Source organism: Rattus norvegicus, chromosome 14, assembly GCF_036323735.1.
Source record: "Rattus norvegicus strain BN/NHsdMcwi chromosome 14, GRCr8, whole genome shotgun sequence".
NCBI classification, from domain to species: Eukaryota; Metazoa; Chordata; class Mammalia; order Rodentia; family Muridae; genus Rattus; species Rattus norvegicus.
Genome location: NC_086032.1, coordinates 61,018,012 through 61,294,174, shown reverse-complemented (window position 1 = coordinate 61,294,174; position 276,163 = coordinate 61,018,012). Strand labels below are relative to the sequence as shown.

Genomic DNA, 276,163 nt, shown 5'->3' with positions numbered 1-276,163 from the left:
ACACTACCCTATCTAGAACATTATACTTTTTCTCAAGAGCAAAACCTTTAATTTTGTTTTAAAATATTAGCATTTTAAGGAGTTTGTGTACTATCTATAAAATACTCGTGTAGCCCAAAGTTACACATACTTTCTCCATGTTTTTCTCTATGAACTTGATAAACTTAGCTCATTTATTTAGAGCTATGGTTTTTTTCTTAAGTTCCTTTAGGGCTAAGATTCATGTTTTCACTCTGGTACCCATTTGCTAAGCAGACCACCTTTCCCTTCTGCATCACACCTCTGTAAAGCCAGGAGGAGGCACTAGCTGGTATCTGGACTTGATTTTATTTCCTGTGGATTTGTGTCTGTCCTTACTGCAACAGCATAGCATCTTGATTTTTGTGGATTGAGAGCAAGTCTTGGGATTTACAGTGTAACTGTTCACTTATGTCAAAATTATTTAAGCTATTTCAGTATTGTTTTTCTAGATAACTTTTAGAATCAGCATTTCAGCTTTCTACAAAATAGTTTGTTAGGGTTTTTTCAATAGACAGCACTAGCTCTATGAATAGGCTTAGGGATAACTGATATAATATTGAGCTGTCCAATCCATGAACACAGGATATCTTTCCATTTACTTAGCTCTTTTAAATTTTCACTCAACAGTATATTGTAGTTTTGAGTGGACAGTTCTTACACACATTGTGTTTAAAATATCCCTAGTTATTTCACATTTATGTTATTGTAAATTATTATTTTTAACTTTTCAATTTTCAGTGTTTTGTTATTAATATATAGAAATATAACTAAACTTTTATACTGACCCTGTATCCTAAGACCTTGAAAGACTTAATACTTATGGTATCTTTTTTGTAGCTTCCCTAGGATTTTCTACATATATAATATACCAACTGCAAATAAAGGTACTATTACCTCTTTCAAATCTTTGTGCCTTGGCTTTCTTTTCTCTCTTTCCCCCTATCTCTTAGCCACTAAGTACAACCTGCAGTAATTTAAAGGAAGATTCTTCCTGAACAATTCAAATAATCTCTCTCCTTGCCATGATCAAATAGAAACGAGCAGGAAGAAGCCAAAAGAGGGAGAAGAGAACCAAATTCTCCAGGTGAGGAGAAATAACCAAGTTACCCAATTAGTACAGTGCTAGAGCAGAGAGGCACTGAAGCTCTGGCTATGTCAGAGAGCAGCTGATCATAGTCGTACCACACCAGGCTTCCCCTCTACAAACAGAGTACACTATAAAGCTCCCTTGAACTAGAAAGCATAGATTATCTCTAATATGCAAACTGCCCTGAACACACAGTCCACAAGCTTGCCACCATCGACATGGATGGGGGACCATCACATGGGGCAGAGAGAGGGAGAGGGGAAGAAAGAGAGGAGACAGATGGAAAAGCGCACACTTCTTTGTAGAGGCTCTTTTCCTCTAGAAATGAATGATATGTGGAAGAAATGTGGAAGAACCGAGTCTGTGTGCAAAGCATGCTCTGTGTGGATACAGCTAACAGGACTCCATACTAAGAATAGTCCCCAACTCTGTCAGAAGCCTGCATGATACAAGGCTGGAATTCAAGTACAGAAATGTAAGACAAGGAGGTAGATCTCCTGAACAGAAAACCAACCCAGAATTCAGCCCTAAAACAAAGCCAGTGAACTCAGAAAACCAAAACAAAAATGGCTAAAACACCCTTGATGGCATCCCAGATTCTGCTTACCAATATAAGTACTCGTTGTGTGAAGACCCCTCCCAGGATCCCTTAGGTCTCCCTTCTAAGGTAGTCCGAGTGAGGGGGGTAGAGAGGGAAGGGAACAACAGTTCCTGTACAAACAGTATTTGCAGAATCGTCACCCTTGAGCTGAAGCCAAGAAAGTCGACAATACAGTTGCAAACTTTCTCACATATACTTACAAATATTTTCCCAATTATTTTGCTGACACTCTGCCAAAAATGCACTTAAAGTTCTCCCTGCAGCGTTGCTGAGTGTGTTACCCAGCCTTATACGCTTTCCTTTCCTCATCGCAGTAAGCAAATGAATGTCTATTAAACAGGACTTGGTCTGCTCACCACTCCAGAGGCAGAATGAACTTGATAAATGGGTTAAAGTCACATGTAATAGCCAACTTTATTAAGAGCATAAGGCAATTTATATTCTGAGGGTTAAGAGAGTTCACATAAGTGTCCAATCACAAGGGCAAGCCACACGTAACACACAAGTAGCACACAGCAAAAACATGTTTTTCCATAGAGGCATAGAAACAAGTAACAATAGCCAGCTGTAGTGAATAATCTAAAGTACACTTGTCCCTATCTGCTACATCTAGGAGGGGCACAAAAACATTCCAAGGAAAATCCCATGTTTTGAAGAAATTGAGATTCAAGACTCTTGTCTGTTTTCTTGGAGTTTTCTCACAAGTACTAGGAATTCTCACATGCCTCCATTCTTGGACTCTGTTCCAACATTGGTCCTCTGAAGATGAAAGGAAAATGCCTCTACAACGTTTAACACTAGGAAGCTGAACTCCAAGGAAAAAAGACACCACTCACTACCTGGGTTATACAATTAAAAGATAAGTAGTTATGCAAAAACCAAAACTGAACAGCAGGTTCTATCAAAAATGCTTTGCCATTTTGAGTTTTCTAATAATAAATTTTGGAAGTGGTCCATACTATATATCCCTCATGGAAGTTTACACCGCACACAAGGATATTCGAGACTCTGAGAATGCTTACAGTGAAATAATCTAACGTTGCCTGAGTACCTCTCTGTTCGACATCTTGTAGGTTAGGCTTCCTCAAAACACAGTCTAAGAGGATTCCCACTTCAGAGTAAGAAGGAGATTAAAGACCAAATGTGCCTCTCAAATCATGTGATCCACTCCCACACCAGTGCAGTGAGATCAGAAGGCGGGCACCGTGAAGGTAACTGTGTTTTAGAGAGACCATAAGCTTAGATGGATTAATGTTCTTATAAGAAAAGAACAAGATTGATGCTTTCTTCCTAAGTGTCCAGTCCTCTAGAGGCCACTTAAACACATGGTGAGATGGTGGTCATCTACAAGCTAGCAGAAAGGCTCTCAAAGTAAAACCTACCTTGTTAGCACTCTGGACATTCTAGCCTCCAGAACTAGGAAAAATGAGTATCTGTTATTTAATCTACCCAATCTATAATATTTCAATATGGCACCACAAGCAGTCTGAGGAAACAGATATGGCAGAAATCAATTTAGCAAGAGAAACTGTTCTCAATTTCAAACTAAACATTAAGAGCTGTGAGCCCCCAACTCACTGCCTGTAGAAAGATTCCAGTGTGCAATCTAAGAAGGAGGCTCCAGAAAAAGTCAGTGATCTCCTGAGTTAGAGAAAACTAGGGGTACAGGAAGGACAGAGCAACCGGAGTCTGAAGAAAGGACAGAGGGACTAGGAAAGAGAAAAATGCACCAGGAGAGAAAACTAAGCATCCAATAGATCCTTCAACTGTGCAGCTGAGAGCTTCCTTCATGTAAGAAAAAACTACTCAGAGTCCAAAAAGAGCTACTCAAACAGAGTAAAGGGAACAAGCCTTGATGCTCACACAGGACTCAGAATAGAGCCTGTCCTCACCAGGCAGAGTGAAAAAAAATCCTAAGACCTGGAGCATTAGGTAGTATGCTCAGAAGGGGTTTGCCCCATCAAGGGAGAACATTAATTCTAGACTAAGTGCTATTCTGATCATTTCCTGCAAATATTTAAAAGACTCAAGAGGATTAAATGATTCCCAGGTAATTTATCCTAGAAACAAAATTCAAGATTATAAGAATACAAACATACCCAGCACCCAATAAGGTAAGATTTTTCAGTACTAGGCACTTTGTCTAAAATATTTGTCTCAATTAGAACAAAATTAATCAACTGAAGTTGACACTGATAATAGAATGGGCAAGAAGGTAGAGAAGAAGCTGGTTGCAGAAGTGGAGTTTTGGGAGACATTGTTCATTTAACTGTGCATATATGCCTGACGGTATATATACATATGTATGCATCCTATGCATGCAGGTACCTTTGGAGTGAGGGCTGGGAGTGGAGTTTCATGTGGTTGTGAGGCACCATGTGAATGCTGGGGATCAAACTCAGTCCTCTGCAAGAGCAACAAGTGCTCTTAACTGCTGAGGCAGCCTCCAGCTCCAGGGATGATTTGTTGTAAAGTTCCAAGACAGTGTTCTAGAGAAAACACAACATCTAGCATGCAGAGTAAGGGGATGCTTCAAAGGCAGGTTAGGCCTGTTGTAAAATTATAAAAAGGCTTTCTTTTACCCCCACTAGATCTGGCACTGCTGTGCCCCAAGATATCTGCTAGATGTCTTGCCAGAAACAAGCATCCCAACTCTATGGTGGCCCAGTGTCTCTGCCACCACACAATTCCCAAACTCCACAAGAAAGAACACACAACACAATAACCTTTGACCCAATTGATAAGATATATTATAATTGCCCACCTAAACATGCAAAGCCCTGTACACATCCATCCCTTAAGAACATTCATAACAACCTGTAACTACACAGAGTGGAATCTTAACGTCAGCCTCCATGTTTTCTTGGGCGGCTTCTCTTTCAGTCTCCTCCAGCCTCCAGTCCCTTCCGTTCCAGTCTCCTCCTCTTCCCTCAAACTTTTCTCCCGCCCATCCTTCCTTCTCATCCAATGACAGGTCTCTTTCTATCTTGTACCTGCCTGTGTGATGACATCATTCCACATAGGCCTCTTGGAAGAAAACACTGGAGTCCAATAGAAATGTAAATAAGAAATACCCAAGTTAATAAAGATGAAAAAAAAGAATAATAATAAAAAAAAGAAAACACTGGAGTCAATCCTGAGGACACTCACAACAGAAGCAACCCAAAATGAAACAGAAGAGATCATCAGTAAAATGTGAACTTTAAACAACCTGGAGTGTGTGTGTATGTTGGTAAAAATATGCAGAGATTGGAACTCTTATTATTATTTTTAATTTTATGTGCGTTGCTGATTTGCCTGTGTGTATATCTGTGTGAGGGTATTGGATTACCCTGGAACTAGAGTTACAGTTATGAGCTGCCATGTGGGTGTTGGGAATTGAACCCAGGACCTCTGAAAGAACAGCCAGTGCTCTAACCACTTAGCCATCTCCCTAGCCCCAAGACTGGAACTCTTATGCACAGTTCATAAGAACATAAAATTGTGCCACTACAGTGGAAAACAATATGAGGCTTTCTCAAAAAAGTTAAAAATAGAAATATAATAATATCCAACAATCTCTCATATTTATGCAGAAACATTAAAACTACAATCTCAAAGATTTGTTTGGGTCCCTGTTTGTTATAGCATTAATTGTAATAGCCAAGACATGGAAACAACACACTTAGCCAGTTGGTGAATAAATAAAGAAAACATGGTGTAAGCGTACCACATAAAAGAAGGAAATCCTGCACAGTGTAAAAACTTAGGAACATTATGCTAAGTGAACTGAGCTAGCTGCAAAGCTTATATATACATAAACAGTGTGTGTGAAACAGTCAAAACAGAGGCAGAGGGCAGGGCAGTGAGATAGGAGCTATACACATGGGGGGGATAACATTTCAGCTATTCAAGATAAACGGGTTCTGGAGATCTGCTGTACCAGCGTGTGCTGGTAGTAAACAGTGCTTCATTGTACACTGAAGATTTTGTTAACAGGGTCAGTTTTGTGTTCAGTGTTTTTTATGTATTTTAAATGAAATGTATGAAAAATAAACAGAAAAAAATAAACCAAGATTAAGTAGGACAAAGGAAATAATAAAGATCACAGCCAAAATGTATGACATAGACAAACCAGAAAATATAAAAATGAAAAGATGGTGTTCCTGGCTTCATGGTACTGGCTGGTTCTGTGTGTCAACTTGACACAAGCTGGAGTTATCACAGAGAAGGAAATGCCTTCATGAGATCCAGCTGTAAGGCATTTTCTCAACTAGTGATCAAGGGAGGAGGACCCAGGCCATTGTGGGTGGTGCCATTGCTGGGCTGGTGGGCTTGGGTTTTATAAGAGAGCAAACTGAGCAAGCCAGGGGAAGCAAGCCAATAAGTAACATCCCTCCATGGCCTCTGCATCGGCTCCTGCTTCCTGACCTGTGTGAGTTTCAGTCCTGACTTCTTTTGATGTTGAACAGCAATGTGAAATGTGTAAGCTGAATAAACCTTTTCCTCCCCAACTTGCTTCTTGGTCATGATGTTTGGGCAGGAATAGAAACCCTGACTAAGACAGATGACTCTTCAGTAAGGCCAATATAATTAATAAACCTCTATATGAGCCAACAGGGGCACAAAATCACTAGTATTTGAAACAACAGAGATGCTATACTCGTGGACACATGAAGAACTTCATGACTACACATCTGATGGCAGGCAGGGCCAGCCTTCTGACTTTGCTATTGCCTCACGTTGCTTTGCTTCTGGATTCTCTGGGAATGTGTGGTGTGGCCAGGAGCCAGACTTACTCAGACACAGGCTACCTTCTTTGCAATGCAAACAGGCTACCAGGCCCTTAAGTGTAACTTTTATGACCTACCACAGACTATCGCAAAGTCTCTACATGACAGGTCTCAAGGGAAAAAGCTGAAGCTGACATTCCTACACAGAAGAGGTGCCCGAGCTGGATGGTGCCTTGTCTGTAATCATGGGCCTTTTGTTCCCAACCCAGGGGCCTGCATTTGAGGCCTTCCTCAGCACCTCTATCTTCTTTCCCTGAGAAAGAACAGAGAACTCAGTGCCCAGCAGGTTCTCACGGCCCTTACTCTCTTCTCCAGGTCCCCAGGTCTGTTCTGTATCCTATTCTCCTCACTGGTTCTGAGCTACCTGACTTATGCCCAAACTGTTTCTTGTGGGGAATGAGCCGGCTGGAGGTCGGGCAGCCTTACTCTCTTCTTTTGAGGCCCTAGTCAAGAACTAACGCCATATCTGACACTTTCACCCAGGCTTCTTGCCTTAACCAACTAGCCACTCTGGTAGCAGGTGATTTTGACTCTTGACATTATGAATTACAGAATCACATATCAACTTCTCAAAAAGAAAAGACTTCTGGGATTTTGATTAAGATTTCGAATTGAATCCTTTGATCAGTTTGAGTAAAACTGACAATGAAACAGTCCTGCATCAATCACATGGCCCTTTTAAATTTCACCCAGGAATGTTGTCACAGTCTGTCTCTTCATTTGTTGTCAGGATACAAGACTTGCACAGACTTTGTCAGACATTTCTTCTCGAGAGCCTTACCATGTTGCCCAGACGGGTCCAGAACTCCTGAGCACAATTGTTCCACCTGTCCCAACCTCTCACCAAGCTAGGACTAAAGACCTGTGCCACCAGCTCAGCTGAGATTCGCATACAAGGAGTTGAGTCAGGGGCTTCCACATGGTAGGCCTATGCTCTGCCATTAAGCCACATCCCAAGCCTAATTCACATTTTTTAAATGCTGCTGTTTAATCCTGGTCTCTGACTGATTTCTGATATATAAAAACAATTGATTTTTGTATATTGATCTTCTATCCTCAATGTTGGTAGGGCCATTTATTTGTTTTGGCAGCTTTGTGGTAGACTGTACAACATTTCATATCTAAGTAGCAATGTGGTCTGTGAATAAAGACAGATTTATTTCCTTACTTGCAATATGAATGGCCTTTCTTTTTCTTAGTGTTTTTACATTGGCGAAACTTCCAATAACGTGTTGAGAAGTTGAGTAAACATCCTGTGTTCTCCGTATCTAAAGACAGAGGCACTCTCTGTTTGATAAAATTGTGTGGAAAGCCAGATTTTTACTGGGGGTAATGATGTGAGTTTTGTCACCATGCATTTCAGAATGGGCTGAAACTTCTTAAATAGAGACTGGCCTTAAACTCATTATCCCCCTGCACCAACTTCCGGAATACTAAGATTACCGTTTAAGCAGCCAATTTTTTATAAATACCTTTTGTCATATTCAAGAAATTACTTTTAATTTTACTGAGTTTAATTTTAACTAGAAGTCAATGTTGAATTTTGTAAAAATACCTTTTCTGTATGTACTGATATAAATACATGGTTTCTCTGTTTTAATGCATTAATGTGACAGATCAGTACATTGTCTTGATTGTCAGAGTGACAATAGATTGTCACTCTGATGCTGTGGTCTGGAATATGTTCTTTCCAAAATTCATGGTACCAATGTTAACAGCTTGCCTTGGGGGGGGTGGGCTTTTAATGCCTGATTAAGCCATGAGAGCTCCACCCTGGCAGGTGGGCCCACTCCTTCCACATCTGATGAAACAATGAGAAGCCCCTTTCCATGCAGATATTGTTACCTTTCTTTTGGACTTCCTAGCCTCCAGAAATGTGAGCCAATAATTTTTTCTTTATAACTTGTGGGTCCTATGTATTCTGTCATAATAACACAGATTGACTAGCATGAGAATATATTATAGGACTGTTAGAATATACTTGCTCCTTTCTCTTTATTTATTGATTATCAAGGTAATGAACTGCCTATCATCCTTAAGTGATGATTTTAAAAATCATAATGAAATCATTAATTTGAACACAATTATGAATTATTTAAAAAATTCAAGACATTGCAGCTTTTGTCCCGATGGATCTCAAATAGTCAATATTTGGTCAATTGCAGCCTCTCCATGGATCCTGCGGAACCCTTTTGACATTGCTTGCTCATCACTCAAAGTGTGCTTATGTCTGGCATGACAAGATGTCCCAGTTCATCTTGTACATTTTCTTCCCTAAACCAGAAATAAGTCAATTACCCAAAAAGTAATTGTATCTGTCAGTGCTATTCATTGTAACAAGATTGGTTGTTGTTACCAGGTATTTCCAGGTACTTGCTAGTAACTCTGGATTCCAATACAAACTTTTTTCACTTATTTGTATCTCTTCTCCCACCCTTACCCCTACAAATCTCAGGGATAATGGATAAAGTATTTATGCTCATTTATTTGCTTCTTCCTGCAACCCACATTTAATAGCTGCTAGGCAGTACTAAAGTTTTAACATGCTCCCCTGTTCTAGCATGACTACTTAAACCTGTAGCACACCTCCATTGTCAGGACATGCACATGTGTGCATTCATTCCTTAGTCTTGCTTTACATGACCCATCCACCATCCATACTTGCTGGTGGCTTGCATAGTCATTCAGGTTGTATGACCCTTGTTTTCTAGTGGAGTCCTTCAGAGGGCTGTATAAGAGCAGTCCTCTCTATGGTCTACATGTTGAACACAGCAGCTTAATGAATCTTGTCTACTCGGAAATAAGTTTAGTTGGGTATAAAATTCCTGGTTGTATTTTCCTTGAGAATCTTAAAGGTGTTGCTTTTATTTTCCTCTTGCCCTACTCTTTGTTTCCTTTAGAAGCCACTTATCGTTTTTGTATAGCCATCCTGAGATGTGTGTTTTCTTTCTTAAAACTAAGTAATAAACAAGAATGTCTTGGTGTTGGTTGGTTGTGTTCATATCCTGAGTTTCACAGTGGTCCCTTTCAATATATAATCTTAACCCCCTTTTTAAAGTTCAAGGAACTCTTCTTGAATGATATTTTATTTTCATCATTTATTCTCTTTGGTGATATTGGTTTTCCTCTGCCATAGCTCATAGCTGAGTCACTTTATGTCATCATCATCCTTTCCTTTGGAGGTTAAGAAGGCAGAGTTTGCTGCCTAGAGCTTGCATTGCTCCAGCTTACCTTCCCAAGTGCTGGGTGTTGGTATTATGTCTAAGCTACCTCCACAGCCAAGTATGCTCTGCCCCACAGATGCCTGACAACAGCCAGCTGTGCCTGACTATAAAGCGAACGGCTTGCCCCCTCCTCCCTCTTGCTCTCTGCTCTTCCCAGTCCCTTCTTTCCCCATCCCCCCCGCCCCTTTTCCTCCCTGCTTCTACTCTTCTTCTCAAATTAAACCTTTCCACATGGAACCATGTTGGCTTGGTGTGCTATGTCCCGGCGCAGGCTGAGATTTAAACCCCAACATTGGTCCTAACACTGGGAATACAGTCATGCGTGACCATGCTCTACATACCTTTTTTTGTAAACTGGGAGATCGGATAGTAATCTGAAAGATTACTTAAATCCTTCGAGGTCCCGCCACTAGTAAGAGTAGGACAGAACACAGCTCTACCGAACTTTGAATCCCCGAATCTTGGCTCCGCGACCTTTCCACTTTGTCCAAGTTTGGCACAGAATCCCCCATGCTTACAGCTCGTGTTCCCCCACACAGTTGCTTTCATGCCTGATGCCTTCCTTCTCCATGGACCAGTGGCCCTGGCATTACCTGGGGACACAAAGAAACACAGAGTGCCAAGTGAGTCCACAACGCCAACAAACTCTCTGCCTGCGAGGAGGTGCTAACAGGACAAGGTAGCTCACACTGTGGTTCTCACTCTACTTCATATTAGATTCCCCTGAAAGTATATAAAATCCCAGTTGCCAGACCAGAACCTCTACCAATTACCTCAGAGCGTCTGGGAGCGGCTTCAAGTGTTCCCAAGTACAGACAAGTTCACCAGCCCCTGTGTAAGGGCCTTGCTCCCTCCTAGTGCTGGTTCCTTAGAACCCAAGATTTGGCCTGGATAACAAGTCCCCCAGAGGCAGGGGTGTTTGCTGGCTGCTGGAGGAAGGTGCTTCTAAAGTGAAATGCTGCTGTGCCGGGCTTCCTTCAACACTGTGTATTAACTCTGAGCTAAAATAATGGAGGAGTGTTGCAGGTTCCTGAGAGGCCTTCAGGGATCCAGTATCCAGCCACTCCCTGGCGCCCCAGGGCAACAGCTACTGCAAGCACAGCTCCCTTTTCCAGTGCCCTCACCGTCCATCTATGGTTTCTTTCCCTCCCTATCCTTGTCCTGCTTCTCCTGGCTTCCCCTCTCTGGGCTTCCGTGGTACTCTGGTTACTTAGTTAAATTTGGACTAAATTAAAACTTCAGTTTTAGCCATAAAACTTAGGAACTTAAGCCAGGAGACGAAAGGGGCCATGGTGACGAATGCCTAAGAGAAGCAGCGTGACAGAACTTGATCAGCTTTGCACCCAGACTCCATCATGACAAGCAGCATTTGGTCTGGCGACTGCAGTGTGACAGGATTTAACATGCTCTACTCTCACTCCAGCTTATAATTTACATTCTTTTCTCTCTGGTAAGACCTGAGCAGCTACCATCAGCAAGTTGTGAGGGACTTACCGCAAATGAGGCAGGTCTGTGTCAGGTTCAGAGATAGCCAAGAGCTCCTCGTCACCTCCCCTGGCCTGTGGGGTAGAATAGAGATGCTTGTTTCTGAAGCAAAGACTGGGTCAGCCCTGTTCTGTGTACCTTGGACTTGGCACCCCCATTCCACCTCACTTTAGCTGACTGCACCTGAGATTGTGGGACACCTACCCAGAATTCCACAGGGTCAAAGATAACCTCTATCACAGAGAAAACCAATCTGTTTCTTCTAGGATTACCAGAAAGAAAAGCTGAGAGCTGAAACTGTCCAATGGGAAGGCAGCCAAGTAGGGGACCCCTTTGAACCATGGACTGATCCCATATTCTTCTCTGGCATTTTTAATGCACTGTTTATTTGGTATATGGTAAATGACTTGCTCAAACATAGACTATAACCCGTTTATGCTCCAAAGTTTCTGTGCCTAATAAACATACCCTACAGACTCTAGCTTGCTCCAAGCTTCAAATTATAGGCGCCTCAAGACCTGGAAATTTTCACACAGCCCAAAGGCTTCTCTACAGAGAATGTAAGGAATTAATCCTAATAATTCTCTAAAGGACACTGAGGAAGGCTTCATTTCCCAAAGGAGGTGTTTCAACAACTTCCCTGAGACTACTCTAGTCAGCAAATGATCAAGTGCCCACAAGCTGACCAGTCAGTCTCTGGGGAGAGGTCTCTGGTTGCCTGGGACTGATCAAAACAGGTTTGTGTTCTTCCTCCTCCGCCTGCCCCACCTCCCACCCCCTACTCCCACCCCATCCCCACCTACTTTCACCTCCCTTGTGGCTGCTATTTAATTGTTGGGTCTTGAAGATGAAATAACAGAAATGTCCTGGCATAAGTAAGTAATTAGCCTAATGAAAACTCACTTTAGGGGTAAACTAATTAGTCAATAGAGGACAAGCTGCTTTGGAGGGAAGTCCCTGAAGATTAAGAAACCCACTGGGGACAGACAAGCTGTCTATGACCCTGCTGCAGCAAGGCCAAAGAGTCCCTGCAGCTTTATGCATCCGATTAATTAAGTGAACTTATCTGAAACCTCTAGGATCCAGGCCTTAAACCAACGGCCTTATATGTCCCACGGCTAAGATCCTTGCTCTCACGCGCTGTTTCTCAGTGTGGGTCCAGGAAACCACATCAGCGTCACCTGGAAACCCCGGCTGCTGAGTCAGAAAGTCTGGTAGAGGATCGCACAGGCTGCGTTTAACAAGCTGTCCACGATTCTGGTAGAGGCTCATATTAGAAGGCCGCGACTTTACTGAGGTCATTCTTTTGCCCCCTTTAGGTGAGATTGAATGAGGACCCACCAGAGGCAAGGGGGCAAAGTCCACAAAGTGGGAATTAAACTCAGCTGATTATGGCCTTGGGACCGGAGAGTGATGCAACCCAGTTCGTAGGTTTCCTTGGCTCTAATCCGGGACAGGTACAGCCTCATCTTCAGGGGGTTTCGCGAGTGTCAGGCATTTCAAAATTTGTCTCACCAGGTCAGGTGTCACAGGTCTGGAAACTACAGCTACTTAAGGGGTTGAAGAGAATCACAAGCTCAAAACTTACCCCTAGGGCAAAAAATCTCAAGATAGCAGACGACCACATCCGTGCATACAATGCCGTGCTTAATGCGTTTTTAATTAACTTTTAAAAATGTTTCTGGGTCTGGGTAATTCAGCTTAGCCTCTGAGTCCTGAGGATAAGGATTTATTTTTTTTTAAGGCAGAAATATGTTTTCCAGTGCTGACTTTCATCCAAATAGTTTCAAAGATTAGATTAAAACTCTCTAAAATCGAAACTCAGCTTCATGCACTTAGGCTTGGAACTGGGTGTGGGGGGGTACATCTTATGTTTGTTTTCTTTCTTTTTTAAGAGAGGTTTTAAATGCTTTTGTTTTAAGTTTGTAATTCAGGATTAAATCTAACAAAAAGATCCAAAATTACTTGAGCGTTAACCTTGAAGTGGAGACCATTTTCACTCAATTTATCTGTTATAAAAATAGAAATCTTTAAAAAAATTTTTAGAAAACACCAGGAACTGTGAAGAAGAAAAATAAACCCTATCCCCTCACTCAAAGAAAACTGCTCCTTTAATTATTTCATTGTGCCATTTTTTTCTGCTCGTGCCTATAAGGTTAATATGTATGTAGATGTGAAAATTAATGGCCTTGCTGCTGTGATTCCCCAAATTTTATTTAGGTTCCCAAACTGGCAGTGCCACCGCGCAGATGTAGAGCGCTCACAAAAGGTATAAAGAGCTTTACCAATGCAACTCTGCCAAGGGCAGAGCAGGACCCAGAGACCATTCACAACTGCCTCGAGATTGCCAACAGTGCCGGGGTTTCACTTGTGGCCAGAGGTGGCGCTGGCCTGAGACATCCAGCTACACAGGCAGGCCTCTGCCTCAGGAACTAGGTGCACCTGTGACAAATGAACAGTCAGACATCAAAGCCAGAGTTCTCTCCCGTCATGGACAGGCACAGTTTTAAATCCATCTCTTCGATCTCTTTCACTGGCCCATTAGTGTAAGAGGAAAAGCTAAAACCAAAAGCTTCGTGGCAAAGCTAAATTTCTTTTGACACTGGTGCCTGGTGGCTGTGCCAGTGTTTCTAATAACTGAACATGTATTTACCTATATTCTGGAAGAAAAAAAGTGTGGATTAAGAATACCATAGAGGTTTTGGGTTATTTTTCTCATAAAACAACCAAGAAAGGTCAACGAAGCACGTCCTGAGAGCTAGCTTGCCCTGAGGAAGGAGAGTTCATGTTTATCGCCAAGTGATGTGCAAACGGAGCTGACGGTAGAACGTGTGAGCCACGTGGCCACTATGCTCTTACATAGCCATCCTAAAACTCACAGGTGCCTCTAACCCTACAGTTAGAGTCCCTGCCACGTGACAATAAAAGATGTCAGCCTCACACATGGCTCTGAAGTCACCACAGGGCTAGTTTTTCCATCCCTGGGCAAGAATGTTCCAACATCTTTAATGACCAAAGATAATCCTCTGTCATCATCTTGTGCATCTAGGTTATAAAAATATATACCCGCCTTTGAAGAAAGGTCTTGGTCCACTGATGTCAACTGCAGGTCAGGCTGTGGAAAACTGGCACGGAGGCAAGAAGGAATGAAGCCTGCTTATGTTATCACTTTGTATTTTGAACGGAGAACCTCACTATGCAATGTTCTATTTGGAGATCTAATTAAGGCATGAGGAGTGATTGATTCTAGATGCAGATCACTGTCAGTCACTACCAGGATTGAGGTAGGGGGAACACTTTCTAGTGAGCCACGCAAGGGAAAACCTTTGGTTTCAGAATGAAGCCCTGAGGAATGTTTTATGTCTGTAGGTAGGGAGGAGCCAAACAGCTTACCACATCTCACACCAAGGCAGAGGAGCACATTTAAAGAGCAGGGGCGTGCAGACCTGTCAACCTCATTTATTCCCTTTGTGGGACACTTGTCATCTCTGATAAATCAAGTGCGTACGCTTTCTAAACTAAAGTGTGGAGACTGAAAATACAGTGTCAAAGCTCCAATAAGTAGGGGATCAGCAGACAGGATGACCCCAACATGTGCTGGGATCTTCCCAGCTATCTTGCATAACAAGTTTGTGTTCATGTTTGTGAGAGGAGAGGAAGTCCTCTGCATTGGAAAAGACTGGGGAATTGTTTTTAGAGACTCGAAAATGGCTAGATGTAAAGTCAGGCGAGCTTGCTCAGAATAAACATCCACCTTGAAGATAATTAGAAGAATAGCCCGGAGCTCCTGAACACTACTCTAGGTCATAACCCTAACCCTAAACTTAACCCTAACCATAACCCTAACTCCCTAACCCTAACCCTAACTCTAACCTTCAGCCATCCCTAGCGTAATACTAACCCTAACTCTAACCCTTACCCTAACCCTAACCTAACCTAATCCTAATCCTAAACATAACCCTAACCCTAATCCTAACCCCAAACTTAACCCTAACCATAACCCTAACTCTAACCCTAACCTAACCCTCAGTCAACCCTAGCCTAACACCAACCCTAACCCTAGCCCCGTAACCCCCAATCCTAACCCTAACCATAACCCTAAACCTAACCCAAACTCCCTAACCCTAACCCCATAACCCTAAAACTAACACTAAACCCTAACCCTAACCCTAATTCCCTAACCCTAACTCTAAGGCTAACCTAACCCTAACCCTAACCTTAACACTAACCTAACCCCCCAGCCCCCTAACCCTAACCCTAATAACCCTAACCCTAACCCTCTCTCTCGCTCTAGTGGGGAGAGGGGAGGGGGAAGGGAAAGGGGGAAAGAGGGGAGGGGGAAGAGGGAGGGGGAGGGGAGAGAGGAGAGAGGAGAGAGGAGAGAGAGACAGAGACAGAGACAGAGATAGAGACAGAGACAGAGACAGAGACAGGAATTGTGGGTAGCACCAGAGAGAGAGAATGTCTAGACTCTGGCAGGGGTATGGTGGAGACAAAAGCGTTCCTGCACCAGACTTGGAGTGCGCATGTGCACACGTGACTTCTGGTACCACTGCCAATCTATTGGGCCAGCCACAGGCTTGGGTGCAGACTGCGCATGCTCTCCTCACTTCCTCTGTCAGTGCCTCACAGTACTGGGGTCTCCGGGGGCTTTCTAAAGATAACACTTAGGATGCTCCTACCCTTGTTTTGGATTTGCGTTCTAGGCGCCGGAGATCTCATTGTTTTACAACCAGGCAGCCGGCAGGATGGGAAGAAAACGAATTATGTCTACTTAGGAAGCAGAGCACTACATTTCCTGTGATTGCAATCTCAAGGGTAACTTTTCATGTTTATGTGGCAGGGTTTTTTGACAGAAGTCTTGAAAGTTTTAAGTTTTAAAAGTTAAACTGGGCTTCATTTGAGTCCAGAAAGTCAGCGGCTCAGGGCTCTGGCAAGGGACTTATCACTTCTTGATAACTCTTGAATGGCCTTCCCTGGGCCTGGTTGCCAGTGGCATTGCCTTCTGGACCCTAGGAGCATGACTATCCATGTACTGTAAGAACATTTATACCCAAAGAGTGGGTATTCAGTTGTCCTTCAGTTTTAAGTGTTCGTCTTATCTCCTCAAAGCACGAGAAGAGCTAGGCTTTGCAGACGATGCGTGGTTTGGGCTCCTAGGATAGTTCAAGGCTAATGCCTACTCCAGGAGTAGCGCCACACTGTGATGACAAAGCAGGGCCACAAACTCTGAATGACACAGGACTTTAGAGCATGGAAAATGCTATCTTGCTACATATAAGTATGGGAGCAGGGCACAGGGATGAGTGGATTGTCCGCGGAGTGGATGGTATGGTGGGCAGATGGGTAGAGAACTTCTAAGTTGTACGAATACAAGATAATGGCTTTGAGTCTAGCTAAGACTTGCTAGTCTTTTATTCCTTAGTGGTGTGACATCAGAAGATTTAAATACTGCTCCAAAACCAACTTGTCCACCTCTAAAATAGGTATGACCTTACTTGCCTTGCATGTTTGTTGACCTAATCGACTGTGAGGCCCGTAGAACACCAGGCAGGTAAGCCCTCAGCAAAGAGAACAGCTTTTTATTTGTATAAGTGGTGGCTAGAAAATCTTACAAGTATTCCTGGGATTCAACCCAGGCTCAAAGAAAGAGCGGACTGAGTTGGAAGGGGAGGAAGGAACAGGGTGGTTTGCGATGCCCCAGAACCTGTGCCTGGAGCTTTGGAAGCTTATGAGTCACTTGGGGCTGCTACAGAGTCATGGAGCTTGACAGGCAAATCAGAATTTGAACAGTAACCATGCCAAGGAGTTTCCCTGGATATCCGCAGAGATTTCTGGAAGGTTCTGAGGGAACTAGGAAGGCTCCCAGGAGCCCCTTTCTTCCGCAGCCTGACTTTGACAACATCCGGACTTCCTTTGCACTGGGAAGTTCTGGTTTTAACTATTTATAGTTCTCCTTACCTTTTATAAGCAACCATGACTTCCTGTGTCCACAACAGCTGCCGGATCCTGGCCATGAGCTCCCTTCCATCCCCAGGGAGCTGCCACAAGGCTGCAGCAGACAGAAGCTCTTAGATGGCAGGAAGTAAGTATAGTTGAAGGTTTTTGTTTTGTTTTGATTTCATTTATTTATTTTTTTAAAGAAAAGGTCTACTCTCATGACCCGGACTAGCCTAGATTTCCCCATGTGGTCTAAGGCTAACTCATGACCACCCTCATGCCTTAGCCTCCCAAGTGCTAGGATTATAGGCATTTGCCACCACACCTGGTGCCAGCGAGTTCTAAAGATTAGATGGTACCAAGGGAAGCAAAGCCTTAAACCTAATTTGAATCAAAAGAACATCCGCCTGTGTCCTGACTCACCCTCTCACACGGCTCCAGAGTACTGTGTGGCTGTAGGTCTGGGGGCACAGTTGCAGGTGCTTGGAGGCTCCTTAGGGCCAAGGATTCTGGGGACAGTGTCTGCAAGGAGGCTGGCACAAGAACCTAGAGCACTCCCAGAAGGTCCCTTCTGTAGGAGGCTGCAGAGTCTAAGTCTGATGATTGCCTTTGAGAAGCAAGCACCTTAGAATGAAGTGCTCACTGTTCACAATGGCCTCCGTGCACAGAGCGTGGGCACACGGCAGAGAATGGGAACTCTGTAGGTTTAGGCCAGTGAGTCCGTTTTGAAGGGAGAGGACCTGCCCTTCTTATTTTTTCTTCTTCTTCTTCCTCTTCCTCCTCTTCTTCCTCCCCCTCCTCCTCTTCCTCCCCCCCCCTTCAGTAGGGTTTCTCTGTGTAGCCCTGGCTGTCCTAGAACTCTCTCAGTAGACCAGGCTAGCCTTGAACTCAGCGATTCACCTGCCTCCACCTCTTCTGGGAATAAAGGCATGTACCACTATGCTCAGCCAGGTCCTGCCTTTTCAATCAGACATATTTGTTTTAAGAATCTTGAGTATCTGCTGACATAGTCTTACCTCCTCATCTTGCCCACAGCGTCCTCCCTGCAGTGATTTCTCCACACCAGAGGAGAGCCTTGGGCTGTTCTCCTCCCCTGACCCCACAAGAGCCTAAAATAAGCAGCCGTCTATGACATTCTGATTGTGACTTCTAAACAGAAACTAAACATGCAAAAGACTACTTAGAAAGCCTTCATGCCATCAGCCCCCCCCTTCCTAACTAGCCTCCCTCTGCATAGCCCGACCTACCTGTCAGGCTAGCTCCCAGTTAAGGGGACATGGACATGTCTTGGTGCTATGCATGATTGCTGAAGCTGGTTCTTAATTATCTGGCACTGTCAGTGTGGGGAGAGTTGGCAAGCCCTGGCCCAGGTGGCTGCCTACTGGCAAAAGAGCAGCAAAAAATTAAACTGGAACAAGAGTTTGGGGTTTCCATCTCATTCATTTGGATGGGCAGTTGTCATCTTTAAACGATTGGCTGAATTCTTACCCTAGCTATAACGACAGAAGGCCCATATGGAGATTGACAGCTTGGGCCAGGTCCCAGCTCTCTTTTGCATCACTGACGAACTTTCAGGCAAGTTTTCTCATCCTTCTGCACTTCGGTTTTTCTCTGTGTGAAGACTAAGAATCTGCCATTGGCAGAGACTGGCATGTGGCACTTACGACATTCTTGACACACCACCACCACACTGGTCCTCCCAGCCCAGCTTTCCTTGCAGTTAGGGCTGCTGTGTCCTCAGATTCTCTTTCAATGGAATGTGATCCTTTACTCTCTCTCTCTACCACCTGCTGGTCAAGGGTGTGTCAGATCCAGGGGCCTTGGAGAGTGATGGAGCTACTATAATGTAGGAGGAGCCTAGGGCCCCAAGTTGCCATGAGAAAAGCTAGCTGCCAAACATTTCCACTGAATGACTACTGAAAAACAAACAAAAACACAAGGCAAATTAATAAAATAAAAACAAAAATATATTAAGCTAAAAGGCTTAGACTTTAGGGTGAATTTTTATAAAGGGTATCCTGCCTCTTAAGGTTGTTGGTAGTCTAAAGTAAATTAACCTAGGAGTGCCTTTAGAGCAACTCCTGAGGCATTATATAAATGTTCTATATGCTTGTGTGTTATTGTGAAGTATTGATAGATAAATAAAATGAGAAAGGACAAAATAGGATTTGCAAAGGTATTCACCAACAGTCTTATTTCTTAAATTACTCTGTGTTTGTGTCTGTGTCTGTGTGTACACACATTTAATACATATATATTAAATATGTGTGTGGCTATAAACTTTACACTTTAGAGACAAAAGATGAAATTATAGAAAAGTATGTTGGGTCATTCATGAATTAGTATTATCCATTAATATATTTTCATGGTCCTTACAGAAAAGCAAGTTCCTTCAGAGAGATCGACTTTTAGATGAGGCAGGTAGAACATTCATTCTCAACCAAATATAGTGTTTATGCAGAAATAATCATCAACATACTTGCCTATATGGGGGAATGAGTGAGCGTGTGAAACCAGACCTGTGGTGATGCAGAAATGAAGCCGGACTTCTGGCGATGCTTCTGCAGCATATGTTGGTGTTCCCTTGTAGTGTCACCTTTATGTCCCCATGAACAAAGCATAGCACCCAAGTCATCTCTAGTCTTCTCTTTGTCACCAGGAAGTGTCCAACCTACTACCATGTCCTTCTTGCATCCCCAAGTCCCCCTTTACTGCCACCTTTCCTCTTGCCGCACACTGCCTCTTACAGAGAATCTCAGGCCTTTCTGGAGAAGGGTCCAAGTGGCAGAGCAGAACAAGCCAGTCACATTCATTCTTTAGTGATAGGCTTGGCTCCTTCGAGTAGCATGTTTTTTTGGGTACTTGCTATGAACTATGAAATAATGTAATGAACAAAGCTGGTAAAAGTCTCTCTGGATACATTTTGGTGAAAGAAAGTAGAGAATAAATAAGTGAAGTCATGGCATATTAGATGTGATAAATCTAAGTGGAGAGCAAGCTAGGGGAGTGTAGTGGTTTCAGAATGCATTTAGAAGAGGCCATTTTAAGCCAGGTGGTAAAGACTCATGGAAAAGTAGCATTTAGTTCAAGGCTAGAGAAAGTGATGGGGTGGGCACATGAGGAGTTAGGAGAAACACACGGGGGGTGGAGTGAGGTCTTTGAGCTTCATAGGGAGGTTATCTTTGATTTTGAGCAAGGAGAAAGTCATGGAGGGTTCTATGTAGAGAACCTGACATGTTTAATGAAAGGATCATATCAGTTGCTAGATGGAGGAAAGTCAAACACAGGCAAAGCACAAAGCTATGAGACTAGGACAGGAATCTTGGCAAGAGATGATAGAGTACGGTGACTTGAGCCAAGCTGAGGATGGCATGAGTGCAAATCCTGCAAATATTTGTGGATAGAGCCAGACAATTTTCTGGCTGATTAGAGATAGGAGTTTAAGAGTAAAGGAGGAATCAAAACTGACTCCATGGGTTGAGGTCCAAAAATATGAAAACCTCGTTGTGATTTGATGAGATAGGGCAGGAGCAGGCTTACCCAGGGAGGGCAAGTTTCCTTTCTGGGTAAGTTAAGTCTGAGATGCATGTTCCCCATCCAAATGGGGACATTGAAGACAAATATGTAACAAGAATTCAGGGGAAAGGTCCAGGCAGAGAAATACATTTAGAAGATGTCGGCATATAGATGGAATTTCAAGTTGGGAAGCTGGCTGGGATCATAGGTCAGAACACATGGATAGAGCAGACGTCAAAAAAGCAACCCTCCACCCATAGTAAGGGGTCTGGAAGCTGAGGAGAAACCACAAAAGAGACCAAGCAGAGAAGGGGTACCTGGCAGAATGCAGGGTTCTGAGAGCTGAGTAAAGAAAAGTACTTCCAGAAGACGTGAATAAACTGCCACAGAGGTCAACAAACAGGGCTGAAAATGGACCACTGAAATTAGCAACATGGAATCTTCTAGAGACTTAGCAAGAGCAAAATAGAAGCCAAACACTGACAGGAGTGGGCTGAAGAAAGATCAGGATAAGGACAAGTGGAGACAGAAAATTCAGACACAACCTGTTCCATACTATAACAGGAGCAACTCACCAAGGCATGGCTGGAGGGGAACACCGGGCCAATAGTTTTTTTTTTCCTTCAGGCAAGAAAAATTGCACCTTAGTCGTATATATTGACCAGAGCAGCCAGACATGATAGTAAGTTTCCTCTAAGTGTGTGTTCTCCCCTTTTTCCTAAGGATTGTTTTAATTTGTGAGTAATCTGATTTCTGCAGATCTTTTAATAAAATGAAGCTGCATGAAAAAATTCTGTTTGTCCCATTTCCCTGCAAATACTGAACAGGGCCTGTCGGCCCTTGTGTGAGAAGCTGCGTTTAGATCAAGCCTGCTGGTTTCCCTAGGTTTCCTGGCCTCCAGCCCACAGCACAGCTGTTCTGTGGATACTCCCTTCCCTCCACACAGGCCAGGCCTGACTACATTCATGTAGCCTCGTGCCTTTCCAGGAAAATAGACCCACTAAGAAGGTGATTCTGCAACAACAATCACGAATAAGCTTATCTTTCTCCTTTAGAAAGTTCAAACTAGCAAGTTTTCAGATAAAAATTACTTGGACTTTTTAAAACTTTTTTATTTTTTTATCCTTAATGCCAACATTAACCAGTCAAAAGACGCAGGCAAGCAAGTCATGTGGAAGATGGAGTGGTGATTGTGCGACTGAGTCAGGAACTGTGAGGATAAAAGTAGGGGGCCACATAGTGACACACAAACTGAGTAGGGTGACTTGACTCTCATTGACAGGTCATGTTTTCCTGATACCATGTGTGGCGCTTTGAAGGAAAATGGCCCCCATAGACCCATAGTGGGTGGCAGTGTTAGAAGGTGTGGCCTTGTTGGAGGAAGTGTATCACTGGGGATGGGCTTTGAGGTTTCATAAGTTCAGGCCAGACTCAGTGTCTCTTTTGTCCTGCAGTCCGAGGATCTGGATGTAGGACCCTTACTACCTCTCCAGCGCCATGTCCACTGCCATGCTTCCCATTGTGACGATACTAGACTAAACCTCTAAACTGTAAGGCAGCACCAAAGAATGTTTTCTTGTATAAGAGTTGGCATGGTCATGGCGTCTGTTCACAGTAATAGAAACCCTAACTGAGTCACTATGTTTTCTATGTTTGTCAGAATTCAGCTTATGATTTAGGGTAGACATTCAGGCCCACTTAACAAAAGTGAGCATTTACTCACATAGTAAGGATGCACAAACAGAATGAGTCGCCTCCAGGCATACTGGTCAATGGTACAACTGATGTCACTCAGAATCCAGCTCTTCTTTCTCCTTCTGGGCAGTGTATGGTTCGTAGATGCCTTTCTAGAAGCAATAAAGACTGGCAACCTCTGGCAGCTCTTGATAATCTTGCGTCATAGCAAATGAAATCCCAGGGCAGAAGCAGTCTCCTTCCTAATACTCTAATTAAGCCCTTGGAGAATGTTTGATTGGTCCATTTTGGGTCATCTCTGAGTTCCTGAGTCAATCACTGGCCAACGGGATAGAGAATGATGACTAGCTAAGCCTGAGTCACGGTCTGTACTTGGATGGAGATGAGATCACAGGGAAGCAGGTGTCCTAAAGGGAAATTAATACTCGCTTGCCAAAGAGAGAGGAGCTGCATGCTGCTGGAGCTACTGGAACATGGCGCGTGGCTCCACCCCTCAGGCCAATTTTCTTATAAAGGAAAGGTGCTCGTTTTTTATGAAGGGTTCTTACTGCTGTTAAAGATCACCCAGGGAGGGAGGGGGAGGGAAGAGACTGGCAGAGCACTGAAAGCTCTTTCTTGGTTACCGCTTTCAATTTTGAAATTGAACTTCTAAAAAGAAAATGAGCCAAAAGAAACCAGGAAGATTAAATTCATAAAGATAAAAAATTTAAAAGACAATATAATAAAAAGTAAAGCCATCCCAACTTCAACTACTTGAAAAGCTTACTAAATAGATTAGGAGACCTTCATAGAGGGTAAAAGAAATCATAGAGTTAAGGATAGAGCTCAATGGTTCATGTGACCTGAATGTGTGAGAACTAGATCAACTCCTAACACCAAAAAAAAAAAAAAAAAAAAAAAAGAGAGAGAGAGAGAGAGCGAAACACCTAGTTTAGAAAAAAAAGGCACAGTCACATATATGAAAGAAATCAAGAGGACACAAAGGTCTTAAATATCAAAATTTAAAATATTAAAATATGCATATTCTATAAGCAATATGTAAAATATCAAACTCTAGTGAGTATAAGCACAAGGTCTTCTAGAGGACCTGGAAGGGATGATGTCAACCCTGGAACGCTTTATGATCAGAGAGTTTCACAGGCAAGTGTCAACTGTCCAAAATAGATGGTTAAAATATAACGCGAATAACTCTGGGCCACAGAGAAACCTAAATTCTGTAATTCAATATTAGAATTATTAAAAATTACATGAAAAAAAATCACCCAATAAGAGTCCAGCAGTTAATCGAAAGTAGTAACTAAAGGATAAATAATAGTTACATAGTTGGGTTATCTCAGATCAGAAAAATCTGTCACCAGGGTTCATTATTACAACAATCTCCCAGGGATGTGTTCTTTGTTATAAATGACAAATCAACTAATTTAAATCAATGGTTCTCAACCTTCCTAATGTGGTGACCCTTTAATGAAGTTCCTCATGTTGTGGTGACCCCAACCACAAAATTATTTTCACTGCTAATCCATCACTGTAATTTTGCTACCGTTATGAATCATAATGTAAATATCTGATATGCAGGATAGCTGATATACAACCCCTATGAAAGGGTCATTGGACCCACAAAGGGGTCACAACTCACAGGTTGAGAATCACTGATTTAAGGTTACTCTGTGTGATTCTACGGCCTGGATGAATTCAAATGAGAAGATCTTATCCCTGTGCTATTACTGTGTGACTTACATAATGAATGGGACCAAGTGACTTTCCAGCATTTGTAGACTGGCCCATTCTTTCACACAGCACTGTACAGGATTCTGAGTGCGGACCTCTTCCAAGAGCACCAGTCCTATTGTGCAATTGCATATCCGGTTCTGATTGCATCATGCCTGCCCATGTCCAGTTGGCTAGAGTCAGATGCATGTGTCAAATCGATGTGGGAAAGAACAGCACGGAGGCAGGAAACACATGCAGGTACAGTTGTTCTAGTCACCACAATCAGCACACCATGCATTTGATACAGCATGCAAGCAATTTCAAATAAACACCTAAAATAGGTGTGGAAGAGAAGAATAGATACATTGAATCATAGGAAACGCCAGTGTTCAATTCTTCTAGACCTACAGAGCAACAACATCTCAGCATAATATTAACCTAAAAAATAATAACTAGACTTACTTCCATTGAAACCAGAAGCTTAAAATGAAGTTACAAGTATTATTAATACTTGTTCTTAGGATCTAACAATTTCATTTAAATAGAATATGAAACAATTGTTATAACCATTGAAATAAGATGTCTATGTTGAGAATGTGGTTATGTGCTTTAAAAGCAATCTGGTTCAGAGCCGCAGAGATGTTTTAATGGTTGTAAGCAATGACTACACTTCCAGAACAGCCAGGTTCAATCCCCAGCACTTACGCGGCAGTTCACAACCACCTGTATTACCAGTGTTGGGATCCAATGCCATATTATGGCTTCTGTGTATACTAAGCACACATGCAGTGCATAGTCATACATGCAGGTGAAATACCCATACAGAAAAAAATTTTAAATAAAAAATATAAATTTATCAGCATTATAGTATTTAAATAAGGAACTTGAAATGTTCTCTTTCTGGCAGTCAGCACCTAGAAAACAGAATGGGAAACATATTTCAATCACAATAAAGATGATATTTTTATTAGAAATGAATTTAACATGAAAGGCATGAAGTAGTAACATCTTATCAAACATCTAAGCCAAGACCTTAACAGATGGGGGGAATAATTCAGTCTTGGTTGTGAATATAATACAAGTCGGTCTCACCAAAATCAAGAAATAAATGTAATCAATTACCATTGGGGAAGATAGAAGTTAGATTAAATTGTCTCAAAATGTATGGAAAATGAGGGCCTAAGGGTAACTAGGAGCTAAATAGCTAATACACACACACACACACACACACACACACACACACACACACACACACATCAAAAAATTCAAAGACAGGATATAGTGAAAACTTTTCCCATCCGTGTCTCACATCTGCCCAGTTCTATCTCATGCCTTACCAGACAGATTCTTCCAGAAGTTTTGTATATAGTTAAGTATGTTGATTTCCCCCCTGTTGTGCTTTGCATAATCGGATGTTCACAAGCATGCTTCTGCATAAGTCTGTGAGAGCACAAAGACCTCTTTTGTCACCTACGATGTGTCCACCCCAGTTTCCAGTTGACCGAGAACCTGGCCCCCTGTTACTGAATATTGGGGTTACTTTTACCATTTGTCAATACAAGTTGCATCACAAAATATATACCTTTTCCACTGGCAAACACATTAGTAGAATCATTTCCCAAACATGAAACTGCTGGGAATGTGCATGTGGAGTTTAGCCAGATTGTCCTCCCTGAGGGTCATCTCAAGGGGTCATGGTCTTACCAGCAGTGAATCAGAATGTCTTTGCTCACAACTCCACCACTGCAGTGTATTACAAAGCTTTTGGATTTCTGCCAAGCCAAAAGGCACAGCGTCTTTTTCGAATACTTTTCATTTATATTTTTTTCTCATAAGGGAGGAGTAACAATGATGAACATCTTTTTTGATCTTTTAAATTGTGTTAAAACTTTATCATACAGAACCTGCCAATAAAAATCATCACACATCGAAATCAAGCACACCCAAAGTCTGTCCGTCTTACTGAACTTTCATACAATAGAATGGCCATTATGTGTGGTACATCTACACAATGGAATATTACTCAGCTATCAAAAACAATGACTTTAGGAAATTCATAGGCAAATGGAGGGAACTGGAAAATATCATGCTGAGTGAGGTAACCCAATCACAGAAAAACACACATGGTATGCACTCATTGATAAGTGGCTATTAGCCCAAATGCTTGAATTACCCTAGATGCACAGAACACATGAAATTCAAGACGGATGATCAAAATGTGAATGCTTCACTCCTTCTTTAAAAGGGGAACAAGAATAACCTTGGCAGGGAATAGGGAGGCAAAGATTAAAACAGACACAGAAGGAACACCCATTCAGAGCCTGCCCCACATGTGGCCCATACATATACAGCCACCCAATTAGACAAGATGGATGAAGCAAAGAAATGCAGGCCGACAGGAGCCGGATGTGGATCTCTCCCGAGAGACACAGCCAGAATACAGCAAACACAGAGGCGTATGCCAGCAGCACTGAATTGTGCACCACTGAATTGTGAATAGGACCCCCGTTGAAGGAATCAGAGAAAGAACTGGAAGAGCTTGAAGGGGCTCGAGACCCCTTATGAACAACAATGCCAAACAACCAGAGCTTCCAGGGACTAAGCCACTACCCAAAGACTATACATGGACTGACCCTGAACTCTGACCTCATAGGTAGCAATGAATATCCTAGTAAGAGCACCAGTGGAAGGGGAAGCCCTGGGTCCTGCTAAGACTGAACCCCCAGTGAACGTGATTGTTGGGGGGAGGGCGGCAATGGGGGGAGGATGGGGAGGGGAACACCGATAAAAAAGGGGAGGGGGGAGGGGGATGTTTGCCCGGAAACCGGGAAAGGGAATAACACTCGAAATGTAAATAAGAAATACTCAAGTTAATAAAAAAAAGGGGGGGGGGGGAAGAATGGCCATTATGAGGCTGTGAAGCTTCACACTGGAGTTTATACTTTCACTATCACATATATTTCTATGCATTTATGCATCACCGAAAATGCGAAGTCCATGTCAGAGTTAAAACTAGAAAAACAGTTAGCTTTATAACCTCTTTCATGGCTCCATTAAAGTGTCCGTTCCCTGCACCCAGCCCTTTCTCATCACTTCATAGTTACTCCTTCTTGTTCTCCTTCCTACATGCTATACTGTCTCCACATGTATACTTGTTTACATAGATTATATCCATGGAGAATATACATTGTTTCCACATGTATTATAGACTAGGATCTGCATGTGAGGGAGACCATGCAGGTTTCTTCTTTTTCAGATTGTGTAACCTTCTTAGATGTTCTAAGTTCTTTCATTTGAGCATCTTTTAAGAGTTTATTCCACAAAACAAACAAACAAACCAACAACAAAAAAAACCCAACCAATCAGGTGGAGGTGAGCTAAAGACAACCCTGTAGACATTTACACAACACCACCACTAGGACGCACATGCAAAGTCCAAGATTATCAAGAGCATTCTGATTTGGAAGCTATAGAAGGACAGGTGTGCATGGTGGGATCAATAAAAATGAAAAACGCTTTTTGGAAAATTAAGTCCTGTGCTTTGAATAGTTTCTTCTACCAAGTGCATATGTTAAAACCTCACTTTACCCAGGGAAATGGCATTAAGGGATGGGGCATTTAGAAAATAACCAAGTCATGAGGCTGAGGTCCTCACCACTGGGATTAATGTCTTTGTGAGAGGCCTTAGAGAGCCAAGGTTTACCTCCCACTTTGTACAAGTGCAGTAGTATCCGTGAAGTTCAGGCCCTCCCTCCACACTGAATCTGTTCTCGGCTTGACCTTGAACCTCTTGGCCTCCAATAAATTTTAGTTTTTTTTTATAAACTGCCAGTAGGGGCCCTTTTGTTACAGCATCTGGAAGACTAACACACTAAGTTAACACATAAGAAAAGAAGCCCAGAGATCACAAAGAGCAAATGACTCAAGCATGAGAAACTTGTACAGAACAAATAATCTGTGGATAGAGACCAGGAGGAAAGAAAGCCAAGGATCTAAAAACGAAATCCACGGTGTAACACATACAGGAAGACACTCGGTTCATGAATAATCAGAAGTTATCACCTAATGATACACCAACTCACTCTGATTTACTCTGGTGGAAAATATCAAAAAGACATGATTCCTGTTGCTGAAGGGGAAAAAAATGAAAAAAAGGGGGGGGGGACTTTTGAACATTTCCTTTTAGAAAGCAAGTTGGTTATATGTAATATGATCAAGACACATGAAGGTTTGACCCAGATGTCTCATTCCTTCCTCAAAGAAGTAAATGTATGTGTACTGTTTTCTAACAGTGGCAAAAACTGGAAACAGTGCCAACCTGGGGAAGGGTGACCATATCACAGTCCATGTTTAGTGACATGCGGTACTAAAAAGACTAATTTGGAAGTGAAGCAACTAAATTCAGAGCCCTTTAAGTCCTCCCCCACCCCAGTCTCTCTCAACTTATGAAACCATCTTTCTAGATGAGTGTTGATGTTGATATCCTTATGACTATGGAAGAAAACAGTGGTGGGACAGTGTTTCTGTCAGCTTGAGCTGCTAAACCACCCTAAACAGGGTGGCTTATTTCCCACAGAACTAAAGGCTGGAAGGCCAAGATCAAGGTTCTTCTTGGGTGGCAGAAGTCAGCCTTGTACCGTGTCCTAGAGTGGCAGACAGCAGCAGACCTGTGTCTCTTCCTCTCCATACAAGGGCACTCATCCTACTCACTGGGGCTCCAGTTTCATGAGCCAATGACCGAGCAAAGGAAGCAGTTTTGAAGATCAGCTCCCGGGGTATGTTGAATTTTGCGATCCTTTCTGAACACTCCTGTTGGATCCTGGGGCTTCAATTTGTGGGCTGGGAGGTGGATTTTTGAACATTTAGATTACAGTAGACTAAGTTCTTACCTGGTCCTGCCATGTCAAGGCTGTGTCGAGGGGGCTTCTACAGGAGAGAAGAAATAAATCGATGCTTATAACAGCAGATTAGCGGCTGACAAGCGGCTCTTGTATACAACGAAGATTCCTCTGTCTTCACAACACAGAAAGGCAGGCTCCTGAGCCTGGGCCCCACAGTGAGGCAATTACTGAACCATAAATATCATGCAAGCCTCTGGCTTTCCCATGGCTTGAATCTCAACCATTCCCAGATTAAATATAACTAAGTCACGGGCGTAAAATTGATGTGCGCAAGTGGATGGATGACAAAGGCCTGGCTGTGTGAACTGGGAATTTGGAACTGACCCTGTGACTAAAGGGTTCTTAAGTGTCACTCTACTGGTGGAATGGCGGTGGCTCCCTTGCTGCCCATGAGAAGGGACTAACACATGAGTGACTGGAGCTGGGCAACCCACCCTTTGGTCTCACCCCAGTTGTCTCCTGCCCATTTGTGGCAGACAGTGCACTTGGAGGATTAGTTTGGAGTGGGATGGGTGAACAGATGCGACAGATTAGAGAGGAAGTCTGTGCCGGGGTGGCTCTGGCAATCTGGTAGGCTCTAGCAGAAGATGGGGAAGAGAGAATGGTCCGGGAAAGGAGAGTGTTGAATTTCGTGATCTTTTCTGAGCGTTCCTGTTGGTGTACGAAGATCTCCCTACATTGTAAGCAAAGGCAGCGGGATAGGGAAACAAGATGGTGAAGTCAGATTTCTTTTTTGCAGCAAAGTGGGCAGGCTGACTCAGTGTTTTCAAGTCCCCGGTCTCTGAACCTGTCTCTGAGAGTCTAAGGATCTAACTCAATGGGGTGAAGGAGCAGAACAGTAGTCATTTCCTCGCAAAGCAAGTAGCTAGCAGCATTTTTTGTTGTTATTGTTATTATTAAAGGTCAGTTGCCTGTGATATCCTACACTGCTATCTGGAAGTCAATCAAGAAGGTGGTACGCACACCCTCTGACCTGAGGGAAGCAGGGAGACCTCAGCCAAGGGACACAGGCAGCAAGCAGCAGGTATCTGGTTTCTGTGCAGGTGCCCTAACTGTAACAAACCCAGAAAACCATGCAGAGCGAGGCTGCAGAGCTCAGGCAGGTGGTCCAGCAGTAGCGAAAGTGGTACCCAGGTTGAGGACCTTCCCTTCTTCCTCCACCAGACGTCAGTGATCTGTCAGCCCCACGGTGCCCACATCCATCCTAGGCACCTTACAAAGAGTTCTCAAAGGTGTGGGAAGCTGCAGACACAGTCCAGAAGACAAGGCCTATTTTTATTTAGAAAGGTTGAAGTGGGGGGGGGGGGTGGATGTAAAGTTGATTAAAATACTTAAACAAGGAGGAGATGGACTGGTGCTAAGACAAACGGAGGTCAGAGGCAGGCGGTGGCCTTCCTGAAGCCAGCCCTCCACAGTCAGGTGGAAAATGCAAGGTTGGAAGGAGTCAGGAGAGGTTGCTGCATGGCCCAGGGGCTTGGTGGCCTCCACTTATGGCTTCACACGGCAGGCTGTGGTCGTTTCTTGCCAAGGTCAGTACCAGATTCCAGCAGATCACTGGGCTCGTCTGAGTTTGTGTTTTTTACCTATAAATGTAGATGTGCCTACTTCACAGAATTTTTAAGAGATTTTTTTTTAAATTGAGGCAAAATGCTGGCATAGGAATTACTTTGGAGATGTGAGCTAACACTGCCTTGTAGAGGTCCATCCTATTAGAGCAATAGGTTAATGGACACTCTTGTATGAAAAAAATCAGGGTTCCTCCACAAAGCTGAGGACTGTGTACTTGGGAACAAGATGCCTAGGGCTTTCGGCTGAGCAGCCAGGTCTGGATCCTGTACCCCCATGTGACATCATGAACCAGAACTCTCTACCTAGGCTACTTCAGTAGGATTCAAACCGTGGCTCATGAAACCACTGGATGCCCAACAGGTAATGCTCCTCCCTTCTTCCTGCCACAGTCTACACACACACACACACACACACACACACACACACACACACACCCCTCTGACCAAACCCATTGCTATTCATTCTCCACCTCATCCTCGGTCCAGAGCAGAAGGGACCTTGGAAGGAATGCATCAAACCCCAGGTCCCATGATTACAAGACTGAGACGTTTAGAAGTAACAGCTTCCCATTCCTAGTGTGGGTCGAAGGGCCTCTGTCCCTGACCTTATCTGGCTCCCAGCAGCCCTCCCGGAGCTCAGCGATTTCACCGTTTGTACGCATGTGCAGCTTTTAGCTGACTCAGCATTTGGCGCAGGCCTTGCTTCTGCCTGGAACCCTGTCTTCACCCTGCATGGCCCCAGCCTCCGAACAGTTGCTCTCCTCTCCTCAGATGCCAACTCCTCAGAGAGGCAGGCACAACTTCTGCTGCCAAAGACAGAACTCTGGGACCATCCCTTCCCCAATGGTTACTTGTGCTCGCCGCTTCAGAGCAGTCTCCTCACCTGTGAAGTGGGGATAACAAGAGTGGCCTGGGTTGCTAAGAGGATTAAATGTACATTGCTTTAAATAGTGCCAGGCATTTGGTAAGGGCCAGATCAATGTATGATGTTAGCACATATTTATCTTGTGGAATCACAGCGGTTTGTGCATGTGTCCATCTCCCCTGGAGACGGAGACAGTAGGGGTCTTATTCGTCTTTGTATGCAGGCCAGCTGGCAGGGTGCCCGGCATAAAGAAGGCACCTGTAGAGTTCAGTGGCACCCCTCCCACCAAATGCATGTCCTCGGACACTCGGCATGTGTCCTTGGGAAGAGCTTCTGCAGATACAGCTAAGGCAAGGCCATGTGGAATCAGATCAGGTCTAAGACTTTAGAGAAGACTGTATTAGACACAATACAGACACAGTCACAAAGAAGCCTGTGATAGAAGAAGCAGAGACGGGATTGTGCAACTTTGAGCCAGAGAGGCACAGAGATTGCCTGTAAAGCCAGAAGCTAGGGAGACCGGTGGGAGAGTTGTTCTGGGAGCCTGCAGAGAGAGGTCAGCTCTCGAAACCATTGAATTTTGGTCTTTTAAAACTTTGAAAGAATGAGTTTCTGAGTTAGTGAGGGAGAATGAATAAAGAGTGATTAGATACCTCTCTGAGCATTCTAAACCCCAGGGCAGAGTGAACATCTTCATTCTCTGGGTTTTGCAAGACAGGGCTCTCTCAGGAGGGAGTCAGGACTCAGAGGTCTCCTCACCATCACCTTAGGAAGCAACCACCTTGCCACAGACCAACTCATGACCCAAGAGGAGAGAACCACCAAGACACTGTCCTTTGCCCCGGAGAAAGGATAGTCTTTCACAACCAAACTTACTTAAAGCCATCCATTGACTGGAAGATCCAGACTACCTAACTCCACTGCTGGGCTCACGCTGTGTGCCCCTGCCCCTGACCCACCCTCTCCTGGGAACTTACTTCACCTCTCAAACTTTGGAGAGAGGCTGGAGTGAGGGAGAGACAGAGAGAGACAGAGAGACAGAAAGAGAGCTCTACTTCTCAAGGGGGTCATTTGGCAAGGACAAAAATAGCTTAGAGAAACCACAGAGGAAATTGTGCTTTTGGCAAGAGTCTGCACCCTCAGTGTGCCACTTGCCTGGCCAGTTCATTTGGTCCTATCTACGTGCGGCATCATTCACCCAAGGCACGAAGCACCCAGCCACTGCAGCACCTTCCCCTTTCCCATCTCCTTCTCTCCTTCTGTTCTCTTCCCATGCTTTTTGACCTCTCCAGGTGAACGCTGTATTTGATGTGGCAAGCTATGGGCTAAAGGCATTTCTCTACAAAACTATCAGGTGGACGGGACAATGCTGACCCATACAAATGGTCCCATTTGGTTTTTATCAAGTTTCTACTCCATTCCTGGCACCATTTAGTGGCTATTATACCCTATGAATGGCCATTCACTTCAATTTGGTGATGGGGAAACTGAGTTACAGGGGATTGATCAACTTTCCCAAGGTTGTTCCGTGAACACGGGCTCACGAGACAGTCACAGGTGCCAGGCGATATGACCCGAGAGCCAGTTGGTGACGGTAGAGCAGAAGTCATGGCACTGCAAGAGGCGTCCTCACACTGTCACTGAAGGCTCTAAAATGAGCCCTCTGTGGAGCTTTATCATTTCTGCTGTGTCTCTAGAAATAAATAGAGTAACTTTCTGAGCATCTCTATCAGAAACCTATATCGAAACAGAAGACGGTGACATGGAGTCACTGTGGATGCCATTCCTGAATCCACCTAACTGTGTAAGCTTGCACAAAATAACCCTGATCTGTCTGACTGTGAAATGCTAGTATGTGTGTAGTTGGGACTCAACAGTCTGATTTCTGTCAGCCTCCTTCTCCCTGTGGAGATTCGTTCTGGCTAATGAGGTAGGGTATTCTCACCTTAGACTCATCTAAAGTCCCACATTAACTCAGGTCATTGTCAAATTAAGAAATATAAAGCTAAACATTATCTGTGGAAATCAAGCATTCGATTCTTGGCTGCAGAGGCCAACTATGGTGACTTGAATAAATTGCTCATTGCCAAGTAGCAATCCCTTCCTATTTGTTGGGAAGACAAGATGTACTGAGGTGAACACTTGATTTTGATTGCAAAGGCAGATAAGGTTCAGAACCTGGCTCGATAGAGAATGACTGTGATCACCTTCTCTGCCCAGATAGATCCAGTTATGTTGAGGCCAATGATGACTAAATGGTTAAAAAAAAACCCATAGACAGAAGGTGCTGTTGGGTAACTTGGTGCTTTCATGAAGTTGTGTTTTCTGACACATGTCTGGAGAGGGAAGGTTACCAAGGCACACTCCAGTGTGAAAGAAGGGCATTGCCAACTGTTCTCTCCGTATCTCTCCCTCCTCAGTGCCCCAGGAGACGCTGCTCTTGGACCAAGCATGTTTTGAGGCTTCCTTGTCCTCTGGCTCTCAGTACCCAAGGCTGAGGAACTGGACAAGAAAAGGCACAGAGTGTTTTTGCCTCTGCTTCCTGCCACCCAGGCTATAACTTGGCAGAGCTGCAGTTTTCTATCTAAGTGACACCCTTATTGAGCAACCTTTGTGCAACAAGCAGGTTGCCTGGGAGGCAAGTCTGGGAAGGATGGCGTAGAGGAGTGGGGAGGTGGGTCAGGAGGATGGAGAGGAGTATCACAAAGTGCACTGATGGGCTGGAATGTGCATAGATGAGTCGCACGGCTCAGAGCTCTGGAAAACAGCCTCAGAGTTCTCCCACTTGAGTAGGGCAGGATGTGGCAGCACAGCAGCAGCCAATGCCGACTGGCTTCCCACTGCGGTTAACTTAAGGGGCAGCCCCTGTTCCTTATGGCTCTGTCAGCCTACCCACACCTCCACTAGTCTTCCCTTCATCACATTCTCTCTGTTATCCCCTGAAGTGTACTACGTCTTTCCTTCCCTGACTCATTACAATAGTGAAGGTCCTAAGCCTTCCGTGATTTCCAGTCTGCAGAACCGGATGTAGCAGATGCTTGGGTCCCACCCACATCGCTATCACTAGCCAATGATTCTTCAAGTATCTCTGACGTCTGAGGGGTTTTCTCCTGAGTGCTTCACACAGGGCAGGCCCATAAGGACAGCTCTCAATGAAAAGCAGAGGGACCTGGTAAGTGATTCCTGAGCCTTCTTGATTCTGGGGTCGGATGAGTCCAGAGCACTTCTACAGTTCTCCAGAAGCCTGACTCGAGCTGCTCACAGCAACAAGCTACGTACTGGTGTATCTTGAGTTGCCAGTCCTCCTGGTCCTGAATCACTTCGTGACCTAGCCCTACCCCCATTCCACTAGCCATGTCTGTAGTAATAACAACAAATACCTAACACATACTACTTAGGAAGAAAAGAAGGCTTACTTAGCCCTGAGTTTTTGAGGCTCAAATCCAAGCTTGGGCAGCCCAATTATTTTGAACCTCTATTGAAGTTCCCAGACACCAATAGCAGGAGATCATGACGCAAGTCAGTGAGCCAGAGAGAGAAGAAAAGAATGAGGTTTCACAGCCCACACCTCCAATGGCTTAAGAACCTCCCACCAGACACTGCTTCTTAAAGGTCCACAGCACTTCCCGGGATATTGTATGCCTTTGCATATGGAAGACACACACCCAAACCTCAGCAGACACTGCTCTCACGACTCTTCACAGGATCACTTCGTAATGAAACCACCTACCCTGGAAACTCTGTCTAAGACCGTGCTGCATGAGAACTCAGCCCCATGCAAACAGGCAGGCATCATGAACTGACTGAAATCCTTAGCAAAGTTGGTAAAATCCTTGGTGATCAGGCCACTTCCCATCCCCTTCCCCAGAACTCTCCAGCCTCCCTTCTTTCTCTCCACCAGATACAATCAATTATAGGCAGTTCTTGAAACACTGTCTGCTCGTCAAGTTTCTGGCCCTCTGCCATGCTGTTCTCTGCCAGGAATAGCCTTCACCCACCGTACATTCCTCTGCCTCCCACTTGTCTTAAAGGTTTCTGTCTTCCCAAACAGACACCAAAACTGAGAGATGTGAACCGGTTTTGATGATGCCTGTTTTCTTCCACTCGATTGTGAACTCTCGATTACAGGAACTTCCTTATTTATCCACAAATCTCCAACACAGCATCGTACAGACACAGTAGGGTTTTTTAAAAGAAGTGCCTAATTAATGGATAAAACAATTTAGTAAGCAAATAAAATGTTTAATTCTGTAGAAGAACTAAAAGGGTCCCTCTTATGGAATAAAATACAGTGGATAGCCAGAGGAAATTGTAAACTACTTTGTGGGCTGGTGGAGTGGTAAGATGGCAGCAGTTACTTCCTAAGGAAGAGACAAGCATTGATTTTTTTTTTTTTGAAGGTCATGAAGGAGGTGAAAGCTAAGTAGAAAGACTGGAGGTGATGCGGAGCAGGGAGAGGAAGTCTCCAGAGACAAGGACCCTGAGGGCATTCCTAGGCCAACCTGGGAATGGAGTAAGCCAGGCCAGAGAGAGAGAGGATGCTGCACTGAGCTTCTAGAACAGTGGGACATACAAGTGGGATGTGTCCTTGACCGCATAGAGTCCCAAGGCTGTGAGTTCATTCATTGTTTAGTCTGCTACCCCTCCCCCAGCTCTGCCATCTTTCCTTCCTTCCTCAGCTTCCTCTGCTCCTGGGCGAGGCTTCCTGTTAAGTCATTCTGAGAACTGGAGTTTTCAGAGCTTTAGAGACTAAGAATGCTTGCCAGTGAAACTGCTACCAAAGGTTCTCGTTGGCTTCCAAGAAGCCATGACTGTCTCTGCCACACAGTATTTCAGAGAGGATCGACACTTCAGAGGGTGAAGACCCAGAGGTGCGCTCCCCACTCTCAGGGTGTGTTCTTTACAGAGTGTGCACAGCTACTCAGGAAAAGGGCAACTCCACCTTTCTGTTCACAAAGCCAAACTGTCACCACCAGGATGCTGGCTAGCTAAAAGAATCCTTGGTGACTCATTTCCAGGATAGGGTCCTTTTGTAAAGTGAATTTCTATCTTTTGACTCAAAATTTTTGAAAATGTTGAAAAGTAAATTCTCATTTTTATAGAATTCAGGAATGGATAAAATTCTATGTAAAAACTATTAGTAAAAGCAGTTTTTAGGACAACCAGCATTCAGAAAGATGGCCACAAACGGCTACACAGTTCTAGAAGGTGCTAATAATCCCTCATCCACAATCCCAACATCCTAACAGCTCCAAAGCCAATTTAAGGGAAAACTTTAACATTAAAGTTCATGTGGTAGCAGACACTGAAACTAATGGGACCTTATTCAAAGTCAGTATTTCTCTCCAAGTAATTGTTTTTACATATTTGTTGTAATCAAAATACCAGTGTGTTTTATTACAGGCTTCTGCCATATACCCTGATGCGAAGCATTATATAACGGAAAGTTTATTATTAGGTATTGTTTATTAGTTTATTGTTAGGTATTGTTTGTATCATTCTAGAATTCTAAAAAATATTCTGAAGTCTAGAATACATTGAACTCAAAGAGATACACAGCAGATTAATGGGCTCAGCCTATGTAAAGTATGTTCAAATTAATTTTAGCATTAGACATTTTTCATGATTGTTGCAATTTTATGAAAGCTGGAGGGTGGTTTGCCATGACCACTTCTGATTGTCCAGGGCCCCCCTGTACTCCCTTCAGCATCCGTACACTTTGCTTTCAGTAGAAGTTGATGAATCTGAGCTCAAGCCCTTAAAGTGCACTAGGCTCAGATCTAGAGACATGCCTTTAAAGACCGGCTGCTTTGGGGGAGTCACTTCCTGTTGTAGTCCGCAGTTTTCATGTGTGGAAGACGAGGCCAGTCTTAACTTTAGCAGAGCAAGCTGCACGACGAAGCCAATGTGTATATGTGAAAACGCCCTAGAAACTATAAAGCTATGCAAAAGCTCTAAAGGAAGCCCACTATGCAGTTATTCCAGATAGTCTACTCTGACTCTAACGGGGCGCAAGCTTTGTTTAAAGCCAAGGATACCAACACTCTGTGCTGAAACCCATGCAGTCAGGATGACTGGAACACCCAGGTGGGCTTTGCTCCTTTGTGCTTAATCTATTTTGGGATGCCGTGGCCCTTGGATGCCTGTATTAATCACTCCCATCCTCTTGGGTGTATCTGAGACAGAAGATTTTGTGCTTTAGCTTTTGCATCGCTCATGGCATGTTATCACCTGGCGCTGCTTCTCTTCCACACTTTGTGCTGTGTTTAGACTGCACTGTCTGCTTTCAAGTCACAGGCTTCCCAAGTTCATAAAACTGAACTTCCTAGTCAGCGCCAGGCCACTTTCAAGCATCTTTCACTCCCTGGGTCAACACTGGGTCTAAGCAGGTGTGCCCCACAGGCGGCTCCTACCAAGAAGCAACTGTCAAGTTGAGTTTAGAAAAATAGAGATCAACGTTCAAATGGCTAGAACTCACCAGACATTTAACACTCCCCTCTACTTGAATCACGTAAGTCTGGACCTCAAGTCCAAGCAGCGCATGGGTGTGTCTCACACCAGAGAACAATCAACAAGATTAAGTTACTTTTGAGTTCCTAATTGATTTTCCAGAACTCCCTCTTCCTATCACAAAATACTGCTTTCTGAGGAGCTCATTCAATGCAGTCTAATGCTGCAAGTGTGTGTGTGTGTGGGGGGGGGGGTGTGCTTTAGGAAAGCAGGCACATTCTGGAAATACAAAGGCTTTCACATGAAGATGAATAATTGATACAGTTAGCCTCCCAATAACACTTATTGTTTACATTCACCAAACCCAATGCCAAGACAGATTTTTGTGTTTATACTACAAAACTTGGAGAGTTGCTCAAATTCTTTTTATCCCTGGAGGTTTGTTGTATTTAATGTGATAGAACTAAAAAGGATGTTTTACAGTGTTTTGGCATTATTTTGAAATACACGTTTGGTAAGGCTAATTGCAGTAATTGTTTTTAATTATTATAACTTGGTATGATTTTCTTTATGTTTGATAATGTATAGTTATACCTTTTATTAAAGAATCCATCTCTTTCTTTGCATACTTGATGTAGTTTTCTTTGTTTGCTTTTCAGGCCAAAATTTTCCTAAATATCCCTGGTTGGCCTGGTATTTGCTATTGTAGCCCAGGTTATCCTTAAATTCAAGACAGTCTTTCTGCCTCATCTTTCCAAGGAGTTTATGGCCCTTAAGGAAGAGAGGATGTAACTTTCTTCTGTAGTGTATAACCTGTTGTTAGAATCTAGTACAATACTGTGGACTTGGTATTATCCCTTTTTCCAAAGGACTCTACATGTGAATTAAACAGAGCTAATCAGGAATTTTTCTATGGTACTTTTACCCAGGTTCAGCCCACGATTTTTGCAAAAGTTAAGGAGCAATTTATGTTAGGTCCTGTGGGTCATGTACTTCAGTTAAAACTTGCCAACCAACTCCACAGCAGGAAAGTAGTGAGTCACTGGCAGCAGGGAGGTGGGCACCTGGGCATGACTGTTCTGGTCAAACCTCGGCTACAGACAGGTGTGCTAGACTTGTCCAGAACCCCCCCACCCCCGCCCTGTAACTTGTTTTAATAAAGTACTCACTGCTATAATTAGCTTCAAGTTGCTGGTCTTCTCCATAAACTCTCGTGTTTCTTCGAGTGAAAAGACTCCTCTGTCAATTATTTTCAAAAACAAAAGTTCAACCACTGACTAATCCATCAGAAAAAATAACTGATTTAAGCAAAAGTCATTAGTTGATAGTGATAAAGGTGGGGGAGACGAATGAGAAGTGGGGTGTTTACAGAACCCCCCAATACTAATAACTCCCCATTACACACCTAATGACTGCAAAGAGGAAACTGACTTTGCAGGGGCCACTATAGGACCGAATCCCCTCAATCAAGTGATCAAAGTTATTTACCTGTTGGTGAGAAAAATTGACCCCAGTACATATGGGTCCACGATATCTCTGCTTAAGCTAAGTAGTCTGGATCCAATCATAAAGACCACCAAGCAACCACAGACTGAGAACACTGAAGACAATGTTAGACCCACACTCCCTGCAAGTACCAATGTTATGAAGAATAAGCATGGGAGGACTGGGCCGAAATGGAAAAGAGCAGGCTAGAAAACACAAGTGATGTAGCAAAGATCCTATGTTTATAAAGGACATAAAAAAGTAAAAAAAATGGCAAAATCTAAAACAGATCTACAGACTGAAAAATATTTTGTATCAAATTTAAAGTCCAGATTTTGACCATCATTCATATTTTGTTGTTTTCAGCACAGTGGTATTCCACTAATAATATAATTAGTAATAATAGTAATAATCACTAGTAATTAGTAAGGGACTAACCTTTTTAGCTTGCGGGGGACAGCGAAGCTTCCTGATATAGGACTTTGGAGGACTTGGCTACTTAATGACCAGAACCAAAAGGCTCAGAACCAAGATGTGTGATATGTATACACATATATACCACAGGAAAAGACAGAGTTAGTGTTAACACTTGATACATAGTAAAATAGCCATCCTACTTCAATAGCTTTTCCATATCTGCAATTGTACTAAAAGTAAAATCAGAAAGGAAAAGAGTTCAATATTATCTCAAGAAATGTCCTCCAAAGCCAATAAAAATATGCTCTTTGCATCATGGCCCTCAGCAGCTATAAAAAAAAAAAAAAGCCACATTGTACTTCATCCCTGCAAAGCAAAGCATTGCTCAAATACCACAGATCCTCCACCCCACAAACCACACCCTTGCATCATCCAAGCTCAAATGAGAGGGGCTGCTATCAGAATACCATATTTTTAGACCTCAAAGTAAGAGACTAGTCAGAGTACGATTGACAGTCAACTATTAGTTAACCACTAATTGCAAGTTGGTCACTTTTTCTTGGGAGAAATGCCTCAATTTTCACTACCACCACCATGTTGAGACTGCTAATAACCTTCTTGAAGAGAAGGGGGAAAATACATCATTAGGAAGTTACATCAGTTGGCCAAGGGTACACAGCTTCAGAGTAAGCAGGGTGAGATCTCAAACCAGCTCTAAACAATGAAGACAGCAACAAGTGGCTACCACTGGGGACAGCGAAACACCCTGTCCTTCCCTAGAGTTGCATATCAAGGAACTGTCTAGGAGGCAGAGGCAGGGTTATCAATGATACATTGTTGAGTCAGAACAGCCAAGCTCAGCTGGCTGTGCTCTTTGAATTCCTCTGTGCCTGAGTCATGTGTAATTTCCATAAATGTGTGTGCACAAGTAAATGCATACACAGAGTTTTGCATTAACAGAGAGAGACCAAGGACAAAGTCTCTTAAACTTTATGGTTCATAAGAACCACTTGGAAAATATTAATGATGATTAATAACAAGGACAATGATGATGATAAAAAGAAAATGTGGGCTGGAGAGATGGCTCAGTGCTTAAGAGCACTGGTTGCTCTTCCAGAGGTTCTGAGTTCAAATCCCAGCAACCGCATGGTGGCTCACAACCATCTGTAATGAAATCTGATGCCCTCTTCTGGTGTGTCTGAAGGCAGCTACAGTGTACTTATAGATAATAAATAAATTTTTTTTAAAAAAAGGAATCCATGATCATCTCAAAAAAATAAGGCTTATTTTTAAAAATGTATATTTACGATTGGGGCCCCTGAGCACTTAGAATCTTAAAATACTCATAAGTCACACTATATGAGCTGATTTCACCTTAGAGAACAGGAAGGTCCCCTTGAAAACATTTTAAGTTTAAAAAAAAAAATCATCTCTATTGTTTAGAAAAGCAAGTTAGAAGGTGAGTAAGCCACCTCAAGGCTAAGTCATGCAGGATGCTGGACACAGACAGGGAAGGTAAGGCTCCAGACTTTAGTTCATGTGCACACAATGCATCCAGGAAAGTGACTATGGTGTCTGGGAAGATGTGAACGGCAGGTAGACAGACTCTAGACCAGGCATGGTCTCCTCAGACAGCCACTGGCAACACGGCCATATAGATTGCAGTAACTAGCTGGCCCCTATGACAACAGAGAGCTACCACTTTGTCCTTGTGTTTGTGAGCAACTTGCTTTCTTCACTGTGTGCACACATATTCTCCCAACCCAGCAAGGCCTGGAGGCTGCAGGTACCAGGCATGGCCTAGGTGGGAGACAGAAGGTCTCCTCAAATGCTGCAAATGCTCCCTGTTGCTGCAGTCATAAGATCCTTCCTTGTCAACCTGGAAATCAGGTCCTGTCGCACCTTTGCCTCTGGTGGTGTCCCTCTCACAGAGTGCTCAGCTCCTTACAATGTCTCCTGGCTACACTGGTTTACCCAGTCTGCTTCCCAGACACCTCTAATTTTATCAGACCCAGCTCTCAGCCTTGATCACTCAGTTCCAACTCTGCTGTCCCGCCCTCTTGCCCCTCCTCGGACTTCCAAATATGTCATGACTCAGAGGTTCTGTGTCTTCCCTTCCCTCTACCTGGAATGCTTTCCCCAACCTCAGATACCTACATGACTTTACTCTGTAGTCAAATTTAAACTCTTGCACAAGGAAGATGCTATGGTCCTCTCTCCGCCTCTGTTCCCACATCCACAAATGGAAACAGCAACATCATTTCCACTTTCTCGGCTTCGCTGTCATCTCTGTTCTGACTCCACCTGGCCTGGTGAAAAGCAAGCTGGAAGGCAAGTGTGGAACCTACTTGGTGATGGTGTTTGCCCCATTGAACTGTACGCACCGTCAGTTCTGGGATCCATTTGTTTTTAGAGTTGTGCTTTCAGTGCCCAGAGGAACTCTCGGTATTTAGCAGACTGGTAAATCTCTGTTTACTGTACATGAACTGGGATCATTCTACTTAGGTTTCCATGAGTCCAGCCTCTGTATTGCATTTGTGTAAAACAGGCACCAAATCCCAGTTTGGTCCATGGAGAAAGGACTTTTGCCAAGAAGTGGAGCCATCCTAGATGCCCATCAAGAGATAAATGAATAAAGAAAATGAGGTACATGTATACAATGAAATTTTATTCAGCTGTAAGGAAAAAAATGACAGTGTGACACTTGCCAGAAAATAGACAAAACTAGCAAAATAAGACAGATTTAAAAAGAAAAATACTTCATGTTTTATGTTGTATAGGGAAATTATGTGCATGTGTTTAGATGTGTGTGTGTAGGTATGTGTAGATATGTGTGTGTATGTTCATGTGTATATGTAGGGTATTTTTAGGTGGGGATATGTGTGAGAGTTTACTTGTGAGTATTAATGGTTTTGTGTGTCAAGTTGACACAAGCTGGAGTTATCACAGAGGAAGGAGCCTCCCTTCAGGAAAGGCCTCCATGAGACCCAGCTGTAAGGATTTTCTCAATTAGTGATCAAGGTGGGAGGGCCCACTGTGGGTGGTGCCATCCCTGGGCTGGTGGTCCTGGGTTCTATAAGAGAGCAAGCTGAGCAAGCCAGGAGAAGCAAGCCAGTAAGCGGCACCCTCCATGGCCTCTGCATCAGCTCCTGCTTCCTGCCCTGTGTGAGCTCCTGGCCTGACTTCCTTTTGATGAACAGCGATGTGGAAGTGTAAGCTGAATAAACCCTTTCCTCCCCAACTTGCGTCTTGGTCATGATGTTTTGTTCAGGATTAGAAGCCCTGACTAAGACAATAACTAAAGCAGGGGTCCTGAAGGGTAAAGAAGAGACCTTAAAGAAGAGGGTGAGGACAGTGGGGTACATGTGACATGGCAGCAGAAGTGGAGGTTATATGGGGGAAAGAGCAGAACCAACTAGAAACACACAGGGAGTGTGTGTGCAGATTGGGTGAAGAAACACAACTAGTATGATATATAACGGCCTACATGTATGAAATGTCATCACGAAACCCATTAATCTATATGCTAACTTTAAAATTCATAATCTCAAGTCTGTGAGTTTAAAATTCCATATACTTAATATATACAACTAATTGTTCATTCAAATGTTTGAAAGCTTGCCTTGGGCCATGGTAAGCTTGAGGGCAAGGTCCCTGCTCCTCTAACCCCAAGTGCTATGGTGTGAGTGGCAGTGGCAGGAGGATCTCTCCGGCTTGCTGCCAGCCCAGCTCCAGGTCCAGTGAGAGACAGAAAAGTGATGCAGATCACCGATTTCCTCCTCTGGCCTCTGAGCATTGCACATACACCACACACACACACACACACACACACACACACACACACACACACATATGCATACACGTGTACATGCACATGCATGCACATACACAGATAAAAATGTTTTGAAAAGTACATATATGAAAATTTGAAATCATTTCATTTTAAAAAGATCAAGTCAGTAATTTCAGGCAGGGTAGATCTTTGGCCATGTGGCTCTTTTCTTTTCTTTTTAAAGGTCTCACCTCCTGTCTTAGCAAAGATACTTAAATGTTTTCCTTCCACATGAAACATAATTTTGGCTGAAGCCTATTTCAAAGAAACACCAGAGCTCCGCTTTGAAATCCCTTGGCAAGGTGCAGTGTGACTCATTTAATTTACATTGGCTCTGGCTCTCAGCACTCAATTGTTTTTAAGTGAACTAAAATCTAACCTAAAATTTGTTTCAAACACAGTTAAATCTTTATGATCAGTCATTTAATGTGTTCTATGGGTTCATCTAGTTAAGCACTTGTGAACTTGGATTTCACTGCCCCATAAGAAATTTAAAGCCACCATTGCCCTCTTGCAATCTGGCTGTGTTTGCCCACTGTTGCTTTTTCATTAGTACTGAACCCTACTAAATCTATTGGATTGGCTTTCCTGGTGGGAGTCAGAAAAATGAAGTCTCACATTATTGACTGTTAACACAGGCTCTGAACTTGTAGAGGAATTGCTCTGATGTTGACTGTGGAGGGAAGTCATAAAGTCAAGGCACAGCGCACCTCAGCGGTGCTGAAACCCACGTCCCTTCCCACTCCTCCTGCACTGCCTGCCTGAGTTCCTGGGTTTAGGTGGAGATACTTTTTGTGGCCAGGTGCACGGCTCCCCTTAGTGCACCTCCTCTCTCCACATGTACCACCACTGTCCCCTGGGCCCTGATGGCAGATATATGTTCCTGGCATTTTATGACACTTCGGTACCTTTCGGTTGACTCATGTGAGGGAAAGTGTTCTGTAGCAGAGCCACATGGGAAAACCCAATCAGTTAGTTGCATGCAATGCCAAGGCCCGCTGTTGACTGCAGATGGGGTTTTAATCATGCAACCTCAAAGCTGTCCCTCATTTGTAATGACATTAGCCTTGGTGGTTTGTCCTTCACTTAAGCTGTCAGTTGCTGGGGTTTGCTGGTTATGCTCCGGCACTGGCAGGTTCATTTATCACCAAGAAGGCTCACTTTGGACATATCTTGCCAAACCTTCTCCTCGATTCAAAAGGAACACATTTCATGCCTAGCTAGTACTATCTACAGAGAACCTTACAAAACCGAAAGCTAGTAACTGTCCTGAAGGACAGATGTCACCCAGAGCCACCGGATCATTTTGTTTGTTTTTCTGGCTAACCCAGCACGACTTTGAACCCACACTGTAAATAAAAGCAACAGGAGCATAAAACTCCACACTTCCGACTTCCTCCCACGGTGCTGACATTTCCAAGGCCCATATGTTTTCCCAAACAAAGTTTCAGGAAGATATATTTATTAAAAAAAAAAAAACAAAACCAAAAACCTCGTTTTAAGAGTTCAGCGTTGTGATATACTCCAATAACTCCATCGGTTCTCAACAGATGTAGGAGGGTTGAGAGAGTTTGAGGCCAGCTTGACCTGCAATGTGAGACACTCTCTAAAGAACAATCCAGCAGCCAAAACAGACAAACAACCCCACACAAACCTGTGGTCAGGTTATTAGAACCCCATAGAGGAGAGGCTGCCTGCAGGCTGAGGGAGGACCATTGCAGGAGGGTTATCTCCGTTCCGGGCAGCAGCAGCCTACTTGAGAGAAAAGAGAATTGAGAAATGGGTAGAATCCTTTATCTATGTCAATTGGCAAGAGTCTTCGACAAGCAGGCAGTCATTTTAATCAACATTTGCCACCGATAAAAGGAGCAGTTGATAAAATTTCAAACATGCCTTTCTTCTCTGGGGTTATGATCAAGATCTAATGTATTCCTTCCCCTCCCCCTCACCATCTCCCTTACATCCCCCATGTGGCTTTTCCTTAGGAAGGCAACCCTTGCATTCTCACTGGTGAACTGGATGGACTAGCTGCACTCGGAATAGGATTTACCCAGCTAAGGTCAGTCAGCACGTCTTCCTTAAGCTACATTGATTGGTCGGGGATGAGCAAGCCAAATTGGGCTAATAAGAGAGGTGGTGATTACAGGTTCTTGGTGACCAAACCTGGTAAAACCTGTGAGACTTTCCCCTGTGGATTCTCTGGGACAGTTGTATGATGAAAGTCCAGAACTGCCAATCACCACTTCAGAAATAAGAGATGCCAAATCCTCTATGGCTTGGGCTCAGGGAGGTAAGTTTTACCACTAGACTTTCAGTTCTTTGAGCAAATGGCCATCCCCTGTTTTCTATCACTGACAACTGCAAAAGACACAAGTGATTCAAAGCTGTGAATTCTCTTTCCAGCCAGGCCAACGTCTAAAGCAGCAGTTCTCAAACTTCCTGATGCTGAGACCCTTTACTACAGTTCCTCATGTCATGGTGACCCCCTCCCCCCATAAAAATATTTTCATTGCTACTTCATTACTATAATTTTGCTACTGTTCTGAATTGTAATGTGAATGCCTGTGTTTTAGGATAGCCTTAGGTAATCCCTGTGATGGGGTCATTTGACCTCAAAGGGTTGAGAACCCTGATCTAGAGAACCTCCTGTGGTCAGTGTTTTCATTTGCTGCCATTGTCCTCTCCCAGCATTGCTCCCTCTTACAGAACACCCAGGAAGCTTAGCTTGCCCTTTGGGCATCTCCTCACCATCCTAGTAGACCCCAACTCCTTGCTTCAATGATGGATCTATGGTCCAGACACAACCAGTTAGGGCAATCCCTTTAATGGGGCCATTTGACGAGAGCAGGAAAAGGTAAATGCTCTCATGATGGTCTGTGTTCTATGGGGTTTAGCTACAAAGTCAGTGGCCCTAATAGCACACCCAGTGAAGTGTGTCTCAGTGGTGTTTATACAATTTATACGATGACGTTTCCAAGTTTATAACCCTGTTGGTAGGCAGAGAAGGCTACTGCTTTTTCCTCATGAAAATGAGGGCCCCGTGCTGGATGGATAGATGTTTACAGTGCTTTTGGGTGTGGGCAGTGACGTAGATTGAGGGCATGGAGGAGAGTAAATTATAATTAGCAATAAAAGATAAACCCTTCCTGGGAAATAATAATCATTACAACACAGGAAGGAACCTTCCAGCCATGGAGCCCAGCCCCCCACTGAGAAGGAGGAGGTAGCAGGATCTCCTCTATATGGGTTACATGGTATTTTTTTTTTTCCTGATGAGGTTTCACAAGCTCTTTTTGTAAACTATTAATGTGCTCATTCATTCGTATCATGGGGAAAGGTAACTAATTTTTAACTTTTAACCACAACAGATTGGCATTCTCATGATGCTCCTGGTGCTTGGAAGCCAACCCGGATTTGTAGCCTGAGTTCTACTTCTCATCCCAGATTCAAGCGACAAGTTACTCACCAAGATAAGAAAATATTTACTTTCAGGGTAGAACTCTGAGAGTCATGCAGGATGCCTAGCAAATCTGTCTCTGAAGGTTGTGATTCTGAAGATGGAGTCTCCAAGATGGCGATGGACAGATGCGGTGATGGGGGAAATGGAAAGTGTTCATGTGGCAGGCCGGAATTCCCCAGTACCTATCCTGTCCCTTGCTCCCTTTAGGCACGTAGTCCCCAGGAGAGGCTTCAGCTACCCTGCGCCTCCGTTTCCTCCTTTATGAAACAGGCCTGGCAGAGGACCAAAGGGCTTTGTGTACATGAGTGCCGCCCATTCTCATTACCGCTCCTGGGTTGAGGACATTAATTTTGGCCTCCTGGAATCTATCCTCAGCCACCTTAAATGGAGGCCAACTGACCTCTGAACTCTAGCTTGGCCTGAAGCACTTTTGTGCTGAAAGATTATCAAATCTGAACCAGTTTGCCATTTTCAAATCATCTTTGGACTAGTCTCTTGCCTGGAGAGCAAATTCCTGATGAAATGATGTTTTAAAAAGTTTATTGTGATGTGGCTTCCCAAGTGTGTGCCTGACCAAGAACAATGCATTTTGTCCAAATCCTGTCTCTGTTCTTATTAATTAGAGGACCTTGGACAAGTGACTAAGTTTCTCTGTATGTCAGATAAGTAGAGATAATGAAAGTACCAGCCTTATAGGATTTGAGGGATACTTGATAAATTAACGAGTATAAATGACTTAGATAAGTGGTGGGGATGGGATGCATGCTCTCCTCAGCCTCAGCCTAGAGTAGTACAGACAATGGGAGGCCCTGAGTCAATAGCATTTCAACACAACTGTAACTGATGCAGGGGTCTGTGATGTAGGAGAAAGGGAAGAGTCTCAGAAGAGAAATAAAGACACATTCCTTGGTTTACATCCCTTTGTTACTCTGTCTATAATCTTTCTAAGGACAAGTAACTTTCTTGGGCCTGGAGAGATAGCCCAGCAGGCAAAGCCATCATGCAAACCTGGTGACCTGAGGTTCTGGTAACTACTACAAAAGCCAGCTAGAGTGTTGCTCATCTGTGGTCACAGCACTACAGATCTAAGATGTAAGGTGGGAAGAAGAGAGAGAGGAATCACCGTTTACAAGCCAGCTGGTCTGGTGACTACTCAGTAGAAACAGGAGACACCTGCTCAGCCCGGGGGAAGAAGAGAATTTCTGTTCTTCTGATCATATATGAAAGACACAATTATTTAGCAGAGGAAGACCAGGCTAAGCAAGCTATTACCAACTTTCAAAGGCAGAAGTTATTAGCAGCCTGGGAGAGTTATTTTTGTCGTTATTTTTATTTCATTAGGAATAAATCTCACTGATGTGCTGGGGCTTGGTATCACTTTGTGATACATGGAGACAGAACCCTGGTCACTGTCCTTTTAGAGGTGGGGTACGTATGGTGGGGGCAGGGGGTTCTAGAATGACTTTACTAAGTAATACAACAGCAGCCCAGCCCTTCCCCACAGAGACAGAGCTCTGGATTTCCCTTAACACCACACCCACACTTGCAGATTGGGTACCACCACCCAGAAATGAGATTCAAGGGATGGACTTCCACTCTGTCCTAGCTTACTGGCCTGCAGCAACCACGATCAGCAAGAAGGTTTCTAGATGGAGTCAAACCTCCAAAGAGCTGCACTGTGGGCCACATTTGAATTTGGAGGGAAAAATTACATAACTGCTTACTCAACCTGATAAATCTGTGCAAATCACCCCTGTTTCATCTTTGAGTAAACGAGCCCATTGGCAAACGCAAATGTCCTTGTTTGACCAGGACTTGGGGACAGTGCACTAGGCACCTCAGCAAAACTTTAACCAGCAATCCCCAGATCATATCAGTTTGTTTATCTATTTTTTTTATTTTAACAGTGTGGAGATTGATTCTAGGGGTTGAATAAGCATATTCAAGCACTCTACCAACAAGCTATGCTTACAGCCTTTATGGTAATTTAACTTAATTAACTTTATTTTAAACAGGGTCTTGTGAACATACTCAGGCTGGCCTAGAACTTGCTGCCTAACACAACTGACCTCGGGATCCTCCTACCTCAGCCTTCTCAGTGCAGAGAGTACAGTCCTGCACTGACAGTTGCCTCTGTCTTGAGTTTGATTCGTGATCTTTGCAGTGCATTAGTTGCTTTGAATGTGTATCACATCCAACTGCTGCAGACCAGACACTCCTCCCAAACCAACCTCCACCACACACCATATAGGCCACTAGGTTAGGTGTCCCAGAGAACTGTCACTTGTTCAATATTTGCATATGTCTGCATTATTATCCAATGGTGACATCTACCATCATCTACAATGGGCCATTCCTGAATTACCTGCTGCAGCTTCTTCGATTTACCAGGTCTCAAACATTTTCGTCTGGGGCCTAACATCATACAGAACTGGAACCCCCGAGTTACTTCATTCCTAAAACCATTTAAGATGTCAGATTTATAAAGCAGAGTGATCACTTCTGAAGTATCTTTGCACTGATGTTGGAGATAACCTGATCTAACTTTTGACTCCCACAATTCCCTTCTCAAATTGGCTTGTTTGACTGTCTTTGATTATGTTGTTTGTGGTGCTGGGATGAAACTCAGGGCTTCCTACATGCTAGAAAAGTATTCTACCACTGAGCTACCTTCTCAGCTTTTACTCAGGGCTTAGCCTTCGAAGACTCTTCCTTCACCAAGAGAGTAACCAACCTTCAAGGACAGGTTAGCCTACACCCTGTGAACTTGCTATGTGCATATGCCCATTTTTAGGCCCAAAGAAGAGATCATTTTGTCTGTGCAGGTGCCCAAAGGGTCTATAGGCCATGACAGTTTAAGGATAGCTTCTTTTATAGTTATTTTAATGATTTACTATTAGGACACATAGGCAAAAATGTTCTATGTCACAAAGAGAGTAATAGAACTTTTACCTTAGATTCTTTTGAGAACAAAAATAAATGCTGATAAGAGACTGTCACATCTTAGATGCTCTTTTTCCATTTTTGCCTTCAAAAATAAACACAGGCCTGATAGGGCATCTAATCAAACCCTCTGGGATAAGGATTAGATGACCAGGAGTTTCATCTTTGCAAGTCATGTTGTCTCTATTGAGACTACACAGGTCCTCCCTTGTAGTGAAAAGGTAGTTTTAGCTAGTATGTAGGCCCAGAGGCTTTTCAATAAAACTTGATCTACAAAAGCAGATGTAGAACACCCAATTTTGTCCTTGCATTAGATGCTGAACTGTGTCCTCAGAGTTTAAAGAAGTCATTGAGTAAGAACAATAAGGCTCACTATCTGCCACCGCTACACCATGGATGGATTTCAAGGGGCTTCAGAAACACAAAACGCCTGGTCCATATTGTTGGTGGCGGTTGCATTGAAATGAAGGCAGATTTCAACAAAGATTTCTACAAATTGGACAAGGTTGGTATGACGTTAACACTGAACAGTAGAAATCAGGAACTTCACAAGCTTGACTCTCTCAAGGCACAACATAAATATAACAGTGGGTTCTTTAAGCTGTGACTTATCTTTCTGTGCAACTCAAGGAAATCAGTTGTTGGCAGGTTGATGGTGGTAAGACTATCTCCTCACCCCAAGGCCTCATTCCAGTCGGGAAACTCCTCCCCTTTCCTCTACAGGTAGGGCTCTGCTCTTTTTAGAAACCTGATACCACAGGCTCAGGAACTGCAAGGGCAAGCAGGTGCTTGTCAAACTGGGGGGGGGGGGGGAGGGTGAGAAGAGATGGGTTGGGGGTAGAGTGAGCACCTTGAAGTCTACCATTGCTTTCCTTCTGGAAGCCAACCATTAAGGACCCAGCTCACCACCTCCCCACATATTTGAAATAGGTATTTTACCTCCCTGGCCAATAAACAATAATGGAGAGTCTTTTTAAAAATGTTTTAATATTTATTTGTATATTTACTTATTTCCTTCTGGAGGACAACCATTAAGGGCCCAGCTACACACACACACACACACACACACACACACACACACACACACACACACACACACACTCACATTTGAAGTAAGTAAATATTCATATTTTACCTCCCTGGCCAATAAACAATAGTGGAGGGTCTGATTGACTGATTGATTGATTGGTTGGTTGGTTGATTGATTGATTTGGAAATGGGGAAAAGAAAAAGGCCTGGCACCAGATAAGCCAAAAGTTAGGGAAAGTTAATCAAAACCAAAATGTTCTTCTGGATTGAAACACCCACCGTCCCCATCAAGATTAGTGAGTTCTGAGAGTTACCTGAGGAAAAACAACCAAATGTAGGGAAGAATGAGCTTCATCTTTCTGGGAGCCAGGACTATTCACATGAGCAGGAGTGATAGGATTAGGGGGATGAGGCCAAAGGAATTGGGGTGCTGTCACAGCATGAGTCAGCAGAAGGAAAGGAGTTTGATGGGCTTTTCCCCCCTCCTTTTATAGAGTCAGGTTCATCAATATGTTATTTCGGATGGAAAGCACCTGTTTTCAGTGTATAGCCATACAAGTTTTGACAGGGTTATTAAGTCATATTTCCCTCATGCCCCTTTACTGTTCTGACCACTCCCAGTCCCTGGCATCTGCTATTCTTCTGGGTTTGCCTTTTCCAGAATGCTTGATGATCATAATCATACCAAGGAGCAGAAGACATAAGAATCTAACCTCCAAGTGGAGCTTTCAGAGATCAAACAGCAATTTAAAGCAGATGGTGCAGTTGGCAAAGATCTATTTAAAAGTGCCATGGATAATGGAAGTGTGTAGGTGTGTAACTTTATACTAAATGCTGTCAATCATCCTGCTGTCTACTGGTGGCCAGGCAGACACTTTCCCAGACCCCTTTAGGCAGCAAGCCCCCATACCCTGCTTTCATTCACCGTTATCACTGGACATACTGTAGCCACCAGCTCTACACATGCAAACTGAACTCGTATTTGTGGCTTCATTCCCACATGTGACTGTTTATTGTGAGTAGCAAAAGGGACTTTGCAGATGTGAGCCAAGGATATTGAAATGAGAACGTGATCCTGGATTTTGTGTGTGGATCCAATATAATCATGGAGTCTCTGCAAGAGCTCAGAGGGAGGAATTTAACAGAGGAGGGTACCAGGAGCAAAGGGATTCTGGTGACCCGAAGAAGATGGAGAAGGCAAGAAAATGGGCTCTGTGCTAGAGGCTCCCAATAAACTGCAGCCTTTATGGTATAATAGTTCAACTCAGTGAGACCCACAGAGACTTCTGACATCAAGACCTATAAGGTTGTAAATTTGTATGATTATGAGTTCCAGAGTTTGTGACAATTTGTTATGACAATACACTTTCTAAATGTCATTCTCTTGTATGTTTCACTCATAGGGGGGTGGTATTTCTATCCAAGAAATTTTTCAAGACAAGGCTCCTGGGTGACCTGTCTTTGACTGCCTACATCCTACATACTCATCTCGAGTCTTATTCCCCAAACAGCTCATGAAGGATGCTCATTTATTCCCAGTGCTAGGTAGGACCTCTTTTCAGACCCTATTCTGGCTTTCGCTGACAGCCTCCTAGTTGCTCCCCTCACTCTCTTCAGCATATTCTCTGCCTCAGAGTCAACACAAATTTCCTAAAAATTGAGAATCAGATCATGTCACACCGCATCCTAACAATCTTCAATAACTCCCCATTGTCCTCAATGCCTTGTAAGCTAGACTTATATTCTAGGGCATCCCCTGCTTTCTCAAGTCCTCTTGCTCCTATTTGCCTGTTTCTCTTCTCCCTATACCATAGACATTCTCTTTCCTGAATAGAGGCATTCTCTCTGCCATGTGTGCCTTTCTTTCTATGGAAAGCATTTCCCCTGGCCTCTATGTAGTTGCCTCCTCTGGAAAGACTTCCCAACCTTTCTTGTGTGGAATCTGATGCTTTCACCTCTTTTATTCAATCGCTTAGCAAACTGTCCTGTGATCACACATCATATTGTATCTTCCCCAACCACACCTTCAAATACACGGAACTTTGGAGGAATGGAAGCCAAGCTTGCCCCACAGATATATTATTTTCAGCATAGATCCCAGAACTGGGAGTGGAGTAGTTTCTCGACAAATAAGACTTAAAATCCTGTCAAAGATGCCTAGGTTCACAATCCAGGAAAGAGAGAGGTTTCCTTTAGCTTGCAGTGTTGGAGGGAGCAGGAAGAGGTGAGGCGTCAGGAGACACTTTAGGAAGCATGTGCTATTTGTATTGGCCCTGTTCCCCCTTTCCTCCTGCTAGGTAGAGGTGGGGCTGGGTGTCTGAAAGCTCTAGTTCTTATACTCCATTGTCAGCTGTGTCCAGAGCAGAATCCGAGAGCTCAGGAAGAGCTTTGGCTTTGAGAGACTGTGCTGGCAGCTGTTTAGTCCGCTCAGGGGTGCGGCCTCGAGACTTGGGCAGCCCAGGCAGGGTGACAGACAGTACAGGCCCATTTCAGGCAGTACTCTGTTCCATTTAGAACTGACAAGCAGCAGGTGTGAATTCAAGGCCTTCAACCCATGCAAGCTCAAGGCCCAGCCTCTTTTTTTGTTTCTCAGCCCTCCTCCCTCTCCTTTCCTTCTTTCAACCATCCTGAAACCGATTGCCTACTGATATCAAATTTCCTTGGTTTGAAACTTGTACACCAGTTTCTGTGCTCCTGCCTAGACTCAGCCTGACACACCCATCAGAGACAGGGTAAGGGCAGAGAGAGAAAAGGCAGATTTCTAGTTATTAAGTGTTTGGAAGGGGGATTGGAAAACACGAAATCTTTCAATTTGGCCAGAGCATGGAGGCTGAAGAGAAGTATAACAAAAAGCTACAGAAGCAAAAATGGTCTGTGTTACAGAAAGAGTCAAACTACTGGTAGAAAAGTTTGTGCTGGTTTTGGTTAACACTGGAGATTCACTGGGGTCTTGAATTAAATGCTACGATTGGAAATGTGCATGAGAAGAGGTTTCTGATTGTGGTTAAATGTCAGGAAAGAAGAAAAGGGCTACAAAAGACTATCAGAAAGTGGTATGCAGAGGCCATGGCACTTTCTTGGGTGTGATAAGTAGAAGGAAAAAAGCCCAAGACGACACCACAATTCCCCCCATTTAACTGGAAGGTAGGGGTCATTCTGTGATGTCAGGAAGGCTGAATGGAAATGACTGGGAAGTTGTGGAAGGCAGAAAAGGCATCTATAGTCAGCACTTCAAGACTCTATTCATGTGATCTCATTTGATTTGAATTCCAATTTCTCAGCTCTTTCCACTAGTTGGCAAAGAGGTTAACTCTACATACCACAATCTGATAATCATGAGCAGAGAAGAAAGATCCAAGACGTAACCATCGATGAGATCACCAAGGGTGAGAAGAGAAAAGTCAGATCTACAAGGGGAGGGGAGACGATGGTGAGAGAAGATGTGTCAGAGGCAAGTAAAAGGCTGGTTAGCAGACAGTTTGCATAAAGGCCCACATAGCACTATGCTTTATAAAGAGAGAGAGAGAGAGAGAGAGATCATGAAACCAACAAATAAACAACCCCCCCACCAAAATTGCCAACTGTGTCATGTTCTATAAGATCTTAAGATCATTGATGTTTGGAACACACACACACACACACACACACACACACACACACGCACACATACACACACACAAGCACACATACACACACACAAGCACACATACACACACACAAGCACACATACACACACATATACACACACACACATACACACACACACACACACACTCACTCACTCACTCACTCACTGGTTTTGCACATAATTACTTCAGTCATTTAGTGGAGAAAGACTCCATATTTCTCAGGGCTCAAAAACAGCCAAGTAGGAAGGAAGCCAATAAGGATGGCCTCCCTTTTCCCTCGTTGGTTTCTTCCCTTGGCCCACCACAGGTTCCCTCGGAAGATTCACATACACATTACAAGATACCACCTGAATTAGGCCTAGGCCAAGCCAGCTGCTTGTCTTGCTTACATGGAGCTAACTTACTGACCTGTAAGCTTGAACTTCAGTGGACACAGAGTCCCTGTGGCTATTTCACTTGATTGGGTGTGCTAAAGTTATGAATTAACATGGGAGACTGGTGCTCTCAGTGCCAGACGCTGCCTCAGAGTCCTGAAGGAATTCTAGCATTTACCAAGTGAAGGTGGCGGCCTGACTTTATAACGTAAGAGAATACCAGAACAAAAGAGTATTACAGGTCTCTTCCCAATTTTCTCACTTAGCTTTGTGTTGCATATTTTTACATCCCCCTGAAGCTGTAGAATCTCACTGACAGGTATCACTTACAAGTACTGAACAACAAATATCTCAAAGATCCAGCGAACTCTGTAGACCGAAGTCCTCCGTTGGCCACAGAAGCAGGAGAGGGCTTCTTTCCTTTGACAAACTTGATGAAGCAGAGTTAAATTGGATGACTTTATAAGGATTCTAAAACCCAACCTAATTCACCTCTCAGGATCCTTTCACAGATCAGAGCCTTCCCGTAGCTTCTAGAAAGAAAGAAGCCCTCATATTTCAGTTAAGGTCCACTTAGGGTCTAGCTTCCACTTAATCAAGTTCAAACTTCATAAAATACAGAGCCTGCTAAATCCAAATCTAAATATGTTCATAATGAAATCTCAGCATTTCCAATTTCATTCTTACGAACAAACAAGCCTGTTAAACATCCAAACATCAGTGCAGTAGGTGGAAACAGATGTCACCGTTTATTTAAAGATTAGTTTATTCAACAATTGAAGGGGGGGTGAGAAGATGTTGCCCGTTCAACACAGTGTCTTAGGATTTCAGTAGTTTTATTTCAGAAAATAAAATTGGGCGGTCTCATTGTTTTCTGGGACTTTAGGGTATCTCCCAGATCATGTAACTCTGTTTTGTTTCTGTAGTGTAAGCAGGCCTGTCTTAAAAACTTTCCATAAAATAATGCGTTTTCAACGGATAAAATAAAATCGTCTGAATTTGTGTCATTCTTACTGGCACTTTCTAACCATCCACACCAGCGGCAATAAATACAGTCAGCCTTCTACGTCTTCTCATTATCATCCCAGCCAGAGACTCAGCTGAGGATGCGAAGCGCTTGGGAAAAACAAAGCTCGCACAGAGGACCAACTTCTGTTCACATTATTCCAGAAACAATATGGCACAGCCACTGATTTGCATAGCATTTGCATTGCATCCTATAGTACGAGTAAATTAAAGGTAATGTAAAGAATTTGGACAGATGAGAGTACATCAGGTGGGAACACTGCGGAGTTTTATGAAAGGGACTTGAATAGCCAAGAGGTTGGTATTTTTGTGTGTGACACTTCACAGGGACTAAAGATCCCAGTTAATTTCCACTTCCGGTCTAGAATTGATATTTTCCTGAAGTATAAGATTTCAGAGATTCTGCTTCATCTCATGGTGCTTTCCTTCTTTATTTAGTCAGAGAGGGTGTGTGGGAAGGAGCATGAGGGAGGAACAGGGATAGCTGGGTGGGTTCAATCTATGGTCTGTCCCCTTACTGTCTCATCTCACCACCTCCCATTCACTTCTTAGCCCACCACCATCTGGCTTCCAACCCCTTGTCCCATTGAGACTCTGGTCATGAAGATGGCTGCTGTCTTCCAACATGCCCAGTACACTGACCTATTTTTAGGTCCCCTTCTAGGTGAACTTTCTGCAGCATTCAATATGGGTTCCATATGCCGGTGCTGGATGGCTGCAACCCTCATAATGGAACTGCAGCCCTTGAACCTGTCCAGGCAGACACGGTGAGTCACACGCCGTCTAAGGCTGGAGTGCGCATGTGTGTAGCTGTCCCACGGAAGCAGCTGCTGTGCCTTTATGGTTCATGGTTTATGGTCACGGGGGAATGTGGACATTGCTACGCCTTTTGATTTATTTTTGTTGTTGTCATAAGAAGACTGCTTCTTATGGGAATGTTTCCAGTTTCTAAACTTGGGCTCCTTTTAAAAAAAAAAAAAAACTCTTCATGGGACAATACACGTATTTCTAGACCTCTGAGGAAATGCCTCTGGTGTTGATGGTTCCTGGCTTCTTGTGGTTTATGGGCCTGGTTCTCTCCCTTTTGCCTACTCATTTCAGGCTTTCCCAGCACTCCTCACTCTCGTGCTGTGGCTCCCCAGCATTTCTCCCTGGTCCTCTTTCATAGTCTAATCCTCTTGGGTCATGTCATAGAACAGCGCAAGCTTTCTGGGCTTTCAACCAGAGCAGTTGTCTAGGGCCCCACACGCAGAAGGCTCTGTGCCTGGCTTAATGCTCTGCAGCTGCTGTCATGAAATTCTTCTAATACTGTTTCGATCTGTGAGAGAGGTTCCGTGGGACAGCAGGACATGGGCGGCCACTTGGCATTTCAGCTTAAGTGCACTCCATCTCCTCCCTAGGAAGGGTTCTGCTCACCTGTTCCTCCTCCCTTTCCATCCCGGGCCCTGCCTGTCCCCTTCATCTACCTATCACCCCAAGACTGCTGTTTCTCCCCACCCAGTGATCTCAGTGTACTGACAAGAGGATTGGGGTGCTTGTGCCTATTCTCAGTGGAATCTCGGGGCAAGGCCTGGCAGCAATGTCAGTTCCACCTTAGCTGGAGTAACATTTTATCTGCTGGGGGTATCACCTTAACTCTCCAAGTCTAGTAGTGGGCGTATTCTGATGCAGATGTTCCAACAGCTTCAGGGGTCACACAACACACAACCATCTACCATCAGTTAGATTGACTCACGGAAGGGTCCTCTTTTGTCGTTTGTTGAGAGGGTGTGTGCAAGGGGCAAGGTATCATCTTCCAGGCCTGAGTTCATATAAACCTTTTGAGTCTCCAGACTGGTCCTTGAGCAACAGAGAGAGTTTAAAGTTGCCTTTAGAGTATCTTTAGATCCTTCAGGTCAACTCATGCCTGATGACCCTTTCCTGATTTCTCCTTGTCTATCTTGTGTTGATCATACTGATACACCTCCTGGTCAGGCCATGAGGGATGAATTGTATGATTTTAGTGGCTCTACACAAGAATAAAATGTTCTAGTATTTATGAAAGTGACATTAAATTAATGCCAATAATACCATTTCTGTACTTAGAACATTAAAAAACAGATTTAAAAAAACGCTATATGTTGAAAGTCAGACCAGCACAGAATGGAAATGTTTAAAGCTTAGCATTCCTGTTCTTTTGTGCCCTACCCACTGTGTAGCTGACTCTTCACAGGTCTACATGAGCAGGGGCTCCTATATCTATAGACTGGACCTAGTTTTTCCTCACCAGACCCATACTGAAGGTTGTGCTTGGCAAGGCTACCCGGAGGGAGGATTGTAGGTAATCTTCATATAGCCTGCTCATCGTATCTTACCTTTATGTGCTTCTTACCTTCTATTCCCTCCTTCTCTAATTAAATATCATCTAAGTACTCTTTTATAATAAACTAGATACTAAGTTGTTGAATGGATGGATGTATGGATGGATAAATGAATGGAATCATATCCCATATTCAAGTTGCCACCACATTCTAACTTTCTTTTTCTTTTTTTTTTTTTTTTTTGCTTCTTTTTTTTCGGAGCTGGGGACCGAACCCAGGGCCTTGTGCTTCCTAGGCAAGCACTCTACCACTGAGCTAAATCCCCAACCCCATATTCTAACTTTCTATGCTCTCTCATATTCCCAAGCTCAAAACGAGTCTGTTGCTAGCCAGACACAAGGCCTGCCTTTGACTTGCTCGTAGTCTTCTTGCAGAAGTCGATATATAAGTGAGGAATTACAATATAGCATGATAAATGTTCTAATAGCAGTCTATAAGATCACAGAATGTGACCTTCCTGGGCAGTCATGAAAAGGCTTCTGGGAAGGGGCAATGTATGCGTTGGCTTTGAACAATGAATGGCTATTTGAGGCACAGTATACAGTACAGTATAGTATATTATGGTACAGTATAGTATATCTCTAGGGCTTCCAAGAGGATTGGAAGTTCATTTTCAGCAAAGATACCAGGAAAAAGAAATAAGAAAGGGAAACTGGGATGGGGTGGGGAGGTTTTTGATGACAAAAACACAGTATAGAGAAAGTTGATGAGTGGTGAAATCATTCCTATAATTAAAATTTTTAGCCAGCCATGTTAACATGGTATTTCCTAAAGTTTCATAACTCTGTAGTAAAGATCCACTCAGACCTGTTTCTTAAGCTTTCTCATGCCAGACAAGCAGGCAAGATATCTCTGTGATGGTTAATTTCTCTTCTCCTCTCTTCTCTTCTCTTCTCTTCTCTTCTCTTCTCTTCTCTTCTCTTCTCTTCTCTTCTCTCCTCTTCTCTTCTCTTCTCTTCTCTCCTCCTTTCCTCCCCCCCTCCCTTCCTTCTTCCCTTCCTCCCTCCCTTCCTTTCTTTCTCCCTTCCTCCCCTCCTCCCTCCTTTCCTTCCTTCTCTTTTTTGGGAGGGTAGGCAGGGAGTGGTTGGAGACAGGGTTTTACTGTGTAGCCCTAGCTGTTCTAGAATTCACTTTGTAAACAGTGCTGGCCTCGAACTCACAGAGATCCTCCTGCCTCTACCTCTACCTCCCAAAGTGTTGGGATTGAAGATCTCCCCCAACCCCAAGCATGATGGTTAATTTCAATAGTCAGTTTAATTGGATTAAGGAACACTAAGAGTGTCAAGCAGGCCTACCTTTGGGTATGTTTGTATATGTTTTTCCAGAAAGGGATTATAAAGAAGAGAAGACATACTGCCTAGGGTAATAGATTGAATCAAAAGTGTGTGGGGATGATATAGACGCCAGCATTCCTTTTTGGTTTTTGGTTTGTTGACCCGATAAAGCTGCTTTATGCTTCCTCCACCAGCCACAAGCTGTTCCCCCTGCCATGTCTCCCCCACCAGGATAGACTATATCCTTAAACCATGAGTCCCTTCTCCCTGAAGTTGCTTCTCGACAGATGTTTGATTAGGATGGTAAGAAATGTCACCAAATACATACTTTATGTTTGCTTAGTGGTCTCCTAAGTGTCTTACAAATAACCGACCCTCCATTTAGCTGTCAGTTTAGGAATTCAACATCATGAAGAACCACAGAAAAGAGAGCTGGTATCAAAGCACCCAGCACTCTTAGAATGTCATACTGATACAAGGCACTACTAATGGCATATACTTTATTGCCTTTTAATCGGCATTAAATGAAAACCTGAGGTAGAGTTATTCACCCATATTTTTATTTTATTAATAAATATGAAAGAAGATTTTATATTTGAGCAAAGGGTCACAAAACCCTGCAAAGCCAGGGCTGACATGATCTTCAACTACTTTAGGACTCAGGAGGTTATTTGGGTATTAGTTATTAGGTTATTGGGTTTCCATTAACCCTTTCATGGGTAGAATGACAAGCATGGATGTGCTCTGAGCTTGAGGATTAGAAAAACACAGAAATCTCAAGCCATTTCTAAATGAAGTCTAGTCAATTCCACTGTTTCAGAACATCTAACTGTCCAGACACTCGGCATCTGCTGACCACAGCATCCCTAAGCTCCACCCCAGATCCATCAACATTTGAAGGGAGGTAGGCGGGACTTGCATTTCAAGTAAGCCCTCTGCTCCATCCCAGCACATCCACCGTGCATTCCAAAGTACAAAAATCCAGTTTTCAACATAAATTCAAGAATTTTAGATATTGCCAAATGAAATTGTGTATATGAATGTATGTATGTATGCATGCATATTATCTATCTCTATCTATCTATCTCTATCTATCTCTATCTCTATCTCTATCTATATCTATATCTATATCTATATATCTCACATGGTTTTAGCAACATTAGGAAAGGAGGAGCTCTAGTTGAGTGAAGTTACCAAACTTAAGCTTACCACTCTTAATGTTAAATATTTTAAACATTCTACCAAAAATCCTACGTCACATAAAGCACCATCTTCTCAAACAACAACAACAAAAATGCAGTACATCACATCATTATTGCAAAAATCTATCAATATAGGAATAGCTTTAAAAATTATTCACACTGTAAAGATCTGACCTTAAACTGTTGCACACGGCTGTGTTTTGTGCATTGATAATCCCCCCCCCCAACAATTTGCTATCAGGTAATTCTTACTAACAATCGCCACTCTGTTTGTTTGTTTAAACTTTCTGCTTTTCTCTTTAATAAGCTTTGGGAGGGCTTGAAGAGCTCTTTATGGCTGAAGTTCTTGTGTGAGTGGGAGGGTTAGCTAGGAAGCTTTCAGATGTCATAAGCCGCAACTCAAGATTGAACAATAAGGGAATTCATTATTTTGCTTAATGAGAACCCTTGTTTTACATAGCTGAAGTGAAACGACTCACAGGTTTTAGCTTGTGTTTTTCACATCCTGTTATCAAACCGTTTTCCTATGTCATTAAAGACCTTTAGAAGATCCGTGTGCCCAACCCTTCACCCTGTTAATTAGTGCAACCATGTCCGTTGAGTGTTTGATGTGCTCCACAGAGGAAGGAGGTGGAGATAAAATGCAGAGCAAGAAGAGACAAGGTCTCTGCTGTCCTGTGGCTGCCAGTTTAGTGGGAGCACTCTGTGATTATCTGAATACTTACTTTGTTTGCAAGAGGTGCTTTGCAATTACAAATCATATTTTTTGATAAAAATCTTGGATTAAATTCTAGTTCATTTCTACAGGAGTAACTCTAAAACTAGATTTCTGAGACATTTTCAAGATTTTATTGGCTGTCAAAATTTCTTTTTATTTTGCCGTAATAAAATCTAGATCATGTAACACTGCCCTTTTAGCTACGTTGAAGTCTATAACTAAATACATTGGTGCAGGTGTGGTCACAGGACTGTGCAGCCATCACCACTACCCAGGAGTTCTGAGATGTTCATGGCTGATGTTGAAGCTCTGCCCATCTGACAGGAACTCCCCATTCCTCCGTCTCCTGGACCATGAAGGCTAGCACTGCACTTTCTTCTTGTACAGATGTGAATGGCGTAGCTACCTGTACAGATGGAATATTACGGTGTTTGTCCTCTTGTGTCTGGGTTATCACCTTTATTATAATGTCAAGTTTGTCCATGTTGTAGCATCTTCAGAATCCCATTCTCAATAATAAGCTGCTGTGTGTAAAATGTCATATTTTGTCTATCCACTCATCTACTGATAGACGTTTGGATGGGTTCCACCATTTGGCTATCGCAAACTCATATTTTAATTATTTTCTAAAATGGGCTACAGTTGCTTAGGCATTGTGATGCCATACATGTAATCTCATCTCACAATTTAGTTGCCATAATTATATTTTTATAATTTTGTTAATGGGAGAAAAAAAATCTTACGACCTTAGATCACCCCTTCCATTGTTAGTCAGCTAGATCTATTGTTACCTGCCTCCAGTTCTCGTCTTCTGTATCACAATCTTCTTTCTTTTTCTCTTTGTTTTCTTGATCTTTCTTACTGCAGGTCTTTTATTTAAAATTTTCTCCCATTGTCAAGTTTATTACATATATTTTCCCAATTTACAGTTACTTCTATTTTTCTTGAATATCTTTCTGATAAAGATAGTGATTTTCATTTTAATGGAGTCAAATCTAGCAGGACATTTATATGTATAATTTAACATAGGACAATTCTCTCCCATATTAAAAATGTATTTCTTGGTTGGGGATTTAGCTCAGTGGTAGAGCTCTCGCCTAGCAAGTGCAAGGCCCTGAGTTCGGTCCCCAGCTCCAAAAAAAAAAAAAAAAAATGTATTTCTTTGCTGACTTTTTGGATGCAATATTTTATTCCTCTGGAGTTAGGATATATGATATAGAGTTATCTACACTTAAAACAACTGAGAGTTATCTCTGGACACTTGTGTTTTCTTTAACTGTATTGCTACACTTGATACTGCTAGCTATTCTGTTTCTAAGTATAGTTGTTCGTCATTATCCAAAGGGAATTGGTTCTAGCAGTCTTAGATACCAAAATTCGTCGATGCTGAAGTCTCTAATATAAAGTAGTGTAGCATCTGGACTTTGCTTATGCCCACCGTATGCTTTTACATCACCTCTGTCTACTAAGAATTACTGGATACAATGAAGATATTACGTAAATAGCTATTATTCTATATTGTTTAGGGAGTCATAGGAAAAATAAGTCTGTACATCTTCAGACCCTACTCAATGTTTTGCTGCATTTTCTGTAGTTTGAACCTGCGAATGTGTAACTCACAGACTCACGCCTCCCTTCTGTGCTTTTTCTCTTGGTTGGTTTTTGTTTAACTTTGTGTTTGCTAACTCTGTCCTGCTGCTTCCTCTCTCTACTCTTGTTTTCTGAATACTTTTTGTTTGCTTGCTCGTAAGATTGATTTCTTCCCATCTTTCATTCCTTCCTTTATAAGTCCTCTCTTAGTAAGCTCACCTGACCAAGACTCCTATATCCCCTCCTACGGGAATGACATTTTACAATGAGGCAAAATGATATCTGGTTTGTTCCAGAAGACTTGAGACTGACTGGTTCTAGCAACCGAATCAGCAGGAAAGCAATAGGAAATGAAGTCAGACTCGCAGGTAGGGCCAGACCATGGAGGATCCCATGAACCATTTCAGTGTAATTGAAGGGTTGGAGACATTTGTGGCTACTGTTTTGTCTTTGAGTTGTGTTGGGGTGGAGTATGTGTGTGTGTGTCGGGGAGTGGGTCTCACTACACTGCCTTGGTTAACCTGCCACTTGCATTGTAGACTAACCACAGAGTTACAGATCATTCTACCTCAGCTTCTTGAACACTGAGAGGTTAGGAAAATGTACCACAGTCAGCTTAGGTGGAGGGATCAAGACAGGAAGCAAGCAGGACAGGAACCTGGAGGCAGGACCTGATGCAGAGGTTGTGCAGGCTATGGAGTGCTGCTTACTGGCTTGGACACCATAACATGCTCATCCTACTTTATTATAGCATCCCGCACCACTAGCCCAGGGGATGGCACCACCCACCATGGGCTGGGCCTTCTGCTGTCAATCACTGATAAAGAAAAATGCCCCACAGCAGTAGTTCTCAACTCATGGATCTAGAGACCCACAGGCTAGCCTGCAGCCTGATCCTGCACAGGTAATTTTTGTTTTCAGTTGAGGCTCCCTCCTTTCTGATGACCCAGCTTGTGTTCAGTTGACATAAACCTTCCAGTACATAAGGATTTACACTCCTACGTGACTATTCAGCTTTGATCTCCCTGGTAGCACAGTGAATGATCCTTTTCAGATTCTGAGAAGCCTTGCTACCACTGAGGAGTCTTTGGTTTTACAAAGACTGCATTCTGCTCATTCTGCTCCTGTAAGTATACACTGCATGATCAAGAATGATCAATAGTATTACTTTGAACCCCTAGGCTTCATGCCTTCGAGAGCCCATGATTTTGTTCATGATTAAAATGCCTCCACTTCCTCTTGGCCTAGTTAACCTTTAACTTAGCAACAGCTTCCTCTGGTCATCTAAGTCTTCCTTAGAACCTCAGCTGGACTGTGGTTAGGTAGTGTACTATTTTATCACAATTGTAATTCTTTCTTAGGGGCCGTGTGTGTGTGTGTGTGTGTGTGTGTGTGTGTGTGTGTGTGTGTTGTGATCAGTCCCTTAAACAATGACTGTCCTTAGTAACCTGTGTGTATTAATGCCTCTCCTGAATGAAAGACTAACTATTCCTCAGCTAAAGGAAGGCTCCCTAGCTGCCAGCTAGACCTCTAAATTGATTTTATGTTACTTTAAAATATAAATTATTTTCCAGGTTAAATTTAGGGTCAGACAAAAACCTTTGGAGTTCACAACATTTAGTAGGTTTTAAGGAGAATGCTGGTTGGTTTCGCTGTTTTCATGGTTCATTAATGTCAGAGGGAGGTTTTCTCGGGATCGTGTATTGATTGCTATCTTAGCAGGCCTTGTTCTTTATCAGTCTTCAATTTGATTGCCTACTCTTTCCAGGTGCTACCAAGTGCGTAAATTTAAGTGTCCCTCCAGTCCCCAGACGGTGTTATGGGTTTATGTCTCCTTCAAATTCATATGTTAAAGTCCTAAACTTATCTCAGCATATAACCTTGTTGGATGGATGTTACTTTCCTTCCCATTCAACAACAAACAAACAAAAACAAGAGAGAAAGAAAGAAAGGAAGGAAGAAAGAAAGAAAGAAAAAGGCTGGCGGGCTGGAGAGATGGCTTAGTGGTTAAGAGCACTGACTGCTCTTCCTAGAGGTCCTGAGTTCAATTCCCAGTAACCACATGGTGGCTCACAACCATCTGTAATAAGATCTGATGCCCTCTTCTAGTATGTCTGAAGACAGCCACAGTAGTCACATATATAAAATAAATAAATCTTAAAAGAAAGAGGGAGGAAAGGGGAACAGGGGAGATGGCTCAGCAGGTAATGGGGCTTGCCCACCAAGACTGATGACCTGAGTTTAATCTTAGCATTTAATGGTTAAAGAAGCAAATTAACTACCAAAAGCTGCTCCCCCTTCCACCTCCCCCCCCCTCACACACACACACACACACACACACACACACACACATACACACACACACACATACACACACACATTTATGGCCTAATTGGAAAAAAGGTTGTTAGCTTGAAGTCATTAGATGTATCTGTACTTCAATATAATATGATGGTTTTAAATTCAGAGACATGCATGGAGGAAAAATGCAGGGGTTGGGGAAATGGCTTGATATCAGTGCCTTGCAAGCATCAAGATCTTCAGAACCCATGTCAAAAATCTAGGCATGATGGTGCATATTTGGCCTATAGGAAGGACACCTGAGGCTGTCCTCTGGCCTCTACACACACCTGCAAGACATGTACTTGCATACACAAACACATACACATTGAGAGAAAGAAAAATAGGGACAGTAATGTGAAGAGATATAGATAGAAGGAGTTCCTACACTCAGAGCACAGGTCTGGGACAGACCTTGCCCTCGGTCCTCAGAAGGAACCAATGATTCTGCCCTTTTGATTTTGGACTTATAGCCTCCACATTCTGAACCTGCGGCCCTAGTAGTGTAAGACAATGAATTTACTGTAGTCTGTGAAGGTAATTTGTAAGTGCCAGTTTGGCCGGAATAAGAGATGCCCAAGTAGCTGGTAAAATCTTAAGTTCCAGGTGTGCCTGTATGGCCGTTTCTGCGAGTTTGGCAGGTAACCCAGTGTCTTACTAGGATAGAGCCACCCAACAGAGGCACACACACCTAAAACATCAGAGAGGTGACTTGCTGAATCCTTCTCTGAATCTGGAACTTCCAGTATGAGAATTCTCGATTTTCCAGCTCTTAGACTCAGACTGGCTTGCACAGTCTCCAGGTTCTCATGCCTCAGGTTGAGATTTGTCATCAACTTGCCAGACTCACAGGCCCTCAGACTTGGACTGAGCCACATTGAAAGCTTCCTTCGGCCTCTAGTTTGCAGATGATCAGTCATTGAACTTTTTGGCCTCCATAATCATGAAAGCCAATTTTGTTAAGGTTGTCTGTCTGTCTGTCTGTCTGTCATCCATCTAGCTACCTACCTATAATCTACTTATTTTTTCACCAACTCTTTCCTCTCCTGACTAATAATTATAGTTGTAGAAGACTACTATAAAACGTTAATTTATGGTCAGTGGAAAATGGACTGATTCTAATGTTAACTTATACCAAACTTTTCTACTTATTGTTAGACATTCTCCTCAGTGTCTCACCTTTTAGTACAAGCTACTTGGTTTCTCTTAATAAACTTACTCTGGATCGTTTTAAGTTTACGAGGCTGCCTTTCCTGTTCCTTAAATATTTATTTAATGATACTTCTATGAATAATGAAGCCTATAAATTTGTTCCTTGTTGGGATAAAGTACTATTTGTTTCATGTGCACCTGTCCAGGGTACAGAGAACAAGACAGGAAGGGTATGTTTGGGACAAGTATGAATAATCTCGAGGCTTTAAATACAATCTGTATGCTAATGGAGTCCTAAATTTAAATCTCCAGCCTGGCCTTTTCCTCTGAACACCAGGCCTGGGTGTCTGAGTGACCATGTGGTTTCCTTTGGGCGTCTCAAACTGAGTGAGCAGTCTTCTTCCATTGCCTGCCCTGGTTCTCATCTTGCTCTTCTTGTCTTTCATGGCAGGTGACAACTTGGCTAGCCACTCATGACACAGGCTTACACTTATATTTTATTTTTCTCTGTCACACATCATAGTCACTTGGTCCCCATGTCGTATTGATTTCACCTTTAACACTTCCCAGGAATACCATTATGAAGTATTCCCAGGAATACTTCATTTTGCTGGTCATGAATCTAGACCCCAAGCTGTCCCCAATGGTAAATTAAGTAGCCTCTTTCTGCCTGCCCTATTTCCTGCTGTGGAGTAAGAATTTTGATTATGGAAAAACACCTGTCACGTTACTCTCCAAGCTACTTCACTGAGAAGCTAGAGTTCTTACCCTAGAGGACCTTGATTCTTGTGACCTCTATCCTGTCTCCTGGAGCGCTGGTTCTCCTTTCCCTCAAATGCTCTTCTGTGGTTCCTGAACACAGCTTCTGTATCTTTCTTTTAGGATTGTTTGTTTGTTGGGACCCTTTATCTCATTATGTAAGCACCCCCACCCCCCGTTTTTAAATCCATTTACCCAAACTATGGGTAGACCTTGGTATTGCCTATCCAATGCTGGTTTTACAGGCGAAAAAAAATTCAAGAATTATAGGGCTACAGAAGTGTCCATCAAACTTTCAAAGGAAAACCTGGCAGGCCAGACATTCCTGCAGGAAGTCTCTGAAAGGTAGTCCTTGAAGCCATGAGAATGAACTCTAAGAAAGAAGACTCCAGAAGACTGGAGATACCAAGAATATGAAATGTTTACCAAAGTAAGCTATGTACTTAGTACATAGTAGAGTTAATGCAAGCCGATGTAAGAGAGGAGTGGGAAAGCTGTGGGTGGGGGCATCCAACGCTGTAGGGGCTCACACTAGGCGACCACATGCCCTGGGTGTTGGATAGAGAGATAGTAGTTTTCAAGGTTTGTCCTAGGTTTGGATCATGCTCTGGTCCATCCTTTCTCTCTCTAATTCCTCCCCTTTGTAAAGGGAACATGTACCCTGTTCCACCATTGTATGTCTGAAGTACACTATGTTCCTTTGCATTTACAGAAACATTCCGAAAGAGTTTGCCTTAATTTTTAGAGCATATTTTCTTTTTTTAGAAAAATTATTTATTCATTCACTTTACAAATCAATTATCATCCCTTCCTCTCCTCCCAGTGCCTCCTCATGAAAATCTTCCCCCATTCTATTTTCCCCTAACTAGGCATATCCTTTCCCACTGAGACCAGACAGGGTGGTCCATTTAGGGGTGCAGGATCCACAAGCAGACAGGCAACAGGCTCAGGGAAAGCCCTTGCTCCAGATGTTGGGAAACCCCACGAAGACCAAACTGCTTATCTGCTACATATGTGTAGGGGTCCTAGGTCCAGCCTATGCTTGCTCTTGGGTTGATAATTCAGTCTCTGGGAGCCCTCCAAGATCCATGCATGTCCTTTTGAGTCTGAGTTACCTCATTCAGGATAATATTTTCTAGTTTCACCAATTTGCCTGCAAAATTCACAGTATCCTTGTTTTTAATGGCTGAGTAGCATTCCATTGTGTAAACGGAACACATTTTCTGTATCCAGTGTTCAGTTGAGTGACGTTTAGGATTGTTGGGGATTGGTTCTAATGCTTTGTCTTAATTTGGCTCCCAAATCCCAAGCTTCCAGACACTGAAGGTCCCTGCTGCCAGCTGACTTTTGATGGGTAATAAAGAATTGTCATGGGAGGGTGGTAATGGAGGGAGGATGGGGAGGGAAACACCCATATAGAAGGGGATGGGGAGGGGTTAGGGGGATGTTGGCACGGAAACTGGGAAAGGGAATAACATTTGAAATGTAAATAAGAAATACCCAATTTAATAAAGATGGGGGAAAAAGAAAAAAGAAAACAAAAATTTGGGATAAATACACTTAGATCCATTACCATCTGCTGTTACTGTGTTTACTGGTAGCTATAAAACCAAGAGTGCTTATTGGACCAAAGATAAATTTTGGGTACAAGAATCTTCTTTTGGGTCAGTACAACAAAGTGAATTATTAGCAGTAATTAATGTATTGCAGGATTTTACTCATGATATTATAGCTGATTCAGCTTATGTTGCAGGAGTAGTACAGAATAGTGCAACTGCTGTTGTTTCTACATCTAAGCCTATATTAAATATGTTATTCTCACATATTAAAGGACTATTGTTATTACGAAAAAAAAAAAAAGAATTGTCATACAGCCAATGGCTGGGCAGAGAGACAGAGGCAGGATTTTTAGATTGCCCAGGCAAGGGACCCAGGAGAGAGGGAGTAGGACAACTGCCATGACTTGAGGCAGAGGGATGAGATTTAAGAGCTGCAGGAGACAAAACATCCAGCAATATAGACCGAAAAGGAAAGTGTCCCTTATGGGGCGGGGCAGGGCAGGGCTGCCCAGAAAGTAAGGAAGTAAGGGCAACAAAAATAAAATATAGATTTAGAAAGTGATAAGCCAGAAATACTGGAGAGAGTGTGTGCAAGCCTCGGGAAGTTTAGAAGTGCCCGGCCATTGAGCTAGTCAAGGCATGTCAAATTTAGCTGGCGTGTGTGTGTGTGTGTGTGTGTGTGTGTGTGTGTGTGTGTGTGTGTGTGTCTTTCATTCAGGAATCCAGAGCTTTTGGGTGGGTGCAGCATGCTCTCAACCTGATGGGAGTCAAAGAGGATTAACTACTCACCACTACATAGGTTGTTCCCAGTTTCTGGGTATCATGAATAAAGTTGCTATGAACATAGTTGAGCAAGTGTCCTTGTGGGCTGATGGAGCACTTTTTTGGGTATATACTCGGGAGGGGCATAGCTGGGTCTTCAGGTGGAACTACTCAATCGTCTGATAAACTGCCAAATTGATTTCCAGAGTGGTTGTACAGTTTGCGTTCCCACCAGTGGTGGAGGAGTGTTCCCCTTGCTCAACATCCCCACCAGCACGTGCTGTCCCTTGAGCTTTTTATCTTAGCCATTCTGATGGGTATGAGGTGGAAACTCAAGAGTTGTTTTAACTTTCATTTCCCTGATGACTAACGGTGTTGAACATTTCTCAGCCATTTGCGATTCCTCTGTTGAGAATTCCCTGATTAGCTCTGAACCCCATTTTAAAACTTGGATTATTGTTGTTGTGGTGTTTTTTTGTTTTTTGTTTTTTGTTTTTTGTTTTTTGTTTTTTTTGACAAACGGTGGAACTTTTGAGACTCTGAAGCCTTGGAAGTAGATTAAATGCTTCGAGGGATTGTCTTAGTTAGGGCTACTATTGCTATAATGAAACACCATGACCAAAAGCAACTTGGAGAAGAAAGGGTTTGTTAGCCTCATCACTGCTCATCACTGAAGGCAGTCAGAACAGGAACTCAAACAACACAGGAACCTGGAGGCAGGAGCTGATGCAGAGGCCAAGGAGGGGTGCTGCTTATTGGCTTTCTTCTCATGGCTTGCTCAACCTAATTTCTTACAGAACCAGGGCCATCAGCCCAGGATGACACTACCCGCAACCGTCCTCCCACAGCAGCTGCCAATTAAGAAGTGCCCTATAGCTTGATTTCATGGAGTCATTTTTCAAATTGAGGTCCCCCTCTCAGATCTGACTCTAACTCACGTCAATTTATTAAAATTAACCTACGCAGGGATAGACATGTGTTTCCAAGGGCCAGGATTGAAATGTTTTGTTTTAAATATGAAATATCTCCAATTGTCTTTTGTGTTGAAGAGTGTTTTGTCCAGCTTTTGGCACCACTGGGGGATGGGATAGAAACTTGAAGAGGCAGGCTCTACCTAGAGGAAATAGGTCATGGCCTTGAAAGTTGTATCTTCGGTCTGACCATTCTCTCTGCTTTTGTGCTGCCGTGACCCGAACATGGCTTCCACATATCCTTACTATGAGCCCAGAAAACGTGGAGACAGCTTACCATCAACAGCGACTTCTGGAATCACGAACCAAACAGATTTTTCCCTCCTGTATGCTGTACGTTTAAGTTCATGGTTATCCTATCAGCGACATGTTGAATTACATTTCTGTGTCTCTCTTCGTTGTTCTCTATTTGATGCCACACAGAAATCAATACTTATGTTTGGAGCAAGGCTTATTGAACTCTAGGACCTCTTTGCTGGGCGTAACCAGAATGTTGTGACTCTCTACATGTTCCAGGTCCCACATGTTACTTTGGGACATGTCCTAATGTTGCCTTTCCTTATGTTTTTAGATTTCTAGTCATTTCCCCCTTCCTGTTACCAAAGTGGGAGGCTCTGCTGGAAGCTGTAGGCTGCAGGTGGACAGCTGGGGAGGAGTGTTGGCTCCCATGCACTTGCTGGTTCAGCTCATGCACGGCTAATGTCACTATTGTTCTGGGATCTGGCTTCCCTGATGCCAAGAGAGAAAGGTGGAAGGAAATGAGGCGTTTGAGGGGTTCATGTCTCCTTTAGGAGCTTTTAGGTGATGGGCTCTGGGAACTTCATTTTTCTCCCAAGCTTTTGTGTTGTTCTAAAACACAGGGAGCTCCAAAATCCTCCCTGGAGACACTGTGAGAGGTACAGCAGCCAGTGGTCTCTGTACCACTGCCAACTGTGGCTAGCTCCTTACTTTTCTGTCTTTTTTCGGTCTTATGTCTCCATTACTTTCATTTTGAACCTTTTGTCCATTAAAGTTTTATTACTTGTATGTGTATGCGTGTATACTTGGATGAGTTCATGTATACCACATGTGTACAGTTGCCTGTGGAGGACAGAGAGGGCGATCTGATCCTCTGGAACTAGAGTTACACGGGATTACAAGCTGCTGCCTGGGTGCTGGGAACCAGATCCTAGAGCAGATTGTTAGCTACCAGCTGCCTTTGCAGCCTGGCTCTGCAGCAACTCACTTTGAGGTGAGTTTTATTCTGATCGGAGATAATGGGCTACTTTCATTCTTCTGCCTGTAAAATCCAGATGTTTCAACACCACTGATTAAGCAGATCATTCCCCTTATTTGTGTACTTGTTGACAATTCATTGACAATAATATGTCTGTTTTGATGGCAGTACCATGCATTTTGATTATGTAAGTTTTCAAATGTATATTAAAACCAGGGAAGGCTATGGTTTTTAGATTTGTTCTTCTTGTACAAGATTGCTTTAGCCATTTGGATCCTTCCTTGGTTCCATACAAAGTTTAGCTTTTTTGTTTGTTTGTTTGTTTGTTTGTTTCTGAGGAAAAAAACATACCGGAACAATTGCAGTAAGTCTGTAGATCTCTTTGGGGAGTGGCTATGTGTTAGCCTTTGCACTACCACACAGGCTGTCTTTCCACTTAACTGTGTCCTCACATGTTCTTCGAGAAGCATTACACAGCTTTCAGTGTAGAGGTCTTTCATATCCTTTGTTAGTAGTAAGTATTCTATTTAATTTTTGGTGCCATTAACATGGGGTTGTTTCCTTAATTTATTACACTTTGTTTTAATTTTGATATGTTTTGTAGCCTATGACTTTTTTGAACAATTTTCAGTGGGTTATAAACTCAGTGCATAGGTATGTATGTTGTGGGGACTGAACCCAGAGCCTGTGTGTGAGAAACACACATTCTACCACTCAGTTACTTTTCCAGTCCTCACGTTAGGAACTGACGTGGTGACTGGTACTCTAGACCCACAGAAGGATACTTTGCCTAATATTTACATTTTACCTCTCCAATCTTCTCTGCCTTTTTGTGCAAACTAAGAATCAGTTAGAAGGCATGTGAATTAGTTGCTTGGTCTCTCTGTGTGTCTCTGTCTCTCATCTTTGTTTCTCTCTGTTTCTGTCTGTCTCTCTGACTTTCCTGTAGCTTACATTGACCTTGAATTTCTCAATCTTCACTCTCTACCACTCCATTCCTGTATTATTGGTGTGCACCGCTTCTAGCATTTTACATAAATATTTTTGCACCTTATCAGTTACTCTTTTCCGGTCTCACTTGCTATCAGATACACTTACCAGAGTGCAAGCTATGTGTTATCTCGTGCATAATTGCCCCACCCACCGTCTGAAGCGCTGGTATTATAGCTTGCCCCATTATTTGAATCTCTGGTATGATTCATGACATTTTTACTTTTCTCTTCATCTAATTTCACTCGTACAGACAACGCCAATACCGTTCCTACCACAGGCACTACCACTTATCAGAGATATCAACACCTCTCACGTACCACTTCAAGTTTACCAGTCACAGAGAAAACTCATTTTGATTAGCAATAAATCACGTCACGAAACACCGATCCACTTGGCTTTGGTGGGTAAATTTGACATTCTTTTGTGGAGTGGCTTTAGGAAAGCTTCCTTCCTTCACTCCCAAAGATGCTAAGGTTTTCCACCCCCAGTAAGCCGGGTGAGGCATAACTTGTTCATTGTGGATTGAGGTAGCAAGTGGTTTACTAGTGATCAACTTTCACTACTCTCCCCTCCCACCCCCTTTTAGTGCTTTAATGAACTCCACGACTTGAAGACTATACTCATACTCGGTAACTTTCATTGCTTCTATCTTGAAACCCTACTAGCTGTAATCACTTTTAGTTTTTCAAAGTTCTCAGGACCTTAATTTCCTAGGAAGCTATGAAAGTGGCCCAGTTCATAACCGGGTTTCCACTAAAGAGGACTCTTTCCTTTCCCCAGGAGCTATCTAAGAAGGGTGATCAAAGAGCACTTGCCCATCGTGCTCCTCTACCCTGATGTGGCAGGAACCCCCCCCACTCCTTGGGGTCACAGTCAGGCCGGGGAAGCTGTGGGCAGGCCGGACCTCAGCCGGAATTCCCCTGGGTGATACTTCCATCCCGCCCCACGCCCACGGAGCTCCCTTCCAGAGCCACTGCGTCCGCCCACGCGGTGATGTCATCGCCCGGGTGTCGGGCGCGCGCGGACGGTCCGCCCACGGAACTCGGGAGCGCTCTGTGCCAGCCAGAGTCGCGCACCTGTGGCGGCCGCCAGAGTCCGTGGGCATGCGCGTTGCTGCGGGGAGGCTCCTGAGCTCGCCAGCGGAGATCTGGTTCTCCTAGTTGGAGCCGAGGCAGGCTGTGTAGGCTGTGGGGCTGTAAGGGAAGAGGATGAGGAGGGTTTGTTCAGGGATGGGGAGGAACCAGTGCAATGCTTCTTCTTTGGGCGTGCACTGAGAGTTGGGCTCATCTGCAGAATCGAACAGCATAGGCAAAGTGTGATGCGTTTAATCCTAACGTTTAGCATACACGCCCAGAGCCTGAGGCCAGAGTCACTAAGTACAAAGCACCTAGGTGCCAGGCACCCAGGGAAGGCTTTCTTTGTTACTATTTTTTCCACTCCACTGCAACCACCAATAATTCTGTTGTGTAGGTATAATTGGGTTCCTAATTAACTTGCCTACGCGTCACACTGAAAAGAGTTGAGTGAAAAGAGTTGAGATTTCTACGAGGTTGGTCAGATAACAAAGTTCAAGGCTGCCCATCAGACGCTTGAAGTCAAGGCTTTGTTAGAACAAGGGCATGAACACATTTTGCAAACAAATGACAAGTTGTGAGGTTTAGACTTTAAAAGGAGGAGGCTGGACTGTAGGAGTAGGGTGGCCACCAAGGGAGAGGGGTTTCAGGAAGATTTTGATGGGATTTGGCTAGAGAAGGGCAGGCAGGAAGCTCTAGGTTGTTAGGGAAAGAGAATGTGATTATCACCCCTCAAGCCCTGTGTTCATGTGTGGCTTGCAGGTAAAATTCTGTATCTGTAATTCTACGGATGGGATATTTTTTTTCTTCAATGTAATGGACTTGCCTGTTAGTTAGGCCTACGTTATGATGCAGTGGGGCAGCATACTCCTCTGAGTAACAGTGTGCACCATGGCTGCTCAGTTTAATAGTCAGAAACTTCGGTACCCATAAAATAGATATATATGATAGTTTCTAGCCCGCGTCCTTCTGAGAGAGGCCTCTATAGTGAATGGTGGTTCCCACCACTAGAGAGACATAAACGTTTATGACTCTGAATCCAATACTGTGCTTCAGTGCCTGTGCCCTATCTTTGAAATCGTATGTTATCTTTGTTTAAAGAACCCCAGGCCAGTGGATTGCTAACTTTTCCTGGCTTTATATTGTTATTGCTGTACACAGTTTGTACCACTCACTTTGGTAATTGATTCCTTGTCATAACCTTGTAAGAACCTATAGTTATTTAATAGACAAATTTTATCTCCCATCCAAGATGGTAAAGTTCTCTAGGAAAGGACTGTTAGTAATCTTCTAGCTTCTAGTTTTGACTTATTTGACATTTTCAAGTGCTTCCTTGTCTACTGAATATAATACTCCACCGTATAATACTTTGCTTGGCATACATTAGGTGTTCAGTAAATATTGATGAATTAAGTGATGCCTCCTGTAGAGTAGGAAAAGAACTTGTTTACTTCCTGGTTTTCCGGTGCCTAGCAGTACTGTCTACTCAGCAAACACATGACTTCACTGCCTTTCAGCAAGCAAAATAGAATCTTACTGTTGCCCTGTAAGGAACTGCCTCACCCTCCAACATGATGCTCCAGTGAAGAATGCCAAGAAATAATTGTGGTCGATTAGCCTCATTATTATTCCTGATTCTTTTCTGCAGTGTGTATCTGCCTCTTCTGCTATGAGTGATATCTGAAGTTCTTTTGGTCAAGTTTCCTAAAGAATTGTTTTGGAGGCTAATTTGACTTCTGGAACAAAATAATCTAAACTTCAAGCCGACAGTGAAATCCAACAGTAGCCAGACCTATGTTCTTAACAATCCTAGCTACAAGATCCTAAATATGTATGTGTGTTTAACACCTCCTATTACATTTCAAAAGTTTTCTGAAGAAATGCTTTGATATGGGTTTCTGAGGTATGTAGCTCCAGTCTGAGTGCCATTCACATGGGTCATATCCTAGGCACTCCCACCACAATTAAAAAAAAACTAAAAAATAAAACAAACAACAATAACAACAACATAGTCCTAATGGCAATTACTTGGACAAAACATATTCTGTTATTTCCTCCCTTTGGACCAATTAAACCTGTCTGGAGCAGAATTTGTAAGAATGCACAAAACTTTGCTTCATTGCGGATAAGCGAAATGGTCAGGTCTATGTTGTAGTTGGGGCAACCTGTTCAGCTGGCATCGTTTACAGAAGGCGTGGGATGTGAGGAAAATGGCGATGACTGCCCGCAATATCAGCAAGAAGAATAGTAAAAAGCTAGAGCAAATTATTTGAACATTTCCATCCAGTAGTTGATAAATCGGGCCATGTCCACTTACTAGCTATGGGTCAGTGGGTTAAGCTATCTTAACATTTCAGGGCTTGGATTTTGTCACTTGTAAAATGGCGATGAGAAGGATGAGTTACACTATGCCACTGTAAATTGCTTAGAGAAATTCCTAGCACGCTGGCACAAGGTAAGCGCTTTGCCAAATGTTTGTAAAGTAAATACAAGGATAGGCTGGGTAACCCTTCCCTTCTACAAAGCTGGCAACTGGTAAGCCCCACCAACATCCAAGTCTGGGGGGCCGCTGTTTCCTACTGCAAGGTTTTTTCTGTCCCACCGGGTAAAGCACTCAGAGTATCAGCGACGTCGACTGGCTTTATCCAGGTCCCCAGGCTGCCCATCATCGGATCACTGCGTGGGCGAGACACAGGCCTTCCTCCAGCTCTGGTTCTTTGGCTCCTAAAGCTCCGCCTGGGCCGCTGTCCCGCACCCCGCCCACCAGTCTGGAAACGCCCCTAGGGGCGGGGTCTAGAACCGCGCACGCGCAGTACCACCGCATCGCGCCTGCGCAGTGGCGGCGCTGAGGGAGGCGGGGGATTGGTATGAGAGCTAGTGTGTGAGGGGAGGGAGGTGTCCCGGCCGAGCGTGGTACTACGGCGGGCGCCGGCCGGAGGGGGCGGGGGGATGCGCCGCGGCGGCGGCGCGGGCGCTGGGCTGGGGCTTGGCCGCGCCAGAGCAGCGGATCCCGGTGTCGCCGCGGCAGCTGCGCGGGTGTCGCGCCGGGTCGGAAGACGCCGTACCACTGCGCTCCCCCACTTTTTTTTTTTTTTAAATAACCGGAACCAATGAACGCGGCGGGGTGCCGAGCTCCGCGGGCCGCCGGTGAAGGGAGCGGGCTAGCACCCGGCGGGAGTCTGCTTCCGAGGCGACGGGGCCCCGGACAGCTGGCGGCGAGCGAGTGCCCGGCGGCTCCTGTGAGCGCTCCTCCCGCCGCGGCACCCGGCCGGGCCTTGGGCCGCCCTTCCCGACGGCGCTGGGCAGCAATGCTGCTCTTCGGGCTGTTGGTGGCCGGCGTGGCGGACGGATGCGACCTGGTGCCCCGGCACCTCCGCGGGCGGCGCGCGTCGGGGTCGGCCGGAGCGGCTGCGTCTCCTTCGGCTGCGGCTGCCGGCGAGCGCCAGGCGCTGCTGACAGGTGAGGCCGGCGCGGCGACGAGCAGGCTTGGCGGGACTCCCGGCAGGACCCCATCTCCGAGGGGGCGCCTCGCGGTTGCCTTGGCGCCGGTCGTCGCACTTCGGACGCCTTCCTAGTCCACCGACTGGCGCCTCCACTGTGGCTTCTTCGCCTTTTAGTGGGCTCCTGCGAGCTTCCCAGCTGAGCAATGCAGTGGTTTCTCTTTCGTGTTGCCGAAGGGGCCATTGGGGTCTGTAGGGGACTGGGCTCATTTCCCCTCTTCCCAAAGCAGTCGGATAAAGTAGGCGGCAGCAGCAGCCGTAGCAGCAATGCGGTATGGAGTTGGCCTCTGCTGCCTTTGCAAAGGCAGCTGGCAGCTTCTTACCGATTGAGAGCCCGGCGAGCGCCCTGTCCCAGGGGAAGCTGCTGAAGAGATTCTTTGAGAGCCTCAGCACCTAGTGGCACTGGTGGTTCCGTGTTAGTATGAAGAAACGTCAAAGTCTGGTGTGTTTTTGTGGGGGTACGAGGCCGTTTTAAGGGATGGGAAGTATATGCTGTTTGAGAGCATCACTGGGTGACAGCGGGTGCAGAAAGCGCAGCAGGTAACCAGAAACACACCTAAAATTTACCAAGTGCAGGATATTTGTGACGTGGATTTGTGCAGCACAGTTCTGATGGAGTGCACCAGTATCTTTTCAAACACAGAACGTTCTAGCACTTACTGAAAACTTGCAAATACGTTTGGTAAGATTAAGTAGAAAATTGTATGCTTTTAAAGCCTTCATTGTCTTATATAACTGATCTGGTGTGGCTTAAGCAATGATGTAAAGGTCTTGAAATGATTTCCTGGGGCAAAGTGGTGGAGCTAGAGTAACTTATTTTTCTTCCTGCTGTGTTTATTTTTAAGGTAGATCTCCAGGTTTTCTGGAAGAATAGCATTAAAGAGAAACGAGGCGATTCACTGTTAATTTAGCTGCAGTGGTAGCCCAACAGGCGTCTAGTAGTCACTAACAGCTGCTCTGGGAAGTGTTCAGGAGTCTTCAGAGATCTAAGCAGCTTTCCTCTAGAGTTCTGTGACAGGCTATTTCCTGTTGCAGAGAGAAGGACGTTGGTAAGCATTGTCAGGCACTTTGGAAGTCGGAGGGTATAGAACATAATGGTCAGCTTACTTAAGGTACTCAAAAAACTTACCAAATCCTGTTCAGTTGAAACAGGCAAGTCATCACTGACTGCCTTGGATAAAGGATTCTGGAATCATCTTTAGGGACATAGTACTGTATGGAGGGATATATTGGATGGTTTCATGCTCAAAATACGGCAAGTGTAGAAGAAGGGAACAGTGATAAACTGGTTAAGTAGGAGGGTAGGTTGAGGGCTTATTGTCTCCCTTAGGAGTGGAAAAGAATTACTTTGGCTTCTAAGAGGTATAGTAGTGTAGGGTTTTTTTGTTTGTTTGTTTGTTTGTTTTGGTAGAAATGTTTAATTAGTAGACAATTACGTAATGCCTTAACAAATGTGATTGGCAGAAAGTCGTGATTTAGAACTTGGTGTTTATTGACTATTCTCACAAGTATGTTATACTGAGAACATCAAGAAATAAGCGCAGATGGAATTTTAATAAGCTGTAACCCTTTTAATTTTCTCTGTAGTTATTTATGGCACAGTTGAAAAGACAGGGTGATTCTTAGTGGGAAAAGTCATCACACAAAGTGAAGTTGTGCTGCAGTGCTTTTAAGTAAAGTTGCTGAAATGTTGGCCTCAGAATTATTTCTGTTCATCTCAAGTTTTTTCCCCTTATGTTCGAATAGTAATTTTACAAAGTTAAACATTTCCACTTAAAGTTTCAGATTATAATACTGCACAGTATCTAAGTTGAGTAATAGAATTTTAATAAGTTTATGAAAATACAGTCAGTAGGGCTGGTGTTTAGGGAAATGTAGATTGAAAAATCACTGGTGAAATTAGAATATGTTGAAAATTGCTTTGAGTTGTACGACCTCTGTAGGGCCCATTTTCGTTTAATAGTTTTTGTGAGTAATTTTCTTTTATGGTTCCATTTGTTTTATTTGTTAAACCTGGGACATAAAGGATGGTGACACCTCACACTTGAGGGAGTGGAGCCACAGACAAACCCTGTTACATTCCAGACTGTGTTAATGGATGGATAGAGACATGGGCATAGGAGAGAGCTACATTTTATGTGGATTTTGAAATTTGAAAACTTGTGAAAGAACCGGGATACAGTATTTCTCGGTGCTTCCCTGTGAAAGTGGCTGTTCCATTGTTGGCACGTTTAGTAGTTTCGTAAATTGACGGCCACCCCGCTCTCTGTTTTCCTCTCCAGATTAGTATTTTTAATACTTAGCTGTTAGGAACTTCTGAGGAACTTGCCTCAGTCTAGAACACACCTTTTCACTGAAGCTTACCTCCCAAGGGTTTTATGTTCGTGTATTTTAAAAACAAATTGTCTTTAAGTCTGGCTTGTTCTTAGTTTTGAACAAAAAAAAGTATTCTTGCAGAGATAGGCAATGATACCATCAAAATCAATAGGTCCATTGTCTTAAATGTTTTAGTAATGTAGAACCAGTATTACATAGTAAAACATTTAAATTGTATGTGTGTATATGCATGTATATATTTTTAGTTAAAAAAGTAATTCCCATGATTGAAACCTAATTCAGATTAAGGATTGATGACTGGAAGCAGACAGATTATATTCTAAATCAGCACTTTATGTTTAACATATACAGCATCAATGGTTTGACACAGTGGGGAATGGTTGAGCTCAGCAAAATATTGAAATAATGGTTTCTGAGAAATCATGGAAGGGCAAAAAGTACACAAGCTCTCTCTCTGCCTCATTCTCTGTCTCTGAATGTGTGTGTGTGTGTGTGTGTGTGTGTGTGTGTGTGTGTGTGCGTGTGTGTGTGTGCGTGTGTGCAGAAAGCTCAGTGCTCAGTTTGGAAAAATATGTAGAGTAACTGAATAGTATTTTTTTTTTACACATATGCAGACAGCTAATTGTTTCAGATTTTTTACGCAACCAATATTAGCTTTAAAATACTCTATAATTTTAATCAATTACAATAACATTCTTTAGTGCTTATATAACTATTTTATCACTTCATCTATTTGATATATTATAGGAGTATGATATGAAAAATTTTAGGTGTGTCTTTTAGATGTATTAAAATCTCAACAAAACCCACTATTCTTAGTTCAAAGTGTACTACCATTTTGAAGGGCTACTTTATCCAGAAGTGTTAAAAACGCTTACGCTGTGGGGCTTTGACTAATTTAGCTGGGAATTTTTCAGATTATCTTTGGAAAAATATTAATCCAATCCTTTAATTGTCCCTCGTCTCGCATTCCTAGGACTTATCCCATAGACACTGCCTTGTGAATGTCATTTTTGAGTGGTTGGCTGGGGTGTGCTGTACACATGCCGCCTTGAGTCATGCCTGTGTTGCTGCTTACATTGTGACAGCAGACTGTTTTCCAGAATCTTCTTTTGATGCCTTCCTGCTGTTCTGTTTCCTTTGGCTGTTGCTGCATTTATGTTGAATAGTCAGCCACAGGACTAAAAAACCTGCTTCTGTCTATTTGAGCTTCATCTATTCTGCATGTTTAACATTATCTGTAAGTTTGTTTAGAAACAGCCCATTTCTTGCTAGTCTTTATAAGACTTTCAGGAGTCCCACGGGTCGCTGTTGATGATCTTATAGCCCAGGAGAACTCAGAAGTGCCAATTGGAAATGAGGGATTAAGATTTAGCGGTCTTTGAAACAAAAAGGATAAATGTAGAGATGATTTGCTGATGGTTTAATTTGTGTTTGGATTAATGCTAATGTTTTTAGGTCAATTCAGACTTATAAGTAACTACCAACCATTTGGATATTGGGTAGTCATTTTAATATGAGGTGAATACTTTCAGAATTATGCTTGCAGTTCTGTATTTATGCATATAGTAATGAAATTATACAGTGGCTGAATGAATGTTAAAATAGCAACTAGTAATAATTAGCAAACCACCTTTGATGTTCATTAGTTTGGACCAAGTTAGGAACTAACTAGGTGGTTATTTTTAATTTGATAAGTTTTATCAACCAAGCAATTATTAAATACTTTGCAGAGATAGCAAACTAGGAATGTGAACAAAGAAGAGTCTGCCTGTGGGGAACTCAGACTTGCACAGGCCCGGGAATAACAGTTACATTAACTAAACCTATTACTAGGTTCCATACTGTGCTAACTGCTTCCGGTGAATCCGTGTTTTTAGGAGGTTAACCCTGTCAAGCAATACTTTCATAGAAGACATGAGAAAATGGAAGCCTTATGATCTCAGGCTCTTACCCACAATTTCATGTTATGTGTTGAACTGGGTTTCTTTGATTACAAAGCTTTGCTTTTTTTTAGCTTACATGTTGTATATGCTTATACATATGAACAAGGTGACCCCAAGGTTGGTTAGCATAATGGAGTGCAAACTTTGGGGGAAGAAGGAAGCTTTTGTAGAATTTGAGGTAGGCCTTGGTATGTATACTTCATATAGAGGTAAATGAAAGTCTTCCAGGAGAGGCAAATATAAGAATAAGGAGGAAGGTAATTGTTTTCAGAGGTATGCCTAGTGTGTGTGTAGAGAAAATCAGCATCTAAAATTGGATTTCTCAGCCCATGTGCTAAGTAATATGGAAAAGTTTCGTAAAAATTTCTTGACACATTGATTTTGCTGGTTAACTAGGAAAACAAAACAAAAAAATTATAATTGAAAACACATAAAATGCTGTGTGTACATACTGTGCAGAATGTAAATTTACTTCAGTGTTTAGGGCAAATCAGAAGACATTTTGAATAACTTGAGAGTTTTGTTTATAAACTCTGAGTCGTCTATTCTGTCATTAAGAGGGAGAGGAGCTGTGATATTTGAGCATCAGAATGACCTGTGTTTGAGAAAGGGAGTCTGGGTAGGTGGAAGTAAGCAGATGAAGGTGGGAAGGAGGCAGTTAGCAAGCAATACAGGAGGAGAAGACTTGAAGGCTTAAGTTGTTCCGTGGCTCTGAAAGCCAGTTTTAGAAAGTTGGTTCTTTCTTGGGTTAGATAGGAGCCTGGCTGCTATCTTTTAATCTCACTTAGAATGACTTAGATTAGTACAAGCCTTTAAAACTCCCAGAAGAAACATGGCATCTTTTTTTTCTCTTCAAGTATGCCTATTTATTACTTCAAAATTAATACTTGTATGATTTAGCTTCTATGATGATTAACAAAGTAATTAACAAGAAAATACCACAAATACACTTGCTAACTGTCTGATGAACCAAAACCCTGATAGCTAAAGGTAACATATTATGTTTATATAAATCTTTTCATTCTATGTTTCAGTCTGCATGTTTCTTCTGTATTAAAGAGTGACTGTCCAGATTGAGCTGGAGGTATCCAGGATCCTCTGTGAGCAATAGTCTTTAAGTACTGGCCCATTATTTGTCTCAAAAACACCCATTGAATTTCCTGTGTGAGGTTCAAGCCTGGTTTTAGATGATGATCTCTAACACCAAATTTGCTGTCTTCGTCCTGATCTCAGGATCTGTAGGATGTGTGTGACACACACACACACACACACACACACACACACACACACACACACGCTCAGTCTTTCTTGACACTTTCTAGTCTGACTTCCAGTAAACGTTTCCATTGACTGGTTTCTTTGTTGCTGATTTTAAGGATGGTTCTCTCCTAAATCTCAGTTCTCAATATTGTGTTCTTCAAGCTGAACATTTCCTCCTCAGAGAACTTCATTACTAGGAAAGTTCTACTGGGGTAGGGAACCCCAGGCCAATGATTGATTTAACTTTTGGCTTTATTTCATTTGGCCCTTGCAGTGCAGCTGCACAGCCATCATGGCCACTATCCTCAGAATACTTTTCTTCCAGCTAGGCTTTGTCAATCATGTAATTTTCAGAGAACTAACTTAGATTACACGGAAAGGCGGGGGGTGGGGTGGAGAATGTTAATAGTGAGGATTGAGTGTTCTTAAAACAGTGGTAATCACCTCTCCCCAGTCCAGCTTTTCCCATAGGCCCGGGGAGCCTCCAAGCCTGACCAGAAGTTTACTGGGATGGGCCTTCTCTGAGTGCTGCTTGCATGTGAGCTGGTCTCTGTGTGCGATGCAGATCTTGCACATGAGCTGGTCTCTGTGTGCGCTGCAGGTCTTGCACGTGAGCTGGCGTTTATGTGCACTGCAGATCTTGCATGTGAACTGGTCTCTGTGTGCGCTGCAGATCTTGCACATGAACTGGTCTCTGTGTGCGCTGCAGATCTTGCACGTGAGCTGGTCTTTATGTGCGCTGCAGATCTTGCATGTGCGCTAGTCTTTATGTGTGTTGCACATCTTGGCCTCTGTGCAACTGTTTAGCCTCCAGTTATTTTCACTTTCTCTGCCTCTCTCTGATCTTCTTGAACTTCCCATTATGTAAATGAAACACTTCAGAAACTCTTACTGAGTTAAGTGCTGGGTTTTTAGTTTAAAAATTTCTTGCAGTGTATCTCCTATTTACATGATTTCTGAGTATTAAACAATCTCATTAAAGAATCTTTGGAGTAAGGACGGTCAATGATTTGTGTTTGTCAAGTGATTTTCAGTGCTTGAATTTTGTTCTTTCTTTGACAGGGTCTTTTTGCAGCTTAATTGAGTCTTTTTTCATTAGGCTAGTCTTGGGGTCCAGATGCTCTCCTAATCCTCCTGCTTTTACCTCCCAAGTGGGGTTACAGGCATGTGGCACAACTGCCCACCCCTTTTGTTAAGTTTCATCTGCTAGTCAACATATTTTACACTTTGCAGACCCATGTTTTCCTTCCTCCACTGTTTCTCTTTCCCTTTAAAACCACCCGATGCTGGGTCCCAAGATGATCTTGACCCACCCCTTTACTATTATTCTCTACCAGTAAACAGCTGACCTTTTCCATTAAAGGAGGGTGTTCTCACTTGTGTCATCTCTGAGGTCTTCTGCTTTGCCACATGTATTCATTGTATTAATCCTTGCTACTTTCTTCTTGGTTCTAATTAAAATTTATATATATATTTAAATTGCAGTGATAGATGCCTTATGTAATTTGCATTTGCGAATTTGTTGTCTGATGTGCATTCAGACCATAGGTTTGTAAGGATAGGTCTGAGGAAGAACTAAGGGAGATTAAAGGGAAAAGCCAGATGGACATGTGCATATAATTTTAAACACTATTTAACTACTGTTGTGTGGTAGCCATGACTTGAGGAACTAGTTACATAAAGATGCTGTGGTTTGCTTTAAAAAAATTATTGTAGGAACAATAAACCAGAAACTTGGCCAGGAATTTTTTACACAATATAAGAAGTGTTAATTCGGGGTTGTGGATTTAGCTCAGTGGTAGAGTGCTTGCCTAGGAAGCGCAAGGCCCTGGGTTCGGTCCCCAGCTCGGGGGGGGGGGGGGGGGGGGGAAGAAGTGTTAATTTTGTAGTTTACCTGTTTACATCGCTATGCTTACCAGAAATACATTTTAGCGATATCTGTGCTTTCATGTTCTTTTTCAGCATTTTTCAGAGTAGCCAAGATGTAGAAACAACTTAAAACTTCATCTGTTGATGAAGAATGGGTAAAGAAGATATGACATATGTGCATATATACATAGACAGTGGGGTTTGTTCAGCCATTGAAGGAACAATTCTGCTATTTGTGGAAGTATTCATGAACCTGGAAAGCATTCTGGTAAATAAAACAATCCAGACACAGAAAGGCAAATACTCCATGGTCTCTAAAAATGTCAACCATAGTAGAATGGAGGTTACTAAATCACTTGAGGTTTCATGAGTAGTCTCATTTCATACCAGAACTGAAGGTACAGATGTGAGATAATTGATACATTGACCAGCCTGATTACCCTTATCAAACCGAGTAGTGCACCTAAAAGAGCCATGAATCCTTCGGTTGTCAAGCGTACCTCATTAAAGTTTTAAAGAGTGTAGTATTTAATAGGATTATTTTTATTTTTTGGTGCTGTACATTTCCACCCCAATTTCGGCAGCTGGGATGTAGCCAGGATCTTGCCAGTGCTAGGCGAGCTCATTACCAAGGAGCTATACTTGCAGCCCCTTCAGGAATACGATGGGATGTAAGCAAACACAAACTTCAGTGGTTTACCAGGCATCAGGTTTCAGTGAGAAGTTTTGCCTTTCAAGATCAGGAAGATACCCTGCCCTGAAGTCTGTTAGAGCTGTACCTACTTAAAGACTGATGATACAATGTGATAAAGGTATGAGGAGATGCTGTTTCCTGAGGTAAATAGATGTTTTGTTTCTTAGAGTGGAACAGAGCATGTGAGTTGGGTGGATAGGAGAGGGAGGGTACGTAGTTTGAGAGGAGGAAGCTCTGAAGAAGGGATACATTGGCTCATGAGAATGCAGGACGTGACTGTATGGCAGATATCCTGATGACTGACAGTCAGTGCTGAGCCTGCGGACAGTGTACCAACATTCACATTTAGACGTGGAGCTCAGATTTTTGGCAGCAATTTTGCAAGTCTTATCTCATTTAACACTCACAGAATCCTTACTGAGCATAGTAAATGTTACATATAATGGGAATCTAGCTACCTTGAAATCTTCCAGTACCAAGTATAATTGAAGTTAAATCAGGGAATGAGGCTGGAGAAACAACAGAATTAGATATTCTAAGTAGTGCAAAAGAAGGTCTTTATTGTCCACTGGCCTTTGAATTATATCTTCATTTTATTAATAATCAGAATTTTTTTTTTGTGAAGTATTCTGAAGTTTAAAAGGTTTAAAAACCCAGTGAGATATCTGCAATGTGCTGTAAAAAGTCAGTATCCTCAGAAGATGGGAGTTTCTGTTTGGGTTTTGTTTTTGTGAATATTCTTATGGGATGGAATGTGGTTTTAAGAATAATAGTTTTATATGGGGTATCAGTTTGTTCTCCTTTTGTAGAATGTGATTTGTCTGTAGACCATAGCCTGTTTTTATAAGTTTGAATCACAGTCTGATAGTGATTATAATTATAGGTATGGGACTTAACTTGTTGGTGACTGAATTTTCATTTATTTAGAATATAGTTTGAAGAACAAATGGGTTATTGATCTGCAAAAAGTGTTTAATGTAGCGCCTGGCAAGTGTACGTTATTCAGTTGTTAATGCCATTTCGCCTTTTGTCTATAGATGCAGATGCAGGATCATTGTAGAAATGTGCCGAAGTGTTAGTAATGTGCTTTTTGTTATTTTTATGTATCTACCTGTGCAGTCCTGGGAGGAGACACCTGCCCTTGCATGCTACTACTCTACTGCATTCCCAGCCCTTTTGTGGCATTAAAAATAAATAAATATGAGGCTGGGATAATAGCTCAATCTATAAGGAAGTTACTTGCAAGCAGGCGTTCCATCATTGGAACTGGTGTAAATCTATTGTTGTGGCATGTACTTGTAATCCCAGCACTGGGAGGGAGAGACTGGTGAGGATCCCCGGGGTAGCTGGCCTACCAGCCTAGGCTACTTAGTAAGCGCTAGTTTATTGAAAGACACTATCTCAAAAAAGTAGGTAGACAGAGCCTGTGGTTTAACCTCTGACTTACAGGGATGTACACACCTGAGTGTAACACACACACACACACACACACACACACAAACACACACACACACACACACACACACACACACACACACACACACACACACACGGAGGGATGGTCAGAAGGAGGGAGGGAGCGGTGGAGGGGGAGGGAGGGGGAGGGGAGGGAGGGGGGAGGGAGGGAGAGAGGAAAAATGACAGTATCATTGAAGACACTTCTGTGATCTAAATAACCAGATCATTAATGGTCTGGGACTGCCAGAGCCTGGGTAGTGTTAAGGAATTCACAATTACAGCATGGATCAGGGAAGAGCTTTTGGCAGATAGTAGCTGGGAGGGATTACATTTTTCATTGAGGTGACTACTTGTAGGATGCCCTGTGAGAATGCAGGCCACACTAATTGGATGGTGTGGGATATTAAAAATAACTATAGTGAAAGCATGAAGTTGGGAGAAGTCTGGGGGAAGCTGGAGAAGATGATTGTATACATGTGTGAAATTATCAAAAAAGTTACAAGATTACAGAAAAGTGAAACTAATTATAGCTAGGGAAATCACAAGGTACTGGAATATTTTCTAAGAAATTAGTTGACTCTTTTGCTAAGTTATTTTGTGTCTATTTTATTTTATTGTTTGTGGTGTTAGACCTTGCACACTGAGCTACTCCCCAGTTTATCTTTGTCCTTTAATCTAACCAAAAGACTTTCCAGTATTTTGTAGTTGGAAGGAATGTCAGCAACACAACCTTTAATTTCTGAGCTTAGAAGTTTATTATAGAAAATTTAAAAAATAGGGAAAATAAACTAAAAAACACATTCATTTTAACCACTGGTAGTCGCTCTAAAGGCAATTTTTTAACACTTAAAATGTGTATTTTTGTATGTATTTAGTAATAACCTTAGAGAATGATTTAGAAAAAAAATTTCTTGGAGTTGGAGATTGATCCCCAGGGCCTTCCCAGACTGTGCGTGTCCTCAGGAGTGATTTTAAGTGTGAAATCAGTGAGTACTGTCAGATATATTGTAGGCTTATGGAAGTGTTGGGAGCACTGATGAATAAGATTGTAAGGCTCATGTGCTCTTAGAACTTACATTACTATTTAAATTGGGAAGATAACTAATATCTTACAATTATGAGATGTACCTGTTAAGAGTAAAAGAGAATACATGAAATAGAAAATAGATGGCTGAGATGTTATGGCGGACACCTGTTACTTTAGGTGAGTGTGCTAAGCGTCTAAGAAATTCATATTAAGAACATTTATATATACCCCCTCCTGCATGTTTGTGGTTGTTTCCTCTCACCTCCAATTGTAGGGATTGAACTGAGTTGACAGTCTTGGTAGCATGCAATCTCACTGGTTGGATAGTTATATTTTTAGTACAATATATTTGCATTTATTTTTTTAATATTTTTTGGTGTGTGTGCGTGTTTGCACTTGTCATCTGCCCAGTGAGGGAATGTCATCTGCCACAAGCTCTTTGCAGTTTGTGCTCTTAGATGCTGATTTGCCTTTACAGCTCTCTGAAGATCATATGTATTCATTTTGTTTTGTTTTGTTTTGATTTTTAGAGACAGGTTCTAACAATGTACTCTGGCCATCCTGTAACTCACTTTATAGACCAGGCTGGCTTCAAACTCATGGTGACTCCCTAGATCTGGAATACAGGGCTTAAAGACCTGTACCACTATGCATGGTTTAAGGTCTTCTTGTTTGTTTTTTCAAGACAGGGTCTCACTATTAACTCTGTAAACTCTGTAAAGCAGGTTGGCCTCAAACTCACAGAGATCCACCTGCCTCTGCAACTCGAGTGCTGGGATGAGTTGAGCACCACCAAGTCTCCTAAGGTCATATTGTTAGTGATGGTAGTTGAAGGGCAAGTTGGCGGGAGTGGGAGAGAGTATTCCACAGGGAGGTAATGATAGAGATTAGACATCCCAAGGTGAGGAAGGATGTGAATTACATGATTTAAATGTCTCATAGGTTGGAGAGATGGTTTAGTCAGTAAAGAGCACACATGTAAAAGCTGGGCATGGAATCATGTTGTGATTCAGGTCTGTGGAGGTGGAGACAGGCAGATCATTGTAGTTCATTGACCAGCTAGACTAGCTGAACCCATGGATGGGCTCCTGGTTCAGTGAGAGACCCTGTCTCAAAAAATAAGGTAGAAAAGCAATCAAGGAAGGCACCAGTGTCAGCCTCTGGACTCCATATGTCAGGGCGCACAGCATAGCCTCAACCCCATGGGCATGTACATGTCTGCATGTGCACCCCTCCCTCCCTCCCTCCCTCCCTCCCTCCCTCCTTCTCTCCCTCCCTCCCTCCTAGTGTGTGTATGTGTGAAAGAGAGAGAGCATGGGCATGTACATATTTCTGCATGTGCACTCACTCTCTCTCTTTCTGTGTGTGTGTGTGTGTGTGTGTGTGTGAGAGAGAGAGAGAGAGAGAGAGAGAGAGAGAGAGAGAGAGAACTGTCTGCTGTCTGCTTTCAGCATATTTAGAGGGGGAAGATCAGCATGAGATCTGGCTGCTGCAGAGAGTAGGGCCAGATGGTACAGAACCTTCTAGATCTTTCCCTGTGTTGAGCTTTTTCAGAGGATAATGGGAAAGATTGAAGCATTTTAAGGAGGGAAATGAAATGATAGGACTCATTTTTGTTGTTGTCTGGCCTGCATAATTTTTTCAGGCCATGATAGAAAATAATAAAATAAAACTGTTTTTAAGTGTATGTTTTTAGTACTGTTAGATCTTTTAAAATTGTTGATTATTACAACTATTTTTGTCCTATAAAACTGAAACTATAGCTGTTAATTCTGTTTCTCCAACTGCTGGTAATTGCCATTTTAATTTTTCGTTTCTGTGAATTTGATACTTAAGGTACTTGATACAAGTAGAATCCTACAGTATCTGCCAACTTGTTACTAACTTACTTGTTACTTGGCTGAGTGTTTTCAAGGTTTAGTTGTACTATAACATGGATAACAGAATTTGAAGGCAGACACTTTATTTTATATGCAGACCACGTTTTCTCCCTCCCTCCCTCCCTCCCTCCCTCCCTCCCTCCCTCCCTCCCTCCCTCCCTCCCTCCCTCCCTCCCTCCATGGACATCTTTTACCTGGTGTAAGTAATGTTGACAACATGACTGTACTGGTTTCTCTGACACCCTGCTTTCAGTTCTTTTTGCTAGTTATCTAGAAGTGGGATTGCTGGATATATATTTTCACTTTTGATGCTCTTCATGCTAATCCATAAGTGGTAGCACCGTTTTACAACCTGACTGTGACAGGTGTGCAGGGTTTCATTTTTTGCATGATTTGAGATCTGTTGGAATGCTGCTGTTTGGAATGCTGGTAGGAAGAATGGTCACAGGGAGATTGTCTAGGCAGGTGATACTCTGTCCCTTTGAGAGTGGTGGTAGACTTAGAGAAGAGGCACTGTTTAGATAGTCTGGAGTTAGGGTTGATTTGGCTTGTGTATGGATTGGGACATTGCTGTGGCAGTAACAGAGGAAATAAAGACCTCTTAGAGTGTGCTGCTTAACATGCCTGAAGACTTGCATGGTGCTCACCATGCTGGCACAACATTTTCCTAGGAGACCCTGGCATATTTCTTCTTATGCCTCATTGGGCAGGCCTGGGTTATCACCGAAGGGAATTAGATACCTTGTTTAGGACAGACATTCACCCTCCTCCAGCTGGGAGGACGGGCTCACTTTAGCAGCATAGTGTTGCCTCCTATGCGAACAAAGTGGAGAGTCTTTGAGGGAATGACACAGACATAATTTGCTTTATGAGCTTAGGAAAAGTATTGTGACTGTTTTGGGGTGGGTGGACTACTATTTAAAGTATCTTAGCTACCTTGAAGGGTTTTGTTGTGAAGATTATATAAAAGAGTGTAAAGTTATCAAGGAATGCTCAGTAAACATCATTTTTTACTTGACTCTTTCCACTTCAACCATATTATGGTTTGTTTGTTTGTGTGTGTGTGTGTGTGTGTGTGTGTGTGTGTGTGTGTGTGTGTGTGAGAGAGAGAGAGAGAGAGAGAGAGAGAGAGAGAGAGAGAGAGCGCGCCCTTATTTCTTTGTATAATACGGTTTATGGTTGTCTAAACAATCTAACACAATCAAACACGAATGCTGTCTTTTTTTTTTTAAGATTTACTTATTTTTATTTTATGTGTCTGAGTGTTTTGCCTGCATGTGTGTCTGCATTATGTGTGCCTGGTGCCTGTAGAGGTCAGAAGTGGGAGTCTGACCTGATGAACTGCAGTTACAGATGGTTGTCACCTACAGTTAGTGCTAAGAAGCCCTGCAATGCTGAATCCTCCGCAAGTCCCCTTCCTTCCTCAGCTCTTCTCCTCTTCTTTCCCACCATATTTGTTCTAAACTCAGTCATTTGGACTAGATGAGCCAGTAATCTTGGAATTGACACGGTTTTCTCTTACATGTCTTACTCGTTTAATTTTTCCAGATGTCGCTAGTTAGATCTAAACTTGGTGTGTGAGGTTCATAGTGGAGAAAAATTGTTGGAACTGCATATCTTGAGTATGCTTCTAGAAAACTGAACTCCTTTTTTTTCTCCTTCATTCTTTTGCTTTATGTTCCTTTTATCTCAGATTTCCTCTTTCTCAAAGTTTGTTCTAAATATCGTCACTCAGTTGGTGATTATTTATCAAAAATATTCAGTGTTCAGTGCACTGGTTTGAAAGATACAGTAGTGGGCAGCGTTTGATGTGGATCCGATTTATCCATGTGTTTCTGTTGTAAAGTCTTCCAAGTTCTCCTCGTGAGTGAGATGTGGCTTTTTGCCGTCTCAGGTATCTACAAAAGTTGTCCCATAATTTATACATACTTAACAATCTGAAGGTTTGTTTCTGGAGTCTGTTGTGGCTCTTGATACCTTTAATCTATATCATGATTAATGGTTTATCTGTTTCTTGGACACAGGGTTCAGTTTTTAGAAAACAGGTAGTCTGGAATGTAGTGTGATTTAATTATTGGTATCTGCTCTTACTTAATCTGTCTTTCATGGTACATGAAAGCTCTGCTGTGACTTTGAGGGAGAACTTTGAGGAAGGGCTGTGTAACTCGTCTTTATGGTGATTGCTAGCTGCTAGTAGGGAAATGTTATAAGATCGACTTTCAGTTTTCACTTATATAAACTGAGTGGCAATGACTAATGTATTACTCATTTGTCTTAAGTCAGGAACTTGGATAATCTCCTACCTCTTTATAAGAGTCTAGGGTAATTCCATTGAGGTGATTATTTAAAAGCCTGGAGTTTTATTCAGCTTGTAGTGTTACAGACTTTAAAAAAAATTGTTAAATGGTGGTTAAGGTGCTGGGGAGATGGCTCATCAGTTAAGAGCATTGAGGCTCTCACAGAGTACCCAGGGTTAGATTCCCAGCATCCGTGTCAGGTTGCCACAAATGCCTATAGCTCCATTTCCAAGGGATTTGATGCCCTCTGGCCTCCTCAGGAACATATAAGCACCAAGTGCTCATAAACTTACCCAGGAACATACACATGCACATAAAAATCAAAGAATATAATAGCACTTATGTAACCTATAAAAAGTGCTAGTTAATGTGAGTTTAAGAGTTATAAGCTCACTGTTAGGCATCAACTATAAAGTTACATTTTTGAGAGTGTACTGTGTGATAGCTTTTAAGTTTAGAAGAGTAGTGGAAAGCTAATGTCATAGTTGTTCTCATGGTTTGATCTTTAATATTTTGATTACTGTCATCAGAACAAATTAGCACTTTGCTCATTTATGATTGCTAGTGATCTCAGGATCCAGTGTCAAACTCCTTTAACTGAAGCCAAGCAGCATATTGCTTTTTATTTAGTGATAGTTTTTACTTATTTATAACATCAACTATATAAGTCAACAATGATTACCTCTTGAATTTTGTAAAAAGCATATACATGTGCTTTACATTAGGATCAACCTTAAGGTCCTACATAAACCAGAACCAGATCCCTGATCTATAAACTTTGACGCTTAGATCGTTCGCTATGTACTGTGCTATATTTATTTGAGATGGGATCTTGCTGGGTTGTCTAGGTTGTCCTTAGACTCCCGGGCTCAGATGATCCCCCTGCCTGTACATCCTGGGTGGCTGAGACTTTAGATGATGTGCCAGTCACTATACTGGCTGCTGCAATGTAGTTATTTATTTTTGAGACCTCTCTGTGGAGGCCAGGCTGGTGGCTCCTTTACCATCTGCTGCCGAGTGCTGAGGTAGCAACTGTATACCACTAAGTCTGTATGTAAGGACGCATTTAAAATCTCACAGAAGCATGCGGAGAAGCTGGCCCCTTCAATTGTATACATGCGGATATTCGTGTTTATAAAATCATCTGGAAGCGTCTGTAGTATACTAAAAGTTTGGCTTTACATTTTAAGTCTTTTAAAGTTGGTTTTAGGTAGGTAGCTGGTGGTTATGAGAGATTTATCATCACCTATTCTGAATGCTAAACTTCTGAAAAGCAGGATTATTTTTCTTCATGGCCTAAATTAGAAAAGGCATAAGATAGATATTAAAGTTATCCTAGGATATCTAATTTATAATATGACAGTTTGAAAGTGGACTCTCTTCAGGAAATAGCAGATAAGAAGTCTGCATTCAGTCTATCTCCAAGTTCTAGGTAAATGGCAGCTGGTTTTACTTAAAATTCCAAATTAGTATGTTTAGGGATAGTCTCTTCCTAGTCATAATGAAGAAACTTATTATAACAAAGTTTGAAATTAAATAACCAAGATTTTTTTTTTTTTTGGGTAAGTAGGCCTCAGAGTGAGGACATACAAACTATAGGGCCTCTCATTTTTGTATTTGTTAAATGAAAACACCGTTATAAAGAATAATTTGCATGTTATTAATTTGTAATTTAGAAGAGTTAATTTTCATTTACTATCCTTTGTTGTTGTTTGTTTCAAGACAGGGTTTCTCTGTGTAGTCCTGGCTGTTCTGGAACTTACTCTGTAGACCAAGCTGACTTTGAACCATCTGCCTCTGCCTCCTGAGTTCTGGCATTAAGGGAGTGTGCCACCACTGCCTGGTTTATTATCCTTCTATAACAAAGATGTGTTCAGAAATGTTATATTGTGTCCTATTAGAAATGAGTAAAAATCATTTAAGTTTTTTAAGTGTACATATTAGATGGTATGTTCACTAAATAATATATTATGGTACCACTCAGTATCTGATCTATTGAAAGGTTAGGAAACTTTTTTCTTACTTGGTGTTGTTGATTCCTACTTCTTAGGCCGAGCCTTTGGTAGGGCTGTTATTTTGACTGAAAAAATATTAAATATTAAATAAATTTGGGTAAATTCATTTAATATATCTTTAAATATCCTTGCTGGAATGGCTGATATGGTAGCTGTTTACTGAACATAAAGTATTGGTTGAGTTAGAATGCTTCCTATAGGGATCTTTTTTTCGGGTGACACGTATATTGGTCATTCTGACTTTATCTTATTTATACACTGAGTAATCTGGATTGAACCCAGAGCCGTGCACGAGCATTTCCTTACTCTGTGTGTCCCTAGCCATAGATTGCACTTCAGTCTTAGTTGATTCCGCTCTGCTTCACTCCTATGGATCTCTAGATCCTATTTCTCCCCATTCTCACATAAATGCTGATATTAGTGGGAATGGCTACAAAATACAGGGTTTCATAAACTAGAATTGTCATTCCCTAGGATATGCTGAATTTATGTATAGTAATTGTTTCATACAACTCATAACTATCTGCTTTTCCTTAATGTATTTTCTAAACAGTTTTTGGTCAAAGCAGTGTTGTCTGAGTATCTACTGCTCAAGCAATGAAGTCTGAGTATTTACGTTAGTAGCACATGGAAGGAAACCTCATTTGTGTTGCTTTGACTTTTTAAGAATCAAGAATATATTTTCACAAGATTTCCTTTTGTATACTTCCCTATAATATATCTTTAATATAACCTTAGTGTAGTTTGGGTCTTAAATGCCCCCTCAAAGGCTCATGTATTACAGTGTTGGTGCTCAGCCTGTGATATGATAGGTAGGTGGTGGGATCTTTCTGGGGCTAGATTGGTGAAGGGAAACCAGGTCCTTGGGCATGCTTTTTAAGGGGACTAAGATTCTGATTCTTTCCTTTGGCTTGCTGATGATCATGAGGTTGTCATCACTGTCTCACTGTGCGTTCCCTGCCAGGATATGCCATCCCTCCATAGACCCAAAAGCAACTAGGCACAGTGACACCAGACTGGACCCTCTGTAATGCCGAGCTGAAACAAACCTCCCCCTTAGAGCGTTGATTATCTCAGGTATCTTGTTACCTAATGGGAAGAACGGACTGTGGTGTGCAATATGAATGAATGTCGTAACTCAACTGTTCACCTAGGGATTGTGAACTTTCCTAGATCTGTGCTCGCTACTTTTGGAAAAGCTTAACCTACTTTTTCAGGTAATCTTTTTCTTGCTGGTATTCTTCTAAGTATTTGTTATGTTATTTTATATTGTCTCATAGTTGTGGGCCACAAATATTTCCTCCTTTTGATACTTCATTGTTCTTTTTGCGTGAATGATTTCTACCAAAATATCTCAAGTTCACTGATAGTCATGTAGAGGAAATACTCTATCTTTGAAACCATAATTTTCTTTTTTAAATTTTAGTATTATTATATGGCTTGTGCTTTCTATGTCTTCGTTAAAACCCATCTGTGTATGGATTCTAATATTAGAAGTTTCCACTTATCTGTTAACATTTAAATTGTAGTCGTCTTAGCTTTTGGTGTGCTAGTGCAAACATTTGGGTTATCTTTCTGTTTGATTTTGTTGTTTGTTTTGTATGTTGAAAATGGCCTATTTTCTTGCGTTCCTTTTTTGCTTCCCACGTTTTGGGATTAAATGATAAGGTGAGAGAGTGTGTAGAAATTCTACCACTGTGTAGAAATGGCTTTCTGATAGGTTAGGTCAGCTTGTCTTTAGTTAATGTCATGCAGCTTTCTTGTTACTGTTACTACTTCCTGTGCACTACTCTGTGGCTCCTTGCTGTGTTTTGATGCTCTGTGTGGCCTAGCATCTTCCTGCTGTGTCAGCAATGCTACATTGCACAGGGCTTCCAACAGTGTGGTGGGAGTGGAGGAGTTTTTCAGTTTCCTCACTGATGTTAGGTAAGGCTCTGAATCCATTCCCCCAGGTATACTATGCAAGACTTCACAGTGTAGTTGAGGGTCATGAAGGATGACTAGCTTTTATAGACTTCTTTTCTATACATGCCTATAATTGATTTCCTTAATTAACTTTTTATATGATGCATTCACTTACTAGCTTTCTTCTACATTTTCCTGTTACTCATTCATTCATTTGCTCATTCATTCATGATAATAAATTTTTAACACTGCAAATCATATTGAGCTATACTTCACTGATCTCTGCTATTTTAAATTAGCAGTATTAATTATATATATATGTATATATATCTTTACTGTGCTGTTTATGCAATTTATCCTTGTATTCCCAACTTTGGGCATATGTTATACATTTTTGTATATGTGTAAATTTGACTTCTATATTATTAAAATATTGACCTTTTTACAAGAATTACATGTGTACCTAAAAATGTTCATTCAATGAAGAGATGTCTTTTTTTGTACTTCTGTATGAAAGATGAAATTTCCTGGAATCTTGGCTCTGGCTCCTATTGTGCTGAGCTGTCCTTGTCTTATGAAAAGGCTCAGCCTAGTCATTGTGACATTTAGCGGTATACTAATTTGTGTTTATATTCTTTGGTTTTTGACTTTTTTAATAAATATAAACGTTTGCTTATAACTATTGCATCCGTACAACTCCTGTAGTATACTTGCTGCTTATGCTTGTAAAAGATAAGTATATTGTTGAAAGTAGCCTATGGGCTGTTCTCCCTCCCTCCCTCCCTCCCTCCCTCCCTCCCTCCCTCCCTCCCTCCCTCCCTCCCTCCAGGGGTATCTGTATGTAGCTCAGGCTGGCCTCTAATGTCTTAACTTCTCAAGTGTTAGGTTTACAGGTGTGCTCCATAACAGGGCCTCTCGTGCTATAAATCTATGTCTTGAAAATAACTTTTAAAAAATATTTTTCCTAGGGTTAAGTTTATGAGATTATAATCTTTGAATATTTTAGACTAGTGGTTTGATCTTTTGATTTCCATCATTTAAGAGCAGAAAGGGCCTCTTGGGTAAGGAAGAGGGTTGTCAGGAAAGGGATTGGGGGCGTGATGGGGAGAATCAACAAGAGGAAAGTGTGTATGAAAATGCCACAGTGAAACTCATTACTTTATGGGCCACCTAAAACTCCATATGAATAGATGTCAGTGTTTGTAGTTATGATGCTTGGAGTTGTGTCTTTTGGTCTTAAGATTATATCTCAAGAATTTCCTGCATATTTATCAGAGGTGCATGTCTACTCCTGGTAGTCTGTCCTCCTGTAGTCTGGTATTATCTTATTGTGTGTTTCTTCCAGGTTTAGATTCTGTTCTCTTTCCTGCCACTCACACTTGTTCACTGTCTAGGCTTTCGGTGGCTCTTTACTGCTTGTTCTCTGGTGGTTTAACTAGTTTCTAGGACGGGTGCTTTTTTCACATTGCATTCTGGCTGACTCATCAACCTAATAGGCCAGTAAGCTTTTCAATCATTTTATGGTTTAGGAATTATGTATTATTTTAGTTAATGGACTTAATTGTGTTGAATGCTGAACTCTCAAGACTTTGGATTGTGATACCTACTTGTACCCTAAAAGCCTGTTAATATTCCATAGTGTTCTTGGTTGATTTCATAATGTAAGGGCACTCACTGACTTACTCCCTGTCTAGAGAGGAGTGGATAATTTTGTGGAAGGATTATGTAATACACTCAGAAGACCTAAGCTATTTTATTATTTTATTTTATTTTTTTGTACTTCTGATTTATCCACAGAATATGTACTGAGGGCTTTTTCTGTTCTGAGTGCCAACACAGTACACTGTGACTTACAGTAGCTTTAATTTAGTTTTGAGCACACTGACTATATTTAGTAGTTTTTTTTTAAAGGATCATGTTTAATCTTCCCTAAGAACAGGAGATGTGAGGAGATGGGAAGCTGGAACCTTTAGTTTAGTATAATGCCCTCTATCTCATAGATAGTGACAAGGTAAACCCTGCATGGACGCACTACTACTTCACGTGGTAGGGACTTCCTGGTATTCTTGCCCTGTTTTCTGTCACTATAAGAACAGTTAAGGGTCAGCTTTGTGAACTGTGATTCAGGCAGGATCTCAAAAGCTGTGTGAGATTGTTTTAGTCCTCATGGCTCATATCCTGACCACTGTCTGTAAATACTATGGAGTCTAACACCTGTGTACACTTGGGCTTTTCCACTTTCCTTTGCTGTCCTCTAGTTTAGGCCACCATTACCTCCTTCTTCAGTGGCTCTTGTAGCAGCTTCCTCTTTGTCATGGCCGAGTCTCTCAGGATCCTGTAACACCACATAGAGATCTCTGTGCTCCTTCCTGCTTTTAGTGCCTGCTTTCCTAAGTGGAGAACAGAAACAGCAAACCCTATCATGTGGCTCACAGCACCGTCTGGCCTGTTTTTGCTTTTCTTTTTTTTTTTTTTTTGCTTTTAAAGGATTTTATTAGAAGCAGGAAACCATGCACTTCCATTGCAAGCCATTGTAAGCAGAAAAACAGATACACTTTAAGCAAGGTAGACTTTTATTACATTGGCTAATGCTCATGTTCAAGTGAGGCTCTGGTTCAGTCTGGGCTGCCACCTGCCATGCCTGTGATGTGGGACAGCCAGCACCCACGGCTTTGCGGCCTTTCACGCTCGGATAGCTGGCAACAAGGCAGTAGTAAAAAGGAGTCCAACTTGTCAGTTTTGAGTAGCAGCTAAGGCCTTCCCAGCACAGAGGACAAAGGGCTTGTTAGACAATGAGATGATCATGACATTCTAGTCACTTGTAGGAACTCCACCTTAGTCTGGGTCCTAGGTTAGCCCACATCTAGGTGAGGGGATGGGGCCCCTGGGCGGCCTTCAGACATCGCCCTGGAAGAGTTAATTAAGACAATCGATGAGAAGCAGGAACAGGGCATGTACCTCAATAGAGCCAGTGCTGGAACATGGTTCCATTGCTTTTCTTTATGTGCTTTGTCATGTTGGCTTCCTCTCTGCCTCTTGAACATGACAACCTGTTCACCCTTTTGAGCCTTGATGCTTCTCGGTTTCCAACTTGATTTTCCCTCCTTGACTTTCGGCATAGTTGGCTGTTACTTGAATTATGGTGTTTTATTTTTTTCAGGACTTTTTTGGGTGATTTCATATAGGAACAGCCTTCCATCTTGTTTGCTTCCATAATCACAGAGACCATTTCATTGCTTTATGAGGTTTTCCACCAGAAATTAAGTTAAAGAGTGCATGATGTCTCCCCATGGGTCTGTACCCACCCATGTGAATTTGAGCTGTGGAAGGAGCGGGCCCTTGCCATTCTTGATCATGTAGTGTGGAGATATATTATACTCTTCCCAAAAATTTTGCATAATAAAGTCTTATTTCAAACACTATAGGCATGAACTTTTTACTGTATTTTATTTTTTCTCTCTGAGTATCCATGAGTGTTGAAGTAGAATAAATAACATACTTTAACCACGCATGTTAAACATTTAAACTGATTTTAAACATACCTTATGGTTTTAAAATAAGTGATATGTTGTTTCAGTTTCCATTTTTTATCATATAGTCTTTCTTGCTGTGAACTTGGAAAGGAAAGTGTGGCAGACAGTAAGACAAGTTACGCTTAGCAGAATAACCATAGATGATCTCTGTGTGCAGCAGTGAGTGTTCTATGTGGATGTGCTGTGGTGTGGATGAACCCCTCTCCCCAGCTCACACAGACCGACTGTTACAAGGGTTGCTCCTTTGGGAGGGGATCGGGACCCAGCATCCTCTCATACATGGAGTAGGTACTTTATAAAAGCTGCTTCTGAGTGCTGATCAGACCCCTTTGCTCCTCTGCCCTGGGGGAGACATAACAAAAGAGTGCCGCACATCATGAGGATTTTGGCCTTTAGAATTGTGACCAGTAATTTCTATTGTGAAACAACTCAGTCTAAGGTATTTCTGTTAAAGGATCTGAATGGATGAAAACGAAATAAGAATTATCATCATTGTTCCTTTGCATCTTCCTTTCTAAAATTTAGCATATCTCGAGGTTTTTCTTAACCATTAAATGAAATGGAAGATATAAATTATTCATTTTTATTGGATAGATTCCTATTGGATACCTTTTTTTCTAGTCTCTCTTTTATGATATTGTTATGAGCAAATGTGTACTTTTTGGAGTTCTGGGCTTTAAGTTTATTTTTCTAGCTTTTGAGACTTTGAATCAGGAGTACACTGTATTTACATAATTTCCACCCTCTCACCTCCGATACCTCCTGTTTTCCCCAACCTCACTTTCTCTGTGATTCCTGACCTTTCCATATTGTTTGTGCCCCTCTCTCTCTCTTTCTCTCTCTCTCCTCTCTCTCTCCCTCTTTCCCTCCCTCTCTCTCTCTCTTTACCTCTCCTCCTCCCCCTTCCCTTCCCTCCTCCTCACCCTCCCTCTTCCTCCCCCTCCCTCTTACACACACACACACACACACACACACACACACACACACACTCTAACTAGTCCATTTAGTGCTGCTTCTTTGAACATGTGTTTAGCACCGACCACTTGTAATTGGCTAACCTATGAGGGGGTTTTGTGTGTAGAAAACTGATTTTTCTTTTCCGTTTACCAGTAACTGCTGTTCTTCATCTAGGAGTGGGGACTTGTGGAATTTTTGTCATCTCTGGTTTCCTGTCAACTGGTATGATTATTGTGTAGGTCTTGTTTAGCTGTTGAGATTTCCTGGGTGCAGCATCCCTGTCATGTCTAGAAGGTACTATCTTGCAACAGGTGTCCTCATCCTTTCAAGACTCTCCCACCCTTATCTGTGATGTTCCTTAAATCTTATGTGTAGGGGTCGCATAGTGTATAACATGTTGGGCACCGTATAGTCACCATTGTCTGGGTCTTGACCAGTTGTGGATCTCTTTCATAGCTCCCATCTGCTGCAGAGTGACGCTGCTTTGATGGAGGGTGAGAGTCACACTTACCCGTGGATATAGGGCTAGGTGTTTAGAGTACAGTTAGAAGGTGTATTGATTGAGGGAAATGGCAGTAATCTGTTTTTCTCTAGGGTTGAGATATATTCCCAGAAGTATACTATACAGTTAATAGTAATATTTTAAAGTTTAATATGTACAGTCGTAAATATTTATTGCTGACTTGGTTTTTTGGAAGAATTGTAGTTTTGGGGTATTCATTGATATTTTCTTAAAAAATTGCTTTTTGGAGTTGATTATTTTAGTTTAAAATTATTTCATTATTTTTCATGTGCATAAGTATTTTGTCTGAGTATATGCCTTTGTACTATTAGCATGCCTGGTGCCTGCAGAGGCCAGAAGAGTGTCAAATCCTTTGGAACTGTAGGTACAGTTTTGTGGGTACTGGGAATCGAACCTGGGTCCTCTAGATGAGCAACTAGTACTCTTGACTGCTGAGTCATCTCTCCATGAGTATGCCTTTATTTCTTTGTCCTTTGACTAGCAATGGTTGGAATATCTTTTTGTGTATCATTATTTTTGCTATTGTTATTTTGAAACCAGATCATACTATATTGCTCCGACTGGTCTGGTTCTTACTATGTGGCCCACCCAGGCTGGTCTTGAACTTGTGGCAGTCCTACTCTAAATCTGATTTTGAGTGTTGGAGTTAGAGATCTTCACTACATACCTGATTTCTCCTTCGAGTGTTACCTGATGGATTGGCCCTTGAAATGGAAGGAGGACCTGGGAAAAATTCTTGAGAATGGGAGACAGTCAGGACTGGTTCTTCTCTGACATTTCTGTTAATCCAGTGGCTCCTGTAACAATGAGTGCTGCTTACAAGAGTTCAGAGCCACTCATCTTCCCTCCCTTCCCCTCTCCTTCCGACCATGCTCAGCATGCACTCTACTACTCTAGCAGCATCACAGCCCTTGGATTTCTTAACAACTTGGATTTTGAAAGTTACCTGTTCCTTACCACAGTGTAACAATGTCATCCCTATTTCTTTTGTCAATTCCTCTTGTGTATGGCTCCCTTTTTGTATTTAGTTCATTTTAAATACTTGTATATTTGTTCTGTCATTAATATTTTAATGGCTTTAACCTTTATTTCTCTTTTACCATAGAAACTAGTGTTTATGTGCAGGGAGGAGTTGGGAGGGAAATATAGAAAGGAATAATGGAAAAAAATTATCTTTAAAGTGTCATAACCATCCATCCTTCCATCTATCCATCCATCCATCCATCCATCCATTAATTTTTAGTATTGAGGATTGAACGTAGGGTTAAGTACTCTGCCTCAGAGTCACACACTCAGCTCATAGCTCTGTATTTCAGTTATACATCATCTCCTTACTGAGGGCTCTAGTGCTTCAGGTTTTCCTTCGCAGAGCATAATTCCTGCCACAGTAAGGATTAAATTTTGTGTGTGTGTGTGTGTGTGTGTGTGTGTGTGTGTGTGTGTATTAGACATGTATGTTACACATATATGTATGTATACGCACATATATCTGCACTGCCTATAATTTCGTGTTCAGGAAATAACAACCTCCCTTTGGACAATGAGTTTGTGCCAATACTGAGGAAGACTGTTATGTAGGAGTGCAGTGAACTGGTATATCCTAGGACAATGTCTGAGGTACTGAAAATATACAATAAGTTATGTGGTGTGGGGCAAAGCTTCGTATATTCATTTTCTATAATGAAGCTACAGTTGGAAGTAGAATTGTACAGTGAAAACACAATGTGAAAAAGACTGGCAAATTTAAAACAAATGTTCTACATTATTTACTTGAAGGAGACAGTGATATGTTAAATAATTTTGTTTTACTAGTAGACAGGGAAAAGCATGTAAGGATCTTGGAATATGCTTCTGTGTTCCTAAGTGGCTCACACAAATCTTCAAGACTGTATGCTTTGGTATGACACTGATAATTTCATTATGTGGACTTCAAATGGATCTGGAGCAGCCTATTTTCTGAAAAGTTCCTGTTAACAATAGGCTTATCAAATTGTCACCCAGATTAACACCTGGCTAATGGATAAGCTTCTCAGTAAATCAGGAACATTATCTCCAGCAGGACTGAAATAATGGGATTAGATGCTTGAATTCTTCTTGTCCTCTGGCAGGGAAGATGCTGGCTATAAAGTGCCATGGAAGTTGGGCTGGAGAGCTTTCACCTCTTTGTTACGATCTGGATTCTGCAAACCTGCAAACCATCTGCAAACCCTTACTAACTGACGTGAAGGAATGAAGGACACAGGATGTACTTTCTGTAAAATGGATTTGTGCCTTTCTAGTCGGCATTGTAAATACATCTATTTAATAGGATTGTTGTGAACACAGCAAAAATGTTTACACAGCATTCAGCACGTAGGAACTTCTTCAAAGCCTGACATTGCTTTATGCTGATGCACAGTTATTGAATTTTTAAAAGCGCTTCAGGTCTTAGCTGTAATAAGGATTAAAAACCAGAATGAGACTGGAGTATGATTAATTGCTACTACAGCAACTGCTTTGACAAACTTAAACACAGAGGAAACTAACAATTAATGATCCTGCTTTGTATGTAGGGTAAGTACAAATATGTTAAGAGGGTGCCATGTTCTGTTTCAGTACTCATCCCTGCTGGCTAGCCTAGAAACACTATTTGTGTAGCAACACTAGCAGATTAGGTATCCCGCATGAGCAAAGCCAACATTTATCCAGTGCTCACTGTGCATTAGCACTGCTTTCAGTGCTTTGTGTGGAGTGACTCGTTTGGTCACACAGCACACTGAGGAGAGGAGTCGCATTTTATAGGAGAGGTGACAGAGACTTGGAGAAGCCAAGTGCAGTTCATGGGGCTGCCAGGTACAGTCCTCACACTAAACTACTGTCTTCTGTCTGCTATGAACACTTTTGAGTTATAAGACTTGTTTCATTTTAGAAATCAATAATTCCTGAAATGTGCTGTTTCCTTTCTTAAAGTTACTTTGTATTGTAAACAGGAATAGGTTACTGTTAGCATATATGCACAAGTACAGATATTCTTAGCGATGTGTGTTGATCTGCTCACTGTTCTCTTTCACAGACTTAAATTATGGGATATTTAATTTTCAAAGTGTTTTACACAGTCTTCAATACACAGCTGATCTCATTTTTTTCAAAGCACATACTTGCTAGTTAACACCTACATCAAGAAATCCATTATCATCACCATGATTGCTCTTCTGTAATCACTTGTCCTCTGTCCAGGGTAAACCACTGTCCTTGCATTTTACTTGTTTTTGATTATAGTTTCAATGGAATTATGAGCATGTAATTATGCCAGATTTATTTATTACAAAGCTGTATATTTTATGTTTTAGTAAGTGCTGAGGTGAAAGATAGCTATCATGGCTTGAGTTACAAATAAAATTCTCATCTGATTAATAGTATTGGGTTTTAGTGTATGATATGTGTGACAGAATTTGTGAGTTCTTTTTCTGTGTTTTGGTTCAGTAATGTCAGAAGGCAACTTTTGTCTGAATGGTGTTTATCACACTAAAGAGTCTAGGAGCAGTGAAACGTTATAACAAAGTCTAGTGTTATTTGCACTGTGAGAATGAAGTGAAATTAAATATCTAAGTCTACATGTAGGCAGTTTGTGCACATGTATGTGTGTTTACACATGTAGTATTGATTTATCTTCAGAAATACCGTGATGGCTGATTGAAAGTTATGTAAACATTGCCTCACATTTAAGTTTTAGAGAGTAGATTTCAGCAAGCTGATTACCATGACCAGTTCCTCATATTTGGCAAATGAGGAAGTTGGGGCTGTAGATCTCATCATCTGTGGTTAAATAGAAGAGAACAGAGCTGACAGGTAGGACATTGACTTTTTTTTTCATATTTACTATAGAAAAAAATGTGTGAGGAGAATGAAGACAGCAAAGGCAGCAGATGACAATTTCTTTCATACTCACAGAAAAACTGCTTAACATTTTATGTAAGGGCAGTATATTATTTCAATTTATGCCTGCTAGGGACATGTTCTGAGTGCTAGAGTAGTGAGTGAAGCAAGGCAGTGATTGTACACTGAAGTGGGAATGATAAACGGGGGCAAGTGTACATGCACATCCACAGGTGATAAATGTTACAGAAGAAATACAAAAGCAGGGGGAGGGGGAGGAGGGAGGGGAGAGGGGAAGGAGAGGGGAGGATGTGAATATCCGGGACTGTGAGTGTGTGTACATGAACATTTGTTGATCTTTATACAGTGATCAATGCAAGCGTCTTAGAAAACATTTGACAGGAAATACAAAGAGACAGATGCGATGCCTTTCCCTTTAAGTAGGAAGGGTGGCGTGGTTGTACTTTGGAGAGGGTGGTATGGTTGGACTTTGCAGAAACTCAGTAGACTCTAGGGCTGGCATGTAATAAGCATTGGCAAGCGTAGACTAGGCCAGAGACAAGTGTAGGAAGAATGCACAGGATCTTTTTTTACTGGTGTAAGGATAGTGGGGACATTTGTAATAAAAAAACATAAAATGTATATGGTTAAAAATATTGTAGAGTAGCATAAATACCAACTAGATACCAAAAACTTTGTTTCACCTTCTACTGTGTCTTTGATTCCTTAAAGCATAGAACTGATCTTAGTCTTTTTCTGCTTTCTCTTGTAATCTTCCTTTTACTTGCTTTGTTTAGATCTTCCTTCCTGCTTAATATTTTTAAAAGTCTCTGTTAGTAATTTTTCCCCTACAGAAATGTAAATCAGCATCCCTAGTATGTGCAAGGGTCTGGGTTTAATACCTAGCAAGGCAAACTAAATAAATTAATATAACTTAAAAATACCACATGTATTGGTTACTTTTCCGTTACTCTGATATAACTTTAAAGCCAAGGAAACTTAAAGAGTTTATTTGGGCTTATCATTCCAGAAGGGTAAGGATCCAGCACACTTGAAAGCAGGGAGGTATGGCAACTGAAGAGGGAGGCTGAAAGCTTCCAGCTTCAAACTCAAGCATGAAGCAGAGAGAGAGAAGACTAGAAATGGCAAAGAGTCTTTAAACTCTGAAAGTTTACCTTCAGTGACATGCTTTCTTTAGCAGGGCCATACCTCCTAATCCTCTCCAAAGAGCCCACCAACCAGAGAATGACAGTATATCGGCCGTTGCTACTTCAAGCATCTCCTGGATCATGTGGCTTAAGTTGCAGAAAATCTTGCATGGCACGCCAGCTTTTTGCAGAGCATATTGTTAACAACAGCATTTGGAACTTAGGCCAAGAGAGTTGTTGCAACTATGAAGTAAACAAACACTGGAAGTGTCTTTCACATATAAGTTGTTTACAGAAAACAAACTATACCTAATTATCTTCATTCACTGATTTTTTTTAATTAAAAGAGTATTATTTCAGATGAGTGTTTGCATGCCAGGTACCAAGAGATGGCTTAGTATGTAAGCAGAGACCACATCTGTACGGTGAACTTTACTGAAGGGTGTGACTCTTTGATCTGGTAATTCACAATGACTTTGGTTCACTTGATTTGACCCTTCTGGCTATCCAGATCAAATCAGAAAGTTTTCCTAAGTGCACTGTTAGTGTACCTGAATAGTATGATTACTGTTAGCATTTCGTGTCCGTTAGGTGACTGGTCCCCATGAGTTTGTTAAGTACTGCTAACTGTCCCTGCTTTCCTAGTATCCAATTATCCTCATTGCATTTAAGGACCCCATACCAGTGAGAGAGGTTCTCATGGTGATTTGTGACCCAGATGGCAGCTCTAGAGCTCTTTAACTATGCTGAAACTCTCCTCACAATTTATTTTTTGTATTTGTGGTAAAAGCTGTGTAATCCGGGTCCTCCTGAATTAGGTAAACAGCATTTATGGGATAAACAACTCTGCTATTCGGACTGAGCTCAGCCTTTGCACAGTATATGCTCTGGTTCTGGCCCTGCAACTTCAGTTGCTGTAGGTCTCATTTTGATTTATAGTGAGCACTAACCAACGAGAGGCCAGACCCTTTCAGTGTACTAACTTGGACTTTCTGGTTAATAGTTCATATCAATAAATTTGGCTTGGTCAAATTTGAACTTTTGTTTACTCTATCCTGTACTCTTAACGCCAGTTTCCACATATACTTCTTAGTTTTTTGTTCATGCAAACTGCATGCCTCTCCATGGGTTGTACTTTGATACTTGCTAGAACTGGAATTTGGTAATATTCAAAACCAGTGGCAAAGTAGGGTTAGTCTTGAGGAGAATCTCCCATTTCTGACAAAGTTGTTATCTCAGGAAGCCATTGTAGTCTTCATGAAAAGCAAGCATATTAGTCTGTTTTCTGTTAAGTTTAAGGTCATGGCGTTGATCCTGTTTCAGCTCTCATGAGCACTTCATGGTGGCTGGCTTCATGACAGTACATCTAAAAGGGATCATGCAGTGAGTCTGGAAGTCAGGAAGAAGGGGGCCTTCTTACAGTAGCTAAGGAACAACTGGAATTACACAAGAGCCATGTTAATCCCTTCCTAGTGCTGAATTCCCAGTGTCATTTTCCACCACGCTCTGCCTGTTGGAGGTGCCATCAGTTTTCACACTGTCACACTGAGGAACAAACTTTGACCATACAAACCCTTTGGGACTGTGTTCACATCAAAGCAGCAAAGGTCACCTCAGGTGGTAATGTTTGATGTACACAGCATCACAGAGTACATAGTGCCCATTCCAGTTCTCGGAATCTCATCACTTCCAAATCAGTGCTCTCAACTTAATACACAGTATTTACTCTGTGAGGTGAGAATTCAATTTGTTTTGTTGTAAAGCTACTCAGGATAACATTCTACTTGTGCTGTTCAGAAATTGGCTCTGGCTATAGTGGATAAAGTTTCTTTTAGGCTTGGACGTAGACTCTTATAGGTCATTTATGCAATTACTTGAATTAGGCATATGAAGCTTTGAGTTTTTACTTTTATTTTCCCACTATTTGTAGCAGTAAGGAGTCAGCCACCAGCTAATCTCATACTTGTTTGTAAGATTCTCTAAGCTATCAAATGCATGCATACAGAACTTTGGTTTAATAATATTTCATTAGGAATATTTAGTCATTATATTTTGTGTATTTTTATTGATATACTGTGATATGGGCTAGCTGTTCATCTTTAACAATAGAAATAGTCTATTGTTGCCTAAGTTTAATAAGAATAGAGAACAAATTCAGAAAATTGATTAAAAAATTTCTTCCCTCTAGAAACATTCTCAATACTCAAATCAACTTCTGTATAAACAGTAGAATGACTGGATGCAAACATGGAATAATTTAAGAAATGGGCTATGTGATTGTGAAGTTTGTAGGACAGATATCAAAGCTTTGGATTTTGTCTGAAATTGATTCTATATTTTTGGGACAGACTTTGCTTTCTCAGAGAAACCTCCGTTTCATTTTTAATGTCTTTCAGATGATTGGATCAGGCCTACCCACACAACCAAGATTGGATAAGGCCTACCCATACCACCAGATTTTGGTTGTTTTGTTCAAAGTAACCTTTTCAGTGACATTTGTGTTTGTGGCAGACTACTTAAGTACTGTGCCTAACCGAGTCGGTATATGACGTCACCATCGCAGACAGCAAGTGGCTCTTCAGTAACTTCTAGATGAGTCATTTGAAATGTATGTATGTATGTTTGTCCTTCATACTAAGCTTGCCAGTTAGTTCACTTCATTTTAGACAGCAGCTCCTTTAAATAATAAACAGTAAGTAGATTTTATTCACGACACATGTGCACCTGTGTTGTTTCAGAATGAAACTTTTTTTTTTTTTTTTTTTTTTTAGTATTTAGTTATTTTCATAGTTAGGTATATGTTCAAATGTCTGTGTGTGGGTATGTGCACATGAGTGCGATGCCCACAGAGGCCAAGGATGGCATCAGATCCTCCGTAGTAGAAGCCACAGGCAGTTGTGAGTCGCCTAAAATAGGAGCTGGGGACTAAGCTCAGCTCCTGCAAGAGCAGTATGTACTCTTGACCATCGACCCACCTCTCCACCCTCCAAAGTGAAGCCGTTTCCATGTGATATGGTCACAGACGGCTGTTGCCCACATTCAGGGTAGATCATCTTCCAACCAAATCCTACGGAAACACCTGCACAGCCTGAGGACCCACTCCTCGATGATCTTAAATTCTGTCGTGGGACTCAAGATAAACAGCTGTATTTGTCATATTTCACTTGGAAGTATATCACTGTTTGTTGCTGTTTTAAAAGGGAGGGTTGAGGTTCAGGATACATGAGACCAAATCTTTTAAAGGAAAAAAAAAAAACTTCAAAGGCAAAGAACAGAGGAGTCTAGGAAAGAAAGAAAAAAACTATAAAAACCAAATATGTCACTAAAAGTACTTTTGAAATATAACCTTGAGTGTGTCAGCATGAAATCTTTTTATTTTATTTTATTTATTTATTTATTTTTTTTTTTATTAACTTGAGTATTTCTTAAATACATTTCGAGTGTTATTCCCTTTCCCGGTTTCCGGGCAAACATCCCCCTCCCCCCTCCCCTTCCTTATAGGTGTTCCCCTCCCCATCCTCCCCCCATTGCCACCCTCCCCCCCATAGTCTAGTTCACTGGGGGTTCAGTCTTAGCAGGACCAAGGGCTTCCCCTTCCACTGGTGATCTTACTAGGCTATTCATTGCTACCTATGAGGTCAGAGTCCAGGGTCAGTCCATGTATAGTCTTTAGGTAGTGACTTAGTCCCTGGAAGCTCTGGTTGGTTGGCATTGTTGTTCATAAGGGGTCTCTAGCCCCTTCAAGCTCTTCCAGTTCTTTCTCTGGAAATCTTACGTGTACATTTTTATTTTTCCCAAAGATATGTTTTAAAAAATGGTTGCTCTGACATAACCATACAATGACGTACATAAGATCTGTTATATAGTTGTATCTGCACCTTTCCCGGCGTAGTAAGGACTGAGTCCAGGCACAGTGTGGTAGGCAGTGCTCTACCAGTGAGCTCTACATGGCTTCCCTGTGCCTGCTTCGTCTTATCTGTCTACCTTTCTTTGTTTCTTTCTTTTCGACAAACCCCTTCCCCCCATGGACAATTGAATTGTTAGAGAGACTGGGTCAGATGCCCTGTGACCTAATTTTGATTTGGCTGGTTTCCTTTGATATTATGTCATTTGCCTGGTTCTGATTGTTTCCTCCATACTGAAATTATTAACTTGGATAGATATGATTTACCTTAAATTTTTAGGTATGATGCTTCCTAGAGGTACCATGTGCTTCCAGGGCATCCATCATGAATCACTGCTGTCCCATGAGTTCCATGGTTAGCTGTTCCACTGCCTACTTTCTGCTTCTCAGTGGCTCAGTGCACTTACCTGTCTTAGCTCTCTATTTAAAGTCTTGACCTAACGGACATGGTTTACTGTTGTTCATCTTCCTAGTCCTAAGCACTGATGATTGTTGCCCGTAGCTGCTAACTGAGGCTACAAAGTGTCAGTTTAGTTAGCCTATCAATTATTTATCGGCTTGGCTGTCAAGAACTTTAGTTTTCCTAAAATATAGTCCTTACGGAGAAGGCAGGGAACATGCTTATTTTTCTCCTCCCAGGATTGGTAATTTACTGCTTGGTAGAGACTGCTGAGGTCTTTTTCCTTTTATTTTCTTTGTGTGTTAAATTGGATTTGTGAACTTTAGGAAACATTTGATGCTTAGGACATTTTCTTAAAAATTTGTCTTCTATCTTTCAGTACAATTAAATTTTGTTTTATTCTTATTTTCACCTTTGGAGGGAATATTTTCTTCTGGGGGACTTTAGAGTTGAGGCTGCTTCTCTTTTTCTTCATGGTGTAGTTCTAGACCCCCGCGGGGACTTGGCTTTCTCTTGCCCTTAGCACTAGAGAGAAGTGTTTTCTGAAGGTTCCCTGTCCTATCAGAATACTCCTCTGTCTTCCTGTACATTTTGCTGAAATACTTAGTTTTATGGGATACTTTTCTACATTTGTTTCCACAATCATATGAGTTTCCTACTTTTAATCTCTTATTGCTAAATTATCATGATATTTCACTTGGAAACACATCACTGTCTATTGCCGGTTTAGAAATGGGTTTGAAGTCCCTAGCTATTTGATTTTTTAGTGTTAGTGTTCAATTCCTGCAGTTAACTCAGCTTTGTCTTGAAGTAGAATTTTTTTTTGGTTAAATTTAATTTGCTAATAATTTTAGAGTTCTGTTTTTTTAATTTTTATTTATATATTTATTTTTATTTATTAGTGAGGCGATTTCTTCTTTCTGTTTGCTGGGAAAGTTTGCCTAGGTAGAATTCTTTTTCTCTTGATCATTGTTGGAACTCATGATTGAAATTATCTGTCCTCGAACAGTTCCCTATGGACTTATCAGGTACATTCTCAGGTGGTTTGTTAAATTTATCTTTTTTCTTTTATGAACCCAAGGTGATAGAATCATCCTGGGATAGCTAATTCTTTAATGTCATCTATGCACATTTTGAATTTATCTTTTTTTTCTTTCTCGCATGTAAAATTTTTAAAAATCTGGCTAGTCTGACATAACCATGCAGTGGTTCACGTAAGAGCTATTCATCTGGCTAATGCTTATTGTAGTATAGCTTATGTTCATCCACACCCACCCCTCCCCCATCTCTCTTAAAGGTGCATGCTACTTTTAAAGAAGTAGATACTGGGCTGGGGCTGAAGCTCAGTTTGTCTAACATGCAGGAACCTCAGAATTTGATCTTCAGCATTGCATAAAGCCAGACCTTGTTATGCGCTCCTGTATTCCCACAAGTGGCCAGTGAGGCAGGAAGATCAGAAGGTCAGGGTTATCCTCAGCTATATGATCAGGGTAAGGCCAGCCTGGCATATATGAACTCTGACTCAAAGGATTTCTTTTGGATAGAGTTACATTTAAAAGTAAGTTGTATAGTATACTGTTTTATTATTGCTGGTTTTGCTTCTATTTTAAACTTTAAATTTGTATGAATTCTGAATCATGAATCTTGGATCTTTGAGCAGGGTTCTTTCTACCTTTGGGTCTAACAGTGTTTCTTTCTGGACCTTGGTAGTTCATTTGTAATACGAATATCTACTTCATATAGTACCCAAGAGAGTAGATTGAGAAGTAGTTTTTTAATTATTAACTATATAAGTGAAGGTTTCAGAATTAATGAGGCTGGACAGAGTGTTTAAGTGAAATTAGAGAGAGACAGGATTGTTGAGCCTACATCTCCCGATTTGTAGAAGATGGAGGCCGAGGAAGCCAGAGAGCCGTCCAGGGTTCCCTGTGACCAGCGAGCGTGCAGAGCTGATAGCACACACCGGCAGGCTTTCTGCTGCCCAGGGCCGCGGACGCGCCTGTTTGCTTTCCTTCTCATGAAGTCCTGAAGGCTCTGGCTCTTTAGTTACCTGGTGGACTTTGTCTTTCTCAGAAGCTTAGACAGACAGAGTGCATGTGACTCAGAAGAGAAGGGACTCTTAAGACTTCGGTAGTTTCTTAAGTTACCAGTAATTAAAAGTGCAGTCAGTTACTGGATCTCCCCTCCCCATCCACACAAAGAAAGCCTTGTTACAGCATTTGGGGATTAAAATTCACATAATATACTGAAGAATAAGTCTTATGTGATTGCACCAAATGCACTTGGAATTTAGTTGAAAATTTTACTTGAAAAATCATCACGAGTATAGTTTTAGTAAAATCTTAATTTATTATTGTTATGCAAAATTCAAACTAATTGTGTTTGATTTTTCTAATTAAATCTTTAGCTTCCTAGATATATGTACCACAGATAATTTATTTTTCCTTCAAATTCTTCAAGTTGATACTAATTACGGAAAAGTTTTTTTTATTAGTTGAGCTTTTGAAAATATTATACAACGAAGACTTTTTAGCTAGGCAGAAACTCCTCCCCCATATTTCTCTTTCTGATTTCACACAACAATTTATTTTCCCTTTTTAAAACTTCTTCTGGTAAACTACTTATTGCTTATAAAAATCATAAGATTTCTAATTCTAAGGCCATATTAAAATATTTATGGAGGCAACTTTAAAATCATACTTTGTAGAAAATATAATATTTTAAAATATGTCTGAAAATTATCTTTAGTCCTATTGCTTACACATTCCTTTAATGTGATAAATAACATCAAATGCTGTTTGTGAAGAGTTTGAACAGTTTTTGTTTCAAGGGTTCAGTAAGTGCTTAACATTTTACTGATGCAGGTGTTAAGGGATGGTGGACGCTTGTTTAAGCTGTGTATGCTTCTGCAGTTTTTTCTGTGAAAATCAGAGCATTTTCTTTAAAAGACATTCATTACAGGTGTCAGTACAAAGGATAACTTGTGCTTCTGAAGAGAGAGCCAGTCCTTTTGTAATGAATGCTCCCTTTTAGGTGCTTTGGATGGTATTAGGTATTGTACAGTCTAACATGTGTTCTCTATGTATTATTATTTATATCCCTCTTGTTGTTGTCCATAGAAACCCCTTAGGGTAAATATGTGTTCTAACTTTGCATTTAGAGGATGCTAAAAATCCCTTAAGAGATTGGATGGAGATGACATTCTAGTAAACATTGAAGTTGAAATTAAGAACAGTTCTGCCACGTGACTTGGTAATCCTTGTTGTGAAATTCCACTATCCCTTTGAGAAACTGATGTGGGTGACAGCGAGGCAGTTATGCGCAGATTCTGAATGGGTAGTGTTAGAATAGACAGGGTCTGTTAGGGAAGTCAGGATGCCTTAAAGATAGAACCAGTACATTTTCTCTTAAGACAAGATAATGTTATGAATCCCTGCCTGGCCTGGAACTTGTGTAGACCAGGCTGTCCTTGCACTTTTGATCATCTTTTGATTGCTGATATGGGAAGAACACTGCTTTTAATTGCTAAGGACATAATTAAAATTTCCTAGTGACAAAGCTCTTTCTGGTAGATGAAAGCTAAATGTTTGGATTATGCTAATGGAAGTGGGGGTTTTGGTATAGCACCTACACAGTGTATATCTTTGTATGAAATTCCGAGATGCAGATGAAAACAATCGTTATCTTTATGCTTGGTAATGATGCGGTCTTTCCTTTTGGGTGTGATATTTTGCATTATGGCGGTGGTGTGCTGGAGTGGACATAGTGAGAGTCTGTGAAATAGTAAAATTTAAGTTGTAATTCTTATTCCTGTCTCATTGTAGCACTGGCTTAGCTTTTATTCTCATTGCTTGTGATGCTAGACAACTTGTCCCCTCCCCTAGTCTGTTGTCGTTAAAATCCACATCCTGAAACTTGATGAGTGTTCTGTGAAAATCCACCCCAGCTCTGTGCACTGGTATTTCCGTGATTCTCTCATTGCTAATGTATTTTGTTAAGTGCTTAGAGTTGTGCCATAAACAGACATAAACAGGCTGGTCAGTGATTCCTTCGGGAAGTAGTTCGCTGAAGGTTAGTAAAAGTACTCTTAGTAAGAAAGTGGCCCAGGTCTCCACAACTCCTTTATGGTGGTAAAGACTTAAACTCCAGGAGGCTTCTAAAGAGCTCTAAGAATAATAAAGTTATTTCACAAATGTTACGCTTGGAGGACACACCAGGAACACAGCAGGTTATTTCTGAGACTGTAACCATGGTGCATGCCAAGAAGGACGTCAACTGTCCTGCCTGTTTGATCTGTTCTTATTAGGAAGGTTTGAATTAACAATAGTAGATTCAAGTTATTAAGAGATAATTAGATGAAAAAGGACCTAACTATTTGCAGTGCCCCAGGTAGACTCTTTCCTTCCAATCCTAGGGTGTGTGTGTGTGTGTGTGTGTGTGTGTGTGTGTGTGTATACATATAAAATAAAATATATATATATACATATATATGTATATATTATTTTATTTTTAAATTTTTTTCCTATCAACCATGAGCCTCGAAGAGGAGTTAAAGGACAAGCACTGAGGAGAATGAGGATGTTCTGCTGTCCTGAAAGCAACATAAAGAAGATGGGGCTAATTGATGGACAGAGGTCTAGGAATGAGATACCTTACTAGATTTAGTAATGGGGAAGTTACTTGTAATTTAGGACAAGCAGACTTGGAGTTTAAAAGAGAAATGGAGAGGAATTTGAGATTGTTAGAAGTGTTTCAGAGGGGGAAAAAGAAATAACAGCAGGGAAACAGGGCTGAACGTCCTTTGGTGTCGTTTTGTGGAAGGAAAACTAGCGTGTTGATTAGCAAGCTCATTGAAGAGCACCATGTTACCAATGATTTCTGAAGTGACGAGGTACTAGTATAGCTTGGCGTGTATAAAACATTGGATGCCAGTGACAATAGCCATATGATGATGTTGATCTAGGAGGTGCTCCTGTGTCCATGGGACAGGTCCATAACCATGGAAATTCTTTTTACATAGCTTCACGTAATTCTCTTGCTTTCAGTTAAACATAGAAGGCAGCAGAGTCCTTGTTGTGATAAGGACGAGGAGGTGGTTTGAGGTAAAGGCGAGAATCACGGTGTGAAATAGTGGGGGCTTGGATATATCTGGGAGTTGTCTGTTTGTCCTGGCAGCATTAAGGGTGCAAGTGAGCCCTCTGGTTATGGATGAGTTCAAGACATGGTCAGCCACACTGAGATGCAAGGGGTATAGAGAGTTGGTGGAGGATTGTACTTAGCTGCAGATATGGCTTTACTAACTGAGCATGAGGAAACAAGCAACAGGAGAGGCTGAGGAGGTCAGTGAGTGACTGTGGGTCTGTCTGTGGAGAGGAGAGGGAAGGCATCAGAAGGCAAGGAACATCTGTGTGAGAGATGGTGATGGTTCTGAAAAGGGCAGTTTTGGTAATGTTTTGATTGGAGAGCTTCCAGATTTCTTGATACTGGATGTTTCCGAGGAGTGACTTAAGTATTTTGCAGTTGTAGAAGGCAGTTGCTGTGACTTCAAATGTTTCATGGTTTATTATTTATTTGGTTGTTGTGGCTTAGTTATACTTTGTTGATTGTTGCATAGAAAAAAAAGGAAAAAAAATAAAATTAAGCCAACCAAATGTAAAGGAAAATCAACTAAATATGTTGCGTATGGTGGTACACGCAGAGACAAGGTTTGGCCTTCAAGGCAGTTCTCAGGGCAGCCAGGGTAGCCAGGGCTGCTTAGTGAGATTGTCTTTAAAAAAAAAAAAAAAAGAATAGAAAAGAATGAAAAAAGAAAAATAACCAGCTCTTTGACTGCTTGCTTGCATCTGTCCCCCCTCCCCCTCCCCCCTTCCCCTCCCTCTCCCTCTCCCTCTCTCCCCTCTCCTCCCTTCCCTTCCCTTCCCCCCTCATTGGTTTAGTAACGAACACTGGATTCCATGCTTGCTGTGATCCAGGTGGTATTCCAGGTGATGGAAACTTAGCACTGAATGAGACACCTGAGTAATTTGCACTTGGCTTACTTACTATTGTATTAACTTGTATGGGCAGTGCATAAAACCACAGTATCATAAATTATATGTATACTTAGTGACTGGTAACTGGTTCAGTTAATTGTATACATTTCATATTCTTAATACTACTTTCCCAGAAAACTGCATTATGTGTACATCACTGCTCTGTAGACTGATTACAGAACAACCTCCAAAGCTGAGGTGCACCTGTAGCAGAAAAGTATGCTCCTGTGGAGTCTGGAGGAGAATGCCTGAGTGTCACAGGTTTACATAGTGGCTGAGCATCCCCGCCCCTCCTCCCCTTCCTGTGCACTCCTTTTCCCTCTCTCTCACCTCCCTCTGATTCATGTAATCCATTCTGGCCTCAAACTCACTATGTACCTGAGGCTGCCCTTTACCTCTAAATCCTCCTGCTTCCAGCTCCAAGGTCTGGGATCAAAAGCGATTTTGAGTTACATCTATTAAAGCTTTGTTTTGATGATTTTTTTCTTAACAGAAGAATTGGATTACTGGAGATTCAGTATGTTGCTACCATGGCATTGAGTAGCTAATCATGGTGGGCTATGCAATAAGTATTTACAAAGTATAAAATTAATACATGCTAGTATGTATAATGTATATGTATAATTTAGTTCTCACTAGAACCTTGTAAAATTTGGTATTATTTCTACTCTATGGATGAAGAAATTGAGGAAAGGAAGTTAAATAATTTTCCTAAAGATAAATTGCAATATGAGGAGGAGTTGAATTATTTTTCTCTTTACATCCCACTTTCATCTGCAATCCTGACACTAATTTTATGTGGTTTTAGATCGTTGCATCGACAGAGAAATGAGACAGTGAATTGTTCTTGGGTTGTAAGTGGACAGTAAGCAGGTTCTCTTTATTCTCTAGTGTGGACTTAGGTAGGGCAGCATTACTGCTCAGTGCTTGCTGTAGCACGGTTTCATAGCGCACCTTGCAGTTACTGCTATTATTGTTTGTGTGTGCTCCCTTGTGCAGTGGGATCTCAGGGAGCACTCACCTCAGACAGTCTAAGAAGAGCAGGCGAGGCATGGCAGCCTCCCTCTCAGCAGTCTTCCTCATGTTGCATTCAGTCAGTGAAAGTCTCTTATTTTTTGAGAGAAGTTAGAAATTGCTTCTCTGTGTTCATAATATTTTTTGTTTAATTTTTACAACATCCTGGGAAACATGAGTGCACCTGTTTGCTTTTTTTTTCTTTTCTTTGCACCCAGTCAACAATATTTTCCCATTTAACAGATGCTTGAGTGCTGTAAACGAAAACATTATTACATTCTAGGAGCACTTATACCACAAAAGAAGATGAAAAAGGTAACTGTCTGCATGAAGAAGTAAAGATAACTCTTTGAAGAACTCCTTATTTGTATAGACTGAAGGAACATGTTGGTTAACCAAGAATTAAGTTATATAGAGGACCATGCTAGGAAATGAGTCATGCTCACATTAAGTCAGTGTTGAGGTAGAAGCAGTAGTTCTAGCACTTACTGAAAGGATTCACAGAGACCTAAGAAGTAGCTTTGTGTTGTTAGTGGGTAAATGGGAATAGATGGGTGTAAAATAATCAGATAAAACATTTTAATTTTAAAAATGCCGTGGAGAGTGGAAAGGGAAAAACCATAAAATGTTGAAAAAATAACTTACCATGAGGAAAAACTGCTTGTTACTGCTAGGGCAAGGGTAAATTAATAGGTACTTTTTATACATGTAGTGATCATAGATTCAGAGCTCCAACAGGCATTTAGAAGGGGCTATTATCAAAAGGATTTCATTTTTCCTTCAGAATAACACTGTAATTAGATGTAGCTGCATGTGGCTTTTAGGCCCTTTATTTGTGAGTTCTGTCTTCTGGACCATTGGACAGTCTTGGGTGTTGTGGAATCTGGGTTCTTCACTGTGGTTTGATACACTGTAATAGAGGACTGTATGCACGTGTCTGATGATGGGGCTCTCATTCTCCTTTGTTTTCTGCTGTGTAATGTGCCCTAGTAAATGCTAGCATCTTCTAAAGCCCCATTGTCTACCAGATAATAGAGTATGTAGTATGCTGAATCAAATACATAGAACTTAATAAAAATTTTTTCTTTGAGATCTATTCTACTACACACAGGCTGGGTGTCTCATGTTAGCTGTAGGGAGAATAAGACAATACTAGACACAGGAGATTGACGCTGACCTTGAGAGGATATTACATCATTCACTCTGTGAGTTTGAATCTGGTGTTTGGTATATTAGAGAGTGATATGAGAGAATTGTCACCGATGATATTAATGTTTGCTCTAAAAGTATTCACATTGAAATATTTGACTTGATAAACGTTTGAACTGTTTATGGCAGTAATAAATCCAAGATAATTTCTTCTCTTTCAGAGGTAATAATTAAGCAAATCCTAATCATGAGATTCTTAAGTAGTTGCCAAGATGATAAGCCGAACTCTTGGCAGGGTGTGATGCTGTGCATGGTTGGTGGGCCGTGGCCATGGCTTGTGGTTAAGAGTTATCTGGCTCTATTTCTTACTCATGTTTGCATGAAGTTTACTGACACAACTTGTACTGTAAGGGAAACTGAAGATTGCATTCACCGTTTCAGCCTCACCATCTTTTACTAGGTTTCTGAGTCTGTGTATCAATAGATAATGGTGACAAAATACAGCACATGGCATATATGTTGCTCAGTGGTAGCTTAATGACCTCGTATTTGATGCATTTCAGAAGCTTTGTATGGTCCAGATTAGCCAAATGGAGGAGAAAAATATCTTTGTTTTTTAGATGACCTTTAGGTCTGAAATGTTAGCCCTGCCTGTGTCCTCTCCCTGATAAGCTTCCCTTGTCATTTCTGTGTGATCTGGTATTTTTTCCTTTATTACCATGCCTGAGTTTATATACTTTGTTTCTGGTGTTCTTTGGTGCTGAGGACAGAACCTAGAGCTTTGTGCTAGTTGCCAGGAAGCTTGTCCTCGTGAGTCACATCCCTACCCTGTACCTTATATTCTGTAATTTACTGTGCAGACTGTTGTGATAGTCACTCTTGGGTGGCAAATATGTATCTCCAGATTAAAATAAAACCAAAATATCTTTTCAAGGAGATTCAGATGACCATATGGAAACATATTCCACATTACAGCAGTAGGAAATGCCGATGAAAACAGCGAGAGATGTCATGCCCCTCAGTTTGGAAGACCACGAGCACTGACTGTAAGAACTGTTGACACCAGGAACTCATACACTGCTGATAGAGTGCACAGTGGTGTAAATAACATTAGAAAGCAGCTTGACTATCACAGAACATCAGTTTTCCATCAAGTCCAGTGATCACACCTGTTGGTATTTATCCAGAAGTTGGAAAATTATACAGAATCCTACGCACACCTTTGCTCATGATAGCAAAGCTTAGCAGCCAAGATGTCTACAGCACAGAATGGACAGATAAACTAGTTGGTTCATCCAGACAATAAGACATTATTTAGCATAAAAGAAAATGAACCCAAATGAAGAAACATGACTCTGTGTTCCTGCCTGTATGTGTGAGGTGTGTGCATGAGTTATGTGAGTGTGTGGAGGCCTGAGGTGGGTGTCAGTGTCTGTCAGTCATTCTTACATTTTGAGACAAAGTCTGTCATGAATCTGGAGCTTCAGGTGCTACTGTATTGGCTGTCCAAGCTCTACCGTCTTCCTGTGTCTGTCTGACTACTTTTTTTTTTTGGTTCTTTTTTTCGGAGCTGGGGACCGAACTGTCTGACTACTTTGAGCTCACAGCCTTCTGCTGGGCCTAGACTTTTATTGTTAAACAGGTACTTCTTGTTTATGCAGCATACACATTATTGACTGGGCCATCTCCCTAGTTTTCTGGTCAAATAGAGCCAAACCTGAAAGGTTGATTGATAAGGATCAAAACTATGATAGAAGACAAAACTTAAAAGATCTGTATTTGCCCGAAGTGGGAGTGAGGGATGACGATGTAGAACACAGGGTTTGGGAGGCAGGCCTGCTACCCTCTATGCTATTTTAAGGGTGGCTGCATGTTTCAGTGACTTAACCAAACCCATAAAGTGTACAACAAGAAGTAACATTTTTTTAATGTGTACAACAGTAGAAGTGAGCTTCATAAAGTATGGCCTCTGGGGGTTACATGTTGTCACAGTGTGTATGTTCATCAGTGACGTGGACGATTAGAAAGTAAAATTGGAGCGAAGATTTCTACTACACCAGATAATTCTGAGTTCTTCTTTGACATTTTTCTGTGTCACTTCCACGCCAACCTTAAGCTATTCTAGTGTGGAGATAGAACTCAGTGCAGGCAGATGTCTTACTCTGACTTCGTAGACCCTTCAGAGCCCTTCACTGACTGATGCCCCAGACCGTCTCCGCAGACTCACTTCCTGTTGCAGCTCCACCCACACTTGTTCGTGTTTTCTTCCTCTAAGTTGGGGAGTAAGACTAGCTTATTGGAGAACCTGCTTTGTTGTATGAGCCCGCCCTGGGCAGTGTTATGTAATGTCCTTGCCCTCCCTTCCACCCACAGTCTGCAAGAAGCTGTGGGGAGAGTTTGAGAAGAGGGGAGCAGGAAAGACAGAGCACTGCTGGGAGAGACCCTGCTAAGGGGTTTTATTATTTGTGGGTTCCAGAGTGCATATTATTTCCTTTCGTTGTCACTGTTACTTAGTAGTATCTCTTTCATCAGGTCACAGGAGAGACAATCGTGGACATGTAAAATCAGGCACATTATTTATTAGGCAGTACTGCCTATAGTGATGCTATAGATAGAGTGTGGGTCAGAACAGGCCCATACACAGTGTCTTTATAGTTACCCTGCGAAGGCTGCGTTAAGCACTTTAAAGCTGCACTTAGTTATTTTTCAGAGTGTATTGTTTACTTTGCTCAGTAAATAATAATATCTGAGAGTGAGTAGACTTCATATTAAGCCTTAGATGAGCACGGAACAAGTGAGCAGAAGTACAATATCATGAAATTCGTACTGCCTACTTAGATTTAACCTAAGCCATAAAGGAGTGAGAATCTGTCAATTGACACACTTAGATTTCTAATTCCCTGAATAATTTCTTAAAAGACTTCTCCAAACATTTATATTGAAAATCCAATTAATAAGTAATTCAGTAAACAAATAAGTTGGAGCATTTCTGTGAGTGAGATCCTGTTCTAGGCAGTGCGGAGTGTGGAGAGGACTGATCAAAACAAAGTCTGATTTCATAACTGCGTCTCAGTGTGGGAGTTAGGGAAGAGATAAAGACAGTGCAGCACACTGTGGGGGGGCTGTGGAGCAGCTTGGGGCAGTAGAGGACACAGGCGAGGCTGTGCCTGGGATGAAGGGAGGTGTTGGTGAGCCATGCTGTATCAGGGACAGAGCCTGTTGCTGGCAGAGGAAACAGAAAACATGAGCTTCCTTGCAAGTGAAGAATTTATGCATTTTTCCCTTTATTCAGAATAGTCTGTAGATCTTTCTACAAACTGGTCCTTACTTTTCCCCCTCTGAACTCTAACAATGCTCATTTAGTAGTCAAGATTAAATATATAACCGTAATTTCTTATGTATACTTTATAATATGGTAGGTATTTCATGTTTCCATTATCATTGTGTTTAATGTAACTGCCACATGTTTTCTTGCCTGTGTGTGTCTTCATGGAGAACTTTGAAGAACCAATGCAGATGCCACTTTTACCTTGAAGACTTTCTTTCTGTGGGCATAATAAGCGCAGGTTTCTTCTTAGTTGTATACGCATTACAGATGTCTCACGGCATGGTTATCAAGCTGACTTTTTTTTTTTTTTAACGTATTATGTACGTGGCTTTTGTGCATTTGCTAGATAAATGATTTGTAGTTAGCATTTAGCCTTGAATATTTATATAGTTTAAACCTCTTAACCATTAAGGCATTAAACCTTTAAACATGACACTCATTGAGGTAGACAGTGAGACTATTTAAATATAAGGTAAAGTATTCATCATAGTGGAGTGGCTATTTCCCATTGCTATGACCAAATACCCGACAGAAGCAACTTAAGGGTCTATTTTGCCTTGTGTTTACAGAGGTCGTTGGTCTACTACAGTAGAGCAGGCATGGAGGACTGTTCTGTGAATAGTGGCAGAGACTTAGGCAGTGGATCTGACATAGCAGGGGGCCAGGAAGCAGCAAGCAGGACTAGAGGTAACGTATGGATAACCTTTGGTGGCTCTTCATAGTGACACATTCCTACTAGCCAGGCCCTGCCTTGTGAAGGCTCTGAGACCTCTCCAGAGCTTGCCACATGTGTGGGAATAAGAGTCTAAACTTAAGCTTGTGGGACCAAAGTTCACACTTACACAGTGGTGTGTTCAAGAGAAATGTGAATTGAAGCGAGGTCCACTGTGCGAAGATAAGTAAGGTAGAGAATGTAGGCAGATGTTGGCGATGGAGTGTCACTTTGGAAAGCGTCTTTCCCACCGGACATGTGTGCTTTTTGGATCCATCAGTTGCTTTCTCAGGCAGGCAGTATCAGTGGCAGCAATACTCCTTTTCTGACTAAGTACTGGCACATTTCTTTATATACATCATACTGACACTTGGATTTAGTGGCTTAAAATCCCAAGTGTTATGTTGAGGTAGGTATGATCTTATTTAATTTAACAAGTTCTCTATGAGTCATTTCCTCTGCAAGGTACAAACATAGGTTAGAGATAATAGATTACATTTATAGAATGGCTTTGGTTTTTAATAGTAGATAATTCTAACAGAGGAAATAATTTTAATCCACTTAAGATGAAATAAATAACTATTTTTACTTCAAAACACTTTAAGGCTTCAGATGGGGCATTTGGCCTTGAATACAGGCACACAGTGGAACTTACTGCCGTTGTTGACTAAGCAGGGTAAGTCTTTTACTCTGTTGATGCTGATTCCGTTTTCAAAGAACGTTGAGTATATGAAAGCAAAGGGATCCATCATGCTATACTGTGTTTAACACAAGCTGAAGGCTCCATGAAGAGGATGCTTCCTGTGCATTGTGTGCCCAGCACCAGGAAGAGCCTCGCTAATATGGGCATTGTTTAAAAGAATGAGTGAACAAGTGAATGCCGTTAGATAAGAATCATATTCCAGGTATGGAGTCACAGTTTTCACTAGTGCATTTTAGGAGCTAAGGTTTATGAAATACTGACAGAAATGAAGGATTTCAGCTTTTATGTTTGAAGCTATTATACTGTATTTATACACAGCCATGGATCTTGTAGAGTAGGATGAATTTTAAAATACGTCAGCTAATCTGATTTAAAGTGATCATTCTTGCTGAATTAACCTAGAAAACAACTGAGAAAGAAATAAAAGGAAGCATTAGAGATGGCAATAGAATTAAGAAATCATGGCTGTTGCATTTGTGGGTCTTAAGTCACACTTTAATAAACTGATGAGAACAGATTCTACACTTGATCTTAGCCAAAAGGCCCAGAAGTGATTGAGACCCATGGCATGAGAGAGAGCCCACCCTGACACTATTAATGATATTCTGCTATATTTGTGGGCAGGAACTTGGCATATCTGTCCACTGAGAGGCTTCACCCAGAGGATGAAACCCACAGCCAAACAATAGGTGGAACTCGGGGAATCTTATGGAAGAGGGGAGGAAGGATTGAAGGAGCTAGAGAGGTTAAGGACATCACAAGAAAACTACAGAATCAACTAACCTGGGCTTTCAGGGGCTCACAGAGACTGAACCACCATCCAGAGAGCATGCATGGGGTGGACCTAGGCCCTCAGCAGAGATGTAACAAATGTGCAGCTTGGGCTTCGAGTGAGTTCTGTAACAGTGGGGCAAGTGTTCTGACTTTGCTGCCTGCCTTTGGATCCCTTTCCCCAACTGGGCCGCCTTGTCTAGGCTCAATAGAAGATGCATGTAGTCCTTCTGCAACTTGATATGCCAAGGTGGGTTGATATCCATGGGAGGTCCCTGCTTCTCCGAAGAGAAAGGCAGGGGGAATGGGGGAAGAGGATGTGAGAGGTGGGGCTCAGAGGAGAGGACGGAGGGGAAGCTTTGGTGAGGATGTAAAGTAATTAATGGGAAAAATAATATTGTGTGTTAGATACATAGTATGTGTTAGGAAGGGCACATATGCCATAGTGTTGTAATTATTAAGGTCAGAGGACAACTTTGTGGTTGATTCTGTTCCACATTTTGGGGATCAAAGTCAGGTTGGGGATAGACTTTGGGGTTCCAGAGGATTGAAATCAGGGCACCAGGCTTGCACAGCTTACTCACTGAACTATCTCATCTACTCTAAATTTAGGAAACAGTATTCTGTGTGGAAATGGAGATCACTTTTGTCATATTATTTATTGCTCCATCTTCCACAAAACCTCGTATACTAGAACTGTCTTCATTACATATTTGCTGTGTTTGAATTCCTGTGCTTTTGTTGTGGCAGTTCCCCATGACTGTGCCTGTCAGCCTTGCTTTCATTCCATTTATTTTCTTGTGTTTGCCCCTCCTTGAACCCCCTTACTTACTTTGCTTAGTCCTTAGATAAAATCCCAGTCCCTTAGGATGGAAAAGGAAAGCTTTGGACAAACGCTCTCCTAGTGACCTCCTGCCAGTGCCTCACCTCTTTTCCTATGCTCCGTACGCCATACAGAGGAACCCACTTGCATGTATGTGTGATGTCACATACTCTCTGCCTGTCACTGGACACTTTTTTTCAGGCATACTTTTCTCTCCACTCAAGGCCATCAGCTATAGGGCCTTTTGAATTTTCTAAAAGCACTTTAAGAAAAATAGGCTGATTGTCTTTCCTAGTCTGGATTAGACTTTGTCCAAGTTCCCATAATATACAATTTTAGTGCTCTATAGGCCACGTGTAAACAATAGAAATACATTTTCAAGGCCAGAAAATTCATGATCAGGGAGTTGGCCCGTAGTACAAGCATCCTGTTACATTGTGGTGCTGGAAGAGGGAAGGGCAAGGGGGGATAGGGAGGGATGTTAGGAGAGCAAGCGAGGGCAGAGGATCAAAGTTACCCTCAAGCTTGTTAGCAGCAATCTGTTCCTAAGGCGGGCTCTCATAACCCAGCACCCCTTGTTAGGATTCTTCCCCAGCACTGTTACACTGGGATTATGTTTCCAGTGCAAGGCTTTTTTTGGGGTGGGGAGCATATTCAAATCATGACATCATGTAGCTAGTGTTCTTAATAGTTCCTAACATAATGTCGAACCTGCGTGTCTTCTTTCTCATTAGCTTGTGAACTTTAAAAAGTATATCATACTTTTTAACTTTCTAATGACTGCATTGTCTTTTTTAATTTCCAGTGTCAGTCAGTTTTTGCCTTTCATGGCAAAGAAGTTTGTGATCTAAAGTATGAAGCATCAGAATTAATCAGGCCTAAAATATTACCCAGCAAAATCCTAGTTATTGTGAACTTGTGATAAGTGGAAGAATATAGTCTCTGCCCTGTTTTTGTGCTTAGCTGAACAGACAGTAGGATATATAAAGCCACCACAGATTGTTAGACTACACTATAAAGTGATGTTTTTAGGTAGAATGATCTGAGAATATGAATGACAAAGTTCAAATTCTTGAACATTTCATAGCCACCTTTTGCTTTCCTTGTCCCAGCTGTTTGTCCTTGCTAGAATGTCTGTAGTCGTAGCTGCCTCATTTTCCAATCTTGCCAGGGTATATTTGAATGCCTTTCTCTTGTTCATGGTTACTGTTCCAGTGTAGGTTACACAATAGATGACATTTATTTAATTGATGGGCTGGACCTCGGAGAAGGAAGTATGTATAACGTGGTGCTTGTGAGAGGTTTTTATTAAAAAGTTAGATTGTGCCGTAGACCTTGACAGTATTTTTTTTTTAATGAGTTAACATTTTTAATGAAGTACATTCAAGTAAATAGTTACCCATCTTAATTTCAATCAGTCAAGGAATTGGTTTTGAGATTGGCTCTTGCTCTGTAGCACTGGTTGTTCTAGCATTAGCAATGTCACCTAGGCTGGTGGCAATCCTGCCTATGCATCTGGAGTACTGAGATTGTAGGCATGTATGACCATGCCCAGTCCATGTCTGTCTTTGCATTTGCTAAGTTATTTGTTACACTTAATTTTATCTTCAGACTTTATAAAGGCTGCATAGTCCTCACTCTAATTTAACTATAAAACCTGTGTGATCAGTAGGAGTGTAAGTTCTTTTCTTCTACATCGCTTGTAAGAAACTATCACCCTGTGATGTAGGTGACTAAACATCATGTAGATCTTGACTTGACTAAGTAAATAAATAAATTATTTTTTAACAGAGTCTAGCTTTGTAGCCATGGCTGCCCTAGAGCTCACTATGTAGGACAGGCTGACCTTCAAGTCACCAAATCACCTGCCTCTGCCTCTGAGTTTTGCGATTAAAGATGTGTGCCACCACAGCTGGTTTCAGTAGTTAATTTTTTTTTAATGTGTATGGGTGTTTGCCTGCATGTAACTAGCCATCACTTATGTGCTTGGTTCCTGCAGAGGTCAAAAGAGGACATTAGATCCTCTGGAACTGATGCTACAGGTGCTTGGGAGCTGGCATGTAGGTGCTATGACTCAAATCCAGGTTCTCTGGGAGAGCAAGTACTCTTATCACTGAGCCACATGTGGCCTGTAATTCCATTTTCTACCTTCTATAATTCCTTTTCTATTTTCTTTCAGCATTAGATGAATTAAAATTATAAAAGTGTTAAGTTCATTATAAACTGGAACATGTAGATACTTGGGTTTGAATTATGTTTTAGAAAATAAAATAACTGTGAGTCTCAGGCACTTTACTATAATTTTTTTAATGTAAATACCAAATTAGCCATTCTTCTATTACTACAGTAGACTTTAGTAAGCACCTAGTCTATTTGCTTCCATTTAGAGATGAGTGAGACAGCTAAGACCATTGACACGTGGTTTGTTCACAGTTGACTGTTGACAGTTCACAACAGGGCCGGATTTTAAGTATTGATGAGATAATCACACTGTGTAATGTCACAAATTATATTAAACCTTAACATCACTGCATCTAGGAATACATACCTCTGCTTCTACTGATATTATAGTTAGATATTATTTTAATGATTTAGTAAAGTAGTGGCAGTACGTCTACCAACCAGCACAAAGGATGTGAGCAGGAGTGCAGGGCTGTCCCTGGTTGACATACGGGCTTTTACGAGTCATAGCCTCAGAAGAGACACTTTCATCCACCCGGCCTGAAGTTATATGGCTTATGCCCTCTCTAGTCCTCCATTTTATTATTTTAATCTTTTAGTCCTGGGGCTGAAGCCCAGTGCCGCATGCTTGGCGGGCTTCCTACAGCCCTAGGTCTGTAGCTGACAACTTGAGTGTAGGGTTCTGTTGCTCTTCTGTTGGAAGGGGTTTAACCAACGAAGAGATACTAAAGAAAACACGAGAAATAAGATTTGAAAAAGTTTCTTTAAAAAAGTTGTTGATTTAAAAAGGATACATTTGAAAAGCCAGATAGAGTGTCTCTTAGATTGTCATACATAGAAAGCCATTTTACACTGCCCTTCCTTCCTTGTTCTGAATGTTTCCACAACCTTTCATTTTAACTAAACTGGGTTGTACAAACCGTATAGCCCTGTCTATTCTATGTTAATCTTTTTTCTCTTAACATGAGAAAATCTCTTTTTCTTTAGAACTATTGGATACAGAGAGATCTTGAGATCTCTGCCTATTGATAATTGTATTTCTTACTTTTACCCAAGTTTATTGTATCTTTGATGTTAGAATGTATTGTGTTAAGACAAAGTTCTTGGTCTTAGTCTGAAGTCTGATTTCTTTTTCCTTTTTAGTTGCATCTAGCTATAGCCTGTGTTCCAGTACGGCAAGTTAATAATTGTCTTCTTTGTTTTAGATCCCTGTATGTCTCTGAGTCCACCATGCTTCACTGAAGAAGACAGGTTCAGTCTGGAAGCACTTCAGACAATACATAAACAGATGGACGACGACAAGGATGGTGGGATAGAAGTGGACGAGAGTGATGAGGTCAGTGGAGCTGCTTTCCCGCCTTCTTGTTGAGTCTCTGTTCCCAGGATTCTTCCGGTCGCAGTTTGTTTCTCAGGACTGCTTAGTGCCTTTAACTTTCTCTTTTAAGCTGTGATTTTTGCCTACTGTATTTACATGGCTTTTTGGACTTTCTTTGCTTTTCTGACTACCCCTCTTCCTCCTTCCCCTTTCCTTTCCATTATAATTGTGATGTCAGAGATTGGTAGCTGTGCTTTTCTTTTCTTTTCTTTTTTTTTTTTTTTTTTTCTTTTTTGAGATGAGGGTGTGAAGTATAAGAACTCGGGCTAGCCTCAAACTGTCTTAGGTTCAAAATCCTTAACCCTATCTGGGTCTCTAGACATGTGCACTGTCCCCATGCTTCCTGGTTACATAAATTCCTCATAGTCATGGGTTTCACAAGCACATATCTTGCTGTATGGCACTACCCAGTACTGCTGTACACACCACTTCAAATTATTGTATCAATGACAAGTAGTTGATTCTACATTCTGTGGGTTAGCTGGGCTGAGCCGGGCAATGTATTTGTAACTGTAGGTATGGGCTTTGGTCTTCTGTGGCAGTCAGCATATTTCTGAGCTGCTGCGATGTTGATCTACACTTTATGGTTTCTCTTTCTGTATGTCTATCACCGAGGAGTCTGGGTAGGAGTTTATTGCTGCCTGACAGCTGGCTTCCAAGTGGTAGCATTCCCGGAAGTTCTTGTGTGAGTGCTTATCATGCCTCTAGTTGCCAGCATTTGCTTAGTATCAGATTGGCAAGGGCAAGTCATGTGGGTTAGCACAGTCTTATATGGGAAAGGATTATTGCTATCTCACAGTGACAATCTCTAAAGATTTGTTTATTTATTATTTATTCATGGTTTTTTTGAGACAGAGTTTCTCTGTGTAAATGCCCTGGCTGTCCTAGACTCATTTTGTAGACTAGGCTGGTCTCAAACTCACAGAGATTCATCCACCTGCCTCTGCCTTCCTAGTTCTGGGATTAAAGGCGTGTGCCACCTTTATTTTTTGAAACCTTAATACAATTGCGTAGTTCCCATTCCCCTTTTCCCCCCTCTCTCTAAACGCTCCCATACACCTCCTCTTTCAAATTCATTACCCTTTTTCCTTTAACTCTTGCTATATTTTGTGAACCTGAAGAAGACAGGTTCAGTCTGGAAGCACTTCAGACAACACATAAACAGATGGACGATGACGTGGACAAGCACTAATCTGTGTTTAAAAGCATAAATACTTAGGAGACAGTTTGACAGTATATCCATTTAGCAAGACAAGTGCAGTAGGTTCCCGCTTAGGGACTAAGACCTTCCTAATATATACCCCGATTTATAGCACCAGGCAAGAATTCACTGTTGTGTGCAGGCCTCAGATTTAATAAGAAAACGGTTACATCCACAGTGTTGATGACACTGTGCACCAGTGGGCACATCTTGTCTGGCAGATCAATATTGTAGCATTTTGTGTCTACTACAGTTAGGTAAAGTTGCCACTGGATAAGACTTTTTTCTCTCCCAGAGGCCTGAATAGCACTTTTTTAGACCATGAAAGCTAAGTAGCAAAGAGGAAGTTTGCAGGCCAGTTCCAGCATGGTTTCTCTGTGTCCTACATTGTGAAGTCTTCAGTAATAGAATCCAGACATGGTAGGCAACCAAAAGTAAAGTCAGCACCCTGTCTTGTTTCCCCTTGTATGACAGATTATTTCTAAGGAATAACAAATTACTTGTAATCTCATACCCAGGTTGAGAATTTTAGTAACTGAAACCTTCTGGGAGTGTTATTGTCAACTCATTCAGGGTATCCCAGTTCATAAAGTCCTATGTTTAAAAAGTAGAGCTTAGCCACTATGTTCATCGCAGCCTTATTTATAATAGCCAGAAAATGGAAAGAACCCAGATGCCCTTCAACAGAGGAATGGATACATAAAATGTGGTACATCTACACAATGGAATATTACTCAGCTATCAAAAACAACGAGTTTATGAAATTCGTAGGCAAATGGTTGGAACTGGAAAATATCATCCTGAGTGAGCTAACCCAATCACAGAAAGACATACATGGTATGCACTCATTGATAAGTGGCTATTAGCCCAAATGCTTGAATTACCCTAGATCCCTAGAACAAACGAAACTCAAGACGGATGATCAAAATGTGAATGCTTCACTCCTTCTTTAAATGAGGAAAAAGAATACCCTTGGCAGGGAAGGGAGAGGCAAAGATTAAAACAGAGACTGAAGGAACACCCATTCAGAGCCTGCCCCACATGTGGCCCATACATATACAGCCACCCAATTAGACAAGATGGATGAAGCAAAGAAGTGCAGACCGACAGGAGCCGGATGTAGATCGCTCCTGAGAGACACAGCCAGAATACAGCAAATACAGAGGCGAATGCCAGCAGCAAACCACTGAACTGAGAATAGGTCCCCTATTGAAGGAATCAGAGAAAGAACTGGAAGAGCTTGAAGGGGCTCGAGACCCCAAAAGTACAACAATGCCAAGCAACCAGAGCTTCCAGGGACTAAGCCACTACCTAAAGACTATACATGGACTGACCCTGGACTCTGACCCCATAGGTAGCAATGAATATCCTAGTAAGAGCACCAGTGGAAGGGGAAGCCCTGGGTCCTGCTAAGACTGAACCCCCCGTGAACTAGTCTATGGGGGGAGGGTGGCAATGGGGGGAGGGTTGGGAGGGGGACACCCATAAGGAAGGGGAGGGGGGAGGGGGATGTTTGCCCGGAAACCGGGAAAGGGAATAACACTCGAAATGTATATAAGAAATACTCAAGTTAATAAAAAAAAAAAAAGTAGAGCTTAGCATTTTATTAATATGAAATTAATAGGAAATACTGTTTCCCCTTTTTGATATTGATAATTAAATACAAATGCAGTGTGCAATTCTACTTTATTGGTACCCAAAAACATGTAGAAGTCAACCATTCAGTACAATAGCCACTAGCCACATATAGTATTTGAAATTTGAAAATGAGGTATATGCTATTAACTGTAAAAATATGTTTAAATGTGACTATTTGAGAAAAATAAAGTATGTAAATTTTACGAAATGGAGGCTTGGAAGAATGCCCAGTTTGCTGCGCAAACATGAAGACCTGAATTCAGGTGCCCATTATATAAAAAAGCTGAGTGTGTTGGGCATGCCTGTAGTCTCAGTGCTGGTGGGTGGAGGCAGAATGATTTGGGGTCTTCCTGTCCAGCCTGTGGAGCTGAATTGTTGAATTCCAGACAGGACGACATATCCTGTCTCAAAAAATAAGAGGAAAACTGACTGAGCAAGGTACCCGACACTGGCCTCCAGTCTTCATCTACACACTGTGCAATAACTGTGCACATACACAAAACATCCATTAATGTATAAGGTGATAATGTCTTGGACATATTAGTAATATCAAATGTGATAGTGAAATTAACCTCTTTTTGTTTAATGTGACTTTTAGAAAATTTAAAGTTAGACATGTAGATCCACTGACAGTTGTTCTGACGGTACAGGAATAGAGGGCTTAAATGGATAAGTTGTTAATTCTGCAGTTCTTGGTGTCTCCAGTTTTATAATTGTTTGTTTTTAAAATAAAGTATCTCATTAAAAAATGAATAGTTCTGTAATAGGCCTCAATTAGCCATAATTAGGGGCTTTCATGAGTTTAATAAGAAACCATAGTAAAACAAAATTAAAGTAGTTTAATTTCTTGTATTTTGAGAATTTAGCAGCACTTTTTTTTAAAAAAAATTTGAGAAGTATTTAGTATTTTAAAATGCTGACTGAAAAGTTTTTCTTCAGTGCTTTCTTGTTTTGTATTTTGGCCATATGAGAAAGCATTGATCAGTATAGTTTATATTCATTCATATGATTTTGAGCTAATATTTGAGGGCCTTCTGCATGCCAGATGTCCAAATAGATGCTTGGAGTAATAGATCGGGAACAAAGCAGATGAAGACTGTGCCTTTCAGCTAACATTCTGGTGGGCTTTGTGGGAAGGCTCATTTAAGAAACCCAGTGCTTACCAGAGCTTCCAGGGACTAAGCCACTACCTAAAGACTATACATGGACTGACCCTGGACTCTGACCCCATAGGTAGCAATGAATATCCTAGTAAGAGCACCAGTGGAAGGGGAAGCCCTGGGTCCTGCTAAGACTGAACCCCCAGTGAACTAGACTATGGGGGGAGGGCAGCAATGGGGGGAGGGTTGGGAGGGGAACACCCATAAGGAAGGGGGGGGAGGGGGATGTTTGTCCGGAAACCAGGAAAGGGAATAACACTTGAAATGTATATAAGAAATACTCAAGTTAATAAAAAAAATAATAATTAAAAAAAAAAAAAAGAAAAGAAACCCAGTGCTTAACTGGGGAAAGGGGATCAGGGCAGGAAGATGGTGGGGGAGGCTATATGTAACTTTATGTAGGGTGTTAGAGATGGTCTGCGTAAGTGGCAGCCTCTAGTGTATATGCAGGTGAGTAATAGAAACATATCTGCTAAGTTCTCAAGCTGTGGTAAAACTATGTTTGGAAGATTTGGAATGTTTCAGATTAGGAAAAAAAAAAGGCATAAAGCCTTAATAATGAAAGTCAGTGTTTTCCAGACCAAGATAATAAAAGATAGATGTCAGTATATCTTGACTCTGTGACCTGTTCAGGTTGAGTTGTTAACAGTGAAATAGGTATGTTCTGTCAGTACTAACAATATTTTGGTAGATATTTAACTGTATGATTTAAATAAGAGAGATGAATGGTTGTTTCCTGAACAAGGCCATGAGATGGCATTGAGAATTCAAGTTGTAATTATCTATTACATTATTGAAACATTGTTACGGCTTAGTGTGTCTGAACTTTCTTTGCTTTCATATCTTTTGCTTTAAAACATCTTATATTTAGTTTCTCTTGTCATCCATCCATTCTTCTTTTTCACTCTGTTGTGTAGTCATGTGGAGTAGATAGTTCCCAGGGCATTTGTTTGCTTGTTTGTGATAGAAATCACTATGGAGCCCAAGCTGTTGAATCTGTTGGGGGTCATTTGAGAAGAGAGAGTCACTTAGGAAACTAGAAATTAGGATTAGATGCATGTTCGAGAATGGTCACTGAACTTTTCAATTGTTAGCTATCCAGAAACCATAGTGCTGTAGTGCTAGAGAGGAGTGTGTATAGTTAACGCTTACATCACTGCTGCCAAACTGGCAGAATTCAATTAAGAAAAACAAGGTTTCTCTTGGCTCGTGATTTCAAAAGTTTCAGCCTTCGAGTAGAGAAGTCATGATGGACTGCATAGTGGTGGCCATGTGTGATGGAGACTCTATGTCATGGTAGACCACAAAACAGAGAATGGTACTCAAATCAGGTAGTGGATAGATGGCTCTCCCACCTCCTGATGGTTACACAATTTTCCAGAACAATCCACCAGCCCAGGAACAAGTGCTCCTGGAACATGAACTTGGACAAGATATTTTAGATTCAAGCCCTAACTGTGTTATCTGGCTCTAGTTCTCTTTTACATTGCTGGTGATGTATCTGCTAGTGTTAAAAGCAGTCTAAAAGCCTGCTGCAGGGCTCGAGTGGAAAGGGTGTGTCGGGGAGAGATCCACTTAAGATCCTCCTCATGTGTTCTCATGTCTTTCCGTGGCATTAGGCAGAGGAAACAATTCTCTGCCATTTGGGTCTCTCTGTAGGGTACCTAGTAGAATAGCATTGGCTTTCCCCACAGCAAGTAAAAAGAGCTCTCAGCAGAAGAGCTGGGTCTCCAAGAGAAGGACTGGTAACATAGGAGACATAGACTTTTATCTTTTTAATGTGTGTGAGGGTTTTTCCTGTGTGTATGTATGTACACCACGTGGCTGAGTGTTAGTGCCTGTGAAGGCAAGAAGAGGGTACTAGTACTAGCATTAAGGTTAGCAGTACACTGCCCTGTGGGTGCTGGGGACTGAACTTAGGTTTCTCTTCAAGGCATCAAGTGCTCTTAGCTGCGGACCCATTTCTAGCCCATTTGTATTCATCTCAGAAGTGATGTTCCGTTGTCTTTCCTTTAGCCTGCTTGCTTCACCTTAGATACCGTCCAGGCTGACACTCAGGGGTCAGGAAAACAGATTGGAAGATTCCTGTCTTGCCGGGGCCGCCTTGGGTGCTGCTTGCCACAGCTGCTTTCTTTACTGACAGCTACAAAAGTTCAGTGGGAAGCTTCTCCACAGGATTATAAAGCACTGAAGTAGAAAAATTATGTCGGTTCCCTCAAAAAGCTTCGTTTTAAAAATGATACATAATCAAACTTTTCAAAGTCAGCTCTTACACAGGAACTATTTAGAATTTTAAGTAATGATGTGTGTGATTAAAAGTTATCTGAGAAGTAGTGTTTTGTAATGAACAATGACTTTAAATTATATATACAAATATGTAATTTGAGTATTACCTGGCATTCTTCTAAAAGGAAAAGCAGGGCAAAGGTGAGATGAAGAAGGTAGGTAAAAGACAATTCTGCTTCCTGTTTAAATAAAAATTATTGGTAGTTAGGCTGGGTTATGTATTTTTGTTACTGCAGAACTAAAATTATTTGTGAGGTTGTATGTTGAGACATGTTTGAACATTTACTATTTGTTTTACAGTATAAACACGTTATATTACTGATGTTTGGGATGCTCATAGAGGCACTAAGAGCAAAGAATATACTATTATTGTCTGACTAGGATGTATTGTGGAGGTTGGTTCATATGACATGGTCACCAGCTTGTAAGTAGTAGAATGAGAAGTTTTAGTTCAACCTGAATACATAACTCATGCTCTTGGCTCAGTCTGTGTTGCTATTCTGTGATGATGTGTATCATTAATTTCTAAAGGATGCCATTTCATGAATCTGCATGACAAGGGGCTTTCTCTAATTCAGAATATGAGTCTAGTGTATTGAAGCTCTGTGTGGAGGAAATACAGGCAATAAGTGCTTGACTAATGAATATTTTGTCTTCTTAAAAATATGTAATTGATCTTAATACGTGGTGGGACATAGATTTTTTGAAGGTGGATTTAATGATACCGTTAGTATAATACTGTCTGTGGTAGTTCAAGAGCAAAGTATTTAGTGAGTGACAACATTACTGTTTGTTTAGTTTGGTTTTATTTTTCATTTATTGAGCTTTTCCAGGTAGCAAATCTTGGTAATAACTGTTTAATAGAGTATCTCCTAAGCATTTGATACTCTATTTAATGCATCAAAATTGAGAAGTCAGATTGTGATCAGGACCCATAAGCAGTTATAGTAGCCTCAGTAATGGACATTGTGACTGTTTCTTGGAGCCAAGCAGCAGCAGCAGCAGCACTGTGCACCTCCCTGAAGAGAACAGCAAGATTTAGTTCAGCAGTATATTCTTAAAGTTGATTTTATTCCTTTTAACTTTAATTTCTTTCTTTTTCAGAATTTCATACCCAAGTACTGTATTTACATCACTTTAACCCTCTTTCTTACCCTCCAACTCCTCCCATCTCCTCCAGTCTTTTTTCCTGTTTAAATTAATTCCATCTTTAATTACTGTTTGTCTGTCTGTCTCTGTCTCTGTCTCTCTGTCTCTGTCTCTCTCTCTCTCTCTCTCTCTCTCTCTCACACACACACACACACACACACACACACACACACACACACAGTCCATTTAGTGTTATTAGGGTCTGTAATGTGTAGGTCTGGAGGTATGTAGGATGTGAAAAATTAGGTTATCTGGTACCTATAGCCATTTCTGAGGTGCCAATGGAAACTAGGAAAAAGCTGGTAGATCAAAGTCAGTAGAACTCTGTACCTCAGGTGGATGGGAAAAGACCAGAGAGTTATTAGCCTCTGGAATTCTTTAGTTTTTTTCACATTTATTCTTTAAAACAGAGGTCTTACTGATGGTAAATATTAGGAGAGCATAGGACTAATATTGGTAAAACACTCAGTGCTCCTAAAAGCAGTGAAAATAAAGAGCTGTCAGAAGCAGATAGTAGCTTTGCCCACCTGCACTTCTCAAACTATTTTCTTCTTGCACCTCTATCATTATAGTAAGGAATTTCTGCATATGCACTCTCAGGTACAATTTTAAATATTTGTCTTTAAATAATGTGTGCATATTAGATATTAAATAGGTACATGTGAACTATGTAAAAGTGCAAAAAATGAGATACAATTAAACATCTTACATTTCAACTGCATTAGATTGTATACTCCTCTGTGAGGTCTGAACAACTCAAGCTGCGAGTCTCTGTACAAATAAGTTATAAACACCAGTTCATGGTGTATGTCACATAGTCTGCTCTACATTTTTGTAAGAACAGACAAGTGTGAGAATCTTCTAAGGAAGTGCATTCAGAAGCACTGCTGTGTTTGCAGATTTCTTGAGCACAGAACACATGGGAACACATGTTGATATTTGTGATACCTGCAAGAAATGGCAGAGCTCAGTTACCTGTGTATTGATCTAGAAAAGCATATGTGGGAGGCTGAAAACTTAGAGATCTTGATATCACTGAACTGTATAGTCTTTTTTGAAAAATAGCTTTTCCAATAAATTTGTTCCTATAACTATTTTAGGTGTGAACTTACAAGTTTTAAATTTAATTCATATTTGGAGAATAAGTATCTTAATATCTTAATATCTGAGGAAACCCTAGAAATAATCAAAATAGCTGCAGGTAGGATACTGAGGAAGCTAGGTGAGAGGAATCGTTCAGGCTATTTCGATATTCCGTGATTCACTAAGATGTGCTAATCATCAAATATTAATCCTGTCATTTTTGTTACCTCTTTGTTCATTTGTAATTTAACTGCAGTTCAAACTACAAAGAATGATATGTGTTTGATAGGAGGTAGGGAAAAACTTTGGGCACATGTATATGCTATCTGTCTTTACAGAGGAAGAAGGGAGAAAGTTCTCTGTAGCCAAATTCCAGGGCCTCATAGTAGAAAAGAAGTAGATAAATGGGGGATTGCACAGTGTGAAGAAACTACTCTACAGACCAAACCAATGCTCCTAGAAACCCAGCATTAGCTTGACATGGGTTCTCGAGCAGTGCCCAGCCCTGCTGAGCCAGAAGTCTGGGTAGAACCAAACGTTGGTTTGTGCTAAGCCCTTTGACTATGAGATCTGATGAAACCTGAGAGTCATTTCAGGACGCTGATAGGAACAGAGGCACTTTATATCTTAACTTGGTGCTGACTTAGCATCTCCGCCTGACTTGTCATTATTGATCCCTGGAGAAACAGTCCAGGACAGTCTTCCTTGCTCTTGGGCAGCACTTGTATCATCAGAACAATGCATAGACTTCACTGCTATGAAGGTCTGACAGCAGACCCTGCTTCCCCTTATTCTTGGTGACTTTGCTTTTCATCAAAGTCCACCTTGAATCTTTCTTAGTACTTTCTGTTAAAAAAAAAAAGTGGACATATATAAGAGCTAGGTTTATATTTTTCTGGAAAAAATCCTTTGCTATTTCTGAAGTAAGGTGGTTCACAACCTAGATGAATAAGAACCATTTTGTAAATTACTAACTCAGATCTTAGTGAAATGTTGTATATTTTTATAACTATACCTAGACATTTTAATTTAAACTAAAATTCCTGTCCTGCTCCAGTGTTTAGTTGAGTCCCCAGCCTCTTGATGTGTTACTGTCACAGCTGTAGAACTCACTTACTGAATTTCCTCCTTTGTCCCTGGGATCTCAGCTCATTTGCCAACTACTTTGAGTTAATGACGTTTAAAGAACTGCTGCTCTTTTAGAGTCTGCCCAGTGGATGGCCCCTCACCCATACCCACACACTGGCAGCACAGCATGAATCCAGTGGCTTTAAATATGGCAACCTGCAGGTGGGAGAGAAAACTGGTCAGAAAGTATATGGAAGGAGTTGGAGGGGAAGGAATTGGGAGTGGATTAGATGGAGCACAATAAATATATAGAGGGGTGTGTGTGTGTGTGTGTGTGTGTGTGTGTGTGTGTGTGTGTGTGTCTGTGTCTGTGTCTGTGTCTGTGTATGAAATTCTCAAACAATATATTAAAAAGAGAAAGGGAACAGATTTTCCCAGAGTGTTTCTTAGCAATTACTGTAAGAGTAAAAAGATTCTTCATAACCCTTTTGTAGAAGTTAGTCCCTGGTTCTTCCTCCCAGCCCATGCTCCCAGAAATAAGACTCAGACTCAAAATATATTTACAAATGCCTTGGCCATATAGCTAGGCTCTTCTCTGACACGATATAACAACATATTTCATATATTCCAGCCTACATTCTGCCATGTGGCTGGTTACCTGTGCTTGTGTACCAGATGTTCAGCTCATCACATCTCCTGCCTCCTTTTCTCCTCCTTTCTCTCTCCTGGATGTGTTACCTCTATTTACTGTCTAAGCCATAGTCCATATGCACTTTAGTTGACAGGAGATGCGTCTATACAATACACAAGATATTCTCTCTATACCCTATCATTGTTTTCTGCTTATGTCATAACTTCTGAATCACACAATTCTGATTCATTGTAGCAGGCTCTTTCTTGAAGCTGCATTAGTTATAGACAATTTAAGACGCTCTTTAGTATTTATGTTAAGTTACCTGTAGACTAAATAGGCCCTTCTGGTAACTAGGAACTTAAACACCATTGTGCGTATAGTTACTGTGGAACAATGAGCTTAAATACAAACTCAGAAAGAGTGGCTCTGAGACCTGCTGAAAAATCACATACTTCCAGAATCATATTTTATGGCATCAGAGAACAGTAAAACATTAAACTCCGTACATTTGCCTCTTTCTAGGCATGGCAACCTTGCTTTAACTAGGAATTCTTTTTGTCCGCTTCTTAGATTCTTTCAATTTAACTTAAACCACATTGTAGTTATACATTTTCATACAAAATAATTTTACATTCCTGTTCCATTAATTTTTAATTTTCTTCAATAAGAATTTCCAGCTCGACAGTTACAGACTGGCAGGGGCAGAAGAGTAGGAGTGAGTCAGGGCTGTGCATGTGGCCATGACAGTCACAGCCTTGCTGGCCATGTTCTCTCCTCTCTCTGAGGATGCCCAGGACCATAGCACGGCATTGTGTTTACATAATATATGTCTGGAGAGTTTAGCACACTTTGACATACTGCTTGACATATTTGACATATTGTTTTTCTGGAAGATGTCTGAATGTGAGTGTGTACAAAGCATATTCCACGAGTGGAATACAATGATGTCTTAGTATAATGTCATCATCATCATCAGTCTTACATCGTCATTGTCATCATCATTGTCATCATCGAGTATCATACAGTTTTTTTATCCAAACCTGGGTACTTTTAAGAGTGAAAGTCAGTACTATTAATAATCACACCAAGATAGCAGGTGTAGTTGAAGCTTCTCTGAGGCTGGGGCCATGTGATTACATTGACCATACGGCTAATTGTAATTCTGCTTTATGTTGTACTTAACTCTTTAGTGTTTACTCCCTTCCTAAGTTGTGACAAATTGCTCTAAGTATTGAGCCAAGCTTTGTACTATAGAATTTACATATTTACTCAGAGTCTATTCATATGATTCAGTTTTCTCTAGTTACATGAAAGACCTATGCAGAAAGTAAATTGTGTGTGTAGGTCTGTCTGCATGTGTGCAGTTGTACATGTATCTGTGTGAGCATATGTTTAGAAGTCAAAGAAAAACCTTGCATATTATTTCTTAGGAGCCATCCTTTTTGTTTTTATTTTGAAATACTATGTTAATTAGAGCTCACCAAGTAGGGTAGGCTAGCACCAGAGATTCACTTCCCAGTAGCAGGATTACAGTGGCAAGCTATCATGTGTGTGTGGGATGTATTAAGTGGGTTCTGGAGATCAAAATCAAGTACTTGGTACTTCTCATACCTCAGAAGCTTAAATTCTTTTTTTCTACTTAATTTTTTTGTTTATCTATTTATTTATTTTATTTATTTATATTTCAAATGTTACCCCCTTCCCAATTTCCTCTCCATAAGCCTCCCACCCCCTCCTCCTTTCCCCTGCCTCTGTGAAAGTGCCCCCCTGCCCCCACTCATGTATCAGTAACCTATCGTTCCCCTATCCTGGGTCATCAAGCCTCCACAGGACCAAGGGGCTTCTCTCTCAGTGATGCCAAATAAGGTTATCCTCTGCCACAAATGCAGCTGGAGCCATGGGTACCCCCATGTGTACTCTTTGGTTGGTGGTTTAGTCCCTGGGAGCCCTGGGGGTCTGGTTGGTTGATATTGTTGTACTTCCTATGGTGTTGCAAACCCCTTCAGCTCCTTGCCCTAATTTCCCCATTGGGTTCCCCACACACTCAGTCTAATGTTTGGCTGTGTACATCCACATCTGTATTGGTCTGGCTCTGGCAGGTCCTCTCGGGACAGCTATACTGGGCTCCTGTCAGTAAACACTTCTTGGCATCAGCAATGGTGTCTGGGTTTGGTGTCAGCAGATGGGATGAATCCCTTGGTGGGCAGTCTCTGGATGGCCTTTCCTTCAGTTTCTGCTCCACTCTTTGTCTATTTCCTCTTGACAGGAAGAACTCTGGATTAATACTTTTGAGGTGGGTAGGTGGCCCCATCCCAAAACTGGGGGCTGTGCCTATCCACTGGATATGGTTTCTATAGGTTCTGTCTCCCCTTTGTTGGGTATTTTGGCTAAAGTCCTCCCTGTTGAGTCCTGGGAACCTCTTGGGTTCCTGGCACCTGGGACTTTCTAGTGGCTATCCCCAGTTCCCCTCCCCCACTGCTACATACCTACTTTCAAATTCCTGACCCTCTGTACTTCTCCCCATCTCCACCCATATTTAAACTGGCCCTTTTCCTCTCTCCCTCCTCTCTTTCTTTCAGATCCCTCTCTCCCTCTACTTCCCAAAGATTATTCTCTTCCCCCTACTGAGTAGTACTGTAGCATCCACACCTTGATGTGATCTTCTTTCTTCTTGGGTTTCATATGGTCTATGAGTTGTATCGTGGAGATTTTGAGCTGCTTTTTGGCTAATATCCACTTATCAGTGAGTGCATACTTTGTGTATTCTTTTTGTGACTGGGTTACCTCACTCAGGATGATATTTTCAAGTTCCATCCATTTGCCTGCGAATTTCATGAAATCATTGTTTTTAATAGCTGAGTTGTACTCCATTGTATAAATGTACCACATTTTCTGTATCTATTCCTCTGTTCAAGAACATCTGGGTTCTTTTCAGCCTCTGGCTATTATAAATGAGGCTGCTATGAACATAGTGGAGCATGTGTCCTTGTTGTATGTTGGAGCATCTTTTGGGTATATGCCCAGAAGTGGTATAGCTGGGTCTCCAGTAAAACTATTTGCAATTTTCTGAGGAACTGTCAGACTGATTTCCAGAGTGGTTTGTACCAACTTGCAAAGCTACCAGCAATGGAGGAGTGGTCCCCTTTCTCCACATCCTCACTAGCATTTGCTGTTGCCTGAGTTGATCTTAGCCATTCTCACTGGGGTGAGATAGAATCTCAGGGTTGTTTAGATTTGTATTGCCCTGATGACTAAGGATGCTGAACATTTCTTCTCAGCCTTTTGAGATTGCTCAGTTGAGCATTCTCTGTTTAGCTCTGTACCTCATTTTTTGAATTAATTAATTAATTAATTAATTATTTTTACACTCCAGATTTTATTCCCCTCCCTGTCCACCTTCCCCACAACTGTTACACATCCCATACCTCAGGCCACCCATGACCCCCAACTCCCCGTCAGGCTATTTGGTTTTCTGGAGTCTAACTTCTTGGGTTCTTTTTGTATTTTGAATATTAGCCCTCTATTAGATGTAGGTTTGATAAAGCTTTTCTCAATCTGTGGATTGCTGTTTTGTCCTTTTGACAGTATAGTGGTATAATGTTTTCTTTAGCAAAACACTGTTCATTAACCCTTTCATAGGTTGTATAATTTTATAGTTTCTTAGATTCTCAAATTTATTATTTTTCTTTCTAAAAATGTCTTTGCTGAGGCCTAATTGGTGTGTGTGTGTGTGTGTGTGTGTGTGTGTGTGTGTGTGTGTGTATGTGTAATGTTTATGTGTATGTATAAATATGCTGAAATGCAGCATGATTTGATGCACTTTATAAGTATGTCCTACCACTTCATTTAAACACTATTTAAAGTGGTATGGCAATTTTCATGTTTTGATTTTTGTTTTACTCTCCTTTTTTCTTTACTTTCTTTTTCTTGGCCCCATAAGAGTTTAGTAAACGCCTGTTATTTCATCATTCAGTTAAACATGATGGGCTGAATATTTTGAAGTCCTGTTGATATGTAGTACTATGTATAGGGCAATGTGAAACATGAGTATGAATATCAGTGAGTTACCATCATATGATGTTTTAAGTGTATAGTAAGAGGTGTGTTCTGGCAAATTACATACTAGGAATTCAGATGAACCATGGAGATGGCCTGTGCTTTAGAGAAAATAATGTCTGTCAGGGAGCTCATGCAAAGCTTGGTATTGAGCCTGTGATGGATCTTGGGAAATAAATGGCTGCCATGTTCACTGGGTGGGCTGATATCTAGGGCATTCTGTGGTGTAGAATCAGAATAGTGGTAGGGAAGAGCGATGTGCTGAGTTTTCCCAGGGAAAGACCAGAATTGCAGAGAACTGGATGTTACCTCTTCATTCTTTGAATCTGCTTCTCTTCATTCCTGCAGCCTCAGTGCATCTATTCTATAGGATGTTTGTTACTAGGCCTTTTCCTCTGTTTAGTTTCTAGAAGTTTCACACAGGCCCATGAATTTAATTATCACTTCCATGTATTTTAAATTTGTTCTTCTTTCTCGATCAGTGGTTCTCAACCTTCCTAATGCTGTGACCCTTTAGTATGGTTCTTCATGTTATAGTGACCCCCCCACCCCATAAAGTTATTTTGGTTGCTACTCCATAACTATAATTTTTCTGTGGTTATTGAGTCTTAATGTAAATATATGTAGGCTATCTGATGTGACCCCTGTGAAAGGGTTGCTTGACCCCAAAGAGGTTGTGACCCACAAGTTGAGAAATACTGGCTTAGAATTTTCCTCTTACATTTGATCTGCTAGGATTTCTAACTCCTTGTTTTAGATGCTAGCAAAGCACATTGTTTTCTGACATTTTCTTTTCTAGAAATTTTAGGCTAATTAAATCACTGGCTTAAAGAAAACATTTCTTATATTTTTGGTTGTGAGTCTGGCCTTGAATGGCTGAGCCTGCTCTCCGGCCAGACTGGTCTACATACAGATTGAGTCCAGACAGCCGGGGCTGTGCAGAGAAACCCTGTCTCAGGAAAAAAACAAAGACAAACTAACAAAACGAAACAACATGTCCAAACCAAGTTTCTCTTTCTCCTTTGAGTTGACTGTTTTGCTCATCTGTTGTATCAGCTTTCTTAGTTTTCCCCTCCTGTTAGTCTATTTCTACCTTTTAACTTCTCAGAGATACTGACTTTACTAGTGCTTCATTGATAGCTGGCTGGCCATTGCTAGACTTCCTTCTAAATTCATCTTGACTGGAAAAACATTTAGAGTATGATGCTTCGTTATTTTCTTCCTATTTAAAAGCTTATATCAGACCTTATCTCCAGTGGTCTCAAACTTCAGTGTGTGTCACAGTTGCCAGAGGACTTTTTGTAGCACAGGTGGCTCCCCCACACTCAGTTTCCTATTCAGTAGGTCTAGTTGAAGTTCTAAGTTCTCTGGTGCTCTATGGCCTAATCACTACCATAGTTTCCCAGATATCATCTAGACTTCCTGGTGTGGCATTCATGGTCTTTTATATTTAGGCACAGTCTGCTTGTCTGTCTAGTCATAATCATTTACTATACAGCTTCCTCCATGTGCTTTTTACCTTAACCAAGGTGGACTATTAATAGCATCTTCTATACATTTTTTTCCTTAAGTCTCATTCTGGATGGTTTTATGACAACTTGACACAAGCTAAAGCCAACTCAGAGGAAGGGGCAGCCTGGTCCACAGAGCAAGTACCAGGACAGCCAGGGATACCCAGAAAAATCCTGTTTCAGAAGACCAGAAAGAAAAGAAGAAAAGAGAAGAGCAAAGCAAAGCCTCCTTAAGATCAGTTGTACGCAAACCTCGAGCATTTTCTTAATTAGTGATTGACATGGGAGGGCACAGCCCATTATGGGTGGTGACATTCCTGGTCTGGTGGTTCTTGGTTTTATAAGAAAGCAGTCTGAGCAAGCCAAGGCAAGCAAGACATTAAGTAGCAGTCCTCCATGACTTCTGTGCCAGCTCCAGCCTCTGGGTCCCTGCCTTGCTAGAGTTCCTGCCCTCACTGCTTGTGATGGTGACCTGTGATATGGAAGCATAAGCCAAATCATTATTCCTGCCCAAGCTGCTTTCTTTGGTCTTGGTGATTCCTCACAGCAATAGTAAACCTTAGACAAGTCCACAGAGGCATTTTACGTGTGATTTATTGTGTTTTCCTGTTTAGTTTTGCTTGCTAACTGTACAGACATCTTAGGAAAAGGGATGTAGGACCACTAGTTCAGCTGTAGCTTTTGCCTAGCTTGAAGGCATTTTGTAAGGTTGATGCTAGTTTTCAGACTTAGTACACATAGAAACTCAATATAAATTCTTTTTTATGCTACTTTTCCCCATTTCTATTCTTCCAATTCAGAGTGGTCCTTTGTTTTGTACTGTATTACTGGTAGTTTTATGTTTGTAATTTAGCTTGATCTGATTTCCAATTTAGTTTCCTTCATCATGTTTTTTCTTTTGCTTTTTTCTGGCTTACATTAGTTACATAGATACAGGAAGTGATTGAAGAAAATTGATCTCTTTCTTTAGGGTATAACAAATTGCCTAAAAAAGACAACAGTTTCTCAGGATTACTGGTTTTTCTTTCTTTTTTTTTTTTTTTTTTTTTTCTTGGAGCTGAGGACCAAATCCAGGGCCTTGCGCTTGCTAGGCAAGTGCTCTACCACTGAGCTAAATCCCCAACCCCGCTTACTGGTTTTTTTTATTTGAAGAAAAGGTCCATGGTTACCTCACTGGTAGATCTGTTTGAATCTCACACCCGAAAAACCAACTGGCAAAGATAGTAGCTATTGTACTATCTTATATTATTGCAACAACTTAATGAAATCCTTTAATGATTAATTTTCTTAAAGACCCTGAGAGAAGAAAATACCTTTTTAGCAGATATACTTCTGCCTTTATGAGGAAAGTTGCCTAATTTTTAAACATTTGGGGTGTGTGTGTGTGTGTGTACGTGCCTGTGTGTGTATTCGCATGCACACACACCACTGCAAGTCTGGAGTCAGAACACAGTTTGCAAGAGTCAGTTTTCTTCCTTCCACCATGGAGGTTTCAGGGATTGAACACAGTTCCATGGGCTTGGTGTCAGTTGTCTTTTCTTACTGTCTTGCTGGCTCCAAGTTTCTTCAAATCTTGATGACATAGGTCCTTTGTAAAAAATGTATTCTTTGAAAATTTCATAATACAATATTTTGATCTTATATCACTACCTCCCTCCAAGTCCCCAGTGTCCCTTACATTTTTGATGCACATTTTACATATAAATTAACACAGATTTTAGTACAATAGTTTCTGAATTTTGAAAAACAAATATACTTTTGTATCAGTACACAGCGTAATGGCATAGATTTTAGGTATACAGTTTGGTCTTGGAAAATGTGCAGACCTGTGTCTCTGCCCTGTGAATTTGAGGTACAGAACATTTGATCCTCACATTCTTTTGTAGAAGATGACAGTGATACAGTTTTGGTTATGTAATCTTTTATGTATAATTGAGTAGTAATTTAACTCTGCATTCAGATGTCATTTCCCATACTTTTTGATGTGTTTAAAGCCTGCCAGTGATCTGACCCTCACCAGAGATGTTAGGATTGTCTCATTGCCAGAGGCCATATAACTATTAAAAAGATCACAGGCCTCATTTGTGTGCACTGTCTCCTCTTAGTGTGCTATGAATTCTGTTTGTGTTCCTCGAAGAGCAGTGCCTTTCCTCGTTTCCTCTCTCCCTATTCTAGGACAACTCTTCAGAACATTTCTTCTCTCCAATAGCTGTAGTTCCCATTTTCCTCCGGAAACCTTGCCATCTGTCTTAAACTTGACATTAGTTTTCTTTCTTTGTAAACACACAAAATAAAAACTCTGTTGAATCTAATTTTCTGTTTTACTCTTTGCCCTGTCTTCCTCCTCTGCCTCCCTTCTTCCTCCTTTGAGAGTAGCAGAGTCCCTCCGGGAGGGTGAGTGTATTATTTCTGTTGTGTTAGGTTTTGCCTTTGTTACTCAGTGTAGACCTTTTCCATGCTTGCCCTGCAGGGGCTAGTTGTCAGCCTTCACTTTCCAGCATCATGGCCACATGCCTTCGGCTTAACTAAAGCATGCTGGTGTTCTCTCGGTTCTCCCAACCAAGAATGGTGTTGTTCACCTTTATGTCTTTATGTCTCTTAGGCTCCTTCTCAGCTTCTTTGCTGATCTCTTCATCATTTTTCTGTTCTTACACTTCTATGTATATTTATATCACCTCTTGGAGATTCCCCCTTTCTTCAAGACTTTACCCACTCTATTGGCCTCCTGAATGTTAGATTTATGTGACCAAAGTCAACAACATTTCCACCGAGATAGTACAAGTCTTTTTAAACTTAAGTATTTAAAGTTGTGTCCTGATCTCTGCTTCGTTGGCTTTCTTCTTTGTGGACCTTGTGCTTTTAAAATGCGCAGTGTTTTCTCAGTGACAGGAATTAGCAGTAACCTGTAGGGCCCTGTGTGTTCAGACAGGATCTGAGCTACTTCACTGCTGAAGCTCTGCAACTTAGAGTCCCAGTCCCAGTCCCAAAGTGAAGCAGTGTTAGTCCCTTCGTATTGTAAGTTTCGTACTGATTGCAGTTCCTGTATTCATGACGTGAAACAAACTTAGCTCCATATAAATTAGAACATCTTAAATATCTTATCGATATCCTCATCTATAAAAACAAATAGCTATTGTTCAACTTACAAAATGCACCTCAAGTTAGAAATATAATTTCCCTTGAAATAAGAAAAAAATCACATGTTACAATTCTCTGCATTCTACAGAAAGAATAGTTTGCATGGGACATAGAAGTACATTGCTGGTTGAAATAGAGAGGCCCTGCTTTCATGTTTAACCCAGGTCATCTTCATAGTAATTAGATCACCCTGTAAACAGTCCTCAGGAATGTCTGTGAAGGGGTTTCTAGACTGACTTAACTGGGATGGCATCATATACACGGAAGGTGAATAACACCATTCCTTCTGCTTGGGTCCTGGACTTATAAAAGGAGCAGCAGCGTCTGTCTGCCTTTCAGTTTCCTGATTGCAGATGCAGTGCGCCTGCTCCGTCAGACTTCTGCCAGCATTGTTTAGCCTATGTGATGGACCATGCATTCAAACTGTGGGTCAAAATAGGTTCTGACCCTCCTGCAGTTGCTTTGGTTAGAAATTTATTTTTGCAACCATGAGAAAAATAACTAATATAACTAAAAGATAATAATGCTCAAGGAATAAAAGGATTTGGGAAATTATAGAAACCAGACTGTGGGCTAATGTGAGACTATGAGTGCATATTTCATTACACTTGGTTTTTGCTTTAAATAAATCCCTTTTATTGCAAAAAATTATAAATTCCCACTTTGGAAAAAATGGTATAATTTAATATGGCTAATCTCTAAAATTAATTTTCATAGTATGTGTGGTATATTAAGTGTGTGGGATGTAGGTGGGCATGCTTATACATGTGCATGTAGACACACAGATTGACGTCATGTGTGAAAGATACTTATTTAGTCATTTATGCCTATTGAGATGCTGGGAATTCAGAAGTCACACCGCTGCCCATGAGCAGTGTGTGTCTTATACCCCCCCAGAAGATGTTCCAAACCTGTGCTCCACCTGTCTGAGTTGTGTTCTTGTCCCCCACCCCAGTCTCTACTGTGAGCTCCAATGAATCTTTAGGAGCCAGCTACTGTCCACGTTTACTCAGATCCTCTTGCTCACAGGATGCCTACCTGCACAGCAGTCGGATGGCCTCTGGGATCCTTCTGCTTAGTTTTCACTTTTTTTGAGTTGGCTTAGACAGAATTCTTTGAACAATGTTGAGTACATGCTTCTCACTGAATTTTTTTCTCCTTTTCATGAATAGTTAGGCTTGGATTTTCTGGACAGATTTCAGTAAAGCAACTGGTATGAAAATTATGGTAGCCTTAGGATCACCATCAACTTCGGTTTCTTTAGTGTCTGATGTTTAGGTATCTGATGTTCTCATAGCCACGGCTTAGGGTCCAAGTTTATCTGTTGCTGAGGCAGTAGCTGGCGCTACCTGGTCACAGTTTCGCTACCTTGTGATATGCTCCACATTCTTGGAGAGCTGGCTTAGAAAGAGGCTCAGGTCTCCCAAGAACTCAGATCTGGGTGATAGAAGGAAAGAGGCTTTCATTGTGTGTGAAGCTCAGTTTTAGCTAGATTGCCCAAGCAGTGAGTAAGTATGTGACTGCATACTCTCCCCCACCCCACGTCCCCACCCCTTTATCTTGTGCTGGATCACAAATGCCCATCGGAGTGCATGGCTTTAGGTGAGTGCTGGGAATCCTAGCTTAAGTCCTTATACTTACCTGGCAAGCATTTTATATTTTATATCCCTAGCCTCTCCCAACGTCATGTGCCAGGAATTTAACCTCTTGTATCAGGAGACCAGGCACAATCAGTGTTAATTTAGGTCACAAGGACAGCTCTGTCCTACATGTATTAATGTGGGTGAGCAAGAGGATATGGGTAGGCCCTTGCTAAGCCACAGGAGGATGCAGTCAAAAGTACAGTGTTAGAGTCGAAGCTCTTGAACATGTTATGTAGTGTGAGTATTGCTGTCTGATATGTTCCAAAAAGTTTAACATGTTGGTAAAAGGCAATGATGAGTTAACCTTTTGATTACTCTTCTTAAAGTGGATTTCTAAAAAAAAGTCCTATTGTATTGCCACAAATGTATGGGTATGCAGTTTTATACAAAGCAGATAAACCACATCTTTTTCTCGACAGCTTTGTTAAAATCCCAGTGACTTAGGGTAAGTTGCACATATTACTGTATGTAGTTAACGTGGTCATTGTCTTTATCCACTCTGAAGGTCGATAGCTGCCTTTCTTCTGCCTATAATTGGGTTAGTAGTCTGGGACTCTTGATATCAAATTTATTAGTGTTTAATTTCTTTCATAGTGTTTTCTCTGGGTAAGAGTTGTAGGTCGTCAGTTTTTTCATATATTATACATGCTGCTTGTGTGTTTTCTGCATTACATTGTGTGTGATAAAACACATGTTGTCTTTTTTTATCTCTTTTCTCCTAGAAGTATACCCTCGCAATCTCTGATTTCTTTTAAGACTTTCTGTTTGTATCTGGTTTTAGTTATTGACTAGTGTGGTTCCTGATGCCTGTTCATTTAAGATAGTCTCAACAACCTTTTACAAAATTTGCCATCATTTTCTTTGCTGTACTCAGCTACGAATCTCAGCATTTTTCACCTAGTATTTTGTGTCTAAAATATTGGCTTGAAATTTTGTTTTAAACCTTTAAAAACTTTAACTGTATAGCCTCTATTTAACATGCTTGCTTTGTGTATCAGCTTGTTGAATATGTAGATTGTGGCTGTAAAATATCTATTTTAAATTATGTGCACATTGGGGGGGTGGTGGTGTGTATATAAATGTCTTTGTAGGGGCCAAAAGAGGGCATCAGGTTCTGTGGAGCTGAAGGTACAGGTGATTGTAATCTGCCCAGTGTGGGACTGGGAACTGAACTCAGGTCCCCTGGAAGGAGTCCTATCTGTACTTAATCTCTGACCTATTTCTCCAGCCCCTGTCATATTTATAGTTAATATTTTAAAAACCCTAATTCTCAGCTATTTCATTTTTGGTTAATCCGGAATGATTGGTCTTTGAATTTTGGCTTTTGTTTTCCTGTATCAACATGTCAGTAACTGGACTGACTGAGTGGCACACGTTTTAAACATTGTCATCTTGCTTACTGATATTTTGTGATTTACATACATTCTCAAGCTTTCTTTTAGAACTAGGCAAAGTTACTTGGATAAAAATTAGTTGATGGGGGAAAAGGGACTCATACTTAGTACATTTTAGGTAGGATCAGTGTGGAGCTCATTTCAGGCCTAATATTCTCTGGTAATGAAGCAAAGCCAATCATGGTGTTCTCGATGGTAAGTTCTGTATTAGGTTTTCCACTCTGATTGAAATAGGCACAGTGCCCTCCTTGTGTGAGCACCAGGATTGCCTTCTCCAACGTTTTTAGATGAATTTCTTTTCTTTCTTTAGTTTATTACTCATGCATATATGTTGAAGTCAGTTGAAGGTACAACGAATGCTCTCTAGGTTTCCAGACTCACTCCTACACGTAGCATAGTCTCTAGGACCCTCGGTCTCTCCACACTCCCACTGTAAATTTAGGACAACACTTATTCCATTACCTGACTTCGCCAAATTATTGATTCTGGTCTCTCTAGAATCACTATCCTTTGCTGCTCTGTGTTCAGTATCTTAAAAATTGGTGTCCATATAGTTTGTCTGGTATTTTAGTTGCTCTATGTAGGGGGATGCTAAATCTAGGCTTTGTAACTTCATCTATATTGGAAATGAACATTCTGACTTACCAATTTTGACAAGTAGAACATGGAGATTTAAATATTAACCTTCCCTTAAATGGTCACAAGTTACTTCTGAATAATTTGATATATTATTGATGCTATGCTAATTGGATATACTATCGACTCCATTACAACAAAGGTATTGGTTTGTATACATTCTAGGATGGCAAAAGAGCCAAGTTAGTAACTCGGTAGTTAAAGAATCCGGAAACCTGGAGCCAAAGCCTGATGGTAGAGTTTGATGAACGCTAATGCCAAAGACTGATATATTTCTAGTCATCATGAAACCTACTTATGGTAACCTTAATATAGCAGCATCCCCATCTCCTTTACTGCGAGGGACAAGTTCCAAGACTTCCCAATGGATGTCTGAGACAGCAGATAGTAATGAATCCTATAATAGTATATTTTCCTGAACATGCAGACCTATTATAATATTAATTTGTAGATTGGGCAGAGTAAGGAATTAATAACTCATAGATTTCATCAATGTCATACAAGTTTTCTCCCTCAAGGTGAGAATTTTCTTACTTTTTCACTAAGGGACATACGTTGTGACTTTTGGCCTGTCTGACTTGTTGGTATTGTTAGTATTCTATTTTGGGCTATTGTCAAGTAAAATTAGACTTACTTGAACACAAGCAAGTGTCATGGTGATGCCAGGGTAGATTTGACTACTGAGCTGTCTTCTGAGTAACTGTTGGGTAAGCGCTATATACAGTGTGGATACTCATACACCTCGAAATAGTCACATTCCAGACAGCAGAGAACATGGCTGTGAGCTCTCATTACAGTAATCAGACCAGTACACAGTTTAAATCTTATATACAATTAAAGAAGCTATAGAAAGCACAACTTGAGAAAAAGTGACCGACTTGAATAGTAACAGTTTCTCACCATGCCACAGGTGTTCTTCAGCTAAGAAACCTACTGTATTAAAACTTGTAAGAAATTCACTTAATAGTGATGAACTCATAAAGTAGAAAGAAACATCTGACTTAAGCCACTGTTATGGGCGCTCAGTATTAAAGTCTTTCTGCCTCTGTCTCTGTTGCTTTATCTTCAAAGGGAAGTTTTTTTTTTGTTTTTGTCTTTTTGAAATAACATAATTGTAATCTGTCTTCTGTCTATATAATTGGACTACTAATTTGATGTTTTCTAATTATATAGTACCACTTTTTAAATTAATGTGCAGACTAAAGGAATCATAGTTAGCTTTGTTAGATATTTTGGATTTTAATTCTAACATTGAGGAGGAATCACTGATGTAGGCCATATTATCCTGATGATTTCAGTATTGAGTTCCCACTGGCCTGTCTTTCTCACAGCATGAGTTCTCACAGCACTCAGGAGAAGAGTCAGGCTTCGAGTTTGAGGCCTACAGAGCAAACTCCAGGACAGACAGGGCTACACAGAAACCCTGTCTTGAACATCACTCCAACAAACAAACAGACAGACAGACAAACAAACATTATGTTTCTCAAGGTTTTGTTTTGGAAATTATCACTGGAATCCTCTATCTTTTCTCTACTGACTGGCCTTTTGGGTCAGTGTTATAAATAATGGTTAAGGTCTGACCTGCCTTTATTAGCGTTGTAAGTAATTATGAGGCCTGTTAGACTGAGCTCTTCTGAGAATGGAGTTTGAAGTCTTCCTGGTGCATTTCTGACAGGTATTGTCAGGCGGATTTTGAGTTTTGGCAGCTCAGGGAGTAAGTGCTGTGAATTGATTCCATAGCAGCAAGGATTTGGTTTGTAACTAACTGGGGAGAATAAAGTTATGCTTGTGTTAAACTGTCTCTGCCCAAGTGATTGTCCAGTTTTATCAGTAGAGTTTAAACATCTGGACTTAGAGACTGAAGACATTTTCCCCACATTTTAAATAATTTACCTTTTGCTATTAGTTCTGTGAGAACGTAGACCAAGTTGTACTTTTATATTTAACTGTATTTACTGACTGACTGACTGACTGGGATGGGGCACATGTGCCACAGCACCCCTGCAGAAGTCATAGGACAACTCAGATGAGGTGGTTCTCTCTCTGCACCTTGTGGTCTCTGGGTATTGAACTCACTTAGATCACAGGCTTGGTGGCAAGTGCTGTGTTTCATCTTTAAAAGTGAGACTGGCTGATGAGGTAGCTCAGCTGGCAAAGGCACTCCTTCCTGCGCTGTTCTGAAATTCCACATCCATGAACATGCAACTAATAAATTTTATTTATGTATTAATAAATATTAATAACAAATTAATAAAATAAAAACAGGGTGGGCACGGGAGTGGCCATTTTTCTGTTGCGTGTTTCTTCTGAGATCCTATACTAAGCTATTTCCCTGTTACTGTCAAGTTGTTTATAAGGAACCCATCTGCTATAGTGACTCACCTACCAGGCCTTGGACATTGCGTTATTTTGAGGACATGTGTGCTTTGGGAAATTCTCTCTGCTTCCATCGACAGGGAAGAGGCTCTAGTTTTCTTTCACAGTCTTTCAGTCTCGCATGTATAGACTATCTGAAGTGGAGCTTCAAAACATCGGAAGCAGTACATTGAAGAGAAGTTAATGGTACTCAGACTTTGAATGCATATCAGATCCAGAGTCTTGAGTGCTTACCTGTGATGAAAAGTTGTGTCTCTTGAGTACTGAAGCTTCATAGGGTCCAGATTTATATATTGGAAAATAGAATAAAGCCCGTGCAGTCCAGGGACTGGAAATAGGAAGTCACTGAGCTTTGGGGCAGCCTGCGCTTCCATTGCTCTGCTCTCTGTGGTACCTCTGCGGCTGCCTGCATTTGTTCTTTTATGTTTATTAGCTTCAGCTCTTCCTCTTAGTTCCTGGTCCATCTCCTTGAAGATCCAAAATCATAGCCAATCAGCATGGACTTTCATTCTTTTAATTTAGTTTTTTTGTGAGGAAAAAATTCTATCATTCTTGTTTAGTTCCAGTTTGTTCTCTTTTAAGTGAGCTATCTGTCCTCTGATCAAGTAGCTGTGTAAGTGGGTGATAGAGTGGGGGAGGGGAGGGGATATATGCATGGGTCTTTATTAACAGAGTAGTTCCTAGGGGAAAGGGCTGGAACTAAACAGAACATCCCAAGTAAGAGTTTTAGTGATATGTATTAGTTTTTATTACAGCAGAGTCACAAAAGCAACAGTACAAATATCTGATGTATATATTACAGGTGCAAAATCTGAAATGAGTTTATGACATGACATCTGCAAAGATCAGTAAAATAATAAACTTTAATTTTATTGGTATTAGAATAGCTTACTTAGTATAGTCATCTGTGTGACTCTTTGGAAAGCATATGCACTTATTCACAGAGCAGACCTGATTAGCATTGTCAGCTTAGGATTTCTTGGAAGAGGTTTGTATGTGATTGGACATCTGTACCAAGGATGTTTTTAGTTGAATTTCAAAGTTTGCTTTCAGATTTCTCAACTCGTGGATTTTAGTAAGTTAAAAGATAATTGTCTTTTGCTTATGTGTTTTTAGTTATTTATGAATTTCCAAAATTTCTCTAGTTGGCCTTTTTTCATCAAATTAGTAGTTTAGAGAATTTTGAGCAGGCACAATTGTGTGTTTTATAGGATAGAGAAGAGAATTTAATGGAGCCAAATATGCCTTTGAATTTTTTATTGCAAGTTTTATTATCCTGTGATCATATTTTCTTAAAGCAAAAAAAAGTATTTTTAGATAAGTCTAGGAAATGTATAATTTCATCTATTTGGTTTTTACCTTGCTTTCTGGGACACCCCAACTGGAGAAGGTATCCTGTTCTTAGTACCAGTGTCATTATTTGGTAACCTGTGGTTTTTTGGAGGAACATTTTATCCTGTGTAGGGGAGCTCCCATTGAACGCTCTACAAGGAAAGCACACATACAGAGTTTATAAGACAGTAGGCTTCCACATGACGGTTTTGAAGCTTCTAGTGCTGTTCTCCTTCTCCTCACCCCTCCTCTGCCTCCCGTCTTCTGCCTCTTGGCACTTAGGCCTTCTTCTCTGCTGTTCTCCCCTTTCCTGCGCGTCACAGTGCAGTGTGCCCACACCACCTCCTGATTTATGATGCACACACTTAATTTATGTCCATTAACTCTTCCTGTAATTTCTCAAGTATTAACTAAGTATCACATCTCGTCTACATGGAAATTAGCTTGTTTCTAAAGCCACAGAGCTGTCCTTGTCAGTTGTTAGTGCTTACACAGTGAAGAGAGTTTCCTGGGACATTCTTTTTGATGTGTATCCCATAAATGGAGCAGTTGTTATTTGTTCCAGCTGACTGGACTGTTTCCAAAACTGCCTTCCTCTTTGCTCAGGCTATCAGCATGGTTTTCAGTCTCAATTCTCTCTGCAGCTCTTGGATCTCTTCCAAGAGGAACAGTTTCTAAGCACCTCAGGTATAGTGATCCCACATCCCCCAAGTATGCTGCTAGAGTCTCAGGATCGCTAGGCAGAGTGGGGGCGAATAGCCAGACAAGCCCCTTAGCTATACCTTTACAAAACGAAGTATTGAAGCTTAGAAAAGTTAATGATTTGCTTCATAGTATTATGTAGCTGTTAAGTAGTTTAATGCGAAGTTATTCTAGTCAAACCAAAATGTTGTCATGTCTGAGATGCTGGTTATTGTTAATATATTAAACTAAGAGCTTTACTTCTGGGGTTGAAGACTGGGGACTGTAACTTTCTGCATTTTGGATTTCTGAAAGAGTTTATGATCTATTTTGAAGCCATGGAATAGTCAAGACAGGTAAAGTAAGATAACAAAACAAGAAAAAAGAAAAGAAAGAAATGCTGAGTTAGAAAGCACAAGGATTTAAAGTATTCTAATTTTTTTTTCTGTATAATCAGAGTAGTAGTTTTATTGGGGAAAGTTTGAGGAGATAAATAGGCTATATAAAATAGGCTATACAAAATATATGAATAGGCTATTCATTTTATTTGTTGAACAGTGGAAAAGAAATATTAAAGACCTGGTTAACTTTTAGCAGAGATTAATTTTGCTGCTTTCTAAATATCTTAACGTATGATTAATAAGGATATACATAGGTTTATATATCTAGTTATCACATGGTAGCCAGCTTTCCTTTGAGTAATAGCTTAGACGGTAGAAAAATACAGAACTATGGGAAAAGTGACTGAGATTAGTGTTAGTTTGGGTTGGAAATATCTCATCATTGATTGTATGTCAAAATGTAATATTGAGACAGTAAGTAGCAGAACTGCGTGCTTGACTGTAGCTGTGGCTTTGGTTGACGTCTCAACACTTGTCCATTGTCTTAATCTCGGGCATGTTACTTAACCCCCCTTGGCTTTGGCATCCCATTTATAAGACAGAAATAGTGCTTTCCTCACAGGACCATCATCAAAGTTCAGACTCTATGGCTTTCTGTGCCTGTGTGTGTGTGGATGTGCAGTCACACGCAGTATAAATTAGTGTACACTAATATCTACCCAGTGATACACTTTGAAGAGAGACTTTTACTGTACTGCCTCAGTTTTCATGATTAGAAAACATTTTCTAAAACGTGTTTAGCAAGCGTGAGAAAATGGCTTAAAATACCAACAGTGTATTAGTGTCTGGAAAAAAAGTCACCCCATGACACTCTTTTGTTCTTAGTTTATCAGGACTAAAGGCTTTTACTTGTGTTTAACTTAATGCTTTCTCTTTCATAGTTTATCAGAGAAGATATGAAATATAAAGATGCTACGAATAAACACAGTCATCTGCACAGAGAAGATAAGCACATAACTGTTGAGGACTTGTGGAAACAGTGGAAGACATCAGAAGGTAAACTGTGCAGTGGTCTGGAGCCTGGGCCTGTCAGCTTCTGCCCTCCTTGCCATTGGCAGCCCTACTAACTGCATATAATTATAGAGAAGTTTGTAAGATCATGTTTCTGTGAGAGTATTTACATTTAAAGAAAAACATTCTTACAGGCTGGGTGTGGTGTGCATTCCCAGCACTTGGGAGGCAAGAGACAGGTGCATCTCTGTAATTTCAAGGCTAGCCTGGTCTACAGAGTGAGTCCAGGACAGCCAGGGCTACTCCACAGAGAAACCCTGTCTAAAAAAACAAAACAAAACAAAAAGAAAAATAAAAACAAAAATCCGATAAAAACAAATAAAAAATCCTACTTTCTTAGATGTATTCAGTTACAGACTATTTTTTAGATAATTTGATAATATATAGATAATATATATTAGGCTGAATAGGAATATCTGTTTGAGCTTATTGTGTGAGCTTGTAAATAGTATTCTTATAAATGTTTTATCAAGTAAAACAAGGAAACTGAAGCTTTCTTTTTAGTTGTGACTATCTAAAGTCTTCAGGAGCCCAGGAAATGTTAGGCTTTTCTGAAGTCCTCTGGGAACCTTGCTAATGCTGCAGTCTCCTTTGTAAACCAAGTGTACCATGTGTTCCAACCCGTCCAGTTGAAGCACCCTATGCATGCTGTTTTTCTTGTGTATACATGTCTTCAACAAAGTATAATTCATAGGTTAGGCATAATAAGAGGTTGACAGGAATAATAAATAACAAAATAGAGTAAATAAACCATGAATTAAGAATAAAAGTTCTGTGATGTGTTACTTTTTAACTGTCATTTGTGCAGGTCGAATATATCATTTGGATACTCTGGACAATTCATGTTCTTGCCAGAAAAGCACAAGATTTTATTAAACTACATAGGACACTCATTTAACACTTAATGGGCTGTTTTGATTTCTGGAATTTTCCATCAGTGCTTTTCTTACGGTGATGAACTGTTAGCTGAAACCACAAAAATCTGACATTATAGTTGAATGACTCCTGAACTTGCAAGATAAAATTTTGTAATTTGTATTTTATTTCTTTTCTGTTTCTAAGTTATCTATTTATTTTGTGGACAGTAATTTTGTACAGCACCAAAAAACTCCTGACGGAAAATCTCAGCCTAGACACTGATGCTAGGGAGGTACTGAATGCAGGCAGTCTCCAAAGTCCATTCAACTTACTCTGTTTTTCATCTCAGCTAACCAAACTATCCTTTTTCTAGTATTTCTGTTTTACAAATCCCAAACAATTGCAATGTCATATTTTTTCCTAAAAGTTTGAATAGAAAAACTAGGGAACTGTACAGAATTGTATAAAACATAAATAAATCAGTAAGTGGTTTACTAGGTTACCAGTGGTAACATGTGGAAATACAAAGGTGGGCACGTAACTGAAGAACTGGCTGGGGACCGTCTGGAGGAAGAGGTGTCTCAGTCAGATGGAGTCTGCCGCACAACTCTGCATGGCCACTTGTCACAGCTGGGATCTTTTTCTTGGTGAAAAAAGTTTTTAAGGCAAAAAGGAGGTGTCAAAAAAATGCTCTATCTGTTCTTGTTTATTTTACTTATGTAGATTGTTGTAGATGCATAGCCTTGGTTTCACAGAAGGACAACCTTTCATAGCCTTTCGGTAGAGATCTACAGTGTTTCTGAATAACTTCCTTGCACGAAATGTGCCAAAGGGACGCACCTGTGCTGGGAGCTTATCGTTCCTCTTCACAGTTGTGTCCTGTGTCCTCTGCTCTCCACCTAGCAGAGTAGTTTACTGACCGTGTAAGTCTGAAACATTCAGCACCCTAAAGTGCCTCACAGAAAAAGACAATAAAAAAGCCAGCACAAATCTTCATAGCACTTTAAGTCGTGCCTTGGTGATGGTCACCTCGTCTACCTTTTGGCTTATTTCCTTCACTTCCATCCATATTAGGCTGGCCTCTTCCTGTTTCACATGTACAGGCACGGATGTCCTTTTGGCTGGCTCCCGTAAGTCTTTCTTTAGTCATTATTGAAGGCTAGTCTTCCATTGGACCATACTTCCTTTTCTTTTCTTTTTTTGTATTAGATGTATTTCTTTACTTAAATTTCAATTGTTATTCCCCTTCCCGGTTTCCTGTCCATAAGTCTCCGTCCTCTCCCCATTCCCCGTACGGGTATTCTCCCCATCCATCCGCTTTACTGCCCCCCATATTCCCCTGCACTGGGGGTCCAACCTTGGCAGGACCAAGGGCTTCCCTTTCCACTAGTGCCCCAACAAGTCTATTCCCTGCTACATATGCAGTTGAACCTACTTCCTTTTCTGTTCCTTGTTTTTCCGACACTCATGATCCTTCATGTCGAATTCCCATGCCACTTACTGTGTTCAAAATATTATAGGATGGCTTCTTTATCACATCTGCTCCAAAGCTGAGAAAGAAGAGACTATTTTGTTAGTAAATCTCCACATGAGAGGGCTCTGTCCTCAAAGTCTTCTTGCTTCCCATCTTATGAATGTTCTGTGCAGATTTTTTCTAATTCGCAAGAATGTTTCTAGCTGTTTCCATGTAGGTTAAGGCTTTCCCAAGGTAAACAGCCCCTTCTTTTCTCTAGCTTTCACATTTTGTCCTTATCAGTTTTATATTGCATCAGGGCAATGATTTGATGTCAAGTCCAAATTGCTTAGCTGACTTTTCTGACCTGAGTTTCTTTCCTGAGAGCTTGGCCTCCCACCTCTCTTACTTCGGGGTAAAGGCCCGAGAGAAGTGGTTGCCAAATTCCTGCCAGCTCAGACGGAAGGAGAGTGGAAAAGCTGTGTGGAGAATTCAGGCAATAAAACCTCAATTAAAGTTTACACAGATGGGGTTGAGTCTCTCAACTCAGTTACTGAAAGGCCATGTGAAGCTGGGAATTGCCACTAGAGCATTGCTGGAGCTGTAGAGTTCTGCTTTGATCTCTTCTGTATTTTTTTCTGTTAAGATTTCTGATAGAAAGCAAGTTGACTTTTGAAAAGTTTTGAAAACTACTAAAAGCAGATACTAGAATGAATGTAAAAGTATGAAATTCAGTATTGGTGAATCGAATATGTAAGACAAAACTCTGTGTGTGTGTGTGTGTGTGTGTGTGTGTGTGTGTGTGTGTGTGTGTCTGTGTGTGTGTGTGTGTGTGTGTGTGTGTGAGAGAGAGAGAGAGAGAGAGAGAGAGAGAGAGAGAGAGAGAGAGAGAGATACACATGCACATTCATTCTCTGCCTGTCATTTTTAGGTACCCAGTGGCTAGATCAGTGGTGCTTTTCAGCATGATACTCAAAAATGTATGATGAATGTCTAAAAGTACAAAGTTTGTTGAAAACACCATGTTCCGTATTTATTTCATCAAATATTTAAGTCATAATGTATACATTCCTCTTGCTTTGCAAAATTATGAACTTAAAATGACAGTTTGTGGGCCAAATGGAGTGTGCTACCAGACAGAAGAACTGGCAAGGCTGAATGAGCCCGAACCCTGGGTCTCAGAATTGAGAACAGTGGGAGTGGGGCCAACGCCCTAAGTCTAAGTCTACCTGCTCTGGAATACATAGCCATGACACTCCACTGAGAGGACCATGACAATCAAATGCAAATAGAGATCCCTAGTGTCTCAGAGTGAGGCAACAGGAAGCATCTACCCCTGAATCCCACTCTACTGCTCTATGTTTGTAAAGTCCTGATCTACATGGAGGAACGTGCAGGTGTTATTTCATTGAGATTCAGCCGAGAGTGACTGCTTTACTGAGCCGTAATACATAGGAGAGGAGTTCTCTCTCCTAAAGCATTGTTGCTGGACCTTGGATTAGCCTAGCAGGACAGGCTCACGCTCCTACTGTTCCTGTCCCTGCCCCTGCCCCTGCCCACCGATGTCCCTGCTGCTGGCATTGGTGCTGTCACAGTTGTGGGCAAGACCCAGCTATCTGCCCCATGAGGGCTTTCCTTCTAAGAGCCATAACACTGTCCATTTCTGGCTGGGCCAGAGACCCATGGAACCTATTCATCGAGGTTCCGTGGAGGAAGACAACAGTTAACGGAAAACAAAAGTGGATGGAATAGATGACTCGAAATCTGTGTAGCCTTGGACCCTGATCACTAACAGTGAGGCACTCATAAAAAGAAATTTGATACTAACCATTAAATGCTACTGTAGGTTTAGAAATGTACACTACAGATAATAAATGGATGCAACTTCGTGAGCCCAACTACCGTGTTAGGTTGGGTTGAGGTTGCCTTAGTGAGGGAGGAAAGCAGAGCACGGAGATGAGCTCTGAAAGAGCATGCGCCTGGCATCTGAGGTCCAGTGAGCTGAGAGGAGGAAGGGGAGGTGCCACAGTTTCATGTGCTTGGGGGGGTATATACATATTTTGTATATTTTGCTGTTATATGGTATTAAATGTTAATTGTTTGAAAGTACCATAATATATTGACACAGTCTCTAATTACTAATTGTATATAAGATAACTCATGTTACATTGGTTATTCTAAATTTTGTGCCAAGCAGGCAAAGCACTGGATCCTAGAGATTAAATTGCGGTAGTCATAGAACCAGGCTATACCCAGGAAAGTAGTGAGTAGAAGAGAGAAGTAAGTAAGTGATGATACCATGAGATGATGTGTACACAGTGCAGTTAAGGCTGGAGTATGGAGCTGGCTACAGGAGGGAGTGATTAGCTCATGATTAAGATTATTTACAGAAGGAGGTATTTGGAGTAGTCATGAAGATGAACTAGTAGACCTTAGGAAGGTAGAAGTGAGAAGAGTCATTGGGGGTGGATAGGGTCAAGGTGCATTGTGTACATATGAAATTGTCAAAGAATAAAAAAAATTAAAAAAAGAAAAGCAAAGCTAAAACTAAAAGGAAGATTATAAATTATAACACAAATTAAATTATACTTCAATACTTGCTGAATTGGAAGAAGACATGGCATATTTCTGAAACTGTGAACCTCCAAGTTGCTCACAGGGCTGTAGAGATGGCTCAGTGGTTAATAGCACCAGCTGCCCTTCCAGAGGATACAAATTGGATTCCCTGTGCCTATGTGGCAGTTCACGACCATCTGCTACTCCAGTGGTAGGGGATCCACTGCCCTCTTCTATTCTCTGAGATACTCCAGACACACATTTGTCGCATATACATTCATGCAGCAGAACACCTATTTATAGTGGCTCACTTATAGACTGTGACTGTGTATAATAGAAATGAAATGTTTTCTGACACAGCAGATGGGTTTTTAGCAAGTGCTGTCTTTATAGTACTTCTGTATAAACTAAAACATACAGCCATGCTTAAAGATTTTTAAATTAATTGAGTAGATGTGTAAAAATTTAGAAAAGTTTAACTTAAAGCAATTTAAAGAACTGATAATTCAGTGATTGAGAGATTTGGGCAGTTAATAATTGCTGTTCTCTAGTATAAATAGCAAAAAAGGATCTTGGGTGTTCTCTTTCTGTTTATGACAGCATTTGTTTTGTAAACATTGCATTAAAGAAAACAATTTCTGGCCACAGGCCTTGAGTTCCTAAAAGTAAGGTGCACTGTGGCTCGCTACTCCTCGCTCATCCCTTATGCTGAGGGTTGTCTTTTGGGCGTGGCAATGTGGGCGGACTTCTCAACGTTGATGAAGCTCAGAGGTGAGTGCACGGTGTTGGTTTCACATAGAGACTGAGTTGGGAAACAGATGGACTGAGTGCATCCTGTTTGGCATTATTGTCAGAGCTACTCAAGACACGAAACTCGGAGACCCAGTAGCATTTTTGTAGTATCTAGCAACAGAATACCTTGTCTGTTTGCAGTAAGCATGGAAGTCACCAGCAGGATCCAAGGAATGTCAAGCTTTTTCTCTGAGGAGTGTTAACAGCCTTTTTCCATATATACAGATGAAAAGCTAAATAGCAACATACAAATTCTTGGTTTTGTACTATCTAAATGGTGGCATTATAGGGACTTAATAATATGGGCAAATTTATTCTAGGGAATTAATATCATGGAGGACTTTTTTTTTTTTTTTTTTGGTTCTTTTTTTCGGAGCTGGGGACTGAACCCAGGGCCTTGCGCTTCCTAGGCAAGCGCTTTACCACTGAGCTAAATCCCCAACCCCATGACTTTTTTATTTTTAGAAATAAGGTTGGGTATATAGAGTTGAATACATTTAACATGAGTACATGAGTCTTTTAAAATGGCACATTTAAGTGTTAAATTCTTTGAATAAGCACAGTTGATAAGCCAGGCATGTATTTCTTTTAGTGTATGTGATAGGTCGCTGATAATTATTTCTGTGGTTTAGTTCTGTGGTAAGCTAAGCAAGGGTGAATCCTGCCAACTACATCTAGAAGGTTATTCATAAGCAGAGGAAAGCGCTTAGAGCAGTGCTGAGTCTCACACGATAGATATCTGTCTCCTTACTGTTAGTGTGAGGTGAATGTGACCATGCCTGTTAAATAACCTTGGCATGCCAAGTAAGGCTCTGCTTTGACACCTGAGGCAGTGACCCAAAAGCTGCTGTCTAAAGAAAGCTGTTGGTTTGTGTGTGCTCTCAGTAGCACAGAAAGTCATGCTTGGAGGATGGCACTACAGTTATGAGCAGCAGTGTTTACTGGGCATCCATGTAGGATGTGGCAGTCAGGTAGCATGTTTGTCATCACCACTAAATATCAGACATTACTGAACCTCTCTGAAAGGCTTGGGATAGACTTTGTAAAGAGTTGAAGATTTATCCACCTTATTCTAGCAAAAAGATTATTACCTTTGTGTGGATAAAATGCGAATTTGAGTGGAAAACGGAATATCATGGATTCTAGAAATGTTTTACAGGACTTGGAAACTTTGCCCCTGTGCTTACAGAGTAGTCAGAAGGTTTTGCTTGTATGTTCTTGTTTGCTTGGCTGCTTGCTTATTTCTTATGATTGGACATACTGGACTGGCCCATGCACTAAGAGCCTTTCGTACGTGTTTATTAGGAGCATGGCCTTGTCTGAGACTAAGATACTCAGATGAAGAATGCCTTTTTGTTCTTGACCTACCCATGATCTCTCAGTGAAAGAAGATCTGCTAAGCTACTTAAGCGATGTTCTACAACCAGCTGCCGAGAGTGTATAAAGGGAACTGTGGGATAGATAGGTAGGAAGCTGCGTGCCAGCAGAGGTTAAGTAAGGCAAGGAGGATTGCATTCCACGGCATTTACCTTGTCACCCTTCACTGGGAAGTATTCTGCTGGATTAATAGTTCTGAAGATATTAGTAATTCACACAGCACATTTAAAGAAAGACGGTTCTTAATAAGCGGCTTAGCTAATACTGCTTAGCAGATCAAGCTTTAGTATTTTTGGTCCTGTGTGCAGTGCTGTTAGTTTTAGACACTGTTGTCAGTAAAAACCATCAATATAAGTTTGGGTTTTTATTGTTCCCGAGCGAGAGCACCTTACACAAGGAAGGCCTGCTCCTCCAGGTGGAGTCTAGTTTCAGAATTGACAGATGCCATCATGTTTGTCACTAACAAACGGTATTCAAGCATTATATTCAGAGGTGCTTCTCTGTAAAGAACGGCGATAATACATACTGCTGGGTCACTCTCAGCCGTCATTTAGGGGGATCAATGTGGGTTTTGCAAGAAAAGTAGCACATCTATGTCCTAATCAGTTTACATACCAGGTAAACGCTGGGTATATGCTGGACATGGTGATCCAGAAGTCAGAAGGCTGGGTAAGAGGATCATAAGTTCTGGGTTTCAGTTGTAACCTGAGAGTGTATCTTAAAAACAAAACCAAACCAGCAAAAACAAACATCAGAAAGCCTTATACCTCATATTAAATGTATCCTTTATTCTTTTATCATCACAACTTTTTATCACAAAGTTCTGAATTCAGAGCACTCTCAATGAGCAGTTTCCCATACTTACCTAGATAAGGTGTCCTTATGTACTTCAGGCTGGCATTGAATTAAGTTCAGCTGCCTGAGCCTCTCAAGCACTGGGATTCAGCTGTGTGCCACCATGCTCAGCTTCAATCTGTCTTGGTCACAATCTTTGTTAGCACTTTACTTTCTGCATTTCTTCCTTTCTTTTTTTAAAGATTTATTTATTTATTTTATGTATACGAGCACACTGCAGTTGTCTTCAGGCACACCGGATCCCATTACAGATGCTTGTAAGCCACCATGTGGTTGCTGGGAATTGAACTCAGGACCTCTGGAAGAGCAGTCGGTGTTCTTAACCGCTGAGCCATCTCTCCAGCCCCACTTCCTGCATTTCTTCACCCCAGAACATTTTGTCAAGCCTGTTTGGTTTCATTATTTTTCTTATTTCTTAGTTCTCATGACTTGCTTTCTTATACTTTAGAGCAATGGGGTTTGGGAGGTTTGGGGTTGCTGCCTATGCTGACTTGTCAGACTAATTACCTTTTTGACTTGTAGAACATACACAACTTTGATCCAGCTGTTGTTTTCTAACAGATAGAGCCCTCTCAGAGGGTACAGAGACCAACTCCCTGTCACATCTCTCTCTGTGCTCTGGAAAACTGATCATTTTTAACCTCTTGAAACACATAAAAGTAAATTTGTTTTGAGGCTCATTTTTCTTATATAATGGGTTTTCCAGTATAAAATGTGTTGCATGAACACTTCTATGGTGAAGAAATGCTATTTTAAGATTGTTTGTGACTTGTTCTTACTCTAGTTCTGTATGCTTGAGTGAGCCCACATTTCTCTGTGTTCGTAAACTTGAGGGATACCTCAGACTTGGTGAACAGTGTCAGAACCCCTCACAGAAGGTAAAGGTGAGGACGGTCCACTTTCACTGGTGGTGGTGGGTTAGCTACAAAATGGCAGCTTTTTGAGTATCGTAGTTTTGTTTGCTTCCTTTTTACTGCTTCCCAGCACTCGGTGACCAGTTGCGTATGGATGCGTGCTGAGTTTTGCCTTACCAATTCTTGGTTTGGGAAAGGGGTGAGTAGGAGGAACAGTGACTATCATTCTGATGTTCAAATATATGTTGTTGACCGAAATTCACTGTATTAAGTTCTACATGGAGCAAATATTGACATTTTAAAATAAGACAATTAAAAATAATGGTTTTCTCCTCTCCAAATATAGTCTACTGAAGAAAGTATTTTCTTTCCAAGTAAATATTATACTTAATTGAGTCCTCCCCCATTCAGTTGATTGTTAGCATTTTAGATCAACTATAATAAACATAATATAAATTGGAAATGTAAAGTTTCAAGGCATTAGCCATGCTTTTCAGTTTGTATGTGGTCACATTGGCTCATTTCTAAAGTTTTTTATTTTTCTATTATTCTGAAATGCATATTGCACTTATAAAGACATAATTTAGAAGAAATGCTAGGTGAAATAGTTAAATTGTCACGCACACGCGCGCACACAAACACGCATTCACACACACACACACACACACACAATCTTGCTTTTTCATTTACTTCTGATCTTAAAGGTCACTTGCTAAAGTATCTAATGGCCCATTATTTTCAACACTGTAAAAGTCATGATGAAGCAAAGAGAAAGGAATGATTACTTAGCAAGAAGCAAATCATTAACCTTCAAGAAATTAGTATAAGTATTGATATGGGGAGTGGACACACATGTGTTTTGGCATGCAAACACACAAAGGAATTGTTTATTCAAGTTTTAAAAGGAAGAAAATTTTGACAATATGCCCAACATGGATGATTCTTCATGATACAGTTCCTAGTGAAATAAATTTGCCTAACATTACAAATATTATATAATTATATAATTTGCAGATGTGAGAGAGAGTAGTCAAGAATCACAGTGCTAGAATTGGTAGACGAAGTGAGAGTAGGGAGTCGTTGTATAAATGATACATACTGATTTTAGTTTCACAGGATGGAAAGTATTCTGGAAATATATTTTTGGTGATAGAAGCACAACAATATAAATGGACTTAACTCCACTAGTTTAGTCCATACTTGTAAAATAGGCAAAACTTGAATTTAGTGTTTTATATGTGTTTTAGTGTTTTATAATAAAAATTGTCAGAGTGAGATAAGAATGAGAGCAATGGTTAGCAGCCTGCTTGAGAGCTAGTCCGTATGAAGATTGGATGGTAGCTGCAGGCGGGTGGTGTGCTCAAGCATTGGGTTTCTTGGGAAGAAGTAGATATGATTGTACTTAGAAGAAGCACAGGGGAAGCACTTGACAGTTACAATTTAGAGCAGCCAGTGCGCTTCGAATAGACACGTATGAGAGGTTATCCTCCATATCTTCCTATTTAATAGCAGCATCTGTTTCTTTCAGGAATAATTGTATTAATGAGTTGATAAGATTTGAATTTGATAAAAATGAATTTAAGCTCAAATAGACAAGAAACTTACTGGGCATACAGTTTTTCATTGGAACACAGGGGATGGCAGTGACTTTAGCCCAGCTCACCATTTTTGAATCTGTCTTTGAATTCATTGTTCATGGAGAATTAGAACAACAATTCTTCTTAAGCAGTGACTTTAACTTTTTGGAAGGGATTGGAGGTAAGAGGGGAAAAGTGGAGGGTAGACAGGAGAGGCTCAAGAAATTATTTTACCATACAAATTGGGTTATTCATTAGTTTATCTTCTGAGTTCTATAGTGTGAGCATATAAAATGCTAAAAATTCTTTCCCATGTTTACCAATATCAGATATTTTGTGGCAGAAGTTAATAATAATGCTTCTCTAGTTCTCCCACCTTTTAATATTAGGTTTCTGTGTGTTGTACTGGCTGCATTCCCACCAATCCAGAGCCTGTGGCTTTAGCAAACGTAAGCATATCACACTTGCAGTATGAGATAGGTGAGGACTACTCTGCTTTGGTAGCTGTCTCAAATATTCTAGTGTGTTTTCCAGGAGCATGATTTTGGACTGCGTTCTCTATCAGAAGTGTAATTGGAAGCTTGGAAAGAGAATAGGTTGAGTTAGTTTCCTTTAAGACTAAGTCTAGATTCTTAGAATAATTTTTACAAATGGCCCCCAAATGTAATCTCTCTAGCTTCCAATAAAACTGTACAATTTTAAGTGCTGAAGGCTGATTTTTATCACAAAACTAAATGTTAATCCCTGTGCCTAACTGATATTCACTGTGCTTTGTTGATTGGCTTGGAAGTGCAGTATAGTATATTTCATTTCTTCCTTCCCTCCCTTCCTTCCTTTCTTTGACAGTAGAACTTTATTTTAAAATCTGAACACTTTATTTTAGTAAGCCTGCCTCTCTTCTCCCCTCCCACCTGCCCTCTTCCCCTGGTCCTTTCTTTTTCTGCTTTTTTCTCTCTCTTTTTATACATGGAGACTCAAAATGACCTCAAATAATGAATACTTTTTGTTAAGGAAGCTTGATTATCAACAGTTTCCTTGATTGCAAGGGACAAAAGTCATAATTACGTTATTCAGTGAGTTACAAATGATTTATTTAGCTATTTCTGTGAGGCATGAATTATTTCAGACACTGGGCATAGAATATTCCATCAAGTTAGATGTCTTACCCTCATGGAGTCAACAGAATCAGGGAGAGAATGAGCACGTTTGGATTTCCATGTGTGAATAGATATATTTACAATATAGAACTATAAGTACAGTTAAATTATGTAATTAGACTATGACAGCGTAACAAGATAGGCAGTGATCAGGGAAGACAAGGGCTATTTAAATAATATAGTTCAGGACAAACTATCTCAAGTGTAATATTTGGTTGTAGACCTGTTTGCTGATAGTGAGGCAAGGGTTGGTCCTGTGAACTATATTCTGGGAGACTTAGGGGCCATATAGTTTAAGGTCCCCAAGACTGGCAATGGTTTCATATATTTAAAGGAGTATAATAAGAAGGCGTATGTAGTAGGCTGTAATAAAGGATAGCATAAGAGAGATGGACATCTCCAGATTCCCTATTAGACTTTTTTACAGCCACATATAGATCTAGGATTTGTTATAAGTATATTTTAATAATATCTCCATTTAGGAGTTTTGAGTTCATTTTTGTTTTTTCTTGTGTGCATGTGTGTGAGTGTGTAGTGCCCATGCACACAGAAGCTCAAGGTTGGTGGTGAGAATCTTTCCACTTGGTCTTTCATCTTATTCTTTGAGGCATGGTTTCTGAATCAAACGTACGGCTGGCCAGTATGTCTAGTCTTGCTAACTGGCTTGCTCTAGGGATTCTCTGCCTCAGCCCTCTGGGAATGAAATTGCAGTCAGGTGGCCACACTCACCCGGCAGTTCTATAGGTTCTGGGATCTTAACTCAATTCTCTTGCTTCCAGGGCTGTGCTTTATGCTGAACCTACTCTGTCTAGGAGTAGCTGCTGGTGAGGGTCTGGGAGTGAACTTGAGCAGTGGTGACTGTCTGGTGAGAGCAGGGTGGCAGACTGGCCAATCAAGTTCTAGTTTGAAAAAATAGTTAGCATTATATTTACTGTGTGATTGGATACTGGATATTGGTACGAACAAGAATAAGAATAAAGGTTTTGCATTTCAATAGTGTCACAATTTGGAGGATTGTAATAATTAGGGGAAATGTCTGGATAAGCTTGTGGGTGCTCAATGGAAAGAACAAATGCTAACTGAGCTTTTTTAATGATGGGTGAGGTAGAAGACAGAGGGCTATGAGGCCAGAAACAGTAAGATTTGAGAGAGAGTACTGAGAAACATCCAAAGAGAAAGAAAACTAAGAGAGTGTGAGGGTCCGGAGACCTCAGAAAGAGCATGTTTTAAGAATGGGTATGAACTCCAGAGAGGAGTTGAAGCAGCAGGCTTCATGGTTGGACCTTCAGTGTTCTAAATAGATGCAGGTTCATGCTGGCCAAGTGAAAGTAAATGGTGTAGTTTACACAGGAAGTGAAGACAGTAAATATTGTTGACTTCCTGAGGGAGGAATAGAGAATGGGATCCTGATACCAGAAGGAAGAAACAGGTTAAAAATGTTATTTTGTGGGGTCGAGAGGCAGTGGGGAGGGGTGTCTCACAACTGTCTGTAACTCCAGGTCCAAGGGATTTTGGATCCTTCTGGCCTCCGTAAGTATCCCCACTCACATCCTCACAGTTATATACACAACCATGAGTAAAAATGTTTTTAAACAGTTAGTTGTATTTTAAAGGATGGAGGTTTCACAGTGTGTTCATGTATTAATAGAATGCTCCAGTTCAGCAGTAATTGATACGGAGGAAGACCGCACCATCTTAATTGAAAAGCAGCCCTCACTGAGTTGGAAAGTGCAGATATATAATTAGACTGCTCATGCTGGTCTCACTGTCTTGTCTGTTGGGATTTTATCTGCTAATTTCTAGAGGCTTATTCTTAATTTCTAGAGGATCTTAGCCTCTGTGGGCTTGCATTTTCAAGGATGGTGACCAAAAGAAAGTAGGCATCTTCCTTGCCTGTGCTAGTTAGAAAAGTGCCAGGAAGTCACACCAACCTGTCACTGGGGTGTTTTGGTTACATCTTTCTGACTTCATTCCCTCAGATGATCAGAAAGTGTAGAAGTGGAATACTAGCACACCCAGCCCTACAGCCAGGTTAGCGAGAGCAGTTAGACAGGGAAGAGCAGACCGAGGCTGATAAAATCCAGGATGGATGCAGGCTGGGGCCTGGCCACGGGTTAGAACAATCTGATAGGCTTTTGACTGCAAATTAAGTTTTTCTGAAATCTCGAAACAAACAAATGGATACTGTAATATTGTATTAAATCTCAATTTTATCAAAATGAGCTAATACAGCTTTGAAAATTGAAAACAAACAAAAAGAAAAAAAACTTACCTACTTATTAAAGCAGTTTTCCTAGGTACTGCCTGGTACTTTGTCTGTGACAGGTCCAAACTGACTGAGTTTATAAACTTACTTTTGAGAGAGGGTTTTATTTTGTAACTGGGCTGGCTTTAGGGATAGCCTCCTGAATCAGCTGAGTGCTGAAATTACAGGCAGGTGCCTCTTCCCCCAGCATCACTGTAGAAGGAAAGCAGTCAATCAGAGGTTGTATAAAACTCAGGAATACTATGTACACTGAATGAATTTAGAAATCTTGACAAGAGAGATGCCTTCCAAATATTTGTGTATTAGAAGAGTAGGTGTTTTTTTCTATACCACCCAAACACTCATAGAATACCATTGTTATTTATTACACTCCAGTCATTACCGAGACTTAGGTTTCGGTATATTTTTAAAACAGAAAGAATGTAAAAGGTTTTTACAGTGTTGTTTCTTCATTTACATGAGAATTAGATCTGAGTACTGTTGACTTTTCCCAGTAAGGCTCCTCCAGGATAGACAATGGGCACTGTACAGTGAATACACCTGGAATTTATAAAAGCTTCAAAGAGTTGTCTAGTACAGTATTACTTCAGGAATTTTCCATAGGTAATTGCTGCCATCACATCTAGAAGAAGCAGTACTTTTATGTCCCACTCTATTATAAAATAATAGTTCACTTAGGTTTTTATTGACTCTTGTCACTTTCTTTATGATCTAGTGTAGGATCTGGTTAGCATTTTTTCAAAAATCAATTTGATGCCATTGTGATTAGTCATCTTTTTTATATTAACAGGAAGGAAGGATCAGCGTTCTCTAGGGACAGTTGCGCAGTGTCTTAGTTATGGTTTTACTGCTGTGAACAGACAAGATGACCAAGGCAATTCTTACAAAAGACAACATTTATTTGGGGCTGGCTTACAGGTTCAGAGGTTCAGTCCATGTCATGAAGGTAGGAGCATGGCAGCTCTCAGGCAGATGTGGGGCTGGAGGAGATCAGAGTTCTACATCTTCATCCAAAGGCAGATAGGAGACTGTCTTCCAGGCAGCTAGGACGAGGATCTTTTTTTTTTTTTTTTTTAAGAATTATTTTTTAAATATTTTATTTATTTATTATATATATGAGTACACTGTAGCTGTCTTCAGACACACCAGAAGAGGGCATCAGATCTCATTACAGATGGTTGTGAGCCACCATGTGGTTGCTGGGATTTGAACTCAGGACCTCGGGAAGAGCAGTCGGTGCCCTTAACCACTGAGCCATCTCTCCAGCCCTAGGACGAGGATCTTAAAGTCCATGTCCATGGTGACACACTTCCTCTAGCAAGGCTACACCTACTCTAACAAGGCTACACCTCTAAATAGTGACACTTTCTGGGCAAAGCATATTCAAACCACAACACGAAGTTCTTACACTAGTAGCTTTTTATTTTGCAAGTAAATTTGTTAGGTATGATTTAGAAGTCAATTATAGTTTGTTGACAGTTCTATTACAAGTAATTCCTAGATAATAAAGAGTTTTGCTTACATGGTCCATCAAATACATGAATGAATAGTTCATAACTAAATAGGACCTTGAATTATATTTCATAAAATCATATTGATTTATCTCTAACACTTTTGAAAGAGAGAGCAGGTTACTGTTTTCATTGGCTCATCTGGAGACAAGAGAGAGAGAGAGAGAGAGAGAGAGAGAGAGAGAGAGAGAGAGAGAGGCAGACAGAGACAGAGACAGACACAGAGACAGACACAGACAGAGACTGACTAAAATATCTAGATCTAGTCACAAGAAGCCTAAGAAATACAATGTAGATTTGGAAACCAGTAAGCAGCTAATTAGAACAGTGAAAATAATATGAAATAAGCAGTAAGAGATTGTTGTCAGCTCCAACCCATAAAATTGAAAGTAAATATGAGATGTTTTAGATGTTTTAGTAATTTAACCACATGTAATCACTATGTTTCTAAAGACACTTCTAAAATTACAGATTATTCCTTACTGCAAAGTCATGAATCAGCCTTTCTTTAAACTGTAGTTGTTAAAGTTGTCTCAGTTGTTTATAGTGGCTGTTATTTTTGTATAAATACCAGAAACCTATAGTAAAAGATTTCCAGTATTATGTATTTTCATCATACATCTTCTCAACTTATTTCTAGATGAATTCTGATGTAGACTTGCTATAGGTTTAAGAACTTTTACCTTTTCATCACTTATTAAAGAAAGACCCTCCTCCTTTCCTGAACAGACAAGATCAATATTTGCAAGTAATGAGAGCCTTGGTTTGACTTCATATGTTCAGTTCTCCATGTGACTTCAGGTGAATAAGGTTCCCTAAGTTCCTGCGTTTCCATTTGTAAACTGTAGCTATTAGCACTCTCCTGGTAGCAAGTCTGCACTCACAGACAGCTGTGCTGAGGATTTGGGAGAATGGGGCCCTGTGTTTGTTGTTATCATTGTCATTGTTTAAGGTCCCCATTCTGGCTGGGTGAAGTCGAATGTCTTTAATCTCAGCACTGCAGAAGCTGGGGAGGCCCATCTCTATGCACTGTAGGCCAGCCTAGTCTACATAGGGAGGTCCAGAGCAGACAAACAAACAAAAACCAAAACAATTAGCATAGTGTCTTCAAGAATACCATAAGCAGTAAAATTAACAGAATTTTTATCTACATATAAACATCTTGTTTTTAAGCTTTAATTTCATAGCTGAAGTAAATCAGACTTAGAGAAGTTGTCAGAACCAGAACAAAGACTTTCCATGAGCTGTTTGTTCAGAGATTCCCCACGTCCACTTCTGTTCTCACATTTGTCCTAATAATGACTTTCATAACTGAAGAGTACAGGATCAGTCTTCAGCCTTCGAGAGGTCCTTTATATCCTATACCCTACTCACTTTGGCTAATTATCTTTAAAAATGCTATTTTGTAGCTTTTTTTTTGTTCTTAAATTAGGGTTTATTTGTTACATTTACATGGTCAGGTTATGCATTGAGGATGAATGGATTGTCGTGGAAATGATTTTTTTCATTATATCCTTTTTTTGTGGTCTGTGTCAGTTTGTTTTAATGTCGGTGGTTTTACCTTTGTCACATATGGAAGGTAGTGCCCACTGTATTTCTTCTATAAGTGAATTTCCATCTTTCTGTTAGGATAGTTCTGTTTTTGTTTGACACAGGGTTTCATGTAGTCCTGGCCTGCATCAGACTGGCTGTGTGGCTCATCCACTCTCAGTTTTATGCAGTGCTGTGACCTGAACTCAGGCCTCTGTGCATGTTAAGTAAGAACTAACTGAGCTATGCCTCCATCCCCTATTAAATCATATTCCTCATACTGTATTCACCCACGTGTTTTGGTGTCCTTTGGATCTTGTTTTTTTTTTTTTAATTAACTATTATACTGATGATTGCCAAATGGCAGTTTTTCAAATTCCGTCATTCTTCTGTTTATTAGTTGGCATTGTACTGCAAGAGACTTAAACAGAGTGCATTATTACCATCTTGTCATGTGAGAACGGTGGGTGATAACAGACTTGACTTGGAAGAAGCTCCCGGGAAAGATACTCTCAGCATCTTTCTGAGTCTTAGAAGTTTCATCTGCAGTATGTGTTCATCTCATTGCTCTCAGTGCCAACTTTTCTCTCTCATTCTCTGGGTTTTCATTTGTTACTGCCAGCCTTTTTTGATGCTCAAATGCACCGTGTTGGTGAGGGGTCTTCTATGCTGGCTTTAGTAAACCTTAAATGACCTCCTGGGTTCTTGAACCCTTCCTTTTGACCTAAAAAGGTATTATGGATGCATCGTGTTATTTCTCAGTGCCAGGCTTAGAAACACTCATTACAGTAGTTGATGTGGTATTTAGAAATAAAGATTTTAGCAAGAATGTTTCTTGCTACTAGGATATTATTCTGTGATATTTTTCAACTGTCAAATTAAAACATTACAGTTTGTATTTGTTTCTTTATTAAAATCCACAATTTCACACTGATAATTTATGCCTCCAGTTTGAGTCCAACACTGTTGAGTTGATTCTGACTTAGCCTCTTTCACTGTGGGTGTCTCTGTGTATCCCTTCACCGACAGTAAGCTGAGTCGGTGGTTATCCCCAGCATGTTTGCTTACTTGTTCCCTGTTTATAGTCCCTTTCCTGACCACATCAGACTGCTGCTGCCACCCTCCAGACCCTGCCTAGTGTGGGCTTCTGCAAGGCTGCTATCCCACTGCCACACCAGACTGGTCAGTAGTAACTTTTTTTCATCCATATTATTGAGATGTGGAGAGAACTTGGAAGAAGCCTTAGAGGGACTGTTGAGCATCATTGGGTGAGTGAGTCCATCAGTGTGATTTCCTTTTACTGAAGCTCTTTATTCACAGTGTGCCTTCTTATGTAACGAGTGCTTTAGCCGCTGACAAAGGTCCTCTGTAAAGAAACCTATCTAGAAACTTAATATTTATCCATTGTGCCACTGCTTAGAATTGAGGGAATTTTTCCTAAAAGTTGTTTTGCCACAGTAGCATTAAACCATGACTGTATATACCAAACAAAGTGGGAAAGTGTAGCTAGTAATATTTATGAACCATTAGATTTTAAAATACTAAATGCACTAGGAAAAATTTGATGTACTTGGAGATCAGACAGAAGTTTTTAGAGTAAAATTAACTTGGAAATATTTCTGTCACTGGTGGGCTTTTTAATTTTTAAGGAAGACAGAATTTCCAGGTTTTGAATGTTGGATGTGTGATGGTGAGCAGTGAAAAAGCTCTGTTTCTACTCCTTTAACCTACTGGCTTTTAAAGGTTTTCTTTAATTGGGCTTTTTTTCTGGGGTGTGGGCATATTTGACTCCCTCCAAAATGAATGTATTTTATTATAACATGTTGTACATTAGTCTTAATCTTGATAATTCTTGGATTCTAGTGTTTTATTTTACCCAGCAATATCAATTACTATGCGCCTGGTAAAGATTTGCTATATGAAGAAATACCAAGTTGATTATATACAAAATTTTAAGCAGACTTAATTCGCTTTATTTTTCTTGTATAAAAGTCTTATTTGGTAGCCAGAGCTGGAGCCTGGGGCATCTGAATGGGGACTGTGCTAATCAGTTTTCACAGGATGGCTAGTGCACTGCATTTAAGGAAACTTGGTGAGCATGGTCTCTTTCCAGAGGTTGGGACTCACGTAGCTATAGTCTTAGAGATGACATCAAAGATGGCCTTGGTAAAGTTGCCTGGGTGGCAGTGTAGCCTCTGCTGATGTGTGGCAGTCAGCAATACCAACCAGCAGCAGCAGCACAGGAGCTGAGACAGTGCCATTGCCTCTGGTGGCAGGGATGAGACCCACCAGCACAGAGCCACAGCAGCCTGTCACCTTGCATAGAACAGTGTGGGACTTGCCACTCTTGTTCCCTGAGTAGCCCCTGCGCACAGGGATGATGGAAAGCTTGGCCAAAATGCTAGGCCCTCGTTGGTAGTGGCCACCTCCTTGGTGCACTTAACATTAAGACCAGGATGACTGTTGTAATTCCCATGTCTTAGGGTTTTTATGATTGTAAAGAGACACCATGACCACATCAGCTTTTAAGAAGGGAATGTTTTATTGGGGCTGGCTTACAGCTCAAGGTTTGGTTTATTACTGTCCCTGTCGGGAAACATGGCTGTACGAAGGCAAACATTGTGCTGGAGAGGTAGTTAAGCATTCTATATTCCAATCTGAAGGCGACAGGAAGAGAGAGTGACAGTGGGCCTGGCTTAAGCTTCTGAAACTTCAAAGCCCATCCCCAGACACACTTTCTCCAAAAAGGCCACACCTCCTAATAGTACCTCCTAATAGTCCCTATGGCCCATGGGGGCCACGCTCATCCAAATCATCATACCCCAATGGTGACAAAAGCCTTGAACCTGGTCTGTTGCTCTGCCCCATCCTAATCCTTTGGGGACATTCCCTGGAAAAAGTCAATAATCTTGCGTTTCTTAGTAGGCTGGGGATCAAATGGGTCTCCTCCAGAGACTTGATCTATGTGTGCTGGACCAGTGTGGTGATGGAGATCTACTCACTCTCTGTCTCTGCCTTACCTCTGAGGAAGCCTCTTTGGCCACCTTGGCTTCCTGGGCCTTTTGGGCCTGGCCCCTCCTACCACACCAGCCCCACCCCCACCATTTGTTTGTGTTTTCTTAAAGAAGCTGTTTAAAAAAAAAAAAAAACCTAAGATTTTTTTTTTTTAAGTGGCAGAAAATAAAACCAAACAGTTTAAAGATAATACTTAGAAATGTATATTTTTTGGCTTACAATGTTTTAGAAAATAGCATGTTCATCACTTTACAAAACACAGCCAACACTTTAGAAGAAATTTGTTGCTTTATCTAAAAATGCCACTCAAATTACTCAATGCTAACGCCTTCCTGTTTGCCTTGTTTGTTTAGTAGAATCGTTTGTTGTAGATCCGTGTACTGGCAACTCCTCATTATTTAAGTCCTTCATAATTGTGTCTGCAACTCTTCATTTATTTGGTACTTCACAGTTGTTGACATGTTGAGATTACTTAGGTAAAGGAAACAACACCCATCTTTAAAGAGATGGTTTCAAGGGGTTTGCAGCCCCATAGGAAGAACAACATTAGCTAACCAGTCTCCCAGAGCTCCCAGGGACTAAACCACCAACCAAAAAGTACACACGGAGGGACCCATGGCTCCAGGATCATATGCAGCAGAGAATGGCCTTGTCAGGCGTCAATAGGAGGAGAAACTCCTGGTTCTGTGGAGGCTCCTTTCCCCAGTGTAGGGGAATGCCAGGGTGGTGAGGTGGGAGTGGTGGGTGGAAGGGGAAGCATCCTCTTAGAAACAGGGGAAGGGGATGGGAGAGGGAGGGAACTAGGAAAGGGGATAACATTTGAAGTGTAAATACATAAAATATCTAATTAAAATGCAAAAAGAGGGAAAGGTGAGGGAGAGGGAGAGAGTGGGGAAGGGAGGGAGAGAGCGAGAGAGAGCGGTCGTTTCATTTGATATAAAATAGTCTTTAAAGAGAAAAGGGTAGTCTTACCAAGTCAGTGTCTATGGAGGCCAAAAGAGGGCAGTGGATCCCTAGGAGCCAGAGTGAATGGCAGTTGTTAGCCACCTGTTATAGTTGCTGGGAACCCAACTCTGGTCAGCTGGAAGAGTAGCAAAGGTGACGCCATCTTGCCATAGCCTCAATTCAGTATTAAAAGAAGAAATCTGGATATAAAGGGGGAAATGCACAAACAATTTAGCCACTCTGTTCCTGGGGTTATACATTTGTGACACACAGAGATGTTTAAGAAAACTTGAATAAACATTTCTTTCTCTTATAGCCACTGAGTATATTGCTGTTTTTCAAGTGTTTTTTGTTTTGTTTTTGTTATTTTTTTAAGAAAATACTCCTAAAATTCTCTTGCATGGTATTTTAGTTCCTATATTGGTTATAAGATAGAACCAGTTGTTTATGTTCATATGGTATATTTAAATGAATCATTTCTGTACTTTTTCTGACTTCTTTAGTTATGCCTTTGTTACCCCTCACCATTTTTATGGGCATAACCACTGGTAATATACTTAGTTTATTTTACATAATTGTAAAATCTCAGTTTAGAGCAAAAAGGGTTACAAAGTCTTGTACAGTGTTCCTGGAGCTACCATTGGGAAAATACCCTGATAGTTTTAAAATTTGAATATCCAGACATTTGCTAACGTCATTTTAAGTTTTAAAAGTTCTACAAAGTTCTTGCATGATGCAAGGCAAGTAATACATGAACAAAAGTATTAGCACAACTACTAATATCTGAAGCTCCCAGGTTCAGGGCAGGGCTTTAGGTGTCCAAATAGAGCACGCGTCCATGTCAGAGTCATGTCTTGCTGACTTATGTGCAACTAGGAACTCACATTCTGGCCCTGTTCTAAAGATAAACCTTTCTCTGGCAGCTGGTTGTCATGGAGTCGCCATAAGTGACTAGTGTCCATAGTCAGTCTTTGAAACTAACTGAGGAAAGATGGAGCAGGCTGCAGTTTCTTCCCCTTTATCCAAGTTGTTGCTTCCTCTCATGTTTATATCACGGTTAATTAAAGTTTCATTTTCAGAGTCCTGCCTTTTTACAGTGTACGTTAATTGAAGTTTCCTGTGAGAGGTTACATTTGCCAGTGGAACCAGACCTCCTGAGACTTTGTAACTTGAAAGTCTTTCATTTGAAAATGAATTTAATTGTGATAAATTCTGTATTCGTACATTGTTTTATAATATAATATTTTTGTACACATGCTAATGTTTCAAACATTAGTCATCATATCTTTAGACTTATAGAAATGTCAGAACATAGAACACAGAACATTTCATAATGGACAATATAATTCATTAAATATTCCTTTTGTGATTTCTCTTCCCTTGTGCCTTTACAAACCTGTTGGTATTTTATGAGGGTGCTTTCTTTCATGCTGTAATTGAAAATAGTGTGCTTAGCTTTACAGCACTGACTCGTTCATTGTTCTGACTAACAGCAGAAGTGGATTTGTCCACAGTTACTCTTCTGCCAGTTGCTCCCTAACACTGGGAACATAAAGGTGTAAGTTGTATGCAAGAGCAGCTGATAGCTGGGCAGAATTACATACCTGCTCTGGGCAAGCTCTGCTGCAGCCAGCCATGAACTTGGCTGTAGGTGAGATTTTCTCAGAATGACAAAAGGCACAGGAAGGAGGAAGAACACAACACTAAAGTTTGAGCTTTGACACCCACTGCAATTTTGGTTCCATAGACACTACCTACTTGGAGTATGCATTTTGGAATTATTAAATTGTCTGAGCCACAGCTTCCTGATGTATAACCCAAAAATTATATCATCACTATGGATATAAAATATAAGTATATCATTTTAATATATTATACTAGTATTCATAGTGTTGTTGAATTCCATGAGTTAAGTCATGGGAGTCTTTTAGCATAGTTAATTGGGAATTGTCAGTATATCTTTACATACAGAAATGCTTTATGATTAGAGCTTAATTTTTTAATTACTGTTTAGATGAGTTTATGAACATCTTTAAGATTTGGAGGACTAGCATTAACTAACATTAACTAAAATTTTAACTTAAATTTTATATGAGACTTTAGAAACTTTTATTTTTAGGTCTGTAATTTAATGTAAGTTCTAAGGCTAGTGACTGCATTGGGTTTGTAAGATTTATAAGATTTATTTTTATGTGGATGATAGGAACAAGTGATTTGTATCGTGTAAAGTTTGCATTTCACACTGATTTGTATGTCAGGTATACTTCAATCAGGGAGTGGGCCAGAAGCACTCCCGATGACTGACAACTCTGATTGGTGCTTCCGTTATATCCTAGTCTCTGGTGTCCTTTCTAGAACCCAGGATTCTCCTTGCTTCTTTGAAATGAGATATCTTGAGAGTAGTATTGTTTATTTTTATTATAACTACAGGACCACAAGTAGCCAATTCAAAACAAAACTGATTCCTTTAAAAGGAAGAATTTTTACACCTTCATGAAATACTTCAAATGGTAATTCTATATTGGAATATAATAGTGTCCTGTGTGGTGTGGAAGCTCATAATGTAGTAAGTAAGGCATGACGTGTTAGCAGGTGTTAGCAAAGTCACACAGCGTAGATGCTGGGCTGTTTTGTAGAACCAGTAAGAACCATAAGAATTCAGAGGCAGAGATCACTGCCAGCGAGGGCATTTCATCCATTTGTATCCAAGTCCTATGCCTGGCTGAGTCCCTATGCATGACTCACGACTTTCTTCAAGGCTGTTTCAGTCAGGGCTGTAGTGGCCTCTCTGTTGATAGCTGTGTCCACCCCTTCCTATCTCTTAATTCTCATTTCTTGCACCCTACTGCTTTCAAAAAGCTTTCAATCCTTAAGCCTAGTTTTCCTCTTTTTCATGTGCTGTTCCAAAATAGCGACATTGGGGTGGGGCTGGTGAGTAGAGCGTAGGAGGGACGGATGCAACACAGCTTTTTTTTTCTCTTTTCAACCAAGGAACTACATTTACTGTTGCAGAAATTGCTTTGTTAGCAAAAAAAAAAAAAATCTTTTTATCTCCAGCTGTCTGTCTTTCTACTTCCTGTATCCTCCTCTGCCTCTCCTGGAGTTCTGCTTCTATTCACCATCCTTTTTCCTACCACCCTGCTCTCTGGAGGCCTCACCTTTAATACTAGTACTCCAGAGGCAGGGTAGGTGGATCTCTGTAAGTATGAGGCCAGCCTGATCTTCATAGCGAGTTCCAGTACAGAGACACTGACTGCATCGATGAAACAAAATGACACGAAACAAAACACCAAAGCTCCAAACTGTTGGCTCTTTGGAGTATTCTCTTCAGGTTGTTGGACTGTCTCTTCCAACTTACAGGCGTATCTTCTTCATGAAAAGCTAACAACCCCACTGAGCTTTTATATTACCACCTCCAGCCTTAGGAGCCCCTGTGCATACCTGACATCTGTAGGGGAACTACACGATAACTTAGGTAACTGCTTGTAGTCGATTACCCATTGGTTACATTTTGCACTTGTATGCTATTAGCACTAAATTTCTAAGAGAAAATATCTCAAGTGTTACTGAGGTATCTTGAATCAAAAGTTACCTACAATACATGACTTGGACCATAGTTCATATTCTAGTTATCCATTGATAGACATGTGATATGATCTCTTGGCCAGGTGCCTGTCTGTCTCTTTACAGAATATATAGATAGCAGCTACATTTCACGATAGTTAAAGGACATGGGAAAATGGATGTGTAAGTGTATATTTAGAAAAAATTCCTTAATTAACTAATGGCAACAGTAAGTTCCTGGGCTGACAAGAAGCCTCAAGGGAATTGCTGCCAATGCCGGTTTGATTCCTGAAATCCACAGATAGAGGAGATAACTGGTTCTTGAAAATTGTCCTTTTACCTCCACACTTAACAGCATACATGTACACATTTATTTGCACATATACATATACATACATATACACATGCAAAATAAATGCATACCACTTTTTTTAAACTAAGTTCCTCTTCTCTTAGCACTCCTCAGAGTAGGTTGGTTGAGGTCAATTAGGGGTGTGTTTGGTTAGTCTCATGGTTGATCCATGATAGGCAATGAAGCATACACAGGAGGTCATGTTGAATGGACGACAGGAAAATGTTTAGAGCAAGGAGTTCCTAATTTGCGCCAGAAAGAGTAAGGACAAGGCAGGCAAATGGAAGAGAGGAGAGCCAGTCTGAGTTGGAGAGTATCAGGGGCCACAGGACACAGAGCACATTTAAAGAGCTGCAGATCGTGACAGGGTCATAGGTTACGCTGCTGTGCAATGTCTGCCATTCTAGGAACAGCTTGCTCTGAAGCCTACGGTGGCCATTTACTAATTTGTTTATACCTAATTAAGAGTTCCACCTTGAGAAAACTGTAGGGTCAGCATGGGAATGAAAGTACTCATTTCAGAGCTGCTGCAGTGTCCACATGAAATAACATTCATAAATCTTGTATTGCAGTACATAGTTAATGTTAGCAACAGTTTTTATTGGTGTCCTAGCCATTTTTAGAATTTGATTTTCTCCGTCAGCATTTTGTAATGAAATGTTCTAGGTTGGCTGTTCATTTTGTAGTGCTTTAGACAACAGCCCTCTTTTGTTATAATGGAATCAGAAAGAAATTTAAAGGTAGCTTAGCTAAGTTATTACTGTTTATTAAAAAACTGGGTCTGAGTTAAAGAACTAGCTATGGTGGCTCTGTGACTCAGGGACACCACCTGGCAAAGGTCTCTCTCCATTCCAAAGTTTGGTAAACATCATGGGAACACCAATACTTTGTTAACAATTCCAAACTCTGAATAAATTGCTAAGTACATTTTACAGAATGCTCTGTCCTGTGCCTCCTGCAGTGGAGGTGTGACTGAGCAGGGCTGCATGAAGCCCGGGTTCGGGTGGGCAGAGGGCTGGGGTAGCTTGGCATAGCACTTTGGCACTGGGGATTTCCTCCGCAGACAAGCCTCTGCTGATTCCTCATCGAAGCATAGGTTGTACAGCACTCTAAGTCTGATCTGCTCTGTTTATTGAGTAACATCCAGCAAATAATGTGTGCATGAGTTCTCAGCAGAGTGTGATCAGCAAGGATCTTGTACATCCTTTAGTAAATTATGTAAATTTTAGCAAATGTTAGAAGAACTTCTTTTCTTCTAAATGATTGTAATTAATTAAATTCTGTAGGGAAAAAGTTCAGACTGATTTATAAAGAACTGAATTTAGCTAAAAAAGGAAGATTCAGGAAAACACAGGAGATGAGAGTATTCAAGCAGTTTTCTTATCGGTCTCTGAGGAGGGAGAAAAAGGAGCCACCATAGGGGCTGAAAGACCAGCAGAGTCTTTGGAACAGAGGGAGCTAATACAAAACCCAAGTCCTGCTCGTAGGAAGAAAAGCTGTTTGCAAGGAACCCAGGCATCAAGTGGAAAAGTCAATTCTTTCCCTAAGTAACTCTGTCTTGTGTTAGCGTTGTATTATTTTAAAGATGCATTCAAAAGAAAGTTAGTTTTACAAACAAAGCTACTTTACACCACCACAGCCGTCCACTCGGGTTGAGTAGTAAGGACCGTACAGTTTCGTTCCCTGTTTTGAATTTATTCCTGTGAATCTGGTCTCCTTGGAAACTCGATGTGTTGGATTGCTTAGATTGGTTCTTTTACTATTGAGAAATCCAAAGCCAGAGAGAATCTTATCCTGTTTTCCTGGCTGAGAGTTTGTGTGGGTGTGTGCAGTGCAGCTGTGCTGTGGGTTTCTTGGCAGTCAGACAGGGCAGCCCTCCATGCAGTTCATGGCAGAAGGAAGAACTTCGTGTAAAAAGCCTACTTTGACTGGATTAGATTCAGTGGAAGGCCCCTAGACCGGCGCTTCTGGCCGGAGCCTCATTTGTTTGGCTCTTTGGATCCAGCAGCCTCGGGCCCATATACAGGTGTTAGGATACAGATGTGTCGGAAAGAGCTTTGTCTCAGCATAAAATTGTCACTCAGCAGTACAGTTTTAAAATAAGGTTTTTATTAGTTAATTATAATTTGCTTAGTTTTTTTCTTTAAAGATCACATATTGAAAAGGGCAGTCTGAAAACATTGCATGCAAATGTGAGTTTAGAATTTTCTATAATTTATGAGAATGCCGTTTGTGCACAGATGGATCCACAGTGCTGCATCTACCACTTCTCTGTGTCTTCAGCCCCGTTTGCCCTCCTGTGTGCTCTGCAGACGCTTGGCTTTCCCCAGTCTTCACATTAAGTGCAAACAATGTGCATCTCTCCGATTTCAAGCCTTCCCTTGGAACAGCTCACTCTTCACACAAGCAAGCAGAGAAAAGCCTCCGGGTTCATTCTCACGCTCTCTCCTTGTGTATACCCTTGCTCTTGGTTGTTGCTCTCAGAGTGTTATAGAGTAGCTTCTGTGCTTCGTGTGCCTGCCCTCAGAGCGTCTTTCCTAGCGTGATCCTTCTCCCACTTTCTGCCTCTTCCTCAAATAAAGTACAATAAAAACCAACCAAACAACTCAGCAGGATTACCTCAGACCTTCAAAATTCTAGAGCTTTTATTGTAGGTTTTAGTTGATGTAGTCAAGTCAGAGGACTTATCCTAATTTATATTTTCATCCTCTCCCTCTCTTTCTCTCACCCCTTCCATTTTCCTTAATGACTAGCATGATTTAAACTTTTCCTTCCCCCATCTTTCTCCGTTTCTAAGTTACCCCACGTGAATCTTTGCTCAGGGCACTTAGGTTTCACAGGGGTAAACATTTCTGCATCTGCTCACTGCTTCATGCTGTAGCGCTCACGCTCGGCCTGCCTCCCACAGGGTGTTCCACTGTATTCTGTGCATTAATGGGCTAGGTGAAGTGTCAATCAAGTCTATATATAAGTTGTCTGTGCCCATGGAAATGAATGGTTTCATCCTTTAAAAACTCTGTATGGATGTTCATTTTACTACAGTTTGTCTAACTGTTTTATTTTTTTTCCTGTTTTAAATTCTATGCATTTGAGAAAGCAGAAACGGGCCTCACTATTTTCAGCTTATCATAGAGTGCTAGATACTCTTTTATGACCAGTTATTGGATTTAACTGAAAATTTAATCTCCCATCTTTGCTTCTAAAATTTCATAGATGTGTTCACAATTCTATGGTTTTAATTTTGAAACAATGTGCTTTAAACGGTACCTTCTTTTCTGTCTTACAGTTCACAATTGGACGCTTGAGGATACCCTGCAGTGGTTGATAGAATTTGTTGAACTCCCACAATACGAGAAGAATTTTAGGGATAATAATGTGAAAGGAACAACACTTCCCAGGTCAGTGGTTACCCAGAGGAGTTTCTATGCAGTAAGAAGTGTGGTTTAGATGTCACTTTTCAATTCAAAATCTGCAAGATACCTCTGAGGTTGATGGTAGAACAAAATACTATACATATATCTGTTTGAAATATTTTATCTTTTTCTTGTTTTATTATGTTTTTATTCTTTGTGTGTACATGTATTGTGTGTGTGTGTGTGTGTGTGCGCGAAATGATAGTGAAATGCTGACATTAGTTATTATAAAATACTTTCAGTTTCATAAACTTCGCAATTTTAGTAAGTTATAGTAGAAAATAACTTCAGAAAATAGTAGCTCATCAATAGAGCAGCACAATTATTAGCCTCCCGAAGGCTTTTAGTAGCTAAGTTTTAAGAAATTGTTTCTGAAGTAGTTGCTTTTATACAGATGAGCTTTCAACAATGGTTAGCAGTATTCGAAGTGGTGAATATGGCACTCATGTATTGAAATTTATATCTTGGAAATACCTTGTTTACTGTATTTATTCTTTTCTTTGTACAGGATAGCAGTTCATGAAACTTCATTTATGATTTCCCAGTTGAAAATCAGTGACCGGAGTCACAGACAGAAACTTCAACTCAAAGCACTGGATGTGGTTTTGTTTGGGCCTCTGACACGTTAGTATCCCTCTCCCTCGGTGTGGTACAGTGGTGCAGTCTGCCCCATCTGTGTGCTGTTGAAGAGAACAGACAATTGAGAGGAGCAGGCAGCCAAGAGGAACCAAGAACCATTCACTAACCATGAGGGAAATACGGCTTATAGGATGAGCTTTTCTGCCACAGAAATAGGAATGTTCAAAGCTGGTTACTACTAGGAAAAGCTGGCAGACTGGCAAACCTGAGGAGAACCTCTCAGAAGCAGAAATCTAAACAAACCCCTTGAGACTGTAGTTGTCTGCAGTACACGTCTTGCATGACACCTGAGAGCGGGTGCTCTGGTGACTTTTTAGTGTACACATAACATGGACGCACCCTGGACTTTATAGCTTGGCCACGTGAGGTTTCTCTAGTGTCACCTACCGGAAGCATGCAGAGTATCTTGTGGTGGGAACAGTTAGTGTTTAGGCAGTATCTTATTAGTGCTTGTTATTCCTCTGATGAACCGCCATGACCAAAGCTAATTGAGGAGGGAAGGGTTTATTTGCCTTACACTTCCACATCACTGTTTATCCCTGAAGGAAGTCAGGACAGGAACTGAAGCAGGGCAGGAACCTGTGACAGAGGCCATAGAGGGTGCTGCTTACTGTCTTGCTCCTCATGGCTTGCTCATTCTGCTTTCTTATAGAACCCAGGACCACCAGCCCAGAGGTGACACCACCTACAATGGACTGGGCGTGCCCACATCAACTACTGATTAAAATTAGTAAATGCCCTACAGACTTGAATATAGTCTGATCTTATGTAGACATTTTCTCCATTGAAGTTCCCTCTCAGATGACGTAAACTTTGTCAAAGTGACATAAAACTAGCCAGGAAAGGCAACTGACCACTCTAAATTAGATTTTCTTGGAGCCCTAAAATACTACATTATATTTCATTAGTTGTCATATATCTGTCTTCTAATTAGTCTCTGGAAAGTTGGTATATATTGACAGTCAGGGCAAGGTTAAAGTGATATTGAGTAGAAGTTTTATGTTTTACATTTCTGAAGACAGTAGCTCTTGTGCCTTCTGCACAGGGCCAAGTTAACATTATACCTGACAGGTTAGGGAAGAAGGATTCTGCATTTTCTCTCCTCCTAACCCCTGTATCTCAGACAACTGGCCACTAGCCAACTAGCTATGACCCTTGAACCCAGGGCTTCTCGGTTGTGTACATGGTGGAGCTGTGGATAATGTTCGTTACTCATAGAGGGTATAGGGGAAGAGGTTTTCCTGTTGGTCTTAGCATGCTCAGGGATATTCCTGGCCCATACGTAGGGAGGTACCAGTATCAACTTCCCCAGCGCCTCCCTGTGTGTTAACAAAACACCGAGACCACTGATACTTGAGGAAGTGCCTCATGGTGAATGATCGATTCTCCAGTTTGTGTCTCAGTGACAGTGCCCTGGCCTAACTGAAGGAAATGGAAGGAAGCTATGGAATCCCTTCTCTCTGTGGGGCTTCTTTCAGTAGTGTGGGATCGATCAGAATGAGGCCAGTATGGCCACAGGTGCTTTTCTTTGCCTTTCTGCAGGTCTTGTATATTACTTAGATCAAATAAGCATACTGTTGTTGGAAGAGATTGATTTTATAAAACTAGAATTTGTATAGGAAATACTCAGTTTTGTTTGCTTTGGATGTCTGCTTGTTTGTATATTTACATTGTATTACTCTCAAATTAATTTACTATCTGCTTTTTTTTGTAGGCCCACCTCATAATTGGATGAAGGATTTTATTCTCACAATTTCCATAGTAATTGGCGTTGGAGGTTGTTGGTTTGCTTATACACAAAATAAGACATCAAAGGAACATGTTGCAAAGATGATGAAAGACTTAGAAAGCCTACAAACCGCAGAGCAGAGCCTCATGGACTTACAGGAGAGGTAACTAAAGAAAGCTTCCCACTCCACACGGGCGTGGTGGCTCCTGTCGGGGATCCTGCCACTGGGGAGGTAGAGCTAGGAGGACCAGGTCAAGGTCATTGTTGGCTGTGTAGCCAGTAAGATCAGTGTCAGCTTGTGCTAGTAAGAGCTTGTCTCAAAAATCCAAAACAAAACAAAACTTACTAGTAAAACCACCCTGACTCTTGATGTTCACATCAGTAGAAATGCCTGTGAAATGCTACATGAGTATGTGTGGAAATAGTCATTTTAGGTGAGTGTTCATATTAGGAATACGTGCTTATTTCATTTTGTAGTTTCGGAGAATTACAATTTGGGAAAAAATGTATAGAAGATCGTAGGAAATAAATCAGATACAGGTAAAATACAGGTGAATTTTACTTTCAAATAGATTTAAATGTTTATAACTTTTTTTAAAAGTCTTTTTTTTGAAGAGACTTTTTTTGTGATCCTTGTCTTTTGAGCCTAAGATAACAAAAAATGGCCAAATAATAGGCTGCCTGATATTTACTCTAATTTAAGATCAGTGGGAAATTCTGATTTTGAAAAGTAAATTGTTTGAGAAAATTTTTTCATTGAAATGCAATTTTGGATACTTAAGTGATGAATTTTTAAAAATGTATTGTTCTCTAAGACTTGAAAAGGCACAGGAAGAAAACAGAACTGTTGCTGTCGAAAAGCAAAATCTGGAACGAAAGATGATGGATGAAATCAACTACGCCAAGGAGGAGGCCTGCCGGCTGCGGGAGCTGAGGGAGGGCGCAGAGTGTGAGCTGAGCAGGCGCCAGTATGCGGAGCAGGAGCTGGAGCAGGTACCCTTCTGTGGACACCTGCTGCTCAGGGGCGGGACTGAGGACCCTTCTTTCTTTTGTTTTGTTCCATTTGCTCCATCTGTACTGTCAGGTATACTGTTCTGCAGCTAATAAAAAATAAATTTTATCATTGATCAAATTCATATTTTAAAAATAACAAAATAGTAGCCAGAAGGTGAAGTTGCCAGATTGCTGCTTCCTCCATGCAAGTTATGTCCTGCTAGGTTCATTGGCCTGAGTGCACAGGAGGTGTTTACTTAGATCTGTAGTTAAAGTCTCTATTTCTAATGTCACCGTGCAACAAAGGATGTCTACTTTTGAGCTTCTCTAAAGCCACAGGCTGCAGATGTTAAGGATTTCTATAAGTCATCCCTTTCAAACCTCTTAGATGGTTTTGAAATACAATCTGCTAAAGTCTTCAAAGTTATCGGCAAAGATGTCCTTCCTAATGTCTGCTTCCTCCACTCAGCTACTCAAAATAGGATGGAGTAGGCTTTCAGACATTTCTCAGTGCTGTGGAGAAGGGAGGAGGTAAAGAATGTCACAGCATTCATGTGTATCAGTTTCCTGTCCCTGCAGAGACAAATTGCCACAAGCTTGGTGGCATAAATAAATGTAGGTTCATTACCACTCTGAACGTATCTGCAGGGCCGTGCCCTTCTGGAGCCTGTGATTTCTTTTGTCCATCGTTCTAGAAGTTGCCTTAATTCTTGTCCTATGGCCCCTCCTTCATCTTCAGAATACATTCTGGTTTCTCTAGTGCCATCTCATTTTTCTGACTTAGCCATTTATTGACTGAGAAACTAAGAAACCAGATAGGAATTGGGAGACTTGTTCAGAATTAGTCAACTGTAAAGCAGGGACAAGAACCTAAGTACTCTGCCTCACTGTGTGCTGCTTAGGTACTGCTGCCTTTCAACTGAGTGTCAAGTAAAAGATCAGAATTATACGATGAGTCTTAATGGCATCTATGGGTAAGTGCATCTATTGAGCACCACTGTTTCCTCTAAGGTGTCCTTTTGGAGAATTTGTCTTACTGAACTCTGGTCCTCTCTTGTTGCTATCGACTACAGATCTCTCTTGAAATAACATTTTAAATCTCTTTCCCTTGACTTAAGTTCAGTAAGCTTGGGTCTGATTAGTTTTTGTGTGTGTTTTTATCTATTTGCAAAGGTTATATATTTTTTTTTCCTAAAATGTTTTTTAAAAACTATTGAAGTTGATTTTTAGACGTATTTTGTAGTTATGTCCATCTCACTGGCAAACCTTTCTGTACAGGCTATAGGAAAGAGTCAGGAAGTTAACAATAAAGGCCTATCCAAAGTTACACTGTATGTATGTATGTATACACTAGGTATGCCCTTCAGGCTCTTCTGCCTGAAGTTTGGTTCCTTCCAGGACAAACAGCTTGCTAGCTCATCCTCTAACTGTCCAGTCAGAAAGTAATCCGGAAGAACTAATGGTACTTTTTGACTTATTAGCATATGTTAATTACCCTCCACAGTGGTTTCTTTGTGCCACTCTCATCATACAGAGTGTTTCCTCCCACCCTCCTCAGTTACCCTCTTCTGTCCTCTCCTGCTCATCACTCTTCCCACCCATTCCTTCTACTTTCATGTCTTTTCACCTAATTGTTTTGATGACCCAATGAGTTTGATTCGGTTCCTTTATGGAGTCCTTGAGGAGGGAGTATTTACAGAAGCATGGGCTTACCAGTGGCCAGTGAAGATAATGTCTGTCCTTCTCTGAGTGAACATTAACTGCCTTAGGACAGTGTTTGACAGGTGACTGCATCTCATTTTATCTCTGATTCTGTCACAGACAGCTTTGCATGCCTTCATAGACCCTAAGGTTGCTGCAATATGGTGTACCAGTTGTTCCAGTATAAACATAATCCTCTTGTCATCCTGAGGCAATCAAAGATGGCTTAAAGGAGAACAGTGGTCTTGTAGGAAGAACTCTGCCCAACATGATTGTATTGATAAGAAACACCACCTCGAGTAGTCAGTGTGCAGAAATCCTTGCTTCTACACTCAGGGGCCTGCTCTGAGCACTAACCCCTGTGCTACATAGAGAAAGGTACAGATGAGGAGCAAGGTTATGTGACTGTTTCCTTTCGTTACACAACTGGTATTCAACAAAGGCAACATTTTTGTGTGTTTTATTTCAAATCTGTGATTTCCTCTACTGCTGTTCAAAGCTTCATTTACTGAGGAAGTAAATGATTAAACTGGGAAATTAATGTATGTATATCCATTTAGCACCCTACTTACAATTGCATATAATTTGAAATATATACCCCCTCCCCCGTGGGGATAACTTCAAAAAATGATCATATGGCATTATTTTCCTTAAATGAAGATTTTGTGGGTAACTGATATCACTTTATATTTTCACATCAATTATTTTGCTCCTAAAAATCTCATATTACCAATATAAGTCTCAGGCAGTGATCCTCAAACGTGTGGTTTTTGCTGGAAGCTTCATGGGCTTCCTGCAAATCAGATCAGTCAGATCAGGTCTAGAAGCCAGGTTTCTGTTTCTTTCTGACATGTCTCTACTTATTGTTTTTAATGTTCCAGAGTGATAAAGAGTTTTTATACCTTCAATTAATTTGCAAATGCTATTAACTAATTAGACTTTGACCATTTACATGGATAACAGCATAACTCAAATTAGAGTTACGGTTTCGATCAAATAAAGTTATGAATGATAGCTGTTGAACAGTTGCTAATATGGGACAGTCATAAATTTCACATCAACAGTTAACTTAAGCATTGCTCAGCCTCAATTTATGCCCCAAATACAAAGTTTCTGTTCAAAGTAATTTAACTATTTTAAGAGAAATTTATGGAAAATTTTTAGGATTATAGAGAGTAACGTGAGTGGAATGTGTTGAGATTCTCTGTGTGGTTTCCTGAACATTTAGATTACACTGAATTTTTAGTTTCAAAGTTTTGTGAGAGAAAAGGCTTGCTGTAGTCTGCTGTGGTGTTCTGTAGAACTCTGTGTCCCAGGGCCTAGTCTCAAGCTCTTTCTTCCTTAGAGATCGGCAGGGCTGCCACAGAGCTTAGCCAACCGTCGTATTACATTCATGTTGTCCCATGCACATTACACAATGAGTCACACTAGGCGGGTGTCACCTAAGAAGTTTCTTCCACTGAAAAAGGCCCCCTCCCCCACTTTTTTTAAAAGTCCCAAGTTGCAACTCTTTAATTTTTTTTTAAAAATTCTTTTTTGGTTTATACAGTGTGTGTCCTGTTGTGATTTCTTTTTAACTTTGGGGTTTTAAAATATTTTTCTACACTGCCCAACAGCTGTTCTATTTCTTTATCAAAAGTTTGTGTAGTCCTATTCTTAGTTTACTCTGGCAAACAGAAAGGTTTATTTAAATAAATTGGATTTGTTCAGACCAAACATTCCTTTGCACTTTAGTTTAGAAATGGAGGGAGTTTCAGTTACCTCAGTTAGTTTTGTGGGCGCAATCACTCTTCAGTTATGGGCTGGGCACCAGGATCAGTGTTCCAAGGGACACCCATTTCATTGTGGAAGGCTTAGAGTTATGTGTGCCAGGCCCGCCAGTTGTTCAAGAACTGCTTCTCTGTTCCTTCCTTGTCTCTCTCCTAGTGGGGCTTTCCTTTAGATATTTTTTCCTTAGCATTTATTACACTTAACACACTAGACATCTTATTTCCTTTGTTTAATTGGCTGGCCCTTAAATAGCATGTGGGAAAAATACTTCATCCTTACAGGGAAAGCAATGCATAGTTCCTCACAGGGAAAATCAAATATATTCTTGACTAGAAATGATTTTCTTGAAATTTACACATAGTCTATTCATGCTTAGTGCCTACTTGCTTACAGGAGCAGTGGTGATCTAGAAAGGGTGGAACAGACTGTAGTAGGAGAAGCACAAGAAAGAAGCGACAGGGTGTCAGGAAATGAGAACTAGAAAGTCCACTTGGTTTGTGGGTATTGCTTCATATCCTAGGTGACCAAAAAATGCACTGTGTGGAAAGTGGGATCAGTAATTATTTATGTTCCTATGTTGTTTTCTTTTGTTCCTGATTTGTCTTAGCTTGACAACTATAAAATACAAAAACTAAATATTTCTACTTTTTATATGTGTGTGGACATTTGTGCCCCTATGGGTTCAGCTTTGCTTAATAAATTTATGTTGTCCTTAAAGTCAGCCCTAATTTTAAAATAAAAGGCACACTCAAATTTAGTGATTTCAAAGGTTTTTGTAAAATCCATAATTGAATTGTTTTTTCTTTTTGTTTTGGAATCAATGTTTATTTCAGCCCTTTTTTCCTCTCATCCTTCCAGGTCCGCATGGCTCTAAAAAAGGCTGAAAAGGAGTTTGAACTGAGAAGCAGCTGGTCTGTCCCTGATGCACTGCAGAAATGGCTTCAGCTAACACACGAGGTTGAAGTACAGTACTATAATATTAAGAGGCAGAATGCCGAGATGCAGCTAGCCATCGCTAAGGACGAGGTAGTCTCTTATTTCATGATCAATCACTGAAATAAAGACCTCAGTAAAAGCCCTCTTGAAGATTTTGTTTTTAAAATTAGAGTCTGTCATGTAAATTGACTCTTGCAATTATTGAATTTAAAGTAAAATTACTTTCTCTAGAGGAGTACATATATAGCTTTCAAAATCGCCTTAGTGTCCTTGAGAAATTGTGATTATTACCACTAATGTAAACGTTTTATACGGAGCTTTTCTCCTTCAGGTTGCTGCCTCATATCTGATGCAGGTTAGTAGTTACTAGAGATTCATGTTTGCTGTTTATTAAATTGTGTGAAATAAGAGTAAGTCTTAATCTGAATTCTGGAAAAAATCCGTAGTTGACTCACTAACACCTCATTGCAGTAGGATTTGGTTAATGTCTTTCTGTTGGTTTTAATAGAAGATTCTGGTCTTTTCGCAGCTATAGAAATATGAGAAACAATTCTCTAGAACAAAGCTTTAAACGTCTTTGACTTAAGAAAGCATGCTTTCTCATCTGTTTTCTTATTTTGAAAACATGTCTGTATCTTGGCTAATAATTTTCTACTTGTTTTATGATTGTTAACAGAATCAAATCCAGGATCAAGTTCATTGGTTATGTAAGTAGCCATTTTCCTAAAGCTTCATTTTTTACCTTTTGGGTCTAGGCAGAAAAAATTAAAAAGAAAAGAAGCACAGTCTTTGGGACCCTGCATGTTGCACACAGCTCCTCCCTGGATGAAGTAGACCACAAGATTCTGGAAGCCAAGTGAGAATACTGTTTTGTCTGTCTGTCTGTCTGTCTGTCTGTCTGTCTGTCTGTCTGTCTGTCTGTCTAGCTGTATACTGTATAGATACCAGTGAAGCATTTGTAATTTATACTGATTTGGAAATTGGATAATTTCTTCTTCTGATCAGTCAATTTTCATGGTCTCTTGTTGTTGTTTTTATTTCAATATTATATTAAAGACTTGAGTTTCATAAGTAATTCACCCATTGACTTTCAGGAAAGCACTCTCTGAGCTGACGACATGTTTGCGAGAACGGCTTTTTCGCTGGCAGCAGATTGAGAAGATCTGTGGCTTTCAGATAGCTCACAACTCTGGCCTCCCCAGTCTCACCTCCTCTCTGTACTCTGACCACAGCTGGGTGGTGATGCCTAGAGTCTCCATTCCACCTTACCCTATTGCGGGAGGAGTCGATGACCTGGATGAAGATACACCCCCAATAGTGTCACAGTTTCCAGGTAAGTGTTCAGGAAGGAGTTCAGGAAAGCCACGGTTCAGTTTTGACCTTTTCGGAGTAATGTATTTTAAAACTTATGGGGGGGGGGGAATATGTTCTTCTTTGTTACTCTTTAATATGCTTTTCCTTTTTGAGAGTACTATGAGAGATTCTAATATATATTCTTTATGTATGTGTTATATATTTTGTCTTAGAACTCTTCCTGATCAAGAAGCACGGATACTTAATTTACATGATGCCCCACCTATTTCTATTTCCACAGTGGTCATATGTAACCCACTGTAGGATTCAGCTTTTAAACATAACTTAGCATTAAACTAAAATGAGAGTCCCGTTCAGAAGGGACAGAGCAGCATCGTGACTGCCGATGGTCGTATCGATGGCATGCTGGGCTCTGAGGGGAAACTGCAGTAGCAGGAAAGCTGAAGGCAGTTTTGGAGCCGGGTTTGGCTGCCAGCTCTGCTGGAGTCAGCTCTTGACTCTTCAGGCAGCTTATGGTTTGTTCATTCCCAAGACATTTTTCTTTTTTCCTTTTTCCTTGTCAATATTTTTGTTTTGCTTTTCAGTGCCTTTTATTAATAGGGTTAGGGTGCTCTGATTAACTCATGGAGTACTGAGCCTTTTTGCCTTTGGCAAAATTAAACTGCTTGTTTATGAAAATTTAGATGTGATATGTATATCTGTATGTATAAAACATTATATACACATACACATAAGTAAGATGCTTGAAATTTATGGGGAAAAATAGACTCCTGTTTTAGGATAGGTGTGCTGTGTAGCTCAGGCTAGCCTCCTGCCTTAGCCTTTTGAGTATTAGGATTATACATGTATGCCAGGACATAAGTCCTTCCAAAGGAAGCTTTTTGTGTGTATCAATACTGTTTAGTTGTATGCTATGCTTTTGCGTTTTACTTTGTTAAAAAAATATCTTGGTAAGATAAAATTCAAGTGCTTTAACTTCTGACTTTCTGCAATTACAGATGTTTTCAGTTCACAGTTTTTTACATTAGAAATTATCTGAAAGATTGTTTACCCTTCTTACTGCTTGCCCTGGTCTATTTTTCTAATACTTATGACTTTTTTTTTTTTTTTTACAGTGTCAATAGAATGAAGTTCTGAAGAGCGGAAAACTAGCTCTATTAGTTTAGTTCTTGGTTGACTGAAACCTGAAACGATTAGATTTTTAGGACAGTCAAGTCTGAGGAATTTCCAGTTTGACCTTTTCTGTTCAATGTTGCAGCTTTCCTGAGACTGTTAGAGCAGTTTTGATTCTGTAAGGGAGTTGTGATCAAATCAGGATCTTAGTTTGACAGATAATTCCCAACCAGTGAGCCTGCTTCTGCCATCTCCTGCTTTGCTGTAGTGGAGGAGGAAGAGGCAGTGACTCTTCAGGGGGAGGAAGGAGCAGCTTGTGAGTGTGGGGAGTGCTAGAGGCAGGTGGCCTAATTATTCTCCCTGTCAGGACTGCCTGGTGGTGATGGCATCAAGTGTGCTTGCATTTGAAATTGTCTGTCTGTTTATTGGTTTATGTATGTGCCCTTATACGACACTGAGTCATAAGTGCATGTTTGCTTGAAAACTAAACCTTTAAAAACAGTTTTTCTTTAAAATATGTAATTGTTGCGAATCAGAATTGTGCTTGAGGAGGATCCATTTCTTTAATTAAATCTTTTCCTTGCCTGTTTTAGAAGCACTGTTGGGAGTTTGAAGATGGCAAAAGTTTTTTATTTTTATTTTTGTTTTTTTTTTTTTTGGTCAATTAAAGACAATATTTATATTAAATGTGAATAATTGGCATATGTTTTAGATAACTGTGGTGTTATATACACAGACATTTATACTTGTAAATGTGAAAAAGAGCTGGTTTGAAATGTAATAGGAAGTTTTAGAAATTAATCCGATCGCTCATAGAATTGGAGAGCCGTGCCTCCACCTAGTGGCCACAAAGTGGTACTCCATTTTGCTTTGTTAAAAGAGCCTAAGTCTGGGATCTTACAAAACAAAGGCTGTTAGCCGGGAGTATACTATGGTAGGAATGAAGGTACTTCATTTAAATATTCTTTATTGGTTATGTGTTAATTATGCTTGAAATAATGGCCAGCAAGCATGCTTGTTCTATGTAAATAGCAAAGGAAAAGATTCTAATACACATAAGACTGCTTGTAGTTTTACATGAAGAAACCCCAGAAACTGTTAATTGATATATTTATTGTGAGTAGAAGAATATAGGATAGAATTACTCCTCCTCCTACAGTTTTTAAGTATCTGCTAAATTCTTTCAGAGTAGAATGTAGTAGTAATGTATTTCAAACTTGTTATAAAACCCTTTGTACGGTCTTAAAGCCATTGAAGACAATGCCCACCTACTACAAAAGTAAAAAAGACGTCTTACTTGTTTTTCTGAAATGAACCACACCACCTCTCTTTCCCTCTTCCAAACTTGTGTTGTTCTAAAGCCCATTAGAACATGCTCTTTTTTACAAATGTAATACTCAGTATATACCATTGCTGTATACTTACACCATCTATATAAGTATCATCAAATTATAGATATCATTTTCAACTTTTTTGCTCAAAATGTGCATCAGAGTTTTCCTGAGTTTATACAAGTTAAATTTACTGTGTTTGTTTCACATGAGCCAACCGTAGCTTGCTTATTCTCCTCTTTCCCTCTGAGATTCCTTGTATATTTTTCTTACAAAAACAATAGTGGAAACACAGATCCTTATGTTATGTAGTGTGCACAAGTCTAAGAGTTCCTCTGGAGCCTTCGAAGTGATTTTTGATCACTGAGCAAGCATCTCTTACTAGTCATGGCCAAATGGCCTTTAAAGGGAGTTTGCTTGTTTGCATACCCAGTGTTGGTGAGTTCTGCTTCTGTCTCCTCACTCCTACTTGGCGTGGTTTGATGGATTGGTTTTGCAGCCTGGATGACTATGAAACAATACCGCACTATTCTAAACTCACTTCGTTGATAGTTTGGGGATAAGCGGTGCAGATATATAGCCTGCTTCACCGATCTCTTTTATCCCAAGGCTCTTACATGGTTTTCTCTCTCATGCTCACCAGTTAGGGGCTTCACATAACGTGTTAAAAACTCTTTGTTTGCATGTTAGTATTGTCTACTGTGTGTGGGCTGTCACAACCATCATTTTTGTTACATTTTTATTCAGTATTAGATATAATTACCTGATTATCATTGTTAAACTTTTCTTTCCTTTTTTTTTTTGTTCTTTTTGGAAAATATAGCATTGATTAGTATTTTGTTAAGCAAATTAGAAGCGAGAAGTTGTATCTTTGGCAGAAAATGTCCTTATTGACACTTTCACTGAAAAGTAATAGTTTAACTAGATAACAGTGCAGATTACTCTCATTCTGTGTATTCTCCAAAGTGTTTTGAAGTTCCTGGTGAAAAATTTGTCCACAATCAAGTTAGTATGCTTTCTGTTTAGGTAATCTGTAATTTCTGATTACTAGGAGAGCTTTTTCATTTCTTTTTGTTCTGTGGTTTCATCATAATATGATTGGCAAGACAAGACATCAGAATAGACGGGAAAGGCAAAGGAAAGGTCAAAACTCTTGATTGAGTGTCAGCTGGATCTTAGAAGTAAACTCGTTCACTGTGATGATGAGCGGACGGCTTGGCTATAGCCGAGTCCTGGGGAGGAGAGCATTGGCGTGCAGTCTGAGGCCTGTTGCTGTCTAACAGTGTGAGCTTCCAAGCCTGCTTTATAAAGGCATGCTAGGACAGCGCCTTCTTTCCTAGTGCTGTAGCACATGAAGAAAGTAGCATGCATCAAGAGCTAGCTTGGGAGGGTTGTTCTTGGGCTGTTTTAGTGCAGGAAAAGAAACTGAGGATGTCTCCACCTGCATGGCTCTAGCTTGAGATTGGCAGTAGACACAGAGAGAAGCTTCATTAGGACCTGTGTTCAGGAGACAAGCTTTAGATTCAGCTGAGAGACTGCATGCAGTCTTTATTTAAACTTTCTTAAAGGCCAGACAGGTTTCGATCTGTCAAGACTTTCCACTGATACTTTATACTGTTTTTCCCTCCTGATCCAGTATGGGCATTCATTCATAAACTGTTTATCATTCCAAGTGTGCTATAGTAACTTTAAATCTAAAGGTTAGTTTGAATAACACTTTGTTAGTGTTTTTAATAGTATTACATTTTTATAGTTAAACTACATTGATGTTTATCTATTTTAGTTTTCCTTCTGTTACCTTTCTATTGCATTTACATTAATTGCTGTGTAATTTTTCCATTGGTGGTAGAGAATGGGAACTGTCGATACAGTTGCCTGAATAAACATTAACCCTGACATTTTACATCAGTTCTTGTGTACACGTTTGCAAGAAGCCAGTTAATGGACAGCGGTGACTATGAGCATGTCCCTTGGCTTGTGTTTTTCAGGGACCGTGGCTAAGCCTGCTGGGTCTTTAGCCAGAAGCAGTAGTTTATGCCGCTCTCGTCGAAGCATTGTGCCATCCTCCCCACAGTCTCAGCGAGCTCAGCTTCCTGCACATGCTCCTCTGGCAGCCCACCCTCGGCACCCTCACCATCCCCAGCACTCATTACCTTCCCCAGATCCAGACATTCTCTCTGTGTCAAGTTGCCCTGCTCTGTATCGGAACGAAGAAGAGGAGGAGGCTATCTACTTCACTGCTGAGAAACAATGGTATTGGCGTGTAACGAAGTGCAGAGTGTGGGGCTAAGGGGGATGTGGGTGTGGGTGTGACGGCAGTGCTACAGTGTATTCTGTGTATCTGTGACAGGAGGTGCCACAGACTCGACACCTGTTTGTGGAACTCAGTTCTGTCTATCTGATGTGCATCTGGCCTGAGTGGGTTTTCTGCTCAGCATATCAAAGGCTAAAATCAAGGTGCTGGTTCTCATGTGGAATCTGGAGTCCCCTTTATCCTCATATTTGTGGCCAAGTTCAGTTCTTTGTGGTTCTGTTGCTGAGGTCTTGTTTCTGTGCCACTCTATGCAGGAGGTCTGGTTGTTTTCAGTTTCTAAAGGCCACCCACCGTTCCTTGTCAGTCGACCTAATCTTCAAAGCTGATAGCAAGAGCTTCTTGCCTTCTATGCGCCCCCCTTCACTGATGTGCTTCCTGAATAATAATCTCCATGAGTGTCAGTGATTTAAACCCTTAGAATTTTCAGATCCTTTTCCTCACACTCATGTTTCATCTCTCATTGGGTGACCGAGAGTCCTGCGAAGTTTGGAGCTCTGCTGCCCCTGGGTTGTAGGTGCTCTTCTGAGACAGAACTGTGGAGTTGCTAATAAATGCTGGAGACTCAGGTCTCAGACCATAAGCTTGTCGAGGGAAAATGTGTATATAAAATATAATGTCTTGGACTTGAGTATACATGTACACTACGCCTGAAATTTCAAAGTAATTGATTGCTTACTAGCATATAGGCAGATTCATTTGCCCAGGGCTCAAAAAAATGTTGAGAACCTAATGGAGGGAAGGATAAAATCAAATGAACTGCATGACTCATTTCTTCACCACCGTAAGTATAGCAGCATGCAGTCCATTCTGCGGGTGCTGCACCGTGAGGCTGTCAGGAGCTCTCTTCTCAGTGCTGTAGGTGTAGAAGCACTGTTGATTTCTGACTTTACCACATATTAGTATTGGGGTTGGCAGGCTGGGTGGCTCCTTCCAGCTGCCACATGGCACTGGTGATAGTACCATCAGTTCACTTTTCCCATAATCACTGCCTAGTAAAAGTTATTTTTTAATAACAGACAGTCTCTGAGGCTTGTTCCTAAGGAAACAGTTAGGGTTTGCAGTCTCATTGCAAGTAGGGATTTAGTGCACCTTACCACAGGGAGCCATTATGAATAACATTTTCTTTACCTATCTTTGTAGTATGACCACAGTCAGGAGCAGAATGGCTTTACCTCTAAGTTGTTTTCCTGTGGTTTCTGAAGATGGTAGGGGACGCCAGAGCTGCCCTGGCCCACAGAACCTTTCCGTCATGGAAAGTTAGTTAAGTTCTTGTTTCACGGAGCATGTCAGAACTTCACAGCACCCTCATAAATATGAGAGGAATTTGACTTCAGAGGACAGCACTGCTGCTTTACTACCATAGCTTCTTCTGCTAGACTGGCCTTTCTGTCTCCTTATTACACACACACACACACACACACACACACACACACACACACACACACACACACACACACACACGCAGCTGTGGAAAGGATGCTCATTTACATAAACTGGGACTGGGGAGGCAGCTCAGCATGGAGAGCACTGATAGAGCTTTTATTTTTAGTGCACTGTTCGTATTTTACTCATAGTTTTCCTCAGAAAGTCATATTTCATCAAGCTCATAACTAAACATTTGAGGTATAATTAAAATTTCATCTTTTCAAACATATACTGGGAATTCTTTGATTCAGAAAGAAAAATAGTATTGAAGGAGAGTAAAAGTCACAAAGGCTTAAGAGAACCCAAAACTCCAACATTTTCATTTTCCTCGAACTTAAAGGAGGCATAGCTTAATTATATTGCTTGATTGTTATAACTTATCTTAAATTAACAAGTTTGATGCTACTGAGATGCTCCTACAGTATGGTGCCTACTAAGGGAGCATGAGTGCTGAGTTTGGATCCCTGGAACCAGGGTAAGCCGTGTACAAGTGCACACTTCTGAACTCCAGCAGGAGAAGGGTCGGAGACACAGATCTCTAGCTCACTAGCCAGTCGGCTTACCTGAATTGATGAGTTCTAGATTCGTTTAGAGACCCCCACCTCAAAAAATAACATGGATAGCAATCAAGGAAGATGCTCAGTGAGGACCTGTGGCCTACTCTTGCACACATGAAGATATCCACAGAAATGCATATATCCATGTGCGCGCGCGCGCACACACACACACACACACACACACACAGAATTATATAATATCTTTTTATAATTGAGTAAATGATGAATGGGAGTTGATTTGGTAGAATATTTGCTGGTACTGGTAAGAACATGGAGATTTAAAAGTATTACCTTTGTCTGTCTCATTCAGGGAGGTACCAGACACAGCTTCAGAATGTGACTCCTTAAACTCTTCCATTGGGAGAAAACAGTCTCCTCCTTCAAGCCTTGAGATATACCAAACATTGTCTTCTCGAAAAATATCAAGAGACGAGCTTTCCCTGGAGGACTCTTCCAGGGGGGACTCACCCGTGACAGCAGATGTCTCCCGGGGCTCCCCTGAGTGTGTGGGCCTGACGGAAACCAAGAGCATGATCTTCAGCCCTGCGAGCAGAGTGTACAACGGCATCCTGGAGAAGTCCTGCAGCATGCACCAGCTCTCTAGTGGCATCCCGGTGCCTAATCCTCGACACACGTCCTGCTCCTTGGCTGGCAGTGACAGCAAGCCAGTTCAGGAAGCCTCCAGCGTTTCCAGAGTAGGCAGCATCCCGCACGACCTTTGTCATAATGGTGAGAAAAGCAAAAAGCCATCAAAAATCAAAAGCCTTTTCAAGAAGAAGTCCAAGTGACTCGGCTGATGAGATGGAATTCCATTCAAGAGGCATCTGTAAACTTTTATCTCCCACCCTCCACTCCGTTTTTATTTTAATTTTAGGAATGTAACTCCATTGGGGCTTTCCAGACTCGATGCCATAGTGGAAATGTCCTTAAGGGCAACTGTCCGCTGTCTGCTTAAACTGACTACGCCATCAGTCCATCTAGTCAGGCATTACCGAAAAGTCATCGGGAGGAGGCAGTTTACAGTTATTTCCGCCTATTTATTTCTGCATTGATGTTAGTGATGTATACACAGCATTCTGTCGAAAGCCGCTATGGACTTACAAGCTTTAATGGACTGTAAGCCAGCATGGGCTTGCACAATTTTCTTGTTTACCAGAATATCTTCTTATCTTTCCACAGAGCTGTTTCCATCATGGACTAAATAACTTAAAAGAAGTAAAACTGATTGCACTATTGTTTTCCAGACCGGGAAACCAATCTCTGCAAGTAAAACTGTATAGTTTATAAAATGACTGTGGACAGGGGACTGTTTTCACTTTTAGATAAAATGGGTTTTTAAGTAGAAACTAGGGTTTCTAATTGACTCGATTTCTGGAAATGAAAACCCACACTTTTATTATGGGATGCTTCCTCAAATGCATTTATTATTATTATAAAGTTTCAAGTCCTGCTGTAAAGACCATGTTGTTTTGTTTTCCCCAGGGCTTTCACTGTGATTTACTGCACTGCAGGCTGTATGATAAAATATAAATAATGTAAAGACAGAAGGCTCTTGATTCCTTGTACAAGTGGAAGAGTTAAGACTTGATCGAAGGACTTAAAACATTCACATGCTTAAACTGAGGTTGGGGGTGTGGGGATTCAGGCACTTGTTTACAGACTTTGAATAAATGCAAAGAATTTATGGTTTGTGAAAAATTTGTACTGTGGAAAAGATAATAAATTGGAGACATTATTGTGTGGGACTGTGCTGACTTTTGTTGATATTACACTGTTTTCCGGAGAGCCATGTAAGCTGTCTCGCTGCTTCATTGCAGTACAAGAAATAGTGATGTTTTGGAACTAAGTTGTCAACAAATTTCTTTGTTTTATATTGTTTGTCATATTTTTATGTAGTTTGAAATGTTTAAATGTTCTCATCTCAAGATTAACAAATATAAATCTATGGTGCATTTAGAATGTGTTGGATCAGTTTGTAAGGTCTGGAACTGGTTAGATAGGCTAGTCTGGGAGTAACCCGAGAGCGCTACTGCACAGAACAGCAATGCACCGTTAGTTTGTTTCCTCAGCCCTTAAGACCTCAGTCAGAACTATCTGGAAATGCAGTCAAGATGGGTGCTTGGGTGAAAACCGATACCTGGTAACCAGACATTTTTTGGCACTCACTAATACACATATCTAACCCAGTACTCTCTCTCTCTCTCTCTCTATATATATATATATATATATGTATATATATATATATATATATACATATATATAAAATCTGGGAATGCTAATGGATAAGGAAGAACTTTCCTTAAGATTTGGGTAAAAGGAATGCTTTATTTAGAATCTAAATCTCAAAGTCTCCTGTGAATTGTGATTATTTACTTCCATTGGTCCCGTTGTTATAATTGTCAGGGTCTCACTGGGGCTGATGACTACCAGTTAGCTCCTAGGAACAGAAGCTGTCTGTCTGAAATGAAGATGCTTTGCGCAGATGAGGTAAGGTAATGTGAAAGGTGGGGTTCAGAGACCACTCCAGAGTTCTACTAGAAAGAAAGCAGTTGTGCATAAAGACTCAAACTAAGGGGATGTTCTGTCTTTGCCATGGCTGGATCAAAGGCATTCTCTTTGGAAATTGCAACAGAAATAAGCACTTTTTAGTTTGATGGATAGAAAAGGTCAAAGCTACCAGAGCATGGAGTGTGCCCACAGAAGGCTGGGCCTTCTGGGAGATTGCTCATAGCTGGGGTTGGTAGGGCATTCTGGGTCAGAACCAGGTAGAAACTGGGGGAGGTTGGGTTGAGAGAGTTTAGGTGGTTTTAGCGAAGAAGTGTATTGTGTATACCAGATTACACATTTATAAAGAGGCCCAACCAAGGGATATTTACTGTTGCATGGTGTGATACTTATTTGCATTAATAACAGTATTTGGAACAGAATAGAAAAAAGTCTACTTTTGGAAAGCCATCGTCGTTTCTGTATCACATCACATACGAAGAGTTGGGCATTTCTCTAAGTTTTGCATACATTGCCTTATCATTTCTGTATTACATCACGTATGACGTGTTGGGTTTTACATACATTACCTTGCCCTACTCTTTCAAAATCATGATGTTCTCCTGATTCTTCCTTATTGTATAAAGAGAAAGATTTCTGTAGTGAGGTGCAAAGAAAGAAACAGCAGCATGAGAATCAAATTCTGCTATTAAAACTACTTTGACTATTTGGTGTGCTTTTTGCTAGATATTTTTCTAAATGGTTATGTATTTTACGTAATTGAAATTATATTTATATGATGCTATTTCACTTTTAACTCATGAATTTCTCCAACATTTTAGTGACCATCTAGTAGTATGACGCTGTATGGATTTGCTATAATCTTTTAAAACCTTCTGTCAGTTGATGTTATAATGCTATTTAAAACATTATAATCACATTATAACAACATCACAATATATAATATGTAATCATTTAAAACACTAATCTGTCATTCAGCTTTAGGCTGCTGCCAAATTTATTACATGTGGAGTAATAGCATTTAATATTTGTTGAGCATGCTCTATATCAGGGGCTATTTAAAACTCTGGAATCCAAACTTTACAGTAACCAGTAAAATAAGGCTCTTTTTTTTTTTTAATCACTATTTTCCCCATGATCAGACAGCCCAGAACTTTAGTATGTTGTTGATGTGTGGTAAGTGGTAAAGGGCACTCTTCTTAACATCTAAATAATACTGCATAAATTCTCATTAACACTGATTTCTTACCGTGTATTTTAAGGAAGTGTATAGCAAAATGTGAAGGTTATTTTAGTTCACATCTATGTACAAATGAGTATATATGCATATATTCATACTATCTCACACATACTTCAGGGGCAACATTTTAAAGATTTCTTTACCCTAGATCAGTGGTTCTCAACCTTCCTAATGCTGCAACCCAAATACAGTTCCACATGTTGTGGTGACCCCCCCATAAAATTATTTTCGTTGTTGCCTCATAACTGTAATTTTGCTACTGTTGTGGATCATAATGTAAATATCTGATATGTGACCCCTGTGAAAGGGTCATTTGACCTGAAAAGAGGTCATGGCCCACAGATTGAGAACACTGCCCTAGAGCGATGTTCACATCTTCTCCTTAAGATACTGAGTGTGACTACCCTCTTACTGATTTCTGAACGGCTGTTTTATAAAGATTCACTAACTTTGTAGAGAAAGAATGCCTAGAGAGACAGGACAGGCTTTACTGTTTCGTTAGCCTGTATTTTTCATGTTAGTAAATTGCTTGCTTGTGGTTTTTGCTCATTAACTTCTTAAGAATCTAGTGTTTTTCTAAATATTTTTGTAATGCTTCCTTCAGTTAATGTGCTTTGTTTAGCAATGAAACTAGTTTTCTTTTAAGAAGATACATTGTTTATCCTTATTTTAAAAGTAAGTGAAAGAAAAACTAGGTTTAAATTTTAGTTTTACTGATCTTCTGTTCAGTCATAACTTTGCATCTATGGCTGAGGTGGATTTTCCCCTCAATGTTAGAGGTTAATAAGAAGATGGAGGCAAGGTTGACCACCTCCTCCCCTTCCCCTGCCCTCCTCTCCTTCCTTCTCTTCCTCCTCCTCCTCCCCCCCTCTTCTTCTTCCTCTTCCTCCTTCTCCTCCTCCTCCTCCTCTTCAGTACATGTTTGTGCATGTGAGTGTTCCTTGATGTACACATGTATGTGCATGCCCTGTAGGAGGCAGAAATTATTAATGTCAGGTGTCTTCATCCATCACTCTGATTTTTGAGACCAGCTCTTTGACTGAACCTGAAGTTTGCAGATTGGACTATACTGGCTGGTCAGTGGATCCCAGGATTCTGCTCTCTGTGGCTACCAGCACTAGATTACAGGCTTACATTGCTTCTTCTGACATTTTACAGGGATGGTGGGAGTCTGAACTCAGAGTCATGCTTGTGTAGCAAACATTTTCCCCACCTCCCTAGCCCCAAGGGTCATTTAAACTATTACAGTTGAAGGAATGCTCAACTATAGTAGTTTACCATAAGCCTAGCATTGTGAGAATCTGCAAACACATGAACATTGAAATCACAGGTGCCTGCTCTAAAGGAACCCAATATATAATAGGAGAAGGGGTGGGAATCCTTACATGCTAGAAATCTACAGTGACTTTTGAGGACCTAGAGGCTCATGGAAAGAGGAATTACGTATTTCATAGTAGTTAATACATCAAAGATAATTTAGTGGTGTGTTCTTTTTGTCAGAGATATGGAGAGGTTGACTGTGGTGCTAACATAGGACCAAGGGCAAGTTAGTTGTTTTAGCTCTCTCATTGGTAAGGCATCTGCAAATGAGCTTGCATTTACCAAGTTCCAGCAGAGCATTTAACAGCAATGAGGGTAAATTGTCCAAAACGTAGCATCTGTGCCATGTCATATAAGCCTTGGGGAACACTGATTACAAAAGGTTTCTTCCACCAGCCATGATGGGCAAGTCTGCAAGCACTGTCCTTCAGGGATATCTGAGTAGGTATAAGCTGATGTCAAATGAATTAGGGTCCAGTAGACTTCAGATCAAGTTTCAGGATTTCAACTCTGCCCTAAGATTGGGCTTTCCTAGAGTTCTCTACAAGTCTCACAAGTTCCAAAGAGCCTCTCAAAGACCATATTCACTGTAGACTCAGTTGTAACCTAGTGGAGCAGCCTCAGTTTAGATAGTGATTTCGTGGTGTGACCAGATGAAAGGTCAATCAATGCCAAGCTTCCTTTTTGGAGTTACAGAGTCCTTGTTGCTGGATTCTGCAGGACCCTAGTGCAGTTTTGACTGAATTGAACCCATCTCTGTCAACCTCCAGAAGTAAGAGAAGACACTATGCTAGGGTAAGGAGGACAGTTCACCTTTGCCTACAGAGGGTCTGCAGGTAGGTGCATGCCAGTGGGCTACCGCACTGGAGCTGGAAGGATCTCTGGTCATGTAAGGGCAGCCAGGTTTCTGCTCTTTCCAGGCATCTTTCCCCTAACAGTCCAACCCTAGAAGCTCCTACCTGGGTCAGAACAGCTGATCTCTGAGCTGGACTTGAATGTCAAATAGTTTTGTTGCATGCGGCTTTCAGTGTTGCACTTCTCTTCATAGTCTGTATTCTGAGTGCCAGTTCTTTGAAGTGCCTCAGCTCTAAAGTGTTCCAGTAGACCTTTCCCTATGTGTAAAACACTAGATGCCCCAACGTTACGGAAGTACCAGCATGGAGGCTGAAGGCGTTTTCAAAGCAAGTGTGTAGGGTTTTTCATTTGTTTATTTCCACAGCAAAGCTATTGACATTGAAGATGTGTCTCTTGTAACCAGAAACTACAAGGCATTAAGGACTGAAGGCGAGGATGAGGCTGGGGTGCAGTAGTGAACTGCTGTGCCAGAGGTCACACCTCTGGCCTTTGAACCTGGAAGCTCCAGGGGACTAAACCACCAACCGAAGAGTACACATGGAGGGACCCATGACTCCAGCTGCTGCATATGCAGAAGAGGATGGCCTTGGTCCTGTGAAGGCTCGATGCCCCAGTGTAGGGGAATGCCATGGCGGAAAGGCAGGAGGGAGTGGGTGGGTGGGGGAGCACCCTCATAGAAGCGGGGGACAGGGGGTGGAATAGGGGGTTTCTGGAGGGGAAACTGGGAAAGGGGATTAAAAAAGAAAGAAAATGAACCTGGAAATAGCATTGAGTATGGACCATGGAAAAGGTGGGAAGGAGATGGGAGGAGAAAGACATGCCACAGCATGTCCACTTAACCTTGATGTTTCAATACTGTCTGTTTACTTAGTTGACCTGATAGACTGAGTTACATAAATGCAGAAACCTACCTTCCTTTTCTACACTCCAAATGATTGATAATTAAGAAATTGAGTGTATCTTGTCTGATGAGTGAAAGGAACTATTTATTGTTACCTTCAAGTTCCAAGTAGTCACGGGTCTTCATGGATTTAACTAGTAATAGAAAATTCTTCAAGAATATCCAATATTCTAGTAATAGAAACACTATTAGAGCCGGAGTAATAAGCAGTGACTAAATAAGTCTAATATGAAGGATGAATGCTTTTCTTTCAGATTGTCTTAGATTTTTATATTCCTAGTAAAGCTACTTGGTTTGTTCAGTCTTGGTATTAATGCCTTTTCCTAAACATAGCATTTAATGGCTGGTCTACATATTTGCTAGTTAATGTCACTGTATTACTAAACCTGATTCTTTAATTATGAGGTAATAATCTACAGTATGCTGCTGCTGAGCAAACAACAAAGATCATCAGTGTTCTTACCTTTCTTGTTGGGCATACATGCTCCAGAATAGCCGTGAATGCACTGAACCACAAACTTACTTAAAATACCAAGAAGTGTGTGTGTGTGTGTGTGTGTGTGTGTGTGTGTGTGTGTGTGTGTGTGTAACTCCCAAACATGTTGGCATCTCAAACAGAATTACTAAAACTAACTTCACAGAGATCACAAGAGCAACTTTAGTATGCACTATGTTTCAAGAAACGTTCCAGATGCTGCCAATGTAAGAAAAGACAAAAGGCCTATGCCTTTACAGACTCATTTCAGACCCCCTCTGTCCTTCCTGGCCACCATCACCCAATCCTCTTGATGAATGCATATTTGCTTCCACTTAGACTTATCCTGGATCCTGCTGTCTTGGTATCACTCACATTCCGTGTGAGTCATCATCTGTACGCTTGCTGAGCATGTTGTCTTTCCTGAGCTATACAGTGCATCAATGCAGTCATCTGTGGCTTCCTCTGCATGCACTTGCCTTTCACAGTAGATTTGTGCTGCTGGTATGCTCCTAAGCTCGGATCATGCTCTCATTATGAGCCCCCATTCCTGTTTCTGTGATTACCACACCACCAGATCGCCACACTGAATAATAGTTGGCTTCTTATGAACATACTGAAATTCAAACCTCCTCTTTCTCCATTCTTTATTAGTTTCTATTGGTTAGCTCATAAGTAGATTTAATTATGACTCTGATACATATATGTCGCCATACTCAATCTATATTCATTCCTTCCCCTTCCCCTTCTCTTCTGCGTGCGCGCACGCACACACACACACACACACACACACACACACACACACACACACACACCCCGAGAGAGAGAGGGGGAGGGGAGATTGAGATTCTGCCAAAGAGAAAATGTGTTTTTCTTAGTCTGGCTTATTTTACTTGGCATGATGTCCAATTCCACAATTTCCCTGAAAATTACAATATTACATAATTTCATTCTTTGCTGTAGGTGAGTAAAACCCCATTGTATGTGTACAACCAACATTGTGTTTATCTGGGATGTTTCCATAACTTGGCTTCTGTGACTAGAACTACAATGAACACAGAGCGAGGGCATCTCTCTGGAGTGTTGATTCCTTCAGGTAAATACCTAGGAAGGCTTAGCTGGGTCGTATGTAGGTCTCTTTTCAGGTTTGTGTTTAGGGGAAGCTCTTTGCTGATTCCCAGGTGACTGTATTAGTGTCACCCATTCCCAGCAAAGCATATGGGTTTTTGCATCCTCACCCCCACTCATTGTCACCTGTTTCTTGGTGGTCAGCCTGAGAAGGGTGTTACAATCTCAGTGTAGTTTAATTTCCCATTTTCTGATAGCTAAGAATGTTGAATGTTGAATTCATTTACCTGTTCATTACTGGATAAATTTATATCAGGACATTTGCTATTTGCGGGTTTGTGTTCTTGATATGAATGCCCTGTCAGATGTAGCCAACATGTAGCCATTTCATTCTGTAACTGTCTCTTTCCTCTGCTCATTGTTTCCTTTGACGTTTGGAAACTTTGGAATTTCATGCAATCTTTTTTGTCAATTTCTTGCTTTTACTTCCTAGGCCATTAAAGTCCTTTGCAGAAAGTTTGTATGCCTATGTTTTGAGTTGTTTTACCGGTATTCCCCTCTAGCAGTTGACAAAGTTTTAGTTTTACATTAAGGTCTTTCATCCATTTTTTATTTATAGTCATACAAGGGGAAATACAAGGGTCTACTTTCACTCTTCTGCATGTGGACCTAAGTTTGACCAGTAGTATTTTGGGGGGAGGCTTTCTTCTCTGATGCATTCAGCATCTTTGTCAAAACTCACACATCTGCAGTTTGTAGATTTATTTCCGAACTGTCTTTCCCACTGATCTATTTGTCTGGCTTCGTGTCAGTACCATGCCATTTTTATTACTGTGGCTCTGTAGTATAATCTGAAGTCAGGTATTGTGATCCCTGTAGCATTGATCTTTCTGCTTAGAATTGCTTTGGCTCCTCAAGGTCTTTTATTATTTCATATACATTTTAGATTGTATTTTCTAGTTCTGTGTAGAATAAAGAGTGCCATTGGATTTTGATGGGGTTGAATTTGCAGCTTGCTTTTGGTAATGCAGCTCTTTTTTCAATGTTAATTCTGCCAATCTATACAGATGGGAGGTAGGTAGTCTTCTAGAATATTTTTCAATTATTTTTATTTATTATTTTGTGTGTGCACTGAAATTTTTCATCATAGAGGTCTTTCCACCTTCTTAGGTTTATTCTTAGGTACTTTACTTTTGAAGCTATTGTGAATGAAATTTTCTTCCCTGATTTCTTTCTTAGCAAGTTCATTATTGGCATCTAGAAAAGCTATTGACTTTTGCATTTTGATTTTTGTTTTTATCCTGCTTCGCTGAGGTTTTAGAATCACTTCAAAGGGGGTTATTTTAACTCCTGGGTCTTTGAAGAATAGGGTCATATTGTATGTAGAGAGGGATAACTTGACTTCTTGCTTGCCTATCTGATGCACTACTTCATCCTCTCACCTTAAAGCCCTCACTGTAACCAATCATCATAATAAAGAGGGCAAAGGTGGAAACCCATATTTTGTTGCTGATTTGAGTGTCCTCTGCCAAAGCCATTAATCCACAATTCTTTAGCCTCAGCAGATTTTTAGGACAAATGCAAAAAGCAGTCACGTTCTCTGTCACTGAATGGATCTCTAAGACATTTACTAATATTCTCCCCTCTGAAACCTCTTGAGTTGTTTCCCCACGGTCCTAGTTACATCACTGTTTTCCATGTGTACTAGTGAGAGGCCAAACCTACTCCATCTTGGGACTGGACTCCATCTTAAAGAAAAAAAACAGTCTTAAAAAAATGTACCTACAGCTGAACCCTAAGCTATACCCAAGTATCAGGATGGCTTGTCCTTGGCCCATACCCCAAGAAGTTACTCCCTAGCTACTTCTTAGCAACAGTCCATCAAAGATTAGTCTGATTGTTTCACATGTACTTTCAGACCCGTTTGTTTGTGATTGTTCATTGTTTTGCTTCACAGCACCCACCTGTTGGCTTACAATAGTCATTCAATTAGATTTTAGAGGAAATGCTTCCAGTTTTTCCTCTTCTAGTGTAATGTCGATTACAGTTCCTAATGTTATGGTGACTCACCCCAACGATAAGATTATTTCTGTTGTTTCTTCATAACTCTAATTTCACTAGTTATGAAAAATAATGAATCATAATATAAATATCTGTGTTTTCCAATGGTCTTAGGCAAACCCTGTGAACGTGTCATTTGGCCCCCAAAGGGGTCATAACCTATAGGTTGAGAACCACCGTTTTGTAGTATAAAGATACTATCTGGTTTTAGCTTTAGAGTGATACTGGTTTCATATGATAATTTGGAAGTGTTCCCTATCTTCTTGTTTTCTGGAGTACATCGAAGATCATTACTGTTTGTTCTTTAAAGTCTTACAGAATTTGCAGTGAGTCCATCCAGTCCCAAGCTTTTCTTTGTTAGAAGGACTTGTTTAAGCTATTTGTATCTTCTTGATTTAAATTTGGTAGACCATGTGTATCTAGGAATTTATCTATTCCTTCTAAATACCCATATTTTAAAGAGTTTTCAAAGTACTTTGTAATGCTCCTGTGGTTTTACGGTATGTGTTGTAAGATGCCCTTTCATTTCTAACTTTAGTAATATAAGTTTCCTGTCCATGGGTTAATTTTATTAAGGGTTCATTAAAACAACTTTTTCAGTGACTTCCTGTTCCCTTTTAGTATCCGCTTAATTTATGCTCTGACCCATATTATTTCTTTCGTTCTATTGATCTAGGGTTTGGCTTGTTCTTGTTTTTAATTAGACCTTGAAGTATATATTTAAATTACTTATTTGAGATTGTTGTGATTTTTCCCCCTAAACTTGGAGTCTGTTAGGTAGATGGGGTAGGTGATGGATGGGGACAGCTGAAGTTGGAACCTCTTGTCCCCACTACCATTGAGTGCAGAACCCAGACCAATTGAGTGCCATATTTTTTGTTAGTATTTTGTAGGATTGTTTTATGTTTTCATGGCCTGCCTAGAAATTCCAGTGACTACGCTTACCTTTGTGCCTATAAACGGAGCAGGTTACTCATGCTTCACAGTTTGTACAGTCAGGTCTTAAGTGCATCGAGAAGTGGAGGAAATGTCCCCAGGAGGACAAATGTCAGTGTTTTCAGGATGGAACTGTGGGGCTCAAGGCACTGTGTTGGAGCCTTAGAGCTCTGTCTTGTCTCTAGTGTACAGCAAATAGGTAGATCTAGAGGCTGGACCACTTGATAACCTTAGTGTGGAGCTACCAGTAATTCTTGGTGATAGGTTCATCTGGCTACAGAAGGCGAGGCTACCTCATTGTACGTTCCACTTTATAAGGCTAGCTTCATGCCACCCGAATATCTCATTATGTCTACATATCCTCCTACAATAACTGCTTTCCTATGATGACCATGGGGCTGTGCTAGGCTGGTCATAGGCTTTCTAGCTTGTGATTTTTATTATCAGAGGTAGTTTAATCTTTAACTGTAGGATTTGTCTCAAGCAACCACATAGCAGCTCACACTATCTGTAACTCCAGCCTCAGGACATCTGACTCCATTCTAGCATCCCTGGGAAATGCACACACATGGCACTCAGACATATATGTAGGCAGAATACCTATATATACCACAATAAAAGAACATAATAATTTTCAAGCTCTAAGAGACTTAGTTTAAAAAAAGCATTTGTTTCTGAATTTGAAGAGTCAGTGAGAACAAAATATCACTGATATATTGTTTCACTTTTGCAAAAGAATAATATGAGTTATCAAACCTTTCTTTTTACAAACAACATGGGTCACTGGCGCAAACTTTGTTCACATATGACATTCATTACATGATAACAAACATAGGTATTATGTAAACATTGGGAATACCTGGAGTTTGCCTGTTAACAGCTATATTTGACCCATAGTGAGTTTGATGAAGTCCTAGTATAAATAAAAGATAAATCAAAGGGAAGAGAAAGAATTTCAATATATGCTCATATGATAATGGTATACTATAAAAACTACCAGTGTACAATAAGTACTGTCCTAACTGGAGATAAAGCTAAAATCTTGAAAGTAAGCCATGAGAAAAACCAAAACAAAACCAGTCAGAGCCTGTGTGAAATAAATGTGCATATGCCAAACGACTTCTCATGGAACCAACAGAGTCCAGAAAACAACTCAATGGCACCCCAATAATGTTGGGGGAGAAAAAAGTCAACTGCCAAAAATTAGGTTGAACCTTGCATTTTTCAGGTGAAAAGTAAGTGTTTGTTGTCAGCAGACTTTCACTATAAGAAATGCTAAACATTATTCTAGCATAGGAAATTGTCAGATAAAATTCTAAGCATAGTAAAAAAAGGCACCGTAAACAGCAACTATCTGAGAATTTACATGTGGAATAAAATACATGTCAATCATAGCACAGCAGGTATATAGAATGCATTCTTGAAAACAACTTTCAGTGCATATGTAGGACAATTTAACTGCAGGTATGATGTAATAAGATGTGGATGTATACTGAAATTTTTAGAAGAACCACCATAAAAATAATATATATGAGCCTATGAGGGACATTCTTATTTAAATCACTTTCTGGCTTCCATTGGTTTGTAACCATATCATAAGGCAAGAATGCATTCAGTCCAACTTCAAAAGTCCCCATAAGTCTATCACAGATTCAACACTTGAGTAATTCCAAAGTTTAGGGGTTGGAGAGATGGCTCAGTAAGCAGTTACGAGCACTGGCTGCTCTTCCAGAGGATCAATTTTCAACATCCACATTGCAATTCACAATGCAGGGGAGTTTGTAACTGTTTGTAACTCCAGTTTCAGGGAATCCTATACCCTCACACAGGCCTACATACAGACAAAATGCCAATGTACTTATTAACCATTAAAAATGTCCAAAGTTCAAGGTCTCTGAGACTCATGAAAATCTGTTAAATGTAAAGCCTTGTAAAATCAAAATAAAAAAGGCTGACATGAACTTTAAATGTACAATGGTACACAATATGTACTACCACTCCAAAAGGGAGACTATTGAAATTCTAGACCAAAGAAAGTCCAAAACCAGCAGGACTAACTAAATTTTGCATCTCTATGTCTGGCATCAAAGGACTCCAGATCTCCGACTCCTTCAGGCTCTGTTGAGTGCAGCACACGTCCCTCTCTTGTGCTGGTCCACACTCGTCTGCAGCTTTCCTTGGCAGATCTAACATCGAGTTCTCCAACACAATCCAGGTTTCATCTTCATGGCTTCATGCAATGTTGATTCTTCATGAAGGGACACCCCTGATACATGGCTAGCCTCAGCTGCTTTCTTTAGACTCTCATGGAGGGAGATTCTACAACCCCTTGTGTTCTTAACTCCAAAGCCAGAACGACGTAGCCAAAGCTGGCAAATTCTGCTGTTTGCTTCTTTCAGCCCCTCCTTCAATTACGTTTATATCATCTTTATCTTGTTCTTGGTTTCCTGCTTAGGCTTTCCTTCAATTCCTTTTCACAAGTTGGAAGCTTAGCTGGGTGGAGTCTTGCCTGGAGGTCACCACTCCCTTTGTTTCATTTAGCACCAGGTTTTTCTTTAAACTTTTGATCTCTTTTGAGCACTGGGCTTGGCTATATTACACTTCCTAGTGTTCTTTTTCTCCTCAAATTGTACAATTTGTATTTTCCCCTTGCTCAGTTCGCTCCTTTTCATTATCAAGCTTCATTAGGACTGGCCACCAACAGTCACACAACACTGTCAGTGCTTGGTTGTTTGCAAGTGTCCTCTGCCAAAGCCATTAATCCATAATTCTTTAATTTAGCCTCAGCAGATTTTTAGGACAAATGCAAAAAGCAGTCACGTTCTCTGTCACTGAATGGATCTCTAAGACATTTACTAATATTCTCCCCTCTGAAACCTCTTGAGTTGTTTCCCCACGGTCCTAGTTACATCACTGTTTTCCATGTGTACTAGTGAGAGGCCAAACCTACTCCATCTTGGGACTGGACTCCATCTTAAAGAAAAAAAACAGTCTTAAAAAAATGTACCTACAGCTGAACCCTAAGCTATACCCAAGTATCAGGATGGCTTGTCCTTGGCCCATACCCCAAGAAGTTACTCCCTAGCTACTTCTTAGCAACAGTCCATCAAAGATTAGTCTGATAGTTTCACATGTACCTTCCGACCCTTTTGTGATTGTTCATTGTTTTGCTTCACAGCACCCACCTGTTGGCTTACAATAGTCATTCAATTAGATGCTTGCCATGATGGACTCCCCATCACTGGCTCCCATTAGGAAGAAAACCTTGTCCGAATGAGAGTTCAGGGGTGCTTCCCCAAACCACCCTGTGGGTTGGTGGTGAGTAAGCCCAAACTTGAGTTTGTAATAAAGAGACCCTAATAGGATTACATCAAAGTCTTTTGGGGTTCACAAACACTTTCTGGCATAAAACTAGGATGGCCCATTAAGCACAACATAAAGAATCTAACTACTTTTCTAACCCAGAGTCCCAAAGTCTTCTAATTTCTTCCAACAAACAGCATGGTCAGGCCTGTCACAGAAGAACTCCATTCACTGGTACCAACTTCTGTCTTACTTCCATTGCTGTGAAGAGACAACATGGCTAAGGCAACTCTTACAAAAGAAAGCATTTAACTGGGGACTTGCTTATGGTTTAGGAGGTTAATTCATTGTTGTGGCAGGAAGCATGGTGACATGCATACTAATTGAGCACTAACAGAGAGCTATATCCTAATGCACAGACCTAGAGAAACGGAATCAATGGCTGGGTTGCCAAGGGTGGTGTGGCCTTGGTGGGACAGAGTGACATGGTTTCTGCCCCGGGACAGTGCTTGAACCCTCATAAGCATAAAGCTGGTGTGGGTGTAAGGCTTGTTTTTATAATAATGCACATGTTTTCTGGAACCAGTACTAGCACTGCAGGCTAATGACTCCATGTTAATTAGAAACAGCTGGAGTCCAGGAGTCGAGAGTGTGGCTGTGTCTCAGCAAAGTGGTAAACCCTGGGACCTTCAGCACAGCACTTAAGGCTGTAGTAAAGAACTCTAAAACCATGAATTTAAAAGTATATAATTTCTCAGCTATACAAAAATACAAGGTTGCAATATGAATTATGAGGGGCTTCATTAATCTAAAGGAACAAAGACAGAGATACACTGTGAGTCAGCTTGTCAGAAAGACACAGAGGCACTGAAAAAGGCAGATTCCTGAGTTCGAGGTCAGCCTGGGACACACAGTCTAGGCCTAGGTGTGGTAGAAAGGGTAATTTCAGAACAGGTTCCCATCCAGCTAGCTTATTGTTTGTGCTTAACAGAGGCAGGCAAATCTCTGAATTGTTTTGCACTGTTAAAAGAAAATGTGTGCTTGCTGTTTCTTAAGAATTAAGGGGCTGGGGTCACCCGGATGCTAATTAAAAGGAAGCCTCAAGTAACTGACTGAATTGATATGTAAATTAAAAAACTGGGCTTTTAGTCTACATAGGTGAGCTAGCAGAATGTGATAGCAGATTTTCCTTAGAATTTTCTGTAGTGAGAGCTGAGCTGTCTGGAGATGTCTGAAGAGTGAAAAACAGCTCTTTAGTAATTTATTCTAACAGGATTTCTGACTTCTGGAAGATCCAATAATTTTTTTTATAGCAGCTTTTCTGTCTTTGGTCAGGAAACCCAAAAGCTATCCATATAGATTTTATAAGTGTTACTAGCAGAGAGAGCTGTCTTAACCTGAGATGTTTAGAATAGCAAGAAAAAGCTGTCTAGAGCACAGCACAGCAGAACATGCATGCGGTCATGAGCACGCGCGCGCGCGCGCGCGCACACACACACATACACACACACACATCTTTGTACTCTGATTTTTGCTTTCAAATTTCATTAAAAGTCTAGTTAACAGAAGCAAACAATAACTGTGCCATCCTGAACCTCTTTTGTCTTGAAATTTCCTCTGTCATGTTTAGTGGGTCACTTTGAATTCAGCTTCATCCAAATATTCAGATTCTTGTTAGAATATAGAAGGGACCTTCTCTAGCCAGTTTCCACTGGTGTCCTTGTTGCCTTCTGAAAGGCCATGAGCACAATCTCTGCCTACTATCTGCTCTTTGTTCTTCTAGACTTTCTCGAATCAGCCTCTAAATGGAGCTTAGAATATTCTAGGGTTTCTGCAGCCAGTACCCCCCAAATGTTCTACATTCTTCCTGCATGCCATTCTCAGCTGCTTTAGTTGCAGTAATAACCTCTCTCCGGGCACCAGTTTCCTGTGCTAGTTACTTCTGTGTGTCTGCAACCAAATCTCTGACAGAATTTAACAGGGGTAAGGATAGTTTTGATGGCGGAGTGGCTATGTGTGGCAGCAGAAACACAAGGGAACGCAGTTCAAATGGTGTGGATCAGAAAGGAGATACTGCAATGTTGAAGCAGGCACAGTCCATCAAATATTTGCCCATACTGGCCTACTATTTAGTTATTATATTTTTTCAAACAATATAATTATTTTTTCCTCTCTCCCAATTCCTCCCAGCTCTTCCCCACCTTCCTACCCACCCAACTTTATGTTCTCTGTCTTCCCCTCTCAAAAACAACAAAAACACAAAAGTGAATGTAAAAATAAACAGCTCAATGAACAATAGGACAACAACAACAACAACAAAAAAAAGCCAAAGGAAAACAAAATGAAAAAAACACTGCAGGAAACTCTTCCTATCCTTAGTTGGTTATTCAATACCAAGTGGGTCAGCCCTGAAATCATATACACAGAAGTAATACAGTAACATACAGACCTAGCAGGATCTAGTTACACGTTTATGAATGGAAATTTATGTAGCAGTAGTTAAAGAAAAGGAGGCTAGAAGCCGTGACTACCCCTGAGTTAGTTTTGTGTTGCCCCCATACTCTTGGACATGAGGCCTGCCACATGGGTATACTTCTACAACAGGCTCTTCATAAAGCCTCTGTAGCCTTCAGTGTAGGTCCACAAGCTGGGAACTGAGCATTTAAAACATGAGCCTGTGGGGGACATTTCAGATTCAAGTCATGACTCGCTTCCTTAGGTACCTGATCACTGTGGCTAGAGTCTCTCTCATTTTAAATAACCTTTATTTTTTCTGCTTCTAAGAAATACAGAGAATCCCCAAGGATCCAACACTGGCACTCGTATCTTGATGATAACTAAAAGCTCGCTAATTGGACTCAATGCCAACTCTACATGAGAGTCCTGGTACTAGAAACCCAACCTTCTCTGCCTAGTGAGGTCATCGATCTTGAAGGAGAGCCTAAAATTTCCATTTTATTATTACTAGCATAATTCAAACTGCATTTAAATATCATTCCCCCGGGTGAGGGTAGCTTCTCTTTGCACCAGATGGATACCATTAAAAAACCCCACAACCAATCAAACTTCAGAGAACTTGATCATCCAGCTCCAACTGGTCCCTCTGCATCACAACTCCTGTACTCAAAGCGCATAGAGAATTGTGGGAGAGCAAGAGTCTGAGAGCTAAGGGAGAAAAGCAGAAAGTCCGATGTGGGATTACATCTCCCAGAATTGTCAGAGAAGCTATGCCCAAGAAGCCTCAATATCACGGCTGGTTAAACAAGACCTGAAGAAGGATGACACCAATAGACAAGCCAAGATGGAAGGACCCCTGGGAACTCATAGGACCCCACCCACAGACAAAGCAGGACAGGCAGCTAAAGATTACTGAGAGCTGGAGAAATAGTTTTCCAGGGATGTGCCCCACAGTTGGTTATTCAATGCCTAGTGGGTCAGCCCTGAAATCATACAAGCAGCAAACAACCCCAGCAGGATGCATGTATATGTTTAGGAATGAATATATGTGTGATAGTAGTTAAAGGAAAAGAGAGATGAGGAATATAATCCAGGGAAAAGGGGACCAGGAAGTAGACCACAGCATGGAGAACGTTGGGCCATGTCAGCTGAAAAGTGGCTATCCTCAGCCACATCTCAGGTCTTTTGCTGGCTATTTGAAACAATGTATCTGGTTAACAGACAAGTGCAGAACTTGGCAGGTTTGAGTGTAGCCTTTTTTAAAAGCTTGGTTATTTTATGTTGTGGGCACTGTTGATTTTTGTGAGAACAGGACTGAGGATGGGGATGAGAGGCCACTGAGTCAGGTGCGGAATCCCCAGAATCAGACTCCAGAGACCAGCATCAGGGTCTGAGTTTATTGCCCAGCAATAAGTTATGCTTATGTACAGAGTTTGAGCCGATCCCAACCATCTAAATTCCTTTTCACACCGCCACTGTGCCCCGATGAAAGCTCTGCCCGATGAGTTGACTCAGAAGGAGCGAGGGGTTGTGGGGGGGGGAGGGGGGAGCCAGCAACCTGACTTCAGTTCCTCTTCACTGTCTCACCGGTGTTCTTAGAGCCACCCTAGCTCTAATGCTGTGCAGGGACCGATCAGGATCCTGGGAGGAGTTGCAGGAACCTGTTTGATTTTCTTCCTTGCTCATTATGGCTACGATAAAATCAGAATTACAGCTTTTTGCTCTATGACAGTTTCTAGTCTGAGATTATTGTTCCATTTTCTTGGTTTCCCTTCCTTTCCCTTCCATTGTGTCTCTCATAATGCATGCTGGAGAATTTTCGGGTGTAGAGTCAGAGTATGTGGTGAGGCAGGAGAATAACTTGCATGCATAGATTATTTTCCTTAAGCCCTGCACCCTCTGAATTAGAAAGGACAGGGCCACCTATTTGACTAGACTGGCATTGCAACACAGGGCACAAAACCCCACTTGATAAATGTCTACACGAGTAACACACCTCCTAGGTTCTTCTATTTTCGTTTGACCAGTGTACATGAAATAAAAAACATTTATTTTTTTTACACTCTAAATGTCACAGGCTAGTTGTTTGAGCCAAAGCGGGCCTTCAGGCAAGCTTTCTTCGGACTACAGAGTTAGTGATTTAGTCACCAGAATAAGATAGCTGGAGACTTCACGTGCATGTGTGAGATTTCTGCTTTCTTAAACAATTTGTATTTGTTACTTTGTGTCACTGTGGCCAAACACCCAAGAGAGAACCTTAAGGAAAGAGAAATTTATTTTGCCTATGTTAGAGACTTCAGTGGTTGGCCCAGACAATTGGGCAGAGCATCACAGCAACAGAAGTTAAGGAGAACTGTTTGCTCAGGATAAAAAGGGGAGTGAGGGGGTAGACAGGATTGCAGATCTAGGTCAAATGTGCAACGCCGCCACATCCCTCCCCCCAGTGAATGTACCTTCTCCAGCCAGACCTCACTTCCCAAAGTTCCCATCAGATCTCCAAACAGCCCCACCAGCTGGGTACCAGGCAGAACATCCAAGCCTATTTGGATTCGACGTTCAATCCATTAGCTGAGCAAGCTGAAGTGAAAACCTACAGAAAAACAAGGCGAGGTTAAGTCAGTCCTTCAGGAGTGGAGGGTCAGGTCTGAATTCCCCAGCTCTGATTTTTCATTCTGGTCAGCAGGCTCTGTTCAATTTTTCCACATCCAGGAAAGGGAAGAAAAAAATCTGAAGCCCGTGGTCTTGAATTTGAATCATTTAAAAATCAGAGTCCCATTCTCGATCATTATCATACACATACTTTCCTTACTGGCTTGGAGGAAACCAAGCGGGGTGTGTGGTGGTGGTGCTTGGGGGGTGGGGTGGGGGAGGGAGTTTGTGTGGTTCCCCATTTCCTCTAGATGGCACTATTGCACCGGCATTCTCTCAGCTCTTCTCCATTCCGATGACTCCGAAAATTGTTCATTATATAATTTTTCAGTGGGAATCATTTTTGTTCGTAGATTTATTACAGCGTATTTTCAATAGTCCTAAATTTATTGGTAAGCAGGTAGATCCCACAAAGCTGCAAATTTTAAAGGAGCAAAAATGAGGTCTTTTTCCACCCCCCTCTTCCTCGGAGCTTCCTGAGTTAATAGTTGAAAAGGGAGCATATTGCAAAGTATAATTGTCACGATTATGCGGACTGTTCATTTGGTGTGCATGTGCACATGCATCCAGATGCCACATCTGCAGTGCACATTGGATACACAGCCCTTTCCTTGTACAGCTCGAAACATCAAACGCTCCTCGTTGGAGCAGTCTCTTTATTTTGTTTTGTTCATAATGCTACCCACAGATACAGGAAGCAGGGGAGCAGAAAATAGTCTGTGTGACAAGGGAGAGGCTCTTAGAGATAGCCATGTACATGAGTAGACAAACACAGGTTGTATTCTGGCTTTGTCTGAACAAGGCCAGTGCTGCACAGGGGAAGCTGGGTGTGTTAATTAGATTAATGGCTTGAAAACAAATCCATTTCAGAGTAGCTAATTAAATATTTCGTTTTGAGTTATTTTGTGCAATCTGCTTTGGTAGGCAGGAGACAAATATTAAGTATTCAATTTCGTCTTCAAGCACAACCCACTAATATTTCAGTGACTTATTTCCTTGGTTCTGGTGTTTTGGGCTTTGAAGGTGCTCTCCTGTCCTGGTTAATGTACTCGACAGTTGAGTGTGAAACAGGACACTGCTGTGCAGGGCCACAACATGGATGTCTAAAGAGGATTTGAGCCTTTTGTATGTTTAGTACCTGATGTCCTTCCTAGTTAGAGAGGTCTCTGCCTTCTGGTGTCCCTGAAGGCTGTTCTTTCGTCCAGGGGGGGGGTGCTTTTTCAGGGATGGGAATGACATGTGTGACATTATATCAGCAGGATGATGGCCTTTGTGATGGCAGCTTTTCCTCATATGCGTGAAGGTGAGCACAGCAATATGGAATACAGGTAGGTAGGCGGGGCTTTCAGGTGGTTGGGCGGAGCTTGTAGGGTGAGGTCTCCTGTGGGGAGACCAGGTTTGAGTTCTTTTCTCAGAAGCCCCTAGACACGGAAATGGCTCAGAGAAGACACTCACCCTCCCGAGGGTCTACACGAACTAACCGACTGTGGAAAGACCTTCCATTTTGCTGTTAGATATGAGGACGGCATCCTTGCCTCTCTAGGGTCACTCCCCTGCGACCCTAAATTTAGTGCCCTGTGTCTCAAAGCCAATGCCAGCTTTCACATTGTCCCTCTGCCCCTGGAAGTCTCAGTCTGCTGGAAGGTAGGTTTGGTCCAAATGAGCCTTGGTCATGTTGGCTCTGCCTTCTACTCTTACACTTCTCCCGGGAGCATAAACTGGATCCTACTTCTCAAAGGCAGGGGAGCAGCCACAACGCTCTAGGATAATTCCCACCAACTGCTAGGAGAAACTCTCGCAGTTTACAAACGGTCCTGACCCAGGCACCCTGCCTGTTCAACTCCTTTCCACAATGCTCTACCCAACCTCCTGTGCCAAACCACCCATGGACTGGTCTCTAACACAGGCAAAATAAAGCTTTCCTTCCTTAAATTGCTCTTTTTGATACTTGGTCACGGTGATGCAAAAGTAACGGATAAAAATTGTTTAAGAAAGCAGAGATAACCGCACAAGCATGTGAAATCTCCGGCTATCTCATTCCGGTGACTAAATCATTCTCTGTAGTCGGAAGAACTCTCTGCCCTTTGACTCCTCAGAGTCTTTGCTAAGGTTGGATATCTTTCACCAAGACTTTCTGGGGCACCTTTGTCTGAACAGAGTTTCTTCTATCTGAAGCCTCTGGCTCTGAGCTTCACCCCACTGGAGGTAATTAAGATGATTCCCCCAACAGAAGCGGGACCTATGTTTTGGCCAGGTTTCCAGAGGCTCTGCTGCTGCTAAGTGGAATGTGAGTGAGAGCAAATAAATACCCACCTTCTTGGAGAGTTTGACAACCTTTCTAATTCCCGAAAATTTTCAAGACACTTTCTATACACGGCATATATTGTCAACCCTGTCGCCTTTGGCTGAGGGATCTTGTTATGAGAAGCAGCAGGTCTGTATTTCCACCTCAGGACAATTTCGTCTCTATTCAAGTCTGGAAGTCCTGTGTCAAATCCGACTCCCCTGTTGAATGCCTGTGTTGTCATTGGGGCAGGAAGTAGACCCCCTGGCTAAGACCTAAGTGGAGAAAGCCTGAGTGTACACTTGGAATTCAGAAGTGGGTCACAGATGTTTTCGGAGAAGAAAAAAAAGACACATTAGCATTCTAGGCAGAGGACATAGCATGTGCAGAGGTGTGGAGAATTCTGCAGCCACCTACCCAGTGACGGCCTGGCTTCAAGACTGCAGGTCACCTGAGTTACTTACCTACTCTCAGTGCCAGTGATGGAGGCTGCCCCCTCCCTTCCCTTCTCCGTTTTCTTCCTTTCATTGCCTTTTTCCTTCATCTTCCCTTTCTCCCCACTCCATCCCTTCTCTTCCTCCTCTTTTTCCTCTGTGCTCAGGATTGGGGTTCTCGTGTGTTAGGGAGCATTCTACCACAGAGCTGCACCTCAGCTCTTTCTGCACCTCTCTCATCTCTGCAGGGCTGCCTGGAGCCTCAGCTGGCCTCTTCCTGCGTCTGTTGAGGACCAGGGTGGTACTGAGGCCCTGTAGAGGGACCTGGATGAATGCAGCAAACCTTTCTATATTCTTCCTGATTTCCCAGTAAAGGTACTATGTTCCTTCCCAGAGTGTAAAAACAGAGGGGGAGCTCAAATCCTTCTTAGTGGAAAACAAAGGGAAGTTTGCCTAAACCCTACACTGCCTATACAACTCATAAGGTGTTTTTCTGCGAAATGGGGGCTTTAATATTTGATATGTTTTCATGAACACCTCCCATATCAACTCTGAATTATTGGACTTGGCTCACAGGCCTGAATAAATATTTCTAAAGGAGAGCCACGTTAAAGAGTCCTCTTCCCTCACTTTGTAAAGCTCTCATTTTATTTAGACATAAATCTTGGGAAGAGTCCCTCTCCTCAACTTCACATTTCTCCAGACTCTAATACTGGCCTTTTTATAGACAAGAAATCTCCTGATTTGTATTCCTCCAGCACCTTCAACAATAAAGCCGCCCTCATTATGGAATAAAATTTAAAACTGTCTCCCAATTGTACAGTTGATGTGAATGAGACCTATTATGTTTGCTTTACTATGGTGTAATCAGTGATAGACGGCGAGGGGAATTTTGAGGACCCTGGGGATTCTGACACTCAGCATGCTAAGTGGAGTGGCTGCGTGTAACCATCTATCAGCGGAAAGCAGAAAGGTCTGCCCGAGGCGGCTGGCACACACCTTAACTTGACAGGGCTCAGTCATGTTTGCTCAGGTTAGCAATAGCTGCCTTCAGTGCCCAAGGTCAGAAGGCTGTGAGTTCGCTGAGGAGAGACTTATCACTTTATTCCTGGACATTCCTCTCAGCAAAATGTGCGTGTGTGTGTGTGTGTGTGTGTGTGTGTGTGTGTGTGTGCGTGTATGTGTGTATATGTGTGTGTATATGTGTGTATGTGTGTATATATGTGTATATGTGTATATGTGTGTATGTGTGTATATATATGTGTATATGTGTGTATGTGTGTATATATATGTGTATATGTGTATATGTGTGTATGTGTGTATATATGTGTATATGTGTATATGTGTGTGTATGTGTGTGTATGGGTGTGTGTGTGTGTGCGTGCGTGTGTGTGTGTATGTGTGTGTATGTGTGTGTGCGTGTATGTGTGTATATGTGTGTGTATATGTGTGTATGTGTGCATATATGTGTATATGTGTGTGTATGTGTGTATGTGTGTGTATATGTGTATATGTGTGTATGTGTGTGTATGGGTGTGTGTGCGTGTATGTGTGTATATGTGTGTGTATGTGTGCATATATGTGTATATGTGTGTGTATGTGTGTATGTGTGTGTATATGTGTATATGTGTGTGTATGTGTGTGTATGGGTGTGTGTGCGTGTATGTGTGTATATGTGTGTGTATGTGTGCATATATGTGTATATGTGTGTATATGTGTGCATATATGTGTATATGTGTGTGTATGTGTGTGTATGTGTGTGTATATGTGTGTGTGTGTGTGTGTGTGTGTGTGTATGGGCGAAGCCCAACTGTTTTACATGCACAACATGACTTGAGTCCATCCTGCTGATTCTGTGACCTGAACTGTGAGTACAACTGTGTGTCTGTCTCGCCCTTCATGTATACGAGCCTCTCTGCGTGGATGGCTGCTCAGTCTTGCTTTTTCTGCCTCTCCTTTTAGAACTAGAGAACAGACACCTTAGCCATGGTCTATGACCTTCTGGTTTGCCTTTCTCCTCTCCATCTTCTCCCCCTGATTTCTGGCTTGGTGTTCTAACACATTCTCAGCCCCCCAGAGTCATCATTGTCCTTAATTAAGCCACAAAGCATCGTTGGGGTGGGAACAGTTAATAACCCTCTCTTTTCAGGATTGCCTGAAGTGTATTTGGCTCAAAATAAAATGCAGAGAAAGGCACAGTTCTTGCCGGAGAGCATGGCATGATAGAAACACCGCTGAGCTGAGCGGGGCTCACGGCAGGAGGCTGCTTGGAGGTTTGCTTCTAGATTTTCTCCATCAGTCACAAGAAAGGCTGAGATCATTTGCAGGCTGGTACTTTGGTGGCTTAAGTACCCGGTGTTCATAGAGAGTGGGCAACCTCCCGCTGAGGATGCAGGGAAGGTGAGGTGAGAGGTAGGCTCTAAAAAGATGATGGTTAATTTTCTTTTCGATTCTCATGCTTTCCCCAAAATAATCTTGGCTCATGAACAAAAGATGTTTCTCATTATTTGGGAAATAGATAGCCCTTGGAAACGGAGACTCAGCAGATAACCAGAGTCTTATTCACGGGTCTTGGCTGTTTACAGAGCATTCACACACTGACATTCAGGAGGAGTCTTGTAAGAGAACATTGGTAAAGAGTGAAATTTCTCTTTTCTTCTTATCGGATCTTCTTCTTATGCTTCATTTTTAAGTAGGTCAGAAAGAAATGGAGTTGTCTTCAAATACTGTGTGTGTTAACTCATTAACTACCAGATGCTACTTCTTGAATATCTGAGAAAGTTTGCACTCCCTGTAATGTATAAGTTGGCATGGGTGGTCAGCTGGTCCACCAGAACCAGAGTGGGCAAACCCTTCACCAACGACCCATGCCTTCCTCTCATGGTTCTTTTGTATCCTAGTCATATTTTCTCTTGGGTTATAGAGTTTTGTTTTCGTTTTCTCCCACTATCCTTTTTTTCCCCATGTCTCTTTAAATCTAGAGTGACTTTCTCACATAGCAAGTTGACAGAAGATTGTCTTGAAAAACATGGCTGATTTATATATAGTTTGAAATTGCAAATTTGGATCATAAACAAATGACTAGGTCTCCCTGGTAAAGGTACTGGCGAAAACCAGTTCTTCCTGTTCACCAACCCCTAGCCCATTCCCCCACTTCTATCTTTCTTACCTAAGGGTCAGTATAGATGCATCATTCATTTCAAGGGCTTATCATTTCTAACTTACACAATGCGGCCTGAATCTACAGCACATATAGTTGGCTGAGTCATTTGCCATGGGACTACAGAGGAAGAGTAAATGGGAAATAAAAATAATCAACATTTGCTGATGGCCAACCCTGTGCCCAAACTATGCATAGATATCTAATTTTTTTCCCTAATGCTGCTATGAGACAAACATCAAAGGCCAGGAGCAAGGCCTGAGGTTTTTATCCAGGGCCACACAGTGTTAGCACAGAGATTGGATCAGCGAAGTGTGACTTTGGAGGATAATCAAGAGGATTTAACAGGTGTGGGCAGATGGGAGGGAAAAGGGACAGGTTGAAGATGACAAATTTCAGTCAGTAATGAGCAATTAGTTAAAACACATGTTAGGACATACATTCACCTGTCATCCACAGACACGCAAGATTAATCTCAGGACCGAGGAACAAAAAAGCAGTGTTGCAGCCCACCAGGAGAGGAAGCATGAGAATATACTCCTGTAGTCCTATGGGAACTCGTCTGGGTGAGCCAATGACTGCCAGCTTCAGGCCATTCCCCAATGGACATGCAATGGCATGCTCATCCCTGCCCCCCTACTCCCCCACTGTGTGTATGACAAGCTCAGAACAGTCCCTAAGGGAGGCAGCGATCTACGTCCTTTTTCCTCCCCTCTCATTTAAAAAAAATTAATTCTTTGAGTTTTGTACAGCACCTTTTGATCATATCCAAACACTCCCCAACTCCTCTTAGATTTGTCCCCCTCCATCACTTCTCTTCCAACCCAACTTTGATTCCCCTTCCCCCAAACCCAAACCAAACCATTAGTACAGTTCATGCTGCTCACACAGTGTTGCATGTGCAGTATTTTTAGGAAGGTGGTCCACCCACCAGGGGCCATAACCTTACAGAGAACTGATCATCCTTCTCCCAAGAGCTAGCAATCACCAGAAGTTCTTTAGCTGGGGATGGGAGATCTAGGTTGTTAGACGGCTCCCCTTCTGCCTCCAAACCTTGTTGGTGGCCTCTAGTCCATCATGACCTCCTGCCTTTTAGTCCCCCAGGAAGCTTAATATGACTTCTCCCCAGGACAAGGGTCTGCTCTGCCTCCTGCAGTGTTAAGAATTTGAGCATCTTCTTCTAGCAGAGCCTCCAAAGCAGACAGACCTGCAGGGAGAGAGTAGGAATAGGAAAGAGTTGAAGAAATGAATTCATGAATATTTTACTGCAGGCTTCAGGCTTTGTAAGTATCTTTCCACAGCCCAGGTCATGATCTCCAACAGCTCAAGGGCTCAGCCAGCATGCGATGCACGAGTGGATGCATGAAGGACAGGAGGCATGCAATTCCTTAGACAATTTTGTATCATCAGAAGAGAATTGCTTTGGGTTCTAAACTTTACAAAGCTTTCTTCTTAGAAATGAAGTATTGCTTTCTATCACCCAAGTGTGTGTGTGTGTGTGTGTGTGTGTGTGTGTGTGTGTGTGTATACACTAGAAATTCAGAATTACCTTCTCATGTTTGCACAAAAAATGTCTTTACACACTGAACCACCTCCTTAACCCCATCTCCTGGATTTTTTTGTCATCTAAAGTATCTTTTTTCTACCAGAAATGGCTTCTGCTGGGGTTGCATGGCTCGGAGGCAGCCCGGCCCCAGGCTTTTGTTCTCTGGCTATGGAGATGTTTAACTCAAGGTGTCTTCTAGTAAATTGTGTGGCTTTTCTAATGTGACAGACTCTTCCAACTCTTTACAAAACCAAGTCCACTTTGTTGGTTGGATTTCTATTGTAGAGCAGTGCGATCACAGGGAAGAAAACCTTGAAATAGTAATCAAGAAAGGATGTCCTTAAGTTCTGCGGGAGACTCCTCGAGAACCAGTTGCTTTCCCAAGCATTTGTTTCATAGCTGAGTGATGTGCACTTCACATAGGCCAAGCCCTGGTATGTGTGTTCCTGTTAGGAAAGCAGACCTACATTTCCTTTCTAATTTAATATTGCCTTGAAGATATAAGACAACACATGCACCCCTCTACAACTGTGTCCTTCTATTACATTCTGAGCAGTTCTGGAATTACATTTTGGCCAAGGGCACATACATCTTCCATATGTGACCGAAGAGTCAAGTCAATGCAGTTCAAGCCACTTTCAGGCCATCAAGGTGAACATAGGTAAAGTAAAGGGGGTTGCTATGTAAGCTGGACAGCCTGAGTCAGTCAGTCCCTTGAGCCTACAGTAGAAAGAACAGATTCCCAAAGTTGTCCTCTGACTTCCATATACCTGCTATGGCACTTGCCAGTCAGCGTTCACATTTAAGACTCACCCACACGCCCATGCACACACCCACGCCCATACACCCACACACACACTAAAGAAAAAAAAAAGGAGCCACAGATATTTGGACACCTGAAAGCTAGATTTTAGAGCAGCACATTGGCGCCAAACCCTAAGGCAAAATGATAAAATAAGAAACCTCAAGTTTCAATGAAGTGGGACAGAAAAACCCTCATGTTCAATACAGAAAACTCAGCCTTTTATGAAAAGAAGGGTGAAACCTACTGCTGGATATGGAGCTGGGAAGATGTCCACTCAGTGTTGTGAGAGCGCGACCTTGGATGGAAACATAATGTCACTTAGATCCCTCTGCCTGCCTCACACATCTGTCAAAGATGCATAATAACCCGTCCTCATCTCATGTGGGGACCAAGGATTAATTAATAAGTGATAGTAAATTACTTGGCACTCCTCAGAGGAAACACATCCTATAAGTGCAAAGAACTGTTATTATCCAGCAATTCAGCGCACTATGAAGTCTTAATGACTTCGGGGAGGCTGTTGGAACTCATGCTGCGGTCTTTCCAGGTGGGGAGCAAAGGTTGAGGGGTCTATATGGTACTTATTTCCCCTCTCAACTTGGCTATAAAGCAAGACATTCTCCTCTACCAGAAAAAGTGCCCTACTGGTGACATTTCATCCCTTGAATTATGAAATTAGATGTTTCTCTTGACGCATGCTGGAAATTCTCAATGCATAGGACAGTGTTTCACAGAGATGATTCGTGGCGCATCTGGCCCACGAGAAGAGATGAGCAAAGCCAAAAGGATGTTAATGCTGCTGGAGTTTCGGGGTATGCTACACATTATGCATTCCTCCTGGAGATAAATATTGCATAGCAGTGCAGTGAAGTCTGGCAAGGGGCTTGAAAACACATTGACCTTTCCTTTCCTTACTTTCTCAGGAAATTATTAGATAGGTTTGTAGACACTTGAAAAGTGGTTCTCATGCCACTCTGGGAGTGTTCAACCCCTTGGATCGTGACTTTGCAGTTCTTATCAGTAAACGGAGTCTGTTTCTCTATTGTTGACTCTGGGTAGCCCTGTGCCTTGGTTGGCTAGTAGGATTTGGGTAAAATGACAGGATAGCCATGATGAGCCTGTGCCTTAAGAGTTTCTGCAGCACGCAGTTCATTCTCTGGGAACCCTGGCAGCTTCCACAGGGACAAGCCTGGGCAATCAGCTGGAGCATGAGGGAAATGTCTGGCTACCCCTTTGCCCCAGTCAACAGCTTCTGGACCTCAGGGAGGCAGAGAAACTGGTCTTCCTAAAAGGCGAATGCAAGCGCCCATGAGGAGAGCTACAGAGAACTGTGAGGCAAATGGCTGGATTTTGTTTTAAGCCACTAAAATTTGAGTGGTTATATAACTACAGGTTAATGATATAATAGTGTCATAAATTTTAAAGGTATAATTCCATCTGCTAGTTCTGGGTCTGTCTGTTAGGGTTATAAATTGGTGAATGATCTATCCTGGTCCCTTTGGCTAGACTGACTGTGGACAGCTTCAAGCTGTTCTGTTCATTCTCTTCTGTGCTTTAAAGAACAACTGTCAACTGAACAGCCCACAATTCTTTCCACAGCTCGGTTCCAGGTTATAGTCAGTCAGAGACACTGGAGGGAGATTCAAGTGGACGGGGAAGTGAAGCTATATCCTTCATGACAATCAGAAACAGAATGATTGACAGATGCTGGTGTGGCGTTTGCAGCCATACCGGGGTGCACTTTTCAGAGCGGCTCACAATGTTGTTTCCTCAATGCTCTGGCACTTGCTGGGGCCAAGAGCTCAAATAGTTGTTTCTCTGATTTCTGTATCCTCCTCCCCTTTCCCAAGGGTTGGGATAGCCTCTGGTAAGGAAGATTTTCATAAAGGAGATGCTACAGCTGCTCTGATAAAGGGGCTTCTAGTATCTAGCATGTATTGGTGAGCAGTGAACCAAACCACAGTATGGCTTCCAACCTTGCTATGCTGTAGCCCAGAAGTTCCTGGGTCTCCTGGATCACTTCATACAATGGTTTCTTTATGTGTAATATGGGGACAGCAACCGCACACAGGCTGTGTGGGACGGGGCGAGATGTACGGCTCCAGAGCAGGCAGAACAGTTTTGCTCTTTAAAAACAGTTGTCCTCTTTGCTAGGGCTGTGTCCCAATTTCCAGAGGACTGGGTCTTGCCCTTCCTCTTCTGTTGCATTACAACAGGACACATTTGGTGCATCCTGGGAAATGATTGGACACTTGCAGAGCGACACTGGCCTTCTTATAGTCTCATGCATGGTGTGCTTCAATCTCAAAGACCGTTTTCTAATAAATAAAATGTTTTACTCAAGTGAATTTAAACACAATTGCTCCTGTATTTCTCAGGGACTTGCCTCTGAAAACAACAAGCAAATCGAAACATTTCATTCCCCAGCAAAGATCTCCTTAGGGTTGATGCAGAACTCACAGGCAGGGGCTGCCTCAGACAAGAAGGAATAAGAACATCTTGCACATTCCCTTGTAGAGAAGCTGCAGTTGCTGTGTTGGGAAACTCTCACAGGACTGTATTGAAAAATGTAAAGCCAGAACTTTCTTGAGCCTTGATAGGCTCAATCTGTTGGCTACTTATCTGTGAGGAAGCTTGGGAAGCTCTGCCCCTTAGATCTCTAATGAAAGAAAATTCAGGTGCATCCATGAAAACCATGTCCCTAAGAATACGATTCATGTGTTTGATTTTAACAAAGCATATTAATTTTCCCTTTTCATAATATATCTTCATTTAGTAAGAAAACTATTAACCACACAACCCTTCATACACAGTCAGATTTATTTTTTATGATAATTGTGCAAAGACGATGGTCTCAAGGCTCAGGTAGATTGGCGGTTTTAATTCTAACTCCTTTGTTTTACAATTATGTGACCCAAGGAATTCTTTTATATATATAAATAAATATAAATATATATTTAATGTGCATTGGTACTTTTGCCTGTAGTATGTCTGTATGAGGATGACAGATCTTGTAGTTACACAGACAGTAAGTAGTGAGCTGCCATGTGGGTTGCTGGGAATTGAACCCAAGCCCTCTGGAAGAGTATTCAGTGTTTTTTTTTTTTTAATATATATATGTATGTATATGTGTGTGTGTGTGTGTGTGTGTGTGTGTGTAATGTCACTGTCATCAGACACACCAGAAGAGGGCATTGGATCCCATTACAGATGATCGTGAGCCAACATGTGGTTTCTGGGAATTGAACTCAGGACCTTGGGGAAAGCTGTCAGTGCTCTTAACCACTGAGCCATCTCTCCAGCCCCACATTCAGTGTTCCTAACCATTGAGCCATCTCTCCAGCTCTCAGGGAATTCTTTTATTTAGGCTTCTTTGTTTTCTTATCTAAAGGAAAACAGAAAGAAATCCCTGTTTGTTTTTTTTTTTTAATCAGAGTCTCAAGGATAAGAGTTAAATGAGATAATTATTTAAAGTGCAATAAAGTTAGAGATAACATGGGCATGGTAAGCAGCTGCTGTTATTTTTATTGTTACTTATTCTTACAATGAGGAAATAAAAATAATGCTTTTAATCTTCTATGTAAGCGCCAGGTTGGGGGGAGGTACCTGGAAGAGAATGGGGGACAAGAGATGCGAAGAAGGACGCCAAGAGTCTGATCAAGGTGACAATTTTATTTTTCCCCAAGGCTGAATTTATACCATAACATGGATAACAGAGGGAGGGGGGAAGTAAGAAACATTTACGCAGGCCAAGACACAATATTCGTGTGGTCAGGGAATCAGTTGATGTTTACAGGATGTCAGAAAGGTCGCAGGTTTGTCATATCTATTCTCAGCAGGATGTTGGTTTTTCAGAAAGGTTACAGGTCATCACATTGGGTATCTTGACGTATCATATGTTATCATTTTGACCACCAGATTGAGGGCTTCAAGGGCATCGCTCCCAACACTTCTATGTCTTCATGGGAGCTGGAATCTTAGATATCATGGATCTTTTGCTGTTATGAGATTGAGTAAGGACCTGGAGTAGCCAGAGAGGAGAAAATTATATCCATATGTCATGGCTTCCTGTTGGGCAGCAACTGTGCTTTCACTCTACACCCTCCAGAATCGGTCTCTGGAAGATTTGTTCCTATTTCTGTTGGAACTATCATGTTTATCCAATGGGAGGCAGAGACAGGTGGATATCTGGGTTTCACTGGCTTCAACCTAGACTATTTGGCAATCTCCAACTCAGTGAGATACCCTGTCTCAAAAAACACAAGGTAGATTGCACCTGAAGAATGACATCCTAGATTGTCTTCTGTCCCCCCACATGTGTAAACACACACACACACACACACACACACACACACACACACACACACACACACACACACGCTGCAAAGATTTGGGGTTCCCAGCGAAGTTTCTAAATGAAACTTTTGAGGAAAGTAGTAAGCATGGTTTTCTAATAGCTTAGGCTTTCTCTTATAAGAGATTTGCCATGGTTGGAGTCAAAGTGTTTTGAGACCGGGCTTTGTGCTGGGCCTTACGTGTTGGGTTCTGGTGACTGAAACAAAACCCCACATTGTTTCCCTTTCATTTCAGAAGCAGTTTAAACTTCTTCCATTGAATATGGGCTATACTTACTGATTTCTTAAATACAATATGGTAAAAGAGATGGGTATCTTTTTAAGACTAAGTTATAAGTGGTAAGGATTGGGATATGATCAAGGTAATCACATGCATATATGATAGTGTCATAATGAAGCCTATCCATTTACACAATTAAAGAATATAATAGACAGGGTATGAAAGCTTTTCTTTTGTGAGGTGTCACACTCTCCCTTGGGTTGTCTGATAGAAGTTATCTGCTACAACGAAAGGCAGCACAGTGGAGGGAAAACTGGTGTGAGCTTTCAGGAGAGCCTTGGAGGCATATCCTGGGAGCAGGGGTCCCTAAATCCAGGCTTGAGAATCAACAGATTGACTGAAACCTTTGGAGAATCACTGAGCCAAGGCAACAAGCTGAGGCATGCACGATTGCTGGCTGGGCAAAAGGTGAGATGATAAATCTTTGCTCTTCTGGAAGACTAAATCTTGGGGTCATTCGTCAATATCAATAGCTAAGTGATAGAAGTGAGAGTTGCACAAAATTGATGCAAGATCAATTTTCTGTCCAAAGATGCAATAAAGATAACAAAGATCTCATGGCTTCCTGATAGGAGAGGGCAGGCAGAGAAGATGTTACTAGGGTTGAGGCAATGATAGATGTGTATCTTAGAATATGAACAAATGTCCTGGGGTTGATGGAAACCTCGGAAGTTGGAGGGTCTTAGCTTTGCTCTTGTGCTAAAGAAAACAAAATATTTGTTGCCTTTGGTGTATCAAGTAGAAGTAGCTGCTAATGTGTCTGGGCCATCACTTCACAAACCTCTCAGTAAAGACCATTTTAAGAGTATTTTAGGCTTGTGGGAAACCATAGTCTCTGTTGCATGTACTGAATTCTGCCATCAAAGAGTGAAGAAAGCTATGACAAAGTGTAAATGAAGGGGTGTGACTGTATTCTCCTGAATTTTATCCCAGGAGTGCAAAAGAGATGCAGGAAAATGGGTTACAGCAGGGCAGAGTTAGGTATGGGCTTTTTGGGTCATCAGTAGTGGTGGGAAGATTAATGAATGGACACCGACTAGGGCACACACACGCACACACACACACACACACGCACACATGCACATACACACACACACACACACGCACACACACACACACACACACACACACACACATACACCCATAGCTCCACTACATATTTCTGTCTTAAAATTTAAATTTTCATTTTCTTTTGTATTTCTTTTGCTCTGTGCCTGGTTGTTCCTTCTCCTTAGTAAATTTCACCTTTGGGGTGGTCCACACAGCCAACAGAGCAAAACAAAAAACAAAACAAAACAAAACAAAAAACTAATTTTCTTTATTCAACCCCAATTTTGAATTCTCATAGAAGAATTTCTGAATGACCAGCCTGAGTCAAGTGTCCATTCTTTTATTCAGAAGCAAGGAAGGAAGCCTGAGAGCAAGGATGCATGCACTTTTATAGCTCTCAGAGCAGAGGGATTGTGGAAATAAAAAAGCTCACCACCAGGCTACTCCAGTCTTGTCTTCTGTTTATGGTATCTGACCATTGTCTCTGGGGCTGCCATCTCCTCCGTGGACTGCCAGTCTTTACAGTGGCTTATCAGCACAAGAGATTAGACCTGGCTGCTCAGTTTGTGCCCCGTTCTGATGACACTAGATGTGTCCCTGTTCCTTCTGATTTAGTTCAAACCCTAGCTGCACGCTGCATGCAGCTATGATTCCTAGGTGCACTTCTTAGAAGCCCTGTCCAATACAATGGGAGCCTGGGCAGGAACTGGAGGCCGGCTAGTCCAAAATTAGAAAAGACTTTTCTCATGTATGGTGCATCCACGTTTATGGGTCAGCAAGGGTACAGGGCAGATCAAATTGCAGGCCTGCTGGAAATACCCCTGCTAGAGAAGTGAGTCTCCAGCAGTCTCTTGAAGACACTAGAATACTAGTGACTGACAATCAGAGCACACTAGGGACCAGGCTACCACGGATAGGGTTGAACCAGAGGGAAATGCCACATTAAAAAGAATCACCCGAGTACTTAACCTGGTGAAGAGACTTTAGATTACACTGGGTAAGTCGTCATGAAAGTACTTGTGTGAATAGTTAAAAAGCTTCACCTGGCTTAGGACGGCCAGAAATGTCAGGAAGGATGGGAAGGTAATAAGAATCTAACCAAGTGGACACCTCTGATTTGCCCTCCTCATTGTGCGTTCATGAGAAAACACGTTAGAAATCTAGGTCCCAGGTTTCTGGTTGGTCCTGCTGTTGACCAATGTCTCTAAGCAACAGTGGGTGAGAGAGGTTGTGCTAGAAGGGGGGAACAGAGGAGGGTGGGCAGGAGTGAAGAAAAATCTGAGCAAAGATCAAAACTACGAGAATGTGGCGATGAAAGAATTCACAGTGCGGCTGGAGGTAAATCTAGCCAGTACTTCAGAGGACAAAGCCCAGTTAAACCAGATAAACTGCTAGGTGCCAAGAGAGTACCTTGGGATTTAAAAGAGCCATTTCTTTGACAGCTTATTATAAGAAAAACACTGTGGGAAATGTTCCAATCTCCAGTGAGAGTGGATGTGTGGGAGTCCTGCTGCTTTGAATCGCCACATGATATTAACTCATGGCATACTAAACATGGCGCCTTTGAACACAGGGTGGTGACATCTCCTGTTTTATGGTGTGCTCTGGTGTCACTTTCTGTGAACGTGTTCAGACAATTTTGTTCTTTGTCACTGGCAATCAGAAAGAAAGATTTGGCAGCAGTGGGGGTGGGGGGCTGTTGGTTTCTTTCGTTTGTTTGTGTGAGGGCTAAAGCAATGGCAGAGGAACAGTAATCTATGTGTCCAGCCTGTCCAGCGTGTCTTTGTTTTGCCAGATGAGTTGAACTGTGTTTTCGGTAACGGGAGTGAAATGATGGAAGATGCTTCTTAGTTGTCTTCCCTTGTTTGCCACGTTTTGGAATTTTATTCAATTCCTTTAAGCATTAGCTATGTCTTATGAAACGTGTTTTTATCTAACACCCACAGCAGTTTGTGCCGAACCCTGATGCCCTGCTCTGGAGTCGTGCAAGCCTGTTTCTGTTCCCTAATTATTCCTGCGAACGTGACTAGGGATGAGTTTGTACATAAGGATGATGAGGATACAGTTTGCAAACTTGCCTAAGATTGTCTTAAAATCCACGGAGTACTGCATTGCTTCTCAATTTTGATGATTTTATTTTTTATTTTTGGTGCATGTGGTATGTGGCAATACAGACAAGGTGGATATCAGTAGTGAGGACCTCGATTGCCAGGAAATATTGTCAGTGACGATTTGTATTCAGTAATTGTTTATATACCACGTCCTCACTTTTATGCTAATTTTGGACTAGGCGGCCTCCAGTTCCTGCCCAGGCTCCCATTGTATTGGGCAGGGCTTCCAAGAAGTGCACCTAGCAATCATAGCTGCATGCAGCGTGCAGCTAGGGTTTGAACGAAATCAGAGTGTCCACTGCCACACTTTTGGCAACCTGCATTACACTTTAAATCTATCAATAAACAAAGATTTTCTAAATCAGAGTAAAAGAGCCCAGCAGTGTAGAAGATTTACTGAGCATGTCCAGGATGGGCTCAGCCCTGTGCTGTTCTTCCTTGCAACTTTATTTATATTTCCCTCAGTTGCAGAGAGCGATGCAGATCTAAGAAACAATTCCATTTACTTCCAGCTCAGTGAAGCAATGAGTTTAGTGAGGTTATTTTCAGCATTGTGAGGTAGAATTTACTTAAAAGAGCAACTGTATCATTACAAAGTCTTCCTAACTTGCTGAGAACTCACAAAAGCTGAGCCACTGGAGTTCCCTGTCCAACCAGCAGGCAGCTACACCCCTGGAATTCTCTCTGTCCCAGCACTTGGTTCTGCTCCTGTAATCTCGGGTTGTGGCCTTATGAGTCTTGTACATTTCATGAACTTCTTGAGTCTTGTTACTGTCTTGTGCATTTGACAAGCCTCCCTCCCTTCTTCCTCCAATGGGGAATACTAGACTTTGGAGAAAATAGCTACACCTCAGAGTCCCACTACCAAAAGAAAAATATATAGACTAACAAGTGAGAGACCAGCATAGTTGTTTGCCCTGAAAACAGTGTGGGCTATGGTAACTTTTCAGTACTCTAGTACTGTAGTAACGATTGAATTCAATCAATTGATAAGTATGGGCACACAGGAAGTTTTACCCCTGGTAAATAGCGAAGTGTCCCTTGACAACTACAGCAAGTTCACAGGAATATTTCACGGGGTTATTATTTCATTACTCATTTATCCACACTTAGCATTTTTGTGCATAAAGACAAAGATCAAAACAGTTAATGGAGACGGAGAGGCATTTTAAGCCTAAGACCCATGAATTACAGAATGAATGATAGAAAGTTGAGTATCTCTTGGACAAGGGCTCTTTGAAAGAGTGCCCAGGTCCTTCTCCTGGATGCTGAACCTTGGTAACCTTTCAAGAGAAGCTTAGGCAGTTTGCAGAGGACACCCATTTGACTTTAGCTCAATTTAAACAGGAATAAATCCCCAAGCCTGTTGGAACTGGTCATTATCATTGAATGATAGATTTCTTGTCAAACTGACAAGCTAGATGGGCCAGACCTAGGACATAAATTAGATAAAGTGTCAATCTGAATTAACACATCCTTTGGTTGGTGTGGTGATACATACCTACAATCCCAGAACTTAGGAAACAGGCAAAAGGATCGTGGCTTTAAGGACAACCTGGAGTATACAAGATCCTGTCTCAAAATCAGACAAAGGAAGAAAATAAATTAACACATTTTGCCACTAATAGGCACTGTGGTCATTACCTTTCCAGACAACATCCTTCCCTGCTCTGAGAGCTTTCCTCTGGGAATAGCACTGGGGAACCAGCTCTGCTCCAAATCCCCGTAGGACATGACTAAGCGTCTATGTCCAGTCACCACATTTTTTTTCTGAATTCTGACAGTCGAGGATGTATATGAGCAGAGGACAAGGGTAACTACCATGGGGCCCTGTTCTTTTTTTTTTTTCTTTTTTTCTTTTTTTTTATTAACTTGAGTATTTCTTATATACATTTCGAGTGTTATTCCCTTTCCCGGTTTCCGGGCAAACATCCCCCTCCCCCCTCCCCTTCCTTATGGGTGTTCCCCTCCCAACCCTCCCCCCATTGCCGCCCTCCCCCCATAGACTAGTTCACTGGGGGTTCAGTCTTAGCAGGACCCAGGGCTTCCCCTTCCACTGGTGCTCTTACTAGGATATTCATTGCTACCTATGGGGTCAGCTACCTATGGGGTCAGAGTCCAGGGTCAGTCCATGTATAGTCTTTAGGTAGTGGCTTAGTCCCTGGAAGCTCTGGTTGCTTGGCATTGTTGTACTTTTGGGGTCTCGAGCCCCTTCAAGCTCTTCCAGTTCTTTCTCTGATTCCTTCAATAGGGGACCTATTCTCAGTTCAGTGGTTTGCTGCTGGCATTCGCCTCTGTATTTGCTGTATTCTGGCTGTGTCTCTCAGGAGAGATCTACATCCGGCTCCTGTCGGTCTGCACTTCTTTGCTTCATCCATCTTGTCTAATTGGGTGGCTGTATATGTATGGGCCACATGTGGGGCAGGCTCTGAATGGGTGTTCCTTCAGTCTCTGTTTTAATCTTTGCCTCTCCCTTTCCTGCCAAGGGTATTCTTTTTCCTCATTTAAAGAAGGAGTGAAGCATTCACATTTTGATCATCCGTCTTGAGTTTCGTTTGTTCTAGGGATCTAGGGTAATTCAAGCATTTGGGCTAATAGCCACTTATCAATGAGTGCATACCATGTATGTCTTTCTGTGATTGGGTTAGCTCACTCAGGATGATATTTTCCAGTTCCAACCATTTGCCTACGAATTTCATAAACTCGTTGTTTTTGATAGCTGAGTAATATTCCATTGTGTAGATGTACCACATTTTCTGTATCCATTCCTCTGTTGAAGGGCATCTGGGTTCTTTCCATTTTCTGGCTATTATAAATAAGGCTGCGATGAACATAGTGGAGCACGTGTCTCTTTTATATGTTGAGGCATCTTTTGGGTATATGCCCAAGAGAGGTATAGCTGGATCCTCAGGCAGTTCAATGTCCAATTTTCTGAGGAACCTCCAGACTGATTTCCAGAATGGTTTTACCAGTCTGCAATCCCACCAACAATGGAGGAGTGTTCCTCTTTCTCCACATCCTCGCCAGCATCTGCTGTCACCTGAGTTTTTGATCTTAGCCATTCTCACTGGTGTGAGGTGAAATCTCAGGGTTGTTTTGATTTGCATTTCCCTTATGACTAAAGATGTTGAACATTTCTTTAGGTGTTTCTCAGCCATTTGGCATTCCTCAGCTGTGAATTCTTTGTTTAGCTCTGAACCCCATTTTTTAATAGGGTTATTTGTTTCCCTGCGGTCTAACTTCTTGAGTTCTTTGCAGAGGACAAGGGTAACTACCATGGGGCCCTGTTCTGTCTCATTCACAGATACTCATGCAGTGGGGTCCGAGGAGAACATAACAGGAATTGTCACTGATGTCCCCAGTACTCCGAAAGAGCCCAATACTGTGCTCTGTCCTCCTCCTCCACCTCTGAGTCCCTTTCCCTTTACACTTTGTTTTAAATTACAGAACTGAAGTTTAGTGGGACTCGTTATTTTCATTCCTATTTTTAATTTTCTTAATTACTTTCACACATGATTGTTGTATGTACTAACTGCTTTGTATATGCATGTGTTTGTATAGCTTCCTGGGCATGTGTATGAAGGCCAGAAGTAAACCATAGTCCACTTAGTTTTCTGAGACAGGGCCTTCCATTTGGTCTAGAGATTGCTGAATAGTACCCTATTCAGCTGGATGGGCTGTGGACTCAGGGATCTACCTGGTTCCACTTGTTCAGATTGTAAACAGGTACCACTACCCTCTGGTTCTTGTGTAAGTCCTGGCTATTAATGTCAGGTTCTCTTGCTTTGCTATGAATACCAGCTGAGATATTTCTCCAGCTGTAACTGTCCGTATTTATGGAGTGTAGTGTGATACTTCAGTCCATATGTACAATGAGTAAAGATCAGATGCAGGTGGCAGCATGATTGATGCTATTGGGATCTCAAGAGACAAGAAAGGAAGCAGATATAGTGTGGTGGGCCAGGAAACACACTCAGGTATAGGGGCATAGCCACAGGATAATAGAGTCATAACATTGTGGGTGGTCACTGGGATAAGAAAGAGTAATGAGTCTACCCTAGGAAAGACAGCCTGTGTGTCAAGAATCAATCACCTTTCAAGATGGAAGTCAGAGGATTCCAGATCTTAAGGGACCTGGGACAGGAACGCTGACAGAGACGAATAAGAATACATTTTCCTCTCTTCCACCATAAGCAGGCAGAAGATGCTGATAAATGTCATAAAAGTTCTAGGTCAAGTTCTAGCAGCTCTCAAATCTGGGCTTGCATACCGACTTCTACCTTTCTAATTACATGCCAGGGCAGTCAAGCTGTTTTATTTTAAAGCCAAAGGCTAATATTTTGAGCATTTTGTGGCTCTTCTCTGACTCTAGATCTTGGTTGCATGAGTGCTAACCTCTAGGCAGCAGTAGTTGAGGTGTGGTGAACAAACATGTGGACTCTGTGCATGAGGTTCCTTTAGCCCAAGAACCCTGTGGGTACCATTTGCCAAACTCACAAACAAGAGTTTCATCCAAGCCTCAGCATCAGCAAAGGGGAGGCTTTTCTCCATGATTTATGTGACCTCACATTCACCTTCCAAATCTGTTGTTGTTCTTCTTCCTACTCCTTCTCTTCTTTAAAATTTATTTCATGTGCATCAGTGCTTTGCCTTTGTGTGAGTGTGTGTGTGTGTGTGTGTGTGTGTGTGTGTGTTCTATGACACTGCAGAAACAGCATCAATTACTGTAAACCCAGAAACAAGTACACATAATCATTGGGTGGAATGTGTGGTCTTCTTTGGCAATAGCTGTAATGTGGGAGATTTTGGACCACAGCTAATAGAAAGCAACACTTCCAGTAGCCAGGAACGCTAGGATATTAATGCCGAGTTAGTAAAAACCTGAAGTGACCAGATGGCTCCATGACTCAGTGATGTCATCCTTTCTTTCTACCTTTCTTTGTCCTGGTGTGGAGCTCTTTACAGTTGTAGGGTGGCTACACACTTCGGACATCCCATGCCCATTCTAGTGTTCTAGGAAAGAAGGACGAGACAGACGACAGTTTAATTCTAATCCCTCAGTAAAAGCTTTTCAGAACTATGTTCTTCCCTGACTATTATATTAGATGTAAGAATTGTCCATTCCTTATTTATAAGGGGTGCAGAGAAGGTGGGTCATAGAGAAGATGGAGTAAGTACAATGGGGATAGCTCATTCCTGAAGAGCCCACTTTGAGCCAGTAATCAGCAGTGCAGCCTCTGTTGATCAATTCTGTGCTTCTGACACACAAAAGAGAACAAAGGACCCTGTAACAAATATCCCAGTACTCACCACTCAGCCTCAAAAGGAATTCGTCACCAATACAATCTTTTAAACATGTTTACATGTAGGCACGTCAATTTCTGTTTTACATCTCAGGGTCAAACTTTAGCCTCATTTTTAGGGACTTATATATGTGCATGAGTGTGTGTATCTTTCTGTGTGTGTCTGTGTGTGCATGCACATGTATGTACATTCATACGTGTTTGTGTGTGTGTGTGTGTGTGTGTGTGTGTGTTTGTGATATATGAGCATCTGTGTGGGTGCAAAGGCAAGAAGAAAACATCAACTGTTCTGCTTTATCTTGTGTTGCACTTACAGGTTTGTGGCTACTCTTGGGCACTGGGCTTTGAAGTAATGTCCCACCTACATACTGCTCACCCCTCTCTCCAGTCCCTGTGTCATCTGTGTGTATTCTTTCTCCTCTCCCCTTTCTCTTTTCCCCTGTTTTGCATGTATTGAACATTCATGAGATTATCATGCTGCAAATGCTCACTTGTAAATTGCTTTCATCTGATCAATAGTGTGCTTATGAGATTAATTGGTATTGATTCATGGAGCTCTGGTGTATTCTTTTTCAATGCTATATGGGAAACCCTTATAGGCAAAGCACAATTTATTTTTCCTTTGGATGTAGATTGAGAAAATATCAATATTTTGATATAAGAAACACTACTTCTATGAGTCTTTTTCATGCTTCTTGTTATGCATGCATGTATGCATATCTGTGCAGGCATATGTTTGCCTATGCATACTCACCTGACTATATCAGAAGCATATGTACCTGTGAATGGATGCATGTGTCTATATACATATGAATTCAGCTATGGTTTAACAGAGCTGCTTTATTTTGATTGACAGAATGGATATTCCCTAGTTTTTCTCCTGGGTAATTCATTTCCAGTACTGATGGATCTCACCGAATACAACCTGATCCAAACTTGCTTCTTCCAGGCCTTTTGCTCACCTGAATAGGATCTAATTTTGGCTTTAGTCTGCATTTTTTTTTATTCTTAGTGGGGTTAAGTATCTCTTCATATGATTTTTAGTGCTTGATATGCCTATTTCAGTAAATGATCTCAATCATCTTACTCTTTCTAACTAATCTCTTTATCTCTTTCTTTTTAAATTAGGAAAAAAATTCTCCATCTGTTCCCACCTGCTGCAGGTGGAAGCTTCTCTGATGATGGATGGGCAAGATACAGATCTATGAGTACAGCAAAAATGTCATTAGGAGTCATTTTGTTCCTTTGCCCCTTTAGCAGATAGGAATATTTGATCTAACCCTTAGTCCCTGGACTATCTAGTCTCAGGCTCTTGGTCACCCAAACAGTGTCAAGTAAGGTGTCTTAGTTAGGATTTCCATCACTGTGAAGAGACACCATGACCATGGCAACTCTTTTAAAGGGAAACATTCAATAAGATCTCGGTTACAGATCTAGAGGTTTAGTCCATTATCATCATGGTGGAATAGTGGGACTCACAGCAGTATAGGCAGACAGAGTGCTGGAGAAGGAACTGAGATTTCTATATGTGGATTGGCAGGCAGCAGGGAGAGAGAGAGAGAGAGAGAGAGAGAGAGAGAGAGAGAGAGAGAGAGAGGGGGAGGGAGGGAGGGAGGGAGGGAGAGAGAGGGAGGGAGGGAGGGAGGGAGGGAGGGAGGGAGGGAGAGAGAGAGAGAGAGAGAGAGAGAGAGAGAGAGAGAGAGAGAGAGATTAGGCCTGGCTTGATCATTTGAAACCTCAAAGTCCCCCCCCCCACCTCCATGACATACTTCCTTCAAAAAGGCCACACCTACTCAAACAAGGCCATGCCTCTTACTAGTGCCATTTTCTGGTGATTAAGCATTCAAATCTATGAGCCTATAGGGGCAATTCCTATTCAAACGACCACATTCTACTTTCTGGCCTCCATAGGCTTGTAGCCATAGCATATCATAGTACAAAAATGCATTCAGTCCAACTTCAAAAGTCCCCATAGTTTTTAACAGTCTCAACCCTGTTTCAAAGTTTAAAGTATCTCCTGAGACTCATAGTAGTCCCTTAACTGTAATCCCCTATAAAATCAAAATAAAAAGCAGATCAAATACTTCCCACATGTGAGAATACAAGTATGTATCTTGTATCTGCTCCAAAAGGGAGGTAGGGGGGCATAGGGGAGAAAGGCTGGTCCAAAGCAAGACTGAAAAACCAGCTGGGCAAACCCCAAACGCTGCATCTCCATGTTTGATGTCAAAGTGCTCTTCAGATCTTCGACTTCTTTCAGCTTTGTTAACTGTAACACACTTCTCTCTCTTGGGCTGCTTCCACTCCCTGTTAGCAGTTCCCTTTGATAGGTATCTCACAACTCTGGCATCACCAACATCTTGGGGTCTCCAAGAAAACCCAGGCTCCACCTTCATAGCTTTATGTAATGGCCTCTCCATGCAGGGACTGACCTGACATTTGCTTAGCCTCAGGGGTTTTCATTAGCCTTGGAGAGGGATTTCATAACTTGTTTCTTGTATCCTTGACAGAAAGTCAGATCTATGTAGCTGAAACTGCCATTCAGATACATTTTTACCAGCTTTCTGGTTTTGACTGTTTCCTTCATTGCCTAAGTTTGGCTGTCTTGGAACTTAATCTGTAGATCAGGCTGGCCTTGAACTCAGAGATCTGCCTGCCTCTGCTTCTGGAGTGCTGGGTTTAAAGGTGTAGGATATCACGCTGGGCCCTAAGCTTTTCTCATTCTTTTTCACAAATTGGAAGTTTAGCTGGGTAGTCTTGCCCTGGAGGTCAGTGCTCCTTTAATTCTCTTTAGCATTAGGCTTTTCTATGATCTGCTCATCTCCTGTAGCACAGGATTTTCTGTTATTCCCTTTCTCCTCACACTGTAATTTTGCATTTTTCCTTGCTCAGCTTGCTCCTTTTAATTATAGATCTGCATAAGAGCAGCCAATAAGAACCAAGTAAAAGAGTCAATATTGAGCTATCTGAAAATCTCCTTTGCTAAAGCTATTAATTCATAATTCTCTAATTTAGCCTCAGGCAGGGTTTTATTTATTTATTTATTTATTTATTTATTTATTTATTTATTTATTTATTTTTACAAGAGCAGAAAGCATCTATATTCTTTACCAATATGTCACAAGAATGGTCTCCCCTCTCCCAACCAATGTATAGAGTTTGGATGGCTGTCAGTGCTACTATTTTCCATGTTGCTATTATGATGGCCCTTTAAGCTCCACTTAAAGTGTCTAATAACTTTCTTAGTCCAAAGTCCCAACATCATTATTCTTCCAAACAAGAGCATGTCAGGCCTACCACAGCAATTCCCCACTCCTGGAACTAACTTCTGTGTTAAAGTTTCTATTGCCGTGAGGAGGTACCATGACCTCAGCAACTTTTACAAAGGAAAAACATTAGAGTTTGCTTCAAGGTTCTGAGGTTTAGCTATTATCATCATGACAGGAAGTTTGGCTTCTCCAGACATGATGATGGAGAAGGAGCTGAGAGTTCTTCATCCTGACAGGCAGTAGGAAGAGAGAGAGACACTGGCTTGGGCCAGTGACATACTTCCTTCAACAAGGTTACACCTACTCCAACATACCTACTTCAACAAGGTCACACCATACCTCCTAATAGTGCCATTCCCTGACGATTAAGCATTCAAATCTATGAGCCTGCAGGCACCATTTAAATACCACATATGCATTCCATCTTGTGAAGTGGGTCTTAAATCAAATAAGATATTGGTTGGTTACTCCCACAAGCATTTTGCCACCATTGCATTAGCTCACCTTGCAGGCAGTTCACCATTATAGGTTAAAGGAGCTGTAAGCTGGGTTGGTGTTCACAGTTCTCTTTTGGTAGCCTGCACCAACGCCTCTAGAACACGAGTGGAGGCTCCATGTAGGCTTGACGTCTCTTTCAATTAATTGTATAGGCATTGTCTTCAGCAGCAAGGCCTTGTCAGACAATATTATACAGAAACGAGAGATCTTGCAACACTCAGCTCTACATGGGATGTCTCGGGGCTTAGGGAACCCTTTGAAGAAGAGGCAGCAACAGGGAAAAGCTAGAGGGAATGGAGGACACCAAGGAAACAAGGCTTTCTAAATCACCAGGATTGCTGCACATGTGAACTCAGAGACCAAGGCAGCAGGCACAGGGCCTGCACAGGTCTGCAGCAGATGGGGTCCTAGAGCTGACAGGAGAAGTAGACACACGCCTGCCTCCCTAACCCAGAGTGATCTCCAACTGATAACCGCTTGCAAAGGAAAGTGCAGTTTTCCCGGGGGAGTTCTCATTGGGGTAAACAAGCTCTTCTCAAGGCTAAGCTGCATGCCCTGTGCTGATGGCCGATAGAGAAGGAGAAAGAGCTCAAAGACAGCTTTGGAGGTTCCTTGCCTCATAATGTCATGTCAGGGCTTTAAATGTTTTTAATCTTAATTTTATTATATATTATGTGTTTTACTTTTTCTCTCCTTTTACAGTTGTGTGTGTGTGTGTGTGTGTGTGTGTGTGTGTGTGTGTGTGTGTGATGACTTCCAGTTTTGTGTTTTTATGATATTACTGAGTGTGAAAGCAAGTAGGTCTCTGCCTCTCTTGTTTCTCGTGTATTTTCTTGGGCTCCCTTCCTTCTGTTTGCTTGTTTTATCCTATTCTTATATGTTAGTTTTGCTTTATTTTATTATCATTCCTTAGAATCTTGTTTGTTTTCAGTGAGAGACAGAAAGGAAGTGGAAGATCCAGACGGGGAGAGAAACAGGGAGAAACTGAGGCAGGGGACAACAGGGAGGGAAAACTTAATCAGGATATATTACATGAGAAAAGAATTTTTCAATAAAAGAAAATTAGAAAATTAGAAAAAATGTTTCTATATTCTGGATTTGAGTTCTTTATGCCTTTGTATGACTTTTTTGTTTTCTTAAAGTAATCATTTGATAAATATTTTTGGTGTATTTGGTATATTGGACTTCCCATTGATCTGTGATTTTTTTAATTACATTTTTCCTACAAATTTTATATATGTGTGCAATGGGATACCATCTCTCTCCTTTTTCTTCTCCAACTTTTCCAATATCTTCCCTACATGTCCATCTTCAAATTCATGGATATCGATTGATTGATTGGTTGGTTGATTTCGATAATCTACTAAGTTCAGGAAGTGCTGCCTGTCTGGGTGTGAGCTCATCCATCAGAACACAGTGGCTACACCCTTAAAGAAAGAATGGTTTCCCCTTCCTCAGCAGCTATTTATGAACTGCCAATAGATCCTTAGTCAGATATTGGGCCTGGAGAGCACTGGCTTGACCTTGGGGCCCTGTCCACTCTATTTCTAGTTCCTTTTATGTGATAGGAAAGGAAAAAAAAATCGTTCCAGCCCACCTCTCCTTTCTTGGCTTGTAGACTCTCAGGGTCTAAAATTTAATGTTCATGTTTTCTCAATCTGTGTTCCTGCATCAATACCTAAGTTGTAAAAAAAAAAAATTCTTATTTCTGTTTATGCAGTTCTAATTTGTTTGACTTAATGTTCATATTCTAAACACTCCCAACAATGTCTTAGAGGAATGTATTATCTCAGTGGACATCCCACCTCGCAGGGAAAGGAAGCCACTTGTTTCACAGTTTGCAGTGTATCTGGTGCTGTTCTCCCAGGCTCCTGAGACCCACACAAAGGGCTGCCTTCCTTTCCATCTCCAGCTTTCTTCACTTGCCTCGTAGCCCAGGGAACTGAAAGGTCGGTAGCTATTTTGGCTGACAGGGAATTACTATATTTCTTTGTTCCCAAGTGTTTTTTAAGAAGCTACACTGAAGCAATATTTGGCTTCCAGGAAGAACTTGCTGTCTTGTCTAGCTGTGTGCACGCACCTTTGTGTGTGTGTGTGCCTTTGTGCACGAGCTTGTGTGTGTGTGTGTGTGTGTGTGTGTGTATGTACAGGTGTGCTCTCACACTTGGGCACTGAGTGTATAACAACCTTAGTAATTGAGTGTGCATCTGAAACTCTGCAAGAACCGTGACCCCTCACACCAATTCCTTTTAAATTCCTAAACCCCTAGCACTCAACCTAAGACAGGGAACTCTAAAAGCTCCTCAGAAAGGGGGGTTGGGGGACTTGACACCAGCTTAAAAGCGCTCTTCACTCAGCGGGAACTACCAATCTATCATCCCGGAGACCTGACTGATGAGTGGGGCCAGGTGCCCTGTCCAGAGTTCAGAAGACAGAGCTGCAACAAATTACAAGTGGGTTGGCAGAGGTGAGGAGGGCTGCAGGATGGACTCTATCAAAGAGCTGCGCAGCTGCAGGAAGAACCAGGCAAGCCAAGGTGAGTTGGAATGCGTTCTCTCCAGTAAAAGCTAAGTGGTCCCTCCTCATTCACTCATGGAGATGGTCACAGGCTTTTATAGCCCAGGGTTCACCATTAACAGCTATGCTTAATTCAGTATCTGAATTAAATAGGCCTGGTGGGGGCGGGGAGGCCCTGGTACTTGCATTCCCCCTGCCCCTCAGGGCTGGGAATAAAACCCACACACCAGGCAAGTGCTATCCCACTGACCCAAGCCCTGTCCAGAGCTCTAAGCCTTTGTTTTTCTAATCTGTGCCTGTGGAAGCTGTAGGAGCCGAGAAGCTGAGCCCTGCTGTGAGGATCACAGCTTCTGTGCACTCTACTCTACCAGGCAGCATCTCCAATACCCAGTCAGGTTCAGGGATGGAGAACTACACCTGACCTGTGTGTCGCCCCAGGAGCCTGGATCTCACACTGCCTCTGCAGGGCTGGTAGGAAGGAATGGTTTTGAGGAAGGAATGTGGAAATGAGACATCCAGATAGTGGGCTCCTCCTAGAAATTCCAAACCTAGCCCACCTCAGATGGGATCCAGGAACTTCTGTTTTCTACAAGTTCTCCCGGGGAGATTTATGATCACGAGTGTTTAAGACAGGCTCCTCCCCTAAACCCCACACTTCTACTGTAAAGAATATTTCAGAGTAACTCCTCAGGATTCTTACCTAGGTATTTCTAAAATAAGTTGGTTCTTTCTCATCGAGCTTCTTGAAGAAAGAACCCTGGAATCACAATTAGAAAGTAAAATTCCTAAAGCCGGAGAATAATGGCAGGCAAATTTAGTCAGTCTGAGGATCTCCATGAAGCACCAGGAGAGGGCTATCTGGAGATAATATGGTAGAAGGCGAAATGGTCGCAAGACTTTATAGCTCTTCTGCTAAAGAGTCGGAGTCTGCTTACCCACCCTTGGTATCTGAATGATTCCTGGGACCTGCTTTTATCAACAGAATGTGGCAGAAGGAACACGGGACAAGTTCCAGTCCCAGGTCTCCAAAGGTCTGACAGCTACTCTGCCTGCTGTGATGGAAACTCTGCTGTCGCCCCGGAAACAAGCCAGGCCAGCTAGCATGCCTGAAGATGCTACCACACAGGGAAGCCCCAGTCAAAAGCCAGCCTCTGTGCCACTGTCCACAAATGCTTGAGCAAAGTGGACCAGGGCCGGCTGAGCTCAATTTAAACTACCTGCAGACTCAAGAGCCAAATGGCTGGCTGTTCTTTTAAGTTACCAAATTTGCAAAAGTTATACAATTCAGGAAGGAAGCCAGAGAATGTCAAGACAACCCAGAAAATAATTTCCATCACTGGAGCACTTTTTTTTTTGAGGCCAGATTTACATATTTGGCCTGCTGGGTAATCGCACCACTTTCTGGCTTCTCCAGCCTCATCTCCTACCAAAACTCTAGTTTTTGAATTTATTTGTTTGTTTTGTAGAGCAGTAAGAAAGAAAAAGGCTTTGTTCATGCCTTTTTGCCTGGGCCAGCATAAATTCAGGGCAGCTGGGACATGAGAGCCCCGTTACCAACGCTCTTTAGCATCCATCCATGAAGGAAAAAAGAGGCCTGTCTCTTGTGCGCACAAACAAAGGGTGTCTGCTAACATCTGATGTATGACTGACCCCTAAAAATACCCTCTGGGTGAGCAGTCAAACTGGGGCATCCACATAGATCTGAACTATCAAAATTCACCTTTGTCCCATTGAACTTGTGTCCTGCCCAGAGTGTCATCTTCTGCCTTAATTTTAGTTTCGAAAATCAGTGAGCTAGCACCTCAAGGCTTGTGCTATGAAAAGCCATTTAATGCTGTGAAAAATAAGAGGGATTGCAGTGCTGACAAGTATATTCCTAGACTCGTTATTTTGCTTAATGAACGTCGCTTCTCTCCTTAATACTTATCAGTTCGAACACATGTGGTTCACCACGGTTTACCACATCCGACCTGGTGATTAGGGGACTGGGAACCAACTTATATCACTGTCAGGGAAGCAGAGGGGGAAAAATTGCAAAATAAATGGCAAGATGTTGCAGTGATAGCTAGCAGGAAAATCTGCAGTGCTTAGGAGAACCAGGACACAGTTGCAGTCCTGTGGCAGGGAGGAGTGGGAGGGGTGGGTGCCTTCGAGGTGCAGTAGAGCTGGGCAAGGGGCGCGGGAGCCACGTGACTGATTATTCAAATGCATCCCTGATTAACTCGGTTTATATTGATGCAAATAATCCTGCCGGAGCCTGCAAGAGCTAATGCATTTTGGAACTGTGGTTTTTCCATTGATAGCGCAAAATGGTGTAGGGGAAAGGCATTTTTATGATATTAATAATGGAATTACAGAATCAGGTCGCTTAAAGGAACAGCGCTGACTCAGCAAAAGCAGCGCGGAGTTGAATGTGGAGATTAATACTAGCAAAACGAAATACAAGCTCGCTGCAGCCATCTCCTTGCCTAAAACACACGTCCCGTCCTATTTTCTTTAAAAAAAAAAAAAAAAAAGAAGAGGAGGAAGAAGAAAAAAGACTGGCTCAGCGCAATATTCAGAAGAATGAAAAGGGAAGGAACTGTCCGGGGTACTGAGGGAGTCAACCGCCCCCCTCCCCTCCCCGCATCCATTTAAAATATTTCCCCCTCTTTGTCCCAACCCCACTGATTAAATATTGGATTTATCTGCCTTGCCCATGTTCTGGTTTCATGTCTTAGAACAATGCCTGTAAACACTTTCCAAATGAATGATTTAAATTGCAAATGAAGATCAATAAACGCCCCTAAAGGGATGAATGTATTAAAGCCAGGGCTGAGATGAAACTCTGCAGAAACCTCTCTGTGCTTTTGGCTGAGCAAGGTGGGAGCACCTGGAAGCCTTACTAGGTAGGGGGCCATGGAGACCAGTGGTTGCAGCCAAGGAGGAGGCAAGGTCTGTGATGCTCACACTGAGGCATTTATACAAATGACCAAAGAACAGTCACCTTATTAAACAGGTCCAGAAACAGCATGGTGATGTTAAGGGTCATGTTGAGGGATCTGATCTGAGTACTATTTGGGTGCAGTATGTGAAGAAACAAGTTATAAACATGTATCCTTTTCTCTTCCTTTTTTCTTGATTCTTGTTTTGTTTGTTTGTTTGTTTTTTAAGCATTTGAGAGCTCTGCCCATTAACCTACCCTTCTTAGCTCCATTGCAGAGGGTGTTGGTGGTGACTTGGGGTAGCACCAGAGCCAGCCTGGCTGTCTACATCTCAGTTAAAGGAGAAGGAGGAGCAGTAGGACAAAGAAGACCTTGGCAGGGAGTATAAGTTGATTAGAAACCAATCTGTGTCACATTTTTAGAAAACTTGCTGTGAAACACTCAGAGCAGAAAGCTGATCATTTTATTTGGATGCCTACAGTTCGGTAGTGTTTAGATGCTTATGGTTTTGTACAACCACTGCCACTGTTGCCACTGTCTCATGCCAGAATATGCTGGTCACCTGCAAAGCTCACTCTTTGCCTATCAAGCTGGCCCCAGCCAGTTCTGGCAACCCACTTTTCTCCATACTGATATGACTAGGGCTTTCGGAATCATGATACTGCAGTAGAAAGCCCATCTCCCTAGTCTCTAGGCACAGAGGCAGCAGGCGAGGAGTGAAGGTACCTGGTACCATTGTAGTCTCCAGCTTTGACCCTCTCTTTCCATTTGTGGGTGGTTGTACTGTTTAGAGACAGCGAACAAGGGCTCTAAAGTTAAGCAGCCTTGGTTCAAGTCTTGGATGCACCTCTTATTTGCAAGCCGCAACTTCTCTAAGCCTTAGTTTTCTCATCTATAAAATGGGGAGACTTGGAGTATCTCATTCGTCAAGTAAGAATCAAGTGAGGTTTGGTCAGTTCTTAGAAGAGACCTAGCTATAGCGGAAATAGTCTTTGGTGAAGGATATGCCACTTTGCACGAGTGGCTCATTTCTCGAACCTCATGCTCCAGGATGCGGGATCCTAACATCTACTTGGCCGCTCTCTGTAGGGACTGAAGAGTTTGAAAGCTGGTTGCCTTCCAGCTCTTCAGCAGGTATATGAACTTTTCAGGGAGAGTTTTTGGCTATGCCAGGAGAGCAGCTGCTCCTTAGCCTCCATAATCTGCACAGTAGGCCTTGGGGGTGGAGGTTTCCATCTTGTCCAATTGAAGTTATTATGTCTTTTCAAACTCAACAGCCATAGGGGTCTCCCCTGACCTGACCTGTTGGGTCCATCGTGATCTCTCAGTAAAGTTGTTAGTGTTTGGGGTTCTCACTCTCTTTATTATCTCAGGATAACTCTGAACCCAACAGTTTCTATGGAGACCTGTTTCTCCTTCTAGTTCTGTTTTGAATTTCCCTTTTAGTGAATGCAGTCTTCCTTCCTTCCTGCCCTCTCAAGCACATTTGAGACAGAAGCAAATCGCTAAATGCTCATCCCGTGTCAGACGGTGATTGTTGGGGCCTCATGGGCTAAGAGACCTACCCTGGCCTTTCTCCTGGTTCATGGTCCTCACCTCTTGCAGCCCCACCCACTCACTGCCCTCCATTCACAAGCAGTACTTTGGTTTGCTCCAGGCATGCCGGCTGTGTGATGGAGGCCTTTGCCTTTGCTCAGCATGCTGCCCTTCTCATTGCCACAACAGAAACATTGTCTTACAGAAACAGCTTATGGAAGAAAGGGCTTATTTTGGCTCTCAGTTTCAAAGGACATTACTACATGAAGGGTTTGGGTGCTGACACAGCCCCATTTGTGGCACGGTGAGCTTACAGAATGGGTTATTTACATCATGGTGCATCAGTAGCAGAGAAAAAGAACACGGGTCAAAATCAGAAGTGACTATCCCCTTTAAACGTGCCTCTACTGATGCCTTCTTGCTAGCTGGGTATAGCCCCCATGGTTTTCACGACCCCTCAAAGCAGCAGAACCAGGAGAGGGAAGAAATGCTCAAAACATAAGTGTGTGGGGAATAAGCTAGATTCAAACTATAGCAACCAAGATAAAGTGATTGGGGCGACGCCTCACAGAGCGAGTCTCTCCTTCCAGCAGTTTCCAGGGTGTCTGCTGCTCTTAATCCTGATGTGTAAAGCCTTGGGGGAGGAGAATGTTCTGCAATCCCAGGGCACAGCTTCAGACTGTCACAGAGCTTGTGTCCTTGGGCTATGACTTTCACCAGTGCTTCCTTTGGTGACCCCAGGGTCCTGCTTCTTCTCCACATCTTACATCCTAATAGGAGGCCTTTCAATCACTGTCATGCAGAGATGGCCTGTGGCTCCCCATAGTGTCCTGTCTTCTTCTTCATGATGACCCAAAAAGTCAAGTCTCAGATGGTTCTAGCGGGTCCTTTAGCACTAATGACAGTAATTTTATCATTATGTAACCTGGTGCTCAGCACTCTCCAACAGCTTTGAGAAGCTTTCCTTTTATCTGTCTGTCTGTCTGTCTGTCTGTCTGTCTGTCTGTCTGTCTGTCTATCCATCCATCCATCCATCCATCCATCCATCCATCCATCCATCTATCTTCCCCTGGCTTGTCTTTTGAATGCTTATTCTCAAGATGAGGAAGCTGCGGAACCTTTAGGAGGTCAGATCTGGCTGTGGAAACAGGTTATTACGGCTGAGCCCTTAAAGGCTGCGGCTTGTCCCCTATATCTGGCTATTCTGTCTGCTAGGACATGGTTAGCCTGCTCTTTGCGCTCCTGCTAACATAGGCAGAGACATTGCACTCTGCCTTTCCTGCCATATGTTAAAGTGCCAGAGAACGGTGAGCCAGCATCCAGTCTTGTTAGTTGTTCTGTCAATTGTTTCGCTCCTAATAATAAAGCCATGAATTCACCACCCAAGGATGCAGAATAGAACTCAAGTCCTCTGAATCACACTTGCAGGGTTACCTGATAATCTGGACTGGTCATGATGCCTGTAGTCCAGCTATCTTGCCACAAAGCCACCAGCTATCAACAAGCTATGCAGGACATGGGATCAACAACGCACTCAGCACTGTAGGTTAGATCTGTCTTTTTTATTGCTTTCCTGGTCTGTCACCACAGTCAGGTTATTAAAGTAGTGGACTTCACGCTCTTTGGCTATTTGTGGGGCCCCTGGACTGGCTTTCTTAGGCTTCCATTCTTCTTCCCAGCCATAGGCATTGACTAAGTGTTTGCGAGAGACCAGGCCTTGTACCAGAGAAGACGTGAATGTGGAGAGGACGCTACACAAGCAAGAGACTGGAGAGAAGATGGGCAGTCAACACCACAGTCAACGATTCTCTTGGAAAAACCTTTGAGCAGAAAGGACAGCATCCTGTTATCTATCTACCCAGAATGTCTAAGGGACAGAGGGAACGGTTGGTCAAGGTGTACAAGGCAAAAGCAGGCTCAGGAAACATTTTTTTTTCTCACAGAAAAAATTTGCATTCGGGCTATTTTTTCAATAACAAGTCTGAGACTGTGGTGTTTATTCTGTGTTCGTTTATGGACCTGTAGGGGGCGCTGTACAGACATGGTTTTCTGGGATGTGTTCTGGCACGTGGTTGTTTGCAAGCAGGTTCCCTGGCAGCTCTGCAGAGGCAAACTTAACCACCTTCAGGATAATGGGAACGCCAGGCTCCTTATTTATAGCTACCAGAGCAGAATGCAGTAAGCAAAGGGTGATAAATAACCCTTTACACTAAATGTTTCACAATAATGAAAAAGCAACCCCTGTCTTAAAATTGGCCGCTCTTCTCAACGTAATTTTTTTCCCCCTCCAGCAAACAAATTGGCTAAGTCAGGGTGGGCAGCCGCGGCTTTCATCAGCCCTGGATAGATGGAATGGTGGCTCGCGCAATGGGGCGTACAGACTTTCCGGCTGCGATCTTCCGTACACATTTATCAGCAAGCAGGCGTGGGCAATGTTGCTGGCGGGAAGCAGCCCTGAAGAAAGTAGTCACCTTTGTAAGTAAATAATTCCCAGTCCTGGGAGCAGCTGGGCTGTATTGCAGAGTGGAACAGCCAGCCTCCATTTGGCTCCATTCACACTGAATTTGAGCTTTTAGCAGGATCCTGAGTTCCTGATGAAGAAGGAGGTGGCAGGGCCTCTGGCCACAGGGGCGGAGTCCAGCATCATCAGACATTTGTGCCCTTTGCATGCCAGGCCTTCAAGATCTCCAGGAGACAGCTTGTCATTGCTCTAGGGACCAATAAGATTGGCCCCTGGGAGGGGATGCATGCAAGTTTTCTCAAGAGGGTTTCATTCTCTTGTGTGGAAAATTTGATTGTTATTATATTTTGGTCTGTTTGGCATTTAAACTGCTGCTTGTTATGTCCGACATTGATTACCTGGCAATGGTAGCTCCCTCCCAGGGCTCCCGCTTTTCCCCATGTAGAAAATGAGTAGTTTTAGATCTATAGAGAAATTGAACAAAACACACGGAGTTCATATTGTACATGCCCCCATCACCTTTCCCCATCATCAACATCTTGCCCTGAAGACGTATGATTTTCACAACTGATGATCCAATTTGTTATCTATAGTTCATAGGCAATACTATATTTCTTTGTTTTGTGCAGGTCATAGCTTTGCCCCCAGATTGTAATTTGGTGGTTATTTTTTTTAAAGATTTATTTATTTTATGTATACCAGTACACTGTCCCTGTCTTCATGCACACTAGAAGAGGGCATCAGATCCCATTACAGATGGTTGTGAGCCACCATGTGGTTGCTGGGATTTGAACTCAGGACCTCTGGAAGAAGAGTCAGTGCCCTTAACCACTGAGCCATCTCTCCAGCCCCTTGGTGGTTATTTTTAATTGTATTAATTTTTTCCTTTGTGATGAGACTTGCACCCCTTCATACTAAGCATACTTTCTACCGCCAAGCTACCCCTACCTGCTTTGATTTTTATCTATCACTATAGCATCTGCCTTGTCATATCAAGAGTGTCCTCCTGGGAGAGTCGGTCAGGCCCACCAGGCGGTGCCTAGACTGGAACGACATGAGAACAATGGCATTTGTTCTTGCAAAATGAGACAAACAGAGCTGTTTATGGTGCCAAGGAGAGGGGGTGGTCTGTAACCCCTGACCTTATGCTGATGTGTGTCTTGAGCTGCTCAGAATAGCAGACATTTACTAAAGCATGTTAATGGTAGTCCCAAGGCATGGCCTTGCAACTCTAGCTGGACAGTCAGTGGCCAAGGAATGGGCCTCTCCTGTGAACTACAGTGCCTTAGAGCAGGGTCCCTCTTGGTGATGAGGACTCAGATCTGCTGTGGCAAACGGGCTTTGGTGAGGTCTCTATGGTGGTGTCCAGTTAAGCTTCACAGTGCTCTTCCTCTGAGACCCCTCACACAGTATTTTTATGAGCAATGTTCCCCCTTTTGATCTTGGGTAATTTTTCTCACAATCAATGTGATTCCCCTAGATTGCTGCTGTACTGCCCAGACCCCTCTAAGGTCCTCTATATCTTCCTTATCTTGTCACCCCTAAGAAGATCTCTCCCCTTCTCTTTCTCAGTGAAAAAGACACTTATCCAAAGAGGGGCAAGACTGGGAAGAGATTGCTGCTGATGCCGCGTGAAACCTCTCATAAGCACTAAGGCCCTATTATGGTGCTGGGAGGCAAACCAGGTTGGACATGCCTTCTATGTGGAAGACACAGCAAGGCAGGGAAGACAGAAGCTTGATGGAGTGACTTTAGGAGAGCAAGGGTGGATTGGAGGAGGTGTAGGCTCAGAGATCTGAGGTGCAACTCACAAGTCACAAGCATGGCTGCTTTCTAAAGCCTGCAGACACTCCCTGGATAGTTTACAGAATTCTGGGGAGGAGAAGCTCCTAGGCCCAATATGGGGTTTAGACTATGTTGGGAGGGTCTGGAAGTGTTGTCTGCAGAACCTAAAACACCCATCTTACTGATAGAGAAAGCAGGTTAAGCCGTGTTAGGAAAGTGACCAATAGCACGTACTTGCTAAGTGCTGAGATTTGAACCCAAGCGCTTTCATGACTTTCCCCATGTCTTGAGTCTATCTGCCTGGAGTAACTAACGGAGGTGGAATAATCATTTATTGTTTTTTAAAGCCTTGATGGGAGTTAGATATGATGGTTCATACTTGCCACTCCACTCAGGAAGCTGAAGCAAGAGGTTTGTTCTATGGTTGAGGTCTGCAGAGTGAGACCCTTTCTCTGAACAAAGAGTACTGAAGGGAAACAGGGTCTAGTGGTGCAGTCCTATAATTCCAGCAACTGGGAGAGCTGGCATAGGAAGATTGCCAATTCATGACCTGTTAGAGTCATGCAGGTATGAACAGGATTAATGAAAGTACCCCCCACAGAACGGTTGGCTGGCTTCTGACAATGTTTGAAGAGGAGAGGGGCCGACTGTCCAGCATAGAAGAAGGAGAGAGTTACAATTCCATAGCCAACCTACATCTCTGGACCTCAGCTTATAAGTTTATAATATGAACATATTGAGTGGTCAGCATTTATGTTCCAGAATTTTCTGTATACAAGCTAATTTTCCCTCTTGGTAGAAATGAAGATTTCCCTAGGATATAAGGCTCACAACAGCAGAGGGTGATGTGTTCACCACCATATTCACAGACCCAGGTGCAGGGCTTGATATGTAGTTCTAGATTGTTAAGTATTTGGTGAAAAGAATTAAGAGTCTTAGAACCTCATCCTGGACCTCCTGGGTTAGTATTTCTAAGTGGATCTAGAAACCTATGTCTTTAATAAGAGCTCCAGGCGGTTCTTATTGATATTTGCACATTGAGAATTTATGAGGTGCATGGTTTCTTTTTTTTAAAACTGGATATCATGAAGCCCAGGCTGGGTCCAAACTGTATCTGAAGGTGACTTTGAACTTTGGATCTTAAAGACTCTACTGAAAGCTGGGATTGCAGGCCTGCACCACCGTACTCAGTTTATACAGTGCCAGGGACTGGACTCAGGTATGTATGTGTGCTATGTTAGCATTTAACCAACTGAGCTACATCCCCTGCCTTCATTTTTCCGGTATTTTTGAACATCACCTTAGCCTCGTCCCACAGTCTGATTGACAGCTGGAGGCCATTCCTTTTTCAAAGGGTAGAGAATTTAGAGCTGCTGAGAAACCCTATTTATTTATTTATTTATTTATTTATTTATTTATTTATTTATTATTTTACAAGTTTTCTTTCCTCATCCTACAAAAATCTCAAGGCACAGCCAGATGCAAGTCCTGAGAAGCTGAGACAGATGGAACCCAGACCAGAGACAAAGGAATGGCTGGGATCATGGTGTGGTAGGTATTCTTGCCATTTCCAGCAAACTCACTGGATGTCCACCACATTATTCTGGGGGATCCACTGGAGTTCATACTACACTACAGAATTGTTTTGGTGCACAACTTGTTTACGGAATCATTCTGTTGACTGAAGTTGGCATGGAGGGCTCAACCCTCTGGTGGACCTAGTGAGGAGCCTGTTCGCAGTTTGAAGCTACTCGGTTTAGTCATGCTGGGAACTGGGAACAGGGCACAGGGCGTGTGGGAAACCCTCATGCCCTTCCGGACATGGCACGGACAGTTGCTTCTCACCTCCTGCCTGTAACAGGACTTCACGGGAACCAAGCCACCATTCAGCCAGTGACTCGGTGAGATTCCAGTCTGATCAGGGGCCATCCTTTTGGTGTATCTCTTCACCTGGTTGTACCTTAAGTTTCTTTATTGGAACTTTTGACAGAATAAAAATGCCTGCTGAACCTCAGACCAACTTCACAGGGAGCTTTGAGGGAGAAGGCATGAATGCCTTCTTTTATAAAGTTCTTGGAGCAGTTTTGATATGTAAGTAGGTCTGCGAACGACCCAGTGGATGAAGCTACTAATCAAAGGACTGTGGTTAAGAACTACTTCCTTTTGGGTTTTCTTTGCTTTATCAAAAGCTAGAATTTTTATTTAAAAATTAAAAAAGAAATTCGAAGCAGCTTTAGCTTTGTAGCATCCTTGATTGATAAGAGTTCCCATGCAGTCCTTCCCACCACAATGTCTAACATAAATGCTCTTCTCCATATCAAACACCATGACTTGGAACAACCCAAGACTCAAATTTCACCTTTTAGAGAGCTGCTCATGAAATAGCCTCATGCACAAACCTAGTGTTGGCAAGTTTTACGGTACTTATCAGATGCCTGGCTTCTCGTGGTCTAGCAGTGAGGCTGACCGCTTGTCCTCTCTGCCTTGTGAAGTCTGCTTGCAGTTTCTGGTGTGTGCTCTGTGGGTAGAAGCGTTCTGTGCTGGGAATACATCCGCAAGGCAGTCTATGTGAGTCTGCATACAGAAGAGTGCTGTGGGGAGCGATTCTATTAGTCCTGTGCAGATCACCTTGGAACACAGGAGCTGTCTCCCCTCATCTCCATTTCCTCCCATTTCCTTCTGAAAAATATCTTCAGTTATGTGTAAGTCTGCTTTCCAGCTTATTCCTCAGCTTCTTAAATATGGAAACATTTCACTAGGGGGCACTTCGAGACTGAATAAAAACAACGTCCACAGTCGCTTGGTGACAATAGATTCCACTTCACCATTAACTAGGTAAACAGTCCTGCACAAAACAAAATATAAAAAATACATAAGGGATTAAATATGTATTTAGTTGAAACTGTGATTCAATTTCTCTGGCCTGTTTTCTATGCCTGTTTTCTTGAAGGTGGACAAGGGAGGAAAGCTGTACTCAGGGTTTTCGGGAAATTTGGACTCAAAGATTAGAATAATAACGTTCACAAGAATGAGCATAATAGTCTCTTCATCTGGCTTACGGTACACACTTTGCTTACACCAGTGTTTTTATACAACGGGATAAGCCTTTTATGCATTCATATTTTTTTAAGAAGTCTGTCTCCTCATTCCCAGATGATCTTAATAAGAGGGTTAGCAGCTTGGAGCTAGAGGGTTGTGTTGGAGAATTTTTCTGCAGAGAATAGAAGATCTGCAGGGGCATCTGGGACCTAAGTTGGAAGCCTGGCACGACTACCCAGCAGTGTAGCCTTTCCTCTCTTTGGTTCTCTGCATCCCCACTTGTAAAACAGTTGTATTCCAGCTGTTTCTGTGAGGTTGGGCTTTGAACACTGAATTTTTTTCTCCATGCCTATAAAAGCAGTTATATCAGAGGCAGCTCTGGGGAGCAAACTAGAGAGATAGACAGTGTGAGTCCGGTTCTTTTATTTGCTGGTTACCCTGGCAGGTGTGATGGGCTTAGAAGCCCGTGATACACCTGCGAGTGAGAACTAGAGGCCACCAGGTGATCAAGTGGGACAAGATGATTCCAGATGGCTCTGCTGCAGTAGATGTCTTCCAGTGCGGAGTGAGTACTCGACATAGAGACACAGGTGAGGAGAAGACCAGCGGGAGGCACAAGAACAGGTTACGTACCGTACGGTTACATTAGTTTCAACAAGCTAAGGAGGGACAGAAACCACCAGAACTGGGAAACAGGCCTGGGATAGGTCCTCTTGCCCAACCCTATTATCCTGAGGACAAATTGATCTCAGATTTCTGTACTCCAAGATAGGACAGCATATTTCTATTGTTTGAAGGCACCAATTTTGTGTTCTTTGTTATAGCATCTGTATGCAGGACAGCATTTGACCTTAGCCCTGTTTTCTGTAAGAATACTAGCATTGATTTAATGGGCGGGTATTTGTGGAAGCTGCTAACACATAAGGCTGGCCATCTGGTGGGGCTCATCAGCTTCTATAATAAAGCAGAGAGGAGAGTTATCGTAGAGGAATGAATAAGGACTACCTGATATGAAGCCCGTGCTAGAAACCTTGCATGCTGATCTTTAGCACATGGTAACAACTGTTTTGCTGCTGAGAAAATGGAAGCTCTGAGAGGTTAGCCATGCTGAAGGCTACAGATCTGGGAGGCGAGAGCTGTCTAACTGTGCTGCTCGTCTCTGAAATCTGGATTCCTGTTATTGTTAGGGCCAAGTGTCGTTTACCTACCTGGGTAAATTGCCCTTCTCCCTCCCTCCCTCCCTCCCTCCCTCCCTCCCTCCCTCCCTCCCTCCCTCCCTCCCTCTCTCCCTCCCTCCCTCCCACTCTCCATCCCTTTTGCCTTCTTCCTTCATCTACTTGAAATACAGAAGAAAATAAAGAAAATGAAGCTGGTTTATTCCAGTAAGGCATTGCTAGACTAAGCTCTTCAGAACTTTCTGGAATGGTCCAGTTTCCTGGAAGACAAACTGTAGAATCCAGAAGATTGTTGAAAGTGAGGCTGTAAAAGGAAAATGTATGTCAGCAACAAACCCTGAGGATGAAGGTGTGAAGAGGTAGGCGAGCCTGGAGGCTAGCCTGGGTAGGTCCCACGCAGTTGTGGAACATGCTTTTCTTGCAGTTTACTTTCTAAAGATGACCAGGCCGGCCCGTATTCTGCTCCGTGGGGGCTTTCTTGGCAATGCTAGTGTGTCTCCACCATGTGTGTTTTTGGGCCAACTGTGAGATCTTCCCTGCACTATGGCCTTATCTGGGGTACTGACCTCAGGGGGTGTTAAAATTCATTTTAATTAATTTTCATTCCTGAGCTGTGCCTAGGCCTCTTCAGAGCATTCATTTCCTGGGACTATTATGGCATCCTGTAACAAAATGTGTGATTTAAAAACAAACAAACAAGAACATGAATGCATCCTTTTAATTAGAGGGGCTACAGAAATAAGGTGTGACCAAAGTGACAGTTATTCTGAAGGCTCAGGAAAGCTTTCCTTGCTCTCTTGACCCTCATAGTTGTCACATCCCTTGAGTTTTGAGGTTATGGGACTAGAACTCAAGACTTTGATGACTTCCTGGATTTCTTGGCCATTCTGGCTCAGATTGGTCCATCTCAGCTTAATCACCTGTACAAAGACCCTATTTCCAAATAAGGTTACATTTGTAAGTTACAGTGCCACATTTACAACAGGTCATTTGAGGACACCTGACGGAGCTCGTGGTCCTGATGGAGCTCGCAGCGCTGGTGAGAGCTGCAGAGATTCCCTTTGGAGGCTCTTGCCAGGCTCCTTCCCTCCTAGCACAGCACAGTGGCACATTTTGCCCGGAGCTTCGGAAGCTGTGAAGCCTTCTTCTCACTGCAGCTTGGCTGACAACCTCAGAGATCCTGCCAATGGGTCTTGAAGCCTGTGCAGAAGTGAGAATGACCTGCTGGATTCCAGAGTGTGGCAGGAGAGAGAACGCTCTCTCTCCTGGGCCTGTCTCATTCCCTTTAGCAGTTCTCAGCCTGGCACTGGGGTTAAGTACCGGTTTCCATTCCCGAGTGCTCAGCGCTGGGCCTTGTACCTGTCTCTTTTCATTTTCCAGTTTAGTTCCGGGTAATGACGTTGTCAGGTTTGGCTGGCAGATCAGAGGGGTGCTGGAATGTGTCCCAACTGCAGATCAGTCAGGGGTAGGCACAGCCTTCTCAATGAGTTAGTGCAAACAAAACAAAACAAAACAAAACAACAGCAGAAGCCCATAGCTGTGAAGTATAGCTTACCCAGTGACCCCATGCACTGGCGGTGGATACACGTAAGGGAGAGTTGTTCTTATCATATAAACCTTCTAGAAAACAGGCAGAACTACAAATTGAGGTGACACAAGAGCAGCAGCAGGAAGAGCAGCAAAAACAGCCTCCCTTTTGTGTGCTTAGGTATTTATCTATTCTTTCCATCAAATGGGACTTATTTCGCCTTGTTGCCTTCCGGCCTTCTTTTCAAAGCACGCGTCCAGCCATCACATGCCAGTTTTGAAACATCATCCCCTTTTAGGTCTTCTCAGTACGGGGAGGTGGTGGAATGGGAGCGTAGGCACAGGCTTGATTCTCAGGATCAGCAGCAGTTGAGGAAGTGACCCATTTCCTTTGGGCACACAGCAGCTTTCTGCCCCGCCTCCATTGGACACTCCTGAAGAACTCTGGTCTTCTCCTCACCAGCCTGTTCTCCACCGCGGCACTTAGGAGCCATGCTGAGATGTTAAGTACTGAGGGTTGCTGGACACGTTCGTTGCTGTGCTCTGCAAAGCTGACTGCTTTTTACAAACACATTAAACATTAATATCTACAGAATGGGCAGTTTTATAGTGTACAAGCACGCATTTCCTGGACACGGATTTATTTATTTTTTATTAATGTAACCTTAGCATGCCACATATTTTTCTCTGAGCTCTAGATCTGAAAGGGCCTGGCTGGACCTGATGAATTCTTTATGACTCCATTTAAGACCAAGGGAACCAATGAACTTCCCCCATTTACATTTCAGTGGAGTCTCATAAGTAATGCATGCGTGCATGCTGCTCTCCTTCCCACTGTCGCTGGGACAGCCTTTAATACCTCATCACATGGACGACCTTTTCTGGAGGCAGAGGAGAGAGGAGTGTTTTCCTCAGACTGCTGTCCTTTTTTGCCTCAACTACTTGAAACTTCCTCAGTGGCCAAGACCAGGCAATCCTGAAGTGCCATCTCTGGCATGTTTCTTCTCCTTCCCTTGGGGTTTCTTCTTCTTCCCTGGGGTACCTTCCTGGTCTGTGGCTTCTGCTACCACCTCTGAGCAAGGCCTGGAAAGTGAGCTGTAGCCAGCTGGCAGGAGCCTGAATTTCTGATGGCCATTATGCTGGGGGATTGAAGTTTTCTTTCCAATCTGGCTTTCCTAAGGTGCTATCCATAGACCAGTTTCTGGTGTGGATGTTTTCACGTCTTCATATCAGTGCAGTGGCATTTTGCATGGTATAAGTAAGATCAGGCTACCCCTGCTTAGAATCCTCCAGTCTTTTGGCTTCTACACACACACACACACACACACACACACACACACACACACACACAGAGAGAGAGAGAGAGAGAGAGAGAGAGAGAGAGAGAGAGAGAGAGAGAGAGAGAGAGACATAGACATGAACACATTTTAGGACTCTTGCTCTAAGAACTTGACTACCATGGTATAAGGAAGCCCATGCTACATGGACATGCTCCATGTGACATTGGCTCAACTAGTCACCCCAGCATAGATACCACCTGCAAGACAGCAGGAGCTCCAGACCTAAGAACACATGCCTCAAGGTGACGTGTCTTGTGACCTTTCCAGAGCAACCCTGAATGGTGTCTGTTCACATCAGGTACGGCACTAGCAACAGAACAAAGAACAGTTCCACCTAAGTCTATCTAGTGGACTGTTGTGTTTCTTGGGGTTGCTTACAGGAGTGGGGGTGGGGTGGGAAGGAGCATACTTCCAAGATCATGAGTCACTCAAAGGAAGCAGCATCACCAAAGTCTACCCAGTGTGAGCATGGGTGATGGCTATGAAGCCTGCATCCTCGGAGCTCTCAGAGAACTTATAGAGAGCTCACTGGTCAGAGACTCCTCTCCCCAGCAATTCTGACTGCTTATATAGCCTTAGGGGCAGTGCCTTGTGACTCTTAATTTTCCAGTGCTTCCTGAGTCTTCTAAGTTTCCTTTGCATCTCAGGTCAGTCATGCTTCTTCCTTCTTCCTGAATCTAACAGACATCTCTCCTGTTCCCATTCAAAAGAAATAGCTTTATACAGCATGAGGTGGTCCCAGAATCTCTCCAAGATGCTCCCAGGGGTGAGAGGAGCAGAGAGGAGCTGTTCCCACTGAGCCTCACCTCCCTGCATTTCGCAACAAAGTCAGTCATGATTGTTACTGAAAGCTGCTGCTGTTTGGTTAATTTTTAATGAGACAATAAGTGACAGAAATATGCTCCGCTTCATACTGTTGGCTTTACACTTTGTATTATTTGCTAATTTGTTAATTATCCGGCTCCTCCATTAAGTATAAATTCCCAAGGGAAGACTTTTTTTTCTGTCTTATCTATCATTACATTTTAGTGCCAGCAAGCTTGGGGCAGCCAGTGAACTGACTTTTACTTCTCTTAATCCACCGAATGCTATTTTGACATGGCTTTGCTTTTCTTTCCTGGTTCTCCGTTCTCTGTCTCAATTTTTCTTTTCTGTATTTCACTCTCTTTCTTGCTTCCCTTTAAAATTTGTCTTGTAACCACTCAAATACTGCATAAGTATGTTTTCACTGTGAAAATTAAAATGTTTCTGATAAAGCTCAACTTCCCTTTGCTGACAATCTGCCCTCAAACATAGCTCTGCTCCACCACCTCAAGCCTACTTGTTGAATGATGACGCCCTCTTCCCTCCATCCCTCAGTACTCCCAGGATGGGTACCACATGCATCATGAATGTACACACTGTGTATGCTGGCCCTATTCTGACCCTGACCTGGGAACTCTGGAGTCTAGACAGCTGTCCTGCAACAGTCTCCCTTTCTAATGTTTCCTTTACATTGTAGTTGACCATCTCCAGATTTTACTTTGATAAAAAGCTTGCCCTCAAGGCTTCCAAGGGGGCTTGTGAGTCACCTGCTCTAGCTGCAATGGTAGCTTCCAATGGGGCTTGAACAAACTCTGTTCACAAGCTTGTCTACTTTTTCCTGATGCTGTCACCTATTCAGAAGCTAACTGGTTCCTACTCTCCAGGATACTGTCCCTATTCCTTCTTTGAGGCAATTTTCTCTGGACCTCAGGTATGCACCGATTTCTCTTTGCAGTTGCCATGATGGGCCTCATCTTGGTTTTCTGTGGTGTCTAGACTTCTTAACTATGGATCAGAATTACTAAGAGTGGGGGCCATGCTGTCTGTGCTTTGTGTTTCAGAGATTCGTGTTAGTCCAGAGGCTTCTAGAGTTCTGCCAATGGTTCTATGATTAGCCCACTGCCTTAATGAAGGGACATACTTGAGGGCCTCAGGGATTAATATTCATTTCCAAAACTTAAACCTGTGGCCAGAGGAGCAAAAGCATTGAAAAGTTGGTTGGTTTCTCCTCAATGGCTCCATTTTCCAGTGTTGCCTGCTCAGGGGTCTTTGGAGTTTAAAGACAGTTGTTCTACTATACAGAATGTTACAATACACTATTCTATAAGAATGGTTTGGTAATGAGACAGCCACGATTACTAACCCCATCTGTCTTTGTGTATGGAGAGCTGTGGCACAGGGTCAGCTCCAGGGCACCGAGAGAAACAGGAAGCCCCCATCTACCTATGAAAGGGAGCTGTGAAGGCCTCTGGCAAAGGAGGGAGAGGCCCCATCTCCTTTGAAGGGGCTGTGGTGGTTTCTTGGAGCACTAGTAACTCAGTCTCTTAGGCAGTGACTGTTTTTGATCATGCGTTGGCATGGGATAGGGAAGTGGCCAAAACAGCTATGTAGACTTGCTGACAGTGAACTTATAGTCTTCAAGGAGGAACAGACAGATACATGGTAAGTAAATTCTAACCCAATATGGTTGGGCGGTGATTGCAATATGCTGGGAAACCATAATCACATCAGGGGGATGTAGATCTAGAAAGTGGAACATTAATGGATACAGAAGTTTGCCAGAAAATCTTCCAGAGAGGGCACACCATAGTGACTTGGAGCAGGGGGTGGTGGAAGGGGTGGGGGATTAGGAGGAAAGGGAGCAAAGAGAGAAGGAGTGAGAAGGAGCTTAGGTCACAAGAAGAGAGAGAACAGAATACCTCAGTACAGAAAGCTCAGCACACTCCGAGGAAGTTGGGATCTGTCCACAAGGGCAAGACTCCACAAATGGAAATGTTAAAACTTCACCTTGCTCCTACAAGGATCAGGGGGAGCGCAGGCCAGCTGTTGTGACCGGCAGTGATGTCTTGCCTGGCTCCACTGTGGGAACAGATAGTGCAATGGCATATGGACCATTGTCACATGTGTATTGGGAACCTGAGCCATATATTGCTGCTTTTGTTTGGAGGACCAGACCCACTCTGACTCTGAGGTAAAACCCATTCCTGTTACGGGCTTTACTAAGAATGCCTCTTGGTTAGTGAATTCGTGTTGCTCTGATGGGAAGCATATGTGGTGTGGTGTGGAGGCTTTCCATAGCCTATCCAGGGACCTTCACTCCATTAGCCACATGTCTCTCTTCTTTCCAGGATCCTTGGATTTGTCCTTCACTTGAAGTCTCCTGTTTCCCCTCCCTGCGGCTTCCTTCCCTCCCCACCAACCGCCATCTGTGGCTTATGTAGAGGAGCCCTGTTCGCCTCTGTAATCCCAAGACTCTGCTGACCTGAGTCCCTGAGTGGGATTGTCAGAGCATTCAAGTGACAAGGTAGATCTCTCCCCAGGGGGAAGGCTTCTCATACCAGCCACTGAGAAGGAAAATGTCACTGCAGGGGAAGATAAAAGAAGCCTAAGAAGAGCGGTGACAAGGGAGCCATATCTTATGGTCAGAGGCATCTTCACTTCCGGATACCCTGGAGTCCCCTTCTCTGGGCTCTTATTGCACATTTGCAGGTAGTGAGCTTACCAGCCAGGGAGAGATACTGCTGTGAACTGGTATCCTGAGCCAGCCCTGGGCTTCTCGAATTTTCCTTCTATTTCTCGTTTTACCCTTTGTGTCCAGGGCATCTTCACTGGAGGCTAATTCTAGTCTAAAAATGGAGCTAGGCACTCATTAAGGAGAGAACTATTTTCTAGATTGTTGTAAGGAATTTTGAGGGGCCTCCTGCCCTCCTGACTCCTTGTTCCCAGACAATGTTCACCATGTCCCACGGCAACCACAGGCACTCTGTATCCACCACTGGTCACATGATCCACATAAAGTCACCTCTCTAGGAGTTTTGGCCCTGAGGCCAGACCCTTGTTAATCTCTGATTAGTGAAGTAGAAGCTGTAGGCTGGAGGTCAAGGTCAAGGGCTCTGGGGAGGGCTATTTTCTCTGCCTCCAAGTGAATGTGAAGAAAAAGCAGTCTGCTTTGGAGAAACACAGATTCTGAACTACAGGTATTTCCAGGAGTTACCTTCTCCAGGATCTAGAAGCCACTGGCTGCCTTCCTTTTTCCATCTCCCTGTGGGGGTGGAAAGGGTGGAGGGGTAGTGGGGTTGGATGGGGGTGGGGTGGGGTGGGGTGGTGGTGGTGCTCACAACTGACAAATCCTATTCCCCACCAAAGCTGGTGTCAATTGAGCTTCTGTCCCATGTAATCAAGTTTGATACAAAGAATAGTTAAAACAGGTTACAGTAAGGAACTTTGCAGTGGCTTCCTTGGAAATAGAAAGACAACCAAACCCAGGTTTGTGAGAAGGTCTGAGAAATGTGTGACCCAGTGTCTACCAGTCACCAGAGTCTGGGTACCTTCCTCTCCACCTCTTCAGCTTCTCTTCCTGGAAGCCTAAGTCAAGTTAGCTGCTGCAAAGCAGCTTGTGTGCACCCTTGTGGAGGCTCAATCTCTTGAGTGCTAGGAAGCAGTGTGGGTCAGCTAATGCCTCTCTCCTGTCCTACTTTGCCACAGGCTGTGGCAGAGGATGTCCTTAATACATAGCCAGAATTACATTGGGAAGGTCTGTGTCAGAGGCATATAGATGGGGAACTCTGTTACTGGGAAATCAAAGCTTTTAAGAGAATAGGCTTTCTATGGAACAGTAGTCAGGAGTCTTTGACTGCTCATTATTTTGAGACCTGGTTGGGCTTCACTGGCTTGAGCTTTCAGTGTGCTTCCCTCCTGGAAGCCATAGGTCGAAATTCCACTTACCTTCACAGGGCCTTTGGGAGGTGATTAGCCTTTATGAATAAGATTAGTGTCCTTAGTAGAAGAGGCTCCAGGGACACCTTCAGCTTTGACTCATTCCATGGGGGTGGGGGACACAGCTAGAAGGTGTCATCAATAAACCAGCCCCAACAGGTGAAGACTGTCACTTTAAGTATAGTAGCCCAGCCCCCTAGCTTTTTACATATTTCCTTTCTAAGGGCTTTGCCATGTATTGATTCCTGACTTCTGTTAGCAATGCATGCTTTGAATAAGTCATTGCATAAGACCCAGGTTTGTCTTTAACTTGTTTAGATCCCTGTCTCCTGGGACAGTTGCTAAGTTGCAGAGTGCATTGGGTAACTTTACATTAGGGGGAATAAAACTACAGCAGTTAATCAGTAAATGAATCAAAGGTGCTCTAAAAACTAATATCAAAATATATAGGAGGCAGAGGGGAGAGAGCCATGCAAAAGCTTACTGATTCTTAGTGACAGATGTCATCTGAAACTCAGGGACTTCAGATCTGTATTGAAGTCCCAACAAGTGTCCCAGCTGGTGGGGCCCAACTCTACTAATTACTATGCAGACTGCACAACAGACGTAGTTGTAACCTTTCTGCAAAGCACAAAGTCAGGGAATGTTAATCCCTAGGGAAGTTATTCCCAGGCCAGGGCGTCAGCCTCATCAGTATAATTCTTGCTCTTATTCTGTGACTTAAAAAGAAAAAGCCTGAGGTTCCTCTTTGGACAGTAGCCCAGCCTCCTTTATGCTGTGTGCACATTAGTAAAATTGATCTCTATCAGGGTTCTTCAAACTGAATTACTTAACAACATCGTTTAGGGTTGGTGTGGTGGGAGAGAAGCTGGCAGGACCAGGATTCAGGCAAGTTGCTAATGCTTATTTAGTGAGGCTTCCACACTTTGCAAAACAGCCCTGGCCACTGCTTGGTGGAAGGCAGCTGCACTTTACGCCTTGAAACAGCCCCTCTGCAGGCAGCTCTTGGCAAGAATTGCATTAAGACAACTCATTTGCAGGTGATGTGAATTTTATGTGTTCCTTTCAATTCACTCCTCAGCTTCCTCAGGGTAACAACAAGTCAGGCTGATTTTCTGGTGGAGAGCTCTCAGCTTCTGATTCTAGAGTTGTGGGTTTTTTTTTTTAATATTTATAAAATGCACAAGCAGGTGGGGAGGGAAAAGAAAGGACAAAGGAAGAGAAAAGGTAAATTGAACGGACTTGGGTATTACCAAACTTAAATGCCATTTTGCTGAGAATCTTGAGATGGTGTGGGACCCTCGGCACAGGGAGTAAGGTCTGGGGACAGAAGATTTTAAAGCAAGGCTGGATAGCATGGACTTGTTTGGCACATGAAGCATCAGGGCTGACCTGGGGAAAGAGTAATGGTCTACCTTAGAGCAAGACTAGCACCTGGCATTCGATTTAAGGAGTCACCAACAATCCAGCAATGAACAATGCAACTTTACAAAAGTTAAGATGTCTCGTCGATGATGGGTGAGAGCACCAGCATGGTGAGGACAGGAGCTACTGCTCCCATCTGGGGTAGTCACTCTTTCCTCCTCAGCGGGCTTCATCCATGCTGCACACACACAGCTCCTGCCAGTGGCCACATCCTGTACTCCTGCGGTCACCTCGGCTATGTACCAGTGATGGGGCACGGCACACATCTGGTGCATCTCCCAGTGTTGTTGTAAGAATGAGGCCACACATCAGGTTCTGAATTGTAGACTTACATCCACCTTTGCCATCCTCGTTACTATACCACATCAGTGACCATGTGCCAGGCAAGCACAGAGCCAGGGATTTAATTGATATGGGGGAAATAAGCATCCCTTCTTGGGGTCAAGGCAAGCACGCCCTTGAGAGCTATCGGGAGGATGAGAATGAGAAGAAGAGAAGGAGGAAGTTCGTGCTATTGGAGTTAAGCTGGTATGGAGGTCAGCCACATTTAGGGAAGAGAGATTTAGAGAAAGAATAAGCAAGCCTGTGACAAAGGAGGGAAATGAATGCAAGAGTCAAAGGAAACCAGGTCTAACCAAAGCCCAGTCAGAATGTACCTATCAGAATGATCATGAACCAATCACTTAGATTCTCATTTTATTACCATCTCTTTTTCTTGAGCCCTCCCCTCCCTCTTTCAGCCCTAGATTCGTATTTGTTCCTATTTGCCTCTGATCTGTTCCTAGGAAACTCTTATCAGGGCCCAGCACATGCCCAGGGGCTTACACAGCACCCTTTTCTCCAAGGCTGTGTGTGTACATGTGTACATTTGTGTATGAGAGAGAATGTGTGTGTATATGGTATGTGTATGTGTGTAGATGTGTGTTCATGTGTGCATATGTGCATATGGAGGCCAGAGATCAACCTCAGGTGTTACTCAGGAGCCATACACCTTGTTTTATTGAAACAGGATCTCTCCCTGGGATCTGGGGATCCCCAATTAGATTAAGCTATCTGGCTAGCAAACCCCAGTGATTTGCTTGGTCTGCATCCCCAGTAGTGAGGTTGCAAACACGTCATAGCACCTAGCTCTTTTAATGTGGGCTGTAGAGATCCAGCCCATGTCCTCAGGATTCCTAGGACAGTCCTTTATCGTCAGTTCCATCTCTTCATCCCTGCAGAGCTGTTTTCCAAGCATGCAGGCGGCTGCAGTAAGAAGTTGAGATTACCAGGCACGACTGAGTAGTCTGTGACTACTCAAGCATTGGCCAGGCTACAGAATTCCTCCCAGAGCTCTACACTGCCCATTGACTTTAATGATGCAATGGGCAGAATACAGAAGTGCTTCCGGCAGGGTCCACAGTGGGGAGTGTTTCCTCAGTGGTGATGGGAAACAGCAGCAAATAGCTCTGGTTTATCTGGTACTAGGGCAGCCAGGTTTGCCTGCTGCTGGAGCATGGTCCTGAGGGCAGGAGATATTTAACTCTTCCTCAGGTTTGGGATGGATGCCTCTGTGCTTGTTTACCTCAGAGACTTGACATTTCCTTTTCTCCACCCCCTAAGTTTTTATCCCTATATTTACATTTTCTTGTAATGATAATGTACTGATAATGTTGGAAGCCTGGGGCAGGCAAACAATAACTCCTAAACAACAGATACAAACAAACAGACACAAAACAAATGAACAAAAAACAAGTGACTCTTTGGACTATATACATCCACACTGTGTGCCTCACACTGTCCTAAACCTGTAGATGCTAAGTCCATGGGGACAGTACAAATGACAGAGCAGCACCGGTTCTCCCAAAGACCCTGAGCACAAGTTTTGTCAAGTCCAAGGTAAGCATTTTAGGAATTCTGCATTTTCTAACTTGCTGCCTAGGTGAGGGAGGGCATGAAATTCAAATCTCTTGTTCTGCTGTCTCCTGCTGCTTCCCAGCTCGGCGAGAACTTCAGAACACAGTTCCTTTTTATGCCTCCAGTTTATTCTGCACCACGACCTGAGGCAGTACTTACACAGAAAGGATGATTCTGCAGATTGCAGCCACCATGCTGTTTCCCATGTCTGACAAGCAAAGGGCAGAGATACACTGTGGTGGGAACAGAAAGGAAGGGTAGAGGCATCCAAGGGGCCAGAGGAGGTGGTGGAAAACAAGACTGTGTTATAAATCTGTATGCAGAGTGGAAATGTAATGGTCAAGTTTATGATAGTTTGACCAGAATTTCTTTACGTTGCAATGACATGAAAGCCAGGTGCATTGAGGGAAAAACAGACTTGGAATTTTAATCTTTGCTTTGGCTAGTGCTACAGAATAACCATTCTGTTCTTGCTCTGCGTAGTATTCAATGAGTTGCTGGAGATTTTCTGTACTTGATTATGCACGAGGATTTGTGAGGATGAATTGTGAGGATGATTTGGTCCAGCAGTAGGCCAAGGCATGTGTTCTGAGCATCTTAATAGCTGGTTAGGCTGATCTCCAGTTCTCAGTAGGTGAGATACAATAATGCATTGTGTGTGTGTGTGTGTGTGTGTGTGTGTGTGTGTGTGTGTCTGTGTGCATGTGTGCATGTGTGCATGTGTGTTCACTAGGACACATATATGTGCATGTTTCTATATGTAGGCAAGAGGCCAACCTTGGGCATCAACTTACTTTGTTTATTGAGACAGAACCTCTCATTGGCCTGGAGTTCTCAGAGTAGGCTAGGCTGGGATGGCCAACCACTGAGCCCTGGGGGTCCTCCTGACTGCCTCATGCATACTGGTGGTACAAGCATGGACAGCACACCTGGCTTTTCAATGTCTACCCTCAGGCTTAAACTCAGGTTCTCAAGCTTGCAAGGCAAGAACTTAATCTAGTAAGCAACCTTTTCACCCCCAAGTACACTTTTCCAGGTTAGTATTTTCAGCTTATGATAGGTTATCTGGGGACATGACCACATTGCAAGTGGAAGAGCGCCTGCATCTCGCTTGTATTAGCATCCCTTGGGTGAATGGCTCCTCTGTTCTTTGTGTTTTTGTGGTGCTTGTGAACCCATGCAAACCCAGTCTCCCTTTGCTCTCTTAGAGCTCTACCCACTTCAGCAGAAAATCATCTCCTAGCTCCTCTCCCCTTGGCTGTGTCTGGGTTCAGAGAGGAGCTTGGGGAGCACATTTTCCCCTGAATCCCTGCTTCTGTTGTGCCCTCAGTTTGTCTTCCCTAAGCTCCCTCTCTTGAAGGGTCCCCCAGGGTTTGGGGTTCAGGAAACTGTCTCCTGGGTGCTCTTCAAACCTGGAGAATCAACAACATAAGCAGCAGCTTCTAGCGTTTCACCCCTGGGGAGGTTTACATCCCTGTGAGTCCTCTGCCCCTGTCCAAATCAACTATGAACCGTTCCTTTGCTTTGCTTGGCTCTGAACGGTCCCACTGCAGGTACTGATTGTCATCGTCAGTCTGATGACACTGTGTATCTGCTCTCTCTCAGTACTTAGTCACATTTAAAATTGAGGATCTATTAAGAGCATAACCAGGATGACACTTCCTCCCTTCTAATATGATCATGGATTCTTTATTGTAAGTCTATGCTGTCATGGACATTTAGGAATGCTGGGTGTGTGTATGCCTGATCCAGTTGTTGCCCTCACAAAACTCACATTCTGATGGGGATCACTAAAATGAGACAAGTCAGTCATTTGTGCTGATGTCCCTACACAGAGTGATTCAGGACATGGCGGAGAATTGGCTGGTGTTGTCAGTGGTGATGCCCACAGATTCTGTGGATGACACATCAAAAGGCAAGTGTCTAAGGCAAGGTCGAGCTTGGTGTAGCTGAAATGCAGAGATGCTGCTAAAAAGACCAGAGGGAGGTGGCAAAGAGAGAGAGGCCAGGAAGCTGAAGGTCAGGAAACCGGATGTTAACCTTAGGTATCACCCTCAGGTACCACCGTCACCTCCTTTGCAAGTACTTTCCTGATGTCACTCAGCCCCTCTAATTTCTTTATGCTTAACTTCTCCTAGCATGCTTTATATGAACTTGGGCTAATTGCTGTCGGAGAGGTTGAATATCAAACGTTTTGTCATTTGCTTTAGCAGTGGGGGAAACAGGCCTTTCCCTTGGATTGTGTGTGCAGACTCACTCATTTGGGAGTCTTCTGACCCCACTTAACTATCTTTTCGGATTCTATTGACCAGGGAAGGGACATCTCTCAAGCACTTCACCAGATCCCTCCAACCCCCAGGCAGCAATGAGCAAGGCTGTGAAAGAGCACTCAAGCTTCTAGTTCCCAGATTCCCTCTCCCACCCAGCAGAAACCGAAGATGAAGACCCTGGGAGATACAGCAAGTTTGCAAAAGAAAATTGTGTCTAGTCTGTAGTTTGAGTCCATTGCTTTGGGACCCTTTCCTGGGTTGCGTACATGCCTGTAATCTAAGGACTCGGGAGACAGGATACAGGATCAGAAATGCAAGGCTGCCCTCAGCTTTATAGCAAAACCCCATCTACACAAGCAAATGGCAACACAATGAGAACAGCTGATTGTTTGCTCCCTTCTCTTATTTGTGTCATACCCATGTCTGCTTTGGCCCGGCTTCAACAGACCTCTCTGCCGACCTGAGGTAAAGATAACCTGTGGTAAAGGCCAGTAAGGGAACTGAAGAGCAAATGGAACCTTCCATTGCTTGTAGAGACATTTATGTTGTCTTATGAGAAATCAGCCCCAGCTTCCACCCAGCATCCCAGAGCTAAGGCCAGTGGTCAGTTGAGCAAATATTGACGCGGCCACAGGTGGGTTCACATCCTGGCAGCGTCTGGATGAAGACTCTTGGAGAGTAAGCAGATGAGCACAGCAGTTTCCACAGGCTCCTTCGGGCACTAATCCCAGATTCACGCTTTCAACCTCAAACTGAAGATACCAGCATTTTAGAGGAGAAGAGAAATCAAGTTTGTGAAGAGGGAAATGTATTTTTTTTTCTAGGAGGCTCAGAATCCTGGGTGCTATTTTCTCAAATCCGGCCTCGGGCCGCTTTCTGTGAGTGAACTGAACCAGCCAGGGCCTCTTTACACAGCCGGAGATCAGCTTCAGAGTGAAGAGCGAATCCACTCCAGTTTTTATTTTCCCTCTAGATCCAATCTCCTCACTAATTCTTTTTCCCCATCCACATTTAAGAGCAAATAAGAACACTCTTGTGACTTTGAGTGTTTGAGCTGCCGGTTCCGGTTAAGTTTTGAGAGAACGTGGGCATGCATGATTTTTCAGTGAGTCGGGAACAATTTTCAGGAGGCCGGGCCCTTTCTGCACTTTCACTTTCTTTCAAATGAAAATAGCATTATTGTTTTCGCTGGTCTAAAAGGTAAGCAATGGGTCTGGCTTTACCGGCTTAGAATTCAAACTGAGGTCAAATCTCTTTTTATATTTAAATAGCATAGCCCAAGCATAGGTGGCTATGAGCTGGCTTCCTAAGATTTATTTATGTCTTTTTCTTTTTCTTTCTGTGTGTCAAGACCAGGAACTCCAAGGACCTTTTTCCATCTGAGCAGTCAGTCCTATTTTCAAATACCTCACTAGCAAGCAGGGGCAACCTCTAAGTTAGCTTGCACATCACTGCTTGGGGATAAAAATGGGGCTACTATGCCAGTCAATGTTGTCATGTTGGTGGCTGGGCGGGGCTCCTCAGGTGGGCAGGAGAAGGTGCTGTTGAGGTACACAGTCAAACTGGCAGACCTGTCTTTTCCCCTCTTTATTATTTCATGATTAGAAGATTCATTCTGACACCATAGATCATAATAAGCTCATTATATCATTTTCATTTCTTTCCTTATTAAGTCAAGAACTTTCACCTTTTCATTTAAAAAGCTCCTATCTGGTATATGCAAATTGTGGGTATCATTACTTTTGTGCTGTGGAGCCACTGCTATGTAAAATA

General features: G+C 41.8%; 1 protein-coding gene and 1 pseudogene across 6 annotated transcripts; one reads left to right on the top strand and one right to left on the bottom strand.

Moving 5' to 3' along the window:
- The first annotated feature begins 76,893 nt into the window (after positions 1-76,893).
- Positions 76,894-202,625, top strand: Stim2 (stromal interaction molecule 2). Of its 6 annotated transcripts, none has more exons than XM_039091560.2 (13): positions 76,894-77,458; positions 128,426-128,556; positions 156,864-156,978; positions 184,942-185,053; positions 185,577-185,692; positions 187,422-187,599; positions 188,252-188,429; positions 192,759-192,926; positions 193,168-193,191; positions 193,592-193,692; positions 193,931-194,169; positions 198,583-198,847; positions 201,201-202,625. In XM_039091560.2, exons 1-13 carry the CDS (start codon positions 77,110-77,112, stop codon positions 201,676-201,678), a joined length of 2,454 nt encoding a protein of 817 aa, XP_038947488.1. In that variant the 5' UTR covers positions 76,894-77,109; the 3' UTR covers positions 201,679-202,625. The 6 variants fall into 6 exon arrangements, with proteins under 6 accessions (XP_038947488.1, NP_001099220.2, XP_038947489.1 ...); XM_039091561.2 differs by lacking the exon at positions 76,894-77,458 and adding an exon at positions 123,132-123,418; NM_001105750.2 differs by lacking the exon at positions 193,168-193,191 and having other exon boundaries at positions 77,095-77,458.
- Positions 123,796-124,000, bottom strand: LOC120096843 (U2 spliceosomal RNA; annotated as a pseudogene).
- Positions 202,626-276,163: the final 73,538 nt, after the last annotated feature.

Bases quoted from the DNA above. Each gene is read 5' to 3' on its own strand.
- Stim2 (XM_039091560.2), top strand. From the start codon at position 77,110: ATGAACGCGGCGGGGTGCCGAGCTCCGCGGGCCGCCGGTGAAGGGAGC. The intron at 187,600-188,251 runs GTAACTAAAGAA...TTGTTCTCTAAG, and splicing joins CTCATGGACTTACAGGAGAG to ACTTGAAAAGGCACAGGAAG. The intron at 193,693-193,930 runs GTGAGAATACTG...ATTGACTTTCAG, and splicing joins CACAAGATTCTGGAAGCCAA to GAAAGCACTCTCTGAGCTGA.